The sequence below is a fragment of the Colius striatus genome, chromosome 2, assembly GCF_028858725.1.
Source record: "Colius striatus isolate bColStr4 chromosome 2, bColStr4.1.hap1, whole genome shotgun sequence".
Taxonomy (NCBI): domain Eukaryota; kingdom Metazoa; phylum Chordata; class Aves; order Coliiformes; family Coliidae; genus Colius; species Colius striatus.
The window spans coordinates 71,662,436-71,903,294 of record NC_084760.1 but is presented as its reverse complement, the minus strand read 5'-3'; the positions used below and the strand labels follow the sequence as shown (position 1 = coordinate 71,903,294).

The 240,859-nt window shown below is 37.1% G+C and overlaps 2 protein-coding genes across 2 annotated transcripts; one reads left to right on the top strand and one right to left on the bottom strand.

The window, feature by feature from the left end:
- Positions 1-34,098: 34,098 nt before the first annotated feature.
- GREM2 (gremlin 2, DAN family BMP antagonist) lies at positions 34,099-74,367 on the top strand. Its single transcript, XM_061989881.1, has 2 exons — positions 34,099-34,335; positions 70,517-74,367. Exon 2 carries the CDS (start codon positions 70,518-70,520, stop codon positions 71,022-71,024), a length of 507 nt encoding a protein of 168 aa, XP_061845865.1. The 5' UTR covers positions 34,099-34,335; position 70,517; the 3' UTR covers positions 71,025-74,367.
- A 3,978-nt stretch (positions 74,368-78,345) lies between these two features.
- FMN2 (formin 2) lies at positions 78,346-240,406 on the bottom strand. The gene is made up of 19 exons (XM_061989984.1): positions 238,852-240,406; positions 222,892-223,058; positions 212,231-212,378; positions 206,146-206,207; positions 191,053-192,008; positions 190,260-190,835; positions 189,128-189,272; positions 177,868-177,955; positions 157,735-157,796; positions 140,370-140,461; positions 140,105-140,234; positions 139,020-139,166; positions 137,180-137,239; positions 136,380-136,500; positions 127,061-127,153; positions 113,314-113,365; positions 97,133-97,282; positions 79,776-79,857; positions 78,346-78,414 (listed from the first exon to the last, which is right to left on the bottom strand). The coding sequence occupies exons 1-19, from the start codon at positions 240,404-240,406 to the stop codon at positions 78,388-78,390; spliced, it is 4,713 nt and encodes a 1,570-aa protein (XP_061845968.1). The 3' UTR covers positions 78,346-78,387.
- Between the last annotated feature and the right edge of the window lie 453 nt (positions 240,407-240,859).

The window sequence follows — 240,859 nt, the reverse complement described above, 5'->3', positions numbered from 1 at the left end:
TTGCGATAAGGGAGTAGGTTTTCACTTCTATCTTTATTTCCTTTACTGTAATGAGAAAACTTGAAATGTCAAACTCATTTTGTTCCAAAGGGCTTCTTCCCAGTGCAACTATTGTCATATAGACCCATATAATCTACTTTTTCTACGTGCTTGTGTATTATAGACACCTAGATATTTTATTGGGGAAAAAAAAAAGATAACAAACTCAAACCTCGCAGAAGATCCGAATTTTAGGGGTTTTTTTTTCTACTATTGTTCAGAGCTGAGTGGAACAACAGACAGACAAATTGACCTCTACTCTGTGATCAAAAACCCCATTGCCAAGTTAAAACTGCACTTTGGGATTCCTATCTGCAAGGGCATCTGCTGACCTTTCAGTGTCTCCGTTGACATTGGCATCTTCCACTGTTTCTTCCTTCCTCAAATTCCCAGTACATCTCCACTGAAATTAGAGATGTATAACCTCTAAGACTGTCTTTAAAGTACAGTTAACCCTTTGCAAGGTAGGTACAATTGTGCTTGCCAAGTGAATGTCAGTTGTGGTACCTTTTTGATACAGTAGGATGTGGTTGGTTTGGGTTTTTTGAAAGCTGGTTTGGAGTCCTGCCACTGCTCCCACCCCAGATCATGTCATGTGCTAAGAATGCACCTTTGTCTCTAGGAAGCTTTTTGAAGGCAACTTCTTTCCATCAACAGCATAGACTACGGAGAATGGCTTTGATCACTTTGTGTCTTTCAAAGAAAAAAACACAGGGGTTTGGAGGCCAGAAGATTGCAAGGAATGAGAGAGAGAAGAAGAAGTGATAAAAATTAAAAAGATGAAAAAAAATAATAGCTGGAATAGTGACATCAAAGCCCACCACCACCTCTCATCATCATTATCACTTAGTTTCTGTGTCCTGAAATCATTCACAAATGGCTGATACCTGCTTATTCTGGATGTTCAATACTGTGACCAGCGAAGCATCAGGAGTAAGCAGAAGAGGAGTGAGAGACCACAGGATACACGTATTTGGTGGCACTGCCCGACCTGGGGGTCAGCACTGGAAAGACAAGATCTACATACCCTTCAAACCCCTGTTTTCATTTTTCATCTAAATAAAGGTTTGGAATGTGCTTCCCCAATTGCATCAATAAAACAAAACAAAACAAAGAAGATGGGAAAAGAAGAAAAAGCATTTCCATGCATAATGTGGTGAAGAAGTCTAATAGAAGACATATCTTTTCCCAGTTTCTGAAAGCTCCTGCATCAGGATGGAGCTCATTACTCCTTATTACTGAGGTTCTGTGTTCCTGTGCATGCAGCAGCAGTGGTGACTGTCTACTTCCTTCTCTTCCAGAGAAAAGCTGTCTGCAGCAGTCAGCATCAGTCCTTCATGTAAGGCAGAAATGGCCTCTGATAACAGGGTACTCAGGAGAGAGCAAGCTTACTTTCTGTTTTACTAGTACTAACATGGTAGCACCAGTAGGGCCAGTTTATCTGATCTCGTACAATACTGCCAAAACTTTAGTTCTGCTAAGGAAAACGCGTACTCTGAATAGAAATACTTACTTTGATTTGTGTAATACTCAAGATGAAAAATATTAATTTATGTATTGGATATTTGGTATGCATTGTAGCATTTATATTTGGTGTAGCATTATATACTTGAGAAATCTAAATAGAGCATAAAATCAGAAACAAGAGAAGACAAAGCAATTTTCCTTACCATGGTAAAGCAAACTAATTTGGTGTTAGTCAAAGTTTGGGTGTCCTTCCCCTTCCCCTTCCCCTTCCCCTTCCCCTTCCCCTCTTCTTTTTTTCTCAATAGTTCTGGGGTGATCATACACCTCTTATTTCTCTGTGTTGTTTTGGGGGGTTCTTTGTTGGGTTTTGTAGGGCTTTTTGTTTTTCTCTGAGTCTTGCTAATGTATGCGCTGAGGAACGATACTCACTGGAAGGAAATAAACCCGCTTTGATTCTCCTCCTCTAAAGCCGCAGCTGCGGTGACATTACAAGACGCGGGGCAGCAAGAAGTTTCACTTTCCAGCATTAGCAACCAAAAAATTAGCCATCTGTGTCTATAGCCGCTGGGAGCAGAGCGGGATGGGAGTGTGGTGGCAGGCCGTGCAGGGAGAGCCGTGCTCGGAGGCGGCTGTACGAGGGGTGCTGTGTCGAGGCTCCCCCCGTGCCAGGGGGTTGTGCGGAAGGGGGGCTGTGTCAAGGGGCATTGTGCCGCGGCGGAAACGGAGGGGGGGGCGACCCAGGGGCCTGTGCCTGGGGGCTGTTACGGGAGGGGCTGTACGAGAGGGCCGTAATGGTGGGCCGTGCAGGGGCCTGTGCCTGCCGGCTGTGCCAAGGTGGGTCATGCCGTGGGGACTGTGTCGAGGGGAGTTGTGCCGGGGGGACCGTGCGGAAAGGGGGCTGTGGCGTGGAGGACGTGCGGGCTCTGGCGGCGTGGGGCGGTTCCCCCGCGCTCGGCGGGGCATGAGTGACACCTCGTGGGTGCGAGCGGGACCCGCGCCCGCGCTGTCGCTGACACCGCAGCGCGGGTGGGCAGCGCCCGAGGAGGTGGGGCACGGACCGGAGCTGGCCCTGCCGAAGCCGAAGGCCGGATCCTGCCCCTCCTTCTCACTCAAAGGCACACTCCCTTTCGTCTCTCCCCTTGCATCTGGGGAAAAGGTGAGCTCACAGCGAGGAAAAGCAGATGGAGGTAAACATGGGTGCAGGAGTTGGAGTGCAGTTGGCAGGTGAGGGGATGTATTGATCTGAATTCACAGACTCAATCATACAATTGTTTGGTTGGAAATGATTTTAAGGTCATCGAGTCCAACGACTAACCTAACGCTGACAAGGCCAATTGTAGTTGGGGAATGAACTGTGAGACAGTAGTTTACAGTGAAGGGACCTGGGGGTCCTGGTGGACAGCAGGATGGCAGGAGACCATGTACACTTGTGGCCAAAAAGGCCAATGACATCCTGGGGTGAATTGGAAGGGATTTGGACAGTAGGTCCAGAAAGATTCTCCTTCCCCTCTGGCCTTGTGAGACCACATCTGGAATATTGTGTCCAGTTCTGGGCCCCTCAGCTCAAGAAGGACAGGGAACTGCTGGAGAGAGTTCAGCACAGGGCCACCGAGATGATGCAGGGAGTAGAGCATCTCCCTTATGATGAAAGGCTGAGGAAGCTGGGGCTCTTTAGCTTGGAGGAAAGGAGACTGAGGGATGATCTCATAAATGTTTACAAATATGTAAAGGGCAGGTGTCAGGAGGATGGAGCCAGGCTCATCTCAATGATGTCTAATGATAGGACAAGGCGCAATGGGTACAAGCTGGAACATAAGAGCTTCCAAAGAAACATAAGGAAAAAATTCTTCACTGTGAGGGTGACACTGGCACAGGCTGCCCAGAGGGGTTGTGGAGTCTTCTTCTCTGGAGATGTTCAAAACCCACCTGGATGAGTTCCTGTGTGATCTACTCTAGGTGGTCCTGTTCTGGCAGCGAATTTGGTCTAGACGATCTTTTGTGGTCCCTTCCAACCCTTAAGATTCTATGATTCTGTAATACTCAACCACATCCCTCAGCACCTCATAGAATCATAGATTAAATATCTCCAGGGATGGTGGCACCACCATCTCCCTGGGGAGACTGTTTCACTGTCCAACAACCTTCTCAGTGAAAAAGCTCTTTCTAATCTCCAATCTAAATGTCTGCTGGTGCATCTTGAAGCCATTTCATCTTGTCCCATTATGTGGGAGAAGAGACCAACTCCCACCTCTACAACCTCCTTTCAGGTTGTACAGAGTGATCATGTCTCCCCTCAGCCTCCTCTTCTTCAGACTGAAGTACCCCAGTTCCCTTATAAGACTTACTCTCCAGACCCTTCACCAGCTTCATTGCCCTTCTTTGGACACAAATAAATGCTTAATTGAAGGTTATTTTACTTGTCAGCAGCTAAAACAGAGGCATTGTTGAAAAAAAACCCAACAAAATATCCCAACAAAAAGAAAATTGAGCAATTTTTTGGGTTACACCAATAGAGAGCACCTCTGTTAAGACAATTTCTGGAAACTGATGTCATTGCAAGGAATTCCTTTGGGGTCATTAGGATCATATCAAGATACATTTGACTTGAATTGACTTCGGTAGCTATGGGCACAGATTTAAATACTGAAAAATCAGTGTTGTGCCTCTGAATATAAAAGTATCCCCAAATAAAGACAAAACAATGGCAGCCATGGGCAAAAGTGAGTACCTCAAGATCTGATTTGGTTCTGGAGACATGAAGAGGCTGAGAACTGTTGGGAGAAGTGGTTGTACATATTTGACTGCCAGCGGCCAAGGAAGCCTGGGCATGTCCCGTGGACAAAACCACAGCACAGAGCCCCCTTCCAGCATCTGCCCATGGGGAAGGTGGGCTTCGAAGTCATGCATGGGAGCACAGCACCTGGTTATTCCCCTGATTTCATCCGTGTCAATGGAATTTCAGATGATCTGTAAGAAAACAAGCTGGAGAGAAAGAAACCCACTCCCATCTACTTTTGGTTTTAGAGGAAACCTCTTGGCAAAGGCTGTTTTAAATATCTCTGGTTAACCATTGCCAGACTGCAGTGGTAGTCTTTATAGTTCTCCACACTTCACTTGCTATCTATATTGTGGTGAGAACAAGAAACTAGGTCCAAAAACTGTGCTTGAATTTTGTGGACTTCCTTTCGTCTGCATAATTAAATTATATCTTTTTGAGCTGTTAATAGATGGGGTTTTGCCTGCATTGAATTTGGTCTGACTTTCCCTTCTTCTCCAGAGCCCCTAATCCATGTGATGGGATTGCTGAGTGACTCTGTATCTATCTCATTTCTTTGCACATCCCTTTCCAGCTTCACCAAAGAGACCACAGGCTGTGAAGATGACAGGCAAACGAGGGCTATACACCCTAGTGACCTCAGAGGCTAAACCGTTTTGGAAAGGTTTTTCTATGGAGAATCATATACATGAGAAGCTACTCTTAAGGATGAATTAACTGCTTTTTCTCCATTAGTAATAGACAGACAGCTTTCATAATATAATATTTAATGAAAAATTTACTGGGTATTTGCATATACATTTTTTAATGTGTGAATGGACATTATAGAAAGCAGTTTTCATAGTTCTAGGGGACAGAGAAAGTTTGTCTCTGCTTGGGTATATGGCATTTCTCTTTGGGATGGTGTCGTTTGATAATTCCTGCCACATGTTCTTATGAGTAGGATGTTTTTGTTTCCTTACTGTGTCTCCCCCTGAAGTCCTACTGGGCAATATTTCAGATGTTTACAGTCAAAAAAATCCATGTGACAACTTCCAGATGTTCAAATAATCAAAGCGATCTGCAGATCTAAGAGATCACACCAACAAACAAATGAAGGATAACTCGAAGGCCTGCAGTCTAGGTGATGGGGATCATGTTGGGAGGTGATATAGCAATCTGAAGAGTAGTCTTTTAATATCTGATGATAATGTGTACATCATTTGCTAAAAATGAGACAATCTGATGATGTGGCTGTGCAGGCGGTAGAAACTGAAAACACGGGGTCTGGTCATGGTTTTTCTGCAGCTTGGAGGAGCACTGGCTTCCCAGGAGAGTGAGGAGAGCTATCACAGTGTGGCATAGCTCTGAGCTGAGCTGGCTGCTGGACTTCAGCTTATGTGATGTGACAGGGACTAAGAAATGTGCCACGCCCCATTGCCATCCACACCACCCCTGCATCTGGGACTATGTCCTCACTGAGCTGGTAGTGTCTGAGGCTGAGAGGTGTATTCAGCTGAGAGACAGAAGGAGACCTCTCAGAGCAGGGAAACATACCTACTTCTCACTTGCTCCTGACTGGCTTCTATAGGCACCGGTTTAGGCACTGAAAACTAGTTCAAAGCTGGGGTTTTGGAGCCCATCATCAAAACTCGTCACCATCCTCACTGATTTTTGTTGGTCCACCCTTTCAGCTTTATAGAAACAGGCAAGACAATTGAAAATGTACAGCATGTTGCTGTATTCTTCTTTGGGAATATAAAAACATTTGTCATTAAAAAAAAAAAAGCTTGTATTAGTCACTGGCAACTTTATATCTGTAGAGGTGAATGAGTACAGTGTGTATGGAGAGCAAGCAGGAACAGTAGGATGGAGGATTTATGTCACTTATTACTGTCACACAGGCTGGGCCATCTTGTCTCTGGTCACAGGAGAGACAGTGTTATCAATCTATAGGATCCTATAGCCAATCTACTGGTGCTCTTTCATTTGCTGATGTTTCATGTGGCAATGCCTCCACTGCTGACAGCGTATCCTTTGAAACAGATGTGCTCTGCATTTGCCTGCTGTGTGTGCAACTGGCATAGCTCTGCTGAAAAACTGTTTTACAAAGCCTCCCATGTGGAACAGCGATGGGGAGGGGAAGGTATCATTACTGTTGTTGTTAATTATGATTATTTTGTTATTCTATTATTATTTCTATGACTACTGCTATTACTGCTACTAATTTGTGTGGAAACATTGCTCAAAACACGGCTCAGCTGCTGATGGAGAGCTGAAGATCTGATCGCTCCATGGGAGCTTCTGGAGCTTTGAATGTTACTATGACTCCTACAGGCTGAGGAAGTTTAGCCATTTGGGAGATGGCTATCAACTACTGCTTCCCTTTGGTAGTAAAACTTTATTTGTGCAATGCTGTATGGGTCTTTTATCACTTGGAAAGTGATGGTGTAGGGTGCTATCAAATCTATATTGCATTCCCCAAGAATTTTGAGAACTTCTGGCAAGATTATTCCTTGCTTTTGTTCAAAGAATCTCTTTATATATATATATATATATATATAGAGAGAGAGAGAGAGAGGGGTAAAGACCAATGAACCGCTCACCTGGAAAGTCAGACTGTGGTGGCCATATGTATGAAAATGCCTGGGCCTTAAAAGGGTATTGGTAGCAGGAGGAGGCATATCTCAACATGGGTGAACATAGAAAAGTGGGAAGAATGCTACAGCTCATGAGGACACTGCTGCCTGTGTGTAATGCAGGAGAGCGATGGCCATGATAAATTAGATGTTGGCCATATAACAGATATTTATTGTGATGAGTTATCTGATTCCTATCTGTAAGACTGGGATAACAAGGTCATCTTATGTTGTACACCTTGAAAAGCTTTGGAAGTCTGTATTCTTTCTGCTAGATGGAGCATTGACAGTGTGTGCTTCCGTCATATATAATGTAGTTGTCAAGACTGGAAACTCTCTGCCTACATCTACCACGTTATAATAATAATATTTCTGATAGATTAAAAATGGAAACCATTTTCTGCACTGGAAGCTGACTCAAGAAGGACAGTGGGGAGATGTGATAAGGGAAATAGAACACTGCATCACAAACCAGAAAACTGTGGGAGAAAAAAACTAATCAGCTTCTACCTTCTATCTACCCATCTATTGGTCATCCACTCATCTCTGTACTAGCTACTTATTTGGATACTTTTATTTTAAAAACAATCAAAGGAATGATGTGAGGTAGTCTGACTTGGGCAAGAGGAAAGCGACTAAAGGACCCTTTTGCTGGCTGGTAAATTCATGCCTGGTCTCTCTTCAAAGCATTGTAGTTTAGAAGGAATTGCAGATTGTTCTTCAAAAGATGTGTCAGTCTGTTATGGATTAAGAAGACAATATGTCTTCCACATTTAGTCTCCCTGCAAAGAATGATTTTTGGAGGATTTGCTAGTCACTTCATTTCAGACACATTTCTTAATGTGTTTGGATTTCTTTGTGGTTAAACTTGAGTCTGTCCTTTCTGAATTCTCTAAGGCTTTCTGTGCAGTGTTTATCCTTTCATGGTTGTTACTGATACATACCTGCTGCACTCATGCTCTATTAACATCATTTTTTTCAGAGCAAATAATTACAAATTCAAATATTCTCTCAGAGGAAGGACCCCAAATATAATTTTGTAACAAAAATTACCCAATCATTTCCAAGCTGAACTTAATTTAAAATGAAAGGTAAATCTTTCCTTCTTCTTCTACCCAGATGTGATCTTTACAAAGCTTCAGACATGAATGATCTTTCTGATTTTTCCAGCTATTTCAGTATCCTGGCCATACTGAACCCAGCCTGTGTCTCTAGCACCTGTTCAGGAAAATTTACAAAGATAATGCCTGACTTCTCTAGCTGTCAAAACTAATGGTCACACATCTTTTACTTTACTTTCTCAGTTTTCATTCCCTCCTATTGCTTTTTTTTTGCAACTGACCCTCCGTTTTGCCCTTTTTAATGGGAACTTGGGAAGTTCCTGGTCCTTTTCTGTCTCTACCTCTTCTTTCTTTAGAGTCTCAAGTCTCCCTTATTTTAATAGCCATCATTCTCATCTGTTGACTGTAGATCTTAGCCAAATCCTTATAAAGTCAACAGAAAGGTTTTCCCTGGAATTTTAGATGCATTTGTATTGTGTTTTTTCTTTCGTCTCCTTGTTTTTGCTGCCTGGCTGAGTGATTTAAACAAATATTTTCAGAACAACTTGTCCTCAATTGACTAAACTGGTAAATAATGGACAAATATAGTTTTGATTGGGAACAGCTTTCTGGCAAAAGATGGAGTAAACCACTAAAGAAGAATTTTTCTCACCTTCAGTCATGGGATCTGGGTGATTAAATGAAAACCATTTACTTAACCTGCCTGTTCAGAACACAAACAACGAGATGTCTTTTACTGTTACTTTGTGCTGCCTCCTTTTACTTTGTGCTGTATTACACTAGCTACAACACCTGGGCAATAATTCTGTTTTGTGAAAAAGAAATATCCTGGGTTTCTTTGTATCAAAACTGGCACCAATCTAATTTTATATATTTAAGCAGAGGTTCAAGCTTATTTTCCCAGTCATTCTGTTTTGGTTCTTTTTTTTACTATCTGGAAAGGAAATGCTCTCTCATAAACATCAGAATTTGACATGTAACAGTAATATTATAAACTCCTCAGTGTCCTAAGGTTGGCTACCTACCTTCATAACCAAGTCCAACTGTGACAGTACTGCTTTCTTATCAAAATGTACTTCACTGAACCCGCAAAAGGAATATTGTTGTTTGTTAGGATGAAACTTTGCGTACTGCCTATGAAACATACAGAGGGCAATATATTTCTATATGTTTATTCACACGGAGGGGATAGACATATATGTATTACAGTGTTCTTGATAGACATAAAAATAAAAACCCAACTCACAACAATAACATGAATATAAGTAATTGTATTTTGAACTTTTATTGTAATAAATTATAGCAATAGTTCACGCAACCCAGCTATTATCTCAGATTGACTCTCTGCAGAATCACAAAAACAATCTGAGTCATCCTGACTTGATTCATGTTCAGTTCCTGTTTGGGAAGACTTCCCTCACCATCAGACTGCCTGGTAACATTTTTTTCTGTGAAAGTTCAGTTTCTGTACAACACTTCCACAGTCTATGGTGGATTCTGCAGCATGAATCATGGAAAATATGCATCCCTCCTTATTTGTAGCTGGTTATTTTTGCAGAAGTCCATGTGGAAGATGAGCCATGAGTTTGTTTTGTACGATACATGTGTCTTTTTGGCACTCTGTTGGGAACTGTTTAATAGAGACCTATCAAACATACAAAAAGTTGCTCAGTATTTGAAAGGGGGAAATGAGGTGGAGTTGATACGTGGAGCTCAGACCGAGTACGAACCAGTTCCAGAAGGAAAGAAAGTGAATTTGCCTTTTTGAATAAAGCAAGGAACCAGAGATCTGTTTTCCTGTTTCTCCCAGGGTCCTTTTCATGGTCTGTCACTAAATTCTTCTGAAACTTTTGCTTATCTTTCATGTGACTTTCATTTCACCTATGTATAATATATTATTTCAGTTCATACATGCAGAATGTATTATTTCAATGAGTTCATGGAGTTGATTAACAAACAACTGTGGCGCTCCCACCTGAAAAGCAAGATGGAAACAGAGAACAGGACTTCTACTCACCAACCTTCCTTACATCACTTGAGAGAGACCTCTCTGAGCTGAAAATTCAGCACAGTAACTATATATAATATTTTAGACACTAAGTTAACAATACTGTGGGGAAATGAAACTACAGAGAATAATAATACTAGCTAACATTTCTGCAGTTGAACAGTTCACCAGTGAGCAACTTTGTTTCTGATAGTGTCATGCAAAAATATGGTACTAATTTTGCTATTAGTAACAGATGTGGTAGTAAAGGCCAGTAAGAGAATAAAATCATCATTTAAAACATTGATAGAAGTTACAAAGATTAAGGTTATCATATATAATGAGGATTAAAAGAACTCTAGAAGAAGAAGTCTGAAGTGCTCAGTCATTTAATGGCAGGTTACCGAACAATAGTCATTTATCCAGTGGGAAAAAGTGAAGCCAGACACAGAGAAACAAGGGGCTGCATGTTCTATTGAGAGCACTCTTAATTGGGAAGCCAGGAACATAAATAGCACATACTGGATTGTGACCAGGGCATCAGCTGGATGAAGTCCAGGAGTAAAACTGGTTGAAAACTAATGTAATCCCTGGGAATATGCTTTTTTTAAAAAAACTCGTCTCCTCCATACATGTGTTGAGCCTACAATGTTTGCTTCATGCACTCCAAAAGACTGCCTGAAACCAGAGAGGTTGCAGGCAACAGCTCTGAGAGCAACCAAAGGACTGGAAAGCACTTTCTGGTGAAGTTATAGGTACACCATTTTTTAAGCATATCAAGTAAAGGTTAAAGGATTACCAGTTACAATGGTAAGTATTGACTTACATGCTCTTCCAATCATAGAATCGTAGAATGGTAGGGTTGGAAGGGACCTTTAGAGATATCTAGTCCAACCCCCTGCAGAATCAGGTTCACCTAGATCAGGTCACATAGGAACATGTCCAGGCAGGTCTTGAAGACCTCCAAGGAAGGAGACTCCACAACTCCTCTGGGCAGCCTGTGCCAGGGCTCCATCACCCTCACAGTGAAATAGTTTTTTCTTACGTTTAAGTGGAACTTTTTGTGTTCCAGCTTCATCCCATTACCCCTTGTCCTGTTGTGAGCTACAATAGAAAAAAAGGGATGCCCCAACCTCCTGACACCCACCCTTTAGATACTTGTAAATGTTCCAATCTAACAAATAAAGATATAAAAATATCTGGTGACTGGAGCTGGACAAATGTGCAGGAGGAAAAGGGAAATACTTAGCTGCTGGCGTGGATTGCAGTAGGTTTTTGTGGCTTTTCTACTATCACTAATTTTTAAATCAAGAATAGATGTTGCTGGGTTTTTTAATCTAAAAGATGTACTCAAGTTTAAAATGGATAAAATTCAAGGATGTTCTATGTCTTAAATTATGTGGTTAAATGACCACATGGTGACTCCTGGTTTTATAATCTGAAAATCCTTTTGCTCTGACAAATAGGGCTGGAAAAGCTTTTGCTGTGATTGAGAATTTGGACTTGTGGATGCTCATCGTGTTTACTGGAGTCAGCTTTCACCTTTCTTCCTTCTCCTCAACCAGCTTAGCACTTACTGCTCCTGCTGCAGAGCTGCACTAAACAGATGTGTCCTGCCTAGCCCAAGGATGCTCCTATTTCATTTATTTCTCTCCTCCCAGGCTGGAACCCCACATTCATTTTTCCGAGGAGCCAGGAACCACCTTGAACCGGGGAACTTCTGTAACATGTTGAGAGTAACCATTCACAAAGACCTTACAGCTCTGAACTACAGCACTCACAAAGAACATTTTTTTTCTAGTAACTACAAAATGCTGCAATAAGTTTTGCTCAAATGAAACTCCTATTAGCAGTAGTGGAGATTTGTATGTTAACCATCAAGTATTTGACCATTAGATAATTGTGATTATTGGTTCTCTTCAGAACAATTTGCATTGTTTAAGAAAAAAATCAATCTCCAATCAAGCTGTTCAAAGGTTTTGAAATATTCAGATGTAGATCTCCCAACTTCCCTGTTTTAGCCATTGGAATACATTGCAAAATGCTGCTAAGCAGACAATAGTCTCAGCATTTGTTGCAATGACTAAACTTATAAATACAGAGAGTTCACAGAAAAGCCTGCTCTTGTTAACTTTCAACCAGCCTTTTCAAACTAAGCCACCATAGATTATTCATACAATAAATGGATGCATATCTGTCCAGTTGTTTAATAAAGATAATATGTGAGAAGTATGAAGTAAGTTATTTTCCTCTGCACTAAAAATGTATTTCTTCTACTGGATACAGGACAGTGGCAATAGCAGTTTAAACCTTTTGAAGCTTTTATTTTCAAAAAATGGTACACTGACAAGAATTATACTACAACATACAGATCTCAGAATGGGAATTGTAAGGTCACATGAGATCAAAATTTGGTAAAGTAATGATTGAATTCTCTTTAATTGATACATATATATATATACACACTATGTTTAAATAAGATCTTGATACCAAAAAAGTAAACTGAACCATGCAGTATGATGCAGCAAAATCTGTTTTTATAAATACACTGTGTTCTCAGGAAGACATGAGGACTGATTTTAAAAGATCAGATCACCTTTTTATTGTTGCTTTGGCTGTTGAAGTAACGTATGCCTGACCTGAAAAGACAAACACTCATTTAGCCTACAGTTGCTGTATACACTATAACTGTCTTCTTCCTACATGTGCTCTCTATCTCCTGCACAAAATTCTGATCAATGGCACGTGTGTTACCAAGCAAAAAAAAAAATGAATTACATCTACACTGTCACAATAATGGTGATTTTTAACTCCTGGGTAGTCCCAAGAGACCTGAACACAACCTTAGTGCCAGGTCGACATTTACTGTTGTTGTATTGCCAGTAGAGATGGGTCCAGGAATGGGATTCCAGTAAGATAAGTTGAAAATATTTCTTTCTCATGCACTCATGTACCAATTGCAACTCAATATACTGAAGAAGTTTTTTCTGTTTACATGTTTCTCCACACATCATTTCAGATTTATAATATTCTCAATTCACTGTAAATTTCACATCACAGCAAGTGCCTACATTAACTGTTGATATTTGGGCTTGACAAGAACAAGAGGGAAGTAAGGACAGTGAAGAGACTAAACTGAAGTGTGAGTGTATTAGCATTTCCAAGCTTGAGTCTGGGTCTACTGAGTCTGGCAGCATATTTTTGTTCTGGAGTGGTGGTTGCCCATCAACACTGTGGAGTTCCCAGGATGAGAACCCCTTCTTCACTGGCACATGCTAACCACACCCGCACCATAAGGTCTCTTGCTCTGTGGCCTGCTTAAATAATTTTACTTAAGCACACACAAAATGCTTGTTTTGAGTCTAGCTCCTTCAACCTGAAAGGATGCAAGAGATGCCCGTGCCTCTTGTTGCCAAAGGACTTCTGAAGCCTTGCATTTTTGGAAGGGATAAGTGATGGAAGAGATGGTCCTACAAAGCTAAGAAGAATTCCTCAGATAGAAATTACTGCACAAGCTCCAGGTTAAGGTCCCAAGCTCCAGCATTACTGATTACAACAAAGAACCTCTAGTGACACTAAATGTTGCTTTGCTTTGTCTACCAGTAACAGACAATGAGATGCTACGAGCCAAAGATAAAGTCCTCCATAGGACTTTATTAGAATAGCAGAAGGTGAAGCCAGATGATGGAAAACACATTTGTCAAGAGTTTGCTGTGACAGACATCCATTTCTGAGCTACCATGTGTATCTGCTATACATTCCTACACAGGGTTTTCAAACAGTGAGACAACGTGGTCAATCCTTTCAAATTTGTTAGACTCTTGCTGGCATTGATTTCTGTGGCTGTAGTCATGTGTTGAGAGAGTATTTGCACTGGCACAGTGAGAGTTCAATACATGACTACATCCCGAATCTCAAAAACTTTACTAAAAGAGATGCCAATAAAGTATTATATTATACTATAATATATTATGTATTATATATTAATTTATAATAAAGTATTATAAGCACTAATTCTCTGTAGATGTAATGATAGTAAGAGATATTACATTTGTGCTGACACTGGCAAACAAGAGCTGAAATCTTGGCCCTGCTTAAATCTTTGGTAAAGATTTGACCGAGAAGTTCAAATAGGCACTATAACAGAGGGTGAGAAAGCAAGTCGTATGTCAACTGAATTCCTGCTGGTGAATGCAGAAGATCATTAGACAGCATCCAGTCTTCAGAAAGTTTCCTCTCTGCAGAGCTGATCTAGCAAATGTCTTTCATTAATCAAAGCAAGTTAGTCCATCAGTTTTAATTGACTTTGGAAGCCAGCTTGGTAAAACAAATACCCATGGCACCAAACATATAAAGCGTGAGAAACACTGTGGGACATCAGATCCTTGACCTATAACTCATGTGACATTGCTGACTAAACATTTCTAAAAGTTGCCTTGATCATAAGAATGGAAAATTAACCGAACTCAGAGATGTGTTATATCTTTTTGGTGATGAGGAATTACTATTAATGTGTTACACAAAGATTTTAAAAGGCTGACAGAAATTAGAGGTTAAGTGGGTTTTGGATTTTTTTTTTTTTTTCAATAGGTTCTTTGCCTATTTCCCTTTAGAATTAGTGTTTCTTTATTCATAATGGTGATTTCTTTTTTAGCTGCTTCTTGCTTTGTGTTCAAAGCGCCTTGCTTTGATGTGTCCAAAAGGGTGAGCAATGTCAAAAGCAGGAGAAGCAGCAGATGGCAGCACCAGGCTACTCTATTTGGACTGTTAGCAAAAACTGGGAAAAATACCAACGTAGATGAACAAAAGTTTGTTTGCTTTCAGATCTCATTCCTTTTGTGTATTCTATTGTTCGGGGGGTTTTTTTTCCCTTCTATTTTTTTTTTCTACTCACTATTGAAAACAAAGAAATGCTGAGGAAGAAAATTGGTATGTCAGGTTTTCCTGTATTGATTTAGTAGAAGATGGTAAGACCTGATGTGACCTGCTGAAAAGATGATATGAGGTTATGGCCTAGCCTACCAGCACTTCACGTCATATTAAACACTCCACAGGGGCAACATCTGGAGGGTTAAACAACTGCTGGGTAATGCAATTTTAAATACCACTTCATCAAAGTAATAGACTCCACAGGACCCTCTTGGGATCTGTAAACTGATGTGTTCCAGGCTTTGTGTGCTGCAGCCCTTTTGTGTAACACATTGAGAAGAGCCTGATAGCTCTGACTATTGCAAAGGGATAGAACTGAGGTTTGCAAATTCATCTATAGCACACCACCTCACTGCACAGTCTTTATGGTTTTTCTCTTCTTTTTTGTTTCCTCTAAGCTTGATAGTTTCTATAGCCAAAATTCTTGTGAGCTGAGAAAAAGGTTTTAGAACAACACACTCTTGAGTACATTTTAACAGCAACGTGTAAGCTTCAAAATGAGATTAGATCCCATGTTTTCTATTTTCCAGAGTAGTTACAAAGGAAGGAGCAAATCTTCTCAGTGCTCTTAATAACCAGCCAAGCTTTTAACCTGAATAACATTTCTCAGGTCCTCACTGGATCTAGCTCCTCTCCTGCATTCTTCAAATACAACCCAGTCATAGCTTCAGCAATAAAAATCATGAAGGACACATGGTCTCCAATTTGGTGGACCATGGGGGCTGCAAATCTGGCAGTTAGTAGAATGGTGCGCGATTTTCCAAACTAAGTCCTTCCAGTTTTTCAGAGCTGCTAAGCAGTAATTACAAAAAGTCCCATTGAATAATTAATCATTTTAAGAGAGGACAGCCCAAGATTTCTTTCTAGTGCCTGCCAGTGCAACATGTGCGTTTTGAATCCAAATCCAGCAAAACTCATAGTCCACACATATCCCTATGTCTGGACAGACCGAGTTTGATAGCTGTCACAAGTCAATCTTTGTCACTAGGGAGACAAGAAAGGAGAAAAATGGAGAGAAGTTTAGGGTGAGACTTGCAGCTTTCATGAGCCAGCAGCTTGCGGCTAAGGTCCACGGAAAGCCTTTCATTCTTTCTGAGCGAGTATCTGCTCTTACTGCTGTCCTTGCTTACAGATCCTTCTCTCTGCTGTACCACAATCATTTTAGATGAAAGAGCAGTGGAAAATTCTTCAGTTACCCAGATCAATTTCAGTTCAGAAATGGCTCTAGGTAAGTTTTTGTGTGATGCCTTTTAAAGAGAGATGCTCATGGTAGTCATCATTGTGGTTTTATTCTTGTTACTCTGTATTTGTAAACGCTGGGAGATTATAGAGAGACCAGAGAAATGTGGTGATGTATCTCTGTCTCCAAAAAGCCGTATAAAATAGTCGGTCTTCAGCTACCTAGTGTGTCAGCAAGAGCCCAAACCTGAATGAACCTCCTTGCCATTCCTGCCAAAAATATTTAAATCAGGCAGTCCTATCCACAACGAATTGTATTAGGTAAACTATTCTTTGGAAATTATAACATATATGTGAAAGATACTTTCCTATCACTGTGCTAGTTTGTGGCCTAAATTTTGGAATCAGAACTTATTAAGACTGCAGACATTTGAGCTACTGTAATTTACTTACTGCAATCATTTTCCATCCCTCATTACTGCTGAGGAGACTGCGGCTGCCCTCCATCTGTGGAGAGGTCTTCATAAGAAAATGGGGAGCAGTAGGGAAACAGCATGGATTCTCCAAAGAATGCATTAGTTTATTTATTTCAAATGTCTTTCATGTCTTAGTTTTGTGCATCTTTTCCAAGAAGCAAATGCTTCACAGATGGAAAGAAGCAATTTTCAGTTGTAAAAATTCTAAACAGTTCAGGTGAAATGAAAACCAGAACTTCCTGGAGAGATGTCAGCTTTAGTATTATTATAATTTTTTAATTTTTTTTTCTTTTTTTTCCCCCCAAGTCTCATTTTGATTGTGAAAATCACTCACCTTCAGACTTTATAGTATGAGAAAGGCCCTGCCTGAGTTCTAATCCATGCCTGAGGTATCACTGCAGGGTTGATTAGAAAAGAAGGCTCCTATTTCCACACAGATACTGACATCTACACTGGTTTTCTGAAGTACAGATCCACAGTAACTCTAGTGCAAAAATTGAGTCTTACATAAACCAAGTTTATACTGGCATAGCTCTTCTGGAGGGAGCTCTGCTGTGTTGTCATCAGGGGAAGGTCTAATTTGTCCGCTGATACTGTTTTGTGTCAGTTCACATGGTTAGGTAGTGAAATTAGGGAAAAAATCATAGAGGATTTGTGAGAAAGAGTAATGAGTGTATTTTTTAGGTACCACCTGCTGATAAAACCTTTTAGGATTTATGACAGATGAAATTAGCAGGAGCTTTCATAGCTACTCTCAGAACCTGTGGAAATCACACACTGCCTAAATCTCTGACATGCTCCCTGTGGGGAGCCTAATTCATTCTCCTGGACATCTGCCTCAGAGCCAGACACCTATGCATCTATGACCTGCAATGTGTAGACTGAAGCCCAGCAGCAGACAAATGGTATCTCCTCTGTGCTGCCAGTGGCCATGCCTGTGGAGCCAGAGTGATTCCTACATAGGGCAGGTGTCTGCAATGGAGGCAGCGAGCATGGGGGACAGTAGCTAACTGGGTGACCTGGTGGTGAGGATCCAGCTCCCTGGGCTCCAAACCACACAAGACACTCAGGATGAGAGGCTGAGGGAAGTAAGAAGGTGATCTGTAATTATTAGCTGTTGCCATGTCTCTGGGAACACAGCTCCAGAACACACTAATGCATAATACTGGCTCACTTTGGATGTTGCAATGGATTTTACAACATGTCGTGCAGCATGTCGTGCAGGGCTCTGCAGGAAGACAGAAACACTCATCAGTGGGTGCTGAATCAGGGTCTAAATGTGTAATCCAAGGTTATTTGCTATAAAGTCTAGGACATTCCCTGAAAAATGTTAAGTTGTGCAGGAAATGTCTGGTTACTTGTGTAACTGTTTGCAAGATATACAAACTCATCAGGCTCTGACTCCTAAGTCTTATGACCATAATGCATTTTCTTCCAGACATGTTAAATTGCATATCTGATACACATACTGCACAGCCAAAATGACTTGTTAGTGATTTATTTTGAATATCCAGCCTTTACCATATGACATCACCTCCTTAACTTGATGAAAAAAAGATTTAGACTGAATTCTTCTCATTAAAAATAATGGGGCAATGGTCTCTTGATGCCAATATTTACTGATATCAAAGCAAAATATTGTCTTGGTTATTTCTCTTAATTTAGCCCAAACAGTACACAAAGCACAGTGTACAAAAACAATATGTTCTTTCTTCTAAATTAGATCATCACTTGCTAATTACTATATGATTTGAATGAAAACAGGCATGATACAGTGATGCTTTCTAGAAATTATTATATTTAAAAACTATTTTCTTCACCCTGATTGATAGAGGGGTCATGTAAGATGATTTCCTCTATCTGCTTTCATCCAAAATCTCAGAAGGATTGCTTTTGAATTGCCTATTATACAAAATACAGCAGAATCAGATATGGATCCTTTGCTAAGATCTCTAAGAAACGGCTACTTTATGCATATGGAAAGTAATATACATAATATGTATATATGTGTGGGTCAGTGTGGATGCATGCACACACAAATATAATAATATTTTAAACTTTAATTAAGGTTCACAGCTCATAATGATGTTTGAACATTCCTAAAATCCAGGTGTTTCATCATGTTGTATTTGGATACATTTCGCACAAACTATTTAACGTATCTAAACCCAACACAAGATGCAGCTCTGTAATACAAAAAGTTAATGCGAGAACTGATATGCCTGAAGAGGATCCTTTGCTTCTGAGCCAGACCTGGGTACAACCAGAGATGTGCCTTACCTTTGTATGATTTCTGTGCTATTTAGAATCTCACATGGCAACTCAGGAGTTGCAAGCTCAGATAAAGCACCAAAGAAAACTAATTTAAAGCAAGGACTGCTGCATGAATACCTAGAAGACTTTGTACAGAACTAGTCCACTTCTAGCACACCAGGATTTTTGACTGAGGACTCTAAGACACAGTTGAATATGAATAAATCTCTCTTCACTGATAGATTTCTATCACCTATCTTTAGCAGAAGCTACAAATACATTTATCTCAAAACTTTTTAACATCACACCCCTTGTTTCTATGCAATCAACTTCCATCCACATCTGGTACTTTTTCCCCCTGCTTTCTCATTATTGTACCAAGTGTGGTGTAATGGGAATCGTGTTGTATCAATGCCGAACACAAAAGCCCATTCATCGACTTCTTCTGCACTTCAGTAACTATAAGGAAGCTCAAACGATGTAAAGCACATTCAACACGAACCTTTAGCCATAGCTCTTGTGTTACTGCTTCTGTGTGGAAGAAGGGAGGAGAATTTTTGCCCGGTTGCCACTAGATGGAGCAAAGCCAAAGCTGTAGATTTAATTACCGTTGCAAAGGAAACACATCCATTTTCTATATAGTTTTTTTTTCTTAAATGAGTCTGTTAAGCCGAAATCCAAGGCTATCTGGCTCTAGACAGAGTGAAAGACCCCTGTTTATATTTGTATGCCACATTGGTGTGTAACTAGGGTTCATTCAAAGAATCCATGATACATGGAGTTTGTACATTGGACAACTGAAGTAAAAATCTTATACGACTGGTTAATCTTCGTTGTCTTCCAACAGCTAATTCAGATGAGTAAATAAGGAGATTAAACCAGGGAGACAGCCCCCCTACTGTGACTGCACAGGTATATAGGTTCCATCTAAGTTAGATCATTAAGATCTGATGGTGCCACCATCCTTGAAAATGTTTCTCGATAGTCCGTCTTCCCTCTTTCTGTTTCATTCTGTGAGCATGTTTTTGCACTTGTCCATGCAGGCATCTAAACTCCCTTTCACTGTTCAACTAATTATATACTAACAGTACATGAAGAAATCATAAAATGTTCTTTTTGGGGTGCAGCAAATTATCACTTTCACCATTCCCACAGCGCAGGTGATATTCCCAGATGCCCTGGTCTGTTTCCAATTAAGGTAGTTTTACTATTGCCTTAATTGGCAAACGACAATAACGGTTATGGGTTTTGAAAATCTACTGCATACAGGTGTGTATTTTTAAAAGTACAGTGCAATTTGAATGGTGAGCATACATATATGAAAAACATTACAGAGTTGGGTTTTTAATGGTGACAGTTCTTTGTATGTATGAAACTGCTGAACCTTTGAAAGAAAGTCCAAAAGATGCTTTATGTACTGTTTTGCTGAATGGAATGGAATGGAATGGAATGGAATGGAATGGAATGGAATGGAATGGAATGGAATGGAATGGCACAGCACAACTGCCTGGCCAATTCAGAGCTGACCAAAAGTTAAAACAAGTTATCAAGGGCATTGTTCAAATGCCTCTTAAACACTGCCAGTCTTGAGGCACCGATCACCTCTCTAGGAAGCCTATTTGACCACTCTTTCAGTGTCTATTCCAGTCCTGAAAACCCTTATCTCCTATAACATGTTATTTAGTAAGAAAGTAATTCATTAATTCATGCTGTTCCTTGAATCTGAATTATAAGATATTTTTACCTTTATTCATTCTGAAGCAGGAAACATTTCTGTTTCACAAACTTTGGAGATACACTGCTAACTAAGTGAAAACTTTGCAGTTCTTTGCTTCTACTAATACTCTTCCAGATGAGATTGCTTGTGTGCTATTTCTTTTCCACCAAGTGAGGCTCCTTTTTACTGTACTCAGTGATTAAATGATTTAAGGCAACAGTTGGTCTGAAATCCAAATACATCTCATCAACACCTTTTTAAAAGAAAATTTTGTTGAGGAATGTTTCTGCTTGAAAAATAATCTTGTATTTTCTCCAGGAAGTTTTTAACGGATTTAGGAAAAAAATAGAAACTTTAAAACAGAATCATAGAATCATAGAACGTTAGGGGTTGGAAGGGGCCTTTAGAAATCATCTAGTCCAACCCCCTTGCAGAAGCAGGTTCACCTAGATCAGGTCACATAGGAACATGTCCAGGCAGGTCTTGAAGACCTCCAAGGAAGGAGCCTCCACAACCCCCCTGGGCAGCCTGTGCCAGGGCTCCCTCACCCTCACAGTGAAATAGTTTTTTCTTATATTTAGGTGGAACTTTTTGTGTTGCAGCTTCACACCATTACCTCTTGTCCTGTTGCTAGATGCAACAGAAAAAAGGGATGTCCCAACATCCTGACAGCCACCCTTTAGATATTTATAAATGTTAATAAGATCTCCCCTCAGTCTCCTCTTCTCCAGACTAAACAGCCCCAGCTCCCACAGCCTTTCCTCATATGAAAGATGTTCCAGTGCCCTGATCATCTTGGTGGCCCTGCACTGGACTCTCTCCAGCACTTTTTTTTTTTTTTTTTTAGAAAACACTAAAATTAACATTTAAAACAAACAACAAAATTACAAATGTATTTTATATTACTTGATCTTTTGACTTGAAACACCATTTTTGAGATTTTCAAACTCATCAGTGGAAATCGCAGGTCATTTGGACAGCAAAAGAAGTTTCTGTTTCAGCATAGAGTACATCAATTTAAAATAAAAACTATGTTTCTGCATACCAGAATATTTCAACTTACTCTACTGAGCTCCCTGTGACAAATTCTTACGTCTCTGAAGTGTGTTAATTAGGTGATATGCATGTCTTCTGCTGACAAAGGGTATTAAAACCTCAATAACCAAATTATTCTTCCTACTGAAACTATAAACTGGATAGTGTTGGCATATCATAACTTTCCAAGCAGGAGTTTGGGTAGTCTATCCTACATCCCATAGGACTTTTTGACACACACACAAAAAAGAAAAGTTAATTTATCCTTCTATAATAATAGATTTATGACTGTATTAAATCCCTCTTCTTTGATACCCTTGCTGGACTATTAGTTTAATATCACATATTATCATCAGGTGCACCAATTGCTCTTGCAATTAACAGATTTCCTTTCAAGGCTCTCATATGTCTTCTAACAATCCCTCATTCTATGTTCTTCACAAAACGGCACCACTGTATTAAAATTGTGCTATGAAGGAGATGATGATTATTTGTTTCTTTGATTAAACAGTTTGAGTGTAGTCATTAATATCCATATATATTTCTAATCTGCATGGATAGAGGGATACACCACAACTACCAAGCTTCAGTTTCCTAAAAATAAGGCATTAAACAGAAAAGAATTCTCTAGCTTTTTTGGTACTCTGTGGTGAGAAAGAACTTTCCAGTAATATCTTCTGGAGACGTGTAAGGCTATCACATCAGTAATTTTCTAGAAACATTTTTCTCTCTGCCAGTCGTCAAAGGGGACCTAGGTGACTGATTAAAAGTAGAGAAAAAATATTTAGAAGCTAAAGTTAAGTCAGATGAATCCCAACAACTATGATGTAATTATAGCATCTGGTGAAAAAAGTATTGTCAATTAAAAAGCTCTATATCAGGAATATAACTATGCATATGCTAATACACATGTATTTAAATATTAGTGAGCCTATCTAAACATCCATGTACATACAACTACATTATACTAATTTGCATCATCTACATTTATTTCAAGGTAGTGTTTCTTTGTGTCTCTTTCCTTCCTGACTTACCTTTTAGTCTCTTTATAATCTGGAAGACATCACTACCTAAATATTTGGTATGTGGTCATAGTTTTTTAAACCTGTTGAAGAAAAGGTATTTGGAAACCTCTCATCCCTTTCACTGCACATTTCCTGGCACTATTCAACAGTGCAAAAATGGTTTTAAAATTAAGTTGCTTCCTACTTCCTTTTAAGCCTCAAATTTTTATATAATATTGCAGCTGTGAAATATAATTGCATTCTAAGGCTGTAAAGAGAATTGATTCCTTTTCTGTTGTTCAGGCAGGACCATCAGGCAAAGGGGAGGAAGGATTCCGCTGTAAGCTGTGCTGGCTGTGCCTGAGGTCAGAGAAAGGGAAAGAGACCTGCTGCAGCTCATGTACACATAGCATTTGTTCAGAATGTGTTTGTGCCTGGAAGCATGGGAGCTAACAGCATGCACCTGGGACAGGCAGAGCTCTGTCAGTGTGTCCTTGCTGTTCAAACCTGTTATTCAGCTACCCCAGTGCTTGGCCTGTCCTTAGTTGTGGAAGAAAATTATGTAATGAAAGTGATTCTTTTTTGATATGGAAAAACGTCAGAAGGGGCTGGGATAAGATTAGCAAAACAATTTCCATTGCTGAGCAAACACAAATGTAAACCCAGGTCACCAAATGTGAAATGTCAGTACACCAAGTTATGTAGTTTTGATTTCCCAGGTAATCCTTATTTCAAGTTGATGAAACAACTGTCAGCTGGAATACCACATTCAGCTCCAGTATCCACACCTTCAAAAGGGTTTTGAAAATTTGGAGAGTGTTCAGGAAAATCCTTCAGGAATGCTTTGAGAATTCTTTAAGCCAACAGACAAAGGCATAACTAGATCCAGTATCAGAGACCTGTGTTTTTAAATATTCAGGTTAGAAATAAAGGGTATGCGAATCACACAGTCAAGGAGGATCTTATCAGATTCTCCATTACTGCAAACTTTTGAATCCAGACTGGTTTACCTTGTAAAGAAAGATCTCTGATTATAAAGAACCATAGATTTGAAGTCAGAATTAGCAAGATTCATCAGATTACCCTTGGGTCTTGGTAAGCAATATGTCAGTAAAAAGTAAGGTACTTAATTTTGAGACATATGCCTCATAACTTCTCTTTTTGAGTATTCAATACAGTACAACAATCTCACACTGAAAGGAAAATTTGAGCCAACCTTTAGACAAATTCTCATAATTGGTATTTTCAACTATGTTCTTAGGTCCTTATAGTTAAAAAATATTTATGTTATGTCCTTTTGTTGTTTTGTTTTGTTGGGTTTTTTTTGTAATAGAGGAATGAGTATGATCCAAACATATATAGGTTCAAAGAGCAGGAGGAGGGATTATGCTGAAAAAACAACTGTAGAAAAAAATTTACTCTAGGACTCTTTTTTTACATCCTTATTCAATACCCACTGGCAAATCATAAGCTCATTAGATTTGGTCAGTACTTAGAGATATTCATCTATATTTTCTTTAAAAGACTTTACTATAAACATACTTGAGACCATTCATATTTTTTGTCACGTTTGATATTCTTATTGTAATGGATGCCAGGTATTGTTTATGCTACCTGAGAAGATGAGTGGTCCTACACATCCAAAGCAAATACTTGTACATTGAGATTGAAGTGTGGCAACCACAGATGTTTGCTTGAACAAAACTCCATTATTTAACCAGAATATGAAAAATGTGCATAAGCAAACCCAATATTGTTTAAAGTTCTAAAAATATTCTCCAGATACTTTGCACTCATGCAATGAACATTCAGAGGAAACTGAATGGGAATTAGGTTCCAATGTTCACTTCTATTTTACATGTCATTTTTCTATGTCACATGCTGCCTCTTAAACCTATTGCTGCTCTGTCTTTTCTTTCAGTGAAACTTTGCGATTGCCAAATTCTTCTGTCCGCAGAATTTTCTCAGACTTTTCTTCATGCCAGTTTTCCTTCCATCCTTACCACTCCAGTTCCAGGTTAGTCCACTCCAACAGATTTAGAAAAGTATACTACTTGTGAAAATGAGGAGGCATATATGCAAGTCACCTTGATGTAGGTACACTGTGAACTGTATATTTGAACAAAGTCTATAGTACCTGCTGTACACAATACTTTATTACAAGTAATATTGCCACTATATGTTACCTGCAGAACCCTAGTAACTACAGAAATCCTAACCCTTATCTCTGAAAACTATGCCTCACAAGCTTGTTTCTGATTTTCTGAATGGTTAGAAGCAATGACACTAAGTTTGTCTTTTCAAAACCCGCCTGGACACGTTCCTGTGTGAACTGATTGAGGTATACCTGCTTCAGGAGGAGTTGAACTAGATGATCTCTAGAGGTCCCTTCTAACCCCTGCCATTCTATGACTCTATGACTCTGATTCTTCCATAACATTTAAGCAGATTGTGTTGCTGCTGAAGAAACTCCCTAAATAATTTGCTTGAATATTCATAAAGGCTATTGCTTTTTGAGAATGGACAGACATATACATCAATTCAGATTCCAGCTCAGTCTCCTATGAGGAAACAGGTGAGTGGGTAAGCAGCAAGTGGTCCTCATGGAAGTTGGGGCAGCAGAACCATGGCCACCAGGCTCCCCCAGACCCCTAGTCCGGAGTGAAAGGTTGGCATGCCTTGCTCCTGATATTTGTGACAGAGCTGTTCTGATGGATGTCAGATTTGCTCTTGAGATGTATCTTATTTGGTAGTTCTACTCTCTTATAAGTTTGAACCTTATATTTGTACTTTTGGGGAAAAGGACACAGACAACTAAAATTCAAGAAATGCTTAGCCTCTCCAAGAAAAAGAAAAGACAATCTCTGGATTTTTTAATTTTTTCTTAAAGCCACTGTATGTGTAAATATTCTCTCTACATACACATTGTTTGCATTGTATAAGCAAACATATGGGATCATTTTGTTATCTTAAGGAAAACTCTTCATGGTGAATCCCATCACAGCTGACAAAGACCTATTATTGATAGGTAACAAAATAACGGAAAAAAAAGGGAAAGAACTGAAGAAATTAAGAAACAAAATGGTGTGTTACCTAATACACATATATATCTCAAAGTTCAGCTGGAAATTTAGTCAAAACTGGGCAGACATTATTGTGTGACATTAGGATAAGAGAGAAAGAAAAAAAATGCCATCATTTACATGGAGTTGATGAATGATATATTAACTGTGCATAAATTGTATACAACAGGCCAGGCAGATTGACAAAACTTGGCAAAAATAATTCAATCCACAAAGCCAAATTACACAATAAAAAAAAAGCTGGTGCTATTCAAACTGGTACACTTCAAAAAAAAGCAAAAATATTCCTAGATTCCCAATAAATCACAGATTCCACTTGTTTTGGCTAGATCTCAGTCTTTTTCTATGCAATACATATGAATGGTTTTGTAGTGATACAAGTTTTGTCATCGTTCAATATTTCTCATGACTGATCACATCTATTTATTTACTAGGATTATGAAAAAAAAAGTATCTTAAGAAAATAACATAAGGGGATGTAGACTAGACGTTATGGTTAGGAGGCTTCCTAAAGAACAGGAAATGTAGGGACAGTCATATGTGGCTGATGCTATATTATAGGATATTCTGGGCTCTGTCCTCTCTTTACCTCATTAAGTAGCAGCTTAATATTATTTCTCCATAATATTCAACTGACATTGTATTCATAATGTTTGAAATATTGAAAGAGGACACTATTCTTTTGTTTAAACCAATTATTTCAGTGAAATGCTTGTGTATTTCCCAAAACATCCACTGCCAGTCAGTACCAGTGAGATAAATTTAGGTTTAATTAAAATATCTCATTCAGTTCTGCCATGTGATATTAATATACTTTGTGCTTGTTGTGTGCTGTACATTTTAAATTGTTATCATATGTATTCCATCCTGAACGTATCCCTGGCAGGATTCATGTCACTTAAATTCTGCCGTACTGTCAGAAGGAACTATCCATCATTTTGTTTGTTTGGAGCATCCTTCACTGCTTTGGGGATGGGGGAGTGGGAGTGGGGCTGTCTTTGCTTTGGGCAACTCAAACATCTCTCACAGCCTGGCTGCTCTGTCCTAGCAAGGAAGAAAATTTTTGTAAAGTCTGAAGGCACGGACAGTGATGGGCTGCCTCAGGAGCACTAATAGAGGAAAGCCTGAAGTACACAGAGTGAAAGAGCTTGAGCTTTCCTAAGAGGGTGTAACAGTGACTTAGCAGGCTGAGAAATGTCTTTTCCTCTTCTTCATAGCTGCTGTGATATGAGAGCCACAAACAAGGACAACATGGTGCTTTGGATGAGTCCTTCGTCCTTTGGGAGATGCTGTAACTAATTAGTTGTGTTGCATCTTAGGGAAGTTTTTAATGATTTTTGCTCTGAAAAAACAGAGATTTTAAACACCTCAAACTAAAGTAAGGAGTTGGAACATTTTATACAAGGATACAATATGGGTGGGTTTTGAGAAGAAAACCACCAGGAGATCAGGAACTATGGAGAAGCAAAGAAGTGTTAGCTGATGTAGCTGGAACAAAAATACCCCTAAGATTGTGCAACTTTATACTTTTTCTTCCTTTCCAGTTGTATGAACTTGCACTGTTTGTGAGTAGAGCGAGACATCATACGAAGAGCACCACTTGTAAGAATCTCACTCAACACATTTTCATGAGAGAAATTAACCAAGAATCCAGTTAATTACTCACAGTTCTTGGAAGAAGCTATATTGGCTGCCTTCCTGGTTCCACACATATTGCCTTTATTAGTCGTTATACGGCAAGTGAATCATACATGACAGAGCTGGTCTGGCTCTAATATTTTGAGGTTATCTGGTCCTATTTAGTGATGTTCCCTGGAGATCCAGATGTCCCCACAGCCCCTCATGACATTGAAGAAGGAAGAGAACTCAGCCCAAATGGACTTCTGCTCCCTGCTGCTCATGTCTCTTCTTTGGCTATGTAGTTTCTCAATCCAACCAGAGAAAACAGAGATGAAGTTAACTAGTCTCCTCATTCATTCAGTTCAGTGTGGATCATCTGTGCTAAAACCACTAGAGCATCTTTTAATAGGGTAAAAAAAAAGGAGTGTCTAAGGTCAGACAGCTTAAAATTTGTCTATTCTTTTAATTGTCATCGAAAACAGGTCCAAGCAAAAAAACGGATCTTTGTCATAGAGTGTATGAAACAGAAAATGTAGGTTTGGACATGTGTAATGCTTTGACATATGAGTTCAATGTTTTCACTCTAAGTAAGCAAATTTCAAAGGGTTCTGGATGGTTCGGGTTCCTCAAACTATTTTTGAGAATTCAAGCATTTTGCATAGGGCTCATGACCTAAAGGATTGTAACTTCAACAACAGTATTGAGAAGCACTGTCTTAAAAGGGAATGACATCACTAACATTTCACGTCCTTCTTCCCTCTGCTTTTTTTCTGTTCTTCACTGGTTATCCCTTTTCTTACCATGATCTCCTCAAAACCGGTGTGGCAGCATGTATCATTAAGCCTTCATCAGGCTAAATAGCAATCATCTGGAAAACAATTCTAATCAAGAAGTGCAGACCTATCTTTTTTACTCTGGTAAAATGAATTGGTGAGCTTTCTGGAGAGTTTTCAAAGGTGTGAAGGGCAGTTGTTTACTCCAAGAAAACACACAAAGGAGAGGCAACTTTCAAATACCTAAAGCCCAAGTTCCTGGAGCATACAGATGGGCTCAGGGCATCTGGGTAGAGCTTGGCACAAAAGAAAATTTACTATGAATGAAGTGAAAGAAGATAAAGGTAGAGAAAAGTGTAAGCACTTTCTCTTCCTTCTAAGGAGCACATGGAGTAATTTATGTTTGAAGTCAGTGTGAGGCAAGAAATATAAAGATGACATTTTTGAAAGGTATTGTTTTATCCATGTTAATAAAGCTCATTATTGAGGGTTGAATGAAGCATCTACTTGTGTCCTGGGACAGAATGTTGCTGAGGTAGAGACATATTTTAGAGTTGTTTTTCACAGCACAGATAAAGTACTGAAAAAACAGGATACAAATTACCTCTGCTGAGAGTGCTTTTCTGGCTTGAATCCACAATGTTAGAAAGAATTCCAAATTAAAAAACAGGTGCATTATGTCCAAAGGCATGTAGGTGCCTAATTGTCTATGAAAACAGTAAAGCTGTTGAAGATCTTGACAACTGTGATTAATCTTAAGGGGACACGACATTCTCCGGCATTCTCACAGCTTCTCCTAAACCACAACCCAATATTGCTACTACGACTTATTCCACAGGCAGTTGAATTATCACACAGATAAGCTATGTGCCAAAGGCTCTGCGTCAGCAGTGGGATATCAGGTTTTATAATTCCTATTCAGCAAGGTGGCTGTAAGTGGGAGTTATTAAGGAGCCACAAATGGAATACTTGTATGAAGTGACCATAGCTGGGATGAGTCCAGCCACTGAGAGCCAGTCACCAAGGACAGACCAGCCCAAAGCTCCAGATGGAAAATGTGGTCAGGAAAATAGAGGAATCAAGGCAACCTCAAACTGAAGAGTAAAACAGGTGTGAGGTCAGGAAATCAAAGAGCCTATACTGAAAGTCTTGGATAAACATGAGTTAGGACTAGAATAAGATAAGGCATGATAGTCAAGAGGCAGGAACTGAGTAGAACCAAAGGGAATGCAAGGCAGTGAAAGTGGTTTGTGGGGTTGCCCTTTTGTGGCTGAATAAGAAACATATGCCAACCTTCTCACGGACAGGCTTCTCTGGACACTGGTCTCCTAGGAGAATATTGAGCCCAGCTCCTGTTTACAGAGCTTGTCTGCCTAGTCACAGCCTGAGAGGGGAGCGTATGTACCTAACCTGGCAAAAATGATCAGTTAATTCAGTGTAGACATGTCATTTAACAACCAGGGAAAAATTGTGTAATAGAATCACTAGATCTCTCAGGATTCTTCTTTTCCTTCTTATAAAACCCTGTGGATCATGTCTTGGGAGATGAATGAGCTTGGGGAAAGTGATGGGCTGTGTCATCTCCCAGGTCTATAGCCCTTCATGCTCTCCAGGAACTCCTGCCAGATGTGTTTGGGGATCAAGACAAGCTCTGCATTTGGGGCTGCAACACAGAACAGATTCTGTAACATCAGTGACAAAGATATGGTCCTTGCTGTGAAAACAGGCACCGGTTGTTTGTGTTTCATCTCAGATGTGTGAGACAAAAGACATGGATCACAATCATTCCTGAAGTGGGACAACATCAGAAGTAGAATGCAGACATGAAATCTGAAGATTAAAAGAAGGTATATGCATCAACATCTTGCTGAATTATGGTCTCTGTAATTGCCAGGCTATGTTAAAAGGTTAGTCAGTTTAAGTACAGTATACAATAGAAGTCAAACACTCAGACTGGAGGAAAGATGCAGTAATATCAGTATGAATGTGTGTTTTAGTGATACTGCTAAGAAACTCCTATCTGCTTCATATAACTATTTTAGTTTTAAAAAGCAAAGCAAAACTTGCAAACATAACTAAAGTAAAATTCTGGTTGAAGACCAGAGAAAAGAATCAACATGCTACACATTTGCTATGTCAGACCAACACTGTCATGGTTTGACATGACAGTCTTTTCTGGTAATGGGGAAGGGGCTGTAAAGATGGTTCCTGTAAGAAGTTGCCTGAAACTCTCCCCAACTCTGAGCCAGACCCACTGCCGTGGCAGAGTCAATTAGATGCCTTCATGACCACTTTTTAAGAAAAAGCCACAAGAGCAGGGTTCTTCCCGTTTCTTCTTTTGTCTGCCCCTTCTTCTTTTCCGGCTGGTGGTGGTGCAAGGAGTGGGAAAAGAGAGAGAAGCAACCATGCAGACTTCAAGGTCAGTGAGGGAAGAGAGGAGGATGTGTGCTGGAGCAAAGACTCCCCTGCATCTTGCTGAGAGGACTGGTGAAACAGAGATTTGTTTGCATTTTGTTAAAGATCCCATATCAGGAGCAGAGATTCATTTTGTTAAAGACCCTACATTAGGGGCAGTGACTCACTTCATCAAAGACCCCGCACCAAGGGCAGTGATTATCTTCATTAATAAGAACAGTTTCATAGAAGAAAGTTCTAAACAAGTTAAAGGCCCCATGTCAGGGGCAGTGACTATGGCCAGAGGAGGCTGTGTCCCGTATGAGGGACCTCGTAGTCACAGAAGCTGTAAGTGTGGGGAAGAACCCATGCCAAAGAAGCTCATTAAAATTATGCCTAGAGGAGGCCCTGTCCCGTGACAGGGCCTGACCCTGTGTCTGCAGAAGCTGCAACTATGGGGAAGAACCCAGACTGGAGAAATTCATTAAGGACTGTGTCCCATTGGGAGGAACCCTGTATCGAAGCGGGGAAGAATGCAAGGAGTCATCCTCCTCTGAGAAGAGAGAAGCGGCAGAGCCCATCAGTGAGAGACTGACCACATCCCCCATTCCCTGCCCCCCCGAGCTGTTGAGAGAGGAGGAGGTAGAGCTATTTGGAGCAGTGAGCTGGGCCTGGGAAGAAAGGAGGGATGGGGGAGGGAGATCTTAAAGTGCTGGTTGTAATATTCTCAATCATCCTGCTCTCTTTTTGCTTTTTGTTCTGTTTTGTTTCTTGTATGTAGTAGAATAAACTTTCCTACTTTCCTCTCTAAGTCGAGTACCGGAGTCTGTTTTGCCCAGAACCGTAATTGGCAGTGAGCCCTCCCTGCCCTTGTCTTAATCCACAACAACCTTGGTTATCTTTTTCCTCCCATTTCGCTGGGGCCTCTGCCATCCTAATGAGGGTGGGGGTGAATGGGGGCACCGAGCGAGAGACTGTCATGGTGCTTCTGTGCTAGCTGGGCCAAACCATGACAAACACTCTTTGCAGTGCTCATTAATCAAGCTGTAAAAAAAAAAAAAAAAGTTGTTTTGAATCCAAAATGTCTCAGTTAGCCTTACTACTAGGTATATGGAAGGAATACGTGTGAACAACAAACATTCACCAAACAGAAAATGCAACATTCCTGTTTTAAAAATAAGGCATGTAATGAGAAAATTAAAATCATTTATGAAGGCAAATGACTTTTAAATCTTTAAATTCCCCACATACCTTCTAGGATTATAGTAACCTGTGGAAGGTCATTACAGTTATAAGAAAAGATTAAATAAGCACTTAAGCAGACATAAATAAAACAGACAAGTTAAAAGCTATTAATTGAACAAGACTAGAAGGAAACCTAATCAGTGCTGTAAAGGAATCCAAACTAACACAGAAGGAAATAAACACAATGCTGTGAATGGCTAATGGGAAGCAACAGCTCTGGAAGTACAAAGTCTTATGAAGTCCCAAGTCATTTGGACCACAGAAAGTTCTTGGGTTGTAAGGAGGAGCACAAAGAATTTACTACTTCTGTAGAAAACTTCTGTAGTGAGTTCAGAGATTTTCCCCAAAATAGCATGAAGTAGTAGATAAAATTTGTGTAGAGATGATATGGCAGAAAACTAGTAGATGGAAAGAAAACATCATGGCCTGCCATGATGTTTTCTTCAACTACCAGTCAGCTGATGGGCCATATGCTTTCCTCTGGCATAACTGTCAGTCAAGAGGGTAAGATGGGAGGCTGAAAAAAGGGCTTGAAAATGGAGCATAAATCTAGAACAAGCATTCTTCCTAGGAAAATGTTAGGGTGAACAAAGGCGTCACATTCTGATTTAGGAAATCCTGAACGACAATCAGCCAGCCATTTGGATCAGGAGTGTGCAGGACAAAATATGCCTGCTGCAGAGATGTCAGGGTGATTGCTGTGGCTGTTGGGCCATGGCTGGAAATGTGGCTTGGCCTCAAAACTAGCAATTTCACTTCTCCCTGGGAGAAATGAATACGCAATATGTGAAGTAAATATATATAATGAAAAATAAGCAAGACTTTTTAGTTACTCTCATGTTTCAAAAGTGTAGCTCCACTGAACTCACTGAGGAATGTTTTTGCTAATAAAGCTTTTAAAATGGGGGGTGGATTGTACTCCAAATATAGATATTTCTAAATATGTTTGGGTTTATATATTTCTCAATATTTCTATATTTATTTTTCTGACTTTTGCCTGAAAAAAACAACCAAAAACATTTTACACTAGTTCTGTATGCCCCAAAGAGTGAAAAGTATGTGTGCTTTCTAGAGAATGAAAATTTTTGTTAGGGGAAAAAAATATTGAAATGCAGAATCGGTTAATAATGTTATGGAGCTTACTATTTTAAAATGTACATACCGCTGTTGGGCAAAAGTATCTCTGCCACTCCATTCTCTGTTTGAAATGCTGAAATTTGGATAAATGCTGACTTTTAATGGCACATGAAGTACCAACAGGCATAGATGCTACTTAATATAACAGCATCAGTTAAATGCAGGTCATTGAATTAATTAAGAGTGTATCTGTTTTAAGTGACCATTTTGTTCTCCCTAATTTTAATAAGCAATTTTGCCAACATGTTTACTGGAAATATTACAACATCTTCCTCTGCTGAGAAAACCCAAAGGGCCCATTTATCTGGTTCAACTGTATTCTGGTTTAAACAGAAGGTCATACTGAAACCAAAGGACTGTCATTTTGTCCAGAAGACAGGTCAAAGCTTTGACTTAAGCCTGCAACGTGTCTGCAGGAGAGAGAATAATTTTCCACAGGCCACATATCACCCCGAGCAAAAAGAACATCAGCATCACAGGCTGCCCAGATGGGTTGTTGTCTCTGGAGACATTCAAAACCCACCTGGATGAGTTCCTACATGACCTGAGTTCCTAGGAAGTCCTGCTCTGGCAGGGGGGTTGCACTAGATGATCTTCCGAAGTCCCTTCCAACCCTTGAGATTCTATGATCAAAGATGCACCAACGAATGACAATTGCAGCCACGGTGACTGAGTAACCCTAGATTCGGGAAGAGGAGACTTAGCATCCTAGTTTTATTTTCTGTGCAAGCCATGATTTGATGTGTAGTCAACCAAGAAAGGGCTAGGAACCCAAACAGTGTAAGAAAAGCAAACTAAACTCAGGCAAAGAATGCTTTGTCCTACCTCAGATTTAGCCCTCAGGTAATCAGGTGCTGCATGCTTTTAATTTTACCAGTTAGGGATTTTTTTTTTAAAGTTCAGAGAACAAACGTGTCTGAATATTGAGCGTGACACAAAACGTCATGAATGCTTAAAAGTTGCAATTCCAAGGAGGAAGACGCAAAGGTAAGAAGTATGTTTTGTCAGTTCCAGGGTGAGAATGTCCCTGCACAAACAAAAGGCTGGGGACTGGACGTCGTATTGGGGAAAAGGATGTCTGAGGGGGAGGGGGAGAGCAAAAGAAAAGGGGTTATATCTGCTCGCCAGGTTGCGAGGCTGGCGGCTGGCAGGGAGGAGCGGAGCCGCGGGCCAACTGAGCGTGTGGGGCGGCGGAGGGGCGGCGGAGGGGCGGCGGGCGGGGAGGCAGCGGGCGGGCAGGCTTGGTGTGAGCTGTTCGGCCACCGGAGCCAATCGAAAGCTGGGGCTTGATCCTTTTCTCGGGCAGTGGCTGCGCGGAGCCAGTGCCGAGCTCCCCTCCGCCGCCGGGACCCGGCAAAACCGCCTCTCTCTCTCCACGCACCGCTCTCCGCCACTGAGCGCCTATGGGCATCTGCAACCGGCCAGAGCGTCGCACCACTGGCAGCAGAAGCGGGCGACGGCCGCCACTCCATTTCATCGCCCCTTGGGATCTATAGCTGGCAGGAAGGAGCGTGTTGCAGACCTTTCCCCACCTCCGTGCAGGTAGGTATGAGGCGGCCGGGGGAAGCCCGCCGTCCTGCTCCGGCACCGCTTCTCTTCCTCCTCCTCCCCTGCCCTCTTGCACTGACCGCCCCTCGGCCGGACGCTGGTGCGGCTCGCCGGGCGGGCGGCGGGAGGCGCGCGGGGCCCGCAGGCGCGGTGGCGGTGACAGCGCGGGGCCGCCCCGCTGCGCCTCCACCCGCTACAGCCCCGCGCCCCGGCCTCACCGCAGCCCCACCGCAGCCCCGCGCCGCAGCCCTGCCGCAGCCTCTCCGCAGCCCCGCCACAGCCTCGCGCACCGCGCCGCAGCCCCACCACTGCCTCGCTGCAGCCCTCGCGGCGGGCTCTCCGGTCTGCGCGGGGAGCAGCGCGTTACCGCGTCCGCACTGCCGCCCGCCGGGCGTTTCCGAGGAGCACGTAAGAAAATGAACGGGAGCCGGCTCCCGGCAGCGTCTGGGACTCGATGCTCTGCTCCCACAGCCCTCGGAAGTTACCTAGACGGCCAAATCCTTTCGGGTTCGAAACGTCGCGCATGACGTCTCCACGCTCCCTCCCAAATAAAAACAAAAACCCCAAGCAACTCTCAAAACAGAGAAAACCCACCCCATCTCGTGCCTGAAACCTGTGCCACTCTGTACGTGTCTTTCTTTGCCTGCGGTTAATGATGGTTTGTGTTTATGAAACCCCGCAAGGGGTCAGCTCCAAAAGTGAATAGTCATGAGGTGGAAATATATATAAGTGTATACATACACTATTTGGATACCTTTTTTTTTTCTCTCTTGCAAATGGGGATTATAATAATAAAAACCCATGTCTGTCTCTCAGGGAGTCCCTGCTTGACTTTCTGCTAAAGCTAAGGAAATATTTGCACTTTCACAGGTCTTGCAGAATTGGAGTCACAGGTCTTATAAAAAAATTGCAGCAGCATTTGGCTGAACAGCACTTATTTCTCGCATGCTATTGTGAAAGTGGTTATATAACTTTTGGTGGATTTTAGGGGACAAAATTAACATCCAAATGAAACTTTTTTATTATTATTATTTCTTTTTCTCTGAAAGAGGAGAAATAAACCGAATGAATGCATGATGACTCAGGTGAACTTCAGCATGACAAACGGCTGCAACAGATTCCCTAATGAAAAAATTCGGGTTAAGAATCCCACAGGCCTCCCAAGAGTAACAGAGCAGCAGGTGCAGGATCAAGCCATGTCTATGCAGAGCCCCAATTAGCAGGCTGGTTATCAGACTGCTTCAAGGCTGTTTCTTGCTAAACTGGGGAGAAATCAACATCATGTTAGTCTTGTCTTCTTACCAGTGCAAATATAACACAGATGATGTGTTCCTTAGGCAATTATCTTGTTGCTTGAACTCCACAAAGTACACACTTCCTGAAGTACTGTCTTAGAATGCCTGATATATATTAATGCAGATGTTTCACTTGCTAAACTTGGTGCATAGTTCTCAGGCTGGCCTTTCCTCATTTCCTTCCAAAAGTTAAAGAAGAATACTCTAAAATTTTAAAATAACACACTGAGAAAATAATTTAAGTAAAGGAACAACAATCTGCTTATTACCGAAAGCCAGGACATGAGAATTCTGTCTCGGTATTCAGACTCCAAGCAAGGGACCTCTCTCACTTTTTTTGTATGGCCCTCATGAACTGCCATCATCCAAGACATTCAGTGAAGTCCTAAATTCTAGACATTTGTGCATGATTACTGTGCAATTGAAGAGAGCAGAGCAATTTGCTACATCTCTGTTGTAGGATGAGTGAGAAGCCTATCAGGTAGAATTTGGTCTTCTTACCTCTTTTGCAGCCCACTATTGGTTCAGAGCTCTTTTGGGGGGGAGATGCGGATGGTAGAAGCAAGGTTTGCTCAGCCTTCCAAGGTTGCAGCATGATAAGTATGTGAAAGATGTGTCAGTGAAAAGCATCATTAAGATCCTTAAAAGGGTACCACAAAAATAAATGCTGTTAACCCTAGATTTTGAGCTGTTTGTTTTAGCTGACCTATTTTACTTTTTGTTTATCTTTCAAATAGACTGTGCTGTCATGAACCAAGACTTTCAATGTGTAATAGAACAAAGGTATAAGAGGCTGAAAAATTAAGCTCTGGAGATTTTTGTTTCTTTCCGTAGGGTTAGGTGAGGGTAGAAACTAATATCTGAATTGCCAACTTTATCAATCTAGTTATCAATAAATTGAAAAAATACTTGGTTTCAGTCACCACTTGTCAATGTTTATTAAAGTGTAAATTATGTAGGTCCGGATCATCCCCTTTTGTAATAAATAATTTCTTCCTGATGTGGTTTTGCTTGATAAATTTGGTAGCTAGTAAATTCCAGTTGCTCAATTTTATATAGTTTATTCAATTCTGTACTCTTAAAATCACATTTAAATAATCCTAACTCAAGCATCAGAAAGTGGTAAATTGGAATTTACCAGTTTCTAATGCTTGAGGTAGAATTATATCAACAAGAAGTGCTAGTCACTGAGAAAGAATTGAGCAATTCAAGTCAATGTGCAGATTTACTGATGTCTCTTCAGGATCTGCACAAAAAGGTGTTCCACAAATGCTCATCAGTGTGGTTATACTTTTGTATTGGTGTTGTGGTTTGTGCCAGGAGTGTAACTTTGATGCCAGTCTTCCAGTTGTTCCCACTTGCTGTCACTCTCCATATAGCTCATGGTGGGCCAGCTGGATTCCTTTAGGATGTATCTAAACCAGAAGATGTGCTTGAGTCATTGCTGAAAATTTAGTCTGTGGGAGCAGATCGGAGGCAGCCTGAAGTAAAAACGTACATTTAAATGTTTTCGGAGCTTAAATGTTGCTCTGGATATCTGTTGCTGTTAGACTGTGCTGGCTTCTAGACCTGGTCCATTTGAAGCAGGCTAGTATTGATGCAACATGCTGTTTGAAGCTGACACTACCTTTCCCAGGGTGTGTGCTAGTCCCTGCTTCTTGCACCGGTGCCTACACGTGTGTTACCAAGAAACTGCTGGATCAATCGGACAGCACAAGCCTGCAGCAAACCTCAGCTGCCCTACTTGTACATACATACATTGAGATCTCTTCAGTTCTACATGAAGATAGCTAATTTTATTCTTTTTTATGGTCTGGCATGTGGTAACAGACTTTGGAAAGTGCAGCCTTGTGCTTATCTGCTGAATGTGAACACAGCTGTTGCACATAGGAAAGGACAACTGGTGTTTCCTCATGGTTGTTTTCCTCTCACTGATGGTAGCCCTTGTGCATATAAAGGTTCACAAAGCTGTTCCTTGTTGCATTTGGGAGTCATGAAAAATGTTGATGTGAAAGGCAAAATTGGCATTTAGAAATGCTGTGCCATGTTTCCTGGATGCAGCATTGTGGCTGACTACATTTCCCACAAGGCACCAGATACACCGCGCTGGAGAAGGGGCTGCCTTTGGTGGCAGTTTCAGGGTCCCAGCAGATGAAGGGAAACATGCACTGGTCCTTGAGGTCCAGTTGCTGCAGGTATGTGGATATGTATGATTCCCAGAGAGATGTTTGGAAACATCCACTTAAAACTTGAACCTTCTGATTAAAGCATATTTAAACGCTTTGTTTCCTACAGTTTTCACTCTAAAGTGGAAAACTTTTGCATTCTCTGTTGCTTAGGGATTTGGCTGTCTTTTTACAGTTTCATATTTTTCTTTAGTTTGCTTCCTTGGGGAAAACTACTTTAAACAGAGAAAAGATTCTGTTAATTATGAATGTTTATCTTTTTTATGAAAACGTTTCTAAGTAGAAAATATATAATTGTGAGCAATTAGGTATCAAATCCTTCTCACTCACTAACATTGGTCCTCATTGCTGCAAAAATTTGGCTTGCTGCATACTTCAGTTTTACACACATTTTCACGGGATCGTGATGGAAATCATAGGGTTGCATGTGTACACCAGGAATGATATGTTCCTTCTTTGTCTGGAGCACTGTGGCTGCTCCAAGACTGATTTTAGATCACAGAAAGTGTTTTGCTAATTGGAAAAACAGAAGCTGAAAAACAAGAGAGCATTTCCTTCTCAGATTGCTTTATTTCTATTGCTAAAGGTTGTCTACTCCAAACCTCATTCCAATGCATAGCTGCATTGTGAGATGAAGTGTAGATTTTAACATGAGTTGTGTAGGTTATGGATATATCACTTGAAACTGTGGTATTTCTTGTTCTCAGTGTATTAAGCCATTTATTATTGTTTTTTAAGTAAGATTTTTGAAGCCTGATTTGGCAAGAGAAAAAGACCATGAGAATCTGTCTTCCTCCGGGATGTTAAAACTAACCTATCTTTCAATATCAGCTATGATACAGTCATGGCAACTCCATTTAACCTATCTTTGTCAAAAAGTCATCTTACAGCATTTACTTTTCACATTTTTTTTTTCTTCTGGGTATAATTATACTTATTTATGAGACTTATTTGTTTCTGTTATTGCTGTCTATATAGTAGGAGTTATAGTGGCATACTTTAGATTAGTCATAAAACTAAGGTTTTACTAAGGTCAGTTTTTTGTAGAGGCTACACTGCCATACAGAATTCTACTGTAAATGTATGTTGCATATAGAAATATGCATGCTACTGTCTTTACTACGAGCTTCTTTCTATAAAGAAAAAGGTAAATTTATCTCTCATTGCAGATAGCTTTATAGTCTTTGTTTTTTGGGAAGTCAGTATTTTAAGAAATCATAATTTGTAGTGAAACTAAGAAAAAATTAAAAATGTGATACATTTAAATATAGAAAATCTTATAAAGATTTCATTTCTTCTGTTTTGTGTTAAGGAAATGGGAGAATTACACTGGGAAAGGAAAATATATGATTTACCTTCCAAATTTCATTTTGGAATCAGTTTTTATTGAGTCTGATGGGCAGTGCTCAAATACAACATCAGACTCTGCATTTAACAACTATAAATCTTTAAAATGTCTTGAATTTTTATTTCTCTTAAAACTTGAGAAAAGCATTTGTATACCTCATGTAGAATCCATCATTGACTTTGTCCTGTAAAAACACTTGCTAGAGTTGGAATATTGTATTGAGCTGGTGCTACAAGTAAACTATCTGCCCTTCTTCATTTGTGTAACAGTTTTGTCGTGTCTTCCAGACATGTCTAGTCTGTCCTATCACTCAGCTTAAGTGCTATCATGATAATGCCAAATAGCCTGGTATTCTACAGTAGTGCTAATAAAAAAATAAACAACATTGCAAAAATTCTGCACAACCATTTCTGGCATGAAACTGCAAGTTTTTTGCTAGTACAAACCTCAGCCCTAATCTCATATCCACTGAGGCCAAAATGCTAGTTTGGCTTAGAGTTAAGTGGGATCCTGCCCATAAATCTGGCCAGTCTCCATACAGATAACATCTGGAAAGTTGTCATATGTGGAAGAGCTTGGGATAGGGGTGTAAATAGTGGATCAGAGCTTCCATCCAAAATGAAAACATCCCAGCTCTCAGATGTCAGACATCCTTGCTCTAGGCATGTTTTTTGTTATGATCCGTCTATCATTTGTCAGTTCCTGTTCTGTCAACATAATTTGGAGTTCAGTGTCCTTTGCAAGGAACAAGAAGGGGTTGACGAGCAAAGTAGACAGGGAATATGTGAACATGTTGCATGACTTAATGAATGCATCCAGTAAAGTCTCCTAATAGAGAGAGATGCCTATCACTTTTATTTCAATTTAATTTGTTCTCTGGCTGGCACCTTTCAGATTACTACACACAATGGGTTTATATTTGTTGACTTTGGTCTATATTTGTCACTAATGGAGCACACGGAAACTTTGCCTGATCCCTTTGTGAACACAGCTTTTGTTGAGATATTCTAAGAGTGAATATTCTAAAAAGCAAAAAACTTAAAAGTACTTTGGATTCTGTTTAGGCAAGGAAAGATGGTTGATCTGCCTCTTTAATATACATATTCCTTACTGAAGATGAGCCTTAAGTAAAGTTATAGTCCAGAACTCGTGACTTTTTAAGGGTATTTGAAGCCAAAGATTCAAATGTCAAATAAACTCAATATTACAAAAATTCATTATTTTATTGAATCTCAGAAGTTATGTGATAGTAGCACCACTGTATGGTATTTTTTGTTGTATATAATGAACCTTTTTCTATAGGAAGTCTGAAGTAAGCAAGACAAATGTACTGAGTTGGAAACCGAGCTAGTTTCTGTCATCTGAAACTCTCTTGCTTTAAGTTTCCAAAGTTCCTTCAGTCACTTACACAGAGTTATTCAACAGCTCAATCTAGGTTGTTCGTTTTGGTTTGGTTTTGGTTTTGGTTTTTTTTAACTGTAAGATAAATCCCACCTTTGTCTACCATAAATTCCTCTCAAATGACGAGAAGCTTTAAATACAAATTGTAACATAATAAATCCCATTGGTTTTCTTTATCTGCTTTTTTTTTTTTTAAAGTCGTCTGCACTTGATGTTCTTTCTTCTTGAAACAGCACTGGAAAAGCTCCTTCACAAGCTACAGTCTACAATTTTCTGATTTCTACAACCAAAATGTCAGTTGTTTTATCCTTCTATTCAGGTAGACTGCTTCCAAATACAAAATATTTTCATGTTGATGTTTCAATAGCTGGCTTTAAAAGTATGATACATGCAAATGCTATTTTGAGTACCTGTCTGAAATTGCCAGTCTTCTCTTTATAAACATAGTCTTGTTTTTTTTCAGTGTAAAATCTAACCTTTTACAAAACTTAAATTTCTTTGGAAACAAATACATGGTGTCATTCCAAGTTGAGCCTAGTTCTTTTCTGGACATCTCTAAGGTTTCTGTAAAAGCAGGATATGGTATTACAGGAAGAATGTTACTCTTGTTTGCCAGAGAGCTGTACTATGTTTACTATAATAAGATTAAAGAAAATTTGAAAGTCGACGCTAGCTCAGTGGGAAACTGATAAAAACACGTTGTACTTGCAGGAACACTCTGCCCAGTAGTATTAGGAAATTTATCGCTATTTATTTAGCAGTTCAGACTTCATCAGACAAACAGATTTGTTGTCCATTTAAAACTATGCCAGACATTGAAACACTTAACAATATGGATGTGATTTGTGGAATCTGAACTATTATCTATGCAGAGCCATCTCATGTGGCTTAGGATTGGGACTCTGATATCACAGACTCTCAAAACAAAGGAGTGTGCAGCTTATGGATACAGTTGCTTTCCAAAGTCTGCGGTTTGATTCCTGGCACTTCTGGTTAGGTCAACTATTACAGCCACAGTAATAAACAGTGATTTTCAGAATCTGAGCAAGTTAGATGAGGGTGTAGCTCCTTGGAAAAGTTACTCTGGAAGAGGCAAAACCAGCAACATCTCTGAATCTGTGTCGGGTATTGGCGGACTCTATTGTTGAGAAGCAACAGCAATCCAGTCTCATATTTACTAATGTTTATTTGTGCCTTGGCCAGTGTTTCAACTAGAAAGTGAATTCTGGACAAAGAAAAGGCCAGAGGGATGACTCCATTCCTAAGTACATATTAAGAGGTCATTTTTACATAGACACAAATGCTGCTTACAAATCAGTAAAAAGAACAAAGTAATTTTACTATGAAATGCATACAGGATTTTAAAAAAATAATATCAAGACTAGGGGAGAATACATAATCCAGATGTGATACATAATTGTGTTTTCATCACATCCAAAATGGCAGATAACTTGCAAAAGTGAGTGGCTGCTCATTATGTTCTTCTGAGTACTGGAAAAGGACAGTGAACTATTCTGATCATGCATTAGTAATTAGTAGAAACTGCAGGATGAAGTCACTACTGGTTATGGAAGATACTGCTGTGAGCTGTTCACGCTATGTATGTTAATATCATTTTTTGATAAACAGGTGGTTATGGAACTTAGTTAATTTCAGCTTTGAAATTTCTTAGAGCCTAAAAAGCAAGGCTTACTCTTTGTATGGAATCCATGTATCCATGAAGTCATTTCAAAATACTAGTTTCTTCTCCTGTTCATGTGAGATGTGAATGTGCCCCGCTAATCTGCTTCAGAATACTCAAGTCTGAAGAAATCTTTTTCATCCTGTTCAACACACTTACGCTGAAGAGAAACAATCTTATTTCTCCTGTATTCTTCTGCCACCCAGATGATCTTTAGGGGTCTGTAGAACCACTGGAAATGACCTTTTCTAGACACTTACCATCTCATTATGATCCATGCCTCTTTCTTGTAACCACAACCATAGTATAGTCCAGAGTGTTGTGAAGTCTCTGATACTGCCAGCAACCATGGGAATTTTTACTTTGGTTTTAGGTGGTCCATTTAAACTAGAGAGTGCAATTTGCACCAATGCAAATACATAGGTGAGAAGTCCAAATAAAGGATTTACCATCTCAAGGTAGACTGTTGTGTGACTAACTCCACTGGCAGTCCAGGCTTTGGGTTGTGGCGAGCCAAGTTGTTCTTCAAATCTGTCCTGGGCAACTTTACCTGCAGATTGAAGAAATATCTATCTTGCTTTATTATTAATTAAAACAGAATATTGCCTATTTGAAATCTTCTGCTTAGCTTCATCCACGTAGATGGGCCACAATCAGAGTGCTTGCAGTTTGCTCCATTATATACAAATTGTAACTCAAGGCTGTAGGAAGTTGCCAGTTCATCTCGCCACTTGGACGCCAGCTTCATTTACTTATATAAATAACTGAATAGCAGTTGAACATGATTGACTTAAGCGGTTACTTTTTCTAAGTGTGTAAAATACAGGAAGCCTGAGATGCTAATGTTGTGCTTCTTGGCTTTTCTCCCCCCAATGCTGAAATGTAGGTGAATTTGTTGAGAATATTGAAATGTATTTGTCATTGTATTTATCATGTATTTAGATTTCTCTTGACTATTTACAGGATGACACAAAATTAATTTGTTTTTACTGCCATATTAGAATATGCATGGTTAGATTTATATTAATTAAGGAGAGGCTTAGTTCTGTTGCGGTTTAACCTCAGCCAGCAGCTAAGCATCACACAGGCACTCACTCTCGTTATGTGGGAGAGAATCAGAAGAGTAAAAATGAGAAAACTTATGAGTTGAGATAAAGACTTTAATAGGTAAAGCAAAAACCATGTATGCAAGCAAGGCAAACCAAGGAACACATTCCCCACTGAACACCTGTCAACAGGCAGGTGTTCAGCCATCCTCAGGAAAGCAGCGCTTCATCATGACTGGGGAATACAAATGCCATAATTCTAAATGCCCCTTCTTCTTTCTTCATCCCCTAGCTTTATATTCTGAATGTAACATCACCTGGTATGGCGTATCCCTTTGGTCAGTTGAGGTCAGCTGTCCCACCTGTGTCCCCTCCCAGTTCCTTGTGCATCACCAGCCCACTGGCTGGTGGGATGGTGTTAGGAGCAGAAAAGGCCTCAACGCTGTATAAGCACAGCTCAGAGATTATGAAAAAAATATTTGTATTGTCAACACTGTTTTGAGCACAGATACAAAACATAGCCTTATACTAGCTACTATGAAGAAAATTAACTACCCCAGCCAAAACCAGCACAGTTTCTCAATAACAGTGAACTGTAATTTAAGATACTTTGGTTATGAAGTGTGCCAAATTAGATTTTTGTTCCCCAAGGTTTTTTTTTTTTTTCCCCTTTTAAAAACATTTAAAAACTGGCTTATTTTACCATGATTGAGGCTGATATCCTAATTTGAGCATCAAATGCACTATAACTTTTGAATTAGATGCATGAGACAAACTGCTAGCGTATATAGCAGTTAGATAGCAGTGCTGGTAGAATTTTTTGCTTCAGTTTTGCTTTTCCATAAGTACTATCTTCTTGGTAATTGTAAAAAATTCCTAAAGCTTCTGTGATGGCCTTTTGCTTTCAGCACATGACCAATTTATTTGAGGTGGCAGAATCTAATAATCTTTTAAAAATGTCAATGTTCCAATGAGTATTCCTGCTTTGTTATGCTGCCTGTGCCTATGCCAGTGGCATCTCTTTAGCTAGACATAGGTCTAAATGTTTACAAAGTATCATCCTGTACTTGGCTCTGCTTCTGGCTACTATGTTGTCACTTAATTCTGTCCCTTTCAACCCAACCCATTCTGTGACTCTGTGCTTGTGTAATACTGTTACTGTTTTAACAGAACCTTATGGGTCACTTTATGAGCTGTAGAACTGTTACTGTCATTGAATGCTTTTAAGGTGCTTATTATGGTCTGATGTATGTGTATGTAGGCAAATAAAAATAGTATGAGGTAGCATATGTGTAGATGCAAAAAAAAATTGATGTTCTGATTTTCTGAATTCACATAAGGGAGTGAATTCTAATGCAGATTTGCACACACTGGATTAATTCTTGCACAGAGAAGTGGAACAGCATATTACTTCAAGACAATATAAAGATACTTTTATACTTTAAAAAAACAGGACTGTAAACCATGCCTCCTATGTAAGAAGAATTCCTACCCATTGTGTATTGCTCTACTATCTTTATTTAACATTTCTAATCTGAGACTTCCAAAGCTTTTGTTTATGGCTTACACGAAGTCATCCATAGCTGTAAAATATGCTTTTATTGTAGTAAAAGAATGAGACAATAAGAGCTAATTGCCCTTGGCACTTTTCACTTTTGAAGCAGCTATCTAAACCCAAGTACTATAAAGTAGAGAAGATTTGCTTCTGCTGAACTGAATTATTCCATACATAGATTGTTTTGGGACATTTCAGTTATATTTTTTACTCTGTATGGTGTTGGGTATAGTTGTGAGTTAACATCATGTTTAAATGATATCAAAACAGCTATGTAAATACTTAGATTTTGTGATAAAAGTTATCTAATTTAATTCTGGAATAATTCCATCATTTTTTCTCACTTATAAAGGTCAGAATTACTTTCAAATTTGAATTAAACTGGCCTAGGTACTTTGAAATATGGAGTAACCCTATCAAAGATATATCCACTAAAGACTTGACATTAACACTTCTGAACTTCATTCTTGAAGAGTCACCTTATTTATAGCAGGATAAATGCACTTTGAGCTCTAATCGCACAGAGCAGCAAAAGGATTCTTTGGATAGCCTAAGTAATCTAAAATATATCCTATCTGAGAAACCTCAGAGGATCTATTTATTCAAGAAGTTGGGAAGACTTAAGGGATGTATACTAACAGCCTGGATTTCAGAATATACGACTGCTATACATTTTAGGAGGACTCTTAATTTCTTTTAATTAAACAGAATGTTTTAAACATCATAAGTTATGTTTTTGCAGAGGACAGATATCATGCTGTGCTAGAAATATGTGTGACATTGCTAAGTATATTCAAGAGGAAAATCTGAACACGTTATTGCTTTTATGTTACTGAAAAAAAAAAACCAAACCAGAAGCAAATAGTGACACAAGTGAAAAAAATGAGTTAAGCTCCTCAGTGGTTTGTCAGCTTTAACTGCAAGTTAAATTCCTAACTGTTCATAGCTTCAGAGTAAGGGGAGGTCAGCAAGTGTTTTTGGTTTTTTAAGCAACTCTAGGATGATTTTTTTTTTTTTGTTCCTTATAAGCTCTACTCCTCCCATTCTCTGTTTGAGTTTCTTTAAAAAATATTTTTAAGTGGAAATTTAACACATTTCCTAAGAAATACTCACAAAATTAATCTTTACTGTAAGATATTTGTCTGTAAAGCAACTATCTCTTAAGACATAATCTTCTTCCAGGAGTTTAGACATACGACTTGCTGTTGTTAAGGCTTTTCATCAAGAAGTCAAATGGGATCAATTCTTCCAAAGGCTTTCTTTGTTTCTTCTGTAGAGAGAACTCACATCTAACTGCTAGTAGATTTTATGCTGTGTAACCTTTGCACGTATTCATTGCATGTTAACTTTTGTCAGATAAAATTACTTATTCACTGTTAATTTATCTTTTAGGGATGATTTACTTTGCCACTATTTAGTCATCTTCATACAATGTTGAGACAGCAGTCTCTCTCCAAATCATTTTGGGGCATGCAACTGTTTCCCTGATACAAAGTTGTAGTTAAAGGCCTTGCAGAAGGAATGTGCAAGGCAAAAGGGAGGAGAAATGTTGTCATACTTCTGAATCTGCTTTTAAGACAGCCATCACTGATGTTTGTGAAGAAGAGGGTTGTACATTGGTATCTTTTGCTTACTCTTGTTAATTGGACTGCTCTCCATACTAAGCCTGTGAAAAGAGAAAGGCCAAGTATGTAACCATTTTTCATTTCATTGCTTTTATTCACAGGATTGTGTTATTTTGCCCCACTAAAAAAAATTCACGGATCAAGAACCACTGGGACATTGCCACACTGAGTTGCCTTCTCATATCAACTTTTCCTTTACTTAAAATATGCCTGTTAGCACAATTTTGCATGTATATATATATGACTTGCAATAAAACCTTGACACATAAATAAATAAATGAAAGAAGCATTTTGCTTTTAATCTAGATATTTCAGTGTGGTATCTGAGTAACTTCAGAATCTAAATATATCTGGCCCCTTTGGCAGATATGGTTAGATACGTGGAGGGTAAAAGTAGCCTTTGTCTTCTTTCCTTCCACCTATTTTCACTAAGTGGAAGACCAACCTATTATGCAGGTCAAATGAATACTACAAATAACCATGTCTAGATTACTAGTTTTGGGAGCATGGAGCCACAAACTTTTTGTTTCATGTTGGACAACTCACCTTAAACCTCTATCCTACAGTGCTTAGACTTTCCTCTCAGCATTACAAATACTTAAGAATTTTTCAGGGTCCTCCCTCAGTACCTGAAGCTGTGAAAGTAGATGAAGCTGACAGTGTGAACCTGATAAGCGTGGCAGAGAGGCAGCAGAGTAATAGATAAGGTAAACTCTTTTGTGGTAACCTGCCTAGGTGGATTTTCAAAAAACCCTAAAGTGCTCTGTGAACTGAGTTGCAGTGTTACAAAAGTGAAAATCCTGAAACTGAACAACCTAAGTAATTCAGGAGAGGCATCACCATAATGACCATTGAAGAACATAAATATTAGATGACCGACATCAGGAATTCCAATAGGTGAGGCAGACACTTGTATTCTTTGTGCTGTCAGAGGAGTGTGGCTTATGGTACCCATCAATCAGTGTGCTGAGGTGGGGAATTACTAAACTTCAGATAATAGTGAAGAAATGTTTCCAAAGGCCTGCCTTTCATGAGTGGAGGCTCCCACAGAAGTGCTGGGGAAAAAAGGTGGAAGAAAGATTAAGAAATGCTGAAAAAATGCTTCTTAATGCTCCCATATTTAGATGCATCTGCTGAGATTTTTTCCTTCTGTAAGAAAAAAGGTACAACTGAATGCTGAGGAGGGTCACTATAAGGGTTGAATGCGTAGGTTAAATTACACTCTGGAGCTAAAGGCGATAAAATCCTCAGAGCTATAAGAAGATGTAATTAGATCCAAAGTACAGCTAGACACATTTTATCCCTTCCCCTTTACTGTCAAACCCTAACATAGGGGAAGGCCCCTGGTGCCAGTAGCCAGAATGTTGCAGTTAGAACTGGTGAGCCTTTAAGAGGCAGTTGCAATTTCCCAGATGCTTTTGAGGATCACTGAACATGATTTTAATTCAAGATGAGAAAGTCCTGTATAATAACCAATTTTACAAGTCCAAAGTTCAATTGGGAGCTGTGCATGCAAAACAACACAGATACTGAATTCTTCATTGATACTGTATTAGCATTGCATGAGGGGAGATTAGGATCAGCCCTTCTCAGCTTAAATGATTTGCCTGGTACGGCCAACTGGCAGTAACTAGGTCCTTCCAGCCAGGAAACTGTACCAAACAAGACACTTGTGTTATGAAGCCTACAATTAATGCACACATTGTGGGAAAGTTACCATTAGCTTCAGAAAAACAATAATTTGTTACCATTGTTGAAACTGAACCTAATGACTTCAGATGGTCTGGTATCTGTGAATTGAACCTTGGTCAGATCTTAATTTGATTCAAGCCGGGAATGTAAATCAATGTGGTACAGGGTGATTCCAATTACATTTTCATATTACTTACTTTGAAATATGTGTTAGTCATGCTATTAAAAAGTCCTTATTTCTTTGCATTTTCCCACCAGAAGAAGTTGTATTACAGATCTTTCTCCCTCTTCAATATTTTGTCCACAGTGCTCTTCCATTAAGTTCTTACTAGATCCTGATACCTAAGGTTGTGAAAAAAGGTAACATTAGGAGCTAAGTAGCTATGACATGTTTATATTTAATTATTGTAGGCTCAGACTTCTTAGGAAGGCACGTCATGGGTGACTGAACCATTCTTCGATGTCCCATGGGAGGCTGCTGGACAGCTCTGCTAAATAGCAAAAGTAAGAAAAAGCAGAAAAGTTATGGTTACCATTGGCTTACAGAATTTTTCTGGCCTGGACATCTTTAAAAAGAGAGAAATTGTTCAGCCTTAACAGATATTTAGAGAATACCTTTTTAGCCATAGTTTATAGAACCTGATCAGTTCTTCGGTGCTCTTGTGAAGACAAGGGCTCCTGTTGTCTAGATGAGGACTAACTGAACAAGATTTATGTTGTACTAGGCAGAAGACAGACATTTGTGGAGTTTTCTCATCCCTGTTCCTTTTTTTTCATTTATAGCCAGATGAAGTTTAATTAATTAAAAGTAAAATATAATTTCAGATATCCAAAATGACTGAAGAAGCAGCATGACTCTGAGTAGAGAAGAAAAATAATTTGTATTGAAATTAAAAGATATTACAAGAACATAAATGTTGTTAATCTATTATTCTAAATGACTTTCTGTAAACATGTTTTGGTATGTGTTTTGGTGTTTTTCAATCTGGCAACTGTCACAATAATTTACCTTTAAGCATTTGCTGATTATTTCAAACTGATTAAATATTTTTGATGGCAGTACTTTTTTTTGCACACCTGAACTGTGTGAAATATCAGTAGGTTACATGAATACAAATTGACTGGATATTGCCATAGAGTAAAATTACTTTTTTCCCTTTAGTATTTTTTTTTTTTCACTTTCATGAAGTCAATATTTGTTAGATAGATCTATGAAGTAGTTAAAAAAAAATATTTTCAGAGAATCCTCCCTCCTTTCATATTTGGTTTTCCCTGACCTTACTGGACACAGTGGAAAGGTATGTGGGTCTTGGTAAAGGAAAACATTGCAATACGGCCTAGTTCATGGAGCCTTACAACTTCTTCTCATCCTGTGCTGTACTAATCTGTTTCAGAATTCTGTCTTGTATTAAACTTTCCTTTTATTTCAATCCCATGGCAACGAGTGGTATCTAATACTTTGTATTAGTATCTAAACATATGTATGTCCACTTGATCATTGCCTTGTGTTGGGTTACAAGAGTGTATAAACATTGCATTGGTTTAAAAAACATACCAAGCAACTGGCTTCTCTCAGGAATAACAGTACTAAGAGGAATTTTATAATAGTTACTAAATAACAGTAAATAATAAGAATAAATAACAGTAAACAAATAACCAATATTGGTGTTTTAAGTTGCTCTTAGGTGAATGACTCTTTCCTGGCTTTTAGGAAATGATACACTGCAATATCACCTCACTTCTTTGAAATGCTAGACTAAAGATAAGGAACAGTTCCTTACAGGGAAAATGTTGAGTTGATGCTCATACTTTGTACACCAGTTTTAGAGAATTAGCAATGGTAAGTAAATTAAGTTTCAGAACTTATAAAAATTTTGGGAGGGTAAAGGAGGCAGATGGGAAACTGGAATTCTTTTCCAGTCTGTACTCAATTTCCGTTTGAGGACAATTTAATTTATTTATTTGTTGTGCCATATGAAGTCAGGAGTGTTGGAGGGTGACTATCTTCACAAGGTATCGCTGTGCTTGTAGGACAAATACCATAGCTTTATGATGACAGATGTTGACAAACTATTCCACACCTGTTAATTACGGGTGTTACCAATAGAGGAATTTGGGTGTTTGCTGTCATGAGGACAGTACAGATGTTCTGGTCTGTGTAAACCTCTGTGGTTTGCCTCAGATTTTCGAGGACATAGTTGTTTCTGGACCTGTTTTGCCATCCTGAGGCCTCTGGATGAGAAGCCATTTAGCTTCTGAATGGCTTCTGGTTGTGGACTTCTCAGCTACTGGTTGTGGACTTTGGTTGCTCCATCAGCTGATGCAAGAGCCCTGTTGGCCACCTTCTAGTTCTATATGTCTATCAGTCTGGCTCTGAAGGGACTGGGGGACGGACAGCATGATATGGCATGATATTGGCATGATATTGTCTATCCACACTGACTAGTTAAGCAATTTTGACTTCTCTGCCTTGAAATCAGTGCTCAAAGATGGTTTAAAACTGTGCCAAAATTAGTGTGTATGTGTATTGTATGGATATTTAAATGTGCTTTAGGAACTAAATTTATTTTCTAGTGATTTATAAATGACGTTCATCTTCAACAAATAAAATAGTCAACATTTCCTGTAAATAACTTAAATTTTGGAAAATCTGAAGTATTCTGCAGAATCTTGAGGATTTCCATCAGAGGAGCATTAAACAAACATTATGTATTCTGCCTACAACAAAAGAAATCAAACTGAGTCAATTCTGAAAGTGTCTGATAAGTGTCTGTGTTATAAACCTGGTAGGTCCACAATTAGCCGATTGCAGCGTGTTAAATATAAGGCTAGCTTTGGGCAGCAATTTAGTGACCCCATAGGAAATGTACCTTAAGCTGTACTGCAAAAAGAATCCTGCTTTCTTTATGTGACAGCTGTCACAAAACCTAAAAGCCTGGAAAGATAAGAAGAAAAGAAAGATGACAGAAAACTGGGGAAAAAAACTACTAAAAAGATGATTCCTTGGAGGACAATAATTGTTCTATCTGTTTACTTAAAAGGCAATCAAAAGGACTTTGAGAAGTCATCTGTCTTCTCTCCTGCTTGTTAGGATCAATGACACAGTCTAGGTGGTCCTGCTCTGACAGAGGATTTGGACCAGATGATCTTGAGTTCCTTTCGAGCCCTTAAGATTCTGTGATGATCATGGCAGATGTGATCTTTTTTTTTCCTTTTCTATTGTTTTCTCCTTTATAACTCTGATGATAAGTCTACAAACTTCGGTAAATCAATTTCAGTGCCTCACTCTCTGTATCATGATTTTTGCTGATAGGAATATTGTCTGAAGTCTTACTTGCTGACATTTGCTGATTTGTACTTTAATCCATGATTAGTAAAGACATATTGTTTAACTCTTTGCAGTAGTTTTTCATGCATTTGAAAGCTATCAATATCACTTCTCTGGTCTTTGCTTTTTGTATTAAAGATTGCTAATTTCTGAAATCTTGCCACATTGAGTTATAGTTTCTGCATTTGTAAATGTTCTTGGTTTTCTTCCTTGCTTCCACTTTGGAAATCTTCATGGCTTTCCTGAAGCGTGGTGCTCAGAACTCGCTCATCAGGCACTAGTTTCCATTCTTTATATCTGCAGACGTTTTCAAGTCCAAAAATAGAACCTTAATTTGTCCTTAGTGACCTCAGCATACCATGAACAAAGTGGGGCGGGCATAGATCTGATGTGGCTTCTTTGGGGGGATTTACATATACATTGTGTTAACTTCTGCTTGAGATTTTCTAGAATTGCAAGGTGCTGAGGAATCTACTTGTCCTACTGTGGGACATATTGAGACAGATGGGTTACTATGATGACCCTTGTGAGAGACATCAGTGAACACAGAAACAGCATAAGATGTGTGGGGGGGTTGTGTATGGAAGCTCACCTAATATGCATACATATAGCTCTAGTTAACTGCAAAAATGGCAAAACGTCAGCCAATGTGTTACTCATAATCATCCGGGCATTTGGAGAATGAAGATGCATTTGTTTAGTAACAAGGGTGATGCTTAATTGCATAGGTTCTGTGTCAAAGCTTGTGCCCTTTGAATGACTAGGCACTGTGGTGTTTGTATCCTTTGAGTGGATGGTGCTCTTTGGCACTGAAAGCTTCATCTGATACCTGGACTGGTCAGATGCAGTTTCAGCCTTCTGCTGAATTAATGCACCTAAAAACTTGTCTCCTGCTTTTCTTGTTCACGTTAGCCTCGTCACTTCATTTCATACCATGTTACTGCTTATACTTTTAACTAAGGAGGGCAAAAATATAAGTGAATTCAATAGCCAGAGCAAATGATCAACTTTTGTTATGACTCTGCTGCTCTGTTCTGAAAGGAAATTTGGACAAGTATTTGCATTCAAATTTTATTATAACTTCTGATAGATTTTTTTTTCCAGGTTATTAATCTGCAGATTGATTCTGTCTTTTGAGCATTTTTGACCTATCTTTTACCTGGGAAGAGAATAGAAAGCTATTTCCACAAATTTTTCTTCTTTCATTGTCCTTTAATTCCAGATTGCTTAATTTTCCACACACTATTTGCACAGGTATGCAGCATCTTCACACAAAGGAAGAAGAGCCATCTTGCCACAGTGCTAGATTCTGGAGTGGATGCAGAGAATCCAGCAAGGGTATGTGTTAGGTCAGAGAGAGTGAGGGCAGCGTATGACTAATGGAGAAGGAGTGGAGCAGAAGGCATCAGTGCTTCATATATCACCTAGATTATTCCTGTGCAGTCTAACTAAAGGTTGTGTTTAATCACTTAAAACTCCAAAGCCTTGGCAGAAGTATTTGTACTTAGAAGGCAAGACATTAAAAAATCATATAGTAGGATGTAGTAATTAAAGTACATTTTCATGCATCTTATTCCATCTTTAATATTTCTTTTTGCACTACAGTTGCAGGGCACATTTTCAAATAAAAGATCCTCTTTTTCAGAACCCAATATTCACTGACAACTTGAGATAAATGATACATACTTCTTTTGGAAAGATTCTAGTAGTAAGTAAGACCTGTAACATTTAAGGCATTTGGAAAAAATGATGTACTAATTTCTTTAGAGCAGAATGAGGTTCTGGTGGAGAGTCAGTTACCTCAGCAGATGTGCCTGGTGCCTATTTGAATATTGCACATCTCTCACCTGGCTTCCAGTGGCTGCTGTGGAGGAGTATGCATTTCCCATAGGGTCTATCTGATGTCGCAGCCTATACAAACACCTTGGATGCCCTTAGGTGTCTGAAATGGTAGTACTCATCACATTCTATTATTATTATTATTTTATTTCCTCTCACTGCTCTGGTGCAGACTGTAGTACTAACACCATGCCATTTAGATAAAAGAGCCATGTATCTAATATATGAAGCAAAAGCATGTACTTCTGTCAGTCAACACCACCTTTATCAGCCACACCTTTCCAGTTACATTATTCTCCTCCACCCTGAAACAGGTAAGTTGGGTGACAGCATTCCCAGGCCCCAGTTTGGAAGGAGTATCAGGGTGTGGATTCACAGCTGGTTGAAGGCATCTTGCCTTAGGCTGGTACTGGCAGGGCAGAGTAGCCCAGCGCTGTCACAGGGGCCCTGGCAGCACAGCTGATCCTGCAAGCAGCTGGAAAGCAAAAAAAAAAAACCCTTTTCAGCTGGATCGGCAAACTTATCTTGCTGACTATGTGGTTGCATGGTTGTTAGAACTAGCACAGAGTGACCAAGATGTTTGTGGGGGATGTGTGTTGGTGTGCCCATGCATGCTTGTGTGCTGGGTAGGGGAAAGGTGGTGCTAGCGGAGGCCGGGAGCAGGGGAAATCAAACTGCACACTGGGCTAGGTGACAGCATGAGATAATTTAAGATTTATTTCAGGGGAACATAGGTTGAAATTAGAAATACACCCAGCTGACATTAATTTCTGTTTTTTCTTTTGCTCCATGATTATTTTCATTTGCATTGAAAAACCTAGGAAAGAAAACCGCTTTCTAATGTGTTGTGGAGGATGATAAAATTCATGGAGCTTAAATCAAGACCTCACCCTCCACATCACAAAGCCTAATCACAGAAAAATAATGTTATGTGTGGTATTATAGTTGCCTTTATGTCCAGGAATTTAATGTTTATTCCCTACCTAATAACCCAGCTTTAACAGAAAGCATGAGCAATGCTTCTTTGTGCTTTCTGCTTTCCCAGTAGCCTTTTTCTGCAGTTTTTAGGATTGGTTGGGTTTTTTTGTTTGTTTGGGTTTTTTTTTTACTATTGGGGAATATGTTTCAGGTTATCTCCAGTTCATGTGGATACTGAAACTCTGAACTTACAGTCATAAATTGGGAAGATCTTTTCACAAAACTTGTTACAAGAAAGATAAGTAGCATACCCCATTGGTTAAATTTTGGGGATGACTGATTAATGCTGTTCATCTGCCACTCAGCGGTGCTGGTTGAGTGTATGAAGCACATATGACAAAGCAGGATGTTCAGGGAGCTGCTGAGTGGCTTTGTGTGCCTTCTGTGTGAATGGCAGCAGATAGCATTACCTACCCAGTCATATATCTGGGAGCCCTACAGAACCACCGATGTATAGACACATAAGCAGTGTCACAGTCCAGAATGAAACTGGAGCCTTTGTAGGTGTGGGAACAGGAGTTTTCTGGATTGCTCACATTGATTCAAGTGACATGTATGTCCCTGGCACCTATTTCTAAAGTGTCTTTAAATCTCATCTCTGGTTTCTGTTAGATGTTTTGCCATGGATTTGGCAAGCAGCTTTAAACAAAAAATATTTTTCTTGAGAGGAGTGGAGAATAGTCATAGTGAGGACCTTGTTAAAACCATGATGTCTAGATGAGCACTTAATGTCTTCTGTAGAGTTATGCTGTAAATCCACTCAGTCATTTGCCTTCTGCTGTGGTTTAATCCTGTCCAGCAACTAAGCACCATGCAGCCTCTCACTCCGCCCCCTCCCAAAGGGATGAGGAGGAGAACTGGAAAAAAGAAGTAAATCTCATGGTTTTAGATCAGAACAGTATAATAACTAAAATTAGATCAAATACACTACTAATAATATTAGTAATAATGATAGTGCAAAAAAGTAATAAAAAAGAGAAATAAAATCCAAGGGGGGGGGGGGGGAGGGGGAACTAAGAAAAACTCCAAGTGATGCCCAGTGCAATTGCTCATCACCCACTGACTGATGCCTGAGCAGTGATCTGCCTCTCCCTGCCAATTCCCCCCAGTTTCCATACTGAGCACAGTGGTATGGGATAACCTGATGACTAGTTCGGATTAGCTGTACTGGCCATGCTATCTCTAAGTTTTTTGTGCACCTGCTTTCTGTCAGAGTATGCAAAACTGAAAAATCTTTAAGAAAAGCACTAATTAACAACAACTAAAATAGTGTTTTGTCAACATTATGCTAAATGCAAAACACATTAACTCTCTCCCATCTGGACACCTTCTTAGGTCTGTTTCTGTTAATTCAAATGAGCCTCTCTTACCTCCTTTCCTGTTCAAGTCTACAGTGCCATTGCATTAAACTACACATTTTAATGTTTTACTTCTGAATCTTTTTTTTTCTTTTGAGACAAGCTTAAGTGTCCTACCCTTCAGCCTTTTAACAAATATGTAGATATGAAGTTGTGCACTTGCTCTCATGTAGCCTTTTATGTCATTCACATTGTAAAATTAAGAGTTTGATTTTGGGAGAAAGAAGGAAGAAACCCCACAAACATGCCCTGTGCTTTTAATAAGCATTTGTGCCAAGCAACAATTAGTATTCCTCAGTCTTTGTGCTAATTAGGAGCTTCTTAGGGTTCTCTAAGAAAATTTTGGGTTTTGACAAGTTGGCAGATTTTCAGACAGGTGAAATGCTTTTCACTTTGTCTTTGCTTGATGCATTTTTATAGTGTTTTTCCTAGTTGCTGTTCTGTTTCTCTGTGGTGCTTGGACATCATCCATGTTCTTACACTTTTCAAATCACTGGTCTCATCTCTATGGAACATCTCTACAGTTTTTTGCTAGAGAAAAGTTATGGAAGCTGAAATAATCATTCAAAGCAAAAACTGTTGTTCTGAAACTAAGTAAGGGAAGAGAGGAAGCGTAGTCTTGTTTTGCTAAGCCAAATTCTTTGCTGAGCCTCTTTTCAAAATACAAGCATAAAAAATCCCATGAGACTGTGACCCATTGACCATCCTTTACCATCATGCTATACGAAGTGTACTAGCTGGCCCCAAGTTTTCAGAGTTGAATTTTTTTCAGCAGGAATGAAAGTTTTCAGGAGAAGTATTGAAAACTCTTTTTCAGACTTACTTTTTCGGAGGAAGATAGTTCATCATCTTTAGGCTGAAAACACCTGAAGTTCCTAGTTCATATTCTGTGTATTTTTTTGAGGGGGAATTCCCATTACTGAGATAAAAAGGTGTTTCATGTTAACTCTAAGAAATGGTTTGTTGGCTTTTGAGAGTTCAAAAAAATTACATTTAAAGCATCTAAGACCATTTTTTTCTCACCTCACCTCCTTCAAAAGTGAAATGAGGAAGAAGTCAGACTCTTAATAGTCCAGCTGATCTCAGGTGAAAACCATAGGCCAACATTCAGAAGTAAATTTTTCCTCCAATTTGGAGATGAGATTTTCAGTATGTCTACTTTTCATAGTATTAGAAAATATTTTCCATCTAGCTTTACTTGAAATTCCAGTCCTTTTAATCCCATATTACACATAACTTCTTTAAAAAATCTGTTGTTCAGCTAAGAAATAGGAAAAGTCTAGAAAGAGCCATGTTCATGAGTGCATAATGTTGTTTGTACCTGCGGTCTAAATCACTCATAAATATGTGAGTTGTGTGTATGATCACTCAGTAGGAACCAGAACAAATGTATGAATTGGAGAATATTCCTTGGGGTGATTTTGTTTGGTCTAATCAACTACAACAGGCCTTAGCAAGTGGTGCAGATGTGATTTGGTTGTTGAGCCAATTGAATGGTTTATAGGTCCGTAGATACAAGTTTAAACTACTTGCAATGGTTCTCCTAGCACCAACAAATAGCTGTGTTGATGCTAGGAGAACCATTTCAAGTATGGTTCAGCTGGTTGATCTCCGTTGCTGCTTCAGCAAGATATACTGAAGCGCTTGAAGCAGCAGAAAATGGTAGGATTAGTAAAATGGTGTATACTGTATGTTCTCTGACTACTTTGTAGTAAGAGGAAAAACCCCACAAACCCTGAATAAGTATGCTTGCTGATCACTCCTTCCTCCTCTTCACAATCAGTCATTTGCTGGTCACATTTGGAAATGTTATCTAGTATCTAATGTAGTAGTCATGTCAAAAGGGAAGCTGGCTTGACCACTTGACTTGGGCAGTTCATTACTCTCAATCAAATTAAGCACTGACATGGAACAGTCTGGTATCTTTGTCATTCTATGTAGTATTATGAGGTCATCAAAGATTACCAGAAGTATCATCTCTGTCCTGTAGATTCAAGGAAAGGTTGCCTAAATTAGAGCTGGAGAAGGGGCCTTGGATAGACTTGGAAGAGAAACAGAGCTTGCCACCTCACACTGAAATTTATAGCTAGATATTGGCTAACTCCTTCCAATATACCTCTCTGACCTTTCCAAGAACAGCTTTCTAAAAAGGCCAATTTTTAGATTTTCTTTTACTTATTGTCTACTTCTACTGAGCTTCAAAGTGTGAGTAATGGAAAAAATACTCAAACCTTAACTGTGGTGACACTATGAATGGCTTATGTCCAAACAGTGTAAAAAACCAAGGTCACATTAAGTTAATAAAGAGCTTCTAGGTGCTGTTTATCTTCTGCTTGTGTTTATATAAAGAGAGTCCCCAGTTACTATCAGCCAAAAAAAAAAATTCCCTGAGCCAGTAAGTCCCAAAGTTGGAATCCTTCCCCTCTTTGATGCTGCAAAATGATAAATGCAACTGTTACAAGGCTAGAAATGATCCTGAAATTGCCTGTAGAAAGGGACCTCTGGCATTTTTCTGTATGCGTGTGAGCAGAACAGGTTTGTGATTGCCTCTGTAGTCTTCCTCCCTTTTTCTTCTGTCACAGAGGAAGATTGTCTCTGCTGTTCTTAAGAAATGTATGGACTCATTCCACTCCACATGACACTTATATGATGTATGATTCCTTTCTTTTTTTTTTTTTTTCTGGGTATTAAAACTGTTTCTAGCCACCTCATTCAGAAGACTGAACTTTCAAACCCAAGTTGATTCATCTGTTTATCATGCATCACTCCATTTGTCACTTTCTTTATTTGACTGACAGCTCAGCTCTGAAACTCTGTTCAATTCCACAGTTTCAATCACTGTCAAAGCTGCTAAATGAAGGTCTCATCTTCCAAATAGTGAGGAATGACTTCTTTAACTTCCATTACTAGCTTTGTTTCTGATTTATTAGTCCAATGGCACACTACTGAATCTCATTTCATTCTGTGAAGACAGTCTGAAGAAACTGGCTTATATGTGGTTTTAATTACATGTTTGTTCAGCCTTCTGAGGATGGCAGGAGCTGTGAACAGTAAATGTCAAGTGATCGCCAGGAAGAAAGCTGCTGATTGCAGTGCATCAGTGACAGAACCCTTCTGTGTAGCTGCCACTGCCTTGCCATGTACATACCGATCATATCTGATTTTGATTATAGTCTCTCCTCTGATGATAGTGCTGTCTCAAGTTCTCCTGGAGACAAAGTCTTGGTCAAGTGAAAACATAAGCAATGGTGTAGTCAAGGACAAAGTCAATCTCCCCCGGATTCCAGTCTATTGACTCTTCTTTCTTGCTCATTTGGAGTGAACTGAAATGTTAACTGTCCTCCTTTAAATGAGCGTAAGTTGCTGTATTATGTTGGTCTAGACAGGGGAAGTCAAATTAATTAGCAGAAAGACTGCAAATATGCTGTGTAGGAGGACTTGTCATTAGAATACCTCATCCAGGCTCCTGTGGCTTGGTGTGTGTTGAGAATGATAGTTCTGGTCTTCCCCTCAAAAGAGGAGAAATAGAATAATAATAGGCTTAAATTAGAGACAGAACTATAATTCAGTCATGGGCAAGGAGAGAGGGAGGTAAGTAGAAAGACGTCTGCTCTGCAAAGCCTAAGTCATAAAACATAAAATTCCAGTTTATGCATGGCAACAGACCCTTCTATGATTGAATTACAGCCTTCATATTTATTAATGGGCCAAGTCTATAAACCAGAATACAGACAGATCAAATATTTACATTATTTGGGCAGTGATGAAGGGAGAATCACTGAGCATGGCATGAATCAAAGCCACCAGAGCATAGGTGTGGGACAGCCACATGTTGCCATCAGTGTGAAGTGGGAGGAATGGAGCAGGTTTCCAATATTCAGATGTGAAGTTTCCTGTAGTACAGGTAATCCTGCAGCATTTCTCTAAAAATTCATCTTTTAGTGAAGTGACACACACTGCTAATAATAGTGAGAAAACTTTAGTTTATCCATTCATTTGGTGTATTTTCCAGTATATCCAGAAAGTGATATTGAAATGCTTAGGTATTTAGTAATTTTAATGTTGATATTGCATATCTAATTACAATTTAGTCTGCATTCTGACTTTATAGCCTCTCAGAAGTTCTGTACTTTTGAATGTTGTTGAGCATCAGTGGCTGTGATTTATTTTGATCTGCTAGATAACTATGACACTGGTAAACATTACTACCAGTTTGGAGAGATCAATAAATATGTAGTGAAATAAATTAAAATGACTTTTGTTATCTTACAAAATAGCTGGAAAATAAGGATCAGAATAGTTCCAAACTGAAAAATTTGTATCAATACATCAACTGATGGATGTACTAGGGGAACTGAGAAGTCATGTAACTGAGGATTTGAAGTCCAAATGTCATTTTTGTTTATAGGCTTGCAAAGCACATATACAAGCAACCGTCAGAGCATAGAGTTGCTGTGCTTCTCAGCTTTCACATATTTGAATTCCATTTCAGTTGCATACCTGACTTTTCTCATATGAGTCCTTGAGTGAACAGGCTTCCATTTAGAGGAAAGCCCACAGCTGAGATGTTGAAACAAAAGTAATTAAATGGGGATTCTGATGGACCATTAGTTAATCCGCAAAAAGTAACTGCAAAAGTAAGCCAAGCAAAAGCCTGGTGTTCTTAAGAAAAGAGGAAAACATCTTGTAACTCTCCAAGTAAGTTTGCAAACAAAAGAGATGACAAAACATTACAGGCTCAACCCCAAGGTAATTCCATGCATGGTGTGCTGCAGTGACTCGATGCTGTCTGGCTTCCATCCACATGCAGTGCAAATACGTTTTTTAACTGTTAGGCCAGCTTACACCCTGATCAGGAGAACATATTAAAAACTGAGTGATCCACTCTTCTTTCAAGGTGTCTTGTGTTACATGTGAACATTAGAGCTCATGAACTCTGATTTTCTATGGATGTTTTCAGAGTGCCAGTCTACTAAAGTAACCCAAAATGTCCTAAACTTCCACACCTCCTGTGTGATATTTTTGACTTGTGTTCTCCCTTCCCTGAAATACTTATCATGCCTTCCTGTATGCCCTTAGAGAAAACATAGCACAATGGAATAGGAGTTTCAACAGTGCTTTGCTATCTGACTTGTTTGAAATTTGATCAGTAGATTAAAAAAAGGCAGTTGTGAGGAGCTGTCAGATTGCATGTTGCTTATTAATCAAAGGCAGGGCAAATAAGGATGAGAGAGTTCTCTAGCTTTAGCCTCACCGAGAAAAAGAGACGCTTTACGTAATACTCCTAGTTAGGCGTTTGCATGGCATAGACCTGGTTGTAGCTAAAAGGCTGAATGAGCCTAATACTTGTTTTCTTTGGTCATCAACGTAGGTCTTCTGCACTACATGCCCAGAACTGCTGCATATTTTAGTCAGGAGGACTGATGCTCTGTCAGGCAAATTTATGCAGAGATAAATGCACGTGAGAAACTCCTGAAGTGATAAATCTGTTCCATTTTTAGGACTTTATGAAAATACAGCTGCAGTGGTTCTTGCAAGTGGCATATTAGAAAACAATGGGATAAATAGCAGAAATTTTGTGTGTCTGGGAATTTGCATATTACCTAATAGACTAGCCTGTGGGGTAGTGAGAGAAGAGCAACTCATATTTGAACCATTTGTGTTTCAGCTCTATAAATAGAATGTTGACTTATAAAAATTCACAATAGAAACACTAGACCATCATTAATATTTTACAGTTTTCAAACAGGAATAGGACAACTCGAGCCAAAATGTAGTAACTGAGGATAACATCTGGAATAGAGATCCTGAAAGAATACAAGAATCTGAATCTACCAGAAAACCTGGAAAATTTAAACATTACTTCTCTGTTAAGCTGTTTCTCATATCTAAGATTACATGCCACCTATTGATTTTTAGAAGTAATTACATTTTCCTGACCATTAAAAGAAGCAAGCAAAATTCTTTTGAGCACTTTTATTATGCTTTAATGTATAGATTTTAATTTTCTTCTAGAACAAGTATTATCCAAGTGCTCTCTTCTGGGAATGGTGCAAGTATAGTAACTAATGATCTTCTCACTTATTGTGGACCTAGAAAATGAGCACAATGCTGTGGGAGTATTGCATTGTCTGAAGCTACAAAGCAATAAAGCTCCTAACTTCATCTCTGTCCTATCAGTTCTCAGGGAAACAATATTGGAAATTCTCATACAGAATCATTTTCATATACAAAAGTGTAATGTTTTTAAAGAAGGGTTTGACAAAGGGTAACAAGTCTGGATTGATCAGTGAAAAATAACATGCGTTGGTGCCATGCAGTGCAATTGAAAGATGTTGGAAACTGTCCATTCTTAATTAATTTCTGACCTCCAGTAACTCACTTCCCCTCTGTGCTCAGTTCTGGTCCCATCATATGTTACTCACCAATTTGGTCTACAAACATTTGAAGTTGTGTTGCTTAGTCAGGCACTGGTCTTGGATGAGATTTCTATTCTCTGTTGTAATGCAAACAACAAAAATATAATGGAGATGACTCATTGCAAAATAGTCTTTTGTAGTATCGATTCTCCAGTGAGGAAGCAATGAAATGAGCTATTGTATTTAAATGCTGAACTTTTCCCATTCTTGTGTTGCCTGTCCTCCTTTCCAACAGACTGAGGGATGGTCAAAAAGTGAAGACATTTGCTTAAGCCACTGCTTCCCTTCTTATTTAGTTTTTAGTTTCCCAAGGGCAGAAGTCTGCTGTTTTCTCCTGAATGAAACGCTGCCAAATGGGAGTGTACCAGTTTCCTTCTGCACAGAAGAATAAAGTTAAATGTAGGGTATTATTGCTTGCTGGACAAAATGTTCATGTGCAAACAGAATGGACTTGCCTATTTGGAGCTCTTTATCTCATGCTGAAAGTCTGAGGATCACTGAGAAGGAGAACAAATATCTTTTCAACCTGGTTCACTCTTGCAAAAATACAAACTTTCAGTCCTTTCCAAAAAGGTATTCTCCTTGTATGCAAGGGGTTTTATTTATTCCTGCGACCTCCTGACTGTAACCTTCTCAGATGCCAGGTTGAGAGAAAGAAAACCAACCTCATGGATAGCAGACAAAAATCTGGGTTTATTTTAAGGGTTTTTCCCTCCTCCCACTCCCCCTTTTTTCCCCTGTTACATGTGCTGCCAGTACTGATGACTACGCAGACACTTCTGAGTAGGACATCTCACTCTGCTTTGGACAATTCACATGTGCTCACCAGGCAGACATTTGTCTGTGGTTGCCTGTAAAACCACAAGTTCCTGAAGCTGAAATTGCAACAAAATTGGGAGTTTTAATAAAAACAATATTCCAAAAAGTCTTTGTCCAGTTACCTGTTAATATTCAGAGTTCTGTGTAATCGTGTTGCCCTAAAAATAGCATTGCTGCATTACCAGAACTAATGTGGGAAGACTTACCTTTCAAATTTCTTGCAACTTTTCTTCCTCCTCTTTACTTTACTTTTCCTATGTTAAAATGATAAATGCTGACACAATTGTGGAATCAAGGCTTTGCTACTGATAAATACAAGGCAGTATGAAGGTGATTGCATCTTATTCACTGTATTACCTGACTAACGTTTAGCCTTAAAGGAACCAAAACAACTTGGAGCATGGTTTCTTTCATTATTTTCTTCTAGTTGAGTGATTGCCTTAGCAATTGCATTTATTATATGTGTATGTGTGGTTTTTTGGAAGCATTGTTATTTATCATGGATATGCCTTAGTGAATGTATCTTATCTCGAGCAAAAGTACCAGGACTGACTTCACCAATGCTTCTTTTCCTCTCTCCCTCCTCTGTCTCCATTCTTCTGGAACTCTAGTTCATATCATGGGTATAAAAGATAAAAACTGATGTCTCAGTTAATGAAATCTTCAATGACTGTCCTCACAATTTTCCTGGCTTTAAAAATTAAGAAACTTCTATCAGTTCCTCTGATAGTAACACCACTGAAAGAAAGAAATAAAGTGAAGCACAAGTGTAGAACCTATACAAGATAAGAAAGATTCAGCCTGTGGAGAGCCTAAAACTATAGACCAGTAATACAATATTTAAATCATAATATACTTGTATCTAGTGACAGGACAAGGGGTAATGGAAAGAAGCTGGAACACAAGAGGTTCCATTTAAATGTAAGGAAAAACTACTTTACTGTGAGGGTGATAGAGCCCTGGCACAGGCTGCCCAGGGAGGATATGGAGTCTCCTTGTCTGGAGGTTTTCAAAACCCACTTGGACACATTCCTGTGCCACCTCATCTAGATGGACCTGCTTTAAGCAGAGGGGATTGGACTAGATAATCTTTCAAAGTCCCTCCAACCACTACCATTCTGTGATTCTACTTCCTGGCAGGATGCCAGCACAAAGAGGAGCATTGGGGTAATGTGATCTCTCAGCTGCATTCTGACCTGTTCTAAATGAGCTTGTCTGAAGGTTCTGAAAGAAAGAATGGTTCAATGGTCATAATGGTCATAAACATGAATTTCTGGAGGAAGTAAAGATAGGTATGAAGAAAAACCCATCATTTGAGCTGATTGGGTTTAGTGCCAAAGGTGATTTTACTCTCAAGTTTTATTCATAATTATTTCTATTCTAAAAATAACATATCTGACACATTGTGTATTGTTGGATATGATAGGAGTAATCGGTTGGGTCCTTGATTCCTCTTATATTTTTTTGCACAGACCAGGAATTCTTCTAAACTTCCAGCCTCTTCAGAAAAAAAAAAACAAGATAAATATTTTGGTTGTAGAGTATTTATAGTGAGCACTGAAATTAATATGAAGCAACATCCTCTGAGTTGCTTTCAACTGGCTTTATCTCAGCATCAGCTGTCCCCACCAAGTGTCTTCGTTCTGCGTACTTTGGTTTTGTCTATGATGTACTCCCTTTTTTTCCCATTGAAAATTCAGTGTCTTCTGGAACTGTCTTGTCAAGGAGAAGTTCTAAGTTATGGCATTAAGGGGGAAATACTGTTCCCTCCTGAAGAACGCAGACTGGCATCAGTGAAACTCAACCCCACTTTCCCTGTTAAAAATTGAACAAAAACCTGGGCAGGACAGGATGGTTCCAGAGGTGTCCAGCCTGCAGGCAGACCTTTCCTGTTTCCTTCACAGCTCCCTGGTATCCCTGATGAGCATGCTTGGACTTTTCAGGGGGAGAGGTGTTGGTACACAGGAGAGAGAACGATGGATCTCCTTGGTGGGAGAGAGAGACAAGAATGGAGAGGAGGAAGAGACTCCATCCAAGCCAGCTAACAAGAGTTTGAACAAAATGTTTTCTCCCTCTACCACCTGCTGCTAGGGCTATAATTCAATGAAATGGCTTTCTCTGAAATCACTATAGATGGATCCTAGAGGGCACGAATGGAAAAACTTCTGCTTCTAATAGCATTAATTATTTTTTTTTTAACGGTTATTCCCTTTGGTGTTGTGTACAGTGGTTTGAAAAAGTGATGCTTAGTATTCATAGTATACGGTAACTCTTTGTCTTCCAGTGATTATGTGATTCTGTCATTTTTCTATCTGAAGATATAAATAATTATAATACATTCTATCTGCAGTAAGGGGTTTTCTGGGTTTTTTTTTTAAAGTTTGGTCATCCGCCTTCCCACCTCCTTCATGTTTTATTGATGTGACTGGCCTTTCTTGGCAATTTAATCATGATAATCTATCAATGATATAATAATTTACTAAGAGGCTTTCGGCTTAGCAAAAAGAAAGATATAGTACAGCTGTCAGTTATTGCTGACATTGTTGAGAAACAGGAGCAATACTTTCCAAAGGATACTTTGGAAGAAGTTAGGACCAAATGCCTTCTTTGCACAAAGACGCCTGATTTGTATAGTCTTTATTTTAATATTGTACCATTAGAATCATGCCTGACCATTAATAAATTAAATAAATAGCAGTTTTGGCTTCCTGGTAGAGACTCGGATGTTTCCTGGCTTCCCACATCTATCATTACAGCCAAGTTTTAGTTCTCTGAGAAGTTACTGCCTGGCTTGTCTTCAAGGAACACTTTTGTGTCCCATCTTAAATTCTGACAAATGACGATGTACACTGTGTTCTTACATTAGTATATATACAACTAGTTTATACAGATTATTTTTTTGACTAGGTCTAATATGTTAGTAAATGGAGAGTAAAAAATTTTTTTGTTACAGTGATTCACAGAATCAATTGAATAACTGATCCCTAAGGAGAGCTCTTGTGCCTCTGAAATTTGCAAGATGGAAACTAAAAGAAAGATGCAGGTGGTCAAATGTGACCATGCCACAGCACAATACCTGATTTCACTAGGCCTATAATTCCTGCCGATTGTTGGTAGTGGAGGAGAAATCATTTTCTTCAGCTGTTAATTAAATTAATTTTTTTCAGAAGGAAAATACTCTGAATTTGTTTATCCTTTTCCCAGTCATTGGCTCTTATGGTGCTTTTGATGGGTGTAGTACTGAATCTTTCACATGTATTTACAAACTGAATCCATCCTCCAACTAAACGAAATGAATAGGCTCTCAACTTCCATGGTAAAGCAGGTTTTGCAGGTTTCTCTTTTTTTTTTAAACCATTGGCTGTGACCTTTTTTTTTTCTGAACCCCTGCTGGGAAGGCCTGTTGAAGAGAAGATGATTATGTGACATATCTGTGTCAGAGTGTCAGATGCTTCCAGGAATGTTGATAATGCTGAGTGCTTTGTAGGTGTTTCATTCTAAACCAAATAAGTAGGTCTCACACCTGATTTCCTGAGCAATTACACACAAAATGTCACAGCAGTCTTCCAGTTGCAGCCCTCTCTCCTGTCCACCTGCAACTCTGAAGTAGGCTGATCTACAAAACTGGAATTCCTAGTTAGAAACTGAATCCTGAGCTTAGAATCTGAAGTCATGCCTTTGAAAACCAGAGTAAAACAGTAGCATCATCACTCAGCACAGATGGACACTGCCGTCACCTCTTACCCTGTCTTTCAGACTGTAGCACCCACTTCTGCATTGGGGAACTTCTGTAAAAACGATGGACTTGAATTCTAAGGCCTAATCCAATGCTCCAGTTCCCAGAGAAGTGCCCTAACCACAAAACTATAGGCTATTTTGGGGGTGACACTGCTGCCTTTGCTGCTCCAGAACTGGATTGCTTTCAAGAATGTGTAAGTCATAGGGACAGAAGGTCAGTATGCAGCAGGGAGCCTGCCTTAGTACATATTTTACATTACGCAGTAATTGGATACAAACAAGAAATAAAGCTAAGGGCAGACACAGTGATCCTAGGTCTTCCCTCCTAGCTGAGTGCCTTGATCTCTCTGGACTACAGAGCTAGATCTTGGCGTTCTTGCCTTCTTGGCCTGAGTATCTAGCTCCAGCATGATGGGTTTGATACATTTATAAAGTCATACTTGATGCTGATTTCCTTATCTCAAAGAGATAAAAACTTAACATGTGAAATGTAAAAGTAGCTAGGCATTGTTTGGTGTCCAGTCTAAGGTTATTTTCTGCACCAGTTCATGCACTGGAAAAAAAAGCAGTGGGTGAGACTGGCAACAGCTGGCAATGACACTTGAAGAAGCTGAAAACTGCCACATGGGAGCTTCTACTGGCTCTGCCATGAGGAGCCCCCTAGTGCAGCAGGAATGGTGGGCCCAGGCTGGCATTTGTGCAAGTTTTAGAGGCGTTGGTCTCTCAAGGCAGTTCTCGCTTGCCTGGTCTCAGCCACATGCTGTTCAATTCTGTGTCATCTAAGTAGAAGAGAACTTCCCTATTCTTGCCAGAAGCCAGATTCTTCTCCAGTACATTTTGTGTTTCTTCTCATCCTGCTGTCTGCAGACAGACAGCATTCACCATGTTGCTTTGCATTCAAACTGAGTTTACCAAATGTTCTGTTTTCCCAAGAATACTGAGGTTTTTTCTCTCTTTGCATGTGAGCAGCAAAAATATATGTAGTCTTTGACATGTTGCTGGCACTAGGTGACCTTGTTTGCACTCTTACTTGCTTGAATAGGGAGTTTGTGTGCCAGGGCTTAGAAAGGGGTGATTTGCAGGCTAGTAAGGGACAACACTGTGATTAGAAATTCCATGATCTGACAGGATGCACATCTGACCTGCTAGTGTAAAATAAATTATTATTTTATTATGCAAACAATTTAAGGTACAATTTTTATAAGGATTAATGACAGAAATAGGTGGTACGTTCCTACCTGTCTGTAGAAGTACTTGGTAATGTGTACTGCAGTGTTTGGTTTATAACCTTACAATAGTGGCTTTGATTAATAATGCTTTATTAGTTATAAACATAGACTTACTGAATAAATCCTACTTACTCTGTTGAATGGCTCTCCGTGCCTACATAAAACTATTTCAGTAATTAGAAAGCTACTATAATATTTCTCTATATTGTAGACTTTGAGTTGTTTGCTCTCTGCCAGCTTTCCTGAATTCCTACATATGATTTCTATTTGACCTCATCCTTGACATGAATGGGAAATGGTTTCAGCTTGCGTTTTGTGATGAGACAGGGTGGGTGTGGTAAGACAGCATTTCCCAAAGTTAAGAGCATGGCATGGGGGAAAAAGTGCATCTGTCCTTATGATGTGTCTCTGAAGAGGCACTATCCCTGCTGAAAAGGACCAAACTCCCTCCCTGAAGGACACAATTGCTTTGTGGGCTTGTGTTTCAAGAGAAGAGTACACCTGAGAAGTGTTGACGTAAGGCATCTTGTGGAGAGCTCACTTCTGTATTTTTCTAGAAGATGTTTTCTAGAAGGGTTTTTCTCCCTTTCTGTATAAAACACAAAGCAATGGGAATTAGTTGTTTTATCTACTACTGAAATGCAGCCATCAGTGCAGAATAACATGAGAACAGTTTGAAAGGAAGTGTGGAACACTGTATTCAACTGAAACTAATTACCTGATTAGATTTTGGCCTGGCTGTGTGGGTTGACATCCAATGGTCTTGGCGACAATACGTGTGAGCAACGCCAAGCCTAGTCTCGCTTCATTTAAAGATTCTGGATAAAACTTCTGGACTTATGTGCTGAATGCTAATCAGTGTGAAAATAGGCCACTGATTTAAAGTACCCATGGCTATAGTAGGATTCAGTGGGCAGCTGGCATGGTTGCAAATGAATGAGCTTATTTGGGTGTAAATAGTGGTGTCCATTTAGAGGTGATTCTTTTTCAAACAAGTAGAAATCTAACTCTGCATCAGAACATCCTCTGTTCACAGCTATGACATTAGCACTTTCCTTCAGCAGTTCAAACTTCTCCCCTTAGAAATTCAGTAGAAGACTGACACTGAGATCTTGTAAAGTCAGAAAATCACCTAAAGCGATGTTATCTCACCTAGTCTGCTACAGTAGTTCCTTCTCTTTATCTCCATAGGAGTTAAATTTGTTAGGTCTGCTTGATTAGTGAGAGGTATTTATTATTGCTGTTGTCTTCCTTTGCACTTTTGCAGTAAACACTTTTTGATTTGTTGGTTTATTTGGAAAATGGCATCGTTTATTTTTATGTTAGGAGTACCTATGCAGCATCTCAACAGTCTAGACATATCTGTATTTACTGGTGGGATGATATTTTTTTGTCTTGATATCACTCTGAAGAGAAAATACTTGGAAGACGTTGAAGTTTAGTGGGAAGAGGGAGATGAGTCTTTCATCTGAATTTAAAAATGCAGTCCATTAAGAACAAAGGTGTGCAGAGTACTTTGAGAAAGACTTGAAGGGTCCTTGCCTCCAAACTGGAAGCTTCGGGGCTGCAGTCACTTCTGGCACCAGAGACACTCTTTTCTCCCTTCCCAGGGAGAACTGTCAAATGAGTTGTGGCAGTTCACTGGTGAGCATTGACTTTATGAGAAAATTTAGTACGTCTGTTCTGATATCCTGGAAGCACATTGAGAGACTTTAGTAAAAAGAATTGGACAAGTGGTTGATGAAAGTCCAAGAGCTGGTAAGAGAAGCTCCACAGAACAAGAAATCCTAAGAGAAAACCATAGGAAAAAAATCCTAATTGCCAGCTGGCTAACTTTTTAACTTATCAGTGCTTTACCCTATTCCTTAACATCTAAAATAAATATTGAATTCTCGCCTGTTTACAAACTTTCTTAAACTATTTGCCTAAGAGGCATTGCAATAATGAAGTCCTCAAATTTATGTTTAAGCGTTTCTTCTCATTGGAAGAACAAGTCCCTCAAGTTTTCAGCCAGCCATAAAGGCAACAAATGCAAGCCTTTGGGTGCCGTAAAAGCCCCAATAAACATCAGAAGCAAATTAAAATAATAAAAACACACTTTTGGACACCTCTTGCTACTTCTGTGTGGAATGGGACTGGTCAGAGACTCGGGAGATTGAGAGGCAGATGAGAATTCACCTTGTGCAATCTGATGTTCCCTTCCCCCTGTCCCTGATATAATATATATATCCCCAAGCCAGCTATAACAGTATTGGCAAGACTCCTGAACCTTCACTAGACAGGAGTTTGACCAGCTGTTTGGCCCAGGATTTCTTCAGAGAAGGAAGCCTTTCTGGCTGAAGCTTCTGTAAAATCACTGCTTCAGTGATCAAAGCAGCATTGTCCCTAGGGAGAGGAAAGAGCAGTTGGAGAGCTTGGGGGGGGTGGCAGGGGGAGTGGTGTGACTTTCAGCAGATCCAGGCTACTTCTTGATAAATAATCACCCTGAAGCAGAGCTAATCTCCTAGGAAAAGTGGTGGGACTACAAAGGCAGAAAGACCTCAACTACTTCTAAAAGCATCCACAAAATTCAACTCCATTACAATTCTGTGGTTTGAAAATGTGTCTGTCCTAACAGCTACTTGTGTTGCCGTTGCAGGATGATTTGGAAGTTTGCCTTGTCCGTTTTTCTGACAGCAGCACTGGTTCAAGTAACAGACTCCAGGAAAAACCGTCCTGCAGGCGCCATTCCCTCCCCTTACAAAGACAGCGGCAGCAACCACTCGGAGCGGAGGCAGCAGCTGAATAAGGAGGTGCTGGCCTCCAGCCAGGAGGCCCTCGTGGTCACTGAAAGGAAGTACCTGAAGAGTGACTGGTGCAAAACGCAGCCCCTGCGGCAGACTGTCAGTGAGGAGGGCTGCGTGAGCCGCACCATCATCAACCGCTTTTGCTATGGGCAGTGCAACTCCTTCTACATACCACGGCACGTGAAAAAGGAGGAGGAGTCCTTCCAGTCGTGTGCTTTCTGTAAGCCACACAAGGTCACTTCTTCAACCGTGCAGCTGGAGTGCCCTGAGCTGGACCCACCTTTCCGACTCAAGAAAATTCAGAAGGTCAAGCAGTGCCGGTGCATGTCTGTGAATCTTAATAACTCAGGCAAACTTTGAAAGCAGACATGTAATTACTGCTGCCTCTCCTACTGAGCAGACTGTCCATTTTATTGGTTTATTTCTTCTCCTTTTTGTTTGTTTGCTTTCAGGAGGCATCTCTCCAGCAAGGAATGGCTCCTTGTCGCTTGCCTTACTGGAATAACGCTTTTTAATGGGCTGTGTTAGGCACATCGCCATAAAGTTTAATTATATTTCCAATATAATCTGGCAATTGAACCTTCTGGAGTGGAGCAGGCTCCCAGAAGCTGGGATTGATCATCTAAGTGACCAGTTGGCTGAATCCAGCATTAAATGTTTCCACTGTGTGGAGTAAAGCCGTTTGCCCTACACTCCAGTCCCCTCCACAAGATGAGAAAGCCTTCCCCATGCTTTGGTCCGGAGCTTACTGCTCCCACTTGAAAGTGCTGGGGTGCATCCCAGTACTGGAGGACACAGATGAAGGAGAATAACGAAGAGTAATGTGTGAAAAGCAAGGGAGACTCTCTGATCAGGCTCATCTCCTTGAGACAACTTTAATTGTGCAATGACAAATGGTGCCGGGCTTCTTGTCAGAATGGCAGATAAGAAGTGAGGGGGAGAGAGTGAGGCGCTGGGTCAGCCACCATGACCACAGAGCAGACTGAGGGTGGCTTCTGGTGCTGTTATGGTTAGAGTATATCGAACACGTGGTCTCTGCAGCAGTGTTTATTTTGTAACTTAGCTATGGTAAACAGCTGTTTAAAAGTATTATAGTATTTTTCTTGTGGCAGAATATGCCAGAGATTAAAATTTGTTAAGAGACCCAGTTGCTAGGTCAGCTGACTGGCTTAAAATGGACATGGTTCAACTAGGCTTTTGGTAGGTTTTTGTGTATTACATATGTACATGTTTCTTACTCCAAGGCAGCCAACATTCATTTATAACCTTATATTTATGCCTGCTCAGACTGAGGAAGGTGAGAGGGAAGTAGGAGAGGAGTGGAGAACACTTCAGAGAATGGTGCTTCCCTTAAGGTATAAAAGCACTGTCACACAGAAGATAAAATTTGGTTGTTGCTGGACTGAATACAAAAGCTGCATCAATGTCATCAGGTTCTGGGAATGATGCCTCTCCCAAGGTTGGAAACCATGTTAACATGTTAGTGTTAAAGGATATGCTTATCAGCCAGTGCCGTTGGAATGGGCCTCAGCTGTAGGAGCAGGGAGAGAGTAAATTGTAATTGCCACAGTACTGGTGGTCCATTCAGTTTTTGAGTCCTACGTAATCAGTGTTGGTGAACACTTGCAGTTCATTTTAAATCATATTATATTGTTAATTAGTTGATGGAGTTTAACATGTCCTGTATATCCTGTTTGTTACAGTTCTGACTGTATTAGTCCCAACTGCATTAACCAGCCCTTTCCCCTAAAACAAAGCCCATGCGTGTTAGGTTGTCTGAAGCTTACAAATTAAAAATGACATGCCAGCTCTCTGATGCATGTCTCACAGTTCAGCATTTGCATCTAGTGAAACCAGCTTGCTGTGGGAGCTCTTTCCTGCCAGCCTCTTCACATGCAGCCACCTCAAGGGATTAATGTGTTTAACAGTGTTGCCAGCCAGGGATTCAGTGCCACAGGTCTCTATTATGTGAGACAGGCTCCTCTAAGAGGCTTTCAAAACTGAGCTCCACGAGAGCTCACCAAGCGGTTTATGGGGATTGGCATGGGCAGGATGAGGTTGGTCAGGTTTGTGAGCCCTGTTACGTGAACAACCGTGGCTTTCCTGCTGTGATCTTTCAGTGTGTCAGAAGTGCACAGGGAGACTCCCCACGCAGGGATCACTTTCAGACGCTGTGGCTGCCACATTGCCAGTGTGGTGGCAGCCATCAAGCGGGCACCATCCAGCCTCCACTTGGGAGCATTGATGAGGGTTGTGTGGGGAGGTGGCAATAGCCATTGGCTGCTAAGACTGAAAGTCAGGCCTTTTGGACTAGAGAGAGAAACACACCCTCATCACCTCAATTAAGAAAAAATATGCAAGAACCTTTAAGCTATGCCCTGTCTGGGATTTTCATCATTTTTGCAATATGACTATGCTGCAGCTTAAAGCTCCTTCTAGGAGCTGTGTTTATGTAAAAACTGAGTTGAGCTTGTAATGGTTAAAACTGTATTTAATTCTTGTTTTATAAATGAAAACAAATAATGAAGAAATGCTTTAAGTATATTGTAATTATTTTATAGGTCTACTATTAAATTATAGATTAATTAATAAAGCTACTTTAGGGTTATATGGCATCCAGGTGTACGGACTTTGCTTCAACATCTTGTGTCCAGCTGCTCTCTAATCGATATACTCTCTGGCTTCCTTTTGAACCTATCAGATACTGGTAAATGTTGGCTCACCTTGACAGCTTGGGAAAACCTAGCTACTTCTTCCTTTGTTTCCTATCCCCTTCAGAAGTACCTGTGAGGTAAGAGGGAAGAATAAATTACACTAATCCTATGTTCAGGGATTGATTCTGCATGCAAAAAATTATGGGGTTTTTTTGATTAGCTGAAGACAACCAAAGCTCCACCACTGGCTGAACTGCTGGCATCATTTGTGGTGAGAGAAGTAACTATTACCTTGACCTAAGTGGTTTCGCTTAAAATATAGCTAGATTCTTATGCAGCAGGCATCAAACTACACATAGGGAGGAGAACAAAAAAGTATATGCTAAGATACAGATGATCTTTAATGGTTGCTATCAGTATATTCACTCTTGAGTGAATACAGTATATGTGTCTCCAAAGGCAGGGTAGTGTTTTGTTTTTAAAAATTTTTCTTTCCAACCCAGAGAAAAGATAGTTGCAAAATAATCTCGGAGGAAAACTTTGGTGAAGAAAGGAGTTCTCACACCGAGGAATGAGCCTCCATGTGACCAGAAGAGATGCCTGTCACAGTTCTTGAAAGAAACAGGAGCACTTAGACCACGGCTAGCAAGGGAGGGCTGTGCCCTTTTAATAGCACTGTGTCACCTGCAAGCACCCTTTGTGCTCTTCCTTCCACCTTCTTTTCCACAAATCCTCTCACAGTTCAATGATTTAATGGTGTTGGAGACTTTTTTTTTTTAATAGCTGTTGGCTTTGAGACCCCTTAGCTACTTAAGTAGAACTCACAAGTGCCTCTATCAAGCAGCTGAAAAGGAGCTTGGCCAGACATCTCCTCCAACATCTCTCTCATTTCCACCCATCTCCTAGCTACTCTTCTGCTTTGCAGGTCGCTTCACTGACCAGCACCCACGTGAACCTCTATTTGTGGTACAGCCTTCTTGCTGCCCAACTGCTAAACCAGCATACCAGAGGCATACTATCCAAAAATTCTCCCCTAGAGGAAGCAGTCCAAGAGTGAGGCAAGTCTCTTGGGTCGATGAAAAAACTTTAGGTCTGATAGATTCAGTATTTCTTAAAGTAGAGTGGTGGTGTGGGAGAGGTGAAGGAGCGGAACGGTAAATGGACTACTGTGGAACTATGATGTTGGTAGGGCCCCAATTTAGGGTGAGTAACAAATGAAGTTTCTATGGGCTTAAATTGGAACTGCAGCTGGGAGTAAATGAGAAAATAGTGCTGACTCAACAGGGAGACTTTATCTTCAAAAAGAAAATATCTTTTTAAGGTAATAGGTTTAGCATTGGATGCCTTTACAAGTAGGTTGGATGAATGTTGGGTACAGCACAGGTACAGGTAGGTCAGTCATAAGCAAGATCATGGCTTGGAAACCTGATCTGTAATGTGAATCCTGTCTGATAGATGTGTGGCAGACCTGAATGATGTAGGGCATGAGTTCCTGTCTCCTGCTTTCATTGACCTGTTCACATTAGCTTCTGAAAAACTCAGCTCCAGCAGTTCTCTTATTATATCTGCCACAGCTTAAAATTGGTGCAATTTAAGTAATTTATGTAATGCGCTTGGAACAAATTTGTGTTTGCTTATTAACCCAGATTATACAACAAAATAATTGCAATGCAAACACTTGCTATACATTCTTGTCAATATTAATAACTGCTTCCAATATTTTAAGCCAGTCACTGGAAACTTTGGCAAGAAAAAACATCAGTCATCTGTCTCTGGAAGATGTCACAAATTGTATTACCACTGCCACTGTTGGTTAATATTTAACTAACTTTTGGAAATGCTTTGGGATGATGAAAGGTGCTACAGAAAAAGCTAACCACTACTGTGTCATGACACGTGACAAAGTATCATGCCTCTGAAAGGCTTTAATTTGCAAGCAAAACAACATGAATTTTCTCAGTGCCTCATAAAAGCCAGACTGTTATTCTAAGTTGTATCTGCTGCTCAGGTCTAAAAGTCCTTACTTACCTGCTGCATTTGTTCTAAGCAACAGTGAGTGATACATGGTGTTGGTGATTACAGGGGATCAGGGTTTTATCTATGAGAACTCCTGTAGGACTAAAGCCAACTCAAAGTGTAATATGCTTAACGTTGCAGTAAATGGGGGAAGAGGGGACCAATAGGGCGTTTGGCCTCTTTAAAATACACCCTCAAAAAACAAATAAAAGAATATTAGCCTAGAATTCTGTAAAAAGCTGAGTGTGCCACTAAAAGAGCAGTGGTAAAACTTATGCTAAGACTCCATTCTGGGAGTGCTGTGGGTCAACTTTGGTGCTGCACGTAGTGGGCTACTTGGTGTGAAAATCTGAAAACAAGCTGGAGAGAAGCTATATAAAAGAGAGACATGTTCAATCAAGTAGGTCTGGCCTGAGTAAAATGAAAGAGGAAAATATATGTAGCAGCTGGGATCTTAGGATGGAAACCTGGCAACACCAGCTGCAGTCAGGCTTTGACACTGCAAATAACTTTTAGCATCCATGCTGCAGATCTGGTGAAAAGGGTAATATATATGTATGTGACAGTCTTACAGGACAATACTTACTATATGAAACATTTATATAATGACATTATACTATACAAATAATACCTTTTAATATGTGTTATTGTCCTAACAGCAATTTCTTGAGACTGTTACATAGGCAGTATTAGTAGGAACAGGCTACAAACCTGAGCCAAATGCACTACTAGAAGGCATGCACAAGCTAGAGAAGTGAGTGATAGTATCTGATTGGCTGAAGGACTCAACCTCCTCGCTAACAGCACCTGGGGAAAAGGTAATAGCTCCACAAAACTGGGAATTACTGTCACTGTACTTTGAAAGGCAATGAAAGAGAAGCCTCATTTCCGCTGATCCCTTCACAAAGGTTCTTCCTTCATCATATGAGCCTGAATGGGATGCAGTGAGTAGGGAGCAAAGTGTTGCTAGCAAACTGCAGCATAGCTTGATAGTGAAGAGCGAAGGCAATTATTTCATTATTATTTGGTTTATTTTCATATAAACTAACATTCTAAAAAAATTGAGATAGAAACACTAAATACAGTATTGCACATAGTGATTTTTGTTAGATGATCTATAATTTTTTTTTAGTATACTAATATACATACTGTAGGTACTGAGGGAACAGGAAGGCTACAAATGAAAACATGCTACCATATCCTTGAACTTAGGAGCAAAGTTAAGAGGAAAAGACTATTGTTTACATAAATACAAACATGGATTTGAATCAGTGGCATTAAAATAGCTTTATTTTTTTTACCATAAATTAATTGCAACAGCAAATAATCTCTTCTTTTCACTTCCCCAAATAGTAACATGATTCCCATCAACACAAAATTTTAGAACTCCATTCTTGGTAATTTATATCCCTGACAGAAATTATTACATGTACAGATTTTCACATAGATTTGTCATCAACAGGAGATTTGCTTTTCACATAGTGAAAAAAATGTCTGTTCTAGTGCTTGGTGTATGTGAAGAACAACAGATTCCTGAGGTCGTATTTCCTACTTCTTTTTATGACAGCCTGAAGGTTTATATTAGCCTCTGGACAGCTAGGAACGTCTCTTGATGTGCTAGATCAGGGAATAATACAACCCAGCAGGTTAGAGCTCATTTGCCTTAGTCCAGTGCCTTTCAGGCTCCAAACCTGGAAGCGTGTGCATCCAATTTAGTTGCACACACAGTCAGCTTTCAGGAAAAGTGAGCTTTAAAAGAAAAAGGCTATCAGTCAAGCTGATTGGTTTGGGGCTTTTAGATTAGGTCTGGAGGAAGGGGTTGTTATTGGTTGAGTAGATCAAAACTGATACAGTAAATTCTGGATTGCAAGTATGAATTAAGAATGTGGTCTAAACTAGTAGCCATTAACCTCCTAGTCAGGGATACTGAAAGCCTGCAGGAGAAGTCTGCAATTCTGTTAAGTGTGAAATTGATGTCAGTTAGTTGGTAGTCTATGTTCTGTCACTAGAATCAGCTACTGATCAGCTTTTCCAAAAGTGTCGTTCTCCGTGTGCATCTTTTAATAGCTCTCTGAGTTTTAAATTAACTGTAAAGCTAATTCTGAAAGGGAAGTCATGTACATATGGCCAAAAGCCTGTCTGACTCAAGTGATCAGCAGTTAAAACTATGCTATACCTCCTAAAGTTGATGTAAAAGTAATAACTCTTTTATACATTAACAAACTATAATAGCCAAATATCCCTCATACTCTCTATCATACTTCTGTGCTTTTTCTGTGTTTTCCTGCTTTTCACTTATTCTTTTTTTGTCTTTTTTAATAGTGGATTTCTGACCCCCATACTACCTGGCATTCACTATCTGGCAAAAGATGAAGTAAAAGTATGCTGCCTTATCGATTTTACAGATAGTTTCAGTAAACATCTTGTTCCACAAATATTTAGTCATGGAGGGCAACCAAACAAGTTGGGAAAGCTTTGATTATACTGTATAAACAGCACTTAACGATTCAAAATACAAACTACAAATGCCAACATGAAACTGATGCAAACAATTCACTAGGAGTAACATTTCTTTCCTTAATCTAAGTGCAGTGCCATGAAGGGTTTGTGTTAGACAGATGTTGCCAGTAGGAATGGAAATGTTTTACTGTATCAAGTAGCATTCTTATGAAGTTCAACTTAATGTAATTTTCAGCATGTTCAGAACTGATACAGATGCCGCTTTTGATGCATGCTGACTTGGTCTATTTGTAATATACCATACACTTTACAAAATACCATTTTTGAGTGGCAAAGAAGATACAGAGTACAAGGAAGGTGTTTCAAGTCCATATCTATTCTATTGCTGGGCACTCCATTAAAGTGGTTACATTCATGAATGAATATACAATAACACATCAATTGGAAAATTTTAGTGAACAAACAAAAAGCAAATTCAAAAAGGTCAAAAAAGCTAATGATCAGAATGGTGTAGTTTCCTTCCCCTCACTCCCTACCCACAGGCATGTTGAGTTTTGGTAACCAGGTTAACAATGGCTTTTTCATTTCTTCTCTCAGATTTTCATACTTATCTTTGCTTTCTGAAAAATAAATCAAAAAAGCAGAAAACTGAGTATATATAAAACCACTTCATGCAAATATGAAAATAAATACATAGGCTAATGCTCAATTTATACTTATTGGAGAAGTGACTTCACGAACGAATTCCCTTTGAAGCTAGAACTGAGGTAGACTCTAACTACACACTGTCAAATATTTTTTGTTTACTTTCCTTTTCAGTCTGGCAAATTTTCAGTAACACTGAAATTCCCAGTTTCGGTGCAAATAATAATGATAATGATACAAGAATGATTAAGCCTATAGTTATTTCTTTAAAAAATTAAATCTCTCAGTGTGTTTACATACAACAAGATCTAGGTGAGATGGAGAAATCCAAATCAACGTTAGTTTGTGGAGCTGTTTTTTGAAATAACGTCTTGATCTGGTTTCAAATACAATTGATAAATCTAGTTTATCATTCCTAACTCCATTTGTATTTCTTATGGCACTAACCACATCCAGCTCTCCCTAAACTTTCAGAATAATTAAAAAAATAAAAACAGTATTATTTCTTCCTGTGTCAGATTATGTTAGTTAGAACATAGTAAATTACCCCTTGCTTCATTTCAAGTATGTGTCACAGTAACATAGCCATGACTACGAAGCACAAAAGAATTCAGTCCTGCCAGAGGAGGAAGGGCAGGGACATGGACACAAGAAAAAAGCCTGACATTATAATATTTTATAAATATAATTTATGGTTAGTTGCCACAGGTATAATTGTAACGTCAAGTACCAGACTAATTTTTTGCTAGAGGAATATTAATTTTCTGTGAAATCTGCCATCATCCTAGCAATGCTTAAGCAATCATAGTGGTAAAAACTAGAATTACTTCTCTATTATCACGGAAGTTATTCAACTGTTTTCAGAAGAATGATGAGAACACAGTATTATCCCTTTCTAAGGTTTCTATTCCAAATCAATCCAGATGAGTGGAACAGAAATCACTATTATTTGGTACAGGGGTCCTATTTAAAAAAACGTGTACTTAGAATGCTTCCTTACATTTTGCAGCTGTAGAAAATACAGCAAATACAAACTGAATGAGCTTGAAGTTTAGAACCGTCTTTCTGCACCAAGACTTGGCTGCAGACAGATTAGCAAGATGAGGCAATAACACACTGTTCTTGTTTGTGCCACCATCTATTCTGAGGAGTAACAGTCACAGGCAGCATTGAAGTTTGTTAATCTAATATCTTTTCTGACAATCTAAAACACTAAAAAACTCAAACAAACAACCAGGACTAAAAAAAGGACATAAAGAATAACATAGCTATAAAATGCAGAGAAAAAGGTAGAATAAGTGTTAAGAACAGAAGTATTGCTACAGGTTTTACTTACAATTCCAGAGTCATGTTTTGGTCTTATATTATATATTGACTTCCCCTTTTTCTGCCTGCAGACTTCCTCTGCTTCTTTAACTCTGAAGAGAGATAAAATTTATGAATATTTACTACTGTTTAAAAATCATTCTTCATCCATTTCTGGCCTCAGTACTTAACTACAGTTTAAATGAAGTTTCTCACCAAGCTCTCTTTCCTTTCACCCAATTTTGTTTGTATTTAAAATGGCAAAATAGTTTAAATTTCTAGTTTTGACTCTCTAACTTCAAATAAAAAAGGAAAATTGGCAAGGAGCATAGTGTTTGCCACCAAGGTGGTGCATGTCACTGTGCACATCTCTCTCTTTCCAAAGCTGAGGGAGAACAGCAAGGCTTACAAAATGTGTATGAATGTCTTGGGCTGTTGGATGTAAAAAGACGAGTAGGTTCTAGAAGCGAAGGTCCACTTCCTAGTGCTTCATGACTTGGAAATGGTACCCAAATCAGGACCTTTTGAAAAGCTATCAAATGCCACATTTTCTGATGAGATAAATGCCGTTTTAGTCACAAACCATGAATGGCAGTGGGTTTTACTCAGACTATGAGCCTTCCAGAATCAGTCTGTTGGGTTTAATGGCACACAGCAAAATTTTTCTTTACCATCTATTTTCACTCATTTTGTAGACCAACCTTACAAACACATATGGCTATTGAAACGCTTATAGTAACAGGTTGAAGTTTGAAGACTTACATAAAACCTTTCTACATGATGGCATTAACGGATGTGAGACATATGGTTGTTTTCTATGCAAGATGAGATTATTTATAAATAATAAAGTAGAAAATAAAAATATAAACCCTGTATTGGCTTGCATTTGTCAACAGTATAGACTTTAGATGGCACTTATTCTGCCTTTTCATCATTATCCAACAGTGAAAAAAAGAAACAACAGTAAAATGATATTAAATAAATGATATATCCTTGGCTGGTTCCTTGCAGTTCATCTCCAGATCACTTGCGTATCCCTGTTTCACTAAGGCTACACTGGGCAATAGGAGTATCAGACTTTGTGTTCCTATTATTTAAAAATATTTTTTGTGTGGGTGTTAAGGGCCAGATTTTGAAAGTAAGACTCCAGATGGGTCTGCTAAGCACATTAAACAAACTGTCTTTGCATTCATCACTCCTTTATCCAACTTCACCAGCATAATATAGAATAAAAATGTCGAACAGCCAAATAAACCTTCAAAACATATTTAAATAGATTCAGTAAAAGTGGCAGCCAAAATGGGGTGATATCTTTAAATAGAAGCTTATCAGAATGATATAGAATGCAGTAAAATTCAAAGATAGGTTTTTTTTCCTAAAATGCCACTTTCATGTTTCACGTCTACTTACATCCAAGGGAGGAAAAGTGACATTAATCTTCCCATCATCTTTTCCAAAGAGTCAGAGATATTCCAACCCATCAAAAGCCACTCTTACAAAGTCAGATCTAAACCAGCAAGTCTATCGTACAATTTCATTTTTTTTCTAACACAATGACAGCCTGTGTCCCTTCACTAATAGACACTATTTGAATAAGAAAATGCAGAGTTACTTGAGAGTAAATAAGTATCAAATCCCAGGACTGTACAAGCACTATTGAGGTTATCAAAATTACTGTTACACAGTAACAGTACGCAGGTATTCAGGCTACTCGTCATGCAAATTACAGCATATGTAGCATAAAAAAAAAAATATTTACCAAACCAGTTCACACAGATCCAGATGTTATTCACAGGGAATGTCAAGGAATCTTTAGTTTTAGTATTTGTCCTGTCTAAATATCCCCCTTCCAGGATAGATTACCCACTGCTCGCCTAACATCCTAGGTCATAAAACTGCACAGCTCTCTGCAGGTCTCATGTTAACTCAAAACAAAAATCCTCATAGGGAAAGGAATCATTGATAATGCAGTGATAGGGGTTGTTTTCTAAAGAGCAGGTTAAGTGTCACTGTCGGCATTACACCTCTAAATGTATTGGAGAAATGTCTATTTGGAGAAAGGCTGTCTCTGCTGGAAATGGCAAAATGCTGATAACAATGTCTTCTGTGAGAGAGAAAGACAAAACTTCTGTGTCTGTTAGTGCACTTGAAAAAAAAAAAATATCCACAAACTCCAGACTGATAAATGATGACCTTAAGCTTGTGCTACCCATTTTTTGAGGCTTATGTAAGAGGTTCTGGTCTCACTAGTATGGGTGTGGTCCTCAAGGTTTTGGGAGCTTTTGTGAAATTCCTTGGAGTTTGAGCCTATTTATTCATACTCACAGAAATGCAGAAGATGAGAAGCATTACTCCCTAATGCATTTAAGACAAAGCTGAGAGCTAGCAGCTGCTCAGTTCCAGTTCCAACCATATCATTGTGGGTTTGGGACAACTTGCTGTCTCTCAGACCCCATCCTACTTTCTGTGTAGGAAGACTCAAGTGGTTGGATAGAACCTCACTGACTCTTATCATGAAGAAACATCCTTAAAAGTGAAGATATCACACCAAAGGCTCATTGTTAGGCAGCTTAGTCTGTGACTACTGTAAGCATGGAGAACTGTATAAATCTACAGCTATAAGTTTGAAGACTGGTGAAATATATAAAACAGTGGAACTGTTATCAATTTCTACAGTGTGCAAATTGTATTTTTCTGATCAGTCAATTGAATTAGGACTTAATTAAACATAAAATTAAAATAATCTAATCATCTGGAAAAGCAAAATGATATGTTTTATTATGAAAATCGGTACCATTTAAACTGCAAGATATAGAAAAGCACATAAAAGTTCACCTTTGAAATAAGGGCAATAGTCTTAATTCAGTTGGAAAATAACTTCATTGCTACTGGCAATTTTTTTTTGTAAACTTCTTAGGTTTTCTCCACTGGCCATGAATGGTTCTTCATCTGCTCATTCATTAAACTAACAAGATTTAGCAAAATCACCCTTCTGTCAACTTGTGCCTGGTTTAAGTCATATTTCTCACAGTAGCAAATTCCTGCACAAAGTCCTCTTGCTCAGACTTTTCCTGCACTACTTCCCACTATGCAAGATAATAACCTAAGACCAAAAAGTGTAAAAACTGTATGAACATTAGTGATTATATCAAGAAGACCAGGTTAATTCAACTCTTAAGCCCTAATCACTCAACTATGGTGAGCTGTTAGAACTTCATGAAAAAATTAATTGATCTAAGTCAATACTGGGAAGAGGGAAGAGGGTACTTGGAGAAAGCAACACGAAAGCTATGAATCTGTGAGCTTCCCAACAGTCACAAAACAGAAAGAAATTGCAATGACATACTTCCAGGCTCCAGGTCGTTGACACTGCTGCACTGTCAATGTGGAGCACAAAGATCTCAAAGAGCACAAAATAGTTAAAAAGACATTCCTGGGAAATAAGTGAGGGCTCAATTGCCAAGCCCTGTGTAGAAAGACAGGCTGCCACTGCAGGACACTGGAAAAAGAGTCTGAGGAAGGTGGGTGTTCCTCAGTTCCTAAGAGTTATGACCCTTAGGCAAAGGCAGGCATGTGTATAGATTGATTTATTGTTCCGAAGATCTATTTTCATTTAAACTGTTTAGTTCTATGCTACCAATGCTTTCTATTATAAAAGCTGTTTGATTGTTTTATACAGTTGTTCCTCTCAAGTCCAACCAAATACCTGGAAGCAGGACAGATGCTCAAGGCATGACCTGAAAATGGGTAAGATGGAGGTGATAAATGACATAGAGAGATCTGGGAGTCCTGATTGATAAAATACTAAACATGAGCCAGCAATGTTGCCCTCATGGACAAGAAGGCCAATGGCATCCATCCTGGGATGCATCAAGAAGAATGAGACCAGCAGGTCAAAGGAGGTTCTTCTCCCCCTCTACTCTGCCCTGGTGAGGCCTCACCTGGAGTACTGTGTCCAGTTTTGAACTCCACAGCTCAAGAGGGACAGGGAACTTCTGGAGAGAGTCCAGCGCAGGGCCACCAAGATGATCAGGAGGCTGGAGCATCTTTCTTATGAGGAAAGGCTGTGGAACCTGGGACTGTTCAGCTTGGAGAATAGGTGACTGTGGAAGGATCTCATTAACACTTAAAAATATCTAGATAGTGGATGTCAGGAGGTTGGGCCATCACTTTTTTCTGTAGTGTCCAGTGATAGGACAAAGGATAACGGACAAAAGATAGAACACAAAAAGTTCCATTTAAATATAAAGAAAAACTTTTACTGTAAGGGTGAGGGAGCCCTGGCCAAGGCTGCCCAGTGAGGTTGTGAATTCTCCTTTTCTGGAGGTTTTCAAAACCTGCCTGAATACATTCCTGTGTGATCTGATCCAGGCAGACCTGCTTGAGCAGGGGCATTGGACTAGATCTTTAGAGCTTCCTTCCAACTCCTACCATTCTGTGTGATTGTGTGACATAGTGTGCTCTTGAAGAAGCAGGTGGTCAGTTAACTTGATAAATGTTTTGGGAATAATGTGCACTCTTATAGTGCAAATAACAGTGCTAAGCTTCTTTGCTAGACTGATGCTGAAACTATCTCACTTCATACTTTTTGACCGCTTCTCAAACTCTCTTTCAGTAAATTGACTTTGATTCTTTTGCTATCAATCCCTGTCCCATCTCACATCAATTCTCTTTTAAAAGTAAGTATATGAGTGTCATGGTTTGACACGACGGCCTTTTCTGGTAAGGGGGAAGGGGCTGTAAAGATGGCTCCTGTAAGAAATTGCTCGAAACTCTCCCCAGCTCTGAGCCAGACCCACTTCTGGGGCTGAGCCAATTAGATGCCTCCACGATCACTTTTTAAGAAGCCAGAAGAGGAGGTTTCTTCCTCCATCTTCTTCCTTTTTCTGCCCCTTCTTCTTCTTCTGGCTGGTGGTGGTGCAAGGAGTAGGAACAGTGAGAGAAACAAGCATGTGGACTCCAAGGTCAGTGGTGAAAGAGAGGAGGAGGTGTGCTGGAGCAGAGACTCCCCTGCATTCTATGAAGAGAACTGGTGAAGCTGAGATTTATTTTCATTTCTTTAAAGACCCCGCATTAGTGGTAGAGACTCATTTTGATAATGAGCCCATATCAGGGGCAGAGACTCATTTTGCTAAAGCTGGCCCCAGACCAGGTGCAGCGATTCACTTCATTAAAGGCCCCAAGCCAGGGACAGTGACTATGGCCAAAGGATGCCATATCCCGTGGGGGGCACCCAACCACTTCACTGCGGACCCTGAGCCAGGGACAGTGATTTTTTCTTCAAAACTATGTCCAGAAGAGCCCATGTCTTGAAGTAGGAACCCTTTATCACTATGGCTGGAGCAGGCCGTGTCCCGAGGAAGGGACCCAATATTCACAGCTGTAACTGTGGGGAGAAACCCACGACAAAGCAGCTCATTAAACTTATGCCCAGAAGAGTTCATGTCCTAAGAGAGGGACCCTGTAACTGCAGAAACTGCAACCGCGGTGAAGAATCCACGCCAGAGATATTCACCAAGGACTGTGTCCCATGTGAGGGAACCTGTATCGGCAGAAGCTGCAGCTGTTGGGAGCAACCCACACCAGAGAAGTTCATTAAGGACTGTGTCTCGGGGAAGGAACTCCATGTTGAAGCAGGGGAAGAATGCCAGGAGTCGTCCTCATCTGAGAAGAAAGAAGTGGCAGAGCCCATCTGTGAGAGACTGACCACATCCCCCACTCCCTGCCCCTCTGAGCCGTTGAGGGGGGAGGAGGCAGAGATATTGGGAGCAGTGAGCTGGGTCCGGGAAGAAAGGAGGGATGGGGGAGGGAGATCTTAAAGTGCTGGTTGTAATTTTCTCATCATCCTACTCCCTTTTTGGTTTTATTCCATTCTGTTTCTTGTAGAATAAACTTTCCTGCTTTCCTCTCAAAGTCGAGTACTGGAATCTGTTTTGCCCAGAACCCTAACTGGCAGCAAGCCCTCCCTGCCCTTGTCTTAATCCACAACAATCTTGCTTATCTTTTTACTCCCATTTCACTGGGGCCTCTGCCATCCTAACGAGGGTGGGGGTGAATGGGGGCACTGTTGTGGGAGAGACTGTTGTGGTACTGCTGTGCTAGCTGGGCCAAACCACGACAATGAGTTTGATAGAAAAGGTAATATCAGTTGCATTATCTTTTTCAGCTTCTGCCTGTTACTGGTCCCAGTACACTGGCTCTGAGGTGGACCCACCTACAACCTGGCTGGGCCAATCTGGCACCTCTGTCATTACTGTTTAAGGAGGGAAATCTATAGTATGTAAGAGGAGGAGGAAGAGTGAGGCAAGATGGAGGTCACTATGCAGACCTTTCAGTCAGCTAGGGAGGACTCATGAGGAGTCCTCCTGCCCTGAGGTGAGACAAGCCACAGGAGCCATTGCAAAAGGACTGACTGAAACCCTCATTCCCCGTCCCCCGTACCATTCAGGGGGAAGGAGGTAAAACACTGGGATCAGACACCTGAGCTCAGGAAGAGGTCAGAGGGGGAAGGGGATCTTAAGGGGCTGGTCATACCCTTCATCATTGTCCTACTCAGTATTTAGTTGGATGTTTCTGTTTGTTATGGTTTTGATGGGTGGTGGATTAAATTAAGATTTGTTTTCTTCCCCAAGTCGAGTAGTCTTGTCTTTTCTGCCCAAGACTATAAATGATGAGTGAGCCCTCCCTGACTTTAGGGAGTTCCTCGGTACTTTTCCCTATCTTGCCAGGAGGGAGAGGAGTGGGCGAGTGGCTGCAAGTGGTTCTTTGTTCCTGCCTGGGTCTAAACCACAACAACTTAATTAGACTGTTCATAACTTGAATCTGGACAAATATATCTCCTTAAATATTTAGTTTAGCTAGAGCATTGCTTGCATTACTTCAGAAAGGAATACTTCCAAACAGCCCAAATAATAAGAAACATGTAGGGAACGTATAACAGTGTGCAATCCATGGATTGGTTGAAAAAAATAATCTAAGAGTAAATGAACAACTAGTCACTTACAGAGCCCGAGAATTAAGGTCTCAAACCCTGATACTTAGTAAGATTCAGAGAGTCTAATAATTATTACCCATGACAAAGGAAGTACTTATTTCTATCAACACAAAATCTCCAGCACTTTCACGTGAGACAAACATTTACAAACTATGATTAAGTTTAAAGACAGTCTGTAAGATGCATAACCAAGTTATACTTTGGCATGTACACAGGAAAAAGAAACCAGACATCCTTACAAATCCCAAAAAATTTTATCTACCTTCTAGACCAAAAGGCAGCCTGGCCACAACCTTATCAAGGCTTAGAGACTTTCTGTCATCATTCAATCCATTGAGGGCAGGAGCCACTTTCCTGCCACAAAACAATAATTTTGTCTGAAGCATTTGTGGCAGACAGATTCATTTCCTACTGGCTCCATCTAGGCTTGGTAGCCTTACACTTCACTAGCGAGCACTACAACATGACAAATGTAAGCACAGTGAGAAGGCTGGAATGTTATATGCCTTAGATAGTACAGCTGCTCACAAAAACTTCCACAATAAACTCAGTTTAAAAATACAGTTCATAAAACCGAAAAGATGGTTTTTTTCTGCAGATACTCTGTATTTTTTAACATCAAACAAAGCTGAGGTCAAGATTCTTTATGCCACTAAGTACTTGTTATCAGATAAATAAAAGAGGTGTTGCCAAAATATTTTATGTAGGTTTGCCTGGCTTCAGCATAACCTATTTATAATAATAATAGTACCTTTACAAGTAAAAATGAATTAAAAAATATGTTGCAAAAATATTAAGTGCTGGATGTCTTTAAGACTTCAAGAGCAGAAAACCTCTTTCTTTGAAAACTCTTCCAGAGCCTGTATTTTGTTCTTTGACCCAGTTACTAAAATATTGAAATGATTTTTTACTAAGGAGTTTCTCTTTAGTGAGAAAAAAAAAGAGAGGAAATTCCCAACATAAAAGTAGAGTAAAAAATATAGAGCTTTTACTTTCACGCCAATAAGGTTGAAGCGATGAAATAGATATGATTCAGTAACTGACTGCAAAGACTTTATACAGATAAGCAGCACATTGTATGTACCTAGTCCCATCAAACTGACTGATGAAATCTAACCTCTGCCCACCAACAAAGAGATTATGTATTAGATTATCTTGACATCCCTGCCAGCTCCTTGCACGGTTACTTCAAGGACTACAAGACAGACAATGGCTGGCTGAAAGACACAGTGATTAATCATACTTTTGCTCAGAGGACCAAGGACAAATAAATTAAAATGTTTTAATCTGGTCACTTAACAGAGAGACTAACCTGTAGCAGGACTCTGAATAAAATCCCTCCTCTGTCAACAATGCAGAGTAGACTTTGAGGAATAAATCACAGATTTTCTTCAGTGTACATCATGTCAAACAGCCCTAAAATAAAGCTTCAAGTCCAACTGAAATTGAGGCCAAAATAATGGAAGTAAACGTTCCCATTTGCAGAGTCTTACTGTAATCCACAACACAATTGTTCTATCTGACAATCATACTTCTGGTGATTGAGTGATTCTGCTCTTATCTGAATGATTGCGCTCTTACCTGGGTAGGGATATACAGATGTGTAAAAATACAAGAAAGGATTTTATCTTGAAATGCTTTTTAAAGATCACAATTTTAGCATTAATTTCACCTTGAAAATGTAACAATGTAAAAAAATAAAACTGTTAATAATGTCTGATTCTAATAAAAAGCAAATGTGCATATACGTATTCAAATGTATTTCCTTGACTTCTGCCACTAAATTAATACTTTTTTTTCATGTCAAAGTGGCAAATATTTCAAGCTATGCCTGGCAACCTTCAGGCAAGATGGAAATCACTTTCCTACAGACTTTATCTTTTCTTAGAGCAACCTTGATTTTCATATGTAGTCATCATCTTCCATTGTTTTTCTTGAAACTGAAGCCAGGTTGCTCTCAAAGAAGCTGGCTGCATTCTGGGCTCTTCCTTTAGGAAATTCAACAGGAAACAACAAGGGAAGACAACAAGACTGAAGGTGAGGTAAAACTGGTAACATAATGAGCAAGCAAAAGAAAGGAAATTCATGAGTCAATGGAAATGTTTTCTGTAAAACATTTTTAGGCAACAGATGTAAAAGAAGAAAAAAAATGCAATGTGTAAAGAAGAATGAGAAAAGTCTTAGTGAACAGACTGTGGAGAAGACATATCCTAAAGAGGATATGGAGACATATCCTGGACGAATGAGTTGCCAAATTGGGTATATTGGGGCTACAATGTTGGATAATTGGTAGCTACGAGACTGGCAGTTCAGAGAAAGATGAAAATTGAGTGAATAGAAGAGATAATGGGAAAGAAAAAAAGTGGAAGTCAGCAGAGAGCCACAGATGTCCAATGACGTAGACAGGAAAACAAGAGGCCCCCAAATTTGCTGCAGCAGGTGAAAATATAAAAAGTTGTCCACTCATAATTATGTAGCGACTCAAAGTGACTGCAAAAACAGTGAGGTTCTTCCAAAAAATGTAAACCCCCTCTGATGTTAGACTATTGCATGTAGTCCTCTACAAATGTGCAGCCAGCCATGCACTTGCTTATAGCTGAAAATGCAAACATTTTCCTGCCTTACAAAACATAGTATTACTTAAAAACTTAAAATTATTTAAAAGTATTAAAGCAATGCTAAAGATGACAGTTACTGCTCTCCTCCCCTAACCAAAAAAAAAAATGATGGTGTTTTCACTGAAAAAAGAACCAGTTGCCAAAACTGCACAAGGAAGGAAAAAAAGAAAAAAAAAATCAGACCAAAACTGAAGTGTTGAGAAACCTCTCTCAGCTGGAGTTGTCTCTGTGAGGCACTGCCTCAAAGGACCATTCGTAGCTTCTGAATCTTTGGTGCATTTGGCTTCTTTTAATTAGATTTTCTAATGCCTGCAACTATTTTCTGATCAGAAAGCTGTTTTGTTTAAGTTAAAATTTTGAAATACTCTCAAAACCTGAAGATAGTTTTAATTCTTTAACTCAAAGTCATGTAAACTGCATTTTGTTTTGAAATGTCATTATAACTATTAAAAAAACCCCAAGCCTACCAGCGTGAAACTCAGATTAGAGACAGTAATGTCAACAAAGACATTAAGATTAACATTCCCAAGTCTGAAAATGTATAAACCCATAACTACTTACTAGCATAGCACTTGCAGCTTTTAGTTGGCATTACAATAGCATCTCAAGCTTAGTGGGGTCACATCTAACATATTCTGAATTTTCATCATTTCCCTCTCATGTTGCCACTGCATATACATTTTTCTTCTCTTTCCTCCCATCTCCACATTTCTTTGCAAGTGCATATTCCCAGGTCCCCTGATTTGTCACTCTCAAGTCTGACTCACTGGTTCCTATTATAAGCGTTAACAAAATATCCCTTAAATTACTCTGAGAGGACATTGCTTGTGCTATGGGATTTAATGCCCTCCTCTGCAAGCAGAAGTGGCAGCTTACCAATATACTCCTCACTGTGCAACATACAGATATCCAATGCCAGACTTTAAATTGCTCAACAGCAAGTTTTAAATCATCTTGCCGAGGAGTCTGTAGGGAGACATACCAGTCATTCTGCAAAGGGAGATCAATGAGCTGTGGAGACATGCTGGCCAGGAATCCCCCTTTCATCTAGATATACACAGTGTGACACACCAGGTGCCAGCTTAACTGCTATTCTTACGGGAATGGGCAACTTTTACATTTGAGAGATGAGTGCATTTTTTTGAGTTTATAGATTATTTTTAATGTGTCAAAGATTTATCGTGGGAGTTAAAGGGTTGAATAAAGTCAGCCAAAAGAAATTCTCAAGCTTAGTGTGATGCAAGATATCAAGGACTTACAGAATTTTACCATCATGTTGATCCTGCTTATGAAATCTCTGCTGGCATCCCTTACACAGTCAGTCTCTCTTCAGGGACATGTCTCTTCATAAAGGCAAGGGCCAGACTGAGCTTATGTGCAATAGATACCTTATGTACACACTTAAAGGGCACCTATATCTGTCAATTTCTCTCTCCCCACCCCCTGCTCTCTTTAGAAATACAACTTTCTTTCCCCTTTTTAGGTAAATCTTCACAAGATTGCACAGGCTCTCTGGAACATCAAACAATCTAAAAAGAGAAACATATTCAGAGCTGGACAAATGTGTATCAGTATCTCACCTGTATCCAGAAAATGGGAAGGTGGAATTGTAGCCCTGCAAACGTTTCTTCTTTATTACTAACCTCTTTCTAGTAAGATCTGAACTGGCATCTAAGGTCATTACCAATATTAACTTCTGGGAGGAACAGAACTTTTCTTTAAAACATATGAGTCCTTGAAGGACTGCTTTTTGTTACTGTAATGAAGCAGGGTATATCTCATAGCCATAAAGAAAAGATGAAGTTGTAGTCCTAAAGCTAGATCACTGCTATCCACACCAATATAATATTTAGTGATAAATAGCTGTATTTTTAGCTACCAAAGATTCAAAAATTTTGTATTTGATTGCAATACCCAGATGTTGCTTAATTTTTTTTTTTTAAGCGATCATAACTTTTCAAGACTGTAGGAACTGTCGCATGACCTCTTTCATCTTTTCATTGCTAGGAGAGGCTATCCTTTCCTGGTTCCTATAAAAGTGGAAGAGTCTGGGCTACAGTTCTTTAGGCCTTTTATGGATGTTCTACCTCAGAAAAGAAATCTGAGTGGGAGTGAAATACAGACAAATTAATGAGAAAGTTAGTTTGTATGAGACCTTTACTCTCACTATGGGAGGAAAAAAGATAATTTGAAGATTGGTGGTGTGTTCTTCAAAGAGTTTTCCTAAGAAGATGAGACTTTTGCATAGATGTCATCTGACCATGTATTCAGAGAGCAACATGCATTTCAGAGTATGCAGCAACTGAAGTACACAGATAGATAATGAAGATTCCAAACAGGAAGATTGCAAGATTCAAAATCCTATTTTTTTTTCCACACAACATCAAAAAATTATTAAAGAAAATGTCACCTATCTTGGCTTTTGTGCTGATCACATGCAAAGTACAAGCTATACTTATATATATTTTTCAAGGGTTTTCAAAGTACAAATGGAAAGCATAGACCTGCAGTGACACATAAAATATATAATGAAAGGCCAATGATAAAAATGGCCAATGATAAAAACATAAAACTCAAAATATGCCCTGTTAAGTTTATTGATGGTTTTCCATTTGGTTTTGGGTAGTTTGGCTTCGTTTTATTTCTGGATTGGTTGTTTGAGGGGTTTTGTCTTGGTTTGAAGCTGCTTAATCAGAAAGTTTTTAAATTTCACTTTAAGTCAAGTTTCACTTAAAAGGCTCCACACAAACCCATGACAATCCGTTTCTGATAATGGAGGAGGGGCTGTAATGGTGGCTTCTGTAAGAAGCTGCTTGAAACTTTACCTGGCTCTGAGTTAGACCTCTGGGGCTGAGCCAACTGGGCACCTCCACAATTGCTTTTTGAAAAGAAGCTGAAAGAAGAGGGTTCTTCCTTCTTTTTAAGAGGTGGTGGAAGGAGTTGGATGAGAGAGAAGCAACCATGTGGACCCCAAGGTCAGTAAGAAAAGAGACGAGGAGGTGTGCTGCTGCAGAGACTCCCCCTGCATCTGTGAAGGACTGAACACAACCCTCATTCCCTGAACCCTTGCGCTGCTGAGGTAGGAGGAGGTAGAGGTATTGGAAGCAGCAAGCTGAGCCTGGGAAGAAGGTGAGGGAAAGAGATCTTTAAGTTCTGGTTGTATTTTTCTCATCATCCTGCTCTATTTTTGATTTCTCTCTGTCCTGTTTCTAGTAGGTAGTAGAATAAACAGTGCTTACTTTCCTCTTTAAGTCAAGTATTGACTCTGTTTAGCCAGAACCATAACTTGCTGTGAGCCTTCCCTGTCCTTGTCTCAATCCACAAGGCCCTTGGCTATCTTTTTTCCTCACATTTCACTGAAGTCTTCACCATCCTAAGGAAGGTGAGGGTGTGTGGAGTGGTTAAGCACAAGGCAGCACAGTGCTTCATTACTGGCTGGGCCTAAACCGCGACAACGATGCATATTTAGGACAGAAATAGGCATCAGAAATTTCAACCTCAACAAAATATTTTTGAGAATTTTATAGAAAACCTAGATAACAATTTCTGTTGGAACACACCAGTGTGACCATAAAAAACACAGTACTGTCCAGAAAAAAATCTGGAAAACTTATGCTTTCACTGTAATTTTCAGGTGATGGTTTTCTTTTATTGCTACTGGATTTAACAGTTCATGCATATTTTTCTCTACAGCTGTTATTTTCCAGTTCTACATTTTTTCAAGTGAGAGAACTGAGTGAAAGCAGTAGAAAACTTCAGAAAAATTAATTTGATTTTAACCTTGCAGCATTTGTTTCCCTCATTTTGTTAAGGAAATACAAAGCCTGACACTTCATTGTTTATCTTTTGTGTTTAAGTGCCTGGCAAACCAGTATAGAACTTGAAACGCCAAGTGAAAAGTGTTTAAAACAAGAACTAGCTGACTGCTTTCATTAAAACATACACTTTTAATCTATTGGTAACAAAATGTACCACCTTAGGAAATATATCTATGAAAAGTCTTTGGGTAAATTATTGTAAAACAGTATGACTCATATTTGCAGAATCTAAATAAAGAACAGCCTCTATTAACAGTTCATATGGAAAGTGGGATATAAAATATTCTAGAAACATTGCCCACAGCATATAAGTTTATTAAACTAAAAACTAAATTGGAAGGATAAGAGGCAAAAAAGCCCCCAGACCAAACAAAAGATGAGAATGAAAGATAATCATGCTAAAAAAAAAAAGTTATGCATTGTATTAATAATTATAACAAAGTATGTATCATGAGACAGAAGCCTGGTAAACAGTTCACCAAAGGCAGTGTACTGTAATTCTTTAAAAATTCTGCATTTGATTTTCCAACAATGAGAAACTATAGGAAGTTAATTCGACTATTAATGTTCTAGTCTACTGCCCTTCAACATTACCAGCAGAAAAACTTTCAAGAACATCAACTAAAGAGGAAAATCTAGTTTCTTGAAATAATAACTTTTATTGTGGTGTCAATGGGCAGATTTCAGATTTCTGGCACCTACAGATCTGTCGATCTAGGCTGAGTCTTTGAAAGCCATCATGTGGTACATTCTTGGACAACATTTATTTTTTCCATCAAGATTATTTTCCTTTGACTTCCATACTATGACTTCTCAATATCAAGACACCTTTACCTCACAGCCTTTCACTAAGAAAAGTGGAAATGAAAAATCAAGAAAAAAAGCCTAAAGGTCAACTCAGATATCAAACTGGACTAAGATCAAAGGCAAAATATTTGCCACGTAAAGGCTTTCATGAGACCATTGTTTTACCAAAGATCCTTCGTTTTCAGGAAAATAATTTGCCCTACTTGGAAAATCGTTACTTTTACTGCCAATTAGGTCAAAATATTTTTATTCCTAAAACGTAATGTAGCAAGCTTTGCGAGACCTGAAAGAGCACTATGCCAAACCTGTCTGAAAGGTGAGCATAAACCATCAATTTTTTCCAAAGTCTAAACCCTGACTCAGCTGAAAAAATAAAATATTTAGAGAGAAAAGTTTAAACTTGATGAGGAAAGTAAAAACTAAAATTCAAACCAAAATCTAACTGTAATTTTCAGGATGGATCATTTTCAGCCTTAATCTCAGACTTTCTAGACTGCAGTTACACAGTTCTGTTTCCAGCTCATCTGGTCCAAGTCTGGGTTTAGGTCTCATTGCCGTTCTTCATGCAGATCTCTGTTTCCTTTAACACTGCAGGCCCTTTCTCAATGTTCTTTCCCTTCACAGAATCACAGTATCCTAAGGGTTTGAAGGGACCTTGAAAGACAAGGTCCTGACACAGCAGGGCCACCTAGAGTAGGTCACAGAGGAACATGTTAAGGTGGGTTTTGAATGTCTCCAGAGAAGGAGACCCCATAACCCAACCGGGCAACCTGTTGCAGTGGTCCATCACCCTCACAGTGAAGAAATTTTTCCTTATGTTTCTTTAAAACCTCTTATGTTCCAGTTTTTACCTGTTACCTCTTGTCCTATCATTGGACATCACTGAGAACAGGCTGGGTCCATCCTCCTGACACCCACCCTTTATGTATTTGTAAACATTAATGAGTTCATCCCTCAGTCTCCTCCAAGCTAAAGAGCCCCGGTTCCCTCAACATTTCATGATAAGGGAGATGCTCCAATCCCTTAATCATCTTTGTGGCTCTGTGCTGAACTGTCTCCAGCAGGTCCCTGTCCTTCTTGAACTGAGGGGCCCAGAACTGGACACAATATTCCATATGCAGTTTCATGAGAGCAGAGTAGAGGAGGAGGAGAACCTCACTTGACCTGCTATGTACACCCCAAGATGCCATTGACCTTCTTGGCCACGAGGGAACATTGCTGGCTCATGCTCATCCTGCTGTCCAACAGGCCCCCCAGGTCCCTTTGCCCTATATTACTCTCTAAAAGTTCATTCCCCAGCCTGTACTGGTGCATGGGGTTATTCTTTCCCAGATGTAAGACTCTACACTTGCCCTTGTTGAATTTTATTAGATTTCTTCTTGCCCAAACCTCCAACCTGTGCAGGTCTCATTGAATGGCAGCACAGCCTTCTGGTGTGTCAGCCACTCCCTCCAACTTAGTATTATCAGCAAACTTGCTGACAGTGCCCTCTGTTCCCTGAGCAAGGTCATTGATGAATAGATTGAACAGTACCAGTTCCAGTACTGACCCCTGAGGGACTCCACTAGATACGGGCCTCCAACTAGAACCTGCCCCATTTATCACATACTGTACATAGAGTTATTTTGTAGGTTATATATATATTCCGTTCCTTTTAGGCTAAAAACATCCTTGACCTGGAAGGGACCAGCTGGCAGCTGCTTTTTTTCTCTGCTTCTTCAACACATCCTCTTAGTATATACTTACATTGAACTGAAATGGAATTTCATTATTTTATTGCCATCTTCTCTTAAGTTTTGGATTTTTAATAATAAGAGGTTTTGTGCTTATTTAGTTAATGTCTTTTAAAGAAGAATATTTTGCAGCAAGAATCATCTGGAGGATTTTCATTTGTTTTTAGAAAAATAGCCTAGCATTTTGAAAATTAAAGGGTATTTTTCTTACATCATTTTCTATAAAATATACAACATTAAATTAACCTGTATTAAGTTGGCAGCTAAATCTCTGAGTAGAAATCCTAAGATAGTATTTAACTGTCAACTCAATTCCAAAGAGATCTACTTAATTACATAAAATTAAGTCACAGTCAGTAAAATGAAACAGATCCCTGGAGAGCTACTGTACTGTGCTAACATTTGCACCATGCTCTTGCAATAGAAGTAGAATCCAGTTTTCTTAACTGTGAGACTGCTCTTTTCAAAGTGTACCCACTTAAACTAAAAATATATGTTAGACATGACACTGACCATATAGGTGCCAAAGGAAAGTTTTCAGTAACTTTCTAAATTGGTAATCAGATCTCTGTGAATATCACATAGGGTGTGTACCCTTAAAAAAGAAGCCTGTTTGTGTCCATTTACCTGAAAATGAACTGATATCAATCATAAAGCTTCAATCCATTTAACATTAAGGCTCAGAAGTAGCTTCATTTTCCGTATACAGAGGTCACTCAAGTTGCTAACAGATGTAAGATTGTATAATACTGTTTAAGTTTGTATTTGTTTAATTTGTCCTTATTTGAGCACTCATTACTTTTTAAACTAATTCTTGGTATAATTTATATAAACAAAGGGTGATCACAATATCTGCATGCAGATGAAAGCAAACTTCATAAGCTTTTCTAATGGCATGAACCAGACACTATGCCTAATTTTTCAAAATCACTCTCATTATCTCATTACTTTATCCCATATATATTACACATGCTCATGTCCATGGGCTGCAATTTGCAACATGGTTCAATGTGAGACTTTTTTTAACATGGACTCTCTTGACTTTTTCCTTCTGTCTTCCTGTATCCTTTTTTTTTTTCCTGAATTTATTGAATAAATATTTACAATGTGTTGTGCTGTGATGCCTTGATTTCTTTTTGCTAAATATGCTAATAGTTCAGGCCTGAAATTCATAGTAGCATAGCAGTTATATTACCTCTGTTCAGGTAATGGACTCGAAAAACTTTATCACAAATTGATATTAATGTCCCATTCAAAAATTAGGAGGAGAGGAATCTGTTAAAAAAAAAAAAAAAAAAGAAAACTCCAAAAGGTGTTTCAACAGGTTGTATGCTAATGACATGAGACTGACTGTTTTCTGTGCAATTGCCCCAATACCATTCTCTGAGAAATGCCTTTGAACAAAAAAACAAATGTACCTTTCTTGAAGAATAAGTTTATTTTCCTTCTTCCAGAAGTCTTTGAAGTCAGAACTGAATTCATGCCAAATACTGAAGAAAGAATGTGGGGATACCTCTTTCTCTCCCATTTTTTGTTTCATACAGAAATACACTGTAGTTTCCAAAAAGCTGTCGAAGAAACAAACATTTCAGTACCCACCGATGCATTTCTTTTTTCTTACTTAACATTGACATAGTATTTAATTATTATTAGCAGTAGATCTAAAATAAAAGAATATCAAAACATAAGAGTTCTGAGCTCTTCATATACAGATAGATACAAAATATAAGATTATTCTTCAGCAAAGTTGGGATCTGGCATTTATCATAGGTTCTGTTTTTGACCAAAGTCTTTTCCATTTCAAAAGTGAAAATGAATGCAGAGCCCTGCAAATCCAGGCATCCACACCCACCTATACAGTGATTTTCTGGTGTGTTTAAAGCTGTTTTCAAAACATAGAGCTAAAGCCTATAAAGGACTATAAACAAAGCTCTTCAAATTCTGTTGCTTGAAGAACTGTACTAAAACACAATAGGACAGATAGCTTAGTGAAGCCTACACAGAGATCTCAAAAGTCAAACCTGCTGTGTACTAAACAAGAAATGACGCAACGGAAAATTGGGTCAGGAGCAACTATGCTAGAAAACAGATGTCCATCATGACTCTACCAGAATGATATGAAAGTCGCTTCTGAGCACAGCAAAACTAAAGTAGTGTATTAAACACAAAAGATACACCTCAAGAACTGCTGTTGAAATGCAAAGGTCATACGTCCAACACTGAGTAAGGACTGTGACTGCAATTGAATTCAACACATTTCTGGGTTGGAACTGCTTCTACTTTATTTCAAATTTTAAAATATGTAAGAATGTTACAGGAAGCTACAGAATACTTCTTTTGAAAACTAAGTGCTTGATTAACTGTTACTCCTTTTTTTTTTTGTCTTTTTTGTAAATAATGGAGATTTTAAGAATGTTTTTCTCATGTGAAGCTTAACACAGAAGCCTCTGGATAATTGGTTATTTATGAAAAAATTCTGTGGAAAATTATCTCGTGAAATATAATTGTAGATGACTTGTTCATTGATCTGTTACTACCCATCAACTCAAATGATGATTTTCTATGAAACACACCTCAGAGTTTTCATCACTTTAGTTATGAGAAAAAAAATCAATTTTAGTTAAATTGATGGAAATGTTATTTTAGTTACAGAATTTATATTTTTATCTCTAGTTATAATAGTCCATGAGTGGATTGCTTTGATAGTTGTTACAATTTAAAGTATTTGATGGTGACAATAATTATATATTCAATTATTCATAAAGGTCAGTCTCAAAATGTCTCTGTGAAACTGCTTGTCTTAGCTTGCAATACTCAATACTCAAGTCATTTTCCTCAATATGAAAAAGAAATGTTTACATAAATCATCCTATTCACAAATGAAAAAGCCTACAGGTTAAAAATGTAACATCAGTTTACTTCAAGCTTTACACACCTTCTCATATTTTTTAATTAATTTTTCCATCTGCTGAAACACTATGAATTTGTTGAGCAACAAAGATGCAGCACAGAAAAAAACCCCAAAAGACAAATATCCTTACTTTTTAACCCATTGTATTGATGCTCAAATGCCATTTTACTCTAATGCATCATTTATTCAGCTTTCTCAGTCTACCATGGCACTCTGTTCAGTAAGTCAGAACTTGATTAATAAATAGAAAGTCTTCTTTTGTGGCTAGGTTCTGTTGCGTTTTTTTCAAATGACTTATAGATGAGTTATACTACTGATTAAACTAAAGTATCCCATTTTACTTCTCTATTTGCCTTTTCCCCAGTTTTATACTGGGGAAAATATTTATAAACGATCTTATGTATCTGCAGAATCACTTAAAAAGTATATCCCTGACATTCATAAGTCAGCTGTGCTGTATTTTAAACTTTTCCTACTTTCACATACTTTCAATTTTTTTTACAAGACTGCAAACATACCAGAGAGATCTTTCAGTTTTCATCCCAGCCCTTGCCCTCAGACTTACAGCTCTAGGGCTGATTGATAGGGAAGTCATATGAAAGCCTCATTTGGTTTTTCAGAATGAACTGACAACATTTTTGAAGCAACATGAGAAATACAGGACCAGAGAGAAGTCTGGAGGTATTAGCGGAGCCAGTGGTTTATTTTTAAGGAAGCTCTTTAAATGAAGGCCGTTAATGACTTACAGAACACAGAAAGATCAGAAGTTAAAACAAGAAGCCTTGTTCTGAGGAATGTGTCTTCAAACCATTCTGCAAATGACAGTGTCGTGAAAAGAATTTGACAGTGAATGGCAATTCTAAGCAATACTTTTGAATTTGAGGTAACAAGCTAGAATTCTCTCACAGGAAAACATTCCAGTAAACAGGAAGTCAAGACAAAATGAAATTCATACAGTACAGGGAAATGTCACCCAAAAAATTGATAAACAGTACTAACAGTTGTTGGAGTTTTCCATTACTCTTCAATTACTTCAACTGCCCCCTGTGATCAGGAGATAAACAATATTTTTTTTCTCTGGTGACTGAAACTCTCCTTGAGTACCTATTATGTAACTAATACAACCTTACACATGCATGCAGAAGTGTCTAACCCCTACAGCTTAATTTCTAGGTTTATAGAGTGAAAAGATCAGCCAGGTTGCTTGCCTCTGTGGCAGTTATTCTGGAAGGTAAGGGAAATAAGCTGTTTGTGAAACATGAAACAGTAGCAGTGTAGCAGGTTGTCATTGTTCATATATCATACCTTTAAAACGCCTAGTAACAATGCACAAGACATCAGCTGCAACACAGTAAGACTCTAGGAGATAAATCTCTGTGAATCAAATATTTTTTTCTATTTATGTAGGTCAAACATTTAAGACGGTTACTATAATTTTTCCAACCAAAGAAGTCTACTCTTATTTAGCACATTAGAAGACATATGGAAGCCTGCTTGCTATACATTTGATGGTGCCATTTTTGTAATACAAGATATAGAATTCACACATGAAAGACAAAGTAAATCAAGTGAATTTAAGTGCATAAAATAATAAAACATTCACAGCAATAAATCCTCTATATTACCACGCTCTTTAAATATCTGATTTGAAAATGTTTACATATGTCAAACTAGACACATCTCAAAACTGATTCCAGGAGAGGGTGTGAATTTTAAATACAAAGAGAAATTTGGATGACATTACCATAACCCCAAGACTAGGTGTCATCCTTCCAGACATCAGTCAGGTATCAAATACCTTTTCTCTGGTGCTTTTCAGTGGGTCAACCCATTCAAATTTTGCTGTTGATCCTTCATCAGATTTTTAAACAAAACATCTACAAATACCATTGACACTGTTCCTCACTATATGTGCAGACACATTGACATTTTGAATCACACAAGGGACTAGAATTCAGAAAGCTTTTGTTCCTATACCCAAATTAGTTTCTGCATCATACAACCTTGGGAAACTCATCTGACCTCTCTGGATTTTGTTTCACCTAGCTGCAAAACTAAACATTTATTATGAAACAGACATCGCAAAGCTTGTTTAGTGTCCATTCTCAAGTGAAAAGGTTGTTACTTTTCCAAAATTCTTAGTGAGTGTCTTAAAAGAAAAGAATGTGCATTAGAGAAGAGACAGCAGTCATGGAAGAGGGAAGGAAGGGCATGCAAGTTATTTTCAGGGATTAAAAGATGTAAAAGAGATCACTGGCTTTGCTTCAAACAGTCTGACTTTTCAAGTATAATTATAAATAATGCAGTGATGTTCACACCACTCTTATCCACCCTGTGTCTTATGGCAAAAGCTAGAATCCTTTAAACAGATTTCAGACTGGGTTTCATTTCCCTCACGCTGGCACTAAGGAGAATTAAGTAACATTAACTCTCAAAACAATAGAAGAGTTGCTCGTCCCTGACAAGTGAGGAAGGAAATAGATCAAGAAAGACAGTACCTTTTCTCATTTTCTCATCTTCTAATTCCTTGGTTCAAATGTTTGTGTAATTCAGAAAAATCACTGCAGACTGAATGACTGAATTTATTGCTTACTCAAATGTGGAAATTTAATGAATGAATCACTGGACTTTTCTGTGTACTCCCTTGTGTACAACTATGAGACTATGCAAATGATTTTTCTATTTGTAGTGAAGGAAGGAATGGATGATCTAACAGCCAAACCAAATTAAATCATATGAGAAAGAAAATAAGCCATTCACTTTGCAAAATTTGACAGCATTTGTAGCTAATAGATCTGATCCATTAGAAATATTTTAAAAGCAGCTATGGAATAGTCATTTTTTTTCCATTCCATTCTGAAGCCATTTAGCAAGCAGCTGCAGACAATGATTCAGATTCAAGTCTGCTGTGTGCAATGGATTGGCCGGTTTATAAGTATGTATAATATCTGTTTGTACACATTCATGTATGTGAATATATGTAGTAAGTCAAGGAAAAGGACAGTAGAGAGAGTAGCTGGCAACTACAAAACTATTTATTTTGCTATTAAAAAACAAAACCAACCAACCAACCAATGAACAGCAGTAGTTTCTTCTCAGCATCATTTGATCAGGTTTCCGTGGCCAAACAAGTAACAAAGACACATATACATTTGATTTCCCCAAACTAAATCACTTGTAAGAGTAAAGATGTTCAATGTTATTTAAAAGCAGGAAAAAAAATATGTTGTCCAAGAGAGATTCTGTGCTTTTTAAAAGATTACATATTTTAGTTGAAATCTGAACCTGGATCTTCCTGGCTACTTGGGTTTGGCTTTATAAATTGTTTGGCATCATGCATGTACATTTGAGATTGATAACAGGTAGTCTTAGTGATGGTACTGTCTCAGTTTTGTGAAGTGGTTGTATTTCAGAACCAATTCCAAGCCAGACAGGAGCTGTCGAGGTACATTTTAGTTTGATTAATGTCACAAGTGAAATCTAGTATAGCCTACCAAAAGAAAGAAGGTAAAAAGCCTCTTACCACTTTAAATCTGACATCAGTTATGTTTAAAGCCAAAGTGAGTAGGCAGGCACATAAGCCTGTTCAGACTGTTGATCCTGAATTAATGAGTACATAGGGAAGATGAATACAATATATGGATAACAATATAGTTCCTGGAAATGCTAATAGTGAATTATCATGTTAATTCTTGTTTATTTCATAAGGAAAATATTTACAAAGCCTTTTCCTCTTTGTGTTTTCAACATGTGAAAAAATTAGTGAGAGAGAGTCTTAAGAGTACCAAGTAGTTCAATGAAGTCACACTAAATTATATAATATTAAAGAGAACCAGCATCCTGGTTATTAAGATAGCACAAGGCTGTGAGGAAACTTATTATGCATAGCCTCCTAAGAAGCATCCCATTTTCTACTGACATATTTTGTTGAGGGTCCTCACTGCACTATAACTTTACATCACTTCTTTTTTTTTAATTATCATTGCCTCTCCTCAATGCTGTCTCTTGTCCTACATAATTAGAATTGAGAAAAACTAGAAAATCCCCATACACTCATTCGAAATATCTGGTACTTAAATGACAGTAAAAAAATTTCTTGGGGTGCTTCCGCCTGCTCCCCTTTTTTTCTTGTATTAGAAAGAAATTTGAGATCATATGTCATCTTAAGTCGGTCAGTTGCCAGAATCATTAATCTCTTCTTTCATTTGCCAATTTATATTGTGTAACTATGAATTTTGCAATATTGTTCCTTAGAAAACAAAGGTCTCAAGAGATTTTTCCTTTCCTCTAAAAAAAATCTCTGCCAAACATTTGCAATGTTTTGAATCCCAAGTCATCTTGCTCATCTCTAGTCCCTTAACTCCTATAAATTCATATTACACAGAAAAATCTTTTATTGCTTCAACTAGATGAAAATTAACAGCTTCAACAACAACAACAAAATATCTCTACCTTTGAGGTACTGTTTTTTCCCCTAGCAAAAGTCCAACAAAAGGTATCCAATATGAAGAACAGGAAATCATGTTTTGACAGGTCTATTTGTCTTGTTCACGAGAATTTTGATCTCCTTATATTGGGAGTGCTATGCAGCTTTAATATTCATCAATAATGATCAATATTATCAATTGTACAGACTAATTAGTAACACAAATGCACAGCATACATTTTTTTATGCTGTACACTGAAGGATGAAGATTTAGTAACAGAAGCACAGCATGTACTCTAACACAGATTGTTAAATTCAATAGCTGTTATGAATATAACCTTGCAGTTAAAACAAATATTTTAGAAAAAGTAACATTTTTAGAGGATTGATGAACTTATGGAGTTAGCAATGAATAAAATCTTCACATATCCAATTGCCATTTCAAACTCAGTTCAAACTGTTATTCAAATATATTGAATATTTACATTATTCAATATGTGGATCTTTGTTTCTGTCTTTCATGAACAAAGTCCCTCATAACAGAGCTAGCAAAGCAACAAAATAATACAGCCATAACTAATTTAAATTATAGTTTTGTTGGAAGGTGAATTTGAGCACTGAGACTTTCACAAGTTGTTTATTTTAGAAGTTAATTTTAGCAGATCCAGATTATATTGGTTAGGCATAATTATGAAATTATGAAATTACCCAGTTTTCACTTCTTGTTTCTTCTGGAAACATTAGGTTATCAAGTATTCGTCAATATTTTCCGTCTCTTTTTTTTTTTTTTTCTTATTTTTTTCATTCTCATTCTTCTCTAAAACACTAGGCTACAACCTAGTCCCTTTATACATTTGATCTGTTTTTTTTTTTTTTTTAATTTCTCCAATGTAAGCAAATGTTCTGCTGACATAACAATGCTGTCTTTTATCCTAAGTGCATAGAATTAGATTCTATAGATCATAAGCAGGATGGAGCTATTTGGGCAGACAGAAGTTTTCTGATGACAAAAAAATACAGTGTTTAAAAAGCCATTCTGCACAAACTGAATCAAGTGCCAGTCATTTGAAAATTAAACTCAGGAAACATTAGGTTGGAGGTTGGAGGAAACATTAGGTTGTAGGTAGCAACAGGACAAAGCGTTATGGGATGAACCAGAACACAACAAGTTCCACTTAAATGTAAGAAAAAGCTATTTCACTGTGAGGGTGACAGAGGACTGGCACAGGCTGCCCAGGGAGGGTGTGGAGTCTCCTTCCTTAGAGGTCTTCAGGACCCACCTGGACAGGTTCCTATGCAACCTCATCTAGGTGAACTTGCTTCTGCAGGGGAGTTGGACTAGATGATCTCTAAAGGTCCCTTCCAACCTCTACCATTCTATGATTCTGTGATTCTGTTTTTGCTACCTTCACTGTATCATGCCCAAAATACTCATCAGCCATAGCTCACCCAGTAACTGGGGTTTATGTGAACCCAAATTTTGTTACATATATTTAAAGACTATGTCACTGTTCAAAAATATTACTCAGATTACAATATTGAGATGACATATTAGGAACAAAGTTAACCTTGGGTCTTTTTTTGTCTCTGACAATTGTATTCTAACAAGCTACTTAGAGAAAAAAAGCAAACATATTTTAACATGACTCCACCAATGCATTTTTAATTTGCATAGTCTTTCTTCTGTAATTTTAAAATGACAATTTCAAACAGGCTCAAACTTTCTCTTAAAAAGAAAGATTTGCAGTTCCCTAGATGCCTTGCTGTTAGCTTCAATACACCATAACCTGAACACATGGTATGAATATGGAGGTTCTCTTTCTCAGAGTTTAATGCTCTTAATTTTATGTTAGTATTGACATCATGTCCATGAATGAAAGCTAAGCTGTTATGTAGACACATGGATAGTTCGGTGTTAAACTAGGCATATACAATATGAGCATTCGTAAACCAACGTCACGTAACTGTGTGCACTGGAAAGTCAGGTCCACCAATACATCGAACACACCAACACAACTATTTTTCTCTATTAAAAAGATCAACATATGAGCTTCAAACATATTATACAAGTCTTAGAGCAGTTGAACTTGAAGAAATAACAAGGTGCTAGCGGACATAGAATACAGTGGTGAGGCTAGCACAACCTGCTAGCCTCAGTGCTGAAAAAAAAAGTCAAATGCCTAATGTTAAATGCCAACTTGTCCCCAGATGTTTCTATCAACATTCTTCATCTTCACTGTCTAGTGCCATGGAGGTCTACAGAGCAATTATTATTACTTAAAGATACAATCATTACATATGAAGATAACCATTGTGTACTAAGTCTTGTGTTAAAAGTTTTACTCTTTTTTTTCTTCAATTTAGTGATGTCAACATGAGCCTTGTAATCTGTCTGCTCCTATGGTACAGCTCACTTTTGTAACTGAAATTCATGCAGGGTTCAAGTCAGAGTTATCTAACAAAATAAGGAGTAATTTGACAGAAATCACACAGATGCTTTACCTGATTTCCTGTCAATATAATATCAACCCATGATCTAAGAATATAATCCATCATAGATTAAATTTTACATATGCGTACTTACAGAAAAACACTAAAATTAACAAGTGAAATAAATCTACAGGTCTGATTGGGACTATTATCATGTGCTCTTTATCTTGGTGCTTAAATCAAATCTAGGTTTCAGTTTCTACTCTTTCAAAATTATAGAATAACAATTCTTTGTGATACTTGAGTATTATAGAATCTCCTAGTATTTCAAATGCTTTGTGATGTAGTTTCATCTTAACTCTATGTGGTTGTTCTGAAGAGCATTCTTATTTAATTTAGTGTACAAGAGCTCACTCCTTAACATGAATGAACATGGGATTCACTAATATTATCAAAAGCCGGAACAGCTCTGAACGGAAGAAATACGGCCATTAGAGAAGACAGAAACGTTCATGGGGTCTTTCATATTCTTTGAGTCAATTGCAACAAAATGCCATGAAGGTAAATTGAAAGACTTCAAAATTTGGGATGATGAAGTTTCAGATTGAAAAGGTCTCTACATATTCTTTACAAATATTAGGCATTTATGATGACCTCCTGACCTATTACAACACATTCTCTTTATAGTAGTGACAGTATGTTTGTTTAGATGAGTAGAGAAAAATAGATAGCATTTTCTATAAGAATCATGTTTAAGTGAAAATATGGCAGCCATTAGAATTAATGGAAAGATTATGATAAGTAAATATATCACTATGGATATGTGAATCATTGATATTCACATATCCAAGAGAAGCTAAATAGAACATACTTCCATGGCCCAAGAATACACTTTCATGTCTGGAAAAACTGTTTCCATCCCTTCCAAGGCTTAAACAAAGGCTTCAGGTTGTTTTAATCTGAGGTGAAAAATTACCCTAGTTATTTCCTTTCGGATGAGGAAGGAACTTTTACCTTCTCAACAGACTGATAAAGGTAGAAAACCATCTCTCAGGCAGCAGTTGAGAAAAGAACTGGGTGCAAGTAACCTCACCGGAAGCATTCATTTAAGACAACAGTGCAGAAGGGATCTGGCTTACAAAATCTGTTTCTGAATACAGCTTATTAAGGAAGACAAGAAACAAGGCAATGAGGCTGAGGAACAAACTAAGGAAGAGTAAAGAGGAAACACTTTTTTTTCCTAGTCACTTGTTCTCCATATACGAGAAGCACAGTGGGGTTTCAGTAGTAGGCTGAGCAATCCATATACTGTATAGGGACTGATGGGTGTTGGCAGTCTTCCATCGATGGAAATTATTATGGAAGGAATGACCTATATTGTACAAGTTATTGCTGGATAGTTCCTAGATGAGTAAATGCAATTGTGGCCTAATTAAACCACATCCCTGATATTCTGCTATTCTATTTGCATATACATGACAAAAGCAATATAATGTAATAATCCCTAAGGTAAATCCTAATACAGCAAGGAAGAATGCAACAATTGTAGTGGCAAATTGACATAAGAGTAAAAGCAGAAGTATTATCCACAATTTAAGTCACAGTCATTGCAAACACTATACTGTGAATATCTTAGGATATAGGATCTTAGGATATACTGTGAATATCTAAACATCTCTGGTAAAAAGCTGATTCACAATGGAGAGTCACTGGGGATAATCACATTTACACATAGACACAAGTGTTTTACTTCAGCTGTAACATCCCAAAAGGAATATCTTGAATTTGTGAGGACTAGTCAGTGAAATCACTTGCTAGGCATAAACAGAAGATCAAAACAATGTGTCACACTTAGAGATTTTCATTTCTGTATTTTTTTATTAATTTTATTAATTAAACAATTATTTTCTTACTTTTTTTTTTTAATCTTTTATACTATAGCATTAGTTTTGGGTATGATTTTATCCATATTGTTATCAGGGTGTTACTTAGCTGTATTGTTGTCAATGCTACTTAGCTGTGTAACTGTATTTGCACCTCAAAATAGTATCTTTTATCTGTTAATGTAAAATCTAAGAATAAGATCTCTACATAAACTGTAAATTGTGTAATGATGAGTTCATACTGCAGAATATTAGATCTCTGAATTGTCCCCAGCCTGTTAAAATTATATTATATCTTGTTCATACTAGCACTAAGTGTCATTAAATTAAAACTAATTGAAAACCAATAAAATAAAATTGTTTTTTTTAAATAAGCATCCCAACATATTTAAAGGAAAGGATAGCAGTCTTACAGAAAAGAATTAATGGTGCAAATGGTTTAAGACTTGCAGTCATTTTGCAAATATTTTCAGAAAAGGACAAAGTCTCTATCTTTCAGGGAAAGATCAATTACCCTTATTTCAGAAGAGGCTGGCTAAGTTTCCATTACTGCATATTTACAGCCCCTGATATTTTGTCAGAGACAGGATATTAAACCAAAATGATCCAATCTGTTTAGCAGTCTGTAAGCTTCTTCTATACACATTTCCTTTGCTCACCAAGTATTTACTTTTTTGATCCAACTAATGTATACCTACAGTCTGAAATGTATTACCATGAGCAATTCAAGTCTGCATGCTAGGAGCCACACAGTGAGAAAAGAGATCTAATAGTAAAGGAACCAGCAAAGGATGAATGGCCAAAGAGTAGTGAAAGATGGGAGTCCAACAGCATATCTTTGCCTTTCAGTTAAAAGTGTTGTGCTAGGTTTCTTAAAAGCTACATACCTCTCTCCATTATGGACTTTTCAGCACTTTATTTCAATCATTAACTCAATTTTCACTTTAACTTTACAGTTGAGTTTTGGAAACAATCCAAATCATTGTGTAGAGTGCAGCAAGGCAGGAGGAACATTTACTGTTTTAAAGGATTACCAGACTTAGGTGCTACATTTCTAGGTGTTGCTTTTCAGCAGTGTCATTGTACCATACCGTCTTCTATTTCTCTAAGTGTCATCAACTTGTCAGCTCATAAGCAGGTGTAAAGCTTTTTTCCTTTCCAAGTCTCATGTTTAATGAAGCCAATGGAAGTCTGCAAGGAGTGTTGTGTCAGGAGTACATTTTTTGCAGGGAATTTAAAGGTAAATATTTATCTTCAAAATTCATGTCATTTGTTGCTACAGCAAAGAAAGCAGCAACACACTGCTAAATGGATTATTAAAACTCCCGAAAACAGAAGAGGTGCCCGGGAGGCTGCACTCAAGAAGCACTTAAAAGACTAAAAATCACTGGAATGTGCAAGTAATGGGAGCAAATTATAAAATAAAACTAATAAAAATATCCTGACACAGGAAGACGAGTATTCCATACACAACCACACACATCCTAAATTCTCCAGTTGATACTTGTGTGAGAAGACAGAAAGTCATCTTTTCAACTTTTTATAAAACAAATACATACTCACAATGTATTGAGATTTACTCAAGCACAGATTAAATGATCAGATTTGTTAAAACACAAAGCCATGATAGAGAGCAGCATTTCTTTCTCCTCATTAGGTGTCACCACAGGTAAAATGGTTGAACGGTTTCAACCCAAATCAAAGCACTATTATACTGGACTGTTGTCTTAATGACCTATGTTATTATTTCAAGCCGGGTTATATATATATATATATATGTATATGTATATTTATATAATATCTGAAATATTAGAAATAACAGAATCTGTAGTTGTCTTGAAAGACTCTCAGCATACATTGCCTCTTATGTGAGTGCAGTATGAATACACATAAATAGCAATTTTCAGTGCTATTGCACTGAATTTAGAATACGATGCTTCATTGTTTGACGAGAGATAGCAGGAAGAATTGAAGATATCTGACTGTGTCTCAGGTCTCAAACAAATGTCTCCAGTTCAATTTGTGAATGATTCCCTATGTTTTATTCCAAGAAGAGACAAATCATTGCAGATAGAGGGGAAGAAAAAGATAATCTGAACTATTTCAGTCTAAGAGAGATGAGTATTACAGTCTAATCTTATTTTCTTCTTAAAAAAAGAACCTGGAAGCCTTCCAAGATCAGAAGTCAATGCTGGGTAATAAAAAGAAAGTAATAAAGCTAAATTCTATTCTTCCATAGCTATTTAACCAAATAGAGGTAGCGAGGCAGAGATTTAGGACCTTCAGCTTCACTGAATACTGTTTCTGGTAGTTCTAGTCATGTTCTTTAGCTTCTTCAGGAATGAAGAGGATTCTGATTATGATCCAGCAAGATTATATCACCACTGTTGTTCCTGCCTTTTATCCTAGCACAGTAAACAAAACATAAGCTATCCTATTACTTCTAACAATAACTTTGATAATTTTACTTCTTGCTTGCTGTGGATAATGTGATCAAACTCCATATCATTCTAAGGTTGGGCAAACCTGTAAACAAGTGTTTCTAATTTTTTCTCCCTGCTTAAAGAAAACTACATCTTGAGAGATAAGAGATATTTAAAGCTACCTAAATGGAAATACAGAAAAATGAGAGGATATTTGTTGCTTGCTGGAAAGTATGCTATATCTCTCAGTTTTCAAAGATGTTGAATTTTAATTACAATTTTTCAAAAGTATTTTACACAGCTGTGTGAACATACAGCTAAGCATCTGTGGAGATAGAGGACATAATCTAAAAAATTTTTCAAGTGCCAAATTGTGGACTCCTAAAACAGACAAGCATCTCTTTTTGTCTTCCTCCACCTCTCCTGTTTTACTTCTTTCCTCTAACCCCAAAACAGTGGGTTTTACTTCAACTCCACAAGCATTTAACATTTTCTCAAGTATTTAGCAATGAGGATCTAATTGGAAAGTGCCAGGTTCTTTTTTATTACACTTTATCAATATTGTTAAGGCAATGATGCAATTGTTTGGGGTTTGGTGAAGACATTCCATGTCACTTCAGTGTTAATACCAGGCTGGAGCCTTCCTTGTCTGCCTGTGTAAGCTAGATAAACACAGACCTGTGTGCTTTCTTCTCATCTCAGGATACTTACTCAGAGAGATCTTGGAACATATGCCTATTGTGAACTAAACATTTCACTTTTCATTTTATCCATGTGCCAGAAATCCATTCCTTGGATAAACACTTTACATACTGACACTCTTAAAGTCACTAAACACGATAAATAAAGAGAGAATACATCATTTCAAAACCGATTAAACATTTTCTCACTTGTGACAAATGAACAGCTATACACTGTATGGAGTCCCTGGAGCAGACATTCCATTTTCTTTGTCTTTATTTTGTGTGGAAGATTAACTTTCCATTTCAGCTCATCTATTGCACAATTGAGCTTTTCTAAAATACACATTGCTGCATTTTCCCCAAATCATTATTCATTTTAGAAATATGTTTGTTGTTACTACTGCAAGAGCTTCTCTTTTAGGCTTTTGTATTTTTATGGAGATATCAGCTTTAATATTTTGTATGCAAAATAATTTTTTAGGGTTTATAATAAAGAACTTTTTTAGTTTTTACTGAAAGCTAAAAAAATGCTATCGTGATGTATATCTTCACTTATATGCAGGCTGAAGCTATCCACTTCAAAAAAGAAAAATCCAAGCATGTTAATTTTGCTCCAATTAATCCATCACTTTTCCTTGCACTACTTGCTTGTATAGTCATCCTATGTCTTGCCATTCTACCTATGATTAGCTAAAGGTAACTAATCTTTTATTTAGTTTTTTAAGCTTGCATCTTATTTTACATCCACTCCTTGCCAAAGAAGATCCCAGACATTTTATTTCTAAGCCAAGTTCAAGACTTTAGTGAAATATATACATAGAATACTAAAACTGTACCATGAAGCTGTCTCTGATATTTTAACAAAAAACACTAATCTGATGAAGAATTTCAGTGGAAAGGTGAAAGTAAGAAAGAGAAGTGTAAACTAGGCAATAGAAAAAATAACTTTACGCTAATGATATCCTAGCATAATTCCTCACGTTTCACAAAACGTTTTGCACGTGATGCTATCCTTTGTAGATGTTCAGAGTAAAGAGGAACAATGAAGCTGAATTTTCTTCAACAAACTACTACGTAAAATGAGCTGCTGCACTCAATATAGATGGAGAATAAAACATTAGAATAAGTCCAAAAAAACAGTCCAAGCTGAATGAAAATCCAGGGAGCAGTTTGCTTTCTTCCCCCATATTATGGATGTTAGATATACCAGTAGGAAGGTTTTTTTATGATTATTCCAATGCAGCATGGGGAAAAAAAAGCCAACAAGGGAGAGTGATTTAGACATCAGAAGACAGGGACAAGTCACAAGATTTCTGGACAGATTGCAGATTATCCTGTCCTTAGATATCTGTCAGCTTTGGACATACAATCTAATCCATTTTCCATGGAAGAAACAATTTCCTTAAAAGAGCAGTCAGAGATCACAAAATTCTCATGTTCTAACAGCAGTTTCTTCTCCCAAAGTTTTAGCGTGAAGGAGATTTTTAAGGATAAGAATTAAATGACTCTACAGTTAAACAAACCTAAGACATGTCAGGACTGCCTTTCCTATACTTGAAAAAGAGATATGAAACTAAGTCAAAAAAATATTCCCATCCATTTTTTCCATTATGATCCCAGCATCACCCATACTACTCAAGAACCTACCATCTTCTTACAAGTGAAAAAGGAACTTCTTGTGGAAATGGAACATATACTCTCCCCTTGGCTTTTTTTTCAGGTACTATCTTTAGTATATGGCCCAAAGAAATACAGAAAAAAGGTGGTGTCATAACAGGAAAGTTGTCAACTGCACTGTTGCATTACAGAAGGTAGCAAGTTTGGACATTGACCCCATAGAATCACTAACAAACCACAGTAAAAACTAGATCATTTTATAGTGGTATATTTCATAGAATCATATAATCATAGAATGGCAGGAGTTGGAACAGACCTTTAGAGATCATCTAGTCCAACCCCACTGCAGAAGCAGGGTCACCTAGATCGGGTCACAGTCCACCTCAGGTCGATTTTACTGGAATCCTATTGACAGACTTCCCAGCTCTGGGAATATATAATGAATATATAGTAGACAAAAGAAGATGCTATTTTTAGTGAACAAAAAAAAAAAATGCAGACTGTCAGTTTCAATAAATGTGAACTACAAATGGTGTGTGTCACATTTTGGTCTTTTGCTGGGACAGATAAAAATGTGTCCCATTTAAACACTGCTTCTGGAGAACTTCTGGAGAACATTGTCAAAAAATCAGAAAAAAATACAAGTTGTGCAATGGAATGAAGTTCAAAATTTCAAAAACTCTCTCAACTGCACACATCTGTAATGAAATTTAATGAGGTATTTTGCTTTTTGCCACAAAAAACCTATTTGAAGATCTATTAGCAATTCTACAAAGGAAATCACGTTTAATTATATGTATCATTAGTATATTAAAATTAAATTTCCATTCTTTATTTTAAAGCAGATATAAGCTCAGGAAGTGGTATCTAATGAATAATAGCTGCCTGGGGAATACTATGTATCTGTTAAGTCATCAGGATGCTAGTGCAGTATGAAGAGTTTTCTCAGTCCAAATGGTAAATGTTAAATTAATTTTTACATAAGGAATCCATATTTTCTGAAAGATAAGAGACGTGCAATAATCCTCTAAAGGTAGGTTGCATGGCTATTTCACCTCTATTTTTTTTCCCTAATTGTCAATTTAAAATTGGCAGTAATTAAATATCAGTTTTTGGAGTAGATTTCTTTCACTATTTAGAAATTCAATAATACTGGCTACCAATATAGCAACTTCTATCAAAATGATTTTTCCCAAGACAGGTTTTACTACGTTGTTCTTTCTTACCTTTTATGTGCTTCTGTCAGTGATTTCTCTTCATTTTCTTGATCTATTTTAGCTGTAAAAGTACAATAAAAAATTAGCTACAAGGTGAAAAATAATGATGTTGTTATTTAACATACAGAAACCATCTGAGGATATTACTCGTGTACATCAATTCTGAAAGAACAAAAACAAAAAAAAGCCAAAAATCCCCACCAAGACATGAATTTTAATATTCCTGTTGGGAAAAAACAAACAAAAAAAAACCCACTCCAAAAAAATCACAGAAAACAAACCAAAAAAACCACAACAATAACCATTTGAAGTAAATTTTGGAAAAAATTATTAAAGAATTGCAGTAATATAAACAACAATCAGGTCATGAAATTACTTCAAAGCAGATCTTAAAGAGTTATGCTAAAAACTTGATGGATATGGGAACTGGTCTACCAAGAGGAAGAAAAGCTGAGTGAAAAGTAGGAAGGATTCAAACTTATAGCTTTTCTAAAAGTAGATAGTTACAAATCAAATCTTCTCACATATACCATTTCCCTGTACACACAGCAGTTAGAGAACTACTAGACCTGTAGTGAGCACACATTTAAAACAGCACTGGTTTGATATGAAAGAAATTGTAATTTAGTGATCACATGAAAGAAATAAAAAATACAAAACTGTCATTGACATCCGTTGGTAAAAAAAAGGATCTATTTTCATGTGTTCTCTCCTATTTTGTACCCATTTCACTTAGGTTACTATTCTGATACACAAATCTACAAGAACAAGCATATTATTTTAGGCATCACCAATGTGCAAAGTGAGAGTATCAACTGCTCTGTGCATGTATGCTCAGGTGAGATGTATATAGTCATTCAGGTAGCACAGTTTAAATTCCATTTAAGATCTGCATGCTTTAGCCAGAAATTTTCTTGTTTGGAATTTGATTCGTCTTTTCAGTCTGCTGGACTACTGGCCTGCTAATTTACAGGGAGAATTTTAGGATTCCAAAGAGTTATGTGTTTTGGGACGTGAAGAGGCTCTGAACTGTCCTGAAAACATATCAATGGTACAGAATTTATACAGAAATCTAAAAAAAGAAGAAACATTTAAGCTATTTTTCATTTCACTTTTCCTACACAGGTCTAGAATAATAATTAATAAAAAATAATTTTCTACAATGTAGATATACGATCTTTGAAAAAGGAAATCCAGATTTAAAGCTTGGCAAAAAATAGAGAAGTAAGGAAATAATTAGGAAGCAAAGATAATCTTTATTTTTCTGTTACAATATTTCAATCAACATTGAAACATTAACACTAAAATAGATATCCGTGGCAAAGATAAACAAATGCAGTTTCCCTATTCTTTCCCCAGTCAGACCAAGGTTCTGAGCTATGTCTTATGCTGCAAATGCTTTTTAGTAGTAGTAATGTAGTTTGCTCAGTAGGGTGAGCAGTGCCTGGATGTATACAGTAGTTCGCATTGTATTTAGTCATTATTACTTGAAAACTTAGGCTCCATCATTGATTTGCTGAAAGTGAAAAAAGTCCCAGCAAACCACAGAAAACTTCAAGGAGAGCTGGGTAACTATTCTCAAGGAAGTTCAAGAGCATGTGAGTGCTGTCTGATTACAGGTTTCAATACAGACTTGAAAGTCAGCCCAGATTCTTCAAAAGGTCTGTGAAGGCTCACAGCCATTTGAGTGAACTTAGGCCCAGTGTTGAGTGAATCTGGGCTGCGTTAGAGTTTTTCCTCAAATCTTTGCCTTGCTTTGGATATAGAACCAGGTGAAATCTGGCAGCTTTGACAGAATTTAATTTTTTTTTTTTTTTCTTCATACTTCAATCCTGACAGTGAAAAACCATATGGGGCAAGACAAGAAACTGAACACAAACTCCCCGAATGATGGAAGAACCAATATTCAATTCTGCAATGACACATTCACTAAGTATCTGCAGACACACCTTTTAAAATAAATAATTCTATTATTGAAAAAATTAAATTTAGACTCCTCTCAGTTAAAAAATGCTTGAAAATGGACACCTGCACATTTCAATCTAGGACAGTCTCTTAGTGTACATACATTATAATCATAGAATATAACACTATAATTTTCAGGGTTGATATAGTATAACACTGACTGAGCTGCCTAGTTTGGATTTTTTTCTTCCTTATTTCAACTATTCTGCACATGCTTACAAACAATTATTTACCAACCAACAGTGCAGCAAACATTTCATAATTTACTTCTTGAAAGAGTACAAGCACAACGTATTATACTAGGCTTATCCGAGCATGTCAGAATGTCCCCATTCTGGAGCAAGTTTTATTATCATTAAAAAGATACTATGGTCCAAAAAGGAGGAAAAAAATGTACTCCAAGTATCCGTACTTTTAATCATTTAATAAAAAATGGTTATTACACACTGAAAAGACTCTTGGAATCCCTGAATTATGCATATGCATATAATAGCATTTTTTAAAATAAAGTAGTATGCACAAGGAAGCTAGTATACCTAGAGAGAGATTTCATCATGCATCAGATCACTTCTTGGCATTAGAGAGTCTGGCAAGGAAAGAATTTTTTCTAAAAGAGAATTCCCTTGTACTCTGTTCCAAATACGTGATGACACTTCTTAATCTTTTGCATGTTATCAGGAGGATATTATTCCAGTATAAATCTGACATGCAATCTATTTGTTTTGTCATTTTTCTAGACATAAATAGTTAAAGAACAATACAAAAACAATTCTGCTTCCTCAAAGACAACAGATGGCATCAGTGAAAGAGACAAAAATACTGTATGGACACTCAGGAATCTGTTCTTGGACTGCTTTTGCATTGTTATACAGTAAACATCTAAAAGCTGTGGACAACAGCTAGTCAGACAGGCATTGACATTCATCAGCAAAGGAAAAAAGCCTCCTGTTACCAAACCCACAAAAGTCTCTTTATCATCTGGATACAAAAGAATAACTATTAGGTATTGAGATATATTAGATATGACAATTCCTATAATTTCTGGAACTGCCCACTAATATGATCACCTGATATGTGCAGTTACTGACATTTTGTTGTTTACTAATCACCTCATTGGTAAACTGTTTTCAATTAATTTTTCCTATTTCAGTCATGACATACCATGTCATACACATTCAGTTGAAGTGTCCCAAAGTGCATTAGACTTTACCATATAATTCAACATAATGCATCTTTACTGTCACTTCTTACTTCAATTGTACTTCAATCACAATTGTATTGAGAGTACCTGAAAGGCATCAGTCTGGCATTCTTCCTCCTTGGCAGCCTAACTGGCTTGGCAGCCAGTTCAGTGCTAATTATCAACTGCAAAGTGTCCACCCAGAACAGTTTTGGGAGAAATGTCTATTTCCTTTTACAAAAAAAAACAAAACAACTCCTCCAATAGATGAAGTAAAAGGGAAAAAAATCCCTACCCATTCTGCTGTGATTCTATGATTCAAAGGAAATACAAAGGATACAGGAAAACTGGGCATTTCCAGGGATATCACAGCAGCTAGGCACATCTGACTGCTCAGTTCTATCACTGACTTTCTGACTCTAGAGAAGCAAGATTGCTTCAGAGACTTACTGATTTTCTTTTAAAAACATTAAAGAGGTCTTGTAGTCACCCTGTAGCCATATATTTGGAACCCATCAGCTGACCATAGCAGTGACTGCTTGAAGCCTTTTCTAACAGATGCAGGAGTCAGTTATCAGCTCGACTCACTTACCTTTCCCAAATGAAAATTTTCTGTATTTTATTGACTTATCTTTTCTTCAACCTTCTGATAAGAATAATTTTCTTGATTCTTGATGCTAACTTAAGTAAATCACCTCCAGATTCACTGTTACAAATCGGTTAAAGATGATATTACAACAGGAAATAATAGTCCCTATATTTCATGTAATGCATCAGTAAGTAGAGGTAAAAAATTTATATCCCAGCCTGCATACACTCAATATCCTGTAGGGTTTAATATGCAGCTTTCATAATCCTTAAGGCATATATATTTTGTAAAATCTACTTAACAAAATATAGTTAAGAAACAACCTTGGGTCATGTCGCAAAATTTTGTCATATCAAAATAAGAACACTTTGGAGCAAAGCTGCCTTAGCTGCTATTTACAACATGCAATTAATTAGTTATCTTTTCACTTTTTCTTTTAAATGCATCTTTAACGTTGTGTTCTTGGATGATGTTCCAAAGTTTGCCTGTGTTTTCCATTAAGATACTTTCAGATTATTTAAATCCTGTCTCTCTTTACAGAAAGGTCTATACTTCCTAAATACTTTATGTATTTGGTCAAAATTCAAGTGCATTCCTTCATCCCTATGTCATTCCTTATGAAGCTAGTATGCAAGAGTCTTCAATCAATTCTTTTATCTACGGGGTATACATATTTCTTAAAAATTTACTCTCATCAGATATTCTAATTTCTGTCTTACAAATCTGTATATTTGCTTAAATTTAGTATTTAATAAAATTATTGCATAAAACTTGATTTCATGCCATTCAAAATGAGCTTTCCAACAAGGCCTCAGAAACAAGGTCTAATTAATCTAATTCACAAAAGCTCTATCGTTATCAGCATATACACACATTCCAGAATGATACATGCCATTGTTCCGTGTGTTTGCTCTTCCAATTCTTTTAGATTAGAGTCCTGCAAAGATTACATATAAACTTCTACAAGGGCACATCTATATGAATAGTCATGCTAAAGTGACCTATGCATTTATGAAAATCTGAAGCACCTCACAAAACCGGATGTGAGAAGTATTCACAGTCAGTCTAGAAACTAATGGTCTTTATCAAACAGTATCATTCACTTTTCTGCAAATAGTCCCTTATTTTTTTTTTTTGGCCTGGAAGATTAATTCAACTGAAAAACACTTCAAAGCTAAGAATGTAAAAGACATTTTTTAACAACAAATTGTCCCCCTGACCTCAATGACAAGTGACATTTCGGACCTGTTATGCTAAAATCTCTGCAGGGATGAAGCCACTCTGTGTACTAAGAACATTGCCAATTTTTTAAAAAAATTATTTACATTAATATATATAGTTTCTGTATGTACAGATATTGCATGGATCTGTTGTCTCTATATTCAGTTGTTGCAATTTCTTGTTTGAAAGTGTGATACCATCTCTTCCAGAGGATTTAAAAATCCTATGAAAAAAATGACTTAAGACTAACTAGGAAGTCAAAGACATATAACAACTGTTTTAAACTGTGATTATTCTACCCCGTGTTATATAAATAGTACTGAAAAACAATCAAAATTTTAGAAATCCTTTTTATGGAAGACTTTTCCCCCCCCACACATTGATGCTGAAAGAATAGAAGCTGGAACTTTGAAAAGATAACAAATGTCTCCTCTGACATACTCCAAAAACATCCAGAAAACTAAGAACGAAACTAAGAACAAAACTAAGAACAAAACTGAGGGATAAACTTTCTTGAAAAGTGTTAACGGAACCTCAGGTGGTTCACCTGTCACTACTGAGCCAGCTCTGCTAACATCTGAGGAGACGAGGTGCCTGATGGAAGCCAAGAGGATACCTTCTGTGAGTATCTTATGTCTGTGGCTAGGACAGAAAGAAAGTGAAGATAGAAAGAGAAAATACTGGATGACGCACCACAAGCAAGGGCATGTAGTTACACCAGCTTTGTAAAGATCTAAGGTCCAGGTTTACAAGACCTCTGCAAGATCTTCTAAGACAACTCCTCCATCTTCCTAGTACACGTACTTTTCAATGCCCTCAGAAAACATCAAAATAATACTAACAGCTCTTTTATTTGGCAATCAGTATACTATTCAACACTGTTTTGAAATGCCTTTAAATACCAAAGCAGAATAGTAAAGACATCAGGATCATTAGAAATCTCTGGAGAAAAGCCTCATTCTTCTTGATTTAGACTTCTGAATTAGTTTTTGTCTCAGTTTTAAAATTTTGTTTATTCTCATTGCATTTTTTGTTCAACACGACTAACATGCTTGAGGACATAAGTAGTACTGTGAGGAATTAAGTAGCTACTTTAGATGGAAACTATGAAAAAGTAAGTGAGTTTTGGGGAAGATTGTGAAGAAGAGTTAGATGATGATTAATTTTTAAATGATGACAGGGTTTTATGCTCAGTAGCTTTGTGGGAAAAAACCCCAAACAAACAGGAATTAGAACTTCAGTTTAAAATTGAATATGCAATAATACCAGAAATGTAATGAGAAAAAAAATTACTCAAAGCTAACAGTTAATAAGAATTATCAGTGTCCTTTATGTGTAAATGTACTGGATAAGTGTAGTCACAAAACACATTGACCCTTTGGTTCCAATTCAGAAATTACTTTAAGTAGACCTTGCAGGTCTACTTAAACAGCATTCAAATGTCCTCTCAGAGCCTTGTTTTGTTGTTTGTTCATGGTATGATCTTGACCCAGTAATTACTGGCTGTAGTCATTGTCTGGCCCCAAACCCTATTGCAATTTAAGCTATTTCTGTTGAACCAGTTTCAAAGGACTATGAGTAAGAAGATGCACGAAACTGCCATTCCTTCTGATCTCCTGATCTCTCTTAAGGGAATATCACATCTTCTCAGGTAATTGAATACAGGAACGCATCTGAGTAATCTCAGATGGAAAGTAACAAGAATCCTTTTATCTGCTTGTCTATGTTCTAAATCTTTTTGCTTTTTTCCCTCTCTTTTTATTTAAAGTGTTAACTACTATTTGTTTATAATTAACTATGACTCTGCTTTCCAGTAACTTTCAAGTGGAGCCAGATTTTTGGTTTTAGGGTTTTTTTTTTGATATATATAATGCCTTTTCAATGAGTCATTAGAGCTCTGTTGCTATAATTTTGAGAATTTCTATTTTCATTGAAAAAAAGACCTAAGTATATTTGGATAGCTTATTATCAGGTACATTCATTCTAAGAAAGCTTAGCAAGAGAAGAAAACAGAATTTCTTCTGGGAATCCTAGGAAGAGTCTTACATCCTCTGTATTTCCTAAGACAAATTAATAGAAGCTCGAGAAAATGTTCTGAGATTTTCATGCATTCATGAAAAAGAACATTTAAATACTTAATTCAGACTCCAATTTCTTGAAGATAACTGAGGACAGAGGATCTCATATGTTACACATTTTCCTAATTAAGTTGTTCCAGTTTTTTCTATATCTATCATAAGTTAAGCACATAAACATTTGCATTGATTCCAACCAATGGCACTTCACAATGACTTTACACTCTTATACAAGAGGAACAACTCAAATTATGTGCTAGCCCCATGACTAGGATCTATGGAGCTACAGCTTAAACTCTTGGTGAACACGTGAGCACTAAAAGTTAATCTTTGCTGAATTTAAACTGAACAATAACAGACTCTATAAAAAAGACTGACCTTTCAAATCAATAACTACATTAATAAATAATAAAAAAACCACAGCACGAGTCCTATCTGCACCTCATACATGCCGTGTTTCAAGATGTGAACTCTTCACATATTTTGCTATTTTTGTCCTCTTTTAATCCATCTCAGGCAGCATTCTGGTAAGAACATAATTTGTCACCCTTTGAAAGATGACATCTGCTGTCAGCTGGATGGAGGGAGAAGGGGGACCAGATCCAACACTTCAAAAAGAAAAAAAAAAAAAAAAAAAGAAAAGAAGAAGAAAATCACTCCATCATAGTTATGGGCATTCAGCAACTCACTATAATGTTGTCAGATGTGACATTCACAGAAGTAAAATACATTGTGTTTCATTTGCAGCATTCAGCTCCCCATCCCATGTTCCTTCCTACTGATTCTAAAATTCTACACTGCTCAAAGGTCTCAAACAGGTAAGGATATTAAACAGAAGTGCAGTTAGCTAGCTAGCGTACCTAGGACTAAATATATGTCATTCGGTAAAGATATGACAAGAGATTTCAAGTCTCATAAAGAAGGTTGTTCAGCTGTGAGCCTAGACTCTGCAGTGCTGAAGAACATCTCATGCCATAGTGATGATGACAGTGTCACTCATGCTAAGTACTCTTAAGCTTTAATGTCTTCCTCTTATTTTGCTTTCTCCCTGCCAATAAATATGCAGTAAAATCAATGTTATTTCAATGCAGATTTAATTTTACTGAAGAAGAATATGAATTAATTTTACACTGCCTAACTATCCACAAGGTTTCTGGTAATTTCAGTAATCTGATGCATTTATTCAGAATATTTTGGGATGGATTACTTGTATCATGCTAGTGTTACACTCATGCATTGATCTCATGGAAAAATAGCTTTTGTACTCACAAAATCTCACACTTGTACTGTCTGCAACTGTTGTATTGATGCCTACAAAATCAGTTAAATGAGGTCCCATGCAAAAGACACAAGCAGCTCTCAGTCCGTCTAGAGATTTGGCCTTTCATGGACTTTGAGGTAAGGTGAGACTAAGTGAAGACTGTTTAATGCTACATATACAAAACAATCTGAATTAGGATTATTATGTAATATTGCACACAAATGGAGGTGCTGACGTTCAAGGTAGAGACAAGTTTATACAATACTCATGTTAAAGTATTTATTAACATTAAGATGTCAGTGTGAGATTAAAAAAATGCTTTCAGCACTCAAGGAACAAGTTTTAAAAGCTCTCTCAATAATCCAACAAAAAGAATGCTAACATAAAAATGTAAACATTCATGGAATTAAATTGTTTAAGTGTGAATTCCTCCATCTTTTGTTCTAGTGACTTTATGATGCTTGTTCCTCAGATCCCTCCAGGATTTACTGCTAAATGAAAAAAAAAAAAAAGTTCTTAAAATCTTAATTATGAGTAATAATAATATTTAAAAAGTGAATGCTTCCACATAAATCTACCAATATCCAAGCCCTTACTGTTCTGGGCATTTTTAAAAAAGGAAAACCAAACCTATTTATTTTTATATATCCGTGATGATGTTTTATTTATATTTTCTCAAATTATTTTTAGAAAAATTGTGAAGTAGTGCTATATTCATCTTTGTATTAATCAAATTATAAAAGCAGCATTTAGGGAAAATGGAATCTGCAAAATCAATCATTCTGTGTTGGAAAATGCCAGAATTAAGATTACCCTAACAGCATTCATTTCGCAATCATCTACAGTACTTCTGGAGCCAGGAACTTAACCCAGCCATCCAAGATTCAGTCTGATTCTTTAGTCTCATTCACAATCCATCATCTGATGATGCATAGCCCTTTGTTGCTTGACCTAAAAGAATAAGTCATGGCCAAATATCTGGTTGCAGCTACGGTGATAAATACAACACACTTTATGATTTATACATTCATTTACTAATAGTTTAGAAACTGCATTCCTGAATGTTCTTCCTGGAAAAAGAGGGAGATGGATATAGACAGTTCACTCAAGACGACAACTTTAGCATCTTTGTTCTGCAAGACCATGAGGACGTAGCGAGAATTTGAGACTGGAGAAGGGTCCAGCAGAATGAAACCTGGGACCAGCATTATTTAACACAAGCAAAACTGCAGAATTTTGCAAAATAAGACTAAAAGGAACCAAAAGTTGAGAGCACTTTGTACTCTCAAACTTACAGCCATCCTGGAATTACTGTCAATGTCTTTTAGATTAACTAGCTATACATCAGAAAATGCAGGTTTTACTTCTACTGCAAAGACGCATTCTAGCCCTTAAATTTCCTACATCGTAATGCTTTTTCTAAAGTCTAAAACTAGTTACATTGTTTTGGCTTCTGAATATGATATCAGATGAGTAAATGTATGACATTCATGCAATTTACAAAATCTCAGTAGAAAAATTGTGATTTACAATATAGTGCCTCTTCCAGGTCCCTAACAAGACTTTTCTAAGTGAGTGATAGTTGCTGCCTCCTATAGGTTTCCTGCCTTATCAGGCACATTAGTGCATGACCTATCTGGAGTCTCACCAGCAAACAGCTAAAGATCACTTTTGGCTGCAAGTTTAACCACAGTTAAAACCTGGGGACTGAGACTCATTTGTGGATCCTGTCTACACAATTCTTTCAACAAAAGCTGTTTACCCTATCAAGTGGAGACAAGGACAAAGGATTACTGCTAATGAAATTCTACAAATTACATGATGATTAGCGCCCTCAGTGTTTCCCCACCATCCTGTATGCCAAATTCATTTCTCCCAGGAAAAAAAGAGATTTCTGAAGCTTTCTAAACTGGTGGATGTGACCTCTGATCATTCTGTGTTCCTGTCTATCCCCAACTATATATGGAACAGAGGATAAAAGGTTCCCAATTAGTGTCTGCCTTTACAATCTCTCTTATTCAAATTATGATTGTTTATGAGGAGTAACTAGTTGACAAAAAACTTCAGTGAAAATATACCCTATATTGGGGAGATACAAATGGTACTCTTTGAATTTATATAGTTTGTTCTGAACAACTTCTAAATGGAAAAGGATTGTTCTACTACATTTCATGCTTATATTATGCAAATAGTGAAAAATCTTAAAGAAATTGTTAGAATTTGTAATGAAATATAACTTTCAAAAGTCTTGTATTTTCTGAAAATTTTTTCATCAGTCTCCTTTTACTGAAGAAGCTCATTTTCTCTTTTTTTCCTTTTCCTTTTTTAAACCTTGTGATTTAATAATTTCAAGAAAAAATAATGATATTTGTGAGAAGAACCACATTATGTAACTTTGTGATTGATGATTCTCAGCCTAAAAAAGAGGACAGAAAACATAGGAGGACAGAGGATTGGCTTGTAAGTTTTAAGGCACTTAGACTCTCAGAAATTAAACACACAGGATAAAGCATGCTTGTCAATATCCACTAAGCTAGTCTAGAGAGGACATGTAGTCTGATCTTCAGTTAAGTAGAATGATAATTTTAAGAATGACCCTGAAGTCTATCAGAAAAATGGACTGGCAACTTTTCACTAATTTGCATATGTTAATGATTATTTAGCCTATCAGCTGGGCTGATAAAGGAAATGCTGAACAACCTTAATCATATATACCACTAGCATTTTTACCTAAAACATTATGACTTTGAACACATTCATGCCTCTTTTTTATCTTTCAAATGAAATAATCTTTACTAGTTTTACAATCTTTATAAGCTAGTAATATTGAACCTTTTTTTCTCTGATAAATCTAATAAAAGTATTGTTTAAAAAAAATTTTTTATTAACACATCAATAGTCACTGTAAGTTACTATAGCTAACTATTTACAGCAACAATTCAAATTTTTATAACTATGTCAGACTAATTAGTCTTACAAAGTTGTGTCTTTCTAACCCTTTGCCAAGGATATATAATTTCATAAGTTTTCTTGCCTATGGGAAAACCATTTTCCATTTTAGTTGCTAGCAACAACTATAAGTGAATATGCTGTAAATAGCTACTTTGAACTCTTGGGTCTCATTCCACACACAAGTTATCTTCTCTAAAAAGGCATCAAATAAACATACCAAATTATTCAACCCTATGAAAAATGCTTTTCATCTGAATTATAAGTTAAAACTTCTCCTGACTTTAGAGAAACTGGAACTTGAAAAGATAAAAACTTAAAGCTTGATTTTTCTTTGCCCAGAGCATATGTTATATAAACACAAATCCCCAAAAGGTGCCAAGAATTGTCCCTCTGTTTTTCTAAATGATCATGTGTGCAGTCTAGCTGAAAAGACTCATCGATTATGTCTACATAAACAACAAAAGCCTTTAGAAAAAATATCTAGATCAAAAGCCTGTCAAACACTGAACAGGAAAGAGAAATCCTGCTTTAAACATGGCCTCTTTCAAGTCTGAATTCAATCCCATGAAGTAAAAACAAAGGATTTCATAATGAAAGGTATTTAAAATTCCTTTATTTTTGGAACTTAACCAGGGATACTTTCTTCCTATATATTAAACTTTATCTTTCTTACATTGGAAAAGAAGTCTGAAAAAAAATACCTTACAGTTTTAGATAAAGTAGAAATTGTTTAGTCACAGTCTACTGTGTTTACAATACAAAATTTCCAATTATTTTCATCAAAATGAACAATTGTATTTTTAGTCACATTATAGGTTTCTCTTGTTATCAACTACCTGACATTGTTAACTTTTCACAGTAAAGTTCTTAATGGATGAGATGCATTTCTCTCTTTTTTTTTTTTCTTTCCTCTTTTTCATCAATTTCCTAAAAATACAGACACATAACCCATAAAAAAAAAAAAATCACATATCCTTGCAAAATTGGAACAGTTTATATAACCAGTGTATAGCTTATATATAAATATGCTCTAAAAGCTGTAGTCAGAAAGTAAGCTAGAGTCAAATACTTCTAAAGTATGGCTTCTAAAAGAAGTGAAGGAAATTTAACAGACATGCATCTGATGAAATATAATCCTCATGTTTGATTTCTTAGTGTATTAACTATGGTTAATATGCAAATATATGGCATGACTTAGAGTATACCATTAGTGACTGCTTTCAGACTAACTTGTGATTTGATTGTCCTTTATCTATATATATAATTATCTAAATATAATACAAAACATTTGCTACATGTTTAGTTATGCCACTGATGTAACATTGTTTGTCATGTACATAATCAGAATCCATTTTTAAATGCAGTTCATACTTATGATAGCTGAAGACAACATTCTGTTTGCCTTAGAACATCAGTCCACATTTGATGGCCCAAAATGGTGGTTTTGCTCAATTTATTCACTAGAACTAAGAGTTCTATAGCATGGATCAGTATATACTAGAACATATGTTCTCCATTACTTTAGATAGATGGCCATCTTGTGTATTCTAACCAATAAGAAATAAATGCATATCTGACTCACCTCTCAAACATAATGCACATTCAGTTAATAATGATTTCTATATATGACAGCTCATTAACACAGCTCCAAGCTAACAAATTACTGACAGCTTTACTGAGTCATCATTAGAAAATAACTTACCTGTTCATAAGACAACAGGTCACTCTTCTATTATAAAACGCAATATCAAAGCTAAAGACATAGCAGAGTGTTCAAAACATGTATTACATTGATCTGCTCATCAGGCCATTGTCATCCTGATGCACTGCATCCTAACTTGTATTGAAAAGTGAATTGTTGATTGAGAGTATACACTTTCAGAGCAGTATTTCAAGAGATGCTCTGATATATCACTATTCAAAAATTAAAGTTATCCATATCTCCTACAGTCTTTCAAAAAAGGTCCAGTACAGCATTGAAAGTACATTCTATTCATTTTTAAAGTGCTTTTCTTCTAGCACTCAGTACACCAGTTCATTCTGATATATTTTCTCTTGCAGTGTTTTCCACTAATCACATCCAAGTATTTCATATGGATTTGCCTTATATCTGGAAAACTTTTAACTCCTTTTCCTATGCTTATCCACAATTTTGGCACCTACAAAGACTTATCGCTTTGTAAAGAAGTTAATGAAACAAATCCAGCTTAACATTTTTTTAAAGGAACAAAGATTGTAGAATTGTTTCCTGCTGGAATGTTTAACTTATCAGAAGATCACACACTCAAGCCAATTGCATTTGTCTTTGTTGTCATGTAAAAGAAAGTGAGTCACCTACAGTACAACAGAATGATTTTGCAAATCTTTTAGAACTGTGTGGCATCTGATTAAACTAATCCACATCTTTCTATGATGCCAAAATAAACAGTCCCTTTCCCACAATGTATAAACATTGTTCCCATAACTTTCCTTTGAAATGTCATGAAAAGGTTAAGTGATGTTTCATTATTTACCTTGACTAATGAATTGCTCCATGCTGTCTTTGAAAGGCTGGAGGTGCTCTTCTAGTGATAGCTGATAAACTTTTGCTGCTTCTCTCTCACATACTGAAATTGAAGTAACAGATTAGTTTAGGATGACACATCATAATACAGATCTGCATACTGTAATAAAAGACACACTGAAATTAATGTATAGCCACTGAAACTGCTGGAATATGTGCCTTAAAACCAGTACTGCAAGCACAAACACTGTGATAATATATTCGGGAACAGTTATGTTCCCAGTCAAATGTTTTTGACCAAAATATGCAGATAACTTGTGGCCAGTGTGTTAGTTTAAATTAACAGTGGCAAAAACTAACAAAAGCATCCTATTGCTTTGAATAACAAAGACAAATGAGGGGCTGAAATGTATGGGAACAAAATTACAAATTTGGATTTCAAACCATGCTGACATATCTGGCCCCAGGTGGCAGTACCTGAATCAAAATCAAAAACAAAACTGTCACCAAACAGTAGGAAGGACCTTAATTTAGTGAGTAAAGCCAGATGAGGGCTTAGAATCATAGAATGGTAGCTATGTACTGTCTTCAAGGAAGACATTCTGATGATGACACATGGAATTTCTATTGTTCTTTTCTCATATTCAAAAATAAATGGCAGAGATGAAAGATGTTATAAAACCTACCATTACATTTAATATCACTGAGATTCCACATGTTTTTTTTCAAAATATAGATTACATATTCTAGACAAAAGTGTACTTCCTGAATGAATGTCTGCAGGTCCCAATTAACTGATCTCTCAGTTGATTTGAGAGTAAGTATAGTACTTATGAAGATATATACCAACCAAAAATCTTAGCCTATATGCATGTCAATATCCTGAAGGAATCTCTTTTCAAAGTCAAAAAGGAGATGCAAGGATATACTATCCTTTATACTTCACTTGCTATGGAAAAAAAAAAAACATGTAACATTTAACTGTTGGAATGTAATGTCTATTCTTTAGCCATTCAGGTAATAGAAGCATTTCCATGGTTGATTTGATTGTACATATATATGGGAAAGGGAGTATATTTAATGATAGCTTTGTTTCTCCAGCTTAAGGTGGCATTTGTTTGGCTGTGTGTCATCCCTCCCCCCATCTTTTAAAGGCTAAAGTCAGTGATGTTCAGAAGAATACCAGTTCAGATCCATTTTTACTCTATTCCTGAATTATAAATGATGTCCAAGTCATTTAAAATCCAAAAGAAAACACAAGTAAAAAAAAAACCAAAAAAATCCCACAAATATCACCATACAAATATCAGTATTACGATGCTTAGAACAATCTAGTTGTTGAATGTTTTCTTCATTAAGAATTAACAGGCCTATAAGCTTTTCCTAAGTTTCTACAGAGCACCAAGACCAGACTCATGGTCTCCCTGCATAACATGTTGGATATAGAACTCATTTATCATGTCCTATAATTTGTCATCAGAGTATAAAATCCCACTGTTAGGATGAGAAATTATTACTCCTCACTGTAACTGAAGAAATTAAAGTGCTAATCATATGGAAGGACACAAAACACTATACACCACTTTTTTGTGTCCGGATGGAAGAGTAAGCACTGAGTAAATGTTTGGATCAGAAGAGTATTTAATGACTTCTAAATAACAAAGCAATGTGGGAAGTAAAACACGCAAAAAAAAAAAAAAAAAAAAAGTATGTGAGTATATAAAGCCTTCTATATTTGGTTATTTTTTCGTCAGCTTCATACCCAAACACATTTCTCTCCATGAAACAGTCCAGCTAAATATGCCAGATATTGAAGAACTATCTTGGCAAAGTGGAGCTGCTGTGACAAGTTTGTAAAAGTTCTGTCTGAAACAAAAGCTTGTCTCTTTTTTGATAACAGACTCAAAGCCTGCTCTCTTATCCATCCCTATTCTTATATGTTCAGGTATTGTCTCATCTTGAGAGATGTATGCACAACTGAAAAACTTAGACAAAGTTAGTATATTCTTAAACACATTTTGCTTTAAGGAGATTTTATAATTTCTTACAACGAAAAAATGGAAAAGTATTCAAGGCAACACAAACGAAAGCCAAGTAGGCAGTTATGAAAGCCAAGCGGTGTGTGGAAGCTTATTGCAGAACATGGAATTGCTCAAACAGGAATACAGATAGATAAAATCCTCTTTGTATTGCTTTGCAGTTCACTGTATTCCTGAATACCTAGTCCTCATGCACTGATCTTACACCTTCCACAGATTTCTGATCCTAAGCAGAAGCTGACATGGGTAGAGACACCTCTTCTCCAATCCTTGAAATCAATTTTAACATATAAGCAATATGTCAATGGAGCAAAAGACCAACATTCCATCTAATTTAACCTCTTTTTAAATATTACACACTGCAAAGGACTGTATGTGATTTTCTAGAGAAACAAAACAAATGGATTTTTGTGGAATTTTAGATGAGTTAAACTGGTAGCTTTTTGCCTGTACATACAAATTTCTCAAATGCTCCTAGACCTTGAAACGAATGAGAAAATTTATATTCAAAATCAGTTTCGAAATTTTGAAAAAAAAAAAAAGACATTCCAGCTCTAACAGTATCTCAAGTGTTTAATCTCATTCTCTGTTTCCATGTTAAAATACAATTAATTGCCTTTTCATTGAGTTTTTTCAAGTTACTGCGTTAGTTTTTTTTATATTTTAGGTCAATATACTGAAACCATTTAAAGTTTCACAACAGCAAATATTGATTAAGAGATATCTATGCAGGAAGGGAAAATATACTCACAAAACATTCTGTGCACTGTAGTAACACTTTCAGTAAGCAATTGTGGTATATGAATTAAGTTGTGTTCTGTTTCATTACCAAAAATAGTTGGTTTACTTTTTAAGAGTGAAAAAGCATGTTTTCAAATTCAAAATATCATTTTTAATGCATGCTTTCTGTCTAGTTCTGTTTGATGGTAAATTTTGGCCCTTGGAAGCAGAAATCTCTTCTAATCCTAATATACATCTTCTAGAACAAAATGTGTGAGCAAGTGATCAGCTGCTCCTCAGGATTACTATATTATCTTTGCTCAGGATAACAATGCGCAGCATTATTTTTCTTTCACATCCCCTTAAAACATCAAAAAATTCCTCCAAAAGTAAAAAAACCAAACAAAACAAATCTAACTCAAACAAAAAACAACCTATCAAAAAACCCAATAAGGAAAGCAAGCAGAAAACTGTGTCTTGGATGAATAATTAACATATCCATTAGACTGTTTTAGCTAACCACTTCTGAAACCACATACTTATCTATGGAAGTCCTATAGAATTTATGTGGATTTTCAAGACTGTTCAAGGTATTGAGAGGACAAGTTGCCCTGAGATTTGATAGGCTATATGTTTTTAAGTCTTTAAGGAGGTTTTAAAATTACGTCTTTAATTTTCAGAGGTTCCACATACTCAGACTACAACAGGAAATGTATATGTGTCCTATTTGCTTGAAAAGTATGTAACAGCATAATCAGTGTTTTCACAACATCCTCAGTGCTTTCTGGATTCCTTACAACTACAACCCACGATTTTAAATGAAACAATACTAGCCTCATCAAAAGACAAACTCTGATGAACTCCACCCCAAGTATAGAACAAGCTCAACATTTAAAAAAAATTTTTTATATTATTAATTTTAAAGGCTTACACTAAGAACTGCTGAGTCTTCAAGGACTTCCATAGACAGCTCCTTGTTTGGAGTTTTAAGGACAGTAAAATATGACTCACAGATTGACTGAAAGCCTGGCTTTAGTTTACATCTGGTTTAGGTTTAGAAGTCTGCATACTACATAGCTGCAGCAATTAACCCTTTCAGTGACAGTTAAACAAACAAATAGACTTTGTGGCTGTACAGCTGTTGAGTAGGCAAAAGTAAAGGTTTAATTAAAACAACGGTTGTTTCTGTAAAGGTAGACTGTACAGATAGCAGCACGATTGGTCAAAACCACTAGTGTTGCTGTATTATTTCATTAATAATTACTTTAAGATGTTTAGCATTTTATTATAAAAGACTAAAGGCAACTTTTGATAAGAATATGGATGTATCAGTTGTATAAGGAAAAAAAATCTCTTTCTTAATAGTGAAAAAATATTTATTCCTATTTATATCAAAACTACTGACAGACAAAACAGAAACACAGCACTTCAAAGTATCTCAAAACAGAAATTTTTTGGTGAGGCAATGAATTCAAACTCTCCAAGAATATAATCTTTTCTCTATTTCAGTTTTCTCTATTCTCTATTCCAGCTCCCAGCTTCCTCCTCTTGAAACAACTTGGATGACCAATGTTGTGTCAGAATTTAAAAAAGGAAACAAAACAAACAAAACAATCAGGTTTATGGTAAACCTCTTAGGATGGAAGTAATTTTATTGAACTTCAGTTATTTAAAAGACAGATCAGCAGACTAGTACTCAATTTTAGGAAGGAATCCTTTCATTTTCTGTCATCTGTAGTGAGATTTGAAATGACTCAGGCTACTTAACTTTGTTAATTGAAATTGAAATTAATCGCACTTCTCTTCCTGATGAAGAAGTGACATTGAAATGTCAAGCAAGTCTGAGCCCCATAATCATAACTGTGATGGAAACAAAGAATCTTGTTAATATGAAAAGATACAATTATATAAGTACATAAAAGAAAGGAGATGATATGCAAATAGAATGGTGCATTTTATTGTTTTAGCCTACAAACATTAATGTTACATATGAAAGAACAACTGGATGCAATCCTACTTTGCAAAGTAATCCATGCACCCCAGACACAGAATTGGCCAGGAGAGGAAAATTCCATCTCAAACTACTGCAGTCTTTCTAGGTGTTAGGAGTAACCATTACTTAGGCAAGAGGAATAATTTGTCAAAAGCCAAATATTTACAAGATAACTATGTGACAAAGAATGGTAAAGAGTCAAAGCACATGGCTACTACTATCCCATCTGTCTCAGTCCCACAGTGACACCACCCTAAATATAACTTCTAAAAGTCTTTCTATTGCACAATATGGTACTTCCAATGCTCTGATTTACACAGTGGGTATTAAACTCGAGAGCACATACCATCTCCACAACTAGCAGATCCAAGCTGAACAGATAATTTTAGGTCACTGTAAGAATCACAGAAAAAATAGGGAATGTTTATTTTTTCAAGTTACTGTGGGCCTTTTCTTAGAACATACTTTTTAAAATACAGAGTGTTCTGCAAATGCTTAATACTTTGTAAACATTCTCAGTCACATTTATTCCAAATCAGAGAGATGTACTGGGCCACACAGCCTAGCTTCTCATCAACAGAGTCTTTTCAAAGAGTTGTAAACACTCATGATAGGAAAAGAAATAATCACCACCAAAAAGTATGAATTTATCACAATTACTACTTGTAATCAGTTTTCAATCAAAGATTAAATACCAAAACATGAGGACATATAAACAAGTACTGACTTCCATTTGATTTTCTAACAGTTTACGTGATACAATATTATTCTTTTCAGAATTCTACTAGTCAGATTTATTTTCTGCCTGACATTCTAATTCCCTTTTAGCTGCGCTTCATGAAAGTTTTGCATTAAGTGACAAATGATGCATTAGTTTTTGATTTGTAAGAATAAACTTACCATTGTAAAGCTAAAATGTTAATGTGTAGCCAAAGAACAGCTTCTAAATAGTTTTAACTTGCCATAATTGCTTAATAAATTCTGTAACTCTTACTGCTATTTTAGTGTCCTAGCTCCTTCTTAAATTAAATATGTCTTGAAGAATTTCATGGACCACAAATTGAACATTTTACTAAACCAGAATTGTATCTACAGAGAGTGTCAAGACAGGGAAGATTAAAACATTAATTGATTCAATACACATTTCCCACATCTTTCTGCCCCACCTCTAGCATTCTGAAGTGTCTAGAAAAATATACCAATAATAATAGATATATAACATGGGTCCTAATCAGTGAGAGTCACACACTGCTCTTTTGACCCTGAATGCCCAATTTTCTTTACATGGTGAGTTGACTCAAGTCATGTGGCAAGTGCTAAAGTTTCTTCTGAGGAATGACATAGGAACAGAAGTCATTGCTTGGCATGACTGCATCAAGGGATGTTGCTGACAGCCAGGAGAGATCAAAAGCAGATCAAGTTGCTTAACAAACTATATGTCATTGAAGTAAAAAAGGCTAAAGTGAGAATCCTGGAGAGCTGTGAAATCTAGGAGCAACAGATGGAGCCAAACTCATTTGGTTTGTTAGTAAAAGGATCTACTCCTTCTTTGGTCTTCTATCTTAAAAAAAACTCAAAAAACCACAAAAAAATCACACAGTACATAAATTTCAACCCCGGAGTCTATATTGTTTTAAAAAACAAAATCAAAACTAAACAATTCAAAAGTTCAATACTACATAGCTAGTATAGCTTCCACTACAATCTCAGGGGAGATTTTTTTCAACTAAAAAAAAAAAATTCGTCTTATCTTGGAACTGGCACACAACATGTTTTCTGAAAGTCATTTGGACTTACATTTTTTAATTTGAAATCTTAGAAGAGGCTTTAACTTCCAACATTTACAAATTGCAATGTACACAATTCATAAAACCTTAAACACAGACAACTTCCACAATCAAAAGGAAAGAAAGCAGAAAGGTTTGAACATCATGATTACTTTTTCTTTTTATGCAAACAGCAATCCTTTAATATAAATATAAACCTAAGCTCAGAACCGTGAAAGAGCCTGACAACAAAACTATTTTACAGAAAAACAACATTACTTAAAACTGCCAGTCTCTCTGTATGCTACTAACACATTTAAATGGAAAAATACAGCATTGCTTGAAGGAACTGCAATTGTTATGGTTACAAAACATTTTTTAATATATTTTTTATAGCAGTCTTCCTCTATTTTGTGAGGTTTTTTAATTGTTTTTAAGCAGTCCCATAAATTTCCGAAAGGATCCTTCTGAGATGTCTACCTCTGAATAATGATCATGGAAATTTTTTTAAGGCAGGAATAAAATATCTTCAGAAGCTTTTGTTGACAAGTGAACCAATATTACCTTCCCTGACTGTACTAAATGTGATCTCATGGTTTGCAGGGTATTTGAAACTAAGATTAACAAAATATCCTTAAACTGGTGATACTATCTGCATCAATGTTAAGTCTAATTTTCAGTTTTTCAGTGATAAAGAACAAAACAAACAGTCTCATTCCCTATAAATGGTGAAATCCTCACATGAGATTTTCTAGTTACTGATGAAAAAAGTCCAGAGTTACAGTCTCAGTATAAAACTGGAATACATTCATGGGTATCTATTTCTATGGCTTTATATTCAATATTTCCCAGGAATACTTAATACTCATTTACTTTCACTAACTTCAAAACCAGAGGATCATATTTAGGACTTTTTCAGAATTTTCTCTGCATCTTACAGCCCTCTTCCTGCTGAGATAATTCTGATAATTCAGATAATGTGCAAATGCACATTAACAGGTTTCGTAGTGTACTTAAACTAACTGCGGAGAAAAAACATTTTGAAGTAATTTTATCCATTCAGATAAAACTTGTCCTCTATTTTAAAAAGACTGCTATTAAACTTGTCTAGTCTATTTCACTGAAAGCATTATAATAATTACAAAATTTTTAATGAATGTTCTTGCAGTTATAAATTTCTAAACACAAAATATTTCTAACATAGAATATTGGAAAAGAGAGCCAACACAAAGCATTTTGCATCACCTAAAGCCGATAAGAAGTCATGAATGAGACTGCAGACTGGTATAGAAATTGCCGCTTCATATCCAGGAGAGGATAAGGGGCCAATGCTGTCCTCAGAAAAATTTTTACCAAAGGGAATAGGGAAAGAATAATTGTGTCTGCAGTTACTCTTCAGTGTCATTAACTACTGAACAGACTGGTAACAGAGACTCCATTTTAAGGGCTGGATTGGAAGCACAGAAAGAATTCTACCGCAGTCAGATGGCAGAGCAAAGCGTGTAATGTCCATTTTTACAGAACCCCTGCTTTGATCACTACACAGTGCGGATTTATTCCTTAAGAGATTTATGTCTGAGCAAATTTCAACCTTGATCTAAAAATACTTAACTTTTCGTCTATCTAAAAAACATTTTTGGTGAACTTAGAGGAATAACGTCTGCCCCCATGGATATTCACAAATGTGCCTAAATTTTTCAGATCTAAATATCTTTCTTCTCAATGTGCAAGCTTGGACATCAGCCCTCAGACTATGTGAAAGTTGCAAGAAGTATAGTAATAAGTTTTCACAGTTGAACTGTGAGATTTTTCCCCCCTAGATTGTTCAAGACAGTAAATGGATGGTGCTGCAGTTCATTTCTCAGTATCACACTAAGTGATCTTGATATAACTCTATATATTACTACTAAATGGCTAAAGTAAATTTTAAAACATCCAAGCAGAAAACTTTATAGAGGCAGGAAGGGAAAGACAGATAAAATTTGATGTTATGTTTTTATTTTAAAAGAGAACCTTCCATTCTAGGTTGTCCAGGCACTAAACAGCTTCCCAAATTATTCCTGTCTCCAGACGCAAGCCACCAGATAATTTCACTGCTTCATTTGAACCCTTCTCTCCAAGATTTAACATAATAGTATGTAACTGGCCAGTTTAGCAGAGACTTTTCACAAAAATATTTAAGTTAACAGATATTAGCCACCATTCATGCCGACTTAAATTTAGTGCTTAGTTCCCAATATTATTAGGGAATGTATTATGTGTGATACATATTCTTTATTAAAGTCCAGTCAATATTTTATTTGAAGCTTCTTGAGTTCATTTAAAGAAATCATTCCAGATACAGGAGAAAAAATACTGCCTTTGCATATTTTTTTTAGCAAATTTATGTTATGTCAACTGTTTTAACAGCATGCCATATATAATATCTGCTACACAGGATTTGGACCTGATGATCAACCTTTTTCTTTGTCATGGTTCAACATTTTGCAATTCTTTTTTACGCTGAAAGACTTGTTTAAACCAGTTTGGGGAAAAAAAAGTTATTTTATTTTGGTTTGGAAATAAAACATTTAACCTAACTGGTTTGCTGTTGTTCCTTTCAATAACTTCTTCCAGGTTATATGTAGAAAGTTATGAATTATTGTTTAAATGGCTGTGAAAAAGCAAATTAAGGAAAGAAAATAGTAAATGAAGAGTCAAAAATACACGACGATTTTTACACTTTCATCTGGAATTTATCAAAATGATGCAAACCATAATAAAAGGGATCTGTTGGTAACACATAGTTAGCACTTAATCTAGGTTCAGTACCTCGCAAATCTTTCTTTGTTTTTTGGAGATCTTTTTGAAAGTCTTCGAACTTCATTTGTGAAGCCTGGAAGAGATCTTGTGGGTCTGGAAGAGGAAAGATGCATTGTTCTTTTCCAGCATCCTTTCAAAAAACAAGAATCAAGAGTTACATAGTCCTCATTACATTTTTTATATACGAAAATAAAAATCTGAAAGTACTAAGAATATTTGCGTAGATATCCTCATCTGGTCCCATAGAAGCAAATGGATTTTTGAACCTTGAATTTCAAGAGCATAGCTCATAGAATCATTTTGGTTGAAAAAGACCTTTAAGATCATCAAGTCCAACCACTAACAACACAGCCAAGCCCACCAATAAACCATATCACTGAGCACATCTCCCAGACACATCCAGGGATGGTGACTGTCAATCCACACCCTCAGATGCTTTTCCTCTGGACAGCTTTCCAGCTACTCACTCCCAAACCTGTAGCGTTGCAAGGGGCTTTTGCGGTCCAAGTAGAGGACCTGGAATTTGACTTTGCTGAACCTCACACAATCAGTATCAGTCCATCTATCCAGTCTGTCCAGATCACTCTGAATAGCCTTCCTGTCCTCAAGCAGATCTACACACTCGCCCAGCTTGGTATCAGCAGCAAATTTACTGAGGGTACACTCAATCCCCTCACCCACATTACTGATAAAGATGTTAAACAAAATAGGCCTCAACACTGAGCCATGGGGAACACCACTGGTGACCAGCTGCCAAGTGGATTGAACTCTATTCCCCAACACTCTCTGGGCCCATCCATCTCACTCACCTCATCAAAATTACGTAAATAGTATGAGACAATGTAAGAAAGAAGACTTCTGCTGTTATCCTGCATAGAAGAGAATAAAGTTTGCTGGGTTATTGAAACTCACGGAAAAAAAAAAAACAATTGAGAAATTACAGTTCAAGTAAATGAGATATTTAGTGTCAAGAGAAGAAAAATGCTGATTTGGTTCCATCACTTAAAGAGAACAAAATCTGACCACCCTGAAATATCATTTAATCATTAAAGAAGAGAAAGATCACACAGAATCACAGAACATTCAGGGTTGGGAGGGACCTCAATAACACTCATGTAAGCCACTCCTGACTTTTGAAATATACCTGATTGTAAACTGAAACATTACATTTTGAAGTTTCCCAAGAAGGAAAAGAAAAATTGTTCCTGGGTTGAAGTATGCAATTTGTTTCACAAAATTCAGATATTTTTATTAATTTATAACTAATAAAAAAGGTAAATTAAACAAAGTTATTTTTCTAAATTAATTTTTGGAACTTGTGGGGTCTTTGGGGGAATATTCTTATTCTTTCCCCTGAGTAGCCTCTGTAATGAAACTTCAGCAGAAAATCTTTGATTCAAAGAAAATTTTTGACAGGATTACATTTTCAGAATGTTTCAGAAAACTATTTTGTAATAATTTCTCTGACTGATCAGCAGCAAATAAACTAAAGATATATGTTGCAATTGCAAGACTAAGAGTCCAAATATTTCCAGCAAGTTAAGCACTAAAGACTTCAGTCACCAAACCAAATTTAATGTACCTACATTAAAAAAATGGTAGAATCATTTTGGTTGGAAAAGATCAAGTCCAACCACTAACCCGACACTGCCTATCGCTTAACCATGTCCTTAAGCACCTCATCTAGACACTTTTTAAATATCTCCATTACCTTCCTGGGAAGACTCCACTGTCTAACAATCCTCCTACTGAAAAAGTTCTTCCTAATCTCCAATCAAAATCTCCCCTGGTGCAACTTGAGGTCATTTCCTTTTGTCTATCACTTATTACTTGGGAGAATAGATTGAATTCCATGTCTCTGAAAACTTCTTTCAATTAGTTGTATAGAGTAATCACGTCTCCCCTCAGCCTCCTATTGTCCAGACTAAACATCCCCAGGCCTACTAGCTGCTCCTCATAAGACTTGTTCTCCAGACCTTTTGCCAGCTTTATTGCTCATCTCTGGACACACTCTAACACCTCAGTGTCCTTCTTGCAGTGAAAGGTCCAAAACTTCTTATCACTTCAGTTTATCACTGAACAAGTCTACTTATTCTCCTTACTCAGATGAACAGATCAGACAAATTTTAATTCAAGTATTTGCTGCGATCACTCTTTACTTGGATGGTTCTATGGTCCAATGTGAAACATAATCACAATGTATATACAGGATACATTTTGGTTTATCCTAAATGCTCCAGATGCTTATTCAATCATTTTCACAATTAACTTTTTTTTTCTCACATAAACATTTTAAATCAGCATCAAATCAGTTAATTGAAACTTTAACTTTTCTTTTACAACTATTTCTGTAATAAACCTTTCAAGTGCAAGGATCCCAGTACTGCTTCTGAATACAGGAAAAGTTAGAACCATGTATTCTACTCAAAGTCAGATATATATCAGGAACTGCCACATCTTTTGACATATTGTTTGTAAAGTAAAAATTAGATGGTTCATGCTCGTATTTCTACAGAAATACATCAGAATCTAGAAGTATGATCAGCTATATATAGTGACCAAAAACTTCCCTTTGACATGCCTTCATAACTTTCACACTATTTACTCTGAAATTGAGTAAAGCCCACAGGAAGCCTAGAATCAACTTACACTGCTCTTGACATCTTTCAGTTTTGGCAGGATATCTAGTCCAAATCCATCAGCCTGCCCTCGTGTCCTGTTTCCACCATTCATGTAATTTCCAAAGGCAAGAACCAAACCCAGGACCCGCATAACTCCTGATCCATTTTTCAAGGTCTACAAAATAGAAAGAAGTTGTTCGCTGTTCTAACTCACAATAATATTTACAGTTAGCAGTACTACTGACAAGTATATTTCTTGATACTGTGTTTAGAAACAATACTTGTATAAAGTCTCAAACACAAGGAATTAACAATCTTCTACTGAAACATTTAGAATATATAGGTTTTTTGTGAGTACATATTATCTTCAAAATGGAGATTTAAAAAAAAAATAGGAAATCTATGCAATATTTTCCAAGATTATATGTTGAGAAAAATAAAACAGTAAGTCCTTAATTGTTGATGATATTGAGTAGTGTATTTAATTGAGGAGAGAATTCTTTAGGAGAGAAATTCCTAAAAAGGCCACATCAAACAATTTAAACATTTTATCAGTCAAATGAGAACCCCAATACTAAAGGGTAAAACAATCAAATAAAATATTTCCAACAGTTGTCAGTTATGAAAACACTGATGAAATCTGCATTTTAAAGTCATGTGTTGTTTTGCATGGGAACACAAAATTCCAGTTATCTCTTCTAGATAGAGACAGCATTGCTATCTCTAACTGATTTTAGATATCAGAGATACTATTGAGGTGCACACTTCCAGAATCCAAGTAAACATAAAGTGGACTGAACTGGCATCCATTTGGAAAGGAGTGATATGGTCACTGTGAAAAGGGATGATTTTCTTGTAACAGAAGGGGAAGGTACACTACTTTTAAGAGAATTATATATATTGATGCAAAACCATGATACAGTTCAGTACCAAAATCTAATCTTAAAATTCACTTTGATGTTCAAGTACAATCATAAAATGTCCTATTCTGCTATCCTTCAGATTTAATGAGTACTTAAAGTAAATAATGAGAATACTTTTGAAATATGAGTACAACTTAACAACAGTAAAGATAATAAATTTATTGCTGCCTTTTCACAAACCACAACCCACCTCACATAGTTTCTGCAACAATTCAAGTTTGCGATGGACTGAACAAATACTTTCCGAAAATGTTGATTGGAACAGGATGCAAAACACACGTTCTGAAAAGTTCGGAATTAGTGAGAGTTCATAGAGGAACCTGTAAGAGTGATTAAAGAAAATTATGAGTCATTGTCAGTAGATACACAATTGTTTCTTTTATAACTTCTCTAGATAGCAGGTAAAGTTTTCAGAAGGAAGCAAAACTGTTATTTTGTATTTTGCATATTCTTACTGTTCAGGCTTATCCAAAGATTTGGCATTTTCCTTTTCCCTTGATGCCTTGCTATGCTTTTCAATTTTTTCTAACTCATCTGATTGTGCTCTCTGGAAAAAAAAAAGAGACAAAGTAATTAAAAAGTGTTAATTAAAAGTTTAGACAAAGACAAATAAAGATGCCCTTTTAACAAATCTTGTTCACAGCTTCTTCTTTTTCTTCTAACATCTGTTTATGGTAAAACTACTTAGTCCATAGACTGATTTTAGGTATAAATATGTCTGATTGAAAACAGAACATCTTCCAAATAATATTATTGACTACTAGTAATCTGCAAAAGATGTATTAATTCAACCATGCACTGAGACAATAAACTTCATTCCCAATCCCTTTTCTCTGGTCATTTACGAAGTCTTTGGATCAAAGAACACTCTTCTTGAGTTGTATTTCTTTTTCCAAATCCATTGGGTTGCATTTCAATGCAATCCAATCTTTAAATATATATTTAAGTAATATCTTTTTTTAACTAAATTAAAATAAGTTTATAGTGTTTAGTGTAATTTAAATTTTATTTGGTGTTTGGAAAACACTATGGAATAACAAAAAATAGTTGATTTATAATGGAACGATCATATATACCATAATACATGAAAACTACTGAATAATTCTTTGGAGTAAAAGGAATAAGCCAAAACAACTACATGTAAATTGCCTAGTTTCTTGGAGAACCATGTGGCACATTGTGCAGTCTTTTCTTCAATATTCCAATCAAAAGAAACAGGGTCTCACCTCTTTCTATGCTCCATGCTACAGAGAAATTATTTTTTCCAGCTACAGTAATTGGAAAATGAAATGGCATGGAAAGGAATAAAAGCGGAACAGAAATTTCCCTTTCTATGAAAAGAGAAGTAAATATATACATATAAATATCTACCTTTACTCCTTTAAGAAAACATTACATTTTTTTTAAACTTATTCCACCACTAAACTTGAAGATATCAGTACAAAAATTATATTCTATCTGGTTAAATAATGACAAAGCAAAAAACAGGCTGCATCTGCTCTCTTTCTTGCATGCTTTTGCACAATTAGCACAAGAGATATGGAACTATTTGAAAATAATACTGACACAGTTGCATCAGCAATCTGAAAAAAAATCAGGTTTGGACAGTTCTTCTGAGGCTGTTGAATACCCTCACATGTGAAAAGGGAGAAAATATTGTTGAAGAAATTGAAGAGTCACTCAGAGAAAACGCACTTTGGATTTTCTCTGATTACTTCATGAAGTCTGGAAATGACTACAAGGCCATCTGTCTAGAATACTACACATCTTAGTATTTAGCCAGCATGTCTGTGGATCTTCTTTAAAGGTCATATTTTCTTAAGTAGTCTGATTATATATATTATTATGTATACTATTATTTTTTTTAAATACTCCAAATAGAAAATATTGCAAAACTCTTTCTTCCTTACCAGTAATAAACTTTGGTTTTGACACTAAGAAATCATAATGGTAGCAGTACCTGTGACACAGATTACTAGAAAAGTTGAGGTATGAAGGAAGGTCTGGAGATTGTCTAGTTGAACCTTCTGGCGTAAGGCAGAGGCAGCTAGAACAGGTTTCTCAGTATTGTGTCAAGCCTGGTTTTTAGTATCTCCAAGGATAGAGATACTGAATGACTCTCTAGGCTGTGTGTACTACTTTTTGACACCCTTGCAGTTTCTATTTTTAAATGGGATTTCCAGGATATCAATTTCAAGAGACCTCTTGTTTTGATTCTGGGCATCACCAAGTCTAGCTCTGTGGTCTTTACTTCCCCTCCTCAAGGAATTTGTACACACTTGTAAGATCCACCCGTACTTTCACTTGGCTAAGCTGAACAATCTGAGCCCTCTCAGCCTCACCTTCTATGATACATTCTCCAAGCATTTAATCATCATTGTGGCTCTTCACTAAACTTGCTCCAATATATTTGTCTCTTGCACGGGGGAGTAGACTCGGTCAGAAGTGGACACAGCACCCTAGATGTGCTGAGAAGAGGAGGATAACCACTTCCCTTGAATTGCTTCATCCTTCCCTGATCTATCTCTATATATACAGTGTCATGCCTTTCTCAATGCCTATTTAACAAGGACAGGGACTAATGTACCAGTTTTTTATTTTAGTTTACTGGCAGTGGCCCATCCATAACACTTAAGTTTCCTGAATTCCTGATTGCAGTATCACTTCAGTGGGAGAAAACAAACTGGGGTACTTTTCTACTTAGAGTTTCTGTCAAGGTAATAGGCATAGGGAACAGAAAGATAGTTATAGTAGTAAATTCTGCTTTTATAATTCTATCACTAGGAGAAAGAAATTTTCACCATAATAAGATCAGAAAATTGCATCAATTTTTAGTCTTAGAAGAATTGTCCAGACATAGAGTGAAGAATAGGGAAGATATAACTATTTTCCACTTCAGTATTGCAGGTACTGTTGATTTGCTTTTGCTTTTGTTAGGAAGCAGGTCTAAATGGGAGATTTCTTCACTTCATCTAGAGTATTCCTACTAAATGGAAAGTTAATAGAAAAACAAAAGCTTCCATTTCTCTTCAAATCAGTAAAAGCTCTCTTGGCAATGGATAAAATCTACAGGTTTTAGAAATCAGAATGATCACAAGAGAGGTAGCATTGTTCCAGTCATCACATCATCAGAGTCATGGAGGTCAGATATGCAAATTATATGACTTTGTAGGAACATCTATTTTACTTATTCAACTTAACACTTCAAAAACCTCATGTATTCAATTTACACTTGTAAATTGTAAGCAAGTTTTTTTTCTAAAGTTAACAAGTTCTCATACTAATACTTTTTAAATTAAGGTATATTATTTCCAGCAGACTGTGTATGCAAAGAAATAACTGGCAATGACAGAAAGGCTAAGCATGATCCACTCATGTGCAGGCCTGAACAAAACTCCAGAGATAACGGCTTACACTCTTCACGGTAGCCATGAGGTCCAAGTATATGGTGCAAGTTCAGAATGAACTCTGAGTTTCAAGTCACTAATTTTGTTTTTGGCATCCTGAATTCTGATTCATGTGTATTTTAAATCATGACAGAGAATGAATAAGGCTGATACAGTTTCTGCACAGGATTATTCAAGATTGTTTCTCAGAATTTTTACTAGTTAGCTTTATGGTTAATATTTATCTGTACTCTAATTTGCAGATCGAAAATTTAAAAAAGCTTTTATATTACCCCCCCAATGTATTTGTGAAGAGAGACCAGGTTCAATAGACACTTCTCGTGATAGTTATTAATCTGATCATTTTAGGACCTCTTTGAATGTCACTGTTATTTATTTCCTTGACTTTTAGCTATTATGTAGCATCTAAATTGAACAAAATAGTATAATACACCAGAATTTTATATTAACTATATCTAAAATCAGACAGCATAAGTCTGATAGAAGTCACTGCAAAAAATACAGTGTTTCATTTTAACACTTTTTTCACAGTATAAACATATTCTATACTTGGTCTTGCCGAGTTCTTAAGGGCCATTTTTATCACTTTACAACATTAAATTTACATTTCCTCCTTAGCTTTTCTCCTTACAACATCAGGAAACAACTTAGCTCTGAGTTTAGATCAGTTTAAACACGCATATGAATTTTAATTTTGGGATTAATTTTTTTTGGTCAATTTGACTTTCAAAGTTAATGTTAATGTATTTCCAAAGCACTGAGTGGCTTGTCTAAGGAATATTGTCAAATGAAAATAAAATGAGGATTGCCCAGGATACCTAGGTTAATAACAACTATCAAATTCCTTTGAAGATTGGTTATGGATCAGAAGTCAGGTACAATCTATAGCCTTTTCAGAAAAATGTTAAGGCATTGCATTGTAATTTATAGTTGGGTTTTTTTTAAAAAATCCCCAAACCAACACATGAGATAGCAGAAGAGAAGGTTAGTATTTTAGAGACAGAGGAGAGGCATGCACTTCAGGCTTCTGGGTGCAATTGGCTCTTGCAAATGGAATGTTGAGGTTTTTGAAAGCATTGACCAAAGCCATTTAAAAATAGAGACAGAGTGGACAATTTACCAGGAAAGTATGTGCATTCCATGATGTGATGTAAAGAGATTTGAAAAGGGCAATGCCAGAGGTCAAAGGTAATCATCGGATACAATTTTAAATCCATTTTTTACACAACTTTTTTCACATTATAGTGAAGACATAAGCATGGGTATGCTTACCTTTTTTCAAACAGTGATACTTTAGCTACAATTTCATCTGCTAAGAGACTGACTGTTTTCAAAGTAAACGTTTATTTATTTGCAAATAAGGATCTTTCTCATCTCAACCAATATGGCCAAATCACATACACAGAACTGACCACTCTGCTTAATGTTTTCTGTCTTCTCCCTCTCTAATTCTCTAATTATAACTACCACCTGAAAGCACTGTTATTAGGAAGTTTGTTAAAGCACATTAAAGTAACTATTCCACAAGTAGCTTTATGTAATAAGACACTCCTATTAAAATTAGCTAGATCTTAATATGCAGTTGATTATCAATGCATATTTAAACAACTTTATAAAAAGTAAACTACACAATCATGTGTAAGAACTATGTGATTGTACCATACACTGCTGCAGTATCAAAGTCCTTCTAACTTGATGCAATAACACTTATTGATATTAAATAAATTATTAAGGGCTTGGCTCTTTGTGGGGTGTGGGTTTCTTTGTTTATAAAAGGTCACTAAGATGTATACAGTAACTTTGTGGTTTAACAAGACTTTAATTCCTCAGTAAATAGGAATTGAGCCCTTGGAACTGTGGCTTTTGAAATTAGGGTGTGTTTGGATTTGGAGAGTGCCCAAATTTCATTCACATTTAAGAAAGGAAAGCAGCATGCCAGACATACGCAATCAGAAAAAACGATTACATTCTGAGGGAAGACTGTAAAACAAATGCTCCCATATACTCCATAGAGATCAAATAGAAAGGCTGAGAACTAGTCCAGTGGTATTTAAATATCCAGCAAAATAATCCCAATCCAATAAACAACCTCCAGGAACTAAAAATTAAATTAATAGCTACAAAGTAGCCAAACAATGAGAAGTTATTCCCACTAACACAGGATGAGCCTAAGAAATAAGGGAGTAGTGAAATATGTCAAGCTCTATGGTACTACCCTTTGTTTACACTTTTATTGTACAATTTTGTTGTAATTAGTGAAGCTACCAAGTGAAGCAAATGCAAGGTCTGATGTGCTTTAGCCAAACACTGAAAGCCTAATGAGAAATAAAAATCAATTTGAAAATGTTTCTTCGACGATATGGCTCTAGCAAACAGAGGATCCAGGATCCTGTTATGAAGGAGGGTTTTTTTCCCTTTTACCCAAGCAAAGAATGTTGGAGTAATCTGTCTTCTGCTCCAGGCAAAACAAAATACTCTCATTCCAAATTTTTAAGTCTTTCCTGAGATTAGCATATGATGTTTTCCTCAATCAGGACAATATTTCCTAGACATTTTCTGTAATTTGTGAAAGTAATGACAAAAAGAACACAATGGCATTTGGTTATTTCTATGGACTGCAAATTTACAGATAATCCATTACACTGAAGTATTTCAGAGATGACATTAAGAAAGCGTTTGAGAAGTTCTGTATTAGTACATTAGGCACATAGGAGGAATATCTTTTAAAATCAAAATAAAATGGTCTCATGCACTACAAAAAAGAGATATGCAAAAACAGATCATGAGGGCAGTATCTATTCCATACTTTCAACAACACAATCTCTCACTATCATGCCTATGCAGTACATAAAATTAATTTTTTACATGCTAAAGAATGTATGGAATGAGAGATAATTGTACTGTGTTAGAGGACAAATTAAAAATAATATAAAAAAAAAAAAAAAAACAAGCTGAACCAGAAATGCTGTGACATATGGATGAGAGACATTTAAAAGTACAAAGATTTAGCAGGAGTTAGAATAGGTTTTCCATTTAAACATTATTTTCCTGAGCAGTGTTGAGTAAACTAGTTTTTCAAGGATGAAATAAGAGTAGAAGTGTTTCCTACGTCTTGTCAGATTTTTTGTTTTAATTTTCTTTACCTTTTTGGTTTTTCTATAGAGTGCACTGGAGTTTATTGTCTCTCTCTTCAGGTTAAAAGGTGGATTATTTATGAAAAATTCCATAAAGAAACAAATAATTCCAAAATAGGCCATAAAAACTTAGTGTCTAAAGCCCCAGAAGATGTAAAAGCAATTAACATTCTAAAAATTACAACATGAGTGGAACAGAAAATCCAATACAGTAGCATATATTGGCCTTCAAAGCCATTCTGTGACCTTCAAAGCCATTCTGTGATGTGCACTTTACCATAGAATTATAGTCACAGAATGGTAGGTGTTGGAGGGGACCTTTAGAGAGCATCTAGTCCAACCCCCGTGCAGAAGCAGTTTTACCTAGATGAGGTTGCACAGCAACACATCCAGGCGGGTCTTGAAGACTTCCAAGGAAGGAGACTCCACATCCTCCCTGGGCAGCTTGTGCTCTGTCATCTATTCCAATTTTTTCTTATGTTTAAATGGAACTTTCTGTGTTCCAGCTTCATCCAATTATCCCTTGTTCTGTGGCTAGATACCATAGAAAAAAGACATGCCCCAACCTCCTGACATTCACCATTTATATACTTGCAAATATTAATGAGATTCTCCCTCAGTGTCCTCTTCTCTAGAATAAACAGCCCCAGTTCCCACAGTCTTTCCTCCTAAGGAAGATGCTCCAGTCCCTTGATCATCTTACTGGCCCTGCACTGGACTCTCTCCAGAAGTTCTCTGTCCCTCTTCAGCTGGGGAGCTCAAGATGACTCATACTCCAGATGAGGCCTCACTAGGGTAGAGAGGGCAGAATCTCCCTCAACCCACTGGCCACACTCTTCTTGATGCATCCCAGGATGCCATTGGCCTTCTTGGCCATGAGGGCACATTGCTGGCTCAGGTTTAGTTTATTGTCAACCAGGACTCTCAGGTCTCTCTCCACAGAGCTGCTCTCCAGCAGTTCAATCCCCAGCCTGTACTGGTGCATAGGGTTGCTCCTTCCCAGATGCAGGACTCTGCACTTGTCCTTGTTGAATCTCATGAGTTTTTTTTCTGTCCAACTGTCAGCCAGTTAGGATCCCGCTGAATAGCAGCACAGCCTTCTGGTGAATCAACCAGATCTCCCAGTTTGGCATCATCAGTCAACTTGCTGAGGGTACACTCTGTCCCCTTTATCCAGGTCTGTAGGCACAAATGTGGCTTGGACCAGCCAGCTTGAATAAAGATGGTAGGGACAAGTTAATGCAGCTGGCAAGCTACTTCCAATTATCAGAAACAGGTGTTGCAAGTTAATCAATTGGGCCCTGGGTGATCACATGGGCAGAAGCAGCATATAAGGAAGTACCTAGCAAAGGAAGGGTGGCTTTGAGTCAACTCTGTTGGTTGTACTATGTTGCCTGTGTACCTCTCTACATGTGCATTACCTAGATTCTCTACATCTTTGAATGAATATTGCTTGCACTGCTACAACATTTGGTGACCCTGACGTGATCAGCCGAATTTGTTGGATTAGGAACCCTTGGCAGAAAATCGCCTGGATTCCTGTTGGAAAAGGCAAGTGACCCGATGAAACTGGTATCATGGGAAAGATGATGAGCAAAGAAGAAAACCCTATTGACAACCTCCAGCATATCCTCTTTGTTAAGACTTGTAAGATGGGGACAGGAAGTAGGTTTCTTCATCTCCCCACAGGAAGTATGTGAAATGAGACATTGGCAAAATCTAGGAGACACGTTGAATAATGCTATTGGCCTGTGTAAACTAGTATCATCCATTCTACAACAGCTAGAAGCTGAGTGGGCTACAGCTGCTGCCGTGAACGCAGAAAATGCTATACCATCTGTGTTCCCAGTAGATGCTAAAAGGTTCTTTGGAGGTGGTGACTTTATAGTGCCATTGGCTCCACCTCTAGAAGAAAATACTAAGAGATTCTTCGGAGGTGATAATGTCATAGTACCCTCAGCTCCAATTCTAGAGGAGGAGCGTATGGATGTGAGCCCATCCCCCCTGGAACCCCCTAGAGCACCGTTCCAGGAGCCGAATGCATGTATTGTTTCTCCTCTCCTCCCACCCACCCTTCTCCGTCCTGCCCCAATCCCATCCTGCTGCCAGGCCTGAAGGAGTACCTGGCAGAGAACGAAAGGTATGCTTTGCCCACAATACTACGGATCTGCCATTGCCCCTGAGCTCATCAACCCCCGAGTGTATTCCTCTTCCATCATCACCCCCAACATCTAGTGAAGGGAAAGATCAACAAAGACAATTGTTACAGGAAGAATTAATAAGGCATGGAGAAGATATAAAACAGACTTTGGCCCACTTGGAGGAACTGATGGAAAAGCCAAAAGCAACAGCTAATCAGCTGTTGAAATGGATTATGCAATATGGCTTGACCCATCCATCCGGTCTTGGTTTAGGCCCATCAGGGAACAAAAGACCACGATTAGCCTCAAGTACTGAAGAGGCTGAGAATTGCCAAAGGGCAGGGAGAGCTCAATTGCTGCTTAAGGTTCAGGACAAAACAGACCAGGCTGCTCAGCTTGGGGAAGAAAACAGAAAATAATTCAATGCAACATCAACTAAAACATAAACTTAAAACCCCCAAGAATAACCAAAATAAAACAACACAGAGTAATACAACAATGAAGAGTCCAACCAGCCCTTTAAGAACACCTTCTTGCCACACCTGCCCTCTTCCTGGGCTCAGAGCCCTGATCCCCATGTTTTTATCTCCTTTCTCCCCCCAAGAAAATGCTCGGGGCGGGGGGGGGGGGGTGCAGGGAGTGGGGGTTTCAGTCAGTCTATTCTGGGTAGCTTCTGCCATTTGTCCCTCCTCAGGACCGATCAACTCTGCACCAGTCCTCCCTGAAAGTCCGTGGGGTACCTCACACACACAGCAGCCCTGCACGGGCTGCTCCGACGCGCACTTATTCCAAAGGCTGCAGCTCCTCTCTGCCTCTCGTGTGGGGCTGCTCTGCGGCGCGCAGGCTCTCCAACACGGCCTGTGCCATGGCCGTCTCCCCACACAGTCCCTCGCCTGTCTGAGCTCACTCACACGGAGCTGCTGTCCTGCCACGCTCAGTCCTGCCATGGCCCTCCATAGGTTGAAGTGGTACAGCCTGCATTCTCGCTACAGCTTGCAGAGGGGTCTCTGGTCTACTGCTTCTCCTTCATTCCTCCTTCTCTGGCTGAAGGGTCCGCGTGGTCACCTCCATCTTGTATCACTCTTACAACTCCTGCCAGCACTTCAAATTCCCGTCCCTAAATAGTGATGGCAGAGGCGCCAGATTGGCCCAGCTGGGCTGGAGGTGGCTTTGAAGCAGGAGCTGGGGGAGAATCCAAAAACTCTTTACCAGGTCTTCACTGCAACCCGCTCCCCCCGTTACCAAGCAAAATCTGCTCCTTGCTAAACCAGGACGCATACGTTCAAACTTTATTAGATCATATTTTCACCAGTGGACTAATGACTCCATTTGACTGCCAGAAGCTAGCAGAAACCTTCCTGAAGCCCACTCAGGTATTACTATGGGAGTCTGAATGGGAAAAAAGAGTTGATGTGGCAGTAGTAGAAAATACGGACTTACAGCAGGAAGATCCGCAGCCAGTTGTCACAGCGGATATGATGTTAGGAAAAGGACCGTTTGCTGACCCTCAGGTACAAGCCTGACTCCATGAAGCTATTTTGCAGCCACCAGTTTATATACCTAAAGGAACTAAAATAACTCAATTAGTTCCTTTCAGGGCTAAAGTTCCATTTGCAGGTAGTCATAAGCGTCGAGATGGTGGGTTTGGATCCACTGGAGTACCTGAGGTAAGACCGGCAATGCCACTTTCATAGGGAAAGCCCACTCAAGAGAGTTGTATTCCAATATCCAAATGGTGAACACATGGTTGGGTACAATACATTACTGGATACGGGAGCAGACGTTACCATTGTTCTGTTATCCTATTGGCCAAAAAGCTGGCCTTTAGAGAATTTAGACACCCCTGTTGTGGGAGTAGGAGGCATACAGATGACAAAAATTAGCAGAGATCTGATTTCAGTATGGATATAGGACAAAGAGAATAGATGTGTACAAATTAAACTCTATGTAATGAACACTTCAGTTTGGCTTTTAGGTAGAGACGCCTTACACCAATTGGGATTTCTTTTGTCAAATGAAAATTTTTAGTGGCGGCCATTGATGGGCGACCAATCCTGAAGTTAACCTGGCTCACAGATAAACCAGTTTGGATTGATGAATGGCCGCTAAGCAAAGAAAAGCTCGCCTAGATTCATGAATGAGTAAATGAACTAGAAAAAGGTCATATTAAGCCATCCACTAGTCCACGAAATACATCCATTTTTACTATCCCTAAAAAATCAGGGAAATGGAGGCTGTTAAACGATTTAAGAGCTTTTAATGCAGTGATGCAGGATATGGGTGCTTTACAGCCAGGATTACTCTCTCCTGCAATGCTTCTAAAAGAATGGCCCCTATTGGTGATTGACCTAAAGAACTGTTTTTTCACAATTCCTCTACATGAGAATGACAGTGTGAATTTTGCTTTTACAGTACCATCCATTAACAAACAAGAGCTGGCAAAACGATACCAATGGACTGTTTTACCTCAGGGAATGAAGAACTCACCAACTATTTGTTAAACTTATGTTGCTTGGGCACTGGCACCTCTGCGCAAAAAATACCCTGATGTTTTATTTTACCATTATATGGATGATATCCTGATTGCAAGAAAAGACCTGGACCAGCAGCAGATTCTATAAGAAGTGAAGTGACAGTTGAGCATCTCCAGGTTTGTGATTGTGCCAGAAAAGGTACAAATGCACGCCTCTTGGAAATATTTAGGTAATATTATCACTAGTGTGTGTGTTTATCCTCAGAAGGTGGCAATTAAAACAGAAATTGCTAATTTAACAGACGTTCAAAAGCTAATAGGTGATATCCAATGGATACGAACCATATGTGGTATCATGAATGAGGATCTTGTGCCACTAATGCCTTTGTTAAAGGGCTCAGTAGAGGCTGACAGTGCGTGAAAACTGTCCCGGCATCAAATAAAAGCAATAGAAAAGATAGGAAACAAGATAGTCAATAACTACAGTCATCGATATGATCCTGACTTGTCAATTAACATTCATGGTCAAAACCATCATGTAATGGCAGTCTTGATGCAATGGGATTCAGTAGAGAAAGACTCATAGATGATCTTGGAGTGGATGTTTCTGCCATATAATTTGCAAAAAACAATTACCACAAGACTAAAAGCTATTGCAAAAATAATAGTTAAGGCCAGGAAACGTCTGTTGGAAATAGCAGGGATTGAGGCAGACGTCATTTTCGTTCGTCTCACAGATGAGTTCTTGAACTGGGCACTGCAACAATCTGATGAATTACAGTGGGCCTTATTGTCATATTCAGGAACTATAAATAATCATTATCTGGTCCGTAAATTGTTTTCTGTTAAATTTCAAATGGAAGACAGGCCGTTGAGATCAGCAGTACCTATTAAAGGCCTGACTGTTTTTACTGATCCAAGCCAAAGCAGGAGTGGTTTGGTGGGAGAATGGAAAATGGCAAAACCTAACTGTTCACTCCTCAGGCAGTTCAGTTCAACTATTGGAGCTGATGGCTGTAGTTAAAACTTTCGAGAAATGGCCAGACGCCCCATTAAACATCATCTCTGATTCCCTATATGTGGTCAATGCTGTCACTCCATTAGAGAGAGCGTTGTTAAAACAGATGTCTAATCAGAATCTCAATAACTTATTTCTATGGCTCTGGCATCAGATAAATGAACGTCAAACTGCTTATTATATTGGACGTATTCGAAGCCATTTGGGCTTAAAAGATGGCCTATCAGTTGGCAATGAAATTGTTGACAAGATAGTAGCAGCTCCTTTATTGATACCTATGGGACCAATAATTGACAAATTTTCTCAAGCCCGAAGATCACACGATTTTTTTCACCAAAGTGCGAAAATGCCAGCAAATCAGTTTGACCTGACCATATCGGACACTCAGGCTATTGTTTTCACATGTCCTGCATGCCAGAATCAAATCGACCTAGGAGTAGGAGTCAATCCCAGGGGTCTGGCACCATTAGGAATATGGCAATCGGATATAACTGTCTATGCTCCCTTTGCACAATTTAAACAAATATATGTCACCATTGATACCTATTGAGCCATGGTTTGGGCCACAGCCTTAACGAGCGACAGTGCTCGAGACGTCATAAGACAGTGGAGGAGTTGCTTTGCAGTCCTTGGTGTTCCACAAGAGATAAAAACTGATAATGACTCGGGATACACAGCCAGTAGAACACGTAAGTTTCTGAACTTATGGGGTGTCAAACATACTACTGGAATCCCTGGAAATTCGACCGGTCAAGCCATTATTGAATGTACACATCAAACCTTAAAAGGACTGCTAGAAAAAACAAAAAACGGGGGAAGAGAGGGTGAGCCCTCAAGACAGACTGATGAAAGCTCTTTATACAATGAATCATCTCAGAATTGTGGCAAACCAGAAAAAATCACCGGCATTAACACACTTTGCCCAAATGAGTCAGGATTTGGTTTTACTGATAAATCTAAAGTTTGGTATACGAATCCTGTTACTGGAGAGTGGCAAGGACCTGCAGATCTGTTAACATGGGGAAGAGGCTATGCTTGTGTCAATACAGATCAAGGTCCAAAGTGGATTCCAGCAAAATGGATCAAGCCACCTCAACCGAAAGGACTTAATGACTGTAAGACCAATGGAAAAAACATTCTTGGTTCTTGGACAGAACCAAGTGATCCACCCCCAATCTATCACCCTATTAAAATGTAAACCCTGTCAACCGTGGCACCATACATGTTGCTATAAATTCCTCGAGCAATTTGTATCGCATTAAAAGAATAGAAGAACTTAAAAAGACAGACACTGGAAACTTGAAAGCAAAAATAGTGTGTTTTCTACAGTTCCATCTTGCAGATAATGCTCACAGATCAGCATGCTAAAGAAGTTGAAGAAAAGTCTGAAACTACATTCAGGAAACACAAATATCAGTGGAGTTACAGAGAACTCATCCCTTCTTGCCAGTATGCGTCCCTCCTAGCAACATATATCAGATTATGTTTATTTTGAGTTTATGGATTTCTGTATTATATTGTTCAGCGATGTAGCTGTTATTGACCTTTTGTTGTAAACTCACAGCCATGGGTAAAAATATTTATGTTTTCTTCATGTACCTTTAATTTTTAAATGTGTTGCTGAAGGCTGGCTGGTCCAAAAAGAAAAAGGGGGGAATTGTAGGCACAAATGTGGCTTGGACCAGCCAGCTTGAATAAAGATGGTAGGGACAAGTTAATGCAGCTGGCAAGCTACTTCCAATTATCAGAAACAGGTGTTGCAAGTTAATCAATTGGGCTCTGGGTGATCACATGGGCGGAAGCAGCATATAAGGAAGTAGCTAGCAAAGGAAGGGTGACTTTGAGTCAACTCTGTTGGTTGTACTATGTTGCCCGTGTACCTCTCTGCATGTGCGTTACCTAGATTCTCTACATCTTTGAATGAATATAGCTTGCACTGTTACAACACAGGTCATTGATGAAGATGTTGAACCGATCCCTGTGGAACTCTACTGGCCTCCAACTCAGTTCTGTGCCATTGATCACCACCCTCTGGGCTCTGTCATTCAGCCAGCTCTTGATCCACCTCTCCATCCACTCGTCCAAACCATACTATCTGAGCTTTCTGATGAGGATGTGATGGGATAAAAGGGTCAAAAGCCTTTTTAAAGTCAAAGCAGATGACATCCACTGCTCTCCCCTCATCTAGCCAGCCTTGTAGAAGGCTAAAAGGTTGGTCAAGCAGGATTTTGCCTTGGTGAAGCCATATTAACTCCCCTGATAACCATCTTTTGCTTCATATGTTTAGTTATGACATTCAGGATGAGTTATTCCATCACCTTTCCAGGGATGGAGGTGAGGCTGACTGGCCTGTACCTTCCTGCCCTTTTTGAAGACTGGAGTGACATTGGCCTTTCTCCAGTCCTCAGGCACCTCGCCTGTCCTCCATGATTGCCCAAAAATGATGGACAGAGGCTTAGTAACCACATCAGCCAGCTCCCTCAGCACTCTAGGATATATCCCATCAGGACCCATTGACTTATGAGTCTTAAGCTTGGCCAAAAGTCTTTAACCTCTCTCTCTTCCACCCAGGGCAAGTCCTCTGTTGTCCAGGCCATCCTACTGTCCTTGCTGGACTGGGCTTTCCGAGAGTCAGCCTTGGCTCTAAAGACTGAAGCAAAGAAAATATTCAGTAGCTCAGCCTTCTCTGCATCCTCAGTCACCAGTGCACCCTCTGTGTTCAGCAGCAGGCTCATACTGTCCCTAATCTTCCTTTTGCAGCTGATGTACCTGAAAAACCCCTTCATATTTTTCTTAACTTTCCTGGCTAGGTTTAATTCTAGAAGGGCTCTAGCCTTCCTGGTTGCACCCCTGCATGCTCTGGCAATGTTCCTATACTCTTCCCAAGAAATCAGACCCTGTTTCCATCTCTCAGAGATGGCTGTTTTTTCCCTGAGTTGTCCCAGCAGATCCCTGCTTATCCATGGAGGCCTCCTGCCTCCTTTTCCTGCTTTCCTACATGTGGGGACACGCTGGTCCTGGGCTTGGAGGAAGTGGCATTTGAAGATCAAGCAGCTGTCGTGGGCACTTCTGCCTTCTAGGATCTTATCCCATGAGATCCATCCAAGTAGGTCTTTGAAGAGGCCAAAGTCGTCTCGCCTGAAATCCATGGTCACAGTCTTGCCTCTTCCTGCCTCTTGTCCTGCCTCTTCCACAAAGGATCTTGAACTCTATCATATCCCGATCACTGCAGCCAAGTTTGCCTCCAACCTTCACATCTTCAACCAGACTCTCCTTATTTGTCAGCACAAGCTCCAGCAGCACACCTCTCCTCATTGGTTCCTCAATCACCTGTGACAGGAAGTTGTTGTCAATATCCTGTAGGAACCTCCTGGACTGTGTGTGCTTGTCTGTGTGGCTTTGTCAGCAAATATCAGGGAGGCTGAAGTTCTCCATGCGGACCAGGGATTGTGACTATGAGGCTGCTCTCAGTTGTTTGTAGAAGGCCTCATCCACATCCTCCTCCTGATCAGGTAGCCTGTAGCAAACTCTTAACAACAGTATCACCTACATTACCCTGCCCCTTAATTTTCATCCGTAGGCACTCAACCTGTCCTTCATCCCCCCCCAGGCAGAGTTCAGTACACATTAATTGCTCCCTCATATAGAGAGCAACTTCACCTCCTCACCTTGTTGGCCTGTCCTTCCTGAGCAATACATGTTGTTATGTTTCATATTTTGAGGTTCTTTGGAGGGCAAATAGAAAGCCTCTTTGCTCTTGCCAGAGATGTCTATCTAGACGTCCATGTATGCTAGCAGTAGACTCAGAGAATCAGATAATGCTCATGGGCTTCAGCTGAAGGCAGAAATGTGCTTCTAGAATCCACTTTTTCAAATTTTGCAAGTGACTGGCTTTGTATAGTTTTAGAACAAGCCTCAGTATACTCCGAATCTCTGATTTTGCATACCTAGTGGTTAAACACTTTCTGATGATTAGTACTAGACATTTATGAAGCTCCTAGCATTTTATACTGGTTTTTATTAGATTAACTTAGAGCAACTATTTTCCTTTCAAAGAGCTGAAATTATTTTTTGAGGAATCACTGAAATAACAATAAATAAAAGCCTTCTGGAGAGTACCTCTGTAGAGAGAGTCCTGGTTGATAATAAATTAAACATGAGCCAGTAATGTGCCCTCGTGGCCAAGAAAGCCAATGGCATCCTGGGATGCATCAAGAAGAGTGTGGCCAGCAGGTTAAGGGAGGTTGTGCTCCCCCTCTACTCTGCCCTGGTAAGGCCTCGTCTGGAGTACTGTATCGAGTTTTGGGCTCCCCAGTTCAAGAGGGACAAAGAACTTCTGGAGAGAGTCCAGCACAAGATCACCAAGATGATCAAGGGACTGGAGCATCTTTCTTATGAGGAAAGGCTGTGGAATCTGGGACTGTTCAGCTTGGATAAGAGACTGAGAGAAAACCTTGTTAGTACTTTTAAGTATTTGAAAGGTGCATATCAAGGGAATGGGGCAACACTTTTTTCTGTAGTGTCCAGTGATAGGACAAGACGTAAAGGACAATAGCTGGAACACAAGAAGTTCCATTTAAACTTAAGAAAAAACTATTTTACTACAAGGGTGATGGAGCACTGGCACAGGTTCCCCGGGAAAGGTGTGGAGTTTCCTTTTCTGAAGGTTTTCAAAACCTACCTGGACACATTCCTGAGTGATCTGATCTAGGTGGACTTGCTCAAGCAACTGGGGGTGGACTAGATGATCTTTAGGAGCCCCTTCCAATTCCCACCATTCTGTGATTCTGTGAAAAGCTGTAGTGTCACAAATAGAATGATTGCTGTTATTAAAACTTTTTTTTTTTAATTGATGTATTGCATTTGTATGACAAAATTTTGGTAGCAGGGAGTGCTACATGGGTGCCTTCCATAAGAAGCTCCATAAGAAGTTTCTTTTATGTCAAATAGAGCAAATGCCAACAACTCCAAAATGGATATGCCACTGGCCAAGAGTAAGCCAATCATCAATGATAGTAGAGCCTTCATGATAACATATTTAAGAAGTGGAGGGGTGGGAAGAAACTGCATAATAGCAAATGGGGCCATGAGAGAAAGGTGAGAATACATGAAACAACTCTGCAGACACTAGGGTCAGTAAAGAAGGGGAAAGACGTGCTCAAGGTGCCAGAGCAGAGATTCCCCTGCTACAGTGAATTTTTTTGCCATGATTATAATTGCTAAGTGATCTCTCAGTCCTTATCTTGGCCCATCAGCCTTTCATTATTATTTTCTCTGTGTTGTACAGTTAAGGGACAGCTTTGGTAAGCACATGGCATCCACACAGGGGTAACCCACCACAATTCATCAGCTTATGTTAGTATGGTTGAATAGTTATATTAGAGAAGATATGAAATGAAGCCAAGGACCTGGAGCGCAAGGACTGCAGACCAAAGACTGCCCACCCACAAATGTATGCACTATATAAAACATACGGTGGCAGTTAATATAATATAAATACTTATTATTTTAGTTGCTTTGAGGAAAATAGTCACTTCAAAATAGGATATGTTCTACAAGCTTTCTGAATACTACTGATGCAAACAAAAAATACTTTCATGTGGACCTACAGTATTCCTCATCATATGGACTTCCTTTGATTACTCACGTTCTCATACAGGGCTTGAAGGGTCTCTAGGTCAACCACAGAGTTGTCCAGGTTCACAACAGCTATAAAAAAGACAAAAGAAAAAAAAATTACTTGTCAAGATAAGAATCCCTATTTGAAAGAAAGACTGAGCACAATACCTAGCAGTACTTTTTAGGACCTACTGGTCATACAGCTTAAAGGTTTTAACTTTATTAATGCCTTGAATAGTGCTGTTCCTATGACTATGGGCTAGCAACCTGGTAGAGCCAGGTGTCAAGTGTTAAGGAATTCATCTCCCTTCCCCCAAACACACAAACATGATCCCACGAGTATGGCCATAGCCAGAGATGAGAGATAAGCTTTACAGCAGGCTTTCACGGTCCGACTGAAAGCATTATAAAAATTTGTAAATCTGCACCACAGCCACACACACACTCACACAACAAAGCTCACTCCTGTCACTGGTTGGCTTCAGTCTTAAACTGATTAATCCATAAGTCAGCCAGTTAACTTTGAAACACCTGACAAGGGTCAAGTCTTCTGTGCACTAAGCCGACACATTTAACACAGATACAAAATATGCTTTTCCTGTTCCCAACCAATTCTGGCACCACACACATACTATACATTTTCAGCATAAAAAACCCAGTTATCAGCAAAGACAGTTTGATTTCCAATACCTAACCTGGATAAAAATTATCATAAAGAGGGGTATACTTTTAGGAACACAATTCTGACTCCTCATTTCTATTACAAACATTTCATGAGGCATAGGAAATGTTTGTGCAAACTAATGAAGAATTTTCCTCAGCTGATACACAGAATTATTTTAAACATAGTACTTTCCAGGCTTGCTCTTACATGTTTTTGCAAGCACATTAGCTGTTTATTTAAAAGCCAGCTAAATCCAGCTTTCCTCATCCAGACTTTAAATCTTGAAAGAAATTTAGAATGTGGTATTAGAACATACATGATAGTAATAATTTTTATCACAGTATATGTCTTTCTCCTATTTTGCACTTCAGTTGGGTTTTTTTTTTGCAATGGGCTCTGCAATTATATGTGTGCACTTGTACAATAAAGAGGATAATCCAGGGAAGACAAATCTAGAAATTGTAACAATGATCAGTGATAGAAGCCCAGTACTAGTTTACTTTATGTCCTCAACTGTCACAGAGAAATTCTGTGTATATGTCTGAAGACCGTAGGCCATATAATTCAACCTCATATGTTTCTGATTGCTCTAAAGCCTTTAGAGATACCACTCTGAGTCTGGGATTCATCATGTTTCCTCTTTCCAGCCCTGAGACACAGTTTTAGTTACAGTATAAGAAAACTATAAACAAAGAAGTATTGATCTTGATTAAACTAAGCAGGCCAAACTGTACCTCTAATGAGGACACGAAGTTAACTTATAGGACTGCAACAAAAAATAGTTAGGAAATCCTTTAATTTTCAAAATATTATTAGAATTTCTTTTTTCTCTGATTTTTTGTCTTACCAGAAAGTAAGAGAATCTGAAAGATCGTGGCAATGTAACAGTCAAAGCTTCAGGAAGCAACATCTTTTTTGTTTTGGTTTGGTTTAGAGGGGGTGACACACGCAAAAATCTGCTGCTAATTATTTGGGATATTTTAAAATACCTTCCCTCTACCCAAGTGTAGTAATTGTTGCAACAGAGACTTAAAAGATGCCTTCTCAACAAGGTACTGTACTGTATGTTGGATTTAATGATCCCTGTTTCTCAATACGACTATTTACATGCTTAGATGCCAAATTTAGCTTGTAGAACTGGAGACTAACATGCAAATAGAATCTGAGTCTAGATTGTTTTGTGAGCTCTACTTTAAGAAAACACATATGTCAAAGCCTATATATAAGCAGCTTTATTAAAATCAGGTTATATTATGAAACTCACGTTTGTATTATCCCTAAGTTTCAGAATTCTTATGCTTATGCAATGTTTTCATATATGAACACACTCACAACCCTTCAACTATTTATTTTGAGTTGCTCCTCCCCTCTCCCCTTCCTTCCAGAGACTGTCTACTCCTGCACTAAGAAATATGACATAAGTTCCTGCTCTGACTTTTGCTCAATGTTAAGATCACCAGTGGATTACTCAGGGAGCAATAGAACACTTTTGTTTAAATGCTTACAGGAGATAAGAGAACGCCTGGCAAACACAATGGTGCCAGGTCTGTGTACTTTCAACAAAATAGGTATGCGGAAAAGTGTACATACTTCAGGGAGCTGCTTAAAACAAATCACTTTGAAACAAGAACTTGGAGAAAATAGATACTAGTACATATGTTTCAAATCCCCCCCTTCCAAGACAAATATATTTCTATATATTTAATCAAAAGATGTCTATGTTCATAAATAGCACTCTGTCATCCAGCTAGGATTTTTCAATGTTCACCACAAGCTTGCTCCCCTCACTCTAAGTAATCAGGAGATGAGCTTCTGTTCCTTGGCAGTACTGCAGCATTATCATGCAGAACATAACAGTGGGCAAAATAAATCACAACTGTTGAATATTTAATTCTATTAACTAGACAACTTGAACTGATAAAAAAGCAATCATGTTTCCTCATGCAGACAAGCTTACTAGCTGAACATGTCCCTCCCTACAATTAGAATCACTATATAAATATCTAACCGAAGGATTCCATATGTGGTGACAAAATGAGGATGGAAAACACAGACAAACATTAATTTCTTTATATGAAAATACTTTGAGCTGTCCTACAATTTCAGTATAGTTTGATGCAAATATATGAAGAAGGGTTTATAATAGTCTGGCAGTTGCTGGATATTTCCATCCATGTCACTATTTCAGAAAATTCTTTGTTTGTGGTTTTGTATTTTTTTTTTTTCAAATCTGACATTGCCATTTCCTGGTCTTGACTACTACAAAATGATCTTTAATAGCCAGGACGTTATCCAGCCTGATACGTTCATAACCCAGCAGTGAAGAATATCTATTGGCTTTTACCCTAATAGAAACAATTCTCTTTTAATCATGTCAGACGCGGGCATTTGGTTGTACCTTCAATATTCCCTAGTTCTGTTGTTCTCTGGCATCCTTATTGTCACTGCTGCCAATAAAATAGGCAAGTCAGCACCAGTTTCAAGACCTAACACTATATAATTACTTAATGTACATACATATAGTTGTGTGAATATACACACATATGTGGATACAATTAAATCAAATTTAAACCAAAGATATATAGATAGATACACAAATATGCACAGATGAAAATCGAAGGAACTACAAAACTTGTTTTGGGGAGGTTTTGTTAAGCAAGCAGTAAATAGGTGATTTCAGAAAATCCACCCACTAAAAAAGAGGGCTGAAGAGCAATCTCAAAGAGTTGCTTGACTCTACAAAGGATAGAGGAGGAGAAAGATATTTTGAAAAATTTGTAGCCAAAATGAAGCTACAACCTCTTGCTGGTCTTAAACTTTCCTATTATTCTCTTTTTTTTGTCACAAGCCACATGGAAATTTCTATTGGTATCTTTGGGACAGAAATTATGTCTTTCTTATGCAACTACAGAATACAAAATAAATTCTACATTCTACATAAATTCTACAAAATAAATTGAATAAAAAAATAAATTACAACAAACTTACACTAACAAAGCCAACTTAGGTACTAGTTTCAAACTGAAAGGGTGGTAAAAAATATGCAGAGAGATAAAAAGCCTGGTACTAATAATATCAATGAATTTACAAGTCTGACTAGGCACGCTTCACCTGACAGAAGAATAATATTGCTGCCAAAAAACCCCTAAGATTAGTGTGAAACACACACTATATTCAGTTTAAGTCTGACAAAAGACATTTTCCCACATACATAAAAGCCAACACAGTCACAATTAAAAAAAAAAAAAAAAGGCACCAAACAATTCCAAAGGACCCAACACAGTAAATAACCACCATCTACAGGTCTTCAGGGGAACACAGTGTGTAACCACGCCACCAATGAGATCAAAGTCTTTCCCAGCAAATATAATCCTGAAGAAGAAATGCATGAGAAAACACCAGCAGGGAGTTGGAGAATGCACCGTGTATTCTCAGGAAGACTGTAAAAGGAAGTTGCTGTAAGGTTGGGGGTTTTTGTAAGGCAGATCATTATTCAGATATCTGGAAGCATGTGAACTACCAGCCACCACTAAACCAAAACTGACAGGCAACTTAGACACAGTAAATCTACACTCACCTGAGACTATGAATTTAAATCTACCAACATTACCACTTACGTAAACTGTTAGAGAAAATTTATCTTCCTACAGCTACCCAATGCTTGGAAACCATTCTGTTTACAAGTCTGAACCTTGGAATTTTCTTTTAAAATAAAAAAAGGCCAAAGTCTAAATCTTGGTCTTATACCTTTCAATTTCTCAGGGCAGGTTTCAAATGATGCTCCATTTTTCTGGCCTTTCCAAACATGCTGCTTAAGCTTTGCTGTCTCTAGACTCCACCTAAAAGCAAGTGTTCACTTCTTGAGAACGCCTAGAAGCAGTACTGTCTCTCTAAAAACTGACCGAGCAATTTCCAAATCCTACTTGACTGATAACATATTACAGTTTAACTACTCAGAAAAAAAAGCAGTAGCTGAAGAAAAATCATGTAAAATTTGTGAGAGGAATCCTGAACCAATCCACACTTCACAAACAAGCAAACCATTCAAGTTCTTCATGCTGATTTCCACCAAAACTGATTTCTCCACGACTCGTCATAAAACAAGCAGTATCACTCGAAGACGCCACGCCTTTTTGCCTCCTGCATATTTTTGCCTCTTCACTTTTATGTTTGCTCTCTTTCTCTAGGGAGCAAACAAAAGTCTTTGCAAGACTTCACATCCCCTCTGTCGAATGGCATGAAGAGACAGTCACTTCAGAAAATTACAAAGGCAAAACAATTCTTTGCTGAATGAAGGACCTCCTACTTCTACAGAAGATAGGCATGGTTTTCTAATCATGCATTTCTGCATGGGGCACAGATCTGGGGCTTTCTCAGCTGTTATGCCCATTCTGTGGCTCTAATACTCAAGATTATAAAATACTGAGAGATTACAAATTCCATGGTACTTTTTCCTAACTTTCATCTCCAGATAATTGCGCTCCATGTTAATACTTAAAAAACTTATACCCCAGGAATATTACTCCAAGCTGAAAAGTCTTGCAACAAAAACGGGCTTGGTTATCACTAAGAACTTGTATCCTTATTATATAGAAACAAATAACAACCTATACGTAAAGAGTCTCTGAATTTTGTGGCAAAACTGTAGCATTAAAAAACATTCAATCTTCTGAAACATTTTCAAGCAACTGTAGTTCAAAATTTGATGACACACATTCATGTCCAAATATCTAAAAACATCTTCAACAAAAGTACATACGGCATGGATCAGAGGCAAGAAACAGCACTTGGAACTGCTTGCACAGTGGCAGTAATTCACCTTGATCTAAAGTTTGTGTAAGAAACCAGAACAGTATACAACATTTTAAAGCACAAGCCATGGATTAAACTTGGCTATTACATCAGATTGTTTTTAAAGGACGTACAACCCAAATTTCTGGGAAGTAGTAGGAATCAATTAAGCAAGAATATGCATTTGCAAAATTTGAAGTAACTGAAGTAGGAAACCATTCACCAACTGTGAATCTTTAATATTGCTTTTTGAACTGATTCTTCTCTTATAAACACAATTCAATTTTTAAGACATTTTCTCTTAGCATTCCCTTTCCCTAATGCTGTATCTCTAATATATAGCAATAAAAGTGTATCAACAGAGCCTTTTTTTCTATACGCAAATATATATATACACACACCCTCAAAATATATAACTAGATTTTATACATGGCTATACATAGTTAATATAAACAGTTCTATTATATATATTTCAAACTATTTCCTACTATGTTAAGGACAGCAGTTACTGATTATATGAAGTCTCACTTCATACACCTATATAGTTTGTTTATAAAAAGCATGCAAGTTCAGTTCTTAGAGAACAAACATATTTCGTTTGACTCAGTATGTCGCCTTCTTGTCTAGGCAGGAAAAAAAAAAAAAAGAGGCCAGTGCTGTAATCCTTTCAGAATAAAATGTTTAAATACAAACATGATTGTCACTGTAGACTGTTTAATTTAGAGAGATTGTATTTCAGTTCTGGTTTTGAGAGGCTTGCTGATTTGACTATAGAGAGTACTTTAATGCTTATCTCAATTGTTTAGATAAGATTTGTTTGAATTTGGTGGGTGAAAAAAACATGGGTGTGAGATATAGGAAGGTTAGGAAAGACTGGCGTTTAACCAGATTATGCTTATTTTAAACTGGAGTGCACAGAGGAGCAAAAAGTCTCAATGAACCTGCCAGGGGCTGCTCTTTGGGGAGTGAATTTGAAAAGCAAAGACTGACGGGCAGGACTCAAGATTTTCAGTAAAGTGGAAAGGTTTGCCGTGCTAACTCCCAAAATGCTACTTAATGCTTAGCATAAGACACAAATGCAAAAGGTGTAAGACTTATTTTTTAAAAACAGCAGTTGTACTTCATGCTTACAGTAGGGAGTTGCTATTCTCTAGGAAAACTTCCTATCCTTTAAATGTATTTTTGAAAGTGTTTCAAAAGCAATAATTTAATAGAAAAGTAATTATTGGCATATAGATTTCTTCTATATATAAGAAATTCTGTTATGGAAAATGAAATTACTGTTATAAAAAAACCCAATGCCATTGGCTTTTACTTCAATCTCGGCTTGTACTAAGATTTTTCACTTTCTGGTTAAGGTAGCATGGCATGCTACAGGCATCCTGTTTGGAGGTTCTCAAAAGGAAACTTGTCATATTATCAGGTATATCAATTCTGCTGGGGAGACTGCTTTAAACAAAATATCTGAGGAATATATTTTTGGGATATTTATATGACAGTATGTTATCTATAGTGCATGTTATAAAAAAAAGCCCATACAAACATATCTGCAAGGCACATAAACAGTAAATCTGACATTGCGTATCAATCCTATATGATTTATATCTTTTTATTCATGAGTTAAGTAACATGAAATTCAGGTTTCCTTTGTTTTCTTTTCCTTTAGATCTATATAGGCCCTAATGTTTTTCAGTCTCAATTTCAATGACATTATGTCTAGGAGTTCCACAGGCTAATTGTGGCAAAAGTGATAGTGAAACTGTGAAAGCCAAAGAATGTACACAAGTCAAACTTTGCAGCTGGAAGAAGTTAGCAAGACTTGTTTGGAATACAAGCAGGCCTTCAGGCTTCAAACAAATTGTGACTTTCAATTACTTGGAGATATTTACAGAATTAAAATTTTCTGGCTTTTGGTTTAATTTCATCTTATCTATTTTCATTAAAGCAGCTAGAAGTAAACAAAGCCATGGCTAACTCCAAGAAGCCCAGACTCAGAAGCAAAAGGATAAGCTTTTCCTTTCATGCTTTAGGGAGTTAATTTTAAACGACAAAAGTAGCGAGAGGAGGAGCACAAGGTTCATTTGGAATCATTCAGTAGTTCACTGGAAAAGATGAAACCCAGGTTTAAAGTAATGCAAACTCAAGAATAAAGTTAAGTTCAAATCATTCCAACTATTGCAAGAATAATTTATCGCTTATTCTAATATTATAATCAAGAGAACAACACTAATTTTTTGAATGAGATCTCTGAACCTACCTTACTCTGTGACCTTGAGCAGCTCTGAACAGTCCCCAGTCTTCCCACTTCCTTAAACACATTCCACTCTTTAAACGTTATTTTAACCCACCATTGAACCTTTTGATTTTTTTGCTATTATATTTGTTTGAGATGAGGTGACCACAATTTGTCCCTCATAATGTCTGCAAGGCTGTAACAGTTTTATACATCTATATAGCACTTTGCATATTTATTTGGTAAAGTTAACAACATAGATACCAAATCTCAGAGCTTTTTTCCAATAAATATATTCTTTACATTAGGCATCTAACTTGGGATCTTCACATTTGTGCTCTCACAATTTACCTACAGTTAGTATATAGTTAATAGAGCTCCAGTTGCAATTTAAGTAATTCAGTGTATGTATTCTAAGTGTCAACACTAAATGAGTTAAATGTCTGATTCATAGCTCTGAAATGTAATGGCTTGTGAAACACTACCATATTCTTTCTGGTATCTTGAGCTTCCACAGGAATCTGCTCTCACTTACTGGAACTAAATATATCTTTACCAACATAAAAAAGAAAGATATTAAAAACAGTTATTAATTCTCAGTGAAGTCAATGTGGCAACACTAATAGAAGAGTTATCTTTCCTGAGCAGACTCAAACTCACCCAAAGACCTGTCTTCATCACAGTTATCATGACCAATGACTAACGTAACATTCCTTGTCTCTCAAGGAGCAACTAGAAGTCAAAACAATTTTTGGACTAGAGATATAGCTAGTGGAATATCAGAGACAAACAAAGAAACAGCAGAATAACCTAAAAGATTTGTCTTTTTATTGAATTATTTGTTCTATTTGGCTTACTACAAAATAAAGTTCAGAAGCAACTTGGTTACAGTTCTTACACATACCTGAATGAGAAGATATCCAAAAGTAGATGGCTCTGTAATCTCACAGACCAAAAGCAGGAAAGAATGGAAGTTATCTGTAAGTTAATCTGACAAATTAACTATGAAAAGAATATTTTTAAAGTGAGGGAAATTAACTTTTTGAACAATGTTTCATGGGATACATTGACTTCACCACCACTTACAGTATTTGTATGAAATCCCATACTCACCAAAGCCAAAGGCAAAACTATCAGTGACTTCAAAGAAAATGAAAGGTTGAGAGGTCAAAATTTCAGCTGGAACTCAAGATCATTTATACTGCTAAAATGGTTGAATTTATACAGACTGATAGTTGAGGCAGAAATCACCAAGCATTATTATGTGACTTGCATTATTTAGAAGACAGACTAAATGCTTAGAATGCTTGGTCTAAAAATTTAGTGTTGAGCCGCATTTTTGCCCTTTGACGAGTCTCTCAAGTTTTCTACTAGTCTTCTCTAACATCAACAAGCCTTAATTATTTTAGATAGACTGCATGGAATGTTACTGCCTTTTGATGGTTTACAGAAAGTACTGCAAGTTCTTTTAGCCATGAAGACAAGTGCAATCATTCAGAAACAAGCTTTCCTTGATTATGGTTCAAGCTAGGCAGTTATGCACGATGATGCCAGTATCCATAGTAGTACAGCAAGTTAGAAAATACTATATGGAAACTTACAGAGATTCAGAAATCAGGCAAAGCAAGTCCCCACTTGTCTGTAATTGCGTACAATCAATGTTGCTGTCACAAATCAAAATACAAATTTTCTTACTCAAGAATTACAATCACAAAATCTTTGAGAGGTTTCCTTTCAAAAGCAAATTTCCCTTTCCCTCTGTAAGATGTTAGCACCTCACTGAAATAAAATTACATCCTCTCAATTTTCCCTCCAAGTCAAATTAAAATTTTATTTTTGGCACAGCAGAGAGTAGTTTAGATGTAGTTTGATATTCTATGTGTCTGCTCAGTCTCATGTCTGGATAAACACCAGGGATTTAACTTACTAATGCACGTTAAGCCTTTCACCAACTATTCTGAAGTTACAATATTAAAGAGCTACAGATGCAAAGAAAATTAGGCAATGACCTTGTGATAGTTAGTCCATGTTCTAAGTATGGTGGGATTATGAAAATAGTGCAAAAAATATTTTTGGCTAGGAAGATAACAGATGACACAGCTTTACTAATTCAAATCACAACACTGTGATAACTGGGGGCAGAAAGATGCGTAATAATGGTTCAAATTCCATCTTTTTTCACACTCAAAAGTGTTTCTCAAAAGCTGTTACTAATAAGGAAATAAGGGCTAGGACTATGAGAAACCCAAACACCTGGATATCTGGAAAATCAAAATATATACATTGTAAGGGAAACAAAACAAAACCAAACCAAATTTAATTTGGTTTCATTCAACTATATGCATTTAATTTAATGTCATGACTGGATTCAACCTACTCAGGACTTTAAGATTACAGGAGGCACTTTATATTGCTTCAGTTCAATACCACTGAGATATATTTTGTCTCCAGGTAGTTAAAGTAATTGCAAATCCACTAAAACCAGAAATAGACTACAATATGTATTGCTTGGGGAGTTTTCTGTGAAACTGTAGAACAACAGAAATAACCTTGGTCTTTTATTATCTAGAGATCACAAGAAGAAGAGAAAAAAGTAGGAGAAACCTAGGTGCGTCATAAAGCGACACATAACAGAACAGCAACACAATAGCTCCAACATGAGAAACAGAAAATTCTCAGATAAAACGTTGCTCGGTTTTTGCAGTAGAAAACCACTGTTTCCCCTGCGCTTTCTTACCCTATCTATCACATACGGTAGCAAACAAGTCGCTCTCCCTTCTTTGCATCATCCTTCTTCTTCCTTACCCTCAGAATCAATTTTAAGCGAGGATGTTCAGTGGTAACGTGGCGTGAAGCCACAATTTCAAGCGCCTTGCCCGCCAGCTAGAGCGGAAGGGCGTCCGACCCCGTGCTGCCAGCGCACGGCCGCTTCCCGCGGAGCTGGGCCGCGGAGCTCCCGCTGTTGCGGGCCGCTGTTGCCACCTGCTGCTGGGAGCGGGGACCCGGGACTGGCCGGGGCGGCGGGAGCTCGGCGCAGAGGAGGAAGGCCAGCCGCGGGGAGGCGGCCGCGGGCCGCAGGGGCACCGCGCCGGCGGCGCTGGGAGGCGTCCAAGGCGGCCTGGCCGAAGGGAACGGGGGCTAGCGCGGTGGGCAGGGGCGAGGGGAGAGCAGCCTGGCGGCGAGGAGAGTAACCCAGGCAAGCAGAGCTCGATGAATGAAGTCCAGGCTGTGCACATGATGTGTCTCCATACAGTTCCCAGGCATCTCAGGTTTGCAGTAGGCAAATTTACATTTACTCGCGGATTTAGCGGGTGTTCCAAACAGAGCAAAAGGAAGATAATCAGCATGATGCTGATAAGGTTGTATATAGTGCCATAATGGGTTTCTGCAGAAGAGTGGCAACCAATATTGACGGAAGCATGAGTCGGTTAAGATAAAGCAATCAACTGTAACAGATCTGCCTTGTTGTCTACTGGGGGAGTTCATGACCAAACAGAAAAAACCCGCAATTAATACCCTATTCTAGGTCACTCAACAATCACATTAATAACAAATTCTAAGTAGTAAAAGCTGTAAAATAATATGCAACACCGAAAAGATGAAAAAAGAAGGTTTAAAATATTAAGTATATTTTTGAGACATGCAGAGTATAAATTTTTCCAATTATTACTCAAAGCAATTAGGTTGAATACTTAAAGACGAGCGGTAACACTTCTAAACAGTGTACAAAGCAGTTGGAGATACCATTAGCAGTATGAAATGAAATTTCTTTATAAGGCACAGGAAAGGGATTTTTAAAAATAACATCACAGAGGTAGACTTAACAAGGAGGAATTACGTTAAAATTAGAAGACAGTTAAAAGGATAAAAAGCTTGGAGGTCAGAAGGAAGCTTACAGATCCTACAGAGAAAAAAACTCAAAAGTTTATTGAAAATTCAAAAGCTTTCTTTTTTTTCCTTTAATCTCTTCACATTCCCAGTAGTCCTGCTTTTCAAAACCAAGTTTATGTGTAAATATAAGGGCACAGAGGACACCTGCAAATAAGATGCTATTGAAAACATGGAAATCAGCCAAAGAAAATGGAAAAATTAGGTAAGTTCCATGTAAATTGGACAAAACAAAAAAGGTCTAATTCCCATATGCCAAAAGCATAAAGGTAGTAATAAAACTGCTTTCAAACTCATCAGATGTATGAAGCCTGATAAGAAACAGTTGGGTATGCAGCTAATCTGGCTGCAAAAAGAACACAAAATAAAGAATCAGAAAAGGCTAAGCAAAGTCTTTATGTTAGGATTCACAACCACAAAAATGGTCAAAGATGTTCTCAGGGAAGTTTTGGGCAGTCTCAAACTGAACATGTTTCAGAACATAGAAATGCACATTTTAAGAGGATATCTGAGATGATGCTGAAAACTACCAACCAGTGGGTCTGACTTCTCTGCCTGGAAAATGACAATGTATTAAATGGAAAAACAGCTTTTTGAAAGGACAGATAAACCCAATGTAATGGGAAAGTAAGGTAGCATGTCATTTTGTAGTAGACATTCATGATCAGCAAATTAAATAGTATTGGTTTACTGGAGTCAACAAAGGCATAGATAAGAGTGATCAGACTAATACTGGATTTGCGCAAGGCTCTTCACAATCCTTACCTAAGGCTTCAGAAAAAAAAAATGCTGCTGGTGGATAGTAGGAAAGGTGTACTCTAATTAAAAATAGAAACTTCACAGAAAATGAGGAAATCAACTACAAAAACAAAGAAAATGCAGTTTTCCAAGTACAAAGTAGTAGCAGTGGACACTTACTAGGATCTTTGCAGGGTCTTGTGCTGTTTAATGAACATGAGGTGGTAATGTTGGCAGATAATAAAAGATAGTCACTTTAAAGCTGACCACAAACATCTACAAAGGATCTCTTAACTGTTCATTTAAAAAAAAAATCCATTTTGTAAAAACACTGTGAGGGATACAAAATTATAAACTTTTGCCTCAAAATAGACACCCGGATTTTTTTTCATAGGTCTCTGAAAACATATACTCAGTAATTAGCAGCAGTTAAAGGGCAAACAGAACTTCAGTAACAACACAGAAAAAAAAAAAATGGAGCCTGAAAGAGAAGATCACACAATACCATGGCATAGCCATATATCACAAAAATCTTGGAAACAGTATACAGAGCTAGGCATCTCATTTGCAGAGAGAAGAAAGAGAACTGTGGATTGTAGACTGGTGACAAGTAAAAAAGTCAAAAGAACAGTCCACGTACATTAAAGTCATTCCAAACAAACTTTTCAGTTTGGAGAAAGATGACTATTGCAAAAAGATAAAATATTGTTCTATAAAAATGAGTGGCCAGTGACACTCTTCCCTTTCTTTTCCCCTCTTATTATCCACACAGGAGAACAACTACTAAGCTAGACAGATCTCCATTTGATCAAATACAGGATATAGTTTAAATTGCTTCCTTAAAAAAAGGAATGATAAGAAAAATAAAGTAAAAATATTTACACTAAATTTTAAAAAAAGAAGAGGAGGAAAAGAGGGGGGAAAACCTTGCCAGTTTTACCAAATCCTCATTTTAGCCACTTTGTATTTAAATTAGATTTTAACAGCTGTATACACATAAGTGACATCATTTTTTAAAATATTTTTTGTATGTACAAATATATTCAAGTCTAAGAAACATACGAATACATCACAAAGGGGTTGTTGTGGGAAACATCTTATTCTTCTAGACCTTTCAATTTAATGAACAAATGTGTGACTGTGTTATTGGAAGGTCTTAATTAATAAATCTTTCATAATTTTCCTAGTGCTACAACCTCTGTGTAGCTCAGCAATGTGTAAAAGTATGACCACTGGAAAATATTTCTGCTATGGAAAGCAGACAAGGTGCTCTTTTTCACCCTCCCTCCTCCCAGTTTTTGCACAGAACTCATTCTAATAGCACATATTTTGTTGCTTTATGTAACAATTTAAAAAAATAATTTAGTAATTTTTTTCTCTTATGTTTGACTTATGTGGTACACTAATGAGAAATAACAGTAATGCTACTTTTCTTCTGGGAGAATAGAATTTTCCTGAAACTTTTCTCCCAAAGTTTCATAGTTAATCAGACTTCCAAGAAAAAAAATAAACTGTTTCAACTGAAAGAAGACAAACAATGCTGTTATAGTTTCTTACAAAACTTCTCTATTAAATTACATTCACATGTTCTTAAAAAGAACAAAAATCTTTAATTATCCAAACTATTCAATCTGGCAGTAATTAGTCTCTGCTGATTCACATATTGGGAAAAATTCAATAAGATTTTCCACATTGAAAAGTATGTAACTTCTTTAAAATGTATTTTGCACTATAGAAAACTGGTTTAATTCTAGATTTAAAAAAAAAAAAAAAAGTAAATTCCAAAAGCACGTATCACATAAAGCATTCAGTTCCTTTCTTGGTGATATTAATATTTCTGTCCTTTATTATCTTAACGTGTTGCATACATACTTGGAGAAAACAATAACTAAGGTTGTATTTTTTTTTCCTGAAGATCTGCTGTTGTTGCTTTACTGGTCACTGTGAACTAGGCTTCAGAAAATCTCAGAGGAGAGAAAGAGGACTTGAGGCATGTTTTCAATACTTAGGACTGTCTTTCAGGGCCTTCACCACAGCTCAGGGGTTTATAGTACAGCCATTAGAAAGTTCACCTGTCTCCAAAGACCTTTGTTGTCCTTCTTCACTAGCTGCCTCTGGCAGGGCTGGCCAGATGAAAGGGCTCGAGAACCACTTTCAACTCCTCAGTACAGAACACTGGGGTCAGCGTCAAAGCAGTAGTAACATTTGCAGCAATATATACATGTGGTATTCTAATTTAACTCTAGACTGTCTTTCATAAAAGGCATTTTGTGTATTCCATTGTTTTCTTTATGAATAATTTCACAATATGAACTTGCAAAATAATTATAAGCGAATGGATTTGTCTAGGCTTGCAATCTAACAGCAGGCACAATATAATGAATATGGTAGCATAAAGCTAAGGAGAAAGAGAGGAATAAAACTGAGAATTATGAAGTGAAGTTTCCAGGAAGTGCTAGCTCACAGGACGGAAGAATGCTGAAACAACAAATCTTTCCTTGGTGATATCTCAGAAGAAACTAAACAAATGCTGGAAAGGATATCAGAGGGGAAGCTTAAGCCATAATCTTCTAAGTTTTTAGATGTCTGAATGCACAATGTTAGATTAAGTGGAAGTTTTTAAAGTATTTGAATTCTCAACTAATAAACTATAACAGGTACAATCTCAAACTTTGTAATTAGGCTGCACTGATTATAATGACTTTATGGGTAATTCCTTTAATAAAGAAATAGAGACTTGCCACCTAATCAAATGATGTTCTATGTATCTTCTTTTATCCAGTTTGGGGTTTTTTTTTAGAAGTTAAAGAGACAGAAATAAGACTTTAGGAGTTCTGCTTTACCTTCCAGTATAATAACGTCTAAAGAACTTGATCCAATCTTGTATTGTTTCATCCTCATAACTTGTTTAAACAGTAAAATGTCTTTTGGGAAGATACTCATTATTGAGAAATATTTCAGTATTATGAATTTCAAATGATTATGCTTATATACATACATTGTTATCAGGACAAATAATGCTCATATCACCTCTGGACCTTCTATAAGATAAACCAATCCTGAGTTCTTCTCCAGATGTTGAGTTATTCTTTCCTGATTGGTTTCCATTTAGCAATCCATTTATCCCTTGGACCTATAGCCACTGAGTCTACTTAATACTTTGTGAAAAATTTTTGTACAGAAGTTGAAATAATGCAACTTAAGATTAATTTTATTATCTTCCTACAGTGAAATCATTCAGTTAATCTTTGATAAGTTTCTCCTAGCTCATCATTTCTGAGTGTCAGTGTGAGCAGTCAAGCAAGAAAATAAAGCCAACATTTTACCATGCTCCTTTGTCATTAATAGACAAATACTGAAGAGCAAACATTTATTTTGCCCACTAGCATTTAAAGGATGTTCACATCCTCCACATCTGCATTGAACTCAGAACAGAAGGTATGTCTGTTACTCAAAGCTTCACTTCTGTTCGTAAAGCAAGCTCTGCTTTCAGTAACATAATCTTAAATCCAGATTAAAAGGTTGGGCTTTACTAGCTGTTGAGTGAATCTGGCTGCCCTTTCTCTAATTGTTTTTACTCATATATATAACCTTCCTCCTGGTATCACTGACCATCAATGAGTTAACAGCTGAAATAACAATGCTTTGGTCTTCAATATATTGTTTTGTTTGTTTGTTTTGGTGTTTGTTTGGGGTTTTTTATTTTGTTTTGCCTTTTTTTTTTTTTTTAATTATCAAAGTGAGACAGGTAGTTCCATCAAATTCTGTGTATTATCAGTGGGGAACAACTTATTACAGGAAGATATGAGAAAGGTGGTCCAAAATTCAAAGGCCGAAATCTCCAAACTACTGCCAACAGAGCCAAAGCAACCACAAGGTGCCATGCAAAACCTTACAGAAATATAGAATCATGGGATGGTAGAGTTGAAAAGGACCTTTAGAGATCATCTAGTGGAATCCCCCCTGCAGAAGCAGGTCCACCTAGATCAGGTCTGCAGTCAGACCAGAGGTGACAGTGCCTGAAATGATAAACCCAAGTTAAAAGAAAGTTACTGAATTGGAAAATATTTCAGACAACTTAAAAAGACAGCCATATGTGCTATTTTTTTCAGACTTCTATTTTCAGCTACACTGACTGTGTAGTGAATGTAAGTATTTATCTACACGAAATATAACATTTGCTTTTCTTCTGGCTGAATTTTTTTTCCTTCTGTTTTCCTTCTATTCTTATTGCACTTGTTAACAGCCCTAAAAGCTTAAACTAGGAAGAGGAAACAATGTATCTTTATAAGCAAGGGGATTGAGGTGGCACTGACACCAATGTTCTCAGCAACATAGTTATGATTTCAAACAGTTGTTACACGCCATGTGATGACAGACAACTATTAAAAAGAACTACTTTATTTAAGAGACATGGTCCTTCATACAGACACAGGCTTAATGTATAATTACTTATTAATGTATAGGATGTTCATCATAAATTACTACATGCAGTTAACTGTAATCTTGTTATATCTCTAAGCTAAGCAAATGTTGCATCTCTGAAATGTGAAGAAAAATCCCAGAAGACTAATGTTAAAATCAACAAAGGAAGAAAATCTGAACTATAAAGGAAAAATATGTAAGAAGTGCTGGTTTGGCATTTCTCAAGCTTTGGCTGTATCATGCAGACTTATACAGCTATATTTCCAGGGAGAACATAATACTGGATAAAAGATATTTGCGGTATAGTGAAAATTTAAAAAGCAAACAACATGTCTGGGTAAGTGTTTTGCATAGTTGATAGATGATTGTAAAAAATAGGCATCAGTAAAACCTTGTGTGAATACCAGAGAAACCATGAGAAGACGACTCATTTTTGTACTAATAACACAGAGAAATGGCACTGTGATTAAAGCAACCAACATTTCTTACAGTTCTAGTGTAGACTGCCTAAAACAGCTGGGAGTTCTGTTAACAATTAGAATCTACTAAAAAAACCCAAACAACTCATAACAACAACAAAAATCAACCTACCCTACTTTAAAGCACTACTAGAAAGACATACTAGAACTCAGGACAAATGTGCTCTGATTATTACAACTACTCTTTCCACACTGTAAAATACTTTAGAAGCAGCCAGCATTTTGGAGTTTGTCTTACTAAACCTGTTTCAAAGTCCGGAGCAGACAAATGCCATTCTACAAGCAGATACTTAAGGATATCATCATCAAAAGTTATTTAGTATATATTACCACACGATCTTTCATTAAATGCCATCTGCTCACACATTCCTGAAAAAGTATCTAAGTGTTTAAGATTAGTTAACAAAAGAAAATTAACAATGAAATTTTTCATCTTTACAAAACAATCTTTCATCAAGGACTGTTTCTTGTGGACAATATTTCATTATTGTTTTGTATCTTAAAAAGCAAACAAAAAATACATAAAAAACTCTAAACAAAGACATTTTACAAGACATTAAACACAACGTTTGCCCAGGTTTCAAGTTATTTTAATGTCTTCAGTAAAACACAACATGAATTGAAACATTAAATTTATTAAGTGAATAATATCCAGCACAATTGTTTTCCCCTCTGTTCCTGTAACACTTTGAAATTTATCTAAAGCATTAGTAAAAATAAAACACAATAGTCTGCAAGTCAAGAAATGGACTAATTACCACACTGCATTGAATTGAAAGTTTCTGTCTTTCTGGGTGCTTTTCTATGGCTAGCCAAAAAACAAACAAACAAACAAAACAAAGCAAATAAAACACAGTTCTGCAATTTGTATGCATGAACACTCCATCTCACAGATATGCTTTAGATGTAATACAGAGAATATTTAGAAAAAAAGTTGCCTGGTACTAGAAATTGTTGGAGGTAGTCGGAGGCAAGATTTCATTAGACTACCTGCACATGAAACATGGCAAAAACTCAAGGCCGCCACTAAAATGTGGTTGGATGGCCAGGGGACAAAGAACACTGAACACATTTTTTAGTTTGAGATTTAAGATGTATGATAATTAATAATATATACAGATTGAAATATATCAACTACTTTCTTGATGCAGAAGCTCCTTAATATTGTTTTGGTTTTTGATAGTACCTTCTCATTAGTGTATTGAAATTACAGCAGATAAACCTACAAGCTATAAAACTCAAAAATATGTAAATCCCTTACTGTTTAGGTAGTAAAAATAGTGCATATATAAAAGTGAAACTAAATACTTGGACTTATGATTTTATAATTTTTCCATAGGCTCTACAGTGCAGTGCTCACAGAACTGAGTATGAAGTGACTGATGGCAGAAATACTTCTTGGTGGGGTCTCTCCTTCATTTTTCTATCTTCTAGCATAAAAATGTCTTTCTACTCACCACTTTTCCTCTGCAACTGTTTTATGTTCTTCAAAAAAAACCAAACCAAACCAAAACAAAAAGCACCCCACAAAAAAACCCAAACAAAAACTCCAATGTTTTTAACACCAGGATCTTCCAACCATTTCCACAAATTCCCACATCAGACAAAAGTTCTCTCATGTTTGTTCAATCACTTTTGCACAGCAAGGGAATAAGAGCACTACTAAATTCCCCTTTGCAAAGACTTTTGGTTTTGGAAAACAGCTATTGGAAGAGGAATATACAAAATCTGCACACAACTCTCAGATGATCATGTGTACTTAATATTGTAATAGGATAAAGGTTAAGCATAATATTATTTGACCCCTTCAACTACTGACATTCATGCCATGTTATTATTAGTGTTGCATGTTAAGCAAGCAAATTTTCAATGAACTTGAGTTGGCTTTACCACAGACACAGATGTTAGGCGGACTCCTTTGTTCATAAGGTTCTTATTATTAACTGAAACAAAGTTGAATATTTGACTGAAGGAAAGGACCATATCATTGTTTTCAGATTTTGCTCTATGACTTAACTGAACTACATCTGCCAGCTTTGGAAATACCAAGTACTTCTTGGCGCCAGTACTGGCGCCTTGCTCTATGACTACCATCTTAAGCTCTTCAGCTTGAGGAAGTCTAGTAACCATCAAAACAGTTTAATAAAAACTTAAAAATCTGATTAAGAGTTGCTCACTAGTTGACATAGTACTCTGAAATTTGTTCTATTTATTAATAATTTTATAAAATAAGAAGGTCATAGTAAACTATGGCTGTAAATATACAGCTTAGAAAGTTCACAAGATGTTTTTGCACTTTATGAAGTCTGTGTTACACTTGAAACCACATTTATTTAATAGATAGGCTGGCACTTCACAGGATAATTCAATCTGCTTCAAATCTAGTCAAAGCCTTTGGGAAACATAAGGGATGCTCTAAATACAAATATAATTCCACTTTTCACCTTTTTGCACTACTGTCTTTTAGCATAAATGTGAAAAGTATTACGCTGACTCTAAAGATTTATAAATTTATAAAAAATACTGCTGAAGATGAAAGAATGCTACAGTTTGAGCTAACCCAAATGTGCAAATCAATTAATTGTTATAATTCACTTTTCTGGATATGTCCTGAGGCCATTGGAATTAAAATAAAAAACACATCACACTTTCTTCCTCAAAAAGACCCAAATCATAGCATCTATATTTTATAGTACTTAGATAACTGGTGCCAAAAACCATAGATGGCAATTCTGTAAATGAAATTTTATTTTACTTACAGGACAAAGGAATATGTTACTAGAAAGGAGAAAATTAATGCCAGAAAAGAGCTATTTTCAGAAAAATAGAGTGTAAGAATACCCTCATTGATTTTTTTACTTATCAAAAGATAGAGACCATTAGCATTTCCAGTTTATTAATGATGCGATCTGAGCTAGAATCAATAATACTTATTTTACTTACCATGCTGAATGTCCCTCATGTCTAAATGAAGGCTAGACATTAATATTCCAACAGCTTGAGATCTTTTGTTACTTAACAACTTTACAACCTGCCAAAAGAAACCCAACTATTAGATTAATCTACAGGAAAACATACAAGATATATTTTGCATTACTAATGAAAATCCAAGAAGAAACAGTACCTTGCAGTCTATATACACATCTGAAAATGAATAATTTTATTATTTTTTAAGTTAGTTATACTTCTGATGGATTTATGTGGCAGAAGCAGTGTCACCTAGTTGAATCTTAATCCTAAAAGAGTCAATATAAAAGTTTCCCCTAGACTTTGTCCTTCATTAAGATGCACAATTTCAACTTCATGCTGATGTTACTAAGTGTATGAAACAGGCTGTCATATTAAAAAAATCATCCAACTGTGTCTATCTCAGAATTGCTTTGGTTTCCAAAACCACACAATGATTTCCATCTTTGATGTAAGCTAAAACTGTGAGAACTTGTATTTTATTTGAACGGTTGACGTTGTAGGAGCCAATACAAATTTTATTTAAAAAGCAAAATAACCACGTACATATTGAGATTTTCTTTGATCAGTTTTAGGGAATCTAAAAGGTCTCAAAGCTTTTTTTTTTCCCTTAAAAAAAAAAACCAAAAAACCAAAAAAAAAAAACCCCACCAAGCCTTCAAAATGTCTCACTTCAGAGAGTTAAAATTAGCCACTAAAATATGCTTTCATATATATTTGCTTTGTAAGCATTAAAGCAACACGTAATTCACAGACTGTCTTCCTCAGGGCTCTAAGCTGTTTGAATTCAACTTATTATAAATTTTATATCATTGGTGTGAAAAACAAGTAATACCAGGAAAATACTCTTATCTTTAAAACAAGGGGGTTCTAGATGAAGTACTTTTCAATGCAGGGCTAAAACCAGTACGTAGTGGGAAGAGGTTAACATTTAATCTACACAGGTTGCTGAGTTTTACATTGTACTAAACACACTGAAGGAAATCTTTGTCAATCACATGGAGGAAAGAAGAAAAGTCAGATCATTAGAACTGTAAGCTCAAGTTCTTTTTACATTGCAGTCAGGAAGCATATATTTTTCAAGTTACACAGTTCCTGTATCTTAGCACTAAGTTCCTGTACCATCTCCAGCCCCATTGGTAAAATTACTTTAAAATTAATTAGTAGAAAATATATTAGAAAATGTAGAATTAATCTAGCTAAAGAATGATCCAATTCACATCTTCAAAAAAACCCCAAATATAAAAACATACACAAGATGTTTGTCCCATGGCCAACTTTTATCTATTTAAGTTTTCAGATACAGGTTTGTATGTTGATGTTTGAGCAGTACCTTAAGAGTAGTAAAAGCTTGACTCAGAACTCTGGCACCAGAAATGCTTAGGAAAGGAAACTTGAGAAACTCATGGTGTTTGCAGTATGGGTTTTCTGAGGATGTGGTGGCCAATTGTTTTATCTATTATCCTGCTCCACCTCAAGCCTTCATAATCATCAATTATGAAGGAATTCCATCCTCCTTTCCAAACAGATTTCTAACTAGTTATGTTGAAGTGAAAACACAGCATTCTGCTCATGAACTGAAAATTTTTAACATTAGAAACCAAGTATGTCATTACTATTATAAAAGAAACATAATTCAGAAAAAGATAATTAGGATAGTCCTCATCATCCTTCAAATAGGCTATAATCACTCTAAATAAATGGAACATAAAACTCTTTTAAACCTGGAAAATGAGATAAATCTAAGAGAAATAGATGACATTTTCTTGTTGTAAAAAAGTGCTATTATTTATCTATTTTTTGCAACTGCAAAAAACTATTTACAAAATGAAATGGATCTTTGGTAGCAAAGTGTAGATCAAGTCTTTCTGAAAACTACATTGTGATGTACATCTCTTATAACAATTAGTGTCATGCATTCTTTCAGAATGAAAAATAGGTACAAAATTTCAAAAAGAACAGAAACTCTTTAACTGTAGTTGCTACCAAACTGTGTTTCCAGAGAAAACAAAGGAACACAAAGAAACAATGTAGAATGTTACATAACAAAAGACCAGAGTCAATATGAAAAATGTTAGGGAAACTCTCCATTCCAGCCCCCAACATGATCACCTTTGCTCAAATCTGAAACATCTCACAACAATAAAATAACTTAAGCTTGTTGCTGTCATCAACATGTAGAGGGAGTCCTTTGTTGCCTTTCTTTTGAACAAGAAAGCTACCCCAAAGCTGGAAAAAAAAGTGAAAAGTGAAAAGTGAAAAGTGAAAAGTGAAAAGTGAAAAGTGAAAAGTGAAAAGTGAAAAGTGAAAAGTGAAAAGGAACAGGGAGAGGAGAGGAGAGGAGAGGAGAGGAGAGGAGAGGAGAGGAGAGGAGAGGAGAGGAGAGGAGAGGAGAGGAGAGGAGAGAAAAATAAAAAGAAAAAAAAGGAAGAGGAAGAGGAAGAGGAAGAGGAAGAGGAAGAGGAAGAGGAAGAGGAAGAGGAAGAGGAAGAGGAAAAGGATGTAAACCTATTCCAAAAGTCCTATAGGGAAATAACAATAGTCACACAAAGTGTGAACATTTCTTGTCATTCATGGTCTGCAAAAATGAAGTAGAATTGGAATGGATGCAGGCTGCTATGTTAGCCAGGATTAAGACAGAACAAAAGAAGAAAACAGAATAAAATAGCTTTGTTAATTGGTCTTCCCCAAAAGAAGATTACAACTGAATTCTGATGTGAAAATAACTAGAATGAAGGAAGGGTCCACAGCTTGACCTTTCCAAAGGAAGCAGAACTAAACTGTTCTCTCTTGGAGGCCCAAAGAGCGAGGATGAGCTGGAGTCTGCTCTTGATACTGTCCCACTTCTAGTGGAGTCTCAGCATACATATAGTGCTGTGTTCATTTAAAAATATAAAATCACGGTTTCTATTACCCATCAGCAATATACAGCTTGGAGAGCTATTGAGATCAATATAGCAAGGGGGACTACAGAAAAACAAAACAAATAAATGAACTATGTCATTATGATGCAGGCTACAACAGAATTCCTTAGGAGGCATGTTTCCCGTCAATACTATAGGACCAGATTTAGTGGTCTAGTAAATCCCTTTAAGTCATGCATTCTAAAAGGAATCTGATATAGAAATTAGGAAAAAGAAGTGACATTTTTCTCAAAGTGAGTTGACAGACAGGAAGAACAGATTGTGTGTGCTGCCAAAATTCTGAAGAACAGTGAAATTCAAAGAGTACTCAGAGCATTACTGTCAGGTAAATGGGTGCAGAACAGCAACAGATGGAGTGTTTTTATGTAACAGCTAGTAGTTTTGCCTGTCTTTATTTAAAAGGTTTTATGTCAACTTTTATATTAGTCCCTATTATTTGTTTCATTCCCATTTCAGTCAATTGCATGAATACTATAGTTTCCTCCAATAGAATGGCTGTAAGGATTCAATGCTAACTCAGAAAATATGAATATTAGCATACATGCCTAAAGCAGTTCCCACATTTAAAAATAAAACAATAAAATTAATCAGCTGCATAGTCTGGGCCTACAGGGTACAGACAAGTGACGCCACTTCAAGTCAGAACAACAAAACTTTGATAAATCCAATCTCTACAAGATCTAAAGCCTCAGACAATACACAGCTCCTTTTTAGCTTGGAATCTGCAACTCTGCATTAAACTTTTTTTTTTTTTTGTATTTTTTTTTTTTTTAAAGGAAGCTAGAGATATTATCTGCAGCTTGAAGTCTAGGACAAACTTTCTAATTGTTGAGTGGTCCTCATTGTTAAGCAGTAAACAAACTACATGCCAAATTTGTTCCTGATTAACGCAAGCAAAAACAGTCAAAGAGATACTTAGTGAAAGGTAATGCAAGACATACGTTTGATGAGAACTCTGAAGCAAAACTATGAAGATTCCCTTTCCCCAGAATAATGTTTAGTCAATACATGGAATTTTGCAATTATTTTTGCTCTCTGGATCTGATTTTGACTGCCAGCATGAAGCAAAATTATCCCAAGGCTCACACTGGTTAAGAAAAACTACTGTGTATTACAAAAAGATACATACAGGAAACTCTAGGGTAACTAAAGTCTATAACTTGTAACTGTTTCAGAGAGAATTCCAGACAAGACATAGAGACAGGATCAGGGCAGTAATACAGTCACCTTCTCCCTAGGTATTGTGACAATTTCAAATGTAAAGTTGGCAATCACAGAACCAGACCCCATCACATCATCCATGTTTCTTTCCTTGTCTTCTTACAGATATAACAGATATTATGCTCTCATGAGCGTGGGAGGGGGTTGTGTCTGTGTTGGGGTTTCTTTAAAGGTAAATCCATAACTGACTTCTGGTTAGTAATGGCAATTGTGAGAGTGGAAAACAAGGACAACTTCAAGTGGTAAGGTCATTTTGGTAGAATAGGAGATAAAACATTTTTACTCAAGACTTACAAAAAGAAAACCAGGTCTCCAAATCCACATCCAATTCTGTCTATCTAACAGCATACCCATACTGACAGCATGTAACCATTTTATTGAACTTTTCTTTTACTGCAGAAAATCAATCATAAATTGCAATTTTGAGCACCTCTCTGTCTTCTACCCTAATCAAATCTGGAATTCCCTGTGCAAACTATTTACTTCCTCCATTGAAGACTCTCATGATCTATAAAGAGATAACTAAGGTTTCAAAATTATCTTTGTCATATACTTCTAGATACAAATTGTTGGCATGTTATGCACACTAGTGAAGCCAAGCAGCTGTGTTTGACAGTCTGTGGATATTGTAACTTCAGGCTTGAGGGTGAAGATTAAATATAATATTTACTTTTCATTCATTTTGTTTATTAACCTATTGTGCTTTCCTAAATAAAGATTTTAACAATATTGATGAGAAAAACTTTAGGCCATTTCATGATGATTTTTTCACTGAAACAATATTGTTTGAAATGAATGTCATATAGCTATTACTGTAGAAGTAATCTTTTATTAAGAGGTTGCTATCCAAGATATTATTCCTTACTGTTGACATTAGATGGAAAAAGACACAGATTACTTTGGTTCAGATATACAATAGTAGGTTAGATGAGTATTGTGTTCCTCTGCAGGAGACTGAACAAGAATAAAATATCCCTAAATAAAAAATAACAGCAATATTCTGACTTAAAGGACTGGAGTAGGGGATGGATATAAATAGCAAAGTTTAAATTCTTTTGTTTAAAAACAGGTCACAGGATCTAGAACTACTGTCTATAGAAATCTGAGGTCATCAACTTCACTGTAAACATGGCTCTTTCTAAGATGTCTCTACTCAACAGTGTCAGGCTCTGCAGGAATTGTACAGTTATCTTTCCACTGAGAGTCAAGATCTGGGTTATGTTTTTTTAGACATGCAGATTTCAGTCTCACAGAACAGCTGCAGCTCACTGTCTCCAACTCAAAGATCATTTTGGCTTTATTTGACCAAACTTTCAGTAAGACCTTCTGCTGAAGAGGTCTTCCGGAACCTAGGTAAATATGAGACCATTGTCAGAAACTCTATATGTCTCCTCTGGTTAATAAGTGAATGTAATTTTTCACTTCCATACAGAATCCATAAGCAGCAGCAGCATATAAAGCAAGATGTTACATCAGTAGAACATTTCAGCACTAGCGAGGATACAGTAATGAAACAGAAACCCACAGAGCAACTCACAGAGCTCTTAGGTCACAAAATGAGTTTGCAAGATTCTCAACATGCCAAGCGCATGTTTTTGGTTTTTTACTTGCAAATATATGATCTGAAATTAAAAAAGAAAAAAAAAGAAGGAAACAAGAATGAAAAATGTATGTGGTTAGAAGGCATTAACCTGGGAAGGCTTGAGACGTAAAGATATTAGATATATAGATGCAGTCAGGTAAAACTGTGTTTGCAACAGAGAATCTTGTAGATGCAGTTAAAAAACAAACCAAAACATGCAATAATCCATTGGAGGTAAACACAGAGATCACATTCAAACAAGGTCTCATAAAAGACATTATTCTTACAAGCTAAATAAGTTAATTACATAAATATCTTCATGAAATTATTCATTATTTGCTTTTATAAATGAAAACAATGCATCAGTCAATTCCTCTAAAGTTCTTGTCTGTGAGGGCAGCAAAACCCCAACTGTATCTCTGGAGAGTACATAAAATTCAATTGCAGCAGATGGTTCTACTGTTGACACAGGTAACAGATACAGAAAATGTGTGGATACAGAAAATTCATTGAGTCAGTCCCTCCAGTGTTTGCAGAGGGAATAAACTCTTCAGAAAATTATTTTTCCCTTTATACCATTCCTTATTAATGAATAAACACAAATAAACTTTCATCTGTTGACTCAATATGGCATTTACCTTAATTACCAATTTATGCTTACTATATACATCATTTTATTTCTAGGGATATTATATTAATATAGATTCTTTATGTTCCATTTATAAACTAAAAATGATGAAATCATTAACTAAACAGCTTTATTGATACATCTGGTTTGCATCCAAGGTTTTTGAAACCGAAATAAACCTTATAAACCTATTATTTCTTTTCTGGGTTGGAAGAGGGGGATTAAAATCTTAATGTCAATAGAGTAAAAGTGGACTTTCCATATAAGAATGTCTTTTAACAGTTTAATTTATTTCATTCTGTGATTTATGTGATGGGTTATAAACACATGGTCTATTCTTAAAAAGTTCATTGAAATTACATGTATATTATTTTTCAAAAGCGCAGAGTATTATCACTAAGTGCTAAAATGACTGTTCAACTTAGGAAAGCAATCTATGTAAGTCAGATCCAATTCTTCTGTATCCTTACTATATTGACAGTGATATCAGGATTTTCTGATTATTTACCCCTTTTCCACTGAACCCATTGAGTGCACACTGACTGATTTTCACCATATAAATACATTTTAAATATTTCACTTACCATCACTCTTGAGTATTTGGCCTTAATCATGAGACCATCTTTTTTCTCCTGCTTCACTAATTTATTTTTTTTTAACTGCTGTAAAAACTGATAAAAGCATATTTTCCTCAGACAACAGCTTAATTTCCTAAGTAATCATTATGAACTGTGCACTTTCCACCCAGTCCACATTAGATATGGAAAGGGTCCTATGAACAATACAATCTCTTCATGTAATCAGAACTAGTACTGTAACTCCATGGCACAGCTGAATAAGACGCTCCAAGAGTACCATTCACTTGTGTCAAACACTATAGGTTTGATGAGATCCTCTATTTTCTGAAAGGAATATCCAAGTCAAAAATAACCCAGACTCACAACAAGGTTCCAAGAGATAGTTTCACTTGAACATGAGGAAAAACTTCATTGCTGTAAGGGTGATTGAGCACTGGAACTCAGGAAGGTTGTGGAGTCTCCTTCTCTGGAGGTTTTCAAAACCCACCTGGACATGTTCCTGTATAACCTGATAAACATGCTTTAGTAGGAGAGTTGAATGGATGGTCTCTAGAAATCCCTTCCAACCCTTACTGTTCCATGATTATATTTTTAGACAGAATAAGAGGTGTCACAGAACCAGACCTATTATGATCTGTATTTTCACCTGTCAGATCTCCTCAGTTCTTCACTCCCTCCTCATTTACTCATCTTAATCTTTTGCTTCTCTCCTCTTGGCCCCTGCTTTCCAACCTTTCAGTGCAAGGTTAGGAAAAAAAAAATTCAGAATGATACCTGAAGTCTCTCCTGAGCAACAGGAACTGATATATAGCCTGTAGACTGGTAAAACTTAAGAAACCCTTCACACAACTAACAAGGCATGTACCTGATAAAATCTTTCCATTTTTCAAGTCTGTGAAACTATGTGGACATGAGTAAAACCAGATTTTGTCTTCTTTCTTAGCATTGACAAAATGAAGGAGACACCCAATGTAGGGGAAAAAAAAATAACTAAAATGGCCCAACAAAATATGCAGCCTAAAGAGATAATTTTTGGCAAAGTTATAACAACAGAGACTTATAATGAAAGCCAGAACACTTTAATAGGTAGCAATGGCAGACCCACCTATAATGTAGCCCATAAAGGACCTTCTTTGAAGATTTAGTAGGCATTCTCATTGAGTTAGCCTGCACACATTTACAGCAGCTGAGAATTTGACATATACATATTAACAGATCAAAATAAATCACAGCTTTTGCCATAGCACGAAATGGGAAACAGTAAGAATAAAATCAACTCCATTCACAAATAAATATTAACACTTCTTTTTTCCTCTTTCTTTAAATGGATTTTAATGAGCCCTTCATTCAGTGCTGGGTCCAATATTGATTTTTAAAACATTATTGATTTATATTGTATTATTTGCAGATTAATATGCCAAGGAAAAAACAATTAGAACCAATACTTGGACAGGGTGAAATTAACTCTATTAACTTCATAAAAACTAAAATAATCCACAAGAATAAAGATAATTCTACCACTTCAAAAAGACTCACTATTTAGAAATAATTATATCATTCTATCTATATACATACACAAGAAAACATATGCATACACTTATGGCATATAGAATAAATAGCTGTGTGTGCAAGAGCAACAGCCTACACCCAAATAATTCCTACAGCCACTAAAACATCCTAAAACTATCAAATTTTCAGATACTTCAACCTTCCGCTTCCCCCTTGCCATATGGACTCCTCTGTAAATACATTTTTATTTCAGCTTACTATAAAAACATTGTTTTATAAAAATCAGCTGTTTATGTAGAATACCAAATAATTCATGCATTTGAAAGTTATCTGGGCATTTTTTCCTGACTACTATTTTTGCTGTAGGTAGTATTTTACATGAAATCCGTCTAAGTAATACATCCACTCAGCACACCTGCACATCAGTGCAAGGAGGAAAACTAATTGCCAGACTACAGTGTTTCTGGAAAGCAGCAGAGAGAGAGTTGCAGACCCTGATTCTGTTCTGTACAACGTTCCTCCATAGCTCAACAGGTGACAGAACACATCTGCTTTGCATAACACATCCCTGTAAAATCACTACAGAAACAGTATTTGTAAGATCTTTACAACACCCGTAACTACCATAGAAGCCATGTAAGTCAGTAACCACTCAAACAGCACTTGGTGCTTCTTATAAAAAAGTGCTTGTGGAATTACAGACATAATTTCCACAAATAACTGTTTATTCTGATAAACATGGATGGACTTCATTATCTAAGCATTTACTGTGTTATAAATTAAGATAATTTAAAAAATGAAGGCCTGCTTTCCAAACTGTTGAGAGAGTTTATGCAGAATATGTTTGTGAGGCTGTTCTACTTCAGGTGTCTTATACCAACACTAAGAAAAGCCTTAACGGGGTTTGTACACATTAACATTTAACTTTGACATCTGCAATAAATGTAGTTCTAATGAAAGCCTGCTTGGTTAATGTTTTCCCCTCATATACTACAGTTGAATAAATCAGACTTCTTCATTAGGTAATTTCTCTCTCTTTTGGAGAGCAGTACACTCGTTTCATTGGCAGAGGAATAGAAACATGCAAAGGATTCTTTTCTGTCCATTTAGGTAGTCCACAGAAATGTACTAGAGGACAGCACATACTTAAATTGCCTTAAATTTCTGTGTAGAAATTTGTCATGAACAACTCTTTTTTAAGTTCTTTTTGAAGAAGTTAAAAACAACAGTAATTTCCATTTAGTTTTATTTATTGATAATGTATCTACATTTTTTGCCTTGCAAGAAAAATCCTAAGTGTGAAAATCCACATCTAATGTTTATTCGTAATAGTTGTCTATCTTTACCACAGTTAACATTATATAATTAGAGAGTCATTAAACAGCCATAATTTCTGCTTGGTTGAGATTTGCCTCACCAAACCTCATGAAATGTGAATAGACAGGCAAAGCACCAGGTATAACTTTACACTCCCTTTTTTTTACTTAAAGAGCTATCATATTATTTTAATTAAGAATAACCATTAAAAGGGGCTTTTAGGAGGGAAGAAGAGAAAGATCTTTCACTTTGGAGATTTATTGGAGGTCAGCCAGGTAGCAGTGGCACTTTTACCTTTCCAGCCATTGCATTTAGTACAGTCTAGTGCAGCATACAGGTATGTGATGAACAGCTACACAACTGTGGCTGCATCGTTTCTCATTCATGCAGATAAAGGTTTTACCCAACATCTTGGGATAATCATCCTAATTTCACAGTTATGTTGCCTGCAGCAGATTTCCAGCACAGTAAAGAGTGCCTGCACATTTATATTGTCGACCAAAGTGTGCCTGTGAGGACAATGTGTCCAGTTGGAGAGATCGTATTCAAACATAAGGTCTACTGCATGGAGATTTTTAAGAGTTTCACTGCAAACCCAGTGTGGAAAAAATCTTGTGTAGCATTAATCTGTATGTTAAAACACAACAGAAGAAACAGCTCAGTCTTGAATTGAGTATATGAATGTGAAGATGAGATAAAACAGGGGCTTTAACTGCTATTTAGGTGTCTACATAAGAACATTGTCCTCTATAGCCTGAAAATTTAATCACCACAATTTAATTTTCACACAGATACCAAGATCACAGCACTCTAGGCAGGTAAACATTCAGATTCAATTCTCTTAACTCAGGGCTTAAACACCTATATCTAAAATATGCTTCCTATTTTTGTTTATTGTACAGCATTTCATTTCAAGGAACCAGTTTGACTGATCTTGGATTTTCCCAACTGTGCTTGTCATTTAATGTATGCATGAAATACATCTTTTATATATATATATATATATATATATAAACACAACACAACCTTAGAACTGATATGATTGATATAACATTAAGACTTAGAATCTGAAGTATAATTTTGCTCTGAAGCCATGGTAATTTTTATGCAACTTATTATTTAATTTATAAAATTAATCAGAATAATTTATGTGCTACTCGTACTCTATAAACTCAGTCAACTTCAAAACATCATATATGCACCTGATTATTTTAGGTTTTTTTGTTGAAGTGAATAAAACAAAAATGCATACCTGAAAAGCAATCTACAAACTCACAAATCTGCAGTCTAAAACATATAACTCTAGAACCCATCCTACATTTCCTCCTTTTTTAACATATATTTCTTCATAGTGTGTATATATATATATATATGGTAAGAATTTCACATCAAGGCAAAATTAATCTCAGCTGCATGCATTAATCTGTCTTTATATAAAAGCCAGCCTAGAGAAGATCTTAAATAAATGAATACTCACTTGTTTAGTTTTTGTTTTGGTAATGGTGTCCGAAATGGGTTTCTTCCTCTCTTTAACAGCGGTTTTAGAAAACAGTTCTTCAAACTCATGATAATCTATGGAAGGCTCTTCAATTTTTTCCCACACAAGTGAAGCACTGGAATCTCTAAAGTTAAGCAAAAGACCTAAGTAGGGCAACATCAAACTAAATATGGTCATAAATGGAGGAATGAAGAAAATAAAATAGCAACAGTTTAAAAGTTGCCTAACTTCTACTTGTAGTATTGTGATAAGATACACTGTTGATTCTCCCCACATACTTCATTTTCTTCTTTGTTCATACACAGATCAGGCTTATTCATATTTACTCACTTATGTTCGATTATAAATAGGCTATAAAATACACAGAGAGAAGTAGAAATAAACAGTATCTGCAGACAACTTGTGTGAGAGTGACAAGAACTTTAAAGAAGATATTCATCATTAAATAACAGCAGAGGAGTTTTATAGTCATTACTCAGAGACATAAAGAAAAGAATAAGGAAACTTCTTTTCACAATCAAGGATGTTAGTTTACAAACAAACAAATAGCATCAAAATTGAAAACAAGTATATCAAAGTCATGTCACAGTAAGTGCTACCACATCTGCCTGCTGAGCGTACAAGGCAAAAAAAAAGGATTTCTAGGTCACTGGAGAAAGGAATAAAGAAGAATAAATTGGATTCAGTATGCATTTATCATTTATCTAGAGGGAAGACACTATCAAAACTGGCATGCTGCTACAAAAAGAGAACAATGTTATCTGGAAAGTTAAGGTGAAGCACAAGCATATCATTCTAAAAGCCATCTTAGAGAACACGCAGGTGTACACAGTCACTCCTGGATTTCCGATCAACATGCGGTATGTAACCTCAAGGAATAGTTGAAAACACTGACCCCAAAGAGCTTTCATACTGTTTCTCAGAGTTTGTGCCCTTTAAAAAAAACCAGGTATGCCATTTACATATCCATCTACAAGAAAAATCCTGTTTACACTGAGGTTCTCTCAAAGACCTGCCTAACCGTACACAAAAGCTTTTGCTCATAACATCCAACACTACTGGAATATCCATAAAATTAAAATATCACTCTCCTCACAACTCCAGGACTTACCTTTTACTGTGGAGCTGAATTCTTGTCCAGTAAAGAGGCTTCATTGGCCGAGAAGGCTCTATCACATGCTTCCTGCTTCCTTTCTCCTGACTCATCCCCATTGCAAATAAACCAGATGGTAGCAGAGGAGGAAGAAACCCACAGCCCTGTGAGACTGCTGGGTAGGTGCTCCCCAGGGCTGCTGTTGGAAGGGGTGGTGCTTGTCCAGGCAAAGGTGGTGGGGGTGGAGGTGCCATCCCCAACCCAGGCAAAGGAGGGGGTGGTGGAGGGACACCTGCACCAGGCAGAGGTGGTGGAGGAGGTGGTGGAGGGACACCTGCACCAGGCAGAGGTGGTGGAGGAGGCGGGGGAGGGACACCTGCACCGGGCAGAGGTGGTGGAGGAGGCGGGGGAGGGACACCTGCACCGGGCAGAGGTGGTGGAGGAGGCGGGGGAGGGACACCTGCACCGGGCAGAGGTGGTGGAGGAGGCGGGGGAGGGACACCTGCACCAGGCAGAGGTGGTGGAGGAGGCGGGGGAGGGACACCTGCACCAGGCAGAGGTGGTGGAGGAGGTGGCGGGGGGACACCACCAGGCAGAGGTGGTGGAGGAGGTGGGGGGGGGGGCACCTGCACCAGGCAGAGGTTGGGAGGGGACACCTGCCCCAGGCAGAGGTGGTGGAGGAGGTGGAGGCAGAATGCCCCCTCCGGGCAGAAGTGGGGCAGGTAGTTGCATTCCTTCCCCAGGCAGAGGGAGTGATGGTGGGAACATTCCCACTGGCAGAGAAGATAAAGGAGTGACACCAGGTAAAGGTGGTGGTGGTGGTGGTGGAGGCGGGATGCCCCAACTGGGCAGAGAGGATGAGACTCCTGCCCCTGGAAAAGCTGATGGTAGAGGTGGGGGTGGGGGTGGGGCTGGAGGCAACATCATTATCTCTCCACTTGGCAAAGGTGGAGGAGTAGGAGGGGCTGGTGGCATCATGATGCCTGGCAAAGAGTGGTCCAAGTGTGGCACTACTGAGCCAGAAGGAGGGAGTCCTGAGCCAGGCAGGGGTGGTGGGAGTGGTACTCCTGCCATGGACATGGGAGTGGCAAGGGAAGGACCATGTGCTCTAGACAGGGGAGCAGCTGTTTCAGTGACTGGTAGTGATGGGGGAATGCTACATGTGGGCTCTGGGGGCAAAGAATGGGGTTGCCCACTACAAGTCACATCTACAGTACTTAGAGGCTGACAGGAAGCTGGCATTTCATTCTCTCCTTCAAATGCAAGGGACAAATTAACTTTGGGTCCCTGGAGAGGTGAATGGGGTGTACTCTGAACTGATTGGCTTGCATCCAGTGGCACTGAGATTAGCTTCGGTGACAAAATTAGGGAGATTTCAGAACAAAACGTAGGTTGCAGTTCTAGATCTGGTAATTTCTGACTTGGCCCTTCACTTTTGCCTTCTGGTGGTGGGGGTGGCTGTGGCAGTGCATTGGCTGAAGGCATTGTGTGTGTGAAGTAGTCCTCTGTTGGTGACGTTTGTACAGATCTTGCTTGTGACACAGTCCTGGGTACACTCTCCTCTTTGTTGGCTTGATGAGTCACGCTACCAAGTTCCCTGCAGATTGTGTGTGTGCGCTCATTTTCCTGCACCTTCCCAGCAGTCTGTACCTCTGCAGTGGGGAACTGTTTTTCTAGCTCTGCAATTTTGGTCCTGAGATCCTCAATAGTTTGCTCAAGTTGTTGGATGACACTGACACGCTCCTCAAATTTCACCCCTAAATCACCCTTTGAAAGAAAAGAAATAATAAGTAGAAAACAAATAACATTCATCATTATATTGAAAAAAAAAAAATAGATCAAGAATATTTGTATTCCAGATGTTCAGAAATACACCAGTTACAATATGTTTTAAAAACAGAGGTATAATTTTGGTTAGCTGCATCTTACAGTGAGAGAAGACAGTTTAGGAGATTGACCTTTTTCAATACCTTCATCTGTAGGGGCATGTTTTAGACTGTGACTATATTTGTCAAAACAAAAAAATCATCAACAACTTCCTCCTCTCCCCACACTTCCTGACCAAGAAAAGAATAAAACACTAAGCACAAGTATTGCAGGTGTTTGTGTTCAGATGGATATGTGTACATGGTGGCAGGAAGGGCACTGCATTAATTTTGCTAATGGAAAATACATTAGGAGTTTCTTCACAATCGTGCACTGTACATAACAGACTCAACATACTACTGGCTACTGGCTCTCTATATACACCTTATTGATGCAATATAGATTCAGAATGCAGAACATAACAAATGTTCATTTTTTTTATAACGGCTAATCTCAGAACAGAGTAATTATATCTGTCACCAGCCAGCACACTTAAGAAGAGAAAGAAGTAAGACAAAACTAAAGGAGAACTTTCTTCCCATCCAGAATTTGAAACTCTTTCGCCAAGTGACAGTTGGAGAGTGAATGACGTTAGAAAAGCTTCCTGTCTGGAATGGTTATTCTGTTTTTAACAGTTTCCACATTTTTTTATATTTTTCTCTAAAGCATCTGAAATTTGCCTGCTGTATACTGAGTAGAAGAAACCTTGACCTTAAATGGCACACTAATTTCTAAGTTTTAAAATAAATGCCAGTAATAAAATATACTTAATTTAATGGGTATGTGCTTTATCAAGTGGTTTCCCAAGTGCTTACAGCAAAAAAGGTTTAGTGCTTTTTTGTTTCCTTCTATAAAATAATAAGCTTCATGTATGAGACTGAAGGCTTACTTCTTCAGAAATCTTTCAAATATTCAGATTTTACAGGTTTTGTAAAGAAGCCTGCCAATAAACATACAATACCTGATGTACTAAATGCTGTGATCTGTCTCAGGAAAATGATTTTCATCTCATCCTTTGACACATGAAACTTTTAAAAGTCACTTTTCTTTCTAGAAACTGAAGTTGTATCTTCCAGATTGGGACTATTAGTAAAATACATGTTCAGTAATATATGTTCATTAATTGTTTCTGCACACAATTGGTTTTCAAAAATACAGTTTTGATTTCTTGTTTATCTTAGAGCTTCCCAGCTGTCCTAAAAGAAATCCCAGAAGTAAATCAGCAACTACCACATTTAAACCAAATTTTGTTTGATTTTGAAGCACCTTTATGAAAACTTGTAACCTTCTACACTGTTTGAACTTTCTGGAATGGCACTTTGAACCAAAGGCTGTGGGTTATGACTAGGTCTCCTTATCAAACTTTGAAGAGAAATATAAAACAGAGAAAAGAACAACAACAATATTTTTCAACAAATAGTGAAAGAATACACACAGCAGATCTATTAACAAAGAGCAGTATAACAAGGAAAAAGTCTGAAAAAGACATTTCCATTACAGACTAATCATGGTGTTTCAATGCGCTATTTCCTTTAATAGCTCAATATTTTGTAACAGCAACAGTTTTACTGAAGAACTTCATTATAAGAGGAAAGAGAACATTCTATTAACCCTCTGTTTTATCTGCTCTTATTCCCCTACCAATTACCTGTCATAAGGTTTACCAATTCTTCAAAATACATTATCAAAAGAAAAGTGTTCCCAGGATTGTTAAGGCCACATAACACATTTCAGTTATTTGGGAATAAATTCAGTTTCCCTACACTAACTTTTACACTCTAAGAACATTCACCAAGGGTTTTATGACAAATACAGCTTCCCGGTTCTATCTGAACTAAAAAACTTATTTCTACAACAATACAGCTTCCCGGTTCTATCTGAACTAAAAAACTTATTTCTACAACAAACTGAATTCAATAGGTATGGAAAAATATTAAATGTGGTCTAAAGAGATTTTCCTCAATGTCAGCTCATCTCAGAACAGTTCACTGTTTTAAAAACTCATTTACTCAGGAGATTGCATTCAACTTTTCACAAGTGGTAAACCAAGAATCCTGAAATTCTGTATGTAGTACAGGAAAAATCTAGAATTCACTACTTTACAAGAGAATTTACCCTGCAGACCATGACATTTCTTTCAAGAGAAGTAGTGTTTTTTAAAAAAATGGACCAACAAGAGAGATGATTGTGCAATTCAGACAAGAAACAAAGTACTATTTATGAATTAAAAGAATGTCTTACTCCATGACCTATGAAACAATTTTTTTGCTGTCCTTGAGATATGGCATTTCAAACAACTTGATTTGAGATTATGTTTTTACCTAGCAATCACCAATATATACAGGTTTTCACAGAAACAATATGTTATGAACAAAAAAGACTCTGTTGTGAATGCAGAGAGATTTATCCAGAGGAAATTACATACTTAAATTATTTTGTTTATAAACCAAACCCCCACTATTTATGTGCTTCAGTAATTGTTTTAGCTAAAGGTATTTTTCATTTTGACTTTTAAGATGCCCTTGGACTAGTTTAATTATATTTCTGCCTTTCCCCAAGCAAGAAGGTTAAAGTCTTCCACTAGATCAGAATGATCTGTATCAAACAAGCACAAGCCACAGCATATTTCCACTATCCTAAACAAGGAAGAAAATCTAAAATACACATAAATCCAATCAGAAATGAAAATTAGACAGTTTTGTTAGAAGAATAAGCAAGAGAAGACTTCATTTTTCATACATGTTAAGAGATGATCAAATGGTGTTGACAAGAATTAGAAGACCCATATAAAAACTGCACACGTAATGAAAATATGGTTATTTTTAATCCAAATGACAATTCCACAGCAGAAACGTATGGGTCTTAAAAGAGATATGAGAGAACTCTGTCTTGCCTAGAGTTCTTACCCAGGACCCAGGTACTGTGGAACAGTCTTTTTTCTGTAAAGAAAAAAAAAGGTGGAAGCTTAAGCCTTACTTTATCATGGTGACTTGAGAGTGAAAGAAGTAAGCAGGAAAAAAAAAAAAATCTAGAGATTCACGGCTATAGAATAGTGCCCAGCATTTCCCAAAGAGGTTGTATATGTTCCATGTATAACAAGTTGGATGTTCACTATGGAACTACTGGCTTGACTGTGTATTGCACTGGCAAGCTTGTGCCTGTACAGTATCCAACTGATCTGGAAATGAGCCTTTCTGAGTAAAGGCTGTATACTTAGATCTGCACATGTATCAAAAGTATCCATTTCATTTTGATCTTGTCATGTTTTTCACATGTGCAAATCAGATGTCTTGCATAAAGCTGATCTATGCACACAGAACACACCTACGATCTTCAAACATGGAAAGCTAAGATTGCAGCTGCCTTCTCTACTGAGTCTGACATCCTAATTTCTCAGATGAGTGACTGAAATGTACAGATGGTTCTATAACTGAATTTCCAGGCAGAGGAAAACATATCTGTGAAAGATGGCACACATGTATGTCTATATTAGCTATCCCACTTCATTCACTTATATACTTTATGAACAGCCATAATAAATCTTTTTCTTATGAGAATAAACAGAATGGCAGACCTTAATGATAATTTTGGAAGAAAAAAAAAAAAAGATGTAGTACAGTGTGGTTTTAGAAGCTAATGCCTCATACTATCATGAGTCAACAAGTTGCAAAGTTGCAACAGCAGTTTGACCAATGTTCAGCAATTTTGTTACTTAGTGTCATGAAATTTCCTCTCTGAGTGGAAATCATATTTAGATGATAGGATTATACTTGTGGGTTTTTGAAAACCTTAACCTTTTTGTTTCTCTACGTCAGAATTCATGAATCAGAGTGTGCTGCTATGTGACTGCAAGCATGCTCAAAGAATAGAAGCGTACAGTTAAACAGGCTGAAGATGGCAAAACAAGACTCCTCAGGTCTTCCAATAAGTCAACACCTGCTGGTACTAGTAGGGCCCAGTTGCTTGGAAGGATGGTCTTTCCAACTGCTCTGCTAATAAATGCCTCTCCTATGCAAAGTGAATTTTTTTGGAATGCACAAACTCACCAAATGGCAAAAAGTAGTGCCACAGTAATAATTTAACTCAGTCAGAAAAATGTGATCTCTATTCAGGTTTCTTTTTTTAAAAGCTGTCTCATTTTCAAAACTATTTATTGCAACTGCACATCAGTCTTAAGGAAAGGAGACACAATATTTTAGCGAGCACTTTTAGTGATTGTGAAATGACAAGTAATGACGAGCACTTGATTTGCATTCAAACAAAATAGCATCCATCTAATTAATTCTCACATTTCACTTAATCCTCAAAGCCCATTGCAGCATTTTATAGTTTTAGAGCAGTAGAAATTGAGTCAAAAGCTGGCAAACATGCCAATAGTGTCAATGAAAACTGATGAAGGAATAGAAATACTATTGGATACTAGTCTCTTCCTCAGACTATGATATCTTATCTCTCTTGAGAGGCTTTTATTATAGTGAAGACGTGTGTATGGGTACAAAGAATATGTATTTTCACTATAGTCCATATTTCTTCCTAAAACCACAAACATACATGATATGCAGCTCCCCAGGATATCACTGAATAAGCAAGCCCTGTGTTAGTACACCGCCCTGCCTGAAGTGATAAACTGTATTTGGGGATGTGAGCTAATCTCCTGCTCAGTGACACACTGCAACAGATGGATTACACATAGCTTACACTGTGCTGGCATTGGGACTATGTTGCTCTTTTTAAGCTGAAGGGCTAGGACATGTCTAATCAACCATCCGATTTTGTCATAACCCATCATGTGTGACCTAAAAAAACCCCCAACAACTCACAAACCAAAAAATCTTCACATTACATGCAGAAATCAATAATTATTGCAATTCAAATAGTTCAAATAAAAAATAAAGGATCAGAAGGGAGCATGAACCTTTGAAGAAAGATGCTTCCATTACAAATGTCAACTGATAAAGCTTGAAGTCAGAACAAATTCAGTTCCTTGAAGCTTCTGTCTCTGATCAGTTTGAATTCCTTATAACTGGGCTAAGTGTATTTTGGAGGATAAGATTGCAGCTCTGTACAGTTCCCATTTTAGCAAATGACTGTAAACAAAAATCAAAACCCAACTTGAGATACATCAAAGATTGTGAGTTTTCTCTCTTTAAGTTGTAAGACGCTTAACTGAGCTGAAATACAACCTTAGGTTATCCCCAAGTTCTGCTGCTATAGGAACCTCAAAAGAATTTTTGTGGACTGTAGATAAGACAAGATGAAATAAAATCTCAAAGAACCACTCAATTTACCTGTTTTCACCAGTAAAAAGAGAAAAGAGTCAGAGCAAAACCATTTAAAATTGCATTTTTTATAAGTATGTGCCTATAATGAATTGCTGTTCACTGCTCCCTCAGAGAAGCGACAGTGCTGTGCTAGTATTTTACAAGTAGCTTGCTGTAAAATGCAAGAGAAGAAAGATAATAGTGATCAGATACACAGATAGAAAAGAGGCAAATCTTCTTATATAAGCCCCATCCCATACAATAATTCATCTCTTGAGAAACAAGAAAGTCTCTCACATTACAGCCAAGTACCATTAAGTAATTCTAGTTAAAACAAGCAGGTTTTTGAGGTTTACTTTTCTTTCCTCTTGTTTTTACATCAATGATAGAGAAATAAAAGTCTGAAAATCCTAAGCTAACTTCCATTGGCTAGAATTTGCAAGCACGTCATTCAGACATTATTACTAGCTGCACCTTAAAGATGATTTTACTTTTCAAAGAAATTGTTCCTAAAATGACAAAAAAAGTGTGTCTGGTTTTGTCTAAGCATAAAGAATAGTCAAAAAAGAAAACACAGAATGCCTGTCACCTATTACAAGGTGTAAAATTTATATTATGCTCTCCCATATTCTCATTAGAGTCTGTGATGTACAGGTTGTAAAACTACATGAACCACTTGACTTCAACCAGCAAATTCTTGAGAATTTTAATCAATGATTGAAAGGATACAGAGTTTGAAGTAGGAGTAATTTACAGAAAATATGTGCTTTTAGAGCACCCATTTTTATCTATTTTTATCTATTTTTAGCAGAGTAGGCAAAGCACTAGGAAGTACATATTAACAGTAGTACAAACCCATCCCCAGAGATGAGCCAAATCCTGAGAAACAACAAACCAGACACCTAAGCTAGTCTTGGTTAGCAAAAGGTGCTGGTGGGGAAGGGACTGGACAGCTGTTTGACCTACTGTTCTCTATTCAGCCCTAAATTGTGCTATGATTTTTAAGTTATTTCATAGCTGTAGATGAGGTAACACACCATGTATCAAAGTGGACTAACAGAATAAAGAGCCTTTCAAATTGAAATGAGCATATAAGTAAAACTTCATCTTGACATTAACATCAAAACCACAGATTAGAAATAAACAAACTTCAGTCCCCCCATGGCCTGGACAAGGAGTGAAAAACAATGCTATTGTCACTCCACTGAAAATTATACCACCATATTGTTCCTTTTAAAGAAACAAACATTGCCTTCAAGCAAAACAATGGAAGTCAATCCAATTATTGTGAAGTCTGGATATAATACAAAATACTAACATTTGTTCTGAGAATTAACTGCTTTTATTTTTCTACAACACAGGCTTGACATACTATATTTTTATTTAAATATAGAGCTACATTTTTTTTCTATGTATGCCAACTTCCCCTTCCTCCTCCCCTTCTTTTTTTCCCCCCCTTTTACATTTCTTCCTCATCAGAACTAAATGGAATGGTTCAGGACTGAGGCTGAAGAAACAAATCTAGTGTCCAACAGAAAGATGACCTCTTTTACTTAAATTATGGTAATTCAGCAATAAAACTTTAAAATTATCACTACAAAGAGAGTAATCCAGATGTCCTGTAGACCAAGTCAAATGTGTTTCCTTCACTGTTTTTAAAAAACTCAACAACTTAACAATGTCAGGACGGAACTTTCTAGACATATAATGTTTCAGGATTTGTGTTATTATTTTTAGGACACAATTTTATTAAGAAAGGCTCCAATTATTAAACTTTGGTCAGATTAAACACAGTAAGTGTGCATACTTTTTAAAGGCTACCTCATCAACCACCAGAAAGCCACCACTTTCTGACTTAGGTAAATAAATAAATACTCTCACTGCAGAGTATCTGCAGGGCCCCTCGGGAATGACTTGCAAATGCTCTTTACAGTCCATTCAAAAATACTTAACTGCCATCTAGTGGCTGAGTCGGCCGGATTTCTTTATGTCTTTCAGGCTCTACGTGATTCTGCCCTCTTTTCCAGTACTTCTGCTTGCATTCTCATCCTTCTTTCAAGGCCTAAGAAATCTCACCATTATCAGAAGACAGTGTTTTAAAATCACAAAGTTCAGCTACTAGTCATATAGGAAGAATAGACTGGAACAGATAATCTGCTTAACTGTATTCAGGTTTCAACTCGGTGAAACTCACTTTATATTTTTAAAAGGTCATGTACTACAACTGTGACATAGGAAACTATCTGTTAGTGCTTAGTAGGCTTCTTGAAGAAAACAAAGAAAAAAATCTAAAATAATCCTGAAAACTGCATCACATTTAAGCTGAAAAATAAGTTCCAATATTGAGATTAAAACACAGATTTCCATCAAAAAAATTAGAAATTTCTGTGTAAAAACTATTTTTTTTTAACATACAAGACAGAGTATACCTGATTGGCACTTATGTCCCAGAGTAAATATCAAAGGTTAGTTTCCCCTTTACTGCCTGACCAAAGTGCTCTGCCCTTCAGCAGTTCCTTTGACCCTAGCAGTAAAATCTTCTGCCAGATTTCTCTTGTCTCTTATTTCACATAAACTTTGTTTCCTTTCTCTGTATTTTTTACAAAAGTATAATTTATTCTCAAGGATAAAGAGAAAACACTATCTGTCTTCCTGATATTCACCAGCTTCAAGCTAAGATAAATCAATTCTAACATTTTACATTGGGCGTACAATTAGAACACAAGTTCCTATGTACGATGCATTTTGCAAGGCTGGCCTTATGCCTTTGCAAGATAAGAACAAAACAGGTTGATATCTCTGGTTTTTTTTAGCTTTTCAATTTCTGAGATCGGGGTGCGTTGGCATGGTTTTGAAGAAAGTTTACATTGATACAGTTCCTCTCAAAATAATATATCCAATTTTATTTGTCACGAGATCATCAGCTAACTATTGTATTTACTCTGGAAAATGCAATAAACACAGACTTCATTATCATTTGATTCATATGGAAAATTTCCAAGAAGTTCACTTTTTTCGTATTCCTTTCTTTCCTCAATGAGAAAATGGAATATAATAAATTCTAGTCAATACATCATGTTGGGGTTTTTTTTTACCCAAATGTTTACTTTTTTCCTCCTGCTGAAATCTAAGACTTCAGCAATCATGCTTTCATCAAAAAGTGTTAGAAGAACTGCTCATTGCCTCTTCAAGGCTTCTCTTCCACCTTACAAAAAGTAACTCTGCAAGTCGCCCAGGGATGGAAGAGGACTGGCATATATTCCCAGGATCACTGGGTCCTTCTGAATGAATATGTGAAGAAAGAACATGTAAAATGAAGCACTTTAAAAAAAGCCACAGCCACGGAACAATTGTTAACTAGTCTCATCTACATTTTTGCCTCTACTCTGATGAAAGCCATGTAATGTTAAAGTAAAATAAGTTTTTAGAATGGCTCTTTTATGTTTTATTCTTTTTGTGTATGTAGTAGAATCATTTCATCATTCATCAAATCTTACATTTACCTTCTTTGTCATACATGTAAAGAATCACCTTTTCGAAATTTCATTTGAGAGTTCTGAGCAGCTTACATGGTTCTGAGAAAATCCCAGTTTTGACAATTTATAATGATGAAAGGTAAACTCCAATGCTGTCAATATTTTATATTTTCTAAATAGGCTGATTATGTATTTGTCTTAAAATATTTCACAGCCTCTTTTAAATGTATTAAGAAGTGTCAAAATTGGGAGATGTCAAATGTCATTAAGTTATTTCCCTAAGAAAAAACATCCCCACCAAAAGACTGATAGAAGGGTTACCAGCAAAGTATGGTAGTTAGGAACACTAAAGAGACACTTCTAGTGTTTTCAAAGTGGAAAATATATTTAACATTCCAAAACATGTCCTGTAATTTAAGGGTTTTGAGGCCTGCGTTATCTTCCTATAATCTTGTTAAAAAATGCACCAATAGTTTATGTAGTAGAAATCCATCTTCAGTGCCTGAGGCTACCAAAATTTTGTCTAGTTGTTACTACTAGCTGAAGTACATGTCACTCCAAGAAGGTATATAATTTTGGTTGAGAGTTTGTTAGTTTAAATGAAGTGAACCAAACCAAAGTGAACAGCCAAGCCAGAAATGTTACAGGCATCAGAATTTTTTGATAGCAAGATTTTCCATTGTAAATATAGTTTAAATATTCAGTGTAAACTATCCCATAACCACTCTGCTACAAAATGGAACAGTCTCAAAAAACCTCATCTTGCAAGACAAGATGACAGAGATCAAGCATCATCAATCACATGAAGAATAATTCATTACCTCCAGCTGCTGACCATTAAATAAATGTAATGAGGGCTTTTTTTTTTTCAATTAGTGATGCTCAGAGAGACACTTCTCAAAAATGATCAGAAAAAGAAACAATTTAAAATATTTTTATAATAAGGCATATAAGAGAGCATGGAATTTAAGTGACTTCCAAACAACTTTAGATGTTGAGCTCTGTGATGATCCACTACTAACCAAAGCCTACTTTTCACATACTCGTTTTACAATTACAATATGTCTTTTTTTTGTCCTTACTGATAAGACTCTGGATTTACTTACCATGTAAACAACATCAAGCAAACCTGAAAACTGAATGAAGTGTAGCAAAAATTGCTATACCACAAAAAGAATGTTGTGAAAACCAGAAAGCTAACTGAGTCTTGCACTGCTGTAAAATCTAAACATCAGGTTTGAAGCTGGATTTTCTAAATTAGGACATTCAAGTTTTTTCTTCTTCATTCACTAAAGGACTTGAGTCTAATAAAGCTTTCTCTGTTCATACTGTGAAGACTCAGCAGATGTTCTTCCTCCTCTTTTCAAAACCAGAATTTGAAATGGATGCCAATTTTCCTTTTTTTTTTTTTTTTTCTATGCTTACTAACTCCTGCACTAGAAACAAGCACACCCCCAGGCTTTCATTTCTATAACTGTAATTTTTACAAATTAGTTATTTTGGTCTCATTACCTCCTTGGAAGAATTTCATGGGATAGGGTTCTAGATGGCAGAAGTGCCCAAGAAAGCTGTTCAATCTTCAAGTGCCACTTCCTCCAAGCCCAATATCAATGTGTCCCCACAAGTAGAAAATCAGAAGAAGGAAAGAGGCCTACATGTGTGAAAAAAGAACTACTGGAACTACTCAAGGGGAAGAAAGAAATGTATATAAGGTGGGAAAAGAGCTTGGTTGCTTAGGAAAAGTATAGGAACATCGCTAGAGTACACAGAGACAAAATCAGGAAGGCCAAAGCCTTGTTGGAATTAGACCTAGCAAAGGAAGTAAAGAAAAACAATAAGGGCATTTTCAAATACATCAGCAGCAAAGGAAAGAATAGGGAGAATGTGAACCTGTCGATGAACAAGGAGGGTGTCCTGGTGACAGAGGATGCAGAGAAAGCAGAGCTACTGAATGCCTTCTTTGCTTCAGTCTTCACCAGCAAGGCCAGTCGTCAGGAAGCCCAGTCCCTGAAGGATAGCAGAAAAGCCTGGAGAATGGAAGACTTTCCCTTGGTGGATGAGGATGGGGATAGAGACCTGTTGGGCAAGTTTAACACCCATAAATCTGTGGGACCTGATGGGATGTACCCACGAGTGCTGAGGGAGCTGGCTGATATTATTGCTAAGTCACTCTCCACCATTTTTGGAGGACTTGTGATGTGCCTGAGGACTAGAGGAAGGCCAATGTCCAATCTTCAAAAAAGGCAAGAGGGAAGACCTGGGAAACTACAGGCTCACCTCCATCCCTGGAAAGGTGATGGAACAACTCATCTTAAATACCATCTCAAAACACATGAAGGAAAAGATGGTTATCATTAGGACTCAGTGTGGGTTCACAAATAGGAAATCCTGTTTGACCAACCTGATAGCCTTCTGTGAGGGTGTAACTAGCTGGATATATGAGGGGAGAGGGGTGGATGTTTTGACACCATCTCCCATAACATCCTCATCAGAAAGCTCAGACAGTGTGGGTTAGATTAATAAATGGTGAGGTGGATCAAGAACTGGCGGAATGACAGAGTCCAGAGGGTCATGATCAATGGAGCGAGTCAAGTTGAAAGTCTGTGGCCAGTGGGATTCCACAGTGGTCAGTTCTGGGGCCAGTCTTATTGAATATCTACATCAATGACTGGACAGAGTGTACCCTCAGCAAATTGGCTGATGACACCAAACCAGGAGGACTGGCTGATTCCCCAGAAGGCTGTGCTGCCATTCAGCGGGATCTCGACCGTCTTGATAGTTGGGCAGAGAGGAACCTCATGAGGTTCAACAAGGACAAGTGCAGAGTCCATCTGGGAAGGAACAACTCCATGCACCAGTACAGGCTGGGGGCTGACCAGCTGGAGAGCAGCTCTCTCAGACCTGGGCCAATGGCATCCTGGGATGCATCAAGAAGAGTGTGGCCAGGAGGTGGAGGAAGATTCTCCTCCCCCTCTACTCTGCCCTGATGAGGCCTCCAGGAGTACTGTGTCCACTCTTGAGCTCCCCAGCTCAAGAGGGATAGGGAATTTCTAGAGAGTCCAGAGCAAGGCCATCAAGATGATCAAGGGACTGAAGCATCTTTCTTATGAGGAAAAACTGTGGGATCTGGGACTGTTCACTTTGGTGAAGACTGAGGGGGAACCTCATTCATACTTACAAGTATTTAAAAGGTATATGTCAAGAGGATGGGCTGACACTTTTTTCTCTAGTGTCCAGTGATAGGACAAAGGGTAAGAGAAAATACCTAGAACACAAAAAGTTCCACTTAAACTTCCAACCCCTACCATTCTGTGATTCTGTGAAAACTTTAGGAAACTATGCTGCAAAATATGACGGTTACATCTAACATTGTAAAAGTAAGAAAACCCTCTTCCAGTGGCAAAAAGGTTCTTAAATAGAATCCAAGTTCTGTTTAAGTGTTACTAGTGCTTCAAATTTAGAATTATTCTGGATCTTTTAGTCAACTGTCAGGATCATGTTACATTTGTGGGTTTTTCAATATGACAATCTCAAATTATTTTAATCATGTGGAAAATGTCCTTTCCCAGGGAAAGAAGAGGGTAGAGGCCTGTAAGTAGACTTAGCTGATTAATTTAAAAGAATACCAATAATAACAAGAATGATCTGATTGTAGTAAAGGATTTATCTAAAAACATGATGAAAAAGGTCAGTCTGACTATCCTACTTTCTATGTTTTTTATAGATTGATAGAGATAGTTATTGATAGATAGAATATCTCTCAACTATTTAGGACTATACAGAAATAATCCACATACGGTTCCTCAAATTAAATAACTTCTACTATGATTTTAAAAATAAACCAGAAAGTTGTTGACATAATATAACAAAAATGTGATATTATTTTCTGCAAGGGAGCTGACATTGAAAACATTTATTTCTACTTTGACGAATAATAGTGCAGACTGGAAGAAGTTCACATTATTGACAAATGAGGTGAACGAAGAGAAAGAGGGATCAGGATCTCTAAGAACACTAACAAATCCAGTTCAGTAATTGAACAACATAATGGACTAGTTTTAAAATTTAAAAATTCAACTTGTAATAAACATCATTTGTGCAAACAAACAGCTTTCTAGTGCTGTTGATTAAATTTTGTTCTTATAGCAAAAGAATGAGGCTTTTCTAGGTAAAGCAACTAAACATTTATCAAAATATTTCCATTAATTACATTTCCAATTTTTTTTAAAAAATCTCTAATAAGAATTGTTTCTTGTAATGAATTACAATCCTAGAGACAGATTAAATATGTTCCTTACATGCAATACCTTTCTAGAAGTACAGGAAAAAAGCCATTTTTCATAATAAATACTAGAAAATGCTGCTGGAACTTGGGTGACTGAAATATAAAAATAGCATGAGAAAAATATGTCATCATCTTCAGAAATGCTGCTCAATGCAGTGATACATTGAACCATCCAGTTAGTAAAAAAAGCCCAACCCCAATACAAAAAAACCCCTAACAAATCCAAAACACGAAAACCAAACCCCACCAATAATAATAGTTAGAAAAATAATAGAAATATCAAGGAATTTTGGCCATTCCTTATTCCAAATCAAGATTTCAGGAAAACAGAATTTTACCACCTTACTTCATGACTTCCAGAAACACTGAATAGTCTTATTCACTAGTAAGTTAAGTCTGGTACCTATGATTGGGGAGCTTTCATAGAAAATAAGCTATTATTTTGAGATAAAAAAATTTGAAGTTCCTCAACTCCATCAAAATGTACCATATGTAATGAAGAATATAACATGAATGGTGACATAAAAAAAAAGTTTATTTTGAATAAGCCTAACCCAGACTAAGTCTCCACTGCCTCAGTCTTACATTATCTCCTTTTGAAGTCCAGAATGACACCCTAAACCTGTTCACTGACTACCACCGCTATAAGCCTCATTGGAGTAACAGAAAAAATGTCTGACAATATCATTAATATGAACTTCTGTAGATTAGCTGATATAAACAGATGTTCTATTACTGTTCCTTAGTAATACCATCATATCTCCAGTAACAAGTGTTAACTTACTTCTGAGTGGAGTGAATAACTTTTCACAAGCATCACCTTAGGCAAGCAGAAACCTTCAATCTCTGTACCTAGATACACTATAGAGCATGCAAATATTTTGAAATTAAAATTTAGAATCAAACCACACTTCTGAAGATCTCTATTCAGAACACAACACTGTTGCAAACGTATCTGAAGTATTGCTTTTCCAGTCTTTTTACAAAACGATAGAAATTTTCTGTTAGAATCTTACCTGTGCCTGCTGAACACCTTCTATGCATTGTTTCTCTGTTTCTGGGACAGTAGATTTCAACTCTGAATTTGAAAAGAAGATACAGATTTTTACAGTTCTATCTAAAAAAAAAAGTCATTGTTCTTTTGAACACACATTAAGAATTCAATGAAAAGAGGGCAGAACTAAAAAGAAAAAAAACTTAACTGTTCCACTTTAAAATAATCTCTAAAATTAACTAACAGGTTATACGTATAAATAAAGCCAGTCTGATCTCAATTTAAAATGTATGTATTATGACTGAACATTAAAGGCTATCATCTTAAACTTCAAAGAAGTTAATTTTGTTTGCCAAAATTTCTGATTCAAAGAAAAACAGCTACTTAAAACTCTATTATACACATTCCACAGAAGGTCAAGGAAAAGTTCTCATGATTGTTCTTCTCATCCAATCTCATTAAGTGTTTCTGTCCTTAAGGTCTGTAGATTATGTCGGTTTCCAAAAGGTTAAAAGATCTCATAAGCAGAATGATAATTGTTAGCATCTCTATTGTGTTTTTCCTGTTCTCCACTGGCCTTCCTCTGCTCTATCATCAAAATTTAAAATCTCCAAAATGCTAGAGACATTGGTACAGATCTAAAGCCACTTTTAAAAAACATGCTTGAATGCAATTTGCCTTAGAATTGTAAATACATTTTGAGAAATCTCATTTTCATCCTAACTTTATTAATTACTGTTTATAACATCTCATTCTTACAAAGATCATTTGACACAGTACACTTGTACAGTCAGAGCTTCCCAGAACTGAGGATATTCAATCTGAGGATACAAAAAAATTGTTTTCCACACCTCTCTTTTGGGTAAAGAACTAAAATTAATTTGACCACTGAAATTCTTACATTAAACAGCAGTACCTCACTCTAGTTGTATCTTCTTAAACTATTTTCTTCTTTGCAATAATTAATGAGAATCCTAATGAATATCTAAGCATTCCTTCTCTTAATTACTGTCTTTATATGGAGAAAAAAGTATTTGTCCCGTACCAATGGTTTTAAATAGAACTACATATCTCAAACTATCACTGTGACAATTAAAATCAAAATAGCAGTGGGATGAAGAACTTTGTGCATTTTACATGGAAACTTAGCATCAAAACACAAGACAGCCCTACCAACTAGATTCCATTTTTAATTTTAAAACCCAGATAATAATTATTCTATCTAGAAATACTAGATCATTGGTTTTGAGTACATTACAAAGAATGTGGCCAGCAGGACAAGGGAAGTTATCCTCTCCCATTCTATACTCTGTCCTGGTGAGGCCTTATCTGGAGTCCAGAGTCCAGTTCTGGGCTCCCTCATTCAGGAGAAACAGGGAACTTCTGGAAAGAGTCCAGGGGAGGGCTATCAAGGTGATTAGGGGAATGGAACGTCTCTCTTACAAGGAAAGGCTGAGAGACCTAAGACTGTTTAGACCGTAGAAGAAAGAGAGGACTTTATCAATGTTTATAAATATCTAAATAGCAGGTGTTGAGAGGATGGGGCAAGTCTTTTCTTCTGTAGTTCTCAGTGACAAAACAAGGGGTAATGAACATAAGCTGGAACAGAGGGAGTTCTGCTTGAAACTTTTTTCCTGTGAGAATGACAGAGCCCTGATCCAGCCTGACCAGAGAGGTTGTATTGTCTCCCTCTCTGGAGGTTTTCAAAACCTGCCTGGATACATTTCTCTGTGGCCTAATCAAGATGAACTTGCTTTAGCAGGGCGTTGGACTGAATGATCTCTAGAGGTCCCTTCCAAACTCTTTCATTCTGTGATTCTATGAATTATATTTAAACCACACTTCAGCACAATAGAAAAATTTTATTGTCTTAATATTTATTTTGATGAGAGACATGTACTGTACATTCCTGCACTGTTTGTACACTGCTGTATTTTGATTTGCTGCTGCATCAAAGAAATTACAGATTTTGTGGGGGAAATGACCCAAGCATGCGAAAACTCGAAACATATTCAGGACACTCAAGAGCCTAAGTCATTGCAGAGATAAAGCTATTGGCCTAAGCCATTGTATAATGACGACATCGTTTTAATTTATTTCTGGAAGAGAGAGAGTCTTGCAGATAAAGCACAGCACTTGAATAAAGAGCTCTGGTTTCTGTTCTGATCTTTCTACAAATTTCTTCTCTGACCTTAAAGAATCTCTCTGTGTCTCCGTTTCCATATCTGATAGAACTAGGGAAAAAAACAAACCACCACCACCCCACCCCTGCCCGCTCCTTCAGCAGCTACATTGTGTAAAAATCTCTATCCAACTTTTTAACTGCTGCTAATGATGTCTTTTTATTTGGTCACAGCCTAATTTTGTATACAGAACAATAATTGTAATATTTTTATTATTTTTTGTGTTCCAGGTTTTTTCTCTTACCCGTTATCCTATCATTGGATGCTAGAGAAAAAAGTGTCAGCCCATCCTGAAAGATGCTTCAGTCCCTTGGTCATCTTGATGGCCTTGCTCTGGACTCTCTAGAAATTCCCCATCCCTCTTGAGCTGGGGAGCTCAGGAGTGGACACAGTACTCCTGGTGAGGCCTCATCAGGGCAGAGTAGAGGGGGAGGAGAATCTTCCTCCACCTCCTGGCCACACTCTTCTTGATGCATCCGAGGATGCCATTGGCCTTCTTGGCCACGAGGGCACATTGCTGGCTCATGTTTAGTTTGTTATCAACCAGAGCTCCCAGGTCTGAGAAAGCTGCTCTCCAGCTGGTCAGCCCCCAGCCTGTACTGGTGCATAGGGATCTCATCTGACAGACCTGTTCTCAGTCATAAACTTCTGGATGAGAATAGGCTGACATTAACATGAAATAGCTTCTCTTCTCTCACTTTGAAAGTATGGATAAATTATGGCTTTTTGCTAACTTTCTGGATAAGCAATTTAGTGAAGAAAATTCATGATGTTGCTAATGGACACTCATTTCTCATTGCAACCAAAAGAATACCCCCAAAATCATTCAATTATTTTTTTCTGGTAAAAGCTATTAACATTTCCTCTAAAGGAAGGGAAAAGTATTAGCATTTTTAAACTAAGCAATTGTAAGTTACTTGTTTTATAAATCATCTGAAAGAGAACAATTTTGTCTAACTCTACCTCAATTGATTTCCAAACTAGAAAAAATTCACTAACATTTGAACATTAGTATTTGATGATCTTACCAGGATTTCTATATTGTTAGGAGAAATTTTAAGATTAATTTGATCTTTGTTCACAGAAGGTTTTCTTCTTTGCTAACCTTCTACTACTGACAAGGCCTACATACACAGCTTAATAATCATAGAATGGTTTGGGCTGGAAGGGATCTAAAGACCATCTAGTTCTTGTCACCCTATTATGAGCATGGATACCTTCTGCTAGACCAGGTTGCACAAAGCCCCATACAAGATGACCTTGAACACTTCTGACACATTCCTGTTATACAAATTGGCACAAACGACCTCTCTTACTCAGAAGTTTTTTAAAAACAGAAATAAGTCACTCCTATGTATTTCTCAATATTTAACTATTTGACAGAATAGTTTTGCCTCAGACAGGTTTTGTTCTACAAAGGGTTGTAAATATAAACTGAGTTCAGGGTGATAGAGGCAGTTAATTTTAAGGTTAGTTTGCCAAAATTCCCCAAATACAATCAATTTGTAACAAACTAACCCATCTCTGCCCAGCTGATAGCTACACATGGGAGACAGGATGACTGGGCTCTAGTGCCTTTTCCAATATGTTGTAGAATAGTGTAGTCAGCAAAGCATTAAAATAATTGAATTTCAAACTTCCTGTGTGTTCAGATTCAGACAATATGCTGGGGTGTGAGTGGTAGAGTCAAATTTTAAAAAAAAAGTGACACAGGCAGATTTGGGCTATTTATGTGGAAAGTTAGTGCCATACACATTGATCTTACTGGTGATATTGACTCATTGGGTCCAAAAACTTTCCTGAATCCAGAACTGAAAAGTGCTTTGGGCATAAGTATCTGCTGACTTGATCCAAAATTCATATTAGGTATGAATTAATGTTCGGTATTTTGAAGGGTCAGTGCATTAAAGAAATAAGCCAGACCTACTAAAAACTAAAAAAAAATAAAAAAACCCCTCAAACCCCACAAAACACAACCAGTCTGACCAAAACTACCCAGATAAACCCTAATGTCTCTAATAACCCCCTTCCTCACACCTGACAACCCTCCACAAGATACAAAGCAAAACTATTTAATACATGCTATAGTAAACAGATTATTAACTACATTGTTAATTTAAGAATAGATTGTCTAAGACCTTGCAGAATTTCTTCTCACTTTGCTTAAAATTCTGAAGGGTCTAATACTGTCTTCCTGCAAACTTGTACAATAAATATATACATATGTATACATATCTATGTGTGTGTATATTTATATATACATACACATATATACACAAGTATGTGTATATATAAAAATATAAATATATATGTGTGTGCATATATATAGTATTATCTTACTCTCTAGATAAATAGTTTTGCCAAAAATTGACATTTTTGTCTATAAAACATTATCTCTAATGTTTGTTTATATATATAAAAATATATATATTTATGTGTGTGTATATATATATTTAATCCAAATAGGAAATGCAAAATATAGCTACTCTGCACAGAGTAATTTAAACTCTAAAAATCACTTGCCCCTTCCACCTTTCAAAGGCATATACATATAAAATAATTTAGTTAATTTTGGAAAAGGTGTTCATCCTTCATACTTCACATGAAAGATTACTCACCTCCAGGTTCTTCCACATGGCAAGCATGCGAACAATCAAGCAAAAAGTTAATTATTTATGTACCTGGATTATATTCAGAACAACTCTTATTTTAACTTTTCCTACCATGTCCCCCAATTGAAATTCACCTCCATAAAACCTGTTTTAATAATATTTTTAAGTGTCAGTATCTCAAATGTTGAGAATTTATGTTCCATTTAGAGAGACACAATACAGAATATTCCATTTTACTTCTGATTCAATTTTCTTCATATTTTCACAGTTTTTCAGAGGTCTGTGGCTGAGATAAGGAACAGACAAGTACTGTATAGATTATGTTCATGTAGTAGGGATATTAGATGAAAAAACACAGGAGAAAAACAAACATTGATGCTATGGTAAATGATGTCCCTGAAAGGAATACTCTGTGTTCCCGAGGAAGTGGAATAGAAGACTCAAAGAGAAGTAAATCTGAAGTTAACTTCACCCAAAGCCTATGAGCAATACAAAGAGGTCTGTTGAAATAATGAATTAATTATTCAAATCTGAGAAATTATAACAGCAGTGTTAGGAAATGGAAAATTTGAGAATACCCAGTGGCTCTCCTTGGAGGTCAAGGGGGTGTATGCAAACTAAAGTGTTGAGAAGCATTGAATACTAACATAATGCTAAGCCTCCAAGAACTTGTGGTATTTGCCCATCAACACTACTAACAGAAAATAGGTCTGAAATTCTCTTCTAAATTTCTTTGTTAGCTTCAAGAGGTTTAGGGGGGTTTGTCTTGTTTTTATTTAGTTCTCAGCTTAAACAAAGCTTTTAATGCAGATGATTTCAAAAATTTGGCTGGTAATCTCAGAAATTTTAAGAGAAGCTAACTTTGTAAACAAGACCTCAATTTATTTTTCCTACCTCTCTGTCAGCAGGGGACTGCTGAATCCACAAAGGGATAACTTATACCACTCTAATAACTTTCAGTATACCACCAGTGGGCTTCTGAAGTTTTCCATATTTTTAGGAAAAGTACCCATATTTCATGTCTCTGAAGGTATGTAAACTGGAAAAGAACAAAAGTCACAACACTTGGTAAAATCCATACAGTCAGTAGATGCCAGGTGCATATCTTGACTGTTAACAAAAAGCATGGGTTTTTTTCTGAATATTTTTTTTTTAGATTTGTACTAGCTTGTGTTATTTCTAACACTAATCCAGGTTTTTCAAAATCAAGTATTTGTTAGAATTTAAGATATTAAGTTTATATCTTGTATTTAAAAGACAGCAGCTCTCCCCCATGCTATAAATATATCTTTTCTGTGTCCAAGAACTGTACCTTCTTCAGTAACTTTGGGTCCTTGTTCTTCATCTGGAGTTTTGGGTGGGCGCCACACAGATGGAATTCTCCTTGGAAAGCTTCCTTCAATGTAATCTGATGAATGTGTAGGTTGGCTAACTGCAGCCCAAGTATAAAGCTGGTCTTGCTGGGGTTATTAAAAAATAAATAAATGAGAACTTCATATAGAACAATAAGATCACAATTTTAAAGTTGTGGGTTTTTTTCCAACACAAATAGCCCAGTATCCACCTCTATATCAAGACAAACTTGTTTTTGTGCTTTTCGCCTCCTAACAAAGGCTTGATACAAACCTATATTAATTCAATGGTTCAGTTTTGGAATTACCTCTATTAACAATAGAGAATTCTAACCCTTTAGTTATCTATAACTCTTTGACATGCAAGAATATAGTTCAGCACCTTTTTTTGAGCATGAGGAACCCTTTGACACTTATTTCCTTAGAGAAACAACAGGTTCTGTCCAGCATTACTGTACTTCTTTACATATGCTTAGTTTACAGGCTAGAGAAAAGTCTTTCAGTTCACCCTTGATTTAATATTTTTATACTAAAAGAATAAAAAAGGAAAAGAAGCAGTCTGTGATTCTATGACTATTTCAGCATAAATTCAACTGAAATATTTATTCTTTGCAATTCCATTTCTGTACTTTACATTTCCATATTCACAGTAAGACAGCTAAAAATGTAGATTTGCTTTTAGAATATTTTTTTTTAAATTAACCCAACAGCTAAAAGTATTCTCAATCCTCTGGGCTAAAATCAGATTATATACTTATTACTCATTAGTTCTGAGTTTGATTTACTTATTAAGAGTAGGAGACACCAAGGCTGTCTGATGAAAACAAGGGCAAAATTATACTTTAAGCAAACAGAAAGATTTTAAATGATTACTGTTGAAGTAGTTATTCTTGTGACTCTCAGTGTCCATCAACACGTACACCTTGTAATTAAATCTTTATAATACTGTGAACTCTACAGAGCTCAATCATGACAATTGCAAGAGTACCCTGGTAAATAATCTGGAAACGTGCAAACATTGTAGTACAAAACTAGGAAAAAAACTCCTAAGTCACAGGATGAAAATACAGTTTTATCACATCATAATATCTTCTTACAAAGATCATATTCATACTTCATTCCCACTATTGCCTGAGTAAAACATGGGTAATATATATTTGTCCTGATGCAAACTTTGATTTTCCATTAAAGCTTTATTAAAAAAAAATTACACAGATAGTAAACATTGCCGAGACATGGAGGGAGAAGAACAAAATAATTTAACATTTTGGGGGGATAATTGCTATTCCATAAGCTTGTACTTGCCTAAAAAAAAATGTTATAAGAGTAACAATATTCTGTCAAGAATAACTTGCTTAGAACAGACAAATGTTGATAAAGTAAAAAGTTTTGGTTTACAGAGGGTGTCTCAGTCAGCATCAAAGGAAGCTCATTAGCTCATTCCAACATGAAAAGCATGGCAAAAATCCAGCCATATACTCATACCTTGGGTAAAGGTAACAATAAATGGATAAAAAAAGCTTAATACAAAACCACATCAGATTGTTTACGTAATCCTAAAGTCTAGGTTCCTAGAAAAGTCTATGCTCTTTTCATTACTATACTACTGCATTTGAACATCCAAACTGACTTGATTAATGTAGTTCTTTCAGTAACTTAGAGCTTTTTGAAAGACATATATTTCTGGGTTTCTGACTAATTTTCCAGTACAGTGAGAGTAAAAAGGAGAGTCAAACCTGTACATACTGTGTAATGAAAAAGAAAAGGTGCTGGATTTTGCAATTTGTCTTGTTTTGGTACCATTCAAATCTCAAAAGCACAGAGGAAGATAAGATTTGAACAAGTCACTGCGGCAAATCAGAACAAAATTTTTTTGTCCACTCTACTACCTTCCATAGTCCAGGAACATCGGGAAGAACAAGCTCTACAGGCTTACATGTAGGGTTATGGGACAATAAAACAGAAGACAACAGACTGTAAATGATACTGACATAGCATGAATGAGGAAGACAAATAGTTGAATTGTTCTTGGACGTGCCATCATGCCAGTTCTTGAAAGATGCAATGCAATTGAAAGATGCAATGCAATAACTTAACAAACAAATTTCTGAAATAATGATTAGTCTACATGAATTAAGATGCATTGAAAAAATCATTATATGTCTCAGAATTATTGTGCAGGTGGGATATATTATAAAATATGAAGTATGAACATTCTTCCTGATGTAATTTATAGCATATGAACTCTGAAGAGTTATAAATTAAAACATCATTCAACTCCAAAACTGACTCCTAACTCAGCATTGTCGTTCTGTTTGTGGGTATAAAACACAGTAATCTTTGGTTTGTAACACAAACCAAAATTTTTTGGTTGGGATTCTTTTCATTCACTATTCAGCATAGAGAGAATGAGGGAATAGACTCATCAGGTAACAGGAATTTGCAAAGGTAAATGTAAATATGGGAAAATACCTTGGAGGGACTTGCACTACAACCAAAATGTATCTGTGTTCAATATATAATCAATGTATTTAATAACAGCTACATTCAGATTACTTGCAAACTTATAAACATAATTTAAAATATTAAAACCCCTCACGACAAAAAGGTGGTCCAAAGGTCTGGACTTCAAGTCGATAGTCCATAAACTACACTTAAAATGGGAAAATTTTAAGCCTCTATCCACTTTTGTGCCCTTCAAAAGAGAAGAATCATTTGAATGTCCTAATTGCTACTCACTAAAGCTACAGTTAAAAAATCTAATCCTTTTTACCTTTTACCTTGAGCTCCCTGTCAGCTAATATACTAAACCATCTAACTTCCCCTTTTTCAAATCAGATAAAGCCATAAATGTGTGTGAATCTTAGAACACTGAGGGAAGATATATGCAGACAATTCTATGACTGTGAAGTACTATTCAAGAAAAAGAAAGAGAACAATCAAAAAATAAATACTCAGGTTTATATTTATCACTAAAAATTATAATACAAGCAACCACAAACCACATCCAACTTTTCTCCTTTAACTTTTTCATTTCAGTTTTTACTAGATATCACTGTAATTATAGCCAGCAAATTCTCTTACCGTGATCAAGCTTTGAATACACCTGTAATTTCCATTTCATCTTGCCCAGACTCCATCATTTAGTATTTAAAGTGCTTCTTTTGGGGTAAAAACCCAATCTTAAAAAAAAAAGCTTGTAATAAATGACCCTAGTCTTATTTATTCAGACTAGTTTCTATGTGGACAATGAAAGCTTAAAGCTATCTGAGACCAGTGCACTAAACATGATGTCAGTAAGAGTTCCACACATCCTTACTCAGCACTTTCCGCTGTTTCTTAAAACTGCTCATGGGTGAGGCAAACAATCTGCAGGATCTGATGGTATCTAATCAATAGACATTTTACCACTTACAGATGCTAGCATTTAGAATAGTTATAGAGAGGAAGGTCCATAGATTAACCCACTCTCTCCCCAGCCAGGTCTCAATAGGCATAAATAATGGCTTTTTGTAATAAATTTTCATTCTCAGGTACCAGAGTGTTACATTTCAGATACTTGATAAACAGTAATTACGTTCCTTCACTGCTTGAGCTAAAGATAAGTTTTCCTGTGAATAAATATGACCAAAAGTATTCTAACAATTCTCAAGGAAAAAAAAAAAAAACAAACCAAATCATCAAATCAGAAGACCTGGACGAGTGGGAAGAGGAAATGACTATAACCACATTTAAGATGGAACAAGATAACCTTACAGAGAACTTACATTTTATGGTATTTGGGATAAGCAAGGGCCATGCTCCATGACTCAGAATTTGCTTTCCAGGCTAAGAACTCTGATGAGCCTTTTCCATGTTTCTATGTATTGTTATTAGACTGTTTCAAGTACATAGAAGGATTTTTTTTCATTCAAGTTTAACCATTCCATTATAATAAGTATACAACATCTAAAATGAAAGAAAGCCTATTGTGTGTTCCCACTGCATATAAATAGTTAATTGTATAAGTAAGGTTCGAATTCAAGAAATTTGAGCCAGCCTGCCTCACAATGCTCTTATCAGCAGGAAACTGCTTTAGTTTAAGCAGCTTTTAAAATAAAGAAATCAATACTATCAAGAATGGGGAAAGTGCTTTACATTTTGAGAAGAGGTTCACTGACAGAAGCAGAGCAGTAGTTAAACGTGATTTTCAGCTTGTACTACCTTTGTACTAGTGAGCATAGATGTCTTCCAAGGCTGAAAAACAACAAGTCGGTCACAGTACTGTAATATATTACTGAAATAGCACTTACCTTCATGAACATTTGATGCATGAGCATTTTATGTGAGTGATTTTATTCCATTCAGAAGACTGATATGCTTTAACAATTAATTTTAAAACACTTCAAGTATCAAAAAAAAAAGGAACTATTTCTCATGAAATGACTTCAGTCTCCTAAATTAAACAGAATAAACTTGCTTGATTTCATCAGATTTTGCTCAGGATTCAACATTATAACATCTAGTATGTGCTTCTGAAGCAGTACTTCAGATTAACAAGCAGGTAATCAACGTTCTCTGCAAAAAGAAGCACAAAAACCTAATAATATTTGACCTATAAAACACCTTAGTTGAAAGTGTATATTCAAGAGTTGCTTACCACACAGGACAGTGTCACAAAGTTTGATTGTGCAATGGAAGAGGAGACATGGCCACTTTGATTTAGCCAAACTCAGCTGCCATGGTAACCCACATGACAAACAAAAATTAAGACAGCAGATTAACAATCTAGGGTATTTTTTTGCTCTCTTCTGCAATTTTCAGTTGTTAAGTTTTGAAGTCTTATTTGCTACTGACTCTCAATATATTGCCATGACAAATTTCATGAGATGGGACTATATTCACTCTTACACATTTTATTTCTAAGCATTGAAGACATGCTTGAAGAAATGCTACTTTGTTGCCAGCTCTGTGGTGCAGTTAGTAAGAGAAATTCTCCTAGCTAAAGCCAGTTCCTGGGAAAGCTGCTCTTTGGAAACTGATCACGGGTATTTTGGCTCTCTGACTTCTGAGAAAGAAGTCTGTCCACAATCTGTTTAACTACTAATTTTCAAATTGCACTGTTTAAGTGGAAATAAGTTAAAATTAGGTAAAGTCTTCATGTTACTAACTCCTCCTCCATCTGACTGGCAATGTCTCACCATCTGCTACTACTCATCAGAAAGGAAGCAGTGTCTTTATTTCCTTAAATCGCATTTCTATCACCATAGACATCCAGGAGACAGTAGGAAACCAGTCAGATTTATAGTATTTCCCATTTATGCTGTCTATATCTTTGCTTCCTTGTGGAAATATTATTTCAGAAATAGATGGCAACCTAGTTAGACATCCTAACTAAGGGGCTGTCACTTGTGTAATTCAATTTCAAACTATCAAATATGCCTATGTATAGAATCACATCATAACAAAGCAAAAAAAAAACTCAAACCACACCCTCCAGAAGTTGTCTGTTTATCTTTTTCATTATAGAATATGCTGAAATAATTTGTACATCAAGAAAGAAGTATTCAACATAATAACAGCATTCAATAAAAGCACTGAAAAAGGCATAAAGAGAGCTAGCCAAATCAAAATCACACCAGAAATAAAGATGAAAGCTCAGCATTAATTTCAGACAGATATGGAAGAAAATGCTGATGGTTAGTACCATAGGGAAAAAGTAGTTCTTGAACTCTTCAGTGTGTAATAGAGACTAGTTTCCCCAAAGAAAGAGGATAGTAGAGATACAAATTTCTCTTCTCAAAAGTGCTTACAAAATGATAATAGAAAGCCTCGCAAAAAAATCTTCTAAGTTTTCACTGTGAATTTAAGTGTTTTAAACCTAATGTTCAGAAACACAAAAAAGTAGTTTAAAAGCTGGACAGAAGAAAACCAGAAATACTCTATGAAAGGAAAAAAAAATGCCCATAGCTTCAGACTCCACAGTGGGAACTGGAAAATCTGAAATACGAAGTAATCCACAAAGTTTAGTAACTACAGCTACTGGATAAAATGCAAACATCAAGTACAGTCAGTATTTCTTAATAGTGAAAATAAGTGAAGTTGCTTTGCACTGATGGGCAAACACCAACTTCTTTTATTGGTGTATGAACGGTTTAAATTCTAATGCAAATATGTATACTTTACAATTTAATTTAATTTATTTATGGCTCTCCAGAGATAGCCATCCTTTAGCTTCTGTGATACGTCATTAACAGAGGAGCTATGCAGGAGACAAATCTCTACTTGGCAAGAATTTTGATTCTCTGACAGGTGGCTGCAAATCTTGCCTGTGGTTCCAACTCTTACCAAAGGTGCACTGTTTAGTCAGCTCAGTTATGTGTTTATTTTACTCTAATAGTTTATTTTACTCTAATATAATGATGCAACATGCTAAAAACCTTAAGACTGTACCTACACTACAGAAATATAATCATTAAATAACATGACAGTCATTTGAGACTGATAGTATTTTTTCACAAAACATTAATTTCTTATATATAATTTTATCAGAGAATATTTTATTTTCATTTGAAACTTTAGAAGCCCTCTTAAGCACGTCACAGCTGCTAAGGGAAAACTTTAAAAGGCAATCAGGCAATAATTATTCAAATGGCGAGTAATTTTGTGGAGAACATTCTTTTAACAGGCTTTTGCTAGTCTACCTTTCTCTAAGTTACACTTTTTTTTTCTTTCTAGCAGAAAAAAATTAAATGAGGTAAAGTTAGCTTGACAATTGAGAAGTTATGACATCCATGAGGCAATAATTAGCAGCTTCTCCAGGAAACAAGCAAAAAGAATATCTCATTTCTAAATAGTGAATCATTGTACATCTACTTTTCAAGACATGCTTTACCTTTCAAGAAGAATAGGTAGGAAGACCTACATGTCAAGCTTTCATTGTTTCTCAACAGCAAACATCTTAAAAATAAATCTCAATTCCGTCTGCTTCTGTTACTTTTAAGACTGTTCAACTTTTAATTTTTTCAGACAGAACTGTTACTCTATCATCTGCCACCATCTGTTCTGAAAGAAGTAATTGATAAAATGTCCCAAGATAGAATGCAATTTTTTTTTCATAAGTTCTTAAACAGATTTTAAAGTTTCTATCCTTTGGGTTGTGACTTGAAATTTGTCAAAAAAGTCAGAGATACTTCATGAACAAGCCATTTCCATTTATCATTAAAATCTATCAAAAATCTGTCCAAAAATCTGTTATAAGCCTCTGAAAACTAGACACCATCCCCAGTATAAATATCAGTTGCTAGTTGTCTGAAGATTTATACTTCCATTTGCTACTTGTTGGTCCTCCATGTTTACATATACTAAAAAAGGAGTAAGCATCACATCCACAAAGCATAATCTACTCTAGAAATACAAAAGCTAAGAATTTAAATTAAACTGGCTTCCAGGAGCCATTATAATACTAGCCCAAGAAATTAAGAACTGTGAAAGTTTCCTTTACTCTTAAGGCATAGCGTGGAAAAGAAAGGAATAGGATCCAATTAGAGACGTAGGTGAAGTACAATTATTTAATAGAATGAGGCAAAGACCCACACTGAAGCCTAGAATATCTTGGGAGAAAACAAAAAACAGCCCATACCTCTAGTGTGTTACTGAGTAAACAGACACACGATTTTAATACTCAGTTGCAAGACAGGGAGAACTAGAGGTGATCACCAGACATAAGTAATCAGTTGCAAATGTATCAGAGTGTGCAATTGCAAACATTTCAAGACCGCAGAGAGTTCAGCATTAGCCATGTTAAATTAAATTCACTGGAGAACATCCAGAAAAGGAGATCAGAGTGAGAATGAGACTTAAAAATCTGTTTATATTCATCTCAAGACATGAGTGATAGATCATAGAGTGAGCATAACTTACTGAATTATTTGCATAAGCTGTAACTTAATATTTTTAAAAAACAGTTTGTGGGACCATATTTAAGTAAAAGAGCAATCACAGATTGCACAAAACATAAAAAACCAGCAAGTTAAAGCTCAGAAATACATGGAATCAGTCATAAAAGGAGAAAATTAGGGATTTAAGGAAGAATTTCACTGGGAAAAAGGTTGGCAATTTTGCAAAACAACATGCTCAAGAAGTGACCTAAGAGACTTTATAAGAACCAGACTAAGATAAAAATCAAAACAGACAGATGAGTAACAATAAGGAATAAGCAAGCACCAGAGCTAGATGTATCAGGGAGGAAGGACAGCGAGGTGGCAGACAAACATGTCTATGACCAGGACAGGGTTACAGAGTCTTTGTTGACAGCAGTTTCAGCTCAGTGAAAAAGACACCAGCCAAACTGGAGGCAATCCAGGACTGAACTGAAGATACATTCAATGAATTCAGAGGGATGAATTCAGAAGCAAGAATATGAGACTGGCTGTGCTCCCAATATTTTGGAGTAAGCTTAAACATGATGTACCTTCTAATTCTAGATGGATGAAATTAAATTTATTACTTAAGGCTAGTCTAATTCCTCTGTCTTTGAGAACCATGGTTAGATCAACACTAAAATCCAGTCTTAAAGAAAAGAAAACACAAATTACAGACAGGGAGAAATGCAAGAGAGGACATCAGTCACAGATCTTATATGTCCTTTTAAATAACATGTAGCAACACCATTATCTTACATAATAATTTACTTTCTGTAAGAGATTTTATTCACTCACTCTAAGAAGCAAAATCAACTAGGGTAAACTCAGTTTTGAAGTTCCCAGCCACTAATTTATACTGCATATACTTTCATCCTTGTAAGGCATGTAACAAGTAAATAATTCTTGCTGTACTGTGGTCATCAAGCAGAAGCAGAACATATTTCCAAACTTCAGAGCAGCAGCTCTCAGCTTTGTGCCTTGTGAATTTCAGTTGTTGAGATCCTAATATTCAAGATAGTAGTGCATCCTGCTACAAAGTGTTCATCAAAGTTGCATACATCACACAAAGGGCTTTACACCACTTCTGCATTGTTTCACAGGAGCATGAGTAGTAAAAGAGCATTTGTGGCTTACTGATATTCCAATTTAAATTAAGATCACTGTTAAACCTTAAGTAACACCTTAAATTGCTTTGACACACACTTCACATCGCACTAGGCTAGATTGTTTGATTGTTTTTGGGTTTTTTTCTGAAATATAGATCTTATATAGATACAAGATATAACAAAAATAATTATCTTACTCAGACAAAGTATGGGATATCAGTTAACGAAAGAGTCTCTTCTGCTTCTTCTCAAACTTTAAATTTGATAAAAATCTATTTCTAAGTGAGAAGAAATTTCAATACTCTTAAGAAGATATCAGTTGAATATATGGTAAAATGTGGAGAACTGAAAACATTGCCAGACTGTTTTAAATAACCTGAAAAATAAGAACCATGTCTTTTCCAGTAACTTTGAGTCTATTTAACCATAAATGGTTTCAGATGGTGTGTGATTTGAAGATGCCTGAATAACTTCAGTTTTATAGACACACTCCATTTTTAAATTAGTTTCAAAAAAATAGTTTGAAAATGTTATGTACATTAAAAAAAAATTTAAAAAATCACAAACCACAGAAACATAAATGATTATTATTAGAGGGACCATGGAATGATTTTGTAAATAAGATAGGTCAGCTAGAAAAATATATTTTAAGAATTCATTAGACAGATTTATACTACCCATTTTCCCTTCACTGCTTGTATTCTTCATGAAAGATGAGAATCAGTTGAAAAGACTCTCGCTCTCTCATATCTGTGCTAACCATTTTTTGAGCATTTTAACAAAGCTTCTTAATCTGTAGAATAAGGATGTTCTTAACTGTACTAGTGAGGTATAAAGTAGATTAGGTAATATTTGTACATTATTTTGAAGTTATTGAAGAGAAAAATCCTGATTATCTTCCTTCACATAAACCAGTACAAAGAAGTCTCAAAGACAAAAAGTAAAGGCAAAGATCATAAAAATAAGTTCACTGTGAAACTTCATGAATTATGCAATATCACACAAGAAAAAGATATCCTATTGTTGAATTCAATATCTATGAGGAAGGAAAACTATGTTAGGTGATGTCTAAAGCACTACCAATAATACCACTCTAGCTAGAAATCCCAATGGCACAGATAACATTCCAGCTGAATTGTCAGCAAATTTGCACTGAGTCTTGCATTATTTCTTATAAAAAGTGGGATTGGGGGGAGTGGGGTAGAGTGTGTGGAACTTCTACCCCAGACATTGGGTTTGGGTTCTATAAAGTTTTGTGAACATGCTGTTGTTCAATTAATCTATATTTTTGAAGAAGCAGCTATTGGATTGAAATTTTGGTAGTCCTACAAAGCACTTTGATTCAAAGACAAAGACTTAATGAAAACAACAAAGAAAGAACAGTATAGCAGACTAAGATATGAGTTTAAAAGTTTTAAAAATCAAGTACGGTAGAATCTTTCAAAACCTACGCTTACCTGAATACCAATCAGAGCTCAGAAAAATAGCTGGCCACTCTCAGAAAGGCAACTTTCATTAAAAGGACTAGCAGAATTCTCCAAGGACTGATAGGCCATTGATAAATCATGTCCTACTCAGTAACAGACAAAAGATAACTTTTTCAGTACTTACATCAAATGTTGGTGTGCTTTTCTGGGCACTTTGATTACATGGTTCTCTGAAGCAGTCAGTAAATGGAAGCAAAAGACCCATTGCAATAATGCGAGAACATAGTTTTTCTGCTTCTTCTTGTGGTGCGTTTTCTTGCTGGCTGAAGAGCTTTTCCAGCAGAGTTCGTCCTGCCAAGGTGATGACACAAGTTAATAAGAATCTCTAGCTATCTACAGGATGTGAAGATTAAAGCATGAAAATGTGCACTGAAAATCTCAACAATTAGAAATAGAGTATTAAATTAAAATATGAAATAATTATAGATAAAAAATATTTTACATTAAGAAAAGTGTAAGATATTTCTATATAATAATTTGAATTGATCTGTAGACTGATTAATTAGGATACTCCAGAAAATATACACTGTGCTGACTGTAGTGGGGAGTAGGAAGAAAATCGTGAAATGCTATTATAGCACCAATTTCCTATTTATTTATATTATACAATTCCTGGTGGGAAAATCGAGATATTACCAAGAAATGAAGTAATTTTTTCCAAGGCTGTCACACAAAGTTATTATAGACTCAAGGCTCCCAATTCCTGGAAAAATCCTTTGCTTTTTGAATCATAAAATGATCATAGTCTTTAAGAAATTGTGCTCTATTTCTTTGGAGAAATTGTCAATGAAAGAACACTAGCAAAAAAAAAAAAAATCCTGATAACTATTTTGTTTAGAATTGTATTTAATACAGCTCCAGAGCATTAGAGTGCCACAAGCAGCAATTCAGTAAAGTAAAACTTCCAAAGAGTGAGAAAAGACTTATTCCTATTATAGTGCCGGATTTCATGATCAAAGCATTTTGTTATCTCATCAGAGCATGAAGGAAGGGCACATGGTGTAAAGGACATTACAGGATATTATTCCAGAGGTTTGAAAGACAATTGTGTGTAGCTAGACAGAAAGAGACTACGAAAAGTAGTTATACAGGCTGTGGTAACATCTACATTGTAAAATTATTAAAATGTTTGATTAAGCTCAAAGATGCTTAATCTTGCCAAAGATGATTAAGCTCAAAAATGCTCAAAGATGCCAAAGTTGACATTTACAGGATATAAATAGAGATTAAATATATCTCTATTAAATATAGAAAAGGCAGACAAAGTGAAAAAGTTGATTTGATGATCTAGGTGAACCTGCTTCTGCAGTGGGGTTGGACTAGATGATCTCTAAAGGTCCCTTCCAATCCCCACCATTCTATGATTCTACATTTTAGTATGAACTAGCTGCAAATACAATTTGTACGTAAATCAGTTTCTATAGTCTGTTTTTTCCACTCACTCACTAGAAGCCAAAGGTATTTTCCAGTAAAAATACACTATATTAAGAAAGGATTTTAGTGTAATTTGAAGCAGTAATAATAACAATAATAATAATAATAACAATAACAATAAGATTGTGTTTTACATACAAATGTTATATTTCAGTTTAAATGTTGATTTTATTAAAAATGTAACATTCCTCAGGCTTTCTGAATGTAGTAAAAAGATTTTTCTTTTAAACATCTGGTCGCAATTTAAAAAAGATATTGTTAGTGACATTTATCCCAAAGTTTCTATATATTTTTAACCTCTTGTGGCAATATACAATAAAATAAACAATAAATTAAAATGTTAGAAGTTATTTCTATGATTCTCTTCTCCAAGTCTAAAGATCTGGTAGTTATGAATTGCTTCACTTCCCTGTGGCCCTGCGTGTGCCAGCACTGATGTCAAAGCAAGAAAGTTCTTAAAGTTGGAGGAATCATGTTTACGACTTTGATTCATGGCAAGAGGAAGGCTATATTTTTGTGTAGGTATAGCAAAATACGTCTTTAAACTTGGACTTCACAGGCTTTTAACTACTGTTTGGAATCAGAAATGTTTGCTGCCACTCTATGTATCTGCATGTTTGGAATTAATTCAAATTAAAATGACTTTGTGTCTATATGCCTAAAATTGTCTGTACAATGTTAATACCTGCATCTATTTGTTATCAGCAAAATCAAAAGCACAACGATATTTAATGCATAGGATAAATTTTGGTCAACTCCAACTATTAAGATTCTGAGCTACAATTTTTCATCTTTGGTTTACAAATAAAATGGAGCAACATCTGTCTTTTTCCTAAGACTCCATTAGTCAGCTCATATTTATAACTTACATGAAGTAATACCTTCAGTAAGTCAAGATGGTTGGAAATAACCTGGACTAATGAAATTATTCATGATTTCATAATGATTAAATGATCACCTGATTTCTGTTGCAGGGATTTAAATGAAACGGTAAAGCAGTTTACCTTGATTGCCTTTACATGCCATGAAAACTGTAAACATCAAAGATTTGAGATCGGTTTTTTCCTTTAAAAGATTACTGTCTTATTTTTCATATTTTAAAGAACCTTTCTTCCTACACATCCCAGGTCATAAAGCTTCTGAAGCTTATTCTTACCTTTCCCCTAAGTATTAGTTTGGGAAGGGATGAGAAGCATGCTAAGTTCTCAGAGAAGAGCTTAGAGCCTTAGATCAAGTCAGTATTCTGAGGATCTTGTCAAAACCTTTCAGCAAATAAGACGACTATAAAATTTTAAGCTATTTTTAGGAGCTTAGAATGACTGATTGAATCCCAGTAATGGATGAAAAACTTCATTTTTCAAAATTTTCTTAGAAAGGATTACACAGTTAACTAACTAGAAGAATGCAATAGTGAAATTAAGTTTGAAAGTATCAGGTACTCAGACCTTCTGGGGATATTTTGTGACACTTCTGTTGCCATGGGTCAGTCTGAGTCTTCTGGATTGGCTGAGTCTTCTGGATTGGCTTCCAAATTCCATATTTTCCACCTCCATGTCATCTGCTGCTTCCTCCCATTCCCATGAAGATGAAGCACTATCATCTTACCATCTCCTGTATTCCTAAAGGACTTCATCCCAATCTATGACCAAAGCTTCAGTAACACAGTTCATCAAAACAAACTCTGTAAAAGGTAAGCTATTCACTGCAGAATGAAAATTCTCAAGTTCCAGTATGGATTCTGTTTATACTGTCTCTCTTTCTGAAAAATGCAGGTAAATGTATACTTAAAGGATCATTTTTAACTATAGGAATCATATTTTTTCATATGCAAGTTGGAGGGGGAAAAGAAACCCGTCCTCCCAAAAGTAATTCTACAGATATTATTTCATATAATAATGAGACATTGTGAGATATTAACTTACATATATATATTATATGCATTACATTATTCAATATAAAAATCTCACTCCCAGCCTGACAGAGCTATAGATTCTCTCTTGACCTGGAGAAATGTCTATGTGTATGTATTTCACTTCCTTTCACATAGTAACAACTGCTACAGACCTTGCCCACCAGTACTGATAACTGAACCACCTCATCTGTCATGACCTGGACTGTGAGCTACTTTGGATGGGAAAGATTGTCTATTTTAAAAGAAAGCACATTTGGTCTGTTACAATTACCTTATTCCAGGGCAACTTTTTTTTCTCCTTAGGCAGACATGAATAGTAAAGTTCAATATTCTTTTGATGTGAAAGTTTGCATACATTTGATTGCCTATGAAATTACTGAATGTTGAAAATATGTTCAATATTGTCCACTGAGAAGTACAGAAAAAATCCAACTCTATGAATTCACATGAGAACTATTTTCCTGACTAAACTTTCAAAGAGCTACAAGATCAGCAATAAAATTCTTAAGAACAAGCAATATCATGAGCATGTTGTTGGCTTTGGATTTCCTTAATTATTAAAGGGAGAGAGAGGCATAAGTGGAAGTGAGAAACAGGAGAAAACTACAGTAGTTGGTCACACTGAGAAACATAGAAGCACGTACTGAGGCACTGCGCTACAGCAGAGCGTGTAATAATGTTTTCTCAAGGATCATGCTGTTATAACCTCACATTTATCTTTAAAAACCTGTGTATTCTCCTTTCTCCTTCATCTGTATTTGCAAAAACCCAGGAGACGAGCTGTCAGTGACCACTAGCAGCGGAGGCTGATGACCAAAATGAGTTATACTCCAAAAGCTTCCCCTGCTGCCCATCTCCTGTGATTCTCTCTCCTAACAACCAGAGCACTTGAGCACAGCAGCTCCATTAGCACATCTTAACCTATACAGACTGGAGACATACTTTCCATTTAAAATTTTTCTAATATAGAATGAACAGCTTTGGTATAAGATCAGTTCTGAATGCCCTATTCAGAGTCACATCAAGGGTTAACTTGATTCATTCACATAATGCTTAGATCTTCAAAAGCTGAAATTAGCTTGCCTTCCTTTCCCCAGTTTTCTCTTTTTATTTTTACCACTTTAGTGAAATCAGAAACGCTGACACAGCAAAGAGGTTTCATAAGCTTTGAAGCCAAAAGTACCATAGGCCTTGATCTATTTTTGGGAGACAGTGCAGAAAAAAAAAAAAAAAAAAAAAGGGCGGGAACAGAAAGAAGAGATGCACAAAATGGTGAATTTCCATATAAAATATATTTTCTACTAGTCTTACAAAATATAAAAATACAACTGTGGTTGTCTTAATGGTTTCTCATTTACAAAAGATTCCAGTTGCGAACATAGTTCTATACAAAGAGGGAAGAGAAAACAGGGAAAAAGAAAAGTTAATTTCTACAAAGTCTTTTCTTCAAAATTAAGTAAATACTGTACTTCAGACATCACTGTCCCATATATGTCTAAATAATGTCTTCTTTTTTTTTTGTCATTTCTCCCTTTCTAGATATACTACCATGAAGGTCACAACTAAGTGAGATCTAAAACATTCGCTAAAGTGCCCGAACTGTGCAGCACCAATCGTTCCTCAGAATGATAGAAGAGGACAAATACATCAGAGACATAAATGCTGCATACATTTCTGTATTTGTAGATGAGTTAGTAATTGCAACTGCATACAATTTCCTAAATGCTTTGCCTTACAAGTTTTACTCATTGATCTTGTTCCCTCAAACTACAGAACAAAAGTTTACTGAATTGTTTCCTAAGGGCAAAACAATCACACTTGGTGTTAAATACACAAAGCAGTGAAAGATTATTATTTTGTATATAAAATCAATACTTCAAGGATCAAAAGTATTAGATTTCTTTAATATTTTCATTTAATTTAAAAATCTTTTCAAATTTCAGGTTTTTCAGCTAACCTGTACCAATCAGCCTAGATGTGCAACACAACTGCTGAGAAAGAAGAGGTTTTCAAAGATGCATGTGGAACCTGAGTTTTAAAACAGAACTGGAAATCAGTATTCTAGCCACCTCCTCTTCAAATAACAAGCCCAAGTCCTTCATAAATGAATATTACATATATATTTACACTAAGAGAGTAACAGATTTAGTCTCTTACTTACTGTAAGGCTGACCTGGAAGATTATGCGTAATATTCCAGGATTAGAAACTTCATTTATTGTTCTTTTTCACTGCAAAGTTTCTAATCCTCTGCTGATTTAGGTTGAGAGATCCGATCCAGATCTCTCATCCTGTGAGGTTGTTTGGGCTTGTTTTGGTTTTGTTTGCTTGTTTATTAAAGGGATTGAATTTTCATTGACAGATACTTTCATAAAATCACATGACAGTTCTCTCACAGCCTGGTTATGTAAAACGTGGAAAACCTACCAAGCAACAGGCCTGTACACAAAACATGGTTTAATAACAAAAAGAAAAAAAAAAATAATCCTTCCACTAAATAAACAACAAAAGTCTAACTCCTGGGCAACCTTAAAAAAATAATAAAACTTGTCAAGGTCTAGGCTTATGATATAAATTGCCACAATTCTGTCAAAAAGCTGTTTCTGTTCTTCTCAGTGTTATAGCTAGTATCTGCAGTTACTACTTGTACACTAAGATGTTTGTAAGGGAAAAAGAACCTCAGTGGCTATACATGGATTTCTTCAAATGTATATTTAAATTGCATGTTATGGTAGTATATATATTACAAAAATATATAAAGAATAAATTATATTTTTTTTATTTAGAACATTACTAAAGCTAGGGATGTGTGGACATGCCAAAGAGGACTGCCCTTCTCTGATGTTCTGTCTCAAGATTTCATGCCATCCATGTGAACAGAGCCAGGAATTGAACTCATATATCATTTTAAAATTCAGAAGTCAAAAGAAGAAAGTCTGTCTAAACAAGAGAATTAAGAAATAGACATATATGAATACTATCTCCCCTGTCTCACCATTTTTCTGTGCCCAGATACACATAATTCAATGTAACTTCAAAGTGAGAAATATATTTACTAAATTTCAGTGAGAAATGCACTGATTGATCGATTACATTCATAGATTCTTCAAACAGCTATAATAAAACTATAAATTACTATCGGGATAAATTACTATCAAGTATTTTTTTCCCCTTTAGTCTGATAAATAAACACATTCCAAACTGTTGAAGACAGATTTAATAACCATATTATTGAGATTTCAACTCGCTTATCTAGAATAAGCATCCCATTATGTGGTTACAGAAAGAGAATGTATATTCCTATATATATAGCAATATATATTGCTAACAACTTCAAATGTTTGAGACATCCCCAAAAAAGCCAGGGAATACAAGTGTGCATGCTCCCTTTTGGAAGCAAGGGCACAAGTTGCCCAAGGCAAGAGAATCCTACTGCTGCCCCTGGGGTCACCATAGGTGGTACCTCATATAAATGCCTCTGAAATTCTGCCAGCAAAGTTCTGGTGAAAAAAGTGGAAGTCTAGTAAAATTTGAAAATTAGATTCTCCAAAAGGAAAGATAACAAGGAGACATATCAGATTCAACAAAGTAAAAAGCCACCCCAGAAAGAATGTTACAAACAAATGGTTTTCAAAAAACTCCATCTTACTCTTTATCCAGAGTCCCTTGATTCGGCCAAGCTTGCCCCACTTGTGCTGGCTTATGAGACATGGTCACAATACCAATTTCAGCCTATTCCCCAGTGGTGTGTTAAAATGTTAGTTAATCATATGCCATTTTTGCACAAATCGTGCTGGAAAGAGCTCAAGTAGTCAAGTTAAAATCTATTTAATGCAGACCTTTGTTCTGATGAATGAACTCCCAGTGTCAATCCAATTCCTAGTTTTGGCTTTCCATGTTATAACACAATTTTCAGAAGATTACTGAACATTTTACCTTGCAATGAAAATGCCAAGTCCTGCAAACCCTGTGGCTGGGACAAAGGTCAGGATCCATCTCTACTTTTGTGTTGATTATGCAATCAACTTCTATGGCCTGATCAAGCTTATCTATCACAACCCTAGGCAGAAATAAACCAAAACCAAGCTGTTCCTCTCTAGTGGCAGTGAAATAACATGACAGAGTCCCTTAACAAACCATTAGTTATTTTCTTCTTCCAGCAAGTGATTTTCAGTGTTGCCATTTTGTATGAAAATACAGGTGAATTCCTTTCTACCACTCTTGCATTGTATAGAAAGCAGTTGTACACAAAAAGTTATCAACGTAGTCTTATGGATCTTTGCTGAAATCATGCTTCATTTTGTTCTACTTTTCTTTACTCTTTTATCATGTACCCAAATTCTAATTATATCTTAGCATTTTTTCCTTCAAAATTTCTTCCAAAGCCTTCCTTGCTTCTCTAATCAAAATAAAGATGACTAAAGTTTTCTCAGTCCTTTGAAATAATACAAATATAATACCTTTTTTTAAAAAAAGTACAGCTTTGCTATCATTGGAGTTTGAAAATGTATTAAAACATTTGTGATAGCCTGAGACAAGGGCTTTCAGAATTCTTGCAGATTAGCGTGTTTCTGAAGCACTCTTTCTCCCTAACTTGAGCATTAAGCTCCTGAAAAATTTGCTTTCATGACGAGTAAGACCTTACACGTTTCCCTCACACCAAATATTCTGATATATAATACATGTATAACAAGATACCCTGAGATGAAGAATTAAATCACACTTCTATACCTTTTCACCATTTTTGTCATAGAATCATAGAATGGTAGGGATTGGAAGGAAGCTTTAGAGATCATCTAGTCCAAATCCCTGCAGAAGCAGGTCAACCTAGTTAAGGTCGCATATGTCATAGATATAATGAAAGGTAAGAATGTATTTTACATATCACTAAATATCTGTCAGAAGACAAAGTTTTATAATAATAAACAATTTCTTACCTATAATAAAGCAGTGGCACACACTACAAAATACCTTTCTAAAAATATAAAGATGTGCCCTCCCACAAGATTATATGTCATGTCTTCTTTCACCTTGATTTCTTTTCAGATTCTAATGCAACAATATTACATGTTAATACTGTTTCATATTACGGAGGTACATTGCTGAAGCTTCTCAAATTATAGTGGTTTTTGATAAAAGAGAATCTATATAGGTCTGTCTATCAAATCTTTTAGGCACCATATGCATCTTTGGCAATTTTTATATTGTGTTTTCTGGGGGCTTAGGTTTCTCTCAGCAAGTATTTAATTCTGCCCATCTTTATCCTTTTAATTTCTGTGGTGATTTGCAATGTGAAGACAGTATTCAGTGCCAGGTTCTCACAGGCTGCTGGAAAGCCACAATTCTTTCTGTCTAGCTTTTTAAAATAAGAATCTCTTCTGATGTCTTTTTCGGCAGCTGTTACTAACAGAATCTTTTGTCAGTCCAAACTGATACACACTATTCTGTACAATCTGATTTTTAAAAATTTCCTTATTCCCAATGGTTCTACATTTCATTTGACAGTTAATGCAGTTTGCCCTGTTTCTACCTTAGAATCAAATCCAAGTATTTCCTCAAGCAGCCACAATTCCCAAAATACAGTTGAAATAAACTAGGAAACCTCCGAAGTGGGGGACAAATAACAAATTTATTTCAGCCTACTTATTAGAGCCCAAACACACCTTAGCTTTCTTTCCTCTCGTGTGTATCTAAACACTATTTTTCATGCAACGAGTCAAGACAATATAGCACATTGAGAAATAGTTGAGGTAATAGTTGAATTCATCAATGAAAGAAATGAAGATCCAGTTACAGCAAGGGAGACACACTTAGGTTTTATTCAGATTAAGTCAATTTGGATTAAGAATGTATTTTTGAAAATATAGTTGTGCATGTATATGGTTTTCTTTTTCATGGAATGTAGTTCTAATTTTCTGGGTTCTTTTCTTATTTTCATCTTACCAGTTTTTGCCATGGCTACAAAGAAGAAAAGCTTTTGTATATTGTGATAAATATTAAAAGATCAGCAGTTATTAAAGTTGGAGGAGACTGTCAGATTTTGGTTGCACATGACAAAAATAGTGTTTGGATACATACTCTCTATTATGAATGTTTTGGGTTTTTGGGGTTTTTTTCCCTTATTAATGAAAACCACCTTTTGTCCCATGACTGCTTGCAGATGTTACTGTAATTAATCATAGTGTTACCACAGCGTTGACTTATTTTGTACAGTGATTTTATTTTTTCTTTATCAGTGCGAGGGAGAGGAAAGGATACGAGTTTTTTTTCCCCTGGGACATATTACCTATTACATATCTTCAGGGGACATCTGAGCCAGATCTTGGAATCACATAAATTCTAGAACAAAAGCTGCCTCCTGTAATTACTTCCACAGTAAAGTTATCGATGTTTCCTTCTTATTCAAATTCACATCAGGTTCAGAGCTCTGACACTCCTGATAGATTTCGTATAGATCGTGAGACCAAAAAATTCATACTTTTACTTCTAAATAAGAATGCCTCAGTGATAAATCTCATTTGTGATTAGGCTTTCATGCTACTGTTTATCTGTGTATGTCAAGACACCAAAAAGAATAAGTTATTCGGCATTTTTCTACCTCTAAATTTATATATTTCCATTTAATTTTATATATATTAGGATTTACTTTTAAGTCTCATTTCCACTGCTTCTTATTGTTGCAAAACTGGTGACTTAATGGTTCTATCATCTATGCATCCACAGAAGAAAGAAGTCATATTCCCTATTTATCTGAGAATAAAGCAAGGTTTTGCATCGGAAAACGTAATCCACTTCCTATTCACATTCAGAAAGCCTAGCAATTTCCATCAATGTGACGGAAACTTCTTCTGGACAGCAGCAATATGGAAATAAAATGAAAAACAGTCATTTTGTACTCAAAGTAACAAAGGCCATATTGTTATTATCCCTAACTTCCTTTGTATGAACTGCAATGTAGGAAAGCTGGAAGCTTTTGCTGCTTAGAGCAGCTTCTGAACTCACTTTGTTGTCTTTTCTAACATAATGAAATGGAACTGGCCTTGTACTATCATATGACGATGTGGGAATGAGGCGACACAATGTCAAGTCCTCATATCCTTTCCATTGCCTACCTTTCACGGCTTCTCACTGCTTCTGCCCTGTTCCCCTTGTATCAACTCACCTCATCCTTCCAGAAATTGTATACACAGTAGCAAGTTTCTGGAAGCTGTTGTATTCCACCTAGCTGCTTACAGAATGATGCTTTTAAATGTACCTCAAAAGAAACGAAGCTGCAGTCACAAAAACACACATACGCTTCATCACCACATAATGTAAGTCCAAATTTTGGCAGGAGCAGTTTATACAGATAGACTTGACCATATCCTGAGTGTGGTTAAACTACAGCACAGACAAAATACTTTGTATAATTAGTTTTTTTGCATTTTCTAATCTCCATGATTCACATTAGAACTTGATCTCTCATATATAGGCAGCCTAAAAATACTCCAAGAGATGCTTATCAGTTCCAAGTTTGTTTTTCTTCAGGCCACGCAGTATGGAGAAAAACATAAGACTTATTTTAAGAAATAGCCTTTCTCTTCAAAAAAGAAGCCTTTGCACCATTTTTATACATTGAAAAAAAGACCAAAAAAATGATAGGCATTAAATAATTTATATGTTTTTAAAAATAAAAGCTATGATTAGATCCAAGAAATATACTGAAAATTAAATTCTGCATAATTATTCCCAAAGGAATAATCCGCTGATCTTCTCACAGAAATGAAATCACTGAAACACACACTGTCCTTTAATGATCAGTTCTAGCTAGATCCCATCTGTAATGGGTATTATACTGGTACTGTGTCTGAGATCCATGGAATGCTGCATGAACCTCCAGCTGTTCCTTTTGGTTTTTTGCTTTGTGCCTCCAAAGGAGATCAGCAGATAACTTAAACACTACATTTCTGCTCCACACACGAGTCAGACCACAGAACAGAGCTGCTGCTGAGAAAGAGATTGCCCGAGAGATGCGTCCACTCAACCCCATGACCAAAATCTGCTACTCTTAAAGAAGTTCTAGATAAAGATCAAAGCATTAATCGTAAGACCACATCAAAACGAGCCTGTGACAGCACTACATTCTGGTGACGTTACTTATGTTGCTCAGATTCCCATATTGCAGTGCTGGCACAGTAACATTAAAGCAACTTAACAGCACTCAGTAGTCTTTCAATAACATATTGCAGTCCATTTTGAAACCATTTTACTGTTGTTGGAGTGCAGCACTGCAGCCCTTTCCCCTTGTCCCTCCATACTTGGGTTCACTAGGAAAAAATAGAAGGAACTTTCTCTTTGGATGCTTACTAGCAACTCTCAGTGTAGTGTGTATTCCCATATCACATGAAGAGTTACTGTTGGGTAGCTCTTTTAGTTAGGAGAGGCTGCACTGCCCCAGCATCTGACTAAAACATTGTTTGTATTACTGCTAAGAAATATCAGTGAAACAGTAAATCATAAGTAGTCTTAAATAACAGTTACATGATAAATAGTCTGCTTGGGATACCAGTAGGTAAAAGTGCATCATGTGAAACACAATTTAAAAAGTAAAAAAACAACAAAAAACCTCCCAAAAAACAGTCTTGAAAAAGTGTCTAAGAAGATCTACTTTATGTCTCAGAAACAAACTCTTGTGTATTTTTTCAAGTTCTCTCCATAGGACTCAATAGGACTCAATAGAAAATGAGATTATTAAGCAGGTATTCTTTATTGCAGCACCAGGGAACACGGGGGATTTCTCCAAATGGGCCCATCTCAGCCTTTGGATTTTCAGCTTATATTTACAACAAACATGAATATTCATCATGTTTCCAGGAAAGGGCCCACTCACAGTCCTGTCTTGGTCCACCCAAGTTACGCCTCTATCTTGTTTCTTTTGGTGTTCTCTTGCTTCCTTCAGTGGTCATTAGGGATACCTGTTGGATTAAGATCCAAACTTTCCTTGCAATGTATTTTTATTCCTGGATCCTTGGACAGGATGAAAAGTGGCCTAAAACCTCTGCCATCCCAGATAACAGTTTTCTTTAGGACTAGGCAGGCCTTGTAATTATCAGTGGTGTAAAATGTCCAAATGTTCAAGCGTGCAACTAATGTAATAGCTTTGCCATAATAATTTTGTTTAGGTACATAGCAGTTTTGAAACTATCAGTGCTAAGCAATAGTTATGTTACAAGAAATAGCTGTGTCTTTCTAATAGATCTGTTTGTGGGCTTACAATATGAGCAGTTTCATAAAACTATATGTGCGATTTTCTAACTAATATTGGAAGTTTTAATAAGCGAGCTTCCATAATCTAAACTTACTTATCTACCTATGAATCAGACCATGAGCACAGAAACACAGGATTGACTACAAGTTTTGTTTGATGGTAAATAGGACTTTTTACTTATTTGTCTCTTGTTTACAGATAGATCCCAAGAAATCTAAATCTCTGAAGATAAATTTAAAGATAAATTATCTGTTTGAAAGAAATTCATGCATCAGCTGTGTTACAGTCAGCCAACAGAGATTAGAAAAGGTTTGTCTGGATTGAGTTTAATTACCATCTGGGGCAGCCAATGGGACTCCTACATTCAGTTTATGTAATAGACAGCCTCACTAGCTCCTCTGCAATTGCTGCACCCCAAATTAATATGAAGATAAACTCCTTTTAATGAAATCAATCTATTAGCTATTCAGTTTCAGTTATGTTAACATTTGGAAACATCACTTTGATTTTCCCACCAAAGTATTTTCTTACTGTTAGTACAAATGATTTATTAACACATTCAAAATGAGAGAGCCAACTGTACTCATTCAGGTTTCGCTCTTGTCCTCCTGGGATCTCAATATGAAAATCATGGCTCCACGGTGTACTAGGTAATCTAGAACTTGCAAATTACTGGCATTGCAGTTTCAAATATAGCTGTCCTCGTGAAAACAGAAATAAATCTGATGCCTCAATTATAAAATGCCTATAAATTTGTCTATACCACATTCTTAGCTAATGCATCAAATTTGAAACACTATACTTTGCTTACTTCTTGTATAAAGCCAAAATAAAATTCTCTACTATTCCAGTTGTTGGCTTCCATCTACATTTTACATTAAAATAGGCTTAGGAAAGTTTGTGCGGATTGTTGTGAAAACCAAGTGGCACACAGCCAAGATACACCACAGTGCAAAAGTAGGCCAGTCATCCGCATAGAACCTGCTGTCAGTAAAATCAATGACTAAAGTGTTGTGGAATATTTTACTTGATTCTAGCTAGAAATGCAAAACAACACTGCAGTCACTGCACACAGTAAGATGGGATTTAATGCTCTAGGCAAGAAGCTGATTTTTTTTTCATAGAAATAAGACACTATAAAAAAAATGTTATTTTTAAAACCATGAGGATAATCCAAAAATTAGTATGTCTCATGCACACAATTAAACTACAACATTTTTCAAAAGCAGTATTCAAATTACAAGGAAATTATTTCTGTAACTGTTGCTGAGTATATTGATTTAAATAAAGAGACTTTTCTGCTCTTACAGCAATGACAGCCAGTCTGTGGGAATACGAATTTGTTTCATTTAATTACATTACTTGTTATTTCTATATTCCGGATAATTTTCAGTTTGTAAATCTATTTTTCAAAATAAGAAGAATGACTAAAAAGAGAGGAAGTGTTATCATGTCATTTCCAGTTTCCTCATTTCAAGCTTTTCTGCATGAACTGAAAGGTATAATTGTCCTCCGGCTGTAAAGACAGCTGGTATGTATATGTAAATGAGGGTCACTGTAATTTCCATTAGAAACAGAACTACTGTTGCATTGGTCATTAGTCCCTTCACAATAATAGTCTTAAGTGTTGGTGGAAAAACACTATAAAGAAAAAATTATTAGTAAGTAAATCAAAACCTTGTGAGAAATGTGAAAAAAAATTTTCTCCTGGAAAACAAGTCCTTAAAAAGTAATTCCGTGTTCTTGAAGTTTGTCACATAAAATTCATTTACATCATAGACTTTATTTTTTATTGTAGTGCTAATTACTGATGATGTAATTTAAAGCCTTGCTCTCTCAGCTTGAGTTGTCAAATGTTGAAAGGCAAAAAAAAAAACCCAATTGTGCTTTTTATATGCTATAAATCTGAAAGTAATGATTACTTCAAATCATAAAACTTTAGATAGGAATATCTGAAATTAAATCTAAGAACACAAGTGGAAGGAATTTAAAACATTTTCAAGATTACAATCGAGGATTTCTGTTCAAATCAAAGTATTCTTGTGATTTGAATCTGAGAAATTTTGTTAATGGCTTACTCTGAATCTGCTGCTGTGCAAAAAAGCCACTAATTTTTATTTCTGTTTCCAGACAGGTTCATTACCACTATTATTGTGAGTCAAGCAGAGAAGAATGTGCACAAAGAAAGGAACCATGAATGCAAATTATTACAAGTTATATAATTTCTAAAAGGCACACTATAAAACAAGATAGTCTTCTTATGCAAAAGAGCTGTTGATGGCTTAACTGCTTTATTTACATGTGATTTTTAAATTTTGTCATTGTTTCCTTCATAAACAGTACTAGTTGTTTAGTTTTCATAAAAAGACAAAAACATTCTCACTGCATTTTTTTCCAATAGATCGGGTATATATAGTTATTGTGCTCAGGCATCTAGAACAGACTTCCATTCAGAATAAACTTGATTATAGATGCAACTGTTTGACTCTTGTAAAGGATGCTTGTAGGGCATGCTCTCTATATTTTATGAGGTTTTTCTACAGTTTTCTTCTGTGAAAAATAAATAGAATATGTTGCTGAGTCTCTTCTGTATATATATCTCCTATGTGGCAGAGGCTGTCTCTGCTGGTGAATACATTAGCTTTATATAGAAACTACAGATGGGGGAAGGGAAAGGGGTAAAAAACCTAAAAGTATGGGAAAATATAACCACCTGTTTATGCTGTTTCATTTGTAAACTATATTCCTGTGTGTTTGTGAGAATATGCAATCTGCCTAACAGGCAAGGTAAAAGAATGCTTTCTAGAATGAGTTACTTTACGTAGCCAGAGCAGGAACCTGCCACTGCTACCAGATTGTATACAGTTTCCCTTCTCTGCTCCATTTTATGCTGAAGTCATTAACATTTTTCACTCTCCTCTTTCCGCCTTCTGAAGAGGAAATTGGTTCATTTCTGCAACACTGTCCATCTGTGCTTGCACGACTTTTTCGTTTTTGTAATAAGCTAATCCTTATCACTATTTCAGTCTAACACCAGGTGCAGTTCTCAAATATTTACAGTACATCAGAACAGTGCCTAGCACAAGAAAACTCGTAACAGGGCCACAGTTACAGAAAGCTTCACATCTGAAAGGTCTGCTTATGCAGAGAGCTGGTCTGCCTACAATAGTACAGCTCTTAGCATATTCACCAAGAATAATTTAAGCCATCCAGCTTTTTCCTAGAGGATTTAGACAAAGGAGAAAAGCAGAAAGAAAAACTTCAAAGAGTTATGCACTTCCTTTCCTGGCAGTACTGCTAGGCTAATGCTGAATAGAGAGGTTATGCTAATTAATGAAATGCAATTGTATTGTAAGATCAGGCTGTCAATTTTAAAACTATCAGCACAAGTAAAGACAAAAGTACATGCAAAGGGCTGAATTCAAGTATTGAAAACATATTTTCAAAGACTTTCTGGGGGAAAAAAACAAAACCTTAATACATGTCACTCACCTGAAAAGACATTGGGAAATGTCTCTGTAGAAGCCTGCACCCCTGAGGACTTCCTTGAATGAGTCAAAGGCACTCTTTCTGTTTGAAATTTCTCTCCAAATCTCTTGTGCTCCAAGTAGTCTGCAGAGCCCGCTTTCTGTGTTATTTCACATGTGTGATTAGATACCTCTTCTGTCCAGTCTGCAGAACGGCTAAATAAACCAGCCAAACTAGCAGACCTCTGCTTCTTGATTGAAACTTTTTTGTGGAAGGACTCCTGCCTCCTTGTAAAAAGTGGGCTCTGGGACGGAGAAGGAGAAGGTGAATGGTTGGGAGAACTCAGTTGCCTAGTTGTGGTTTTGATGTAACAAGGATTAATTAGATAAGGCTTAAAGCATCGGGAACCAAATGTTGGACTGTTTGCTGTCCCCTCAGAGGACAAAATGCTATTTTTTATTTCCGTGGATAAACCGTTATACAGGTCCTCTTGACTGGCTGACACTTTTCCTTCCTGAGTCTCAGCAGCATGTCTGCACCTTGCATCTGAAATACCATCCTCTGTTACTGAGCCCTGGAAATCAACAGCCTGCACTTCAGCAATTTTAGCCTCAGCATCTGCTACTGAGGTTAGGAAAGGTTGTGTGGAGACGTATGTCTGAGATTCATTTTCTACTGCAGTTCTATTTAAATCTTCTATGTCACTAGCTACAGCATCCACTCCAGCAATAAGCTTTTCCTGTTCTTCAATCAATAGCTTACGTTCTTGTGTTTCAATTAAACCGTTACCAGGAAAGGCTGTGCCATTTACCACTTCTTTTAGTTCACATTCAGTTGCACAGGAGATGGGAATGTTTTCGGCAATTTCAGATATCGCTGGAAAATCCCCCTCAGTGTCTGGGCTCCTCTCTTTGTCAGTAGTAGTTATTGAAAAAAAGCGTTCAAAATCTAAGGGGGCTGCTTTTGAATTTGCCATGTGTTGACCCATTGTTTTGGTGACAAGGTCCTCAGTTCCAATGTTAATTGCCCCCTGCTGCTGCTGCTGCTGCAGTCTAATAGCTTGCTGGATATCAGAAAGCAAATCCTCTTGTTCTGTGGCTGAATGGAAACTGTATATATCTGTATCAGAGCCAGAGCTGGTCCTTTGTCCATCCTGTGTCTCCACAGCAGCTGGGACAGTTTCATTTCTGATTTCAAAATGTTCAACATCTGTGTCTGAGAGACCCCCTTCATCTGCAGAGATGCTTATATCTGGAGTTTTGGTAATGATTGAATGAGTACTGTCCAGCTCTCCAGCCTGCAAGGCCTGGCTTTCCAAAACATCCTCCCGTGAACTACTATTCCCATCTTTAGCCTTAGACAGATTTTTTCTGATCCTCAGGTTTGAAAACACCGAAGCCCTGGAGTCCGACTTACCCTTCTTCTTACCAGATTCACTTCCTTTTACATGCTTCCCCAGTCCCCTTCTGCTTCCTGATACCTTCTTTGTGCCATCTGTATCCCTGGGCCCAGAAGCATCCTCTCCTCCTTCATGCACATCACCTGTATTTTTCTTCAGCTTCCCATCTTGATTCCCCATGATTTTTCTCTGTGCAATGCTTTTGGTAATCAAGCCATGCTCCCGGATTTCATTCCTTTGGCCTGATGGCGAGATCCCCTCTAGCGATCCAGGTTTGTTTTCAAGCGGTAGTGATGCAAGTGAAGCGAATGCTTGCTGTGTCTCTCTCCCATCTGCTAGAGCTGCCTTTTTGCATAATGTGCTGCTTGCACTGGGCTCCGTTGGGACATGCTCAGTACAGCACTGAGAGCTGCAGACAGCTCCTTCCAATGGCTGCTGCTCACTGAGCTGCCTGCTTTCCAGACATCTGCTGCACTCTTTTTTCTCTGGGAAAGATTCTGTGAAAAACGCTTCTTCTATCACTTGTTTTTCCACAGTTTTTATTGTCTGCATTTAAAGCTCAGTTCCTCACCAAATAATTTATAATATCAGGACTTATTGTTGAAATGTTCCTGGAGGGAAAAAAAAGGGGAA

Bases quoted from the DNA above. Each gene is read 5' to 3' on its own strand.
- FMN2 (XM_061989984.1), bottom strand. From the start codon at position 240,406: ATGGGGAATCAAGATGGGAAGCTGAAGAAAAATACAGGTGATGTGCAT. The intron at 223,059-238,851 runs GTGAGTGACATG...TCACCTTGGCAG, and splicing joins ATTTCCCAATGTCTTTTCAG to GACGAACTCTGCTGGAAAAG. The intron at 79,858-97,132 runs GTACATTTGTTT...ATCTCTCTTCAG, and splicing joins AAACTTATTCTTCAAGAAAG to AGTTAAAGAAGCAGAGGAAG.
- GREM2 (XM_061989881.1), top strand. From the start codon at position 70,518: ATGATTTGGAAGTTTGCCTTGTCCGTTTTTCTGACAGCAGCACTGGTT.